Raw genomic sequence first — 261,473 nt, 5'->3', positions numbered from 1 at the left:
TCTGTAATTTGGGACATAGCTATAGTAGTTTCTGAGATATATACAAAAAACTTAGTAGGGGGCGGGGCCACGCCCACTTTTCCAAAAAAATTACGTCCACATATGCCCCTCCTTAATGCGATCCTTTGTGCCAAATTTCACTTTAATATCTTTATTTATGGCTTAGTTATGACACTTTATAGGTTTTCGGTTTTCGCCATTTTGTGGGCGTGGCAGTTGGCCGATTTTGCCCATCTTCGAACTTAACCTTCTTATGGAGCCAACAAATACGTGTACCAAGTTTCAGCATGATATCTCAATTTTTACTCAAGTTACAGCTTGCACGGACACTCAACTTGCCCATCTTCGAACTTAACCTTCTTATGGAGCCAACAAATACGTGTACCAAGTTTCAGCATGATATCTCAATTTTTACTCAAGTTACAGCTTGCACGGACGGACGGACAGACGGACGGACGGACGGACAGACGGACGGACGGACGGACAGACGGACGGACAGACAGACATCCGGATTTCAACTCTCTCGTCACCTGATCACTTTGGTATATATAACCCATATCTGACTCTTTAGTTTTAGGACTTACAAACAACCGTTATGTGAACAAAACTATAATACTCTCCTTAGCAACTTGTTGCGAGAGTATAAAAATACAACATATCTGTGTATATTAATGGGTATCAGCCGCGATGCTAACGATGTGGTTAAAAAAATTAAATTTTGCAAAAAAAAACTTTTTTCCTACACCACACGAAATTCCGAGTCTAGTTGATGATAGTTAACTTAATCACTTATCATGACTTTTTTTTAGCGTAACCGAAATAACTACCCTTCAAAATTTAAATTTCTAGGTAACTTAGAAATTTTTACGTCAAAGCAGACATATGCGTTGTTATACAAAAACATATTTAAGAGTAAGTTCGTCTTAATCGTTACACCTGCTTTGGCATGCTACCTAGAATCTATAAAATTCGCAGAAGCGGCATATATATGTCTGGCATTCTGCACTGCAGCACATGAATGACATGACATAATATCTACGTGTGGGTATGTATGTGCATTTACAACAATACAAAAGCACAAAGGGTGTGGAAATAGTAGAAATGCACCTGCCGTGTTAAATCTCTGGCATTCCATTCATTCTTCGCTTTGGCTTATTACTTTTTTCTCTTCTACATACTTTCCCAGTTCCTCTGGCTCTCCTGCAGCAACGTCTGCGGCTTCTGCTTCATTGACCAGTGTGCTCATAGTCCAATACAATCGATGCCAGCGCTGTTCAACCTGTGTTCCAATGTTGTGAGCACCGAGTAAATGAGATTGCCAATCGATTGCACAGTTGGAATAAAATACTCAACGAATGCACAAATAATAAAAGCTCACCAAACACAAAAGGATTACAAGCCCTGTACAATGGCATAAAATTATATGAAAGCGCACGGAATTTTTTTGGTGTTGTTTCGCCTGTGCGCAGACATGCGGAGCAGCTTTTATGTGGGGGAATTCTCAAAATGAAATGAAATCATTATGTGCTGTGAGTGAATCAAAGGTAAGGAGCGGCGCTTTATTGCTGCTGACTGATTGGCCGGATGATTGTGCAAAGTGAATGGAGCTTGCATTCGGAAGCCTTTTATGAAATACTATTTACTTTATTTAATTTGTGTAAATTTCGTACAATAATGAACTGCTCAAGCAGCTTAGACTTAGCTGTCAAGCAATTTCATTTATTTCAATATGCTGATTTTAGCAAAGAAAAACAAACACTGAGCTTAAAATTCGAAATGATCTCAAATGCTGGCAGCAGACAGTTTGCATGCAAATATCGTTCGGAAGAAACAGCGAAGCAAAGCTGTTGTAGAATTATTTAATTTCCGTTCACCGCACACTAAACCTTTAATGCTGTTTAGGTTTTTATTAAATTTTTCGTTTTAAGAAATGATTGCTCATAATGTGTTTATCTTTTGCATAAAGTAAATTTGAATAACTGCTTTAATAATATGCAAGATTACATGCTGGATTTGTATATGGTTTTGTTTTAATCCTAGGCTGACACTAAAGTAGTCACTGTTATTTTTGTAGTAATAATTTTACCTACTTAGTAGCGAATGCAGATTTAGAATATGTGCGAAAAAGATTTCTCAAGTATTAACCGGCATTAAATTAGCATAATTGAAGAAGAAAATATTTTTCCCTTATTATATCTGGTAGGTATGTATACATCGCTATACTTTAAGAAAAAAGTATAGCCAATATTAAACAAAATTAAAAAAAAAAAACAACTTAGAAAAGGCTGAGTTCGACTGGAACCAAACATTTTAAGTTCTTGCAACTTGCGAGGATGATAGCCGTGGATTCACTTCAAAGCATTGGCCTAATTTATTTTAACACTAGGGGGAATATTGATGCGAATTTTTGATATAATAGGTTGTCAAAAGTCTTGCGGTATTTTTATTGAATTTTATTTATTATACTCTCGCAACAAAGTTGCTAAGGAGAGTATTATAGTTTTGTTCACATAACGGTTGTTTGTAAGTCCTAAAACAAAAAGAGTCAGATATAGGGTTATATATACCAAAGTGATCAGGGTGACGAGTGGAGTTGAAATCCGGATGTCTGTCTGTCCGTCCGTCCGTGAAAGCTGTAACTTGAGTAAAAATTGAGATATCATGATGAAACTTAGTACACGTATTTCTTGGCTCTATAAGAAGGTCAAGTTCGAAGATGGGAAAAATCGGCCAACTGCCACGCCCACAAAACGGCGGAAACCGAAAACCTATAAAGTGTCATAACTAAGCCATAAATAAAGATATTAAAGTGAAATTTGCCTGCCTTTGCCTTTTCAGCCTGGAAATCCAACACAGGATTGCTCTTGCCAACAGGTGCTACTTCGGACTGAGTAGGCAATTGAAAAATAAAGTCCTCTCTCGACGAACAAAAGATTAAACTCTATAAGCGCTCATAATTCCCGTCCTGCTATATTTTTCGAGAGAAGTTTTCGAGAGAAAAATTCTGCGAAAGATTTATGGTCCTTTGCGCATTGGCCACGGCGAATATCGCATCCGATGGAACGATGAGCTGTACGTGATAAATGTACTGGCTAGGTCATGTTGTCCGGATGGATGAAAACACTCCAGCTCAGAAAGTATTCGACGCAGTACCCGCCGGGGGAAGCAGAGGAAGAGGAAGACCTCCACTCCGTTGGAAGGACCAAGAGGAGAAGGACCTGGCTTCGCTTGGAATATCAATTGGCGCCACGTAGCGAAAAGAAGAAGAAAACTGGCGCGCTGTTGTTAACTCGGCTATAATTTGTCTACGCCTAAGAAAAAGTGAAATTTAGCACAAAGGATCTATTAAATAACTTTTATTTGGACACAATTTTTTTTTTTTTGCCATGACCATTGTCCAATTTTGATATCTCGGCTCCCATACCAAACTTTTCGTTTCCTTCAGGCAGTTCCTACGTTCAAAAATGGAAGAAATCGGATTAACCACGCCCACCTCTGATGTTCTATTTTTGTTAAACCAAACCATTGCTCAGAAAATTTTTACGATTAGTAGCTGCATAAAAAATTTTTTAAATTTGAAAATGGGCGTAGGTGGACAGAAAAACCATATCTTTAATTACTCAACCGATTTTATGAAATTCCTGTATATTGTAGTTTTCTTAATTATGATGACATTTTCAATATGGGTGAAATCCAAACAAACGCCTTTTCCAATATAACGCTATTTTTGAATTCCATCTGATGCCTTCTCTGTAGAAAACAGGAATCAAAAATAATAAAACTAATCACAAATAGTAATTGAAAAATAATACCGATAAGAAATCTCGAATCACTTTATCAATAAAATGTTCGGTGACAGTAATTGGCTTCCTTACTTGCTTTCAAGGATTTTTTCTACTATGATTCTTTTCGACCAATTCACGATTTTATTTAAAAAAAGGCCTTTTAAAGCTGGCGCATCATTTTATATTTAAATCATCGTTGTGCGGTGGAAATGGAAACTATATCGGGTCCATAAACTGCACAAATTTTATTGGCGGCTTGAGATGCATTTTTGCTTTTATCGTAGTAGTACTGTAAAATATGCTCCATGTTTGCGACGCCATAACTCACGAACGACTTAAAAGAAACGTCAATCAATCAAACACGTGTTAGCGCGTGAAATGAGCTTTCCAAAAAGGTATAGCATGACCCATGGTCTATTGTGCCCTCCCCTATATCACATATGGTAACAACGATTTAGCATCCTGAACAATTCCAGGAGCCACTGGGCGCGACTGAGATGATGTGATCCCTGTCCACGTAGATTAAACCTAGGGCCTAGAGCCTGCTTCTGCAAATTGCTGGGCAATCCAGAGTCAGATGTTCTGGAGTTTCCTGTTCCATGTCGCAGAATCGGCCGTTTGGGCAATGGACTATACCCATGTTGGACAAGTACTTCCTAAGCCTGCAGTGCCCTGTATAGAGCAGAAAAGGAGGCAAAATTTGACTCGGGGGAGGTTGATCATTTTCTTAAAAAACCCCTTTGAAAAATATTTTCCTATAAAAAGTTCACAATAGGATCTAGTAATTTAACTTGTAATGTTGGCAGTGCCATGACCATTGTCCAATTTTGATATCGGCTCCCATAAAACTTTTTTGTAGTATCTCGGAAGCAAAATTTAATGTCTCTGACGCTTCTATTTATTGTTTGAACGCACTTTTGGGAGTTTTCGTCATAACCGTTGTATGTGATGCAAAATATACTTTGAAAAGAAGCTCACTGTATTCTCAGATGAGCAACTCTATACCACATTGATTACTTTCTCCACATCTCCTATTTATTAAAAAATAATATATCACACAAAATAGTTTTATTTAATTTTTTTGTCAGAAGTAAAGATCCCAAGTACTCTCATACATCATGAGTTCCTCTTCATTATTATTCCGGGCGTATACGCTATATCTCATCTTGAGCAAACGGTTCACTTACAAACATATATGCATGCAAATTTTCACTTATCTGCTATTGACCAAGCGTATCTCGATTATCTACACACACACACACAACATATTTGCACTTGGCTCACTACGTGCCAATAAATAATTCAAGCTTCGCATTGCACAAAACCTAAGAAGTAAGGTGAGAAATTAATAAATTCGCTCACGCATAGCATATTCCTGGGCAAAGGAGAAAAGTCAACAATGCTTTTGTGCGAGCTATTTTGCATTTTCGTACACTCCAAGCAATTTAAATTCAAAGTTAATCAAAAAACACAATGCTGTCGAAAAAGACCAAACTAATAAAAACTACACCCTGTTGGGGAATACAACGGCTAATGTGAGCGCCAGCAAACAAAACCATAAGTACAAGCTCAGCTTTTCGTGTATGTGTTTGTTTGCGTATGCATGTGAGTGTTTGTTTCATTGTGCTTGATTTTATTATTCATTGGTTGGCCAACAAATATTGGGAACCTCATCTGCCATGCAACTTTAAACCTCAATACATGTTTATATATACATATAAATATATATATATTAGTCTGTGTATGTTTGGCATGCAAATATTTATATTATGTTTGTGTAAATTTTCGCTTTTTGCAGCTTAGCGGTGGCAGGCACATCTGTTCAGCTAAAAAGGTTCTTTTCTTCTCATCTCCGAAGCGAGCTTCGAGTTTGTTTATTGAGTTTCTTTAGGTTGTTAAATCATTTCTTCAACTTTTTCACGACACGTGTGTATGTGTGTGTGATTGTGCATGTGTATTTACTTAGGTCCGCCATTGACGCGCTTTTGTTGAGCGCCATTGGAGCACGTTGGCTTACGCTTTTCAATGCTTGCAAAAGGAAGCAGTAGGAAGGGAATAAGCGAGCAGCACGGAGCATACAGCATACCAACTGGAGTGTGTATAATTTTACAATAAGGATTTTGGCTGTCGCTTTGTCCTTGCAAAATGGTCTCAACCACAAACAAAGCACCAAAGTCCTATTAACAAAAGAATTGCCAACATTTATTGTGCATGTCGTGGGTGCATTTCAATGTGTAGGTCTGAGCGCGTGATAGCTTGCGGTTCATTGCTAATAATGCCGATGACAATGGGTGTCGCTGTCGTCGTAGCTGTCGCTCGCTGCGTGTGCACATCGGTCAATAGTTTAGTGGGTTGACTCAGGCGGGGTGCGCTTCATTGGCTGCTAATAAATGATGAGTAGCGAGAATGCTGGGCGCTTGTAGAAATTCATAATGACTTCGTTTTTACCACGCTCCGATTATACATATTTCTATGGTTTATTCTATCACAAAAAAACCTACTTTATCATTCTACGATCGCAATAATTGTCATTGGCAAGGCAGTGTTTTTAAATAGAATAAATTTGAGGCACTAAATTGAGACAATTTCATTAAAAAATTTAGGATTCTCACTCTAAAATAAATGGTATTTAATATTAATTAAGCAGGCTAGCAAGAGAAGACCAGGCAAGCTCCTTGGAACTAATTTTAGGCAGGAAGCTTGCATGAAAACCAAACATGGAAGCTAGGGTGAGGAAAGCAGCTACAGCACTTTACAGTTGCAAAAACGTTTATGACTTAAGGTACTCCCATGTTGGTATGGTGGCCAATAATGGAAAAGAAAAATACGGTAAGATGTATGGAAAGCATACAAAGAGCACTTAGTATCTGTATCAGTGGAGTTCTCAGAACAACGCCAAGCCAATCACGTAAATCTACACTTACCGCCAATAGGCTTGTTTTGTAAGTAACTGGCAACGAAGTCATCCCTTGGACTGAGTTAATCGTCCATATTAGTCGTCAGTAACAAAGAGCATTTTATGATATTAAGTAAGTGCTCGTTTCTTCCCAATATCACGGTTTTACGAAATCCTACAAAATGGAATTTGAATTCGGTCCACAATATTGTCTTTCCTTCATTAGTAAATTTGCATTATTAGATTGACACTCTATCTACTTAACTAATATAAATGAATGGTCTTTAACTACTACAAGCCATTGTTGCCACTCAATTCTTGGAGAATTCATAGGTACTAGACATGCTGAAGAGTTCATAATGTTTCTGTGAGATTGAGTGACCGCATCGAGGCTCAGATAAAAAATTTGCTGATACTGAAAATACAAAACTTGTAAACCGATATCTCGAATAGTTTTTAAGTTTGACACAGTCACCTAAAAGTTTTTTTTTTATCTGACCAATGATAAAAATAATGGGTGTAATCAACTCTTTTTTCGAGAACGCCAAATTTATTGTAAATATTTTAATTTTTGTTTAGACCAGAGGTCTTTGTACGGACAAAATCTTCTTGAAATATTTTTTTTTTGAGTTTCATCTACGGAGAAGGCGGAGCTCACTGCAGCTGTAGAAGACCTTTTTTAGAGGGGAAGTCCAGAAATATAAACCTTTTTTCTATAAAAATTGTTTTTTTTTTTGGATTTGTTCTTAAAATATTTATAATTATACTCCTAAAATTAATTTTGTTTTTGTAAATTCCCAAAAAATGGCTAATTTTTAGGCTGTCACACTAGGTGTGCCCCTAAAAGATGTCAACGAGACGCTGTAGTAGCATCTATTATTTGGCCTTTTAAAACTTTTCTTTATTTTCAAACCTCACAAATGCACGCTGTAATGAATTGTGCAGTAATAAAGTTCTTTATCGCGTTCGATGGCCACCATAATACAATATTGAATTTTAATAACAACCAAATCGGTGTTTGCAAATGATAATGTAATGTAATATAATACCACTTCTCAAATCCAGTTTAAATATTGAATTGCATGTGAAAAGTAACTGTTTTCTATGCATATTGCAAGGATCAACTAAAATCCAATATTTAGTAGACTCGTGTTAGTTTGTGTCCTTTAATTTACTCTCCGTTTTTAGCATCGCTCCTCTGCATGTAAACATACCCATTTCCTGCAATCTTCAAATGACTTTGCTTACTTTCTGTTTCGCTTTAATAACTTTGGCTCGAAAATCTTAGCACGTCTTCGTCTTAAGCCGAAAAGTTTCACCTGCGTCGCCAATGAACATGAGTTTTTTCACCACCGACCACTGCCATATGACAGCGTTTGGGTCAACACTTCCTTCCAACGCGTCCATGTGCCCATTGAAATGTAATGATGGAAAAATTAGCAAAAAGGGAATTCCGAAGAAAACGAGCATCCCTCTGTTACGCATGTAATCTCTGTTGCGGTATTTATTTATCTAATGAACGCACACACGTACCAAAATATTGACAATATTGACTGGAAGCTTGCTAGAGAATGCGTGATATTGTGTAAGGATTACCCGCAAAGTCGAAGACTTCTATAAGCCAAGTTTATTAATGCCGCTTTATGCTAGATACATAATTCGTGCAACACAATAATGTTAGCTGGGTAAATATTTTCATAGAGTCACAAATGCAGCAGTAGGGACTATACAATGTCACTTATATTGTAATAGGTATTCTAACCTCAATTGTGGTCTTACATAAAACATTTTAAAATTTTGTTTTGTGTGCATCATTTCAAAATAGCTTTTATTGAAAGGCGTGGTTGTCATAATTCGTATCTTGTCGTATATCTCCAGTGCTACCCATCACATTGTGTCATACCATATAGTGTTCGAAGGTGAGGTCATTTAAACAAAAAATAAATTAAGTTCTGGGAAGTTGAAATAAAGTTACAGCTGTTCAAAACTGAGTGAAAATAATGAAGAAATTCGCTTCTTTTGGAATTTTTGTATAAAACAGGGAAGAACGCCACGCAAGCCACCAACGAAATTTGCAAAGTTTACGGAGACGATGCTGTATCAGTTCCTGTAGTACGACAATGGTTCGCTCGCTTCCGTTCTGGAAATTTCGATTAACACTGATGGAATAATGTCTCTAGCGGTAAAGTAGTCGACCAAAATGGTACATATTCGTTTATTTATTTATTAGTATAAATATAAAAAAAAAATAAGTGGAAGTGTGATTAAAAATACGAAAAGACGTTTTCGACTACCCAATATTTTTAATAAAAATTGTTTGTTAGTTATTATTAACATTAGAAGAATACAAAAAAAAAACAAAATTATAAAAATTATTTCTGATGAATTGGGGTCTAAGAAACCAACGATTTCAATCCATCTAACAATCTGAAACCGATAAATAAAATATTAATCTAGAATAATGTCGCATTGTCTGGTACTTTGGAAACGTTTAATATCGACAGCCTGAAAAAACCCTTTTTGTATCACTTTTAGAATTTCTTTAAAAAATTTTAAACAAATCGATCCAGTAGAACCTTGAAAATGGTGGTTATCATTTTGAAAAAGCAAGTCCGGGTTAGCAAAACCCCTGTATCTTCGAAAATAATTTGAATTTTGGAAAATGCTGTTATACATATCTACTTGAATAATTAATAATTACATTGACAAGTCTATAAAGGAGGCTCTAAAAATTATTAAGTGAATCGGTCTAGTAATACCTGAGAAATTATGGAAATCGTTTGGAAAAAGACAGCAATCCAAAGAAAAGAGAACAGCAAACTATAATAACCCATTAATGGGTTACTCTTTCTGTTATAGGTATCCCAAAATAAGTAGAACTATTACCCTTACACTCCATTTATTGATTTGTCTGTCCTTGCAATACCTTTGCACAATTGAATATTTATAGTGGACAAATCTACAACTACATTCTCATATTAATAGAATGGTCACATCAGGTGGGCTTTGTTTCTTGCGGTAAGCCGCAGCTGGCAAATAAATAGGTAATTTCATTATTGAAGGCAGCGTACGGATTGTTTATGAAACAAATTGAAATCTGTACAGGGATATTTATAAATAAGTAATGACAATAAAGATAGAATCTTAGTAGATAGATAGATAGAAAAGAATTGAAGTTTTGCACTGTGACCTCCGCAATTATTTTGGTAGCGTAGGGAACTAATACTAAACACGAGCATTATGTGGCATGAATAACAGATATAACATGAATGCAGGGACAAAGACGTGTTGGAGATGTTCTTTCCGCTTTCGGCATATTGATAACGAATGCTTGCTCTGTGAGCAACAAATTTTTAACAAAGGCAGGTTATTAAAATTCTTCAAGTACTATGCTTATACTGCTTATACTGTTTTAAATAAACAGTTATTCTTGCCATCGGCTGGCTATTTTCGCTTCCTGCTGCGTTGCTGTCACACAATGTATGGGAAATACAAATGGGCTGATGCAATAGTGAAAAAAATCCACGGAAGTTTATTTAAGGACGGTAAGGGCATTTAAGCCAAGGCGTAATATCCGGACTTTATTTTATGTGTGTAACATTGGTAGGAAATGCTGGCAGGTAGTTGGGTCGGTAACAATGTACATAAGTGAAAGTGAGCAAAATGTGCCACACACGCATACACATTTGGAAGTTTTATACCTCAGCAAATAGCTAAAGTGTTTGTACGCCGTTGATCAACGCAGCGCTGTTGGTGGGGCGCTACATAATAAAAATTCGCATCAAGCGCCAAACTACCCTCATATATCCATACACATAAACATATAGGTATTTATGGCTGAATATATGCACATTTATGGATGCCTGCACACACTACATACACAAACACACAAATGCACATGCAAATGTGCGGCTGAACGGGCGCTTGCATTCAGGCTGATGGCAGAATTGTAAGCTTTTTATGCGCTTGTCGTACACGCGCTGTTGATGGAGTAAAAATTGCGTTGATTTAAGCGCTTACAATGCCTCTTACACACACACGCACACACACACAGCGAGCACCTGGCTATGGTTGCGCGGCGGAGAATGGGCGTTTTATGAAAAAGGCACGTTGTGTTGAGGCTAACAATGTCAAGCACAAATATATAAGCAACAGCATGCATAATAACAACGCGCTGGCACTACAACAGCTTCAAGTACATATATTTCATTTTCTGTTATAGCTATGTATGAATATATGTATGTACGATTATGTCTGCCCGCTTCCGCAGTCATCCGGTTGCTTATATGTTTGCACCTTATATGGTTGACACTTGCTCGCCATTGTTTGTTTATGCCATAACCTCAAACACTTTTGACGCATATATGCAACAACAACAACATTACGGCATGCGTTTGCACGAGCTTACGCTTCGACGTTCGTTCATTTCCTGAAGCGCGTTTTAATAAGTTTTTCTCTGGTATGATGCTCATTGACACCGGTGTACTTTTGCCAGCACTGGCGCCCCATGTTTGGTGGCAGTCGTAGTAACAACTCAAATACTTCAGCCACATATTAAATGGCATAAAGAATGGCTTGATTTATTCAGCACTTTTTAAAATATCTTTGTGTCCATGCTGGTTATTAGAGCCATGTCTGCATTTTAGATGCTTTACTTGGGGAGCATCATACACGCTGCTCGAAGTCGAATAGTCAAATTTATTACACATACACATATATAAATATTTGTACATGCATATCTGTGGTTCTAGGTCGGCAAACACCTTTCGGTAGGTACATATGTATAATTGTATATAGGTATTTGGCTCGCCTGCTCTGTTCGGGCGTGCTGCTGCTGTCTGTCCGACATTTATGTGACAGCAATTTCATATGTTGCTTTTGCTATTTTGCTTTGCTGCAAATTAAAGCAAAATGTTGACGATGATTTATTATGGTTCATGCTCTGCTCGTATTATTCATGCGCAGTTAAATTTTTCGGGAAATAACACATATTTACGCCTACGAGTACTGTTATTTTTTCCATGTAGTTCGGTCTATGAAAACGGCTTCCCGAAAGTTATGAGGATGTATGACCAGAATTTATTTAAAAAAAATCTGACCTATTTTTTGGCATTCTTCATATCTCCATCGATCTTTCATTTTGGTAAAATCCACATTTCTTAACGCCGGTAGTTTGTCAATTTTTGATTTGACACTTTAAGCAAAATATGGTATGACTTTGTTCACAATTTTAAAATTCTTAATGTATTCCTCAAAATCTATATCGTCCCCTTCGAAGTAATCCCCCGTGGCCCCAAAACAATTGAAGCAGTTATTAAAGCCAATTTCTGTAACAGACTTCAAAGCGCGTAGTGATTCACGGTGGTTTGCGGCACGATATTGCTTGAAAAATTGTTGAAAAACTCACAAAGAATCAGTGCATTATGCCACGGAGCATTATCGTGGTGCAAAAACCAAGAGTTATCGGCGCATAATTCCGGTCTATGACTACTCGCAAACGACGCATAACACTCAAGTAGAACTAATTGTTGACAGTTTGGACGATCGGAAGCAATTCAGAGTGCACCACACCTCGATAATCGAATAAAACTGCCAACTAAACCTTTATTCCCTGCTTTGACGTGTTTTTTTCGGCTCCGGCTCATCTTTTCCACGATATTTGGCTGATTGATCGTCTGTAATAACGCGTTTCATGTCATGCTGGTAGTCGAAAAACATTATTTCACAAAACCAATTATACTTCCACCAAATGATTGTTCAAAATGGTTTGCACTGATCCTTTCGATATTCCAACGTTGTCAGTGAGATAGATCTCTGACTGTTAATCGTCGATTCTTAAGAACCAATTCCTTGATTTTATTGATGTGTTGATCATCAGTTGCAGTTGACGGCCGTCCTGTACGAATGTGGTTCGTCATCAGTGCGTTCTCGACCCTTTCTGAATAATTTGTACCGAAAAAAAACTTGCTCGCGACAAACAATTATCACCGAAAGCTTTTCCAACATTCTGTACGTCCAGAAACTTGATTCTGCGCACAAACTTTAATGGGACTTCTTTGTTGAAAAATTTAAATAATCGTAAAAATCGACCAATGCACTTTATGTACTTCAGAAAAGTACCGCCAAATTTTTTAAGTTTCAAGAATATTCATCACATGCCGAATATGTGGAACACAATTCCACTAACGAACTGTTTATCGAAAATATCGGCAAATCTGTGAGATATACAAGTATGTATACGTACTTATAAAAAGAAATTAAAAATATGTTCCCGAGTATACCTGAGTAATGCCGAAAATTCGTGCCATCAGCCCACACCTTTTCTATCTCCAATATACCCTATAGAGTTATAAAATTAATAGCAGCAATGGAGGAACTTTTTTGGTGAGAAATTTTAACTTTTTTCTTCAAGAATCTGATTGTATATTAAGAACTCTGGACGGGCATCGTAATTTGCTGCTGTTTGCAAAACACTATGATATTCAGTCCATTTTAAAGTCCCTAAGTCGCCTTTTTTGGCTGTGCCACTAAGTTGCAGCTTAAGAAACGTATTGCAAGTAAAAAAGTTTGGAAAGTAGCACAATCAACGACCTTAAATTATGCGTTTCCACAAAGGCTTTGCACCACTTTCGCTGCGCCAAAATTAACCAGCGATAAATAAAAATCACGCAATGCAGAGCAGCAAACGAAAAAGCGATGGTTGTGGTCAACGTTTTGTATTTCTCTTACGCGGTTTTTACTGTCATTGCTGTTTCTTAATACGCAAGAATGAAGTTCCATACTTTAAAGTGTTTCATGACTCCTTTTTTTCATTTCTATGTCAAATTTATTCGCGACCAAGGCGAGAAACACATGAATATGTAAATAGTTCGGCTAAGTTCACGAAAATCGAATTTTCCGTTATAGTCGAAAGATATATTTTAATATGCATATATTTCATACAACAGCTCATTTAAGCGTTCGTTCAATTAATTTTTAGTTAATAACTATAAAATTTCAATATAGCCAACAACAACAACAATAACAATAAACAAAGAGGTCAATATTTTTCGACAATTGAAGGGACCATTGATGTGTTCGTAGTGCATGTTTTACTGACACTTCCAACACAGTGGCATTAATTCCCTCAAAAATAAAAGCGCAATTTACTTCAGTTTTCTTTTTTACTTGTTGTCACAAGCAGTTGCTATTTCTGAAACTGTAATTAAAACGAATGCTTAAAACAGCGAGCTAATGTGCTAGTAGCTTCATAAGTGTCGGTTCACACAGGAGGACTTTTGTTGACGACGAGAAAGTACAAAGTTAACGAAACGCCCTTTGCCTTTTTGTCCGTAAGAGTTCGCTGCTACGCATTCGGCATTTATTTTCATTTTGAAATTTGTTCGGAAATTTTACTTGTAGTCCAGAGCCATGAATTTCGGGTAATTTAGAAGTGTTTTAAAAGACGCTGAAAATAATTTTACTATAAACTTTTTATTTTTAAATTATAAACATTACATGAAAAAAATTTCAATTTTCAAAACTTAGCAGCTGATGAAGTGGAAGGTTTTAAGAAGTTGGTACGTGACCATCCCCCCCGTTCAAACCTCTTATCAATCTGAGCGCAAAAAAAGTAAATAAAGCTAAATTCGGGCATAACCGAACACTCTATATTCTTGCAACTTGTAAGGATTAAAGCCAGCGCAGTACCTTTAAGTACCTAAGGCTTGTTAGTTATATTGGGGTTAGGACCATTTTTATCGATTTTAGGCACAAAGATACAATGTTATAGGAACAAAGCGCTCTCTCAATTTAATTAAGGTAACCAACATATTGGCCGATATATTCGGTATAAAGTCTGGTGGAATTTTGAAAATCTTTATATTAGGTATATGGGGATTGAGAAGTATTACCCGATTCAACCCATTTGTAACACACAGACATACTATCAGGTAGGGATTTTCTATGAATTTCAATTAAATATCTCGCATATTGACCGATATTTGCGGTAAAAAATCAACTATAAGCACTGGGTTCACATATTGAGTACTTAGGGGCTTGAACACTGCTGCTTCGATTAATGCAATTTTTGGTCATAAAGTGGCACATCCTTATTGCAAGAGAGAATTTGAGAATGTGATATAAAATTGAATGAAAACAACTATTACACAGATTCGTGTGGCTCATGTGAAAGTAATTGGCAACGCCAAAAGAGAATTTCCCGATAATGCGAGACAAAGGCTTTGTGTGTAAACCCAATCTAAGGGTGATAGGAGGGCGTTGAAATACGTTTTCATTTTGGCAGCGAAATGACCCCTGTTTATGTTTAGAAACGTGTCATATTTTCCCACTTTTCCACATTTTAGAATTACAAAGGTTCCTGTTGCTTCTTAAAGCACGAATTTCAATCACAGCGAAAACGTAAAACACAAAACCATAACAAAGCCACAGGTGGTGTTTAATGCCAAAATAAACAGCACTTAGTCTGACCTTCGTCGCCAGCAATTAGAGTCTGCGTGCCAGCAGTGAAGCATTATTCGCTCGCCAGACCACTTCGCTTCGTAGCTTAATTATTTGGCTTCGTTCTTCTTGCGCGCTTTATGTTTGCTTTTAATTAAATTGTTAAATGAAAGAAACGTATCCGGAAAAAGTGTATTCTTAAATCAGACAAAGAATAAGTAAATTTTAAATATTGAAGTAAAAAACTTCAATATAAACAAGTGTCTTTGCTCTCTGTTCTTCCTTCTTTATTAATTTCGGTTTCTTTGTTATGGCGTCGTTTTGGCTTCACTTTCATTTCTGTTTTCTTTATCGCCTTTTACTTTAAAGCGCTGCATTTTTTATTACATTTTTCGTACGTCTTTTTGGAATATGTGTTAGACGCCTCATAAAAATAAATATCACAGGCGGTGGTTTGCCGCACAACGCTTTTAAGTTCGTGGCCAAAATTAAATGGCATAGCAGACAATTCTGCGACTATAAAAACAAACACGAGGATCTTTCCCACGATAAGTTTTGTACTCTTTAATTTTTTGATGCAAAGCTTCATAAAGAAAAAATCTTGATTTTTGACATAAATGAGATTTTTAACACATTTGAGATAAATGAATTCGATTTGTTGGATAAATGAAAAATGTACGGGTTAGAAAAGCTAAAATCAACAGTTTTATTACTTAACATAAGATATCACTCGTATGGTTTTAAAACTTTTTTAAAAAGAAAAAGGGTATTTCGAAGCCAACTTTATTCACGAGGGTTGACTTCTATATTACGGAGACGATGCCGTATCAGTTCGTGTAGCACAACAATGATTCGCTCGCTTCCGTTCTAGAAATTTCGATTTACACTGATGAAAGCTTTATACTGATGGAATACTGTCTCGGAAAAATAGCAAAAAGTGGTCCACCAGAATGGTACATATTTGTTTATTTATTTATTATTATAAATATAAAAAATAAGTTAAAATTTTAATAGCAATACGAAAAGACTTTTTTGACTACTTTATATGTGTGTATACGTACATAATATTTCAGTAATTTCTATTACTCTAGTGGGATCAAGTGTTTTTTAAGGATGCTAAGCATCGAAAACCGGAGCGTAGCTCTTTAATCCGCTATAACGAACTCAAAACTCTCCCACGGAACCAACGGTTAAGTATTACTTGATGGTAGTGACAGACCTTCTTAGTTCTTTATTGTGTAGACTAATGCCAAATCTGTTGAAAAAGTCTCGGTTTTGTAATTTGAAAGCTCAAAGTTGTCAAACCTGCTACCCCCGAGAATGTTCGGAGTCTTCTTTAAACTCTGTACACGTCGGACAGTTCGAACTAATATCATTGTTGAATCCAGGTCCACATATCGCCTATATACCCACGATTAGGAAAAACCACAATTGGATGTCCGATATCAGTCTCCGGAACCAGTTTGGTTTGGTTCCGGCGCTCTTGCTCCTCTACTCTGTCTCTGTCGATACTTTTTTAGGCGCTGATCGCTGATATAATCGCTCGAGTTCTTCTCCCTAATTCTCAATAGGTGACATACTGACTAATACTTCAGCAGCGTTGGTTGATATGGTTCGAAAAAAACTATTCAGCTTATTGCAGGAACACTATATGGTATGACAAAATGTGATTGGTAGCACTGGAGATATACGACTACAACGAAATATATTTAGAAAATACGAAAATACTTTTTTGACTACCCAATATATCCACAAATAGTAACATCTAGTCAAATCGATTCACATTTTGTGAGTAGCGGGATGAAATTTGGCATATATAACTACATTTAATTTTGAAATGATGTATTTTTGTTCAACCAAAATGCCTAAGCGAGTGTAAAGTTTTGCGAGAAGTTTGGCAGTCGCTTAATCCCACAAACACTCACGGTACAAAAGCTTGCAGCTTCACACGAGTGTCAACTTAAAATTGTAGTTTCTTCAGAGGGCGGCGACACTATAGCATGTTGGTGGTTACACTGCCACACACTCAAGTCACCAGTGTTAGCTGCTGAAATTGAAGAGTGCGAATGCAAATTTGTGCATCTAAACTGCCAACCATACACTCAACACTTTCGCTTTCTCGTGTTGGCGAAAAGTTTCGTTGCAAAATTGTGACACACTTGCAACACCTTACATGTTGCACAAACTTTATGCCAGTCGACAAGCTGCGCGCAGTTATAATTAATTTGAAACTACTTTTAATTGTTTAAATAATGAAAAGGTAATTTACTGCGCGATGACACGGCCACCGACACGTGCAACTGCCGAGCGGGTAGGCGGGTGCACACCTTTAGGGTGCAATGAAAAGCTCGTAAATTGAAATTTAATCTGAGCGAGTGAATAAATTTGTGTCCGCAGCGTTTCACTTGGATTACGCGCTGAACAAAAAGCACCAGTGGAGCAAAGGCCCGCATGTAAATATGATTAATGTGGAAATTTTAAAATTTTGTTTCCGATATCGCGATGCATAAATATTGCCAGTCAAATTGAATATGTAAAATTGATGGTTACGCCTGCACAACCACACACACATACGCATAAGCGTGTTTGTGTGTTGATTTTACAGTTGCTCTGTTTATTTATTTCCATATACAATCAATACATATGTAAATCATATTTTTTGCACGTCTGCCATTGTTTACACAAAAGCATGTCGCTGTCGTCACAATAAACCGCAATTACTGTCGGTATGTATCGCCGCCGCCATAATCGCATTTGAGCCCAGGCATTGCGGTCACATTGCATCAGTCGAAATGCCGCGACACTCCATCAACTCAGCCACTGCGCGCCCACACCCCCGCCACCACCGCCCGGCCACCGCCGCCACTGATCAACAGCAACATTATGCTATTTTCAATTATTTTGGCGCGTGCGTTAATATGTTTGCAGTAAAAATTAATAGCAGCGACAAGCTATGAGCGCACAAATTTCATTCACATCGCTCTTCTGCTTCTTTTTGCCGCTTTCAAGGCAATGACAGTTTCATGCACTTCGACCCAATCATCGGCAGCGCAAGCTCATTACCACAAACGTACACGCTTGTTTATTTACCTGTATGTGTGTGTGTCGGTATACAAAAACACAGTTAATTTAATATAATTAAATTCGCTCGAAAATAAAGTACTTAACCAGCAAATGCGACATACATACATACATACATATGAACATGAACGCTGGCGCGTAGTTGGAGGTGTGAGCGCCTACTTTTATAATTACACTTTTCCACAATGTTAATTAAATTTTTAAAGTTCGCATTCCATGAACTTCGACAGGGCCAAAAGACACAATTTGCATGCAACAGAGAGTAGGCGCTGTTCATTTTTATGTAATCATTATTTATGATATTGGAAATTCATTCCAATTAAAAAACGTGACCCACTTCATTTACTAACCGTAATTCATACATATTGTACATATACGAGTGCATACGAATGTGCACTCGTATTTTCTATCGGCTTTGCTTCGGTTGGTAGTGAATTTGCAGCTTTGGCGATTGCCAGGCTTTTGATTAAGAAAAAATATTTTTACAGACAGGAAACCCTAACTCAACTTAATTAGTAAAAATGTCAAGTGTGACCTCCAGGTGAGAATATCCTCCAGCTGTGAATGGAGAGGAGGTTTAGTAAAAGAGAAGAATTCTATCCCAATCTGTACTGACGAGTTCAACATGGAGTCCGGCGTAGGACGACGGTTGTCGTGATAACCTAGAGTGACTCTTGCGCAACTTCGTTCTGCATACAGTAACAGGTTAAATTCCCAATTATTCAGAATCGATCCCGACATACCAAATATATGTCCAGCATGCAATGAGTGCCCTTACGCGGTTAAAGAACAGTCATCTAATCTGTTCCGGGCTGTTTGTTCCTTTTCGCCTTCTCAATTCAGCTCGCCTTCAAAAGAATGTTCTTTGGCTACCCAGAGGATACTTGATCTAAAACCGGAAAAGGTGAGCTGCTTGAGCCATATGTAAAATAATCGTTTTTGGTCACTCCCAAGTAAATGCTAATCAGAGAACTTTCCGCACTTGCGTGAACTTCTACACATGACTCTATCCTCATCATCGGAACAATTCGTTTCCTGGACCTACCGTTAAATGACTTTGAAGACAACCAATCCGCACGTTAGCACCAAGCGGGGAATAGATCATCGCTAGAACAACAACAACCATGAAATATACTCCAAAGATCTTAATATCTCTCTTTCCATCCGTCTACTAAGCTCAGCTAGCATCTTCAGAGCGGAAGCACTAGGCATAGAGAAAGTCTGTGTAGTCCTAGTGAATAACTATGAGAGGATACATAGAGCTACCATATACACAGATAGCCAGGTGGCATTGCTAGCCTTGTTAACGCCGAAAATTTACTCCAGAGTTTCTAACAATTTAGAGAGCTTTAAACTCACTACCATGTCAACTCCACTTGTCCATAATTTGGGTTCCAAGGTATAGAACCATTTTCAACAATGAAACAGCAGACCAGTTGACCAAATCAGAAGCAACTATAGAGTCTGAGGGTAGACAATATCGCGTCCGTTAGGAATGATCAGTTCCATAGCAGATGTAAATCGAAAACCAAATGCAATTTATCAAAAAAGAAAAGGTCAAAATATGAGAAGAAAAAAACTAAGGTCGTACTAAAGACGTCCGGGAAAAGTTTATATGGACTAACAGCCACCACTACGAGCCACTGACCAATTTGGAGAATTAAAAATGTGAATGCACCAAAACAATAATTGTCGCAGCTGGAGACACAAAGGAAGTAGGGAAGCGGTTGCACACTTCCTTTGCGAGTGCCCCGCTATATCAAACCCCAATTTGAACTCTTGGAATCATTCAGGTATCGAGCTTTGAATGTCTATCTACAAAAAGCATAACAGAGGCGATAGCAATATTTAAAAACCTTACGAATGTGTATATGTATAACTAAATCTAAAAGCCTAACCAACCAACGATTTGAATGACATAAAACGGTTTTCTAGTTCTTTTGAGCCATGTTGCCTTCGAAAATAATCTATGCCATAGTTGTCTGATATCGGCGACAAATGAGCAGCTTCTTGGGGAGGAAAGGACGCACGCAAAATTTCGAATCGATATCTTAAAAGCTTAGGGAGTAGTACACGGACACTGATCATTTATGTATATACCTTATACAGGGTTTTCGACATTTCCTACCGGTTGTTCCAAAATTCTTGACAAACTTATATACAAGTTGCGTTTCAAAATAAACAGGACTTAAAAAAAACAGAACAAATGTTTTTTCGGCAAAATCAATTTTTTTCATTCAAAATAGTCTCCTTCTGCTTCAAAACAGCTTTTTGCACGGTCCAAAAGCATGTCGAACGAGTGTTTTAGCTCGTGGGCCGGTATGGCCGCCAGTATGCCGGTGCATGCCTTTTGAATGTCCTCTACGTCTGCATAACGCTTTCCTTTCATGGACAATTGCATTTTTCCGAATAGGAAGAAGTCACACGTGCCATATCAGGTGAATACGGGAAGTGGTTAATGCTTAAAATGTGATTTTGGTTAAATAATTTTAAAACAAAATTTAAAGTTGGCTCTTTGTCCGAAGCTCATTCGTACCGTTAACACAAACATACTGACACTTAAAACGCAATAACTTCACTTCCAATCGATGAAATTCTCACAGGACAATCGATAAAGATAGCAGATTCTAACGCACCAGTCGAAATATGGATGGCGCCGCCAGGGGGTTACTTTAGAACGCACCTTGTAAATCTACTTTATAAATAATATATAAACTTTTCTAACATAGGCAGTAACCTCGTATCGCATATCGGCCAGAAGTGTCTTGGGAAGCAGGGCAGCAGTGGAAAGTGTTGCCAGAAGGAAGCAACTTCACTTTTAGTGGATGCCATAGACTACAAAATGAATCGAGGGCTATGAAATACTGGACGAGAATGGTGTACGGCGAACATCCGAAAACGTGGTCAACATTGGAAAAGCCCATGCATTGTCTATACGACGATCTCGACAGAAGCATGGTGAATGTAATGAAAACCTGATGGAACGAGCTACCAAGGTGCAAAACTGCAAGAGTCATGTGCAAAACGGTTGACCGGAAGTACACAAAATAGTTCGGAATACTAACTGGTCACTGACTGCAGAAAAAGCCTACAGCAGGGCACCAGGGAAACAATGTAGCATCTCTCCCGCATTGGCGAGACTATGCTGTAAGCATCTGGGGTCCCCACAGTATGATACACTAAGGAGGTATCGACAATGAGGCCGCAGAGTACGTTAAAATTCGGGTCAAGCGCAGGCATTCTATACGATGACTACCCCTGTTGGACTTAGCAAGTGAGCTCCATCTGGTATCGCAAAGGACCAAACTGGTCTATGCGTGGGTTATTGGTCTACCAAATTAACCTAACCTAACCTAACTTATATTAGAAAATTGAGAATTTAACCTATTAATGAGTCAATATCAAAATAGTTTAAAAGACGCTCATTTTTCAAAGAGAGCAAACTCATAGACACCCCACTTGTGCCACAAATTAACTTTTTCTTCCACAATACCGTAAAATATTCGCTAATTTGATCCCTTTTATGCAATATTTGCAACAACATGTACGAAGATCGAAGTCAAGAAATTAAGAAAAAAAAATTAAGCAAATAATTTTTGAAAAACTTACCAATAAAATGCAGAATTATGAAATCACTTGACTTGCTCAGTTGCACAGCTTTCTGCGTTCTCAGCGGGAAAATAAGCGACTCAAAGACAACACAACAACAAAGCAGCACAAAATGCGAAATGCAAAATGCAGAATGCAAATAGCAAAATGCACAGTAAAAATTTTAAAATGCAAATATGAAATCGCTCTGTGGCGAATGACACAAAAATGACAGGCGACAGGCGACAGGCGACAGCAGCAGTGTTGGTTGCAGTGTCAGTTGAGTTAAAAGTGTCAGAGCAACAGTTTGTTTTCCTTACACGCGCACACACACACATGCATACATACGTGTGCTACGAACGGTCGCGTGCTGCATTCACAGCGGTGTTATTAAGTCACTGTTGCTGCAGCTCCGGCAACTGTTGTTGGCAATTGGGAATTTCGCAGCTTTGCGCGCCGAAAGTGTTCACGGCGCTCTTGGGTGCATGTGTGCTTGCCAGTGAGTATGTGGCACTGCTGGCATGCAAATGGCTTTTGACATAGCAACTGAATCAGATGTTTCAGATTGTTGCTGCACAGTTGTTATTGTTATTCCTGTGACTATCAATTGTTGTCGCCAAGGCGTTGCCACTTTTCTGTTTGCCTATTGCAACTGTATTTGCGAATTTGCATTTTTGACAATTTTTCTATTTCGCTCCCATTTCACTCAGTTCAATGACCCGCACCGATGGTGGTGGCAGTGCTGAAAGAAAGAGAAAAAATTAAAATTTATTTTCGAAAAATTTTTTAAATAAAAAATTTATTTCATAATCTATATGTGACTTGTTGACTTTCTATGTATTGTGTAGTCGAAAAAGTCTTTTCGTATTTCTAATCAAACTTCAACTTATTTTTTATATTTATAAAGAACTTAAATGCAAATCAGCATAACCTTTTGAAGCGTCAATTCTGGATTTGCGACCATTTGTTGAGCTTTACCACGCTTGGACCATGATCTTTCGCACCTTTCGTCTCCTGCTATAATTCGTTTCATTGGAGAATTTAGCGAATTTCTTCATTATTTTCACTCATTTTTAAACAGCTGTAAGTTTTTTTCAACTTTCCCGAATTTAATTTTTTTTTTTTTGGTTAAATGAAGGTTAAAATCTCACCTTTCCAACATTATATGGTATGATACAATGTGATTGGTAGGACCGGTGAAATACAACTGCAACATCTATTGACAAAATACGAAAAGACTTTTTCGACTACCCAATATAATACTATACCAAATAGGTAAATAACAAAAAAACCATTTTTAGAATACACGTCGTTCAACAATTAATAAATACATGTACGTAAAAAGAGCATTTACCTTTTCAACAAATTCACAATTTTAAGAGCATAAATATTTAAGATGAATTATATAATGTATATTCCACCATTTATCTATTTTCAGTTGCCCTCAGGACAATGTGTGAATGCATTTTTCAACAAAAGAATAATTATCTGGTAACATGTAAGTGCTTAAACCGCCATTAACAAGTACTTAGCCTACCCATACTAATTCCCATACAAGCAAAACTAGCACTTAAGTGCATCTAACAGTCGTCTTTTATAATTTCTCAAGTCCTATAATACAAATATTTTGTGTAAATGCATATTCATTGTTCAATTTGGTTGACTCTAAGTGCGGAGTCCATTCAAAATTATTCAATTTTCTGCATACATATGTAATGTAGTAAACTCTTTACTGCCATTACCGTTATTATGCAAGCTTAAAAGCTCACCTTCTAACGTTTCTAGTCTGAGACACAATGTGGCTTTTATGTACAAGTATATGGCTACTAGCAGGTGTCTTTAGCCGTAAAAAACTCATGCATGCAACGCTCTAACCTTTAACTTGTATTCGAAACAAAAACAATAGTTATTTAGTAATAGTTTAGTGAGGGGAAGGGCAATGCATACCTTTCAATCAGGTTTTAAGCTGAATACAGTCTTAGAAAATCCCTTAATATATATATATGTATATATATATATATATGTATATAAATGTGTAATATATAAACCACAACGGAGATTCAACTTGTTCTCACTTCGTTGTAAGTGAGACAAGGGTGCCTCTCTGGCTAGCTCATCGCCTTCTCAATAGCTTGACCAGCTTTGAACGCTCAGTTAGCAGTATTAGCATTTTCGCTCTTCTGTCGGTGATCTCACTATCAGCACACTTCTGCCTGAAAAAAACTACAACTACTCACTTTCCGCCCATTTCTGCCTGAAAAAATCTACAGTGGTCCCATTGCCTAAAACTAAGATTGACAGAAACCTCTTTACAGAAAACTCTCCTTCCATCCTGTCCTCCTAGCTTCGACTCATCTATCAAAAAGCTCACTGTGCCTCTTCTTCAACGTTTCTTCCCTATACACATCTCCCTTGTCGGTGTGTGAGAAGAAAAAAATCCGTCACGTGTGGTCTCTGCGACACAACCGGCTATGACGACAGGTTTTCTCGGATCCCACGTCAGTCGGGTCAACGTAACCGGAACGGATCCGGATTTTTATCCGGCCAAGTATTGTCTACTCGGCAGAATTCTGCACCTACAACAACAACAACAAGAGGTGTTATGCTTACAGTGGCATTAAGTGCTATTGTTGGTGTAGTCCGTAGTACACCCGTAATGCCGATGAGAACCGCCTCTTGGTTAAGTTCTACATTTTTAGAGAGTGAATTTATCGAGCACCCGCCAGCAGACAAACGCTAGAACAATATTGGCTTAACTATGGTTTTTTTTAAGCCAAAGCACAGGTTTTGGAGAGAGCCCTCATCTTTTGCTTATATGAAGCTCCTTTAGAGCAATATAGGACAACCAGTGACTTCATTGCTCTTTTCTCAATGTTTTGTCTCCATGAAAGCTTTTTATCAAGGATAAGCCATTTTGTCATATAGAAAATGGAACATTTCTTTAAGGTAGAATGGAGTATTTATTCTGGCAGCATTTTGATCGAGAAAAGAACGCCTTAACCGAGTGTCTTGAAATTTGCATATAACCTTCTTAGATATATTTATTAGATAATGATGAAAGGAAAAAGATTATTGAAGTAATTTTTTCGATCTCTTAAGACTCTTGGATGTGTAGATTTTTTCACAACACAAAATGCTAACATTTTCCAAAAATCCAAATTTTGCGTAGTCTCTTGATCTTTACATATCGTCGCATAAATGTAAAACGACGTGTCAAATATAATAACCAATATATACTCATTTAAAGAACCAAAACTTATATTTTGTTTCAATATGTGTGGTTTCTATTATAACGTTTTTCCTTCTCATCTATTAGAAGAATAAATTTGGTTTTTGGATTTTAGAAAATTTTTAATAGAAATCTTGCTCACCACCAGAAACTTTTTTTCGTAGGTTCTCCTGAAAATCGGCTACGATATCAAGGGAAACCAATATTTCTCATAATTTTTATTAATTTATTAAATAGAATGAATTTGAAAAAATAACAAAAATCCATTCTCTCTGACTTCCAAGTCAATATAACCACTTAAACGAAGACGACACTACCTAAAATTAGAAATATAAAATATAAACTTTATTTTTTCCTACATAATGAAAAAAAAAGAAATTTTCTTTTCTAGAATTCTTCGCACTCTTAGCAACAATACTGCAATGAGTTTCAAGAGATGTCCATTTAGCGAACAAGACGCCGGTTTTAATTACCTATTGAATTTTATATATATAAATACAACACCTAATATTTTTGTTAACCGCAAACATTTTGCCCAACCCTCATTGATGCTCAGACGCATCCGCTTCTGTCACCACCCCCTAACTGTAAAAGCAACGTAAAAATTAACGTTTTGTTTGTGCTCGTGGCCAGAAGTAGTTTGGCAAAGCACTTACGCTAGTTACAGCAATTCAAACGCACAAACATGCTTGTGTGCTTGCTTAAATACATACGTACAAGCACGGCGGCAGCTCCATCTGCATACTCCCCCTCTCCTTCCCTACATATCACTCACTGCATGTGGTGGTGCGGCCAGCCAGCCAACCAACTTGCAACAACAGTTCGCATTGTCGCTTTTGTGCAAACATTTCTATACCCCAACAACGTTCCTCTTTGGTGCTTTGAGCGTGACGTACTTGAAATATAAAACAGTGAAGCAGTTGCACAAATACGTGCAACAGTGGGGCACATACACAGCAGCATGCATAACCAACTGTGTTTCACCAGAAGTGTGTGCCGTGATGCATTCCTGCCTAGTCCTAGTCTCACACATATAATCTTACTATTTGATAACCAACACACACACACACTCACACATGCACATACATGTGTGTAGGATAAATGAAAGTGCATACTTAAAGTTATGCACTCTTCCCTCTGGCACTTCAACGCATTGAGCATTAGCAAAGCATACACTCCAGCGCACGATCTTATACACACACATACGCATGCACACAATGTGCTAAACGCATGCCTTTTCGCACAAACACTTCAACTAACAATTTTCTACAAGCAAAACTTCATTTAAAAGCCAGTTGTGAAGCACCATCGAGACTTTTTTGCTGCCAACCGCAATAATCATTATGATACTTACTAATTATCATTTCAATAAATGCAAAGTGCAAAGTTAAACTATCCTTCACCCACATAATGTGAATGAGTATGGTTTTATAATGATGCCAAGTGTACTTAGAATCTTCTAACCACTGATGCCAACATATTTATACCGTATTCGTATATTTTATTTATTGTAAATTTCGTATATATTTTATTAGTGACTCGGCTGATTGGGCTTGTATGAAATTATTGACTGGGCATGACTATTCAGGAAGATTGTTATATTCGAGTATAAGGCGAAATCAAGGCCAAATATTGTCTATCAGATCTTAAAGATAAAAAATAAAATATACTGGCGTTATAATACATCTTATCACTTTGAATTCAAAAATTGTTTGGACGATGATTTGTCTTTAGAGAGCACTCCTAGGGTGACAGCCTAAAACTTTTGGGAATTAAAAAAAAAAAATACTTTATCAATTAGTTTACAATGTTAGGGGTAGTTTCAACCTAAAGAAAGAATTAAACATTTTTCGAGTTATGTACGATCTTCGAGGGCAATAAAAAAGGTCTTACCCTGCTGCGCTGATTCCGGCCTTCTCCGTGGATGAAAAGTAAAAGAACAAAATCTTTACTAGAAGACATTGTACAAGATCGGTTTTGGTCTGCCAAATTTAACATTTTATCAGATCAAAACACTTAAGAAATCATTCTGTGGAGAACTATAAATAGAGCTTGTAAAAGAATATGATAATGGTCGAATCATTTATTTCCTAGTAATCACTGTAACAATAACTCAAATTGTAAAAAGCTTACAAGAAGCTTGAACATGTCCCAACAAAGGCTCTGATAGGCGTCATATGCATAATACCATTTTTCACAAAGCTCCCGTTGACTTTGCCCTTTGGTGTATTGAAAGAGTCCGGACAAGCACACGCTGAAATTATCTCATTCTTCAACTGGCCACTAGTGACGGCTTTTTCTCTTCCTACCTACCGACGAGTAGTATGTGGATGCGGATGATTCGCTGGAGAAGAGGCCTCGTGATTTTTTGACGGATGAATAGAAGCTCGGAGGAGATATTTTCTGTGAGAAGCTCTCTGAGAATCTTAGCTTTCGGCTAGCGTACCACTGTATGTAGAGTAGTTCAAGCAGGAATGGCTGGGGTAAACGTACTACTACGAAGTGCAACCTCTTTCGTTGAGGTGAGCATTCACTCTGAGAGCAGAGCGGAAATCCTAGCGCTGTGTTCGCTAACTGTGCGCTCAAAGCTAGTCAAGGAGTATTTGTTTTCACTAGAAATAGCACCAATCTACTTCATAATTATACTGCTTTGGTAGCGAAATCTCTGGCAACTACAAGACCGACGAGCTAGCCAAAGGCATTGGAATGGTATCGAATTGGATCTCCATTGGCATTTTGCGAACCAGTGGCACTGGCTTGAGCATAGCAGACGCTGGTGGAGGACCAGCGTGCTTTAATAATAGGGGTTTTTAATGAACATTATACAATAGGCAATCATGCGCTAAGCCTAAAATTCTTGGTGGACACACACACAGTTGTATGGAGGAGGGTGAGCTGGCAGGAGGAGAATACCATTGTTCAACCTTTGCAAGACTGGAAATTAGTCTTACGTCCGACGAATCAGCACTTAAAGCGCTTTGTCAATTGGTAAGGGTATTATGATATATTTTATAGGAGTTTTAAGGAACAAAACGGATCGGCGTTCTAAGCTGTAGAAATATGATCTCTGTTAGGATCGACTCCCTAACCTATCCTAACATAATCAGTACAATATTTTGAAGGCATGCTGTTTCGAGAAAAAACCAAGTTTAAACACAAACTCATGGAACTGATTGCAATAAGCGGTTTAAAATGCTATGACTCAAAAATTCTTTGCGATATTCGTTTAAAATTTTAGTATTTTACTTCTAAAAGAATAACTTGTCGAAACATGAAATGTTATTTTTAAGGACTAATTTTAACCAACCAAGCAAAGCTTTTTCAATGAATGAAAGCTATGTATTAATCTGCGAAGAACTTTGCACAAAACACGGTTTTACATATCCAGTACATATTCTGATAGGATCCATCCATATGACCAACGCCGTAAGTTTTAACCAATTTTTCACGCTAAAAACAAAAAACCCTGTCGATAATATTAGGAACCCACAGTTATTAGTACCTATCAGAATTTTCGTAGAGTACACCAAACAAATCCAACAACAGCACAACAACAATCGGTTAATTTTTACAAAGTACGTGTTCCGCAAAACGCCACAGAAGCAAAATGTTTTCGCTAACAAAATTGCAAACTAAATCATGCCATAAGCAAATTTGCCAGCACAAGTGCACCAACACTGCCGTCAACTGTCATTTAGACAGACAGCGTTGTCAGTCGAACTTTAGCTGCCACCACCCACCCAACGACGCACCGAAATAGCTTTACTTAGCTGCAATCACCGCTTGACTTGTTGTCCATCACATCGATGTAGCCGACTCCCGTCGCTGTTTGCACCAAATAAAGCCACATATCAACACGGATGTGTAGATAGATAAGGTTCGCGGATTTGTGGCAGAACTATGCCAACAAGCGCACAACCGCTCGCACATAGGTGGACGACGGTGTTTGCTCAACTTTTGCATACACACACACACACACACAGCCACTTTCGCCCGCACAAAGTTAACGGCTGTGGACGAATTGTTGCAGCCAATGCCGGTGCGGTCCGGTCATGTCCTGGCGGATTCCGCTCATTCATTGCATGGCTCACCTTTGTTAGCTTGCCAAGCTTAGCTGTCTGCGCAGCGATGTTGCAACTTTAACACACGCGTTGCGCAGGACACCGTGAGTGGCTCCGCATTTCCGCAGCAGCCATGCCAAGCACAAATAGAGCAAACTATTTGTGCGCTTGGTTGGATTTATTTGCTGAGACCGCAGAAACGATTACAATAAAAATAACAACTATCAGTGATTAGAGGAAAAATAAAAACCACATTCAAGTCAGATTGCCAGGCAAGGTAATGGCGGACGGTGCTGCCGCGGCTGACAGCGTCGGTGAATATGACAATCAAATCTGCGGTGACGTTAGCAAACTATGACGCGAACATAACAAAATCCCTTCGACGTAATGACTCGTGCACTGGTGGTGATCGTATGTGCCATACATGCAGACACGAGCTTTGGTCACAGGGACACTGCGAATGCAATAAATGTGCCTTTAATAAAAATGGTAATGGAATGGTCACACGAGCTCGTGTGCATTCATTGTTGGCCGTTGTGGGACAGTCTCATTTGTTTATTCAACAATAAAACTGAGTGCTTGCAAAACATAATGAGGAAATTACGACTGCTGACTATAGACTTGGTACCTTGACATAAATCTATTGACTCTTCTCATGCAAAGCGGACAGCAAATATGATTTAATTCTTTCTAAAGGAATCTGAAGTGGTAATTGCGATATTTACTGACCCCTCTTATCTTTTTTATATATGCATATTAATGTGGTGTGTCAAAATGAAACTGAAGTCTTTCAAATGCTAATTGCACTCTGCAAAAAGTACTAGAAATGCCTACAGATGGGCTTAGAAGAATTTTTCGAAAATACATACATACATACATATTTCGTATTTTACGCTTGTTTTGGGTGTCATCAAGATCATGTAAGGGGAGATCCGGGAAACTTGTTTTGACGGAGTAGGAACATAGGGATGATAGAGTAGTTGGTTTCATGGCAATACGAATGGGTGGTTCGAGTCCTGTGAGGACTAGGTTAGGTTAGGTTATGAGGTCGATCCTAACATGGATTTCATTTGGATAGGCGTAGTGTTACTTAAAACTTATATATATATATACATATATATATATCTTAACATCCTTAAAAATCTACAAAGCGTTTTAAGCTTATCATAAATTTATTGAGACAGCTAAAGTCATGTCTTCTGTTTTATCGAAGTTCAGACTGCCGAGATATTTCAACCTCAGTCTTGCAAAGGATGCCTGGATGTTTCCACCTCACCCTTCCCTGTGCAATTATGACTACTGGTGTCCCTCAAAATATTAATATTTCGGAATAAGGCAGCACTTTGTGGTACTTAGTACATATACCGCCAACTTAAAGGAAGCCACTTCTGCCTGAGAAACACTATATAACATTTGTGGATTGTCAGGGACGATTATAAATAGGTAAGGTTTAACTTGCTATAGTATCCAAAACGAAGTTGCGAAAGGGTTACTTTAGATACGCTAGAAAACTCGAACTCTTCTTCTGCAATGGGTGGTTATTCGACTCCAAAGACTTCACTGGGAGGGAGTCAGTGAAGGTTTCATGGTCACTACGGTCAGCAAAGTCATACCGGAATTCCGCTTTTCTATGTTCTCAGCTACGTTGTCTCACAACTTCTCATTTTACTTATATTGATACAGCTCGACTTGGTGTATATCCGCTTTTCTCCACTTTGCTTGCTGACTACATTTCATTATACCCCACACTCCTATTCGGTAGACATTTTGGAATATACATATATAAGTCCAGGTTAAATCTAATCTCGTATACTTACTGTCATGTACCTTATTACGTGCTATGCATAAACATAAGACAAAAGTGTCTTCGCGGTTTAAATGAGAGTCCAAAGCTAGGAGAAAATATTAAACGACCAGCCACGCAAACTACCAATGAAAATTTCAACCGTCTGCACATTTTCAGAAGCTGCATATTCCAAATTGTTTTTGGCCCACTTGACGGCTCAGCGTACGCGGCATACCTATTAACCGAAGCTGCTGGCTGATCCTTTGTATCTGCTAATCGGAAATTAAGTTAGTAACTGTTTTTTCTGTCGCTGATTGTTTGTGAATTATCTGCGAAACGTTTTACGACTCGTCGTCGCGTCCTGCTATCACAGCCTCCTACTCACCAGCGCACAGCAACAATGTGACTTTTGTCCACAAGTTTATACCTGCCAATGCGCCAAGAAATATGCTACTACGCCTCGCTGAGCAACGTTGCGCTCGGCTGCAGATTTAGTCTTTGCATTCCGTGTTTGCCGTCGCCACTAACCGTGAGCGTTGTTATCTCAGCTGCCAAATTTGCGGCGGACATTACTTGTTAGCTCAAATAATAGACATGCAGTGCTGCAGCTCCATACAAACCGACTTAGGTGCATATCCTCATACATACAGACATACATACATATGTAGATATATGGTGGCGGTGTGTAAGTTGTCGCAAGCCGTGGAAAACATTTAGCGGAACACTTTGTGGAAGCAACAATTTGTAAGGCAAACAACTTTTTTCAACAGTTTAGCGAATTTACGCTCTCTTCATTGTCCGTCGCCAGTTTGTCGTTGTAGGCGTGAGCACGTACGCTTGTTGGCTCGTTAGGCGGCGCTTGTCGTCAGCGAAAGTGTACGTTGTTTTAACAGCACAAGAGCCAGCAAGAAGCATCAAAACTTTGGTCGCCTCCTCCACGGCGTAGTTCCTGAAGTTTTAAACCGATTTCGCAAATATAATAAAAGCACAATATGCAGCGGCGGCAAGGCGTGCCTTACGGACATCCTTAAACATGCAAACACACATTTCTCCACGCGGAACCCGAACAAAGTTTGAATTAAATTTTTGAAGCCACTGAAAATCTTTATTAAATTTCATGTTTGGTTGGAATAACTCTTAGGACAAATATTATTAAGGTTTACGTGGCAAGCTGTGCTGAGAAAGCAAATTGACTGGACAGCACTTAAACGGCGTCATATATCCATTGTTTCTTCTTTGCACATTGCTTAGTAAAACCTTTGCGGGAAAAAGTTATATTTATATAAACTGATGAGGATATATTATGTTTGCCATGGAGATTGGAACACCCAGAAGACGTCGTATACGGTTTGAATTGAATATATAAAAAACAGCATGACGAGCTGAGTCGCTTTAGACATTTTCGTCTGTCTATAACATATATATGCGGCTCAAGGCTCCTAGTTTTTGAGATATGGAACTTACACTTGGCACACGCCGTTTCATCATGAACAAACTACTTTTTTGACTGAGCCATCTACATTACAGAACTGTCATATCCGAACGATCGAAATCAAGCGCTTGTATGGAAAACGTTTTCAGTTGACGAGATATCTTGAAAAAATTTGGGATAGGATATTGTCTAAAGCAATGGTATAATCTCTGAAGAAATTCTTTGGATCGGATAACTGCCATACATTTGTTGTCCCATTGTATTATATGGGAACTTGTTTGATTTGAAAATATATCTTCAAGAAAAATGGCACAGTATATTGCCTGATACAACGCTACAATCTGCGAAAAATTGTTTGAGATCGGACAACTATAACATATAGCTGTCATACAAACTCACTGATCAAATTTAAGTTTTTGTGTGGTGAACTTTTTCATTTGACGAGTTATCTTCACGAAATTTGACATAGATAATTATTCAAGGCAATACTACAATCTCCAAATATATTATTCAGATCGGACAACTATAGCATATAGCTGCCATACAAAGTGAGCCACAAAAAGCAAGAAAAACTTATTTTATACACTATTTGGCTATCAGAAATGCACCTGTGGAGGGTATTATAGCTTCAATAACGACGAAGTTAACTGTTTTTTTTTGTTTTAATTTTTCTGATTACCTACTCAGGCGAATATTGAATCACGGATGTATTTAAGGAGTAATTAGAATACCGAAATGTCATTGCAGGAAGTTTAATCTTCTATGTTGAATATTATTTGTGAAATAGAGAAAATAAAATAAATATTTATTAAACAATTATTATAAAATATTAAAAAATATATATCATAGATACTTTTTTCTTTCTTGCAGTTACTTTGTTGGAGATATGGTAGCGATTACTAGACTCTGGGTCCAGAGTTCGAGACGTGCTGACACATTCCTTTTTATATAAAGAGCCATATCTGAAGGAGTCCATTTTTGAAAATTCTAACTGTATACGTATAGCCCCTTAAAATAAATTATTTGCACTAAATTAAGCAATACATATACTAACATACATATACACACTAATAGTCTAAAATATAAGCTAATACTTGTGTGCTAAATAAAACTTCAACTCTTGACCATTAAATTGTGTAATTGATAAACTTTTGTAGCAGAACTAGTAAAGAATTGTTTTCGAGCATGAGATACCATGCCGGAAACATGAACAAGCATTAGCTTTCCGCTGACAAATTTATTTCCAGCTCCGATATTCAACGCACTAATACAAACACATCTAACAGCTCACTCAACTCGCTGCGCCGCGGCACGCTTTGTAAGCTTCAGCAGCTGTTCATCCGGAGTTTTGGCCACTTCACCGCCGCAGTGGCAAGTGCTAACTGCTCGTTGCAAAGTCTACTTCATAAAGTTTTATTGCTTATTCTGGCCAACCGAAATTTTTGTCAGTCGTTTTCGCACTTTTACTTTTACTCTTACTTTTGCTTGTGATCTTTCCTCATTTTCGGGCTTAAGCCTGCTTCTGCTTTCAACTCTTCGTTTCATTTTGTTTCTTTTTCTTTTTTCGTTTTTTGGTTTCATCTTTGCGCATTGTTGGCAAAACTACTTTAAAATTTGTGCTTTCTGCCGCCGCAGCGAAAATGGATTTGAGTGCAGTTAATGGAAATGCTGAATGCAAATGGCAGTTGAAAAATCGTTGGCCAACTTTTCGCTTGTTCATTTTTGTACAATAAATTTGCGGGGGATTCCCGAAAGTGCTGCATGCACATTCTTTTGTTTTAAGCCTCTCTATCGCTGTGACGACGAAAACTGTGAAGACAAAGCAAATTTCAATTTATGTTTAGGCAATTTTGCAGCAAGGATAGTGCGCCGAAAGTTACGACTGCAAGTGTGCGGAAGCAATATGAGGCAACAACGTGCGCCAAACACAAGCAAAATAATGGGAAACCTAATTAAATTTAAGCAGACAAAATAAAGGCTTCAACTATTAAGCGAAAAATTTTACAAGAAAACATAGAACGACGCTTATAAGCATAAAACCGAATTTTATTAGTCATCTCACTTGAGATTTTGCTTAAAGCCTTTTGCTATCATTTTCAATAATCTTTAAGGGGCTATACCAGTGTGACGCATGAAAAATTAGGCGATTTTCGTGAATTTTTTTAAAAGAAAGTACTAGATTGAATGTTTCGGCGTTCTATGGACGTAATAAAGTATATTTTTAGCTACATATATGAAAAAAATTGTTTTTTACAAAAATATTGAAAAATAACGGAGTTATGTGCTGTCTGCGGAAGTGCCGAAAAAAAAAGTGCCTCAACTGCTGGCACGATTCCGGTCGAATGAGTAGCTGAATCAAAAAAGTTCAAAATGTTTATTAAACCTAAATATATTTTCTATAGAATGAACTACGATCTTTGAAAAATATCAAGAATTAAGAAAATGGCGTAATTTTCAAAAAAAAAAATCGTTTTTTTACGAAAAAAATGGTGGTTTTTTTAATGCCAAATTGACAATTTTCAACCAATCAAAAAGATCGTAGTCTATTGTATAGCAAATGTATTCAACTATATCCAGTTTTAATTTGATCGGTCAATTTCTCGTTGAGTTGTCAGCAATTTTGAAAAATGTCGTTTCGAGAAAAACGCGTTTAAAGTTTCACTTATATATGTTTGCACCTCTGAGCGGTCGCTATTTAGAACGCTGCCATTCAAAAACTATTGAAGATACGACCTCGCCGATTTCACAGGATATTTTTGAATATATAAACTATCGGAAAAGTAAAAAAAAATAAAAGTTTTTTTGAAAGTGTCACACTGGTATAGCCCCTTAAGTCTTCATTAAGTTTCCATTTCCTTCTCACATTTCGGTATTTAATTTTTCCGTTTCCGTGTGCCAGTACTCATTAAGTACAAGCATTTAAGCATTGCAATAAATCTTCGCAAGAGTATACGCAATGGGCAGCAAGCACCGTTACACGGCTATGTTTGAGCATAAGGGACAAGACTTAAGAAACTGTCTCCAATTACAAAGTCAATTTGAGTGATATCGTGTGGTATAAAATATTTACTTATCTCATACATATGTATTATATATGATATATGTTTTCATGAAATAAAATGAGCAGAAATAAGCTAAATACTGTGCATGAAAACATGCTGTATTCCCTGAAAGAAAATATAAAAAATTAAGTTAAGTAGGGACACATTGGCTGAATAAAATTCTTCACAAACAATTAGCTGGCTTAGGCCATATAACGGATGATCCAAGTAGAGGTCCTTTTTCATAGCTTTTTTCTGACAGATCAAGCGTGAGTCGTGTGAAGCTATCTTTTTTTTTTGTTCATTATTGTTTGGTATTTCATCATGGAACGAATTACGTTTGAACTACGTTTATTACGAAAATTCACGTTCTGTATAGAATGTTTTTCAGATAGTAGTAGTAGTATTCGCAACACCCATCGTTTTGCGATTCTTTGTTTGAGCACACATCCAAGATGAAGACCATCAAAGATATTTCTTCTTCGAAAATTGCGAAAACGTAAGGCGACCGAAAATGTGAATAGTGTTTATGGTTCTGATACTGTAACAGCCAATCACGTGCAATTTTGTTTTTGCCGATTCCGTTTCGGTAATTTTGATATGAAAGACGCTCTGGAAAACCAATTGTTGAAAGTATCGATAGAATAATTGGAAATGCAAAAACAGATCGTACTGGAAGCACTGTCTCCGCTTCCCAAAAATTTATATATAGCTGCCAAAGGCCTAACGCAAGAAAATATGGAAATTAATTCTCAAAGCACTGCTGAATCAAAAAACAACGATCGATTGCTGAAGCGAATGTTACTGGAGATGAAAAGTTGGACAGTGGAAAGTTATGATAACACTAAGCGAAATCGGTTGTGGCCGAAACATGGTGCCAGAATTGACATCAAAAAAGGTTTTTCTAAGTTTTTGGTAGTCCAGCCCCTACATTCGGTCTATACGGTTAACAATTGGATAGCTTGAAGGATGCAATCGTCAAGAAACGATCAGGTTTGGCTAATAGGAAAGAAATTATCTTAAGCTTACAACTTATAGTTCGGATTTTATATCGAGTTGATTCTATAGTTCAGATCTTATATCGAGTGGGTCTTTTAGTTTGGATCTTGCATCGATGAATACTACTTGTTCGAGCCAACACGATTTGAATTAAGCCGTCGGACCACATGTTTTAGTTCCGATACCAAACAATGGCCTAATAAGCGTTATTCGGGTCCAAAGGTTCTTTGTTACTGTTCCTGCCGAGCTGATTTCGTTAACTCACCGCGGATTCATGTCAAAGTCAAACCGGCGAAAATCGAAACCTTTGCTTTGTATATTAATAGTTTTGTAGGGTCGATAAAGAAAGTATTGCCAGTGCAAACCAGGGTCGTGTCCACTCGTCTGTGAGGCGCAGCGCCAAAATACAAGTTTCTAAACAAAATCGAATACCGTTATGCATTTTGGTTATTTCAAATGCATGCACCAGCCCGCAGTTCGCCGCGTAGTAGCGTTGAATAGCAGTATTCTAGTTGTATGTATGTATGTAAGTATGTGATTTGAGATTTTTTCTAATATTTTGCATTTGCTTGCTTGCGAGTGACCACACACCATAAATAGTAGAAACTCACGCGCGTTCCAAAAAGTTGTATTGTTGTTTCCACAAAAGTGGATTTCAATGTATTTTTCTTGTGCTTGTTGTTTTTCTATGTTTACTTTGTGCGTTCTGTTAAATACATATTTCATTTTATTAGTTTTGTTGATGTTTTATTAGGCATTCGTTAGTATTGCCTCACTTTGTGAAAAAGCTGTTGTTGCACTGCTGTATTGCCATTTTTTACTGCGCCCGCTGTTGTGCTTGTTTTTGTGTTACGTTTTAGCCATTTTTACAATGGTTTACGCAGAGTCACAGTTGCGGTACTATTGGTATTTTGCTGTTGTTGCCCGGTTGTTGACGCTTGAATTTTGCCACGAATTGCATTCAAATCCGCATTCTATTTTGTGGCACGTCTGCTTTTTGACCTCCTATTTTTTGCCCGCTTTTAGCAACGACCTTGCTTGCAAATGTTCGGGCCATGAATATGTGCATATATATGTGCTATATGCATATATATGGTAAACACACACATATATATGAATATATAAATGTTAATGTATGTATGTATGTATGTGTGTTTAGGGAAAGCAAAAAACGGCATCTTGCAGTTCCAAATGCATCAACGCATCCACAGCGGGTGCTGGGCATATTTCCCTCCATCCCTCCATCGGTTTAGCCACTCACACTGCTAATGAGTTTTTTAATATCGTTCTTTTTTCTATTTTCCCTTTTGCTTTTGTTATTTTTTTGGCGTCCGCACATTGCTGGCAGCTATGCACTGCAGTTCAATTGCATTTATTATACCGTGAATTCAACTCGTTGCAGGCAATTTGCTTTTTAGAATTCGTTTGTATTTTCGCCGACAAAAAAACGCTGCGAAAGGAATTGCAAATAATTTTTTATGCGAAATTTTGATTGTTGCGGAAGTGGAAATTTGTTATTCTAACAAATGGCTGCTCAAAGCTTTCACGCTTTTTTGTTTTCGTCCTTTGTTGCAGGCGCGCGAACCCGTTCGCTATGTGCATTCCGATCAACATACGTGTGTACATATATACATATATATATGCATATATTTATGTGTGTATGGCATATGTAATGTAAATATGTGCGTACCGACATTTGCATTTGCTGTGCAAATGAAAAGAACTATAAATTCATTTTTAAGCGGATGTGTCGCATGGAGCGGAAGCGTATATTCTATAAAGTTCCAGTGAAGCGGCGACCAGCAGCGTATATACAGTAAGTTTGGGGATTTTCTGGTAACGGAAATGAATGCATTAACAATATCTATTAAAAAGATTACACAATTTTTAATTTTTTTTTAAATAAAAATCGAAAATGGAATTACTGCAAAGCCGTGTGCGCAGAGGGTTGGAGTTTTATTGCCTTTGCAAAATACTTTGAACATACGAAAAACAAAAGAATTCAGTATTGCATGATAAACACAGGGTATCATTTGCTGCAATGTCTGCAAAATTATATACCCAGACCATTTTGTAACATCCAAAAGGAAATGTGAGAGACCCTATAAAATGTATACAGGGTTTGTCCGGAAAGTAGTAAAACTGAGTCGGTTTAATAAAATTTACTGAACCAATCGTTACAATTCTTTGAAAACTGTCAAAATAGGCTCCTTCTGTGTCAATGCAGCGCTGCCAGCAGGATTTCCAAGCATTGAAGGCGACACAAAAAACATTCTCCGGAATAGCCTTGAGAGCCGAGGGGCATGCTGCTTGGATCCCCTCTTTCGGCTCAAAATGCTTGCCTTTCATCAGCCTTTTCAGGTAAGGGAACAAAAAAGGTACGGGGGTCACATCTGGGACGTAGGACGGCTGGTGAAGCGTTGGGATGCCGACCTTCTTTAGGTAGCTGTTCACAAGAAAGGCGGGGTGAGCTAAGGCGTTCGTTTGAGCCTATTGAGGACTTCCACGTAAAACTTGGCGTTGACGGTTTTTCCAGGAGGAACAAATTCATGGTGGACGATGCCTTTGATGTCAAAAAAGACAATGGGCATCGTTTTCACTTAGGATTTGCTCATTCTTCCTATCAGCGACCTTTTCCCACGCTCCGAAGTACAGTCGCAGCAGAATGTCCTATTATTTTCCGGACAAACCCTGTATATGTACATGATCAGTCTTAGATATAGCAATCTGAAGTTATGCACATGTCCTTTTCTTCTCAAGAAACTATTCGTTTGTCAGAACCGCCAATATCGGAATATTTTAGCATATACATAGCTGCCATCCTCGTTGCGAGGTTTGGAGAGAAAGCTTTTGCAGGAAATTTATGGTACTTTGCGTATTGGCAACGGTGAATATCGCATTGGATCGAACGGTGAGCTGTACGAGATATACGACGACATTGACATAGTTCAGCGAATTAAGAGACTGCGACTGTTTTGGCTAAGTCATGTCGTCCGAATGGACGAAAGCATTCCAGTTCTCAAAGTATTCGACGCAGTACCCGCCGAGGGAAGCAGAGAAAGAGGAAGCCCTCCACTCCTTTGAAGAGACCAAGCGGAGAAGGAACTGGCTTCGCTTGGAATCTGCAATTGACGCCACCTTTCGTAAAAACAGTAACGACTGGCGCGCCGTTGTTAACTCGGCTATAACCGTTTCTTGTTTTTTTATCAAAGGTTCCGTAAATAATGAATATCAGTAAATCAATAGTTGTAAGGTGCCTGTCTGGCAAGTCATTGCTCAAAGTTTCTGTCTTAATTAAGTACAATACTTTCAGCATCGACCAAAATACGCCGGACATATATACATATGTATGTATATGAGTATACACACATATTAACATATGGGCATGGCAGCTTAAAGCATCATCCAAGCTGTATCTGGTACAATTTCCGTTTGGACAAAAAGCGTGAATAGTTCCCTAACGCAATCATACATATGTATGTACACACTCATAAGATTTTTGCTACATAACTTCCGAAATCTTAATGCATGCTTAGGTATTTAAACAGAGTATGTGTAGATGCCAACCACGGCGCCGTTATGTTTACTGTGTTGGCAACACCAAGCATAGCCATCAAATAAAGTCATAAAATTAATGTACTGTCTGTCCAACAACTTCCCAAAATGGAGCAAATGGCAGCAGATAAGGGAAGAAAAGTGGGTAATGTGCAGAGCAGCAACAACAAGCCGCAGATCAGAACAAAAACTAAAGTAGTGCAGTCACTTTAACATTGGCCGCTTTGCAAGAGAACAATGCTGATAAGAAGTGCAAATAAAATTGCCAACATGCAGGTGAATTCTCCGATTAGATGCTTAACACTGAAATCGGCAAACAAACGATGCCATTGGCGTTGGCAATAAAAATAATTTGCTGGACATTTGGAAGGGAAATTAGTACACGAGGTTAATGTGCCCATATGATGGTTTTATTTTTGCCATTGGTATCTATATAAATTGGCAGCGTATATTATACACATACTGCTGGATATTTACATTTAAGTAGAGAACAAGTTGGTTTCTGTGTACATTAAAGTCGATAAGTCCATTCATATGTGTGAGAAAAAAGTAAATACAGCTTTAAAACTTCATATAATATGTACCCATATAGACCGATATATATATATATTAATTTTATATCGGTTGGTTGGTTGATTATTCGGAAAGAAATACCCATGAGCGTTTTGTTCATTCTTCTCTAGTGGATAATGAAAATGTTGAGTTTAATTCCTCATTTATTTCCTTTTCTCGGTTGCAAGAACAACTTAGCTTGAGTTCATTAACCAGGTCGAGTATGATACCATGCCGATAGCCTGGGCGCAATCCTCACAAGCAGGTCCACTTTACCTGGCTTTCTTGAAGTTCTCAAAATCTGATCATATATACTTATGTACTTATATACATTTTATAGTGTGTCGAGTACTAATGGTCTTTTTCTCCTCAAGAATGCCTTCACTTCTTCGATAGTGCCTTCCACTATATCATCACACCATATATGTATGTTAGTATGGGGCGGATGACACTTGTTTAGAGGTATGAGTAGTCGTAAACCCCCATTTGGGGGAATGACTTCTATACAGAAGTTCCAGAAGCGTTGCTTTCAATGTGTACTCTCTAACTTAGTTTTTTATCTAGGATAATTCTGATACATTTAACAAAGCTCGAGACTGTAATAGTTCTTCCTTTAAGAGGAGAGATTGAATGGCGCAATTCTTTCTTTACTTTGTGCAAAGTCTTTCTGAATTTTTCGGATTAACAGTTAGGACGTGACCCTCCGAAGACTAGACTTCTGTGAGGCGGGCTAAGTGATCCCTAAACAGAGGACAAGGTGACTCAAAGCAACGGGGATAGGGTTCTTCCTTGCATAGTCGTACAAGTGATCTATTGAGAGATTTTTATACCTTCCTCTGGTGTATAGCTTACATATTGCTTAACATATGACTTAATTAGTTGTTCGTGGAAGAAGCAACATTGCTTAACATATGACTTAATTAGTTGTTCCACTTCGAAGCAAATGGTCGCCTGTTTCTTCGGCAAAACTGGTCATGTGGCGACTGTTCCGCTTGAGAAACGTAGGACGGTCAATTCTGAGTGGTACACCACCATTTGTTTGCCTGAAGTCTGCGGAGAAATTCGAAAAACGAACAAGAGAAGACGAATCATTGTGCACCATGACAATGCGAGCTCTCACACATCGGCTCAAACCAGCGCCTTTTTGACCGGCCAAAACGTCGAATTGATTGGTCATCCGCAGTACAGCCCTGACTTGGCACCCAATGACTTCTTTTTATTCCTACACATCAAGAAAACAATGCGTGATCAACGATTTTCTGTGTTTGCTGTTGAAGCATTCAAAAACCATGTTTTGGAGGTGTCTCAATCGGAGTGGAAAAAGTGCTTCGAAAATTGGTTTGAGCGCATGCAAAAGTGTTTAAATCTTGACGGAGAATATTTTGAAAAACAATAAAACCATTTTCGTTGATAAATATTCCGATTTTCATTGTTAAGCCAGAAATATATATAGCAGCCCTCGTATGCAGGAATGCATATGTTGTATAGATATAGCCAAAGTAATCGACCCAAATATTTTTCTTTAATATACAATTCATTATCGTTAAAGTATCTGGTATTTGTGTAAATACAAGAGCACTTAATAATCTCATACTGTATAATTACTAAGCGAGCCAACTATGCCAATTTCCACTTGAATGTTATCAGTTTTTTAGATGAGCATGGTAAAAGCAGAAACACACGTACTTTTTGTACTTGAATACTTAACATTACCTTAAAAAATGCAAAACGGTCAAAAAGCGAATGTTGTAATTCACAAGTGCATATGTATGCGTGTGTCGAAATTCCAGCAGCACTTACCCTCCACAGTTTGTGTGTTTACCAACTACAAATACTGGTAGTAGAAATGAATAAAAATGAAAGAAATCCATATTGGCAATCATGAACCTAAAGCATATAGGATTCTTGTGAAAAACATATCCGATGTGTAAAATGATTTGGCAATAATAAATATTATGTAAGTTTCTCGATATCATCTCTACAATGTCGGCAAGTGATTTAAAGCTTAAATGGACTCTAATCTAAGTATCTTCTCAAAGTATCCTGTAACCGGCACAAGCCGCTCAATCTACATTCTTTACCGACTCTATCGATCTCTACAAGTCATCGCTGAGTTCACAAATACGCCAATTTCTCGCATCAGCTATTGCTCATAACTCTGCTTACGAACTCATATTAGAAGTCCTAGCATCATTTAAATTATTTTCATCTCTTCTGAGTTTTCAACTGACAGCAGAATGAAAAAATAGAAACATTCAGCAGTGATAGTCGAGCAGTTTTCGATTTCCCATACATTATTTATAAACAAATTTCAATACTGGCAGGAGAATTCTAAAGTAGACAATTATTTTGACCGAGGACGCTCACTACAATGACAGATTGGCTGGAGATTCTCGGTGCCTCCGACTGGAACCTGGATTTTGTGCGTGCGTTGTTTGCTGAATTCCTCGGCACTTTCTTTTTCGTCTTACTCGGCATTTTGTGCACTCTCTTCAAGCCGAGCGAAACGGAGTGGCCATATGCCTCGCCTGTGCAAGTGGCGTTCACCTTGGGCTGCACTACATTTTCGGTGTCGCACTCGCTTGGTAATATAAGCGGTGCACATCTCAGTCCATCTGTGAGTCTTGCGATATTCTTAGTTTGTGGCATGAGTCTGCTTTGTTTTATTGGATATGTAATTGCGCAAATACTCGGCGGCTTGGCGGCAACTGCGATTATTTTATCGGTACTTGATAAGGAAATGTACCAGGATCAACGTCCTTTAAGGCCCTCGATGAGTACGGAGCTGTTCGAACTCTGCATCGTCGAAGCTCTGGCAGCGTTTATTTGGGTAATCATGGCAATTGTAAATACCGAGCGGCGAAATGAAGATGCATTCGGTAATGGCTCATTTTCTATTGGCTTTGTTGTCTTGGGCTCCTATTTAATCGCGATTCTACTATCTGGTGGCGGCGTTAATCCAGTACGGTCCTTGAGTGCATCAATTATTGTTAATGAGTGGGATTTTCACTACTGCTATTGGATAGGGCCGATGGCGGGTGGTTGTCTGGCAGCACTGATTTATTATTGTTGTTCGGGAGTGCTCCGACACAGACATGTTTACAGAATTTCTTAAACCGAATATGTGAGATATGCGTAGCTGGAAAATAAACTTAACTCAACATATTGGTCTTTAATCTCGTCTTAGTTTTATGTTAGATGGCTGATCCCCCAACATGGCGAAGAGCTCACACTTAGTTTAGACTGTTATGTTCAGTCTTTCTTGAAGTTAGACTACAGAAAAACTCCTGTAGTTGGATATGTATTAGTTATCGGCTAAACATCCTGAACATTTCACAAATCTGCTAAGATATTTTTTTCCCACCATATTTGCGGTATTTCAGGTGGATGTCCAAATACTCGTATATGACAACCTGTTTTAGCCTTGATGTGGCAAAAGCGGGGCATTCGAGGAGGAAGTGTTGATATGATTGTATATCACTTCCAAATAGCTGATGTAACTGGCATCCGGTAAGATGACTTACCTTACTGCATGAATTCCAAAGGGACAGTTAGGACTCCTACAAACATTGAAAGGTGGACCTTGCCGAAAGTGAAGAGCTCCCTAGAACTCTTACGATTTATCATGGGCCAGAAGGACATTGTATTTCGATGCAATCGAAGTTTGTGAGGATTTCACAGCGCCTAGGGTCGCCGTCATTTAAGTACCCAGAATCTCTAAGTCTGTGGGCAGCTTCCTCGACTATATATCTGGCGACTAAAAATCCTGATGAGCCGTTGAACACTCACCAGTTTTTTAGCGTCTTCTACCATACAAAAATTCCGTAGAACAATATGCTTTTAACTATTCTTTCATAGAACCAATGAACCACTTTTGGTGTGAGGACCCACCATTTTCCAATAGCAGTACAGGCTACCGATATTTACTCTGTTAGCAGGCCGAAGACGCGTTTCTCCATTAGTGGTAAACCAAACCGTGTGGTCTTCCATGGAATAGAGATGAAATTTTCACTAACCCAGTGCCCGAAATTAAGGTACCCCAGTTAGCTCATACACGGTATTCAGATAATTTCCCTCAACCATGACCCCTCTATCCCGCGGTATCCATCATAGTTCTACCGCAGAGAAATTGGAAGATTAAAAGCTTAAGGTTGGATTCAACACTAAGCCAATTCAAAGCTCTAAAGACCGCTTCCGGCAATACATTGATGAATTGAATGACACCTTTTCTTTTTCATAGTCTTCTCGAGCGATGTATGCAAAGTATTATCCAAATCAAAAACAAAATGAAATCGATCAAACCTCGATTTATTAAAGATTAATAATGAATGCATGTCCAATCTACAAACGAGATTGATTTGATTTGCCTTCGGCTGATGGAGTACCGCGTAGCCATTCGAAAAGGCTCGAGGTACGCGGTTCTCGTTTATACGGCATGTATAAGGCCTCATAGGTCAGCGCTCCAAAAATGCCACCCATAGTTGATCCAATGGCCGGTGTAAAATTGCCAGCAAATATATTCGGTCCAGAAGCGAAATGCAGTAACGGGTTCAGGGCCACCTCCGATATAGAGGTGCCACTCAAGAGACATGCGGTGTAAGCGAACCCTATGGCCATAGAAGCGGAACTCCGTTGACTGCGGTGTTGTGCGTCTGCCATTGTACGAAACAGCATTACGAACATGGTTGTGAGTATGAGTTCCAGTAATATTATTTGCCAGTCTTCCAATGCACTGGGCTCTTGAATTGCATTCGAATTGGCGAAAGCATACAATGTGTACGTAAATACTGCCGAAATTGAGCCCAGAAATTGCATGACAATATAGAAGAATAGACGTAACGTGCTCATTTCACCGACTACGAAAAAAGCGATCGAAACCGCAGGGTTGATATGGCAGCCGCTTATGCGACCGAATAGTTTGGTCAAGGCAGCAACAGTCAGGCCGTGAGCGAATGAAATTTTCGTTACGGCCCATTGTGTTTCTTCCACCGTACTAACCGTCTTCCGTACCAGCATCAGCACAAATGTGCCGAAGAATTCACAAAGAAGTTGACGCCGAAATAAATAGCTTTTCAATTCGTTCGTACCTAAAGCTGGAAACATGCTTACGTAGTTTGAGAATAGGCGGAACTGACACTATATTGTATTTTTTCTTTGTTTAGAAAATATTTCCGATACTTTGACATGATGTGAAATAATTTTCATAGGCAAATGGCCGTCTACCCACAAAGTATATTCAATAGATTCGTGGCAAATATTTATTGCTCAGTTCAAGTTTTGGATTTTCAGCACTGCTAATATCCTAGCCACTCATATCTAATTGTAGTTATGACACATCATCACCTGGAGGACACTTGGGGTTTTCAGGAAAACCATCAACTTCCCGTCTACCCCCACCAGGTTCGTGGCAATCGTCAAGAGAGTAAAATGGCCGTTTTGCCGAAAAATAGGTATTTTGCAACCTTCTGGGACATCTAGCGGCCAAAGTATACATATAAGCAATCCTATACCTTCAGAGAAGTCATCGAAAGTACATCTTTACAAAAACACTTAAAATCTGTATTTTAGTAAAGAATAAGAAGAATTTCCAAGTTTAAAAGATAAGCAGTGGACTCTTCCAGCAAGAGAGAACACGGTTTTATTTGATTCTAACAGGTTGAAGTATTAAAAATTCTTGTATTTACAGCCCAGTAACTGTATGAGTGCATGGTTATCTAATTTTCTTCAATCCAATCCAATAAGCGAATGATTCAACTTTTCTCTCTAAGCAAAAATTATTCCGTGATTTCTTCCGCATCTTCATGTTCTTTATGCGGTGTAGTCTTAAATAAGAATTCATAAGTCAAAGCTCCCAGTACACCACCGGCAAATGGAGCCAACCAATAAATCCAATGATCTTTCCAATCCATGTACACCAGAGCTGGCCCAAAAGAGCGCGCTGGATTCATGCTGCCGCCGGTCAACCGATAAGCAGCTAAATAAGCCGCTATTATTGTGGCACCAACGGCTAGTGGTGCCGTATCTCGTAAGCCCATCATTTTGTGACTTTCTGCACTGCGTGCCAGAAAGGCCCATATAAAGGTCAACAGCATTTCAATAACAATCGTGCCCAACACCGATACATGCGGATGCTTTGGTACACCTAGGTGTTTATTTGCCAATTTTTCCGGTAGTAGAACTAGCGCCATACAGACTCCAAGAGCAGAAGCTAGGCATTGCACAACCATGAACAATAAGCTCATAATTAAGCTCAGTTCACCGACAACGCAGTATCCCAAAGTTACAGCGGGATTGAAGTGACAAACACTGCGACGGCCCAACGCCTGGGCCACAGCGGCAAACACCAAGCCTAATCCGAGAGAAATTTGTTCCATTGAAGCGCCACTGGAAGTGGTATCTACTGCTCGCTTCAGTTCTTCCTCGTCAACATATTGTTGAGCCATTGTAAGTTCACTGGTAAAGACGATAGCAAGCGTGCCAAAGAATTCAGTTGCCAAGAGTATCACACTACTTCTATTGAAGTCTTTAGTACCAACAATCTTTTGCCACCCCATTTTAATTGTACCTTGGAATCTCTCCTAAGTGCTCTGTTTTAATGAAAATGTCGGCGACTAGTTATTTATATTATTTGTTTATAATTTTTTCTTTTTTATCAAATTGAATTGTTTTTCAAGGCTGCGCTGCTTCTTTTCAAGAGCTAACAAGAGTATGTTATTGCTTTCGAAACTCAGCTTTTTTGTGCTGCTAACGGAAATTATGTTCTTGTGAAAACTCTAGGAAAACTTGAGGTAAACACGTTTTCAAAAAGTCCTCCGACAAGACTTTAAGCATTAAGCGTCTACTCTGCGGGTATTCTTAGACCATCTGTTCATCTTTTGTAACCCTAAGAACCCTCTTTTCAATAACTCTAGAGAAGCATGATTCGTCTTCAAAAAGTTCGCTATATAATGTTTATCGTAATGTTCATAAGTAAAAGATTTTGTACTCATGCCGGCAACCTAACCTATGACATAACTCGATCATCTCTTACGAGAATGACTTAATATTTTCCTTATGGTTTGAGTAAAAATTGTATGTGTAGAAGTTCACGCATGGGAGGAAAGTTCTCTGATTTCCAATCCATTGGGAGTGGCCAGAAATGATTAATTTACATATGGCTCATGCAGCTCACAACTTGCGGTCAAGTATCTTCTTGAAAGTCAATGAGCATCCATTTGAAGACGAACCATCCCTATCTAGGGTTGTGCGCTGGGCTTGGGAACCGCCACTTAAAAAACAACCCCAATGAAAAAAACAACAGCCTCGGACGAGAGACTTCGGCTATTACCGCGTAAGCGGTGTCTACCCAATAATGAAGAAGATTTAGCAAAAATTATATATCTGACTAGAAATATACAACTGTATTGCAAGTCGACATAAATTTATTGAATTTCGTAATTTTGAACGCTATTTTTAAATATTCAAAGAACTCTTTCGTCTGGAACTATTTCTTCTAGAGCGCCTCCGCTTAAGCGCTTCACGATCCTGCACACCAAAATGATAAGAAACTGAAGCCATGACACCACCCAAAATCGGCCCGACCCAATAGATCCAGTGATCGTTAAAGTTGAGATTTACAAGTGCCGGCCCGAAAGAACGTGCTGGATTCATGCTTGCCGATGAACACAAGTAGCCCACAAGATGCCCCGCTGTGATTGAAAGTCCCACAACTAATGGTCCAGATAAATGTAAATCATCACGCGTAGGATCAGCCATGGATTTGTACACCATAACCATAATAAATGTAATGAACATTTCAAGAAGCAACGCTTCCCAAACACCCATGTATAGTGGTCTGGTTACACCGTTCTGCCGTGCGAGCGAAGGTCCGGGACAAATACTTTCCACCAAAAATGCCGCTAAACACGAACCGACGCATTGCACTAGTATGTAGCATAAACATTTGAGAAATTTCATTTGTCCAACGACCAGGCGAGCTATGCTAACAGCAGGATTCAGGTGCGCCCCGCTAGCCCTATTCACCACATGCGATATACTTGATAATGCCAGTCCAAATGCGAAGGCAACCGGCACTACGGAGGTCATCAGATTTTGCGATAATGAGACTGTGCTAATGACCCCAACGAACACGTAGAAAAATGTACCGAGGAACTCAGCAATTAACATGCGCCAAATCTCAATATCGAAATCCTTGAGACCAATAAATTCTTCAAAGTTGCTCATTTTCCCTATTTATATTTTTTTGTTATAAACTTCTTTATTTAATGAAAGTATTTTTCTGCCTAAATTGACAACGTTTTCTCCCAAATATTTAATGAAATGAAGAAAATTTGTTCGAAATAAAACAAATAAAAATTGACAAAGTGTTTTTGTTTCACCTCGACTTCGAATTGAATTCACTCAGCGTTACTTATTAGAATTTGGACAACCACCTGTTGGAAATCAGCCTGCAAATTCCAAATTCTCACTCCAAATACTTCAACAAAAGCAGGACAATAATAACTGAAGAGAAAACCGGCACAGAAGCACAAACGTGCTCAGCCGTGCTCTTTACTCAATGCCACTACGCACTCAAATATCGTCGAGTTGTTTAAAAGACGCGCTCGGTTACTCAGCTAATTTTCTGAGTTTGGTTTATGCTCCTGCTCACTTACTCACTCACTCACACACAATCGTCAAATGAGATACATCGCTCCTAACTCCTTAACAATCCTTAGCTTAGTGTTTCTACACCACGCTTTTTTAGCTCAAGCCTTCGCGCTGACGACCGAGGGTGGTTGGCTTAGCAATCGTGTGACATCGTTTCGCCATACTCACCACAGTCAAATGTTGCAGTGAGATATGCACTAAACGTGCAAAGCATACTCGGCATGTTGACATCCTGTCGTGCGGCCAATTCCTGCACTCGTATTTTCTTGCCGATTGGGTGCTTTTGCTTCGAGGATTCAGTTGTATTTTTGCTCTCTATGTAAGCGAACGTGTATGCCGTGCGTGGACGCGTAATAACGGTTTTGGGTTTTTGCTGGTCGTTCACTTTTTACGGCTAACTAATTAGTACTTGTAATAAACGCATGGGATTTTTGCGAACCGATCGGAAATGTTTTCGAAATCATATAGTGTCTGTGAGTGCGACTTGAAGTAATTCATTTAAAGTATATGCCTTGCTATATATGTATGTACATATGTACATATATACTTTGTTAATAAGAAATTAAGGAAAATCCGTTTGAAGAATCCACTTACGGCTTTGTGGCACTAGTGTGTTGCACAATTCGCTCGCTCGCAAGCAATGTTGTAGCGTGCGTGACTTGCAGCTGAAATTTAGTTGTGCAATGCCGTGTGCTGTTCGAAATTCAAAAGCTAGTTTGTCATAGAACGAAAAAAACGAACAGCATGTAGTGGCAGCGCCAAGGCAATCTAGCAGTGAAACCGAAAATCTGTAGCGGCGAAGTGAAGAAAAATGCGCACATTCAAAGAAATTAACAAACTTAAAAATAAAAAAGTTTAAAAATAAAAGAAAAATTAAAAAAGAAAAATTTAAAATAAAAATATAATGAAAAAGCATGAGACACAGCAGCAAATGCCAACAATAAGCCATACGTCATGAGCATTTTGCGCACACAATCACACACGCGAATCACTGACTGAGTGCCGATTGCATTCGTGCGCTGCGGTTGATTGCTGCCACCGCTGCTGCTCAAATTGCTGCTGTAATTGATGCATGGCTGCTTACGCTGATGTTACAGTGCCTCAAAGTTGTTGTTTTTTTTTTCATTTTGCGTGTTTAAAGCACAAGCAGCGCAGTGTTGCATTTTAACGCCACGTGAGCTTAAATTACATTGAATAACTATGGACATTTAACCGTTGCTAAGGAATTAATTTAACGACTTTTCATGCTTGAAATTAAGGCAGCCACATTGTTTGTTTGAATAACAGTAAAAATACGAAAAACGCGGAAATCACTCACTACAAAAACATGCTCGTTTTAAAGCAGCAGTGGCAGCAACATCATTGACACAGCATCGGGTCAACAGCCCGTTGGACAAATACGTAGCACAGCGCAAGGAGCAGTAGAGTTGTGTTGCAAGTGCAACAGTGCATGTGCTGCTGCAGTTACATGCGCGCCCCGTCACTTCGTGGTGTCGTTACTGACCGCTGCACTTGCTGCAAATCGCGCGGCTGTTGGTGGCTACGCGCTGCTCGCCTCGCAGGATGTTGTGATTGTGTCAATTTGCATTTGAGCAAATTACTTGACTGCAAGTGCCGCATGTGCATTGCACTTACGCGCGCATGTGTGTGTGTGTGTGTGTGGGCGCGTGCTTTCGGTTTGCTGTGCGTGTTTGAGCATTCATTAAAATACATTCAATTAAAACGGAATACAAAATGTTTAATTAAAAGCAGTCAACATATGCGAGAAATCGATTCCGCGGCACTATGAAAAGTACTTATTCGGTGCTTGTGGCATAGCGCGAGAATTACATGGTCATCAAAAAAAAAATTTATTTAATAACCTTTTTTTTCAGTGTACTGAAACATGAGATTTTTAAGTGATTTGGGATTGTGAAATGGTTAAAAAACGGTTTAATTGTCGAAAATAAAAATATATATATCACAATATAGTTCTTCTGCATTTATGTAAGGACATATCAGCATATAGGCGTTCTAATTGTGGAATAATTTTAAGCGGTAAGTGTCTTGACATTTGAGTACCTGCCACTTGCAGTTCACTTTATCAAGGGCGTGATATAATTGGTTGATAAGATTAATTGAAAATTAAAGCGCGCATTGAAACCCTGTGAGATCCAGCAGGAAATTAGTAATGTTTTCGTGATATAGTGCAACAGGTTCTACAAGTAGAGTCATTTTTTTGAGGAACTCTTTGAGACCACACATTTTTAATTATTTTAACTTAATTATTTTTAATTATTTTCTAAAGATTCTTATGCTACTCAAATATTATTTAGACACATTTTCTACAGTTAAGAGTTTTGCATTTTGTTTTAGTAGATTTGTAGATTTTGTCGCATATATTTTTTTAGCAAAACATCTGCTGAAAGGATTACCAAGGTTGGCAGTAAATTTTCCTTTCGCAAAAAACAAGATATACACACACAGACCTGAGTTTCCCTGCGGAACTACTTAGGCTTACCCTCGCAGGGCAGTTTTATACATATGTACATACATATATATAAGAGTTCTTTAATATGTAAGTCCTACTGATGTCATACATTTATCTTGATACAGAACTTTCCGCTTTGGTGAGGCTATTAGGTGCCGCTTGAATGAAAGTCTGTGATCCAGAATTACTTCCCGATATTTGAGATGTGAGCTCGATTTTATGGTATGCCCATCAATATGCTATAGATCTCTATTGTTTCCACTCTCCTTAAGACTACTCATTAATACCACTTCCGTTTTGTGAGCACCTAGTTAAAAGCCAGCAACAGGGCTTAGATTTACATGTTAGTATGAGGTTGCACGATTCTCTTACGTTAAAGATATCAGCTAATGAAATTGATGATTCTTAAATAGATCTATGTATAACAGCTGGGTCACGAAAAAGTCAATAAAAAAATGCATCGCTGAAATATGTCAATTTCTTAGAAGTCTTCTAGTTGGTCAGCTGTAATATTTCTAGCCAAAGGAAACTGACATATGGTGAAGAATTATCGAATTTTCGAAGGGTCAGGAATTTTATAGAAAAATAATGAGCAGATATTTTCTTTGTTAAGAGTAGATCTGAGATATTTTTCACCGAAAGAATTGTTCCAAAAGCCGTAATCAGTATCCAAACTACTGGTTGGCTATTTTCACTATGGCTATTTGCCTAAACACTCGCAGGGATGACAGTACGATTTTTGAGAATTTTTTCTTTACTAGCCTTATACAATGAATTAAAGTACGTATTACTATCCATATCTTAACACTTCAAAGCATATTTCCGAAGGTTCCATTTTGAAAAAGTAATTTTCATAATAAGAATTTTGGAAATATATGGACTAAGAGGTAAAAACAACAGCGAGGTTACCTTTAGAAGAGAGTCGATACATTACCTATGTATCTAAAATTATTATTTTTTTTCAAAGCGGCGGCACATAAGTTCGCACGCTCATAGATTTGATTATTTACGTATACTAATTCATTAAATTCACCGGCTGTGAACTAAATAATAGAAGAAATGATGGAGAGCTTATTTCAAAAGTAAATCTAGAACTGCTCTAAATTAGATAAATTAAATGGTCGAATGTCTACGTAATCAAAACTTCAAGTAAGTTCATTGAAATGCTTGCTGAAACCTAACAGCAAAGCAAAAATTTTCAAGGTAGATCACAACTGACATGAAGTCTTGTAATAAAGTCCATCATTCATTTGGAGACATCTTAAAAATTGGAGGAATAATTAAGTCTAGATACTTATCTTCATCAAAGAACTATCTTCTTTAAAGATGTCTGCAAATAAATTAGAGTTAAGTAGTAACTTATATGTTAGTTACTTAGCTTTATCAATATTTTCGCTTAATCTACATAATTTCAAACTCATTTTTGAAATATCGATCTGAAAATTTTTTCACGTTCCATTCTCAGCAAGAAACTATTCATAAGAATCGCTGATATCAGATCATACAATGACACAAACTAGTCGTTTAAAATTAAGTTCTTTTGCCGAAAGCTTTTATCTGACAAGATATCTCCAGAAAATTTCGTATACATACATTATAGCCCAAAGAAACGACTTTCGAAAAATATGATCAGTTAGGATCACTATAGCATATAGACTTAGCTTCCATACACAAACATAGTGAACAAAAAAATATATTCAGCTAATTTCTATCCCACTTTTCATACCCAGAACAGGGTAAACGAAATTTGTAATACCCAGAAGGAAACGCCGAAACCTCATAATATTTATATATAAATGATCAGCAGTCGATTTAGCTATGTCCCTCTGTCTCTCTGTACATAAGCGAACTAGAATCTGAGTTTTTACATACCCATCTGAAATTTTGCTCAATTCAATTCTCCTTAAGAAGCTGCTCCTTTGTCGGACTCAAGGATATCGGATCCTTATGGGATTTAGCTGTCATACAGGTTGGTCGTTTAAAATCAAATACTTGTACTTTTTTATGTGTCATGATATTTTCGCGAAATTTTACTTGAACTATTACCCAAAGCAGTGCTACAACATCTGAAATTTTTTTTCAGATCGATATACTAGAGCATATATGCATATGGCAGTCGCAAAAGTCGTTTTGTATTTCTAACCAAACTTCAACTTATTTTTTTTTATATTTATATTTTTATATATTTGAGTGGTCGATCACTTTTTGCCATTTTCTGCTGGAGACTTTATTCCATCAGTCGAAATTTCCAGATCCGAAACGAGTGAACTATTATTATTGTTCTACACGAACTCATACAGCATCGTCTCCGTCAACTTCACAAATTTCATTGGTAGCTTGCGTGGAATTCTCCCCTTTTTTATACAAACATTTCATAATATAAAAATTTTTCATTATTTTCACTCATTTTTGAACACATGTAATTTTTTTTCAACTTCCCCGAATTTAACTTTTTTAGTTAAAAATAATAATTTTTAGTATGAAAATGGAGATATACGACGCTGCAACGAAATCTATTGACAAAATCGAAAAGAACTATTTTAAACGCAGTTTTTGAAAATAATCTCCGTGCTCAGAAATTTGCAGTTGCCCGCGCGAGCTAAGAAAACGCTAATTATTTGACTAGATAACATTTTAAGTGATTCAGACTGCATTTATACATTACGAAAGCTTAATTCCAAAGAAATTGCATTATGAGTCTCCCTAACCACCCACCAACAATAAGACAACATTGCTAGCAACTCAAATAGTTGCATTTGTTTTGTCTGTCTTCCATTTGCATTAAATCTATGCGCAGAATAAAGAAGCAATCGCTTGGTTATCAAATGAATATATTTCTGAAAAGTTGCCTTAGCAACAGAACTCCGAGTTTTAACGAACTTCATGAATGTACTAAGCAGACTTTTCTGGGTATTAAGAGAAAAATGGACAGCATCTTTCTAAGTTGGTCAAAATGCATAGAAACCAAGTGCAAAATGCTGTATGCTGTTGTTTCTGGCGCAGTCACTCTGCTGCCGATTAAACTCTTAGCGGAACAACTTCCACAAAGCGCCTTCAATGGATGGACAGACATACACATGACACACACACAAACATATATGCATACAAATACGCAGCAATGAAATTTATAAACACATTCATAGTTCACGGCGGAGCCGCCATTGCTAGAGCAAAGTAGCCAGCAACTGGCACTTAGGCGCCTTGCCTCCCTTTGCCGTGCACAATGTGCGGCATTTATCCGTGTAACTACTTCAATTATCCTTCCGACTTACGTTCTATCTCGTGTAGTTATTCATTTTGTTGCTACAACTGTTGTTGTTGCACCTGCTGCTGCTGCTGCTGGCGCCAAAGTTGCCCCAACTCGTAGCGTAGCACAGGAAATATGAGTTGAGCACACCGTTACATGGCGTCCTCTAGTTGCATTGCAATTCAACTCCTCGAAAACTTTAATCCTTCAATAATATTATTTTTAGCGCAAAGCTTCTCGGCGCAACTAACTACGGGCTTAGAATTCGAAGAGTCGAACTGTTGGCCGGGACGGCAAGCGAAGGCAAAGCACATAAGTATTGCGGGATTGGACGACGATAACGTGGGCAAAAGCGCACTTGTACCTGGCTACCCCAGGGCACTGTCAGGCACTTCATTTACTTTTCTCATTTAAACTGTGTTATCGCTCTTGCCTTTTATCTACTTTATTTCACTGTTCACTTCATTCTTTACCTGCGAAACTCAATTTTAATTCCAAAGCTAAATTTATAATTACAAAATGAGGTTTAGGAAAAATAAAAAAAAGTATATGTGTGATATTTCATAGAGAAAGTCATTCAGAAGTTAGTGAGCACAAACATTCTAGGAATGAAGAGCAAATGCCAGCTCTGTGAAAACTTATTAGGTAGACCACTTCATTCTATCAGTACCCTAAGCTAGGACTTAGAAATGATGCCGAAGGCGGAAAGAAATTCGTTTTCATGTCCTACGTCGTTTCGAGTTGGGTGAAAAGTATATTGTTGCAATAATTTTTCATTTAGTCTCGGCTAGAATTTAACCTTTATACCGAAAGTAATAGTGCGTTCTAAAATACTTTTCTGAATAAAGATAATCTATTTTAAGAGGTTGGAACTAGCTTATTAGTGGCGCAAATGGCAGCACTTAGGCCGTTATTAGGCCCATTGTACTGCCGGGTGTTAACCGGATTAAGCCTTATTCTGCAGCTCAGAAGATTTGGTAGAAAACCTGACTTTTTCTCCATTCCTTCTGCCCAATATGTCTTAGGTTGGAGCATTGGCATCGGTGGAATATATGCTTTTTCATCCGTCTGAAGGCTGGGCAATCGCAGCAAAGATAAAGTTCCAGCGTCTCATCATCCTCCGCGCAGGCTCTTCATTCCGCCGCAACCACTTTTTCATTTTTCTGAAGGCGAGATCTTGAGGTTGGTGCCCTATGATGTCCCCTACAATATTATAGGTCGTTTTTGTCTAGAAATATACATTTTTTGGTCTATTCACCATCAACACTACCACAAGGATATTCCTCACGTATCCCTTGCTTCAAACAACCTTTGAAGGACCTGAAAGGTGCGTGCTGGCCAACTCATCAGCCTTTTCGTTTCCTTCTATTCTTATCTGCCCGGGTACCCAGGTAATATTAACCGAGTTACCTACTGAGAGTCTATTTATTGCACGCTTGCATAACCTAACGCAGTGAGACTTAGTATTCGCGATCAACTACCCACTATAATTTTAAGGACTTGCTGGTTAAATCAAAAGCCAATATGGCATTTTCTGTTGTGGTAAAGATTTCGGCCTGAAAGCCTGAAGAGTAAACAATTAACTTGAAGCCACCTTTTGCGTATCAACAGATAATATATCGTCAATAACATATCTTATATTAATTTGTCCACTTGTTACTTATAACATAGATGACTCATTCTCTCATCTAACTTAGTCACCGAAAGATCTTCTGCTGCTTTCTTAATGCCAGGTTACCAGTCTTTCTGTCCAGTTATTTCTGTCTTCCAAGTAGGTTCAAACTGGACACAGTGTGCTAAATTTTGCTAAAATCGGTTCAGTAGTTTAGAAGTCCATCGCGGACAAACAACGTGACACGTAATTTTTATATATAAAGATAATGTCGTCAAATGGCACTCAGTAGTTCATGACCCAGCCATGTCTACTCACATGGAATTTCTTCATATCAAAAGTGTGAATATATCAACCAAAAAAATCAAAAGTAAGCTCTCTTGGGGTACTGTAAAAACATACTACTTTTCATAATTCTCAGTCATTCGAAGTAATGCTGAACTGTGAGATATTGACTAATTTTTGAAGCAATATGAGTAACTTTAATTTAAGCATACAAAAATAGTTAGACTATGTGCATATTTTAAAAATTCTTATTTTATTCTTCAAAATCTATGTCGTCCCTCTCAAAGTAATCCACATAACATTCAAATAGTACGGCTTGTTGACAGTTTGGCCGGTTGGAAGGAATTCGAGCAGCACCACAACACGATAATCAAAGAAAACTCTCAACACAACTTTGATTTTTGACCTTTTTTGGTGTTTTTTCGCCTTCGGCTCACCTGTGCCATGACATTCGGCTGATTGATCTTCTGTTTCCGGGTCGTCGGTAGTAACAATAAGTTTCATCACATCTTGGTAGTTGGAAAGCATTGTTCCACAGACGTTAATGTTAGAAATTAATTACCGATTTTGGCACCAATCATGCTTTTACCTTTCTTTGGTTCAAATGATCTTTCAATACGGCTTTCACCGATCCTTTCGATATTACTACGATGCCAGTAAGATCTCTGACTGGTAAACATCGATTATCAAGCATAATTACTTTACTTTTATTGACGTGTTGATCATCAGTTGATGTTGATGGAACATTCTGAACGTTTCGTCGCTAGAAATTTGATTCCGCATACAAAATTTAATGGACCTTCTTTGTTGAATAATTTCACTCATTGTGAAAATCGCCGAATGCTCTTTATATACTTCAGAATGCGTATAATAAACACTAATGATTATTTTGATATGATGACATTTGACACAGATGTCACTGATAGTCTTACCAACCCAGGAAAAAAATTTTGCTCTAAGTCTCTAAAAATTCTTACAATTTTTTGCCCACAGTAAGATTTAATCAAAAGAAATCTATTATTTTTGCATTAAAGTGAAGGTTTTTTTACCGTCATTACAAAATTCCGATTTAATATACACCATTTTGTTCGATAGGTTCGGTTCGGTTGAAATTTCGGAAATAAGACAGTAACAGTTGGTAGTCACTTGGTGCCAGGCACAAGCTAAAAGGTGAATACATAAGGACCATGTGTTAACTCGCGTGGTCCAATACATCAAGCTTAATTTGTATCCTGCTTTATTGAAATGGTTCCGAAAGGTTTTTTTGTGCAATGTTTAGGTCTTTGGCACTCGAAACTGTGTTTACGTGACGGTTGAACGAAACCAAAATTAGACAACTCATTCAGTTTTAGAATTTGAAAATTAGGCGTGTTTTCACTTTCTTGGTATCCAATTTCAACGCATGCTCAAACAATACCAAGCCAACCAATCACAACACTGTCTGAGAGGATTTTTGGGACAACAACTTGCCTTTCCGTATGATGTATAGGTATCGATAGTATTTGTACAATGTGAAATATAGAGGACTAAATGAATTTATTTGAAAAGCACTAGATTTCTTTCAATCAGACCTTATACGTATAAGAAAACACAGAAAGGTTGTTACATTTTCGAATTATAATATAGAAAAAGTACCATAAAAATCTGCGGAATTACAGATAAGATTTCATGAATTTTCTTGTCATTTCAAATAAGATTCGCAGCACTAAAAATTTAGACGCGACTGCGTTAAGCTTAAGTATGGTAGTTACCAATCAATGACAAATATTGGAAAGGAAATAATTGCAAAAATTAAATGACTTATTTTTGATTTACTCCATACTAAAAAATTTTCTCTGCTCTATAGAGCAAGTGGATACTTTCCTCCACTAAGCACCTGCTAAAAATCAAAATATTTTTGCTATGTTCCGAAATTTTAAGGTGTTGCATACCAAAAAAATTTAAATTTTTTTCCTGTTTTTTATACAACAACTACCGTGAACTGAAAAAACAACAGCAACTGCAAATGCCAAACTGGAACTATTCGCTCAACGCATACAATTTTATGATAATCACCTATCAAGCGCTGCTGTCAACATTTGCGATTGTTCTAGAAGCGCTGAGCGCCAACAAACATTCTGCAGCAACTATGTAGTTCGAGGCAACAGACACACAGACACACACGCACACCCACACACATGCAAATGCACGCCATCTGTATGTAAACTGCAATATAACGGTCCAAGTTAAACCAATGCCATGCAATATTAATTCCATTAGTATATTACATGGCCAAAATCACTGCCATCAATGCAATCAAAATCATAATCAACCACTAATCTAACCATTATCACTGGTTTTGCTATTGTCAACAATTCGTATTTGCACTTCATTGTTATTGTTACGCGATTCTCTTTCGCTTTCATTTTCAGTTTCATGTTCATTTACTGGCGATTGCAGTTAGAAAATAGAAAAGTGTTAGGAAAAACGCCAAGTCAATACAATTAAACAAAAACTACACACAACTTCAATGTTGGCTTTTCTCTAAACAGTTGAGTGCTAATATGCGCTTTCTGGTAGCTATTGACATTATACGTGGCGTATACGTGGCGTATACGTAACATTATATTTGAGAAAAGACCTTCATTAATGGCATAGTATTTTCGAATATTTTGAATAAAATACAAGATTAGGCTAAGTTAAGTTAAAAGTGTTTGATCGAAAAGCGTATCCCACTTAGGCAAGTAAGAACGCTGATCCATTGTGATGCCTAAAGACTCCTGAGTATAGACCAAAAATACTCTTAAATATAGACAAAGCCCGTCACAAATTGTTGAGGCGGCTGATATTAGCTAGTTCCAACTATTTGCGCGAAAGACATGACTCTTGCGATATTTCAATCTTTGCTTAGGTTAAGTCCCTCAGCAAAGCGGAGACCATGCTTAGACTGTTATGTATAGTCCTCTGTGACACCATTCGATAAACTCCTGTTGTTGGATTGCAGCTATTGCTGAGAAGGAAAAGTTCCCAAGACCTTTTACGATTGACCCTCAAAAGCTGCTGGTAGTTGACTTGCTAAGCTGGTCTGAGGCCCAACAGTCCAGTAGTGAGCCAACTGAGCTTCTACCCGGCCGCAGTTATTGAGACTGAAGTAACTGTCCTAGCAAGCTCAATCGTCTTACAATTTTTTGCAATACCGCTGTCGCCAGACAGCCTTCTTAAGACATGTGGGCAGAGAATCGACAGCCAGACTGGGCCCGGGGACCTGTTAGTTCAAGTATTTTAGAATTAAATCAAAGTGTGCGAGGATTCCAGAGTGTAGAAGCTCAGTACCTAGATTTTCTGAGTCTGAGGCTCAGTGCCATAGTTGGAGTGGTACGTAGTGCAGCACAAGTTCTGATTAGAGCATTCCGTAGAACACTCGTCAGTTTTTTCGCGGACATTTCAAGCGCCTTGTAGCAAAAAAAAATCCATAGAACATTATAGGCATAACTACGATTTCAAAGCCAAAGAACTACCTTTGATGAAGGACTCCACCTTTTTTCAATGGCTCTGTTGCAGGAACACATGGCAACCAATACCTTTCTGACTTCATTCCGAATTTGACTTTCCGTAAGAACTTCCCATCTGGAACGAGTCAGAGTTACTTAACTCTGTCAGCAGGTCGAAGGCGCGATCCTTCCATTGATAATATATTAAAGATGATCTACTAAAGAATAAAGCCAATTCGGTTTCAGTAGCCCAGTTCCCTACGATGCTAGGTACCCCTGAGCTAGCTCATATACTGTATTCAGACATTTTTCTTCAACGAGGGAGCTATGTACGTAGTCCAACCAATCATCCGGCAGCCGACTTCCTTAAGCTTTTCCAAAAGATCATTGACAGTCATGATCCAGAGTACTAGCCAGAAAGAGCTTCGCAGTCAAGTGGGTCCCTGACTCAGATTACGTATATGGCACGATTTGAAAGGAGATTCAATTACACCAAACCTATAATTAAAAAGTTCAACTTCGAATTAATCAAAGAGACTTCAGTAATTGAATCTGTAATTGGGTAAAACTAAAAATTATTATTCAAGATACAGCTGCTGAATTCTAAGTGAGTTGTTCGTTCGTTTCACCACTTTTTGCATAAATTTGGCAAATTGCACTCGCTTTTTTTCGAATTAATCCAGCACGAATCTGTTTTTATTTACTGAATTCTTTTACCACCATTGCATTTTTCTACCAGCACGCTATTTTTATTTACAATTCTTTTACCACCATTAATTCTCCGCACCCGTTTGCCTCCCAGCGAGTTGTAGGCAAACTGAAATGAAACTTTTAATTGCTTTTGCAACCATTTCTGCATTTACCGCTAAATCCAAGTCAACGCATTTTGTTGCATGTCATTTTTTCTCGGCGACAGTTACAACTACAAACACACAAAGGCCAGTGCATGTGCATGTGTGCGCCGGCATTGTTTATTCGTTAAAGTTGTGTGCACATTAATCTAGCTGGAATTGTTCCCGGAATAGTAGACACAATATAGCCAATTAAGAAATAAATCTTGTTTATGGTTGCTCGGTTGGCATTATTAGTTCCTGCAAAGCGTATATATAATATACTTGTATGTAGTATGTGCCCTTGCGTAGCATACAACTAATTTAAATAAAATTTTGAATTTATTTATTTAGTTAAGTCTATGAACATTTGAGAGTAATCTGATCTGGATGTTTGAAAAATGCATTTTTGTAATGTTCTGATAATTTCGAGGTACAAAAAAGGTAGTCGCTGGGTAGTCGAAAAAGATTTTTCGTATTTCTAAACAAAATTCAACCAATTTTTTTATATTTACTATATACTAATAAATAAATATGTACCTTTTTGTTCGATCACTTTTTGCCATTTTTTCGCTAGTGTTATTATTCCATCAGTGTAAATCGAAATATCGAAATTTTCAGAACGGAAGAGAGCGAACCATTGTTGTGCCACACGAGCTGATACAGCAACGTCTCCGTAAACTTCACAAATTTCATTGGTGGCTTGCGTGGCATTTTTCCCTTTTTTATACAAAAATTTCAAAATATAGCGAATTTCTTCATTATTTTCACTCATTTTTGAACAGCTGTAAGTTTTTTCAACTTTCCGGAATTTAATTTTTTTGGTTAAATGAAGCTCTCACCTTTCGAACACTATATGGTATGATACAATGTGATTGGTAGCACTGGATATATACGACTGCAACGAGATCTATTGACGAAATACGAAAAGACTTTTTCGACTACCCAACAGTTTTGTTCACCTAACATTTCTTCACATTTCTCCAAAATTCAAAATTTTGAAATTTGGCACGAATATTCTTTAAATATCTCGCTATCGCATGAACCAAAAAAACTGAAAACCTCTGTTTCATAATATTTTTTAAAAATTCGAAAAAAAAGCAATTTTTTATCAATTCCCAAAAAAACGCAAATTAAGGACCTCTGGCAATAAGTTAAACTGCAGAGTATCTCCAATTTTTAACCATTTACTTCTCAGCGATTTTTCCTTCCACAGAGACTTTTTTATTTTCCACAACTTCACTTCTTCCATGTTCCGCTAGTTATTAAGCCATATATGCCAGAACAATTTGCATTTCGCCCCGACTTTGCACAACTCGTGTTTTCCAACCTGACTTGGCTGCCAGTAAGCTGTAAATATTTATTAACGGATTATGTCAAGCATGTGTGCATTTACAATAAAAACCTCTCATGTACCGCTAGTGTCATATGCATTCATTTTCCGTACATTTGTTGGTGTCTTCTTGCTTCTAGTTGTTGTCTGGTGAGTAGCTGGTGAGGGTGTGAAAATTGCGAACGGATCTAGGGATTAACAATGCGGTTGTGGTGGTGGTGTGGCCATCAAAAGTTTATATGCAAATATTTCCTCAGATTAGCAAATTGCGCCATAAAGCCGGATAAGTGGCGAAGAATATGAAAAGAATGAATTGTCAGGGACGTGAACTTGTTCACATCTTGAGCATGTATAGGAATACCATTTACGCTAATTTATGTGCATAATTGTATACAAGACTAAGGAAGGGCTATGAAATCGACATTCGTTATTCAATGAAATTTCGAAGCGATTCCACTTATCAGCTTTTCCTTCAGGGCACATATCCACGTAGTTACAGGCAATTAGTCAGCCTGATGAACAACAAGTAAGGAAGGACTAAGTTCGGGTGTCACCGAACATTTTATACTCTCGCATGATTATGTGTAAAATTTTATTCCGCTATCATCATTGGTTCCTAATGTATATATTATACAGAGAAGGCATCAGATGGAATTCAAAATAGCGTTATACTGGAAGAAGGCGTGGTTGTGAACCGATTTCACTGTTAAGAAAATATTACATACCGAATTTCATTAAAATCGGTTGAGTAGTTCCTGAGATATGGTTTTTGGTCCATAAGTGGGCGATGCCAAGCCCATTTTCAATTTTTAAAAAAGCCTGGGTGCACTTTTAGTGATTTTCAACATAACCTTTGTATGGAAGGTGGGCGTGGTTATTATCCGATTTCTTCCATTTTTGAACTGTATATGGAAATGCCTGAAGGAAATGACTCTATAGAGTTTGGTTGACATAGCTATAGTAGTTTCCGAGATATGTACAAAAAACTTAGTAGGGGGCGGGGCCACGTCCACTTTTCCAAAAAAATTACGTCCAAATATGCCCCTCCCTAATGCGATCCTTTGTGCCAAATTTCACTTTAATATCTTCATTTATGGATTAGTTATGACACTTTATAGGTTTTCGGTTTTCGCCATTTTGTGGGCGTGGCAGTTGGCCGATTTTGCCCATCTTCGAACTTGACCTTCTTATGGAGCCAAGAAATACGTGTACCAAGTTTCATCATGATATCTCAATTTTTACTCAAGTTACAGCTTGCACGGACGGACGGACAGACAGACATCCGGATTTCAACTCTACTCGTCACCCTGATCACTTTGGTATAAATAACCCTATATCTAACTCTTTTAGTTTTAGGACTTACAAACAACCGTTATGTGAACAAAACTATTATACTCTCCTTAGCAACTTTGTTGCGAGAGTATAAAAATCAACCATTTGTTACATATGGATATGTTGGGGAAGGTATGTACTACAAATAACACTCATTGTGGGAACCTCACCAAATTATGCTACGCGAAATTTCTGAGCATTTTTATTGAGATACATTCCTAGTGGTGAACAATCTTTTGAAGGAACTTGATAAACGAGGCTCTCGGGTGATGACTTACATGGACAATGTAGCTCTGTTGGAAAAATTAAAATTCTTAAGTACAATTTAAGATCTCATCATCATTAGGCATACATCCAAATAAGACTGAGTTAGTTTTATTTACTAGGAGATGCAAAGTCCCTGATGTTACCCTCCCCCACATTGGCAGGCTCTGTTCTTCACCCAGTGGACAGGTTGAAGTACTTGGAACTTTTCCTGGATAGGAATCTCTTATGGAAGCCAAATATTGAGGAGAGAGTGTGGCAGGTATCTGTCGACATATAAGTATGTATATTGTTGTAGAGGGGTGATTGATAAGAGGTGGGGTATCTCACCAATAGTAGTGTTCTTACTCTATAAAACCGTAGTTACCCTAATATTGTAAGCCCATATCGTTGTCTGCTGGAAGATGCTCAGAAAAATTACACTACCTAACCAGCTGAAGCGTGATGAAAGAACGGCCATCTTCGTCATCTTTGCTGCACTAAAGACAACACCAGCAATGTTACCCAATGTCATTCTAAACGTTACACCTGTAGACATAGCTCCACTACTTGAAATCCATTCCTTACAATCTACTCATATTCCGCTGTTTCGCAGAACCTTCACCTCGTGGTTCCTTCTCTGCTCGCACAATTGCGAGGAACTTGTGGGCGAGCCAAAGGCGTTGTTGAAGAAGTACAGTGATCTTCTTCACGGATGGTTCGAAGTTAAGAAGGAAAGCAGGAGGTGGAGTCTTCTGACGGGAGCTCTCCATCAACTCCAACTTCAGACATTGACTGGACACTGTCCAATAGTTACACACGCGGGACTTCCAAATGTTTTGACGGACGGTCTTTGCCAAAGCTGTGTGGGAGAAGGTGAGGTGGAATCAGCTTGCCACCTTCTCTTTTATTGCACGGCTTTTGGCAGACTGGGGTTAAAAAAATTCGGTATACACACCTTTGTAGAACCCAGCAAAATGACTGGTTCGATACTGAATCAGTTTGTGGTAAGCTTAAAACACTTCGTCGACCTGGGAGGTGATGCACTTAATGGGGTTTTTGGGTACCACAATTGACAAATGCTTGTCCAGGTGACATCCATCGAGTTTGGAACAACCCTACAATCTATCCTAACCCAACCTTGTTGAGATAACTCTTACGTTTTCCAATATATGTACATATACAGTGAGTTGGGAATGAAAAAGATGGAAATCAGTATATACATACATATGTATATATTAGAACTTTTTTTTAAAACAAATTACACACGGCTCAAGAAAAAATGTCTACAATGAAAATCGGAAGCATTTTCGACATGTATTCGAAGTCTGAAGATGCAATTTTAAAATTGTGACAAGTTTTGTTCGACATCTTTCATTGACGACTGACTTATCTATAGCAAAGTGAAAAAAATTGTGGAAATTCCAATGATTTTATATGGAAAATAGGCATAGCTGTGATCCAAGTTGAGGCATTTACATTCACAAACAAAAATTTAATTGCGTGTTGCTTTTAAAAGAGTTTATTTAAAAAACAAATTATTAAGACCTTTTTTGTGGAGCGAAAAATTTTAGAATATTTATTTTTAAAGTTGTAATGATAATTCTTTTTAGAAAAAAACCAAAGACCTCAGAGAAAAATGAACGTAAATGACACTTCAATATATATATGTACAGTGTCGGACAAAACTCATTGGACTAACTCGAGTCTCACACATGTTCCGTCATAACTTTTTACATAGATGCATTAGAAGAATAATTTTTTTTGCAAAAGAAAGATCACATATTCTATATTAAGAAACAATGCAGTTTTATTTTTTAACTTTTATGTAAAATTTATAAATTATAAAAGAAAGGAAAAAAGTAAAAAATTCATGCGACATAACTCATTGGGCTTTAGCTGATTATGAAAGTAAATTAGTTTTAAATTAATATTTTACTGAGTATTATTTTTTTTTGATTGCAACACATCTTTCAGGCATAAATGAAATTTAATTACTAATAATTTAATGCTCGTTTTAAGACATCAAGTAGCTTGTTTTTATAACCGTGGACCTGTTCCTCTATAATTTGCCTGTTGACAATTTTCCATAAGTTTTTAATCGGATTCATGTCACGAAACTGGTCGGACCGTCTTATAACATAAACTTATTATTCCAAAAACCAATCCTTCACAACTTTGAGGGTGTGCCTGGGGTCATTGACATGTTGAAACTGCCAATCAGGCTGCATTTTTTGGATAGCGTGAGGAAACATTTGGGTTTGCAGTATATTTTTATATTGGAACCCATCCATGTTCCCTTCTATTCTGTAAATTGGTCCTACACCCTGACCAGAAAAGCATTCCCACACCATTATATTACCCTACCATGCTTTACTGCACCCTGCAAATATCGACACTCTAAACGCTTCATGTTGGTCTACCTGTCATTCCATCTGAGTTCTGCAAATTAAATTTGGACTCACCTGAAAACAATATCGGCTTCCATTGCTCTTCAGACCAATTTATATGCAGTTTCGCAAATTCCAAAGGTGCTAACCGATTTTTTTGGAAATATAAGATTTTTTCACTGCACGGAAGCTAAAAAGACCAACATCAACGGCGCGCCGTTGTATTGTACGCGTGCTCTCTCTTAGTTGTGAGCTATCCACAACATTGTTTGTTGATATCTGGGGATATTTTATAAACTCGCGCACTATTCGCAAGTCATACTTTACCGAACTGACTCTGGGACGTCCTCCAATATTACGTTTTTTAACGGTTCCTTCAGCTTTGTTCTTGCGTAAAATAGCAAAAACAGTTGTTTTCCCCAGAGAATAATTTTTTTAAAGCTTCTTTTCCACACATTTTTTGTGAATTTGCTTACAATTAATAATTTAAGTTCAGTTGAATGTGTTTTGTCTACTATTTTTATCAAAAATAATTTTTTAGTAGCATTATTCGGGACAACTTTAAATATTACACAACACACTCGTTATCATTAAAATAAACAACTCGAATAAGTGTGATCTACGATTTATAATAATTATAATTATTGTAAGTACCTGCAAAATTCTTTTCCCGCCAGATAACGGTAAATTAATTCATTGGAAGTGGTTATTTCGATATCCAAAGTGTTAGTCCAATGAGTTATGTCGCACGAATTTTTTACTTTTTTCCCTTCTGTTATAATTTATAAATTTTACATAAAAGTTGAAAACTATTATTGCATTGTTTCTTAATTAAATTAAAAAGATTATTCTTCTAATGCATCTATGTAAAAAGTTATGACGGAACATGTGTGAGACTCGAGTTAGTCCAATGAGTTTTGTCCGACACTGTATATACATATACATATTTCATATGTCTATATCTACTTTTCTTAATTCCAGGCTTTAGAAACGACAGTTTGTAGAAAAAACTATTATAGCCAGCACTTATGTTTTTTTTTTTTTTGAAAATAGAACAATATTTACTTAATAGCCCATAAATCATCAATTCTAATAATACAAAATTATATTTCTTGCAGAAATATTCAAACAGTCCACAACAACAAGCAGCAAGCTGTATCAACAAAGTCCAGCTGCCCTAAAAATATGCCATCAAATTCATTAAATCCACCGGCGTTATAGCAATCCACAGAAGCTGCCACAGTATTTGAAACATAAAGACTATTTGAGATAACCAAGCCGCGTTTGAGAAAATGCAGCTTAATCATTTACTAAATTGGGCAATAAGCTGCGCTTTTATTTGCCTGCTAACAGTGGGTAAGTAATGACAAAAATTAAAAAAAAAATGTAAATAAAAAAAAAATATTATCAAAAAAAATCAATGGGTCAAAAATTTATTTACAAAAATTCTTCCAAATTACAAATTATAATACATAAAAGGACTTAATTACATGCAAATATTATATATAACAACTGTGTATTACATAATCTCACTGAGTTTTTTACACATCTTGTTATCCAATTTATTTTTTTTTTTGTTATTAACTGATTGTTATACATATGAACATGGATATACTTTTAACAAAGCTGCTTACATATTATTTTAACTAGCCCTAAGGCCTGTTTTGAGTAAGCTTGCACAATAGAAGTAAGCTGTATTTACATAAAAATATGCTCAGATTCTATATTTCTACTTATGTACACCATATCTTTTAAAGCAACCAAAACTTGCATTTATTGATACATATCGTTACCCAAAATTCAAAACAACGTACCATAAAAAAAATTGAAATTGAGTTTTTATTGATTACGATTCAATACATAATATTACTTATATGTATGTAGCATAAAATTTTCAGCTTCCGCTACCAGACATAACCAATATATAACCATTTTATAACCAAATCTCAAATTTTGTTTCAATTTGAGTAGGTTCCATTATATCGTTTTCCTTCATCTGAAAACTTATGAAAAGTGATGTTACGTTATTTTGCATTTTAGATTTTTTGTGCATATATTCAGTTAATCATATATCCGAAAAGACAACGTTTATGTGGAAAAGCTGAGCAGAGAAACAGTTTGTGAAGAAATACTTATAAACGAGGTTGCAGCTCCTTTTTTTATTACAGTGTAAGTGTAGTAACAATTTTACAAATTTAAATGAACTTGACTGTAAGTCATCCTTAAAAACCTTTTTTCGTAGTTAGTAAATTAGCATGTACAAACACACACATATACATCAAACATCAACTGAGATAAATTTCGAATCCCTGAGCTGTTGCAATGATATTGATGAATCAATTATGCCAGCCCTTAACAACAACAAACGCGCAGCTACCCTGCAGTGAATCATGCAACTACGTATTCTGAGAAAGCAACGGTTGGCAACTAGAGCTTTCTGATTTGAAACAACAACTCAGAAAAGCATTAGATCTACGCAGGATTGGGAACTTTTTAGTTAAAAAAAAATTAATTCAAAATTTAAAATCCTTTTTTTTTAATAAAATGTTTGGGATATAAGAATTTAATTTTTAATAGCAAAATCAGAATTAAACAGTAAGGAAGCGCTAAGCTGTTAACGAATACTATATAGTCACGCAACTTGCAAAGATCACACTTAAGGTGTAAAACGTCCACCATAGGATCGAAATTCAAGCAATTTTATGTATACATATACTCTACACTGACCGACATATTTGGCATAAGGTTTGTTAGAAAAAAAGAGTTGGAATAGTATCGAACCGATTTTAACAATTTTTCCCAAAACCATGGACACAAATCGAAAAGTTTGTCTTTAAATCAGCGATAACGAAAAATTTTAATCAGTAGCGAATATTTGCTTGTGAATCATACTCATATTTGTATGATTGAAATGTTCGACAGTGAACATTTTACCATTTACGGGCGAAACCATGCCCACTTCTAAACATGTTTAGTCCAAAAGCGTATATTGCTACTGCGATACCAAAAGTGCAAGAACCGAAAATTTATAACGAAATTTCTCAAGATCATATCAACTGAACTATGCTAGTATGCGACTGGTATACTTCATGACAAAACCTGAAAAGCAGTATTTTTAATAGTAAATAATGATTTTCAGGTTATGTCTAGTACTATAATAGTCTCATACTAGTCATCTCGTAGGTTGGCAAACGTAAAAGTATCATTTATTTATATAGAAGAGGAATGTCGACTGATTATTTTGGTATGCAGATGTTGACTAGTTATAATATGTTAATTCTATTTGACATTATTGTGGGGTAAATTGTCTGTGCATGTTTAAACACATCACTCCATAACACCTGCAGCAGCACAACTTGATTTGAACACACGCTTGCAATTATGCCGCGTACGTCAAACAATAATTTGCTTTTAACTAATCAACACTTAGTTATAATTTAATCACTGCTAATGAGTCCATAGAGGTGTGAACAATTGGCTAAGCGGAAAAATTGCAAATCACCAAAAAATAGAATATAAAAAAAAAAAATAAAAAATGCAAACCAACAAAAATAATAAAAAAAAAAATTATAATATTAAAAAAATATTAGAATATTAATTTTTTAAGTACTTTCTGTTATGTGTTAATTTATATAGTAGTAATTGCAACGCAGCGAAAAAATTCACAAAAGACCAACAATTTACGTAAGGCCGTTAATTTATATTGGTTATCAGTCCTGTTAAGGCTACTCTATATGTAAATTGCACAATAACTGTTCCAAAAAGCAGATATTCTTTGCTTTGTCATTCTAATGCTAAAGAGGGTCATATCGCTAACATCCTGCTTAGCTCTTAATTTTCATTCAATGTCAATTTATTAATTGTTATTTTCCACTAACGAAAACTCTAAAAATGAAAACATACTTATTTAATCAGAGCAATAAACTTTTAGTTTTTTAGCTAGTTTCTGCGTGCACAAAAATTAGCTTTTGATTGATAATCAGCATTGAAAGCAATTTAAGCAAAAATTGCAACAATTTACGCTACGTTCGTATATAGCACGATGTGGCCTAGGGGCAATGTCAGCAGTAGCCCTAATTGGTGGGCGCACTTGAACTCTGAATTTGGGGCTGATAAATGAACTCAATTCAAAAGTGCGCGCCAATAAATTTGTGTTTCTGTTATTGATTCCGTTACGAGTATGCCCACTACTCACACACATACATTAGGGTGGCTAAAAAGTTCCTTGTTACTCTGAAAAATAAGTTCTTATACACTTCTACGAAAATCGAGAGGGAAGGTAGTCTTCCGCCTTATAAAGGATAATCCATTTCGAGGTTTCTCACTTTTTAAAGAAAAAAATAATAACTTTCAAAATTAAAGTGGAAAGTTTATTACCATCTGAAAGAGCATTCTTTGGCATTTATTTTTTAAAGATTATCTCTTTCAAATGTTGGCAGCGTCTACTTCTCAGATGGTCTATCTGTAGAGTCCAATTTCCGACTTTAGACTTTACATTTCCTTACAGGAAAAAGTCTAAGGGCATCAATTTTGAATCCATAGGAACCGATGACTCCATCGGCCCACAAATCACACCAAACCTTTGTCTTTTCTGGATAAAATTGCAGCTCTGAATCTCTTCAGGTTGCCCTTTATCCCAAATAAGGCAATTCTGCTTGTTTACATATTCATTAATCCAGAAATAGACATCGTCTATTGACAAAATAGACTACCCAATATATGGGTTATTAGTCCTATTACCGCTATACAGTTTAACGGCACCATTTTTGAAGATATACGAACCAATGATTCCACGATTTTTTTGGAAAACTAACATTTAAAAAATATCAACGGTTGAAGTTCGATTACTTTAAGGCAAGTTTTATTTTTTATGAATTTCATTACTCAAAATCATTCATTAACTCGTTTTAAATTGCAAAGTTCTCAGTTTATTCATACAAAATTTTTATTAAAAAAAAAATTAGTTTTTTTTTACCGTCCCTAACATATAAATACATAAGAATATATAGCCAGTTGAGTGCGCATCCTTTGTAATGCTAATTGCACCTCAGAGGAGGGCGAGGGCGATTGCAGCCAATGATTACTGGTAATTCCTGCATAGCAAAGGAGCAGCTTGATTTAATGATTAGATGATTGATTTGCTTTTTCATGCTTCATGCAGTTGTTGTGGTTTGTAGTTAAGTAATTGTAGGGACATGGGAATATATGCAATTGTATTGCTAATTGAAAAATAGGACTTTGGTTAGACAAGAACCAAACCGAAGATTATTCAGGGTTATTTTTGAGTTCATACAATTACACTTTACTATTTATAGTTCCACTTAAGAGCTAAGAATTTAGTTTCAAGTGCAATTAGCAAGTCACTTGAGCCAAATATAGAGAATAATATGGGTAAACTATAAATAAGCCATGAAAGAAGTCAATTTTAACATAGAGAGAGAAGTAATATGACAAGAAAAACCAAAATAGTTTACAATTATACCAACCAAAGGCAGTTCATATACAAAACTGACATTTGTACATATTTGCTACAGTTTTGTAATTCTCCGCGTACCACTAAATTCCCAAAATGCCTGTATCTGCAACCGTACACAGTTCCATTATAAGACTCATTGCCGTTTTTCTACAGAACTGCAAGTGAGTTGCTCAGATTTGTTTTTCCTCTTTCACTTCTGCTATTTTGGTATTAAATTGGGAAATTGTTTCAGCTTCGTTTCTACTAGAAACGGCTCACTACTATCCCCCGGGCGTACAGAGTTTAGCTAGCCACTTTGTGAAAGTGAGTGAAATGCGAGTGCGGATTAGAATAAACAAGTGATGAAATGAGTGGATGGATGAATAAATAAATGATGAATCCTTCACTTATACATTCAAGCCGAATTTCGGACGATCCTTAGGGAGCGGGTGGGAGTATGCCACAAGCTTACCGCAAACAGGCAACAACAACAAACACTACAAACAATTCAATTATGCTCTTACTACGTGGATTTGCCTCAAACACTGCCCTGGTGCCCTCTCCACTATTGTGCTTGGAGTTTTCCTCACTTGATGTGCTTATCATTTTTCTACAACGCTGCTCAGCTATTACCCCAGAGCCGTGCGCAGCAAGCGCTTTAATTCTAAACTGCCGTAGAATGACGTCGTTTTACATTTTACTCAAAGGTATTTTGTTAAGTGAAAGTTTATTTTTCATTTCGTACACCTTGCATGTGTTCTTTATGTTGTGGCAGGGATGTGGGGTAAACTGAGCAGTGCTATGTTGAGGAGCTAAATTTACAAACGGATATTTCTGAGTTTTTAGCTGGAACTGAAATGGACACAACGGTTGTTTTGCGCGCGGTCATCAATTTCACTTCTGGGTATTTAGGAGGAATGACTATTTGTTTGGTGTATTTCAGCACCGTTTGAGCGACAAATATTGTTGAAAGAGAGCAGTGGAAGATAAATGCAGCAGAGAGCTTTAATTTGGCATATACCAATTTTAAAATTCATTTACTGTTTTCAAAAAACCACACAAAAACCCCAGTGTGTCTCACAATGTATCATATTTCCCTCACTGGGATTTGGTTGTTTGTCCGCTTTTGAAGATGATATATACTGTGCCCAAAAAATAAAGTGACATTGTATTTATTTTGAAAATTCTTTATTTATTCTTCCAAATCAATTTCATTCCCATCAAAGTAATCCCCTCCCGATGCAATGCACTTATGCCAACGGATTTTCCAATCTTCGAAACACTGGTTGTAGTCACTTTCCGGGATGGCCTTCAGTTCCGTCTTCGCTGCGGCTTGAATCTCCTCTATCGTATAAAAACGGTATCCCCGGAGCGGTCTTTTGAGCGTGGTGAACAGCCAGAAGTCGCACGGCGCCAGATCAGGTAAATACGGTGGTTGCGGAACGATATGGGTTGAGTTTTTGGCGAAATGATCACGAATTACGAGGGCAGTATGGGATGGTGCATTATCGTGGTGTAAAAACCAAGAATTTTCTTTCCACAATTCCGGCCTTTTTAGGCGGATAGCGTTACGCAAACGACTCATAACGTTCAAATAATATTCCTTGTTGACTGTTTGACCGGTTGGAAGGAATTCATAATGCACAACACCACGATAATCTAAGAAAACAGTCAGACAGGCGATTTTTTTGGTCTCGACTCTCTTTTGGCACGATATTCGCTCGATTGATCGGTTGTTTCGGGGTCGTAAGCATAGATCCAAGTCTCATCGCCAGTCATAATGCGTTTCATGACACCCTGGTAGGCGAAAAGCATCATTTCACACACTTCAACACGACGCCTTTTTTCCAAAAAATTCAATGCGCTCGGTACTAGTCGAGATTTGACGCGCTTGAGGCCCAAAACATCCTTCAAAATGGTATTGGCTGAGCCTTTCGATATGCCAACTTCATCAGCAAGGTCTCTAATTGTTAATCGACGGTTTTTCAACACCCAATCTTTGATTTGTTGAACGTGAGCTTCTTCGGTTGAGGTTGATGGTCGCCCTGGACGCTCTTCGTCTTCGACACGTTCACGGCCGGCTTGGAACTCACTTGTAAACATTTTTTTAGACATAGCCTCCTCACCAAAGGCTTTATGCACCATCCTCAACGAATCCGCAGCAGAAAATTGATTCCGTAAACAAAATTTAATGCAAATTCTTTGCTCAACAAATTTCAACATCGCAAAAAACGAAAAACTTACTTTTAGCAGCTCACAAAACGACACGTATCTCAAACACTAATGAATATTTTGACATGAAATTTGACATAAATGTGACTGACAGTACTACCAACCTAAAAAAAATAACTCTCCAAATCCTTCGACGCGCGGAGTTTAAATTCAAATATCACCTTATTTTTTGGGCACAGAGTACAAAGTATATCACGAACGGCAACGAGAAGTATTGCGCTGCCGCTGGAGTCTTGGACCGCCGATATGTTTGTGTACAAGTAAGAAAGAAGTATGCTAAATTGAAAATATCTAACCGCCTCGGTTCGTGTTATAGACTGCACAGGGTATAAAATGTTTGCCATAATTTCACAATACCAAAAAGGAAGCCTTTGATGCCTTAGAAAGTACAAATGAGGAGCGTCGATTTTGACATGTATATACATGAGTTTGCGAGATCTGAAATTTTGCGCACGTTCTTTTCTCATCAAGGAGCTGCTTATTTGTCGGAAACGCCGGTATCGAACGGAGTTAAGTTCCGGTGAGGAAAACTTTTTGTTTGGTAAGATATCTTCACGTAATTTCACATGGCTAATTTTCTAAAGCACTGTAAGGAAAACTTTTTTACTTTACCTGATGTCGTTACTAAATTTGTCAAATATTAATGTCAAAGGCAATGCTATAAGCTTGGAATAAATTGTTCAGATCGGATTACTATAGCATGTAGCTGTAATATAAACGGACCGATCCGAATGAAATTATTTTAGAGAAAAAAATTTTATTTGCAAGAAAACCCTTAATATTTGCTTGAAGATTGTTTAAATCAAACAACGAGAAAGAACAAGAACAACAAAACGTTACCGTTGGATTCAAACCGTTAGCCAGACAAGTATTTGTGAAAGGCAACCGAAATTAACGTTTTTCATTTGTTTACTTGTAAAAGAGAAAACAGTGAAGGTTCTTGTTGAATTACTTGAATACTAGTGCAATACAATCAACAAAATATTATGAAAGCACTTATATAATATTAGCTGCACACCAGAGTGCATCACTGCGTATACGCAACTTCCATTAAACAAATATCGTTTAATTCTCCGTTTTTGTTTTTGGTTTTATGACTAAGGCAGCATAGTTTTTGATTAACTCGCCACCTTCTATTGCCAACTAGACTCCTCGACCAGTTTACATAAAACCTACACAAAGGCTGACTGAGCCGGCTGTCTAAAATGGTTCCAAAAAATATTAGCGTACGCGTCATTGGCAATGTTCGGTTTCGACAATACGCCATGCGCCATCCTGGCTGATGACATGACCACACTGGCATATCCTAACAAACAACCGCAAATTTCCGCCGCGAACGTGCTCTGTTGATCACGGATACAGCATGTATTTTTGTTGTTGTTGTTGTTTTCTATAAACATACGTGCATTTCGAGTTGTGGGCGCATCCCATTGCAAACACAAAAACAAAGGCTAAAAAGTCGTATTTGCTGTCCGCTCGCCTGTAATTTCGTCACAGAGTTTTTGAAACCAAAGTTTTAGGTATCCAGTTTCATCAAACTTTCAAAGAACTATGCAACCACTTCAGTTCTTTTGTACGTTTAGCATGCACAGCTGGCATTTTATGTACATACATATATATCGTCACATAAAATGCAAAATAAAGTAACATCACTTTTTTTAAATTTAAAGGAGAAGTCACCATATAAAATAGAAACAACTGCCATTGGAATAAAATTTTAGTTTCGGTTATAACTTGGTTGGTAGAACCAAGCGGTAGAAGAGAAATTTGCAGTCGACCAAATTCGGAACGAGCGATTGCGCCATGTTTTCCAAGAAGCCTTTTAAGCTATTAAAAATCTCTCGTTTATTGAAACGTCCGTGAGATCGCATGAGCTTGCCATTCAATTATTTCCATAAATCCTCAGTAGGGTTTAAGTAAGAGCTTTTGCCAGGTCGATTTGAATGTTTGGGATCATTTTCTTGCTGCTGTATAAAGTTATCTTGTAAAGGATGTAAATTAGTACTCAGCTTCCCTATATATGAGACTCTCCTTTTCAATTCCCACAACAACCGGTTCTACGCACCGGTACTTGACCCGGATTTTATCCGGCCAAGAGCAGTTATTTCGGAGATCTACAACCGTTTAGATCGGTAAGTCTTAGTATAACCTTGTTGTCACTGAAGCAACGCCTTGTAGCACGGTTGCTCCGTGTCCGCCGGACTCGTGCTAGCAGTGAGTCCAACCCGGGCACGGAAGAATTTTTCTGCTGCGTTTGTGCCAAAAGGCTCCATCCAAACTTTACCTCGATCAGGTTTAATAAATGCAATGTATGGAGCCATCTTTAGACACAGAGGAACTGGACCACGAGTTACGTGGCCTCATGCTGCCAACGCACTGCTGCGACCTTAACCTCTACGGCTGTGCAATCTGCACCTGGTTCACGCACTCCGCCGACACTACTCCAGAGAGACCAATAGAGAACATCCACGGTCCATAGGAGCTCATACAGGCAGCTAACTCGCATTCTAATCAGTCCCTCTCCCTAATTAGCGGCATTTGTTACTACTTTTTGGCAAATTCCAATCATTAATTCAAATTTTTCTTGCTAATGAAAGGCTTTTTGGTCTTGTGGGGGCTAGAATAACCACAGTTTCTGACTCTATGCTGTATTCGCTCAGAAACATTGATCTCAAGGCTATCTCTGCCCACATCATTGAAGAGCCTTGTTGTTGTTGTTGTACTGTTCTACTCTGCACCTTGTTCCAGGTGTTTTAGACATGGTTCCCGTACCTTCATTCTATCAGCGATTCCTTTTCTGAAAACCTGTGCTTTATGGTATGTCCCCTTCGTCAACTGAGGTGCAGCAGCCTAACACTTGACAATCTTACCGAGTATAAAGACTGCTCTCTGGCAGCAGCTTTTTCTCACTTGATTCTAGGATTGCGTCCTTTTTTAAGCTAAACCCACATCGGATTAGGCAAACACGTCTTTGACTAATAAGACACAAAAACGTCTTGGGCTCTAACCCACACCAAGCTTTTGGCAGGCCGCACAATGCAACAATGATGCATTGAAATAAAACGAAAAAATAAGGAAACGAATATTTTCAATAATTGAGTTTTGTGAACGAAATGAAAGAAATAAAAGAGAATGGTGGGTGCACTTGTACAACCAGAAACCCGATTCAGAAAATATTATTACACATTTGACGAACCAAAGTCGGGTTTCTCAAATATTCAAATAATAGCGTTTTAAGAATTCAGCTGAAATTATGCACCCGTTATACTCGATATTAAACAACTGTTATTGCATACTTTTTGGCGAATCTCGGAAAAAATATTGTTATAAGAGAAAAATGTGCGAAAAGTATTTGTATTGCCGATTTTACATGTAAAACGCAAATATTTAGCGTTTATGTGTATTTTCAAGCTACTCGCCGCTATAAAATATGCTGCCGCTTGACTGCGCCGGCAACACGATGCAATAATCCATCATGTAGACTAGCGCTTGCTCAAACATTCCTCAGCTACCTTACTTTTGCCGTTGCTCGCTTACTTTTATTCTTATTCTCTCTTCACTTGCTGAATTCCTGCACGCAAAGCAGGCGAGCTGCGACTGTGGATGCGCGTGCGACGCGTTGTAACGACGACCACAAATCGCGACACAAAGCCGAACCACTCGAGCAAGCGACGGATACAATTACGCGCGCACATACACACAGCACACCACCTTGCCATATGTACGAATTTTATGCATGTAATGCAATAATAAAAATTGTGTGCATGATTATGGCTGCATTGTGTGGGCATAGCTTTGTTTGTGAGCACGAGTGCAGTGATGGAAATTATTGAATTTCAGCTAGAAAACGCGCTGCCAGCGGTACATACACACTACACCTATGGGCACACAAGAAAGAGTGCACGTATCTGCATATAAATACATATGTACTATATATACCATATATATGGGTATGTGTTTAGATCCGTTGCTGATGACGTAGCAAATTCAAAAGACATCGGCGTTGCTGATAAAACGCCGAAAAAGAACGATAATAATGGGGATGACAGCATACAGATTATGATGATAGCAGAATGATGACAAGAGCGTCTCGCACACTGACAGCATGCAAATAAATGCGAGCTGCTGGTAGGGCTTGGGTCGTAATGCATACACTCTTATGCATAACAAACAATTACAACAACAAATTTCAGTGGAAACTCCAACTTGGAGCAGCGTCGATATTTGAAGTAGAAGTTTATCGATTTCAAAGATTTTTTGGTAGTTGCGAAGGGGGACGCTGAGCAGGAATACGTAAAAAAATACGTACCGGCAGACTATGCTCGATGTTTTTATGTATGGTATATGGTAAGGTTCGAGCTGCAGAACTTAGTAGAGAAGGTACCATTTTATTTTATAAGAGTGTACAGCTGCTGGCGTATGCTGATGATATTGATATCATCGGCCTTAACACCCGCGCCGTTAGTTCTGCTTTCTCCAGACTAGACAAGGAAGCAAAACAAATGGGTCTGGCAGTGAACGAGGGCAAGACGAAATATCTCCTGTCATCAAACAAACAGTCGTCGCACTCGCGACTTGGCACTCACGTCACTGTTGACAGTCATAACTTTGAAGTTGTAGATAATTTCGTCTATTTAGGAACCAGTATTAACACCACCAACAATGTCAGCCTGGAAATCCAACGCAGGATTTCTCTTGCCAACAGGTGCTACTTCGGACTGAGTAGGCAATTGAAAAGTAAAGTCCTCTCTCGACGAACAAAAGCCAAACTCTATAAATCGCTCATAATTCCCGTCCTGCTATATGGTGCAGAGGCTTGGACGATGTCAACAACTGATGAGTCGACGTTGCGAGTTTTCGAGAGAAAAGTTCTGCGAAAGATTTATGGTCCTTTGCGCGTTGGCCACGGCGAATATCGCATTCGATGGAACGATGAGCTGTACGAGATATACGACGACATTGACATAGTTCAGCGAATTAAAAGACAGCGGCTACGCTGGCTAGGTCATGTTGTCCGGATGGACGAAAACACTCCAGCTCTGAAAATATTCGACGCAGTACCCGCCGGGGGAAGCAGAGGAAGAGGAAGACCTCCACTCCGTTGGAAGGACCAAGTGGAGAAGGACCTGGCTACGCTTGGAATATCCAATTGGCGCCACGTAGCGAAAAGGAGAAACGACTGGCGCGCTGTTGTTAACTCGGCTATAATCGCGTAAGCGGTGTCTACGCCAATTAAGAAGAAGAAGATATGGTAAGGTATATAGTCAAGTAGTACACTAGCTATTAACATCAACTACACTTCCATACTAAACTTGGCTGCATGCTTGATCACAGCAGAAGCGTCGAAAACTGTAAAGCCCATGAGCTTGTGAGAAAACGTATCTATACCCAAATTCCAAAGGATGGAAACGAGCGCGGGTTCCTCAGTCTTCGACAGTCCTTTCGATCTATAGAATTTTGGGACAAGGCCTAAAGCTAACGAGAAACCATCCTATTTACCTCACCTTTGAAATGAGACAGGCTATGTCCGGAAAGTAATAGAACAGAGTCGACTTAAAAATTTATTGAACCAGTCGTTACAAATCTTTAAAAAGTTTTGGTTAGGTAGCTGCCCACAAGAAAGGCGGTATAAGCCGGGGCGTTGTCCTGCTGCAACTTCCAATAGGTTCCGATCCTTGTCGGACCCGATTGGCCCTTCGTTTGAGTCCCTTGAGGACTTTCACGTAAAACTTGGAGTGCCCGGTTCCTCTGTCTTTGTGCAGTCGTCGCCCGATCTCTGGCCTTCGCACGAGCTCAGCAAGCACTAGTCAGTAACCAGTACTTGTGGTGTTCTGAGACTCCTCTGGTCTAGAGTGGAACGCAGAAGGTCCTATAGAGGCATACAACGCATCAATGATAAGCGTCCTGATAGGATATCGTTCTATAGGCACTCACGCGATGAGGCTAAAGAGTTTGGAGGTTGTCAAAGTTGCAATAAAGAGGATAAGGTGAAACATCTCCACTCTCGGGTTTTCGCCAGACAAAGATTGAAGCATCTCGATTGTCATGCTCTTAAAGAACTTGGTGAATAACCTGCAATTGATACTAGGGGTCTCAATAAACTTCAGGCGGGCTCTAGGCGTTTTGTCGATATGCGAAGGACCTTTTGAACTATACCTAGGAGTTTTGGCCACCACACGAGACAAGCGTCTATAACGGATTATTCGTGGACTCTGAGAAACCTGCAATTTACTTAACCTAACCTTATCTATGAAATTATATACCCATGACACAAAATATTAAGCAACTGAAGTTAAATCTAATTCCTCCACATTTTGTGGCAACACACACTAGAATAGCGAAAGTTTATTCCAAAGCAAATGTGTGCACTTATTTGTACTATTACACTCATAGCTCAGTACATACAAACTATTAAATTTGTGCATACAAGCTAAGAAATTGTATTTCATTAAATCCACCACCCATACACTAACAACACCAGCACCGCAGACGCCATCATTACAAAAGACATTGTAATGCGTCGCGTCTAACTTGTCACATGCAACATGCCACGCGCTCGAAAGGAACCCATAAGAACTCGACTGCATCAAGGCTAACGCCGAAATCAACTCGCCCGTCAACACACCGCCACAGCAACGCAGCAACGGTTTCTCACAGGTATAATGCAATTTAGTGCTTACGGTAACGTTATCTGCCATCCCCTAACTACTTCCTCTGTCTCGGCGCTGCACATGTAGCACTATTTCCTGCGTCATGTGCCCTGCTCATCTGCCAATAAACCACTTTAAGCGCTTCGATGCAAATGCCGCAGAGCTTTTTCCATATGCACCGTACGAAAAGCTTCGCTTTCAAGTAGACACATACACGTGCAGTGTATGGGTGTGTGTGTGTGCTGAGTGGATTTTGTTATTCTATATGTGGTATGCAAATGTGGCTGTGTGTGTGTGTGTGTGTGTGTCGGAAAGAGGATTTTCATATTAATTTGCCAGCTGCTGCTGCTCAACGCCGTCATTCGGTTGCGAAATTGCAAAATTTTTGTTCAATACAACAAAGGCAACAACAAGAAAATGTCGGAAAAAGTAAAGCAGCAAGCCGCTGCAACACCAAAAGGTGCAAAAGCGGCAACTGCCGCTGGCAGTTGTGCTGAGTAATTTCTTTCGCCCGCAGGCGAACGGCATTTAAAGCGCAAAAATGTTTACGAACCTTGCTGCGTTGCTGCCCGCTTGCAAGACATTACTTTACGCATTTTTAAGTTCAATCAAAATTTTTGCTTCCAAAAAAAAAATTAAAAAACGGCCAAATCTGCACTGTTTACTTTGCAGCATAAGAAATGTTTTAGGAAAGAGATGCAGCTTTAAAGTCTTTAAATGCAACAAGGCTCGTCAGAGAGGGATGTGTGGAAGACTCTTCTAAGGCGAGATAGAAAGTGGCAGCGTGACACCCGGAGTTGATTTAGACATATCCGTTACGGATAACTAGTCCCTTAGCTTGCGAGATATTGATCTGTATTCCTCATCAGAGAGGGAGAGATATCCAGGGAGCAGAAGGCTTCTAGATCATAGGGTCAGGTGTATGTGCCAAGACCTTTGGGACAATAGCACTATCGGTCGAGTGACTTGTGAGTCCATTCGGAACGTCGGATTTGTTTAGGGTAACACAGACTTCACATTTTGTCTGAATCTGGGTTTTCTTCTCACGGGACATGGACCTCTGAATGCATTTTTGTATCAAAGGCACCTATCTGATAGATCGGGTTGCTTTTGTGGGGCCGGGGTAGAGGAGTGGGTGCGATGTACTCGCCCATTAGGGATCTGGTAAGGACTGATGGACGTTTAGATGTTAGCGATGTGAGCTCCACTAGTCGGAATGCCGAACAGTTCGGGTTCTTTAGGCGACGAAGTCGTTTCACTGAGAAATGAGGTTAGCTTTCCCTCGGAGAGTAACGTGGTGGTTGTGGTTAAAACTCGAATGCGGGAAGAACTCACACTTTGTCAGTTGAATGTAGAGCCGCATTGCAACCGGGTGCCGGACCCAAAGTACGTCAGAAGTTTCAGATGGGCCTCGAACCGTACCAAAATGATTAGTGTGTCTATTTCACTCTGCTTTGATTTGATCCGCCGCGCTTTCGAGCGCCATTTTCCTCTTTTTTCGAGAGCCTGTGAAAAGTATTATAGCTTCGGTGTTGCCGAAGTGAATATTTTTTTGATTTTTCTTTGTGGCTTTTGCACTTACTTAATAAGAGTAATTAAATTTTTTCGTCTGCAAAAACAAACCGGATATCTGCAAACCAAAAATAAGCTTGGCAGAAGCATAAATCAAGTAATAAGCAACGGCAAAACACACAAAAATATCACACACACACTTACGTATGAGAACAAATAAATAAATTACGCAACAGCTGTTAGAAAAAAGTCGCGATAAAAGAAACACGATTCAACAAAAACATGTGTCACTTGCAATTAATTAAAATGTTGACATTTTGTAAGACTTTCTGCTGTAATTATGTGCAGGACAGATGAGCACAAGCGGAATAGCTGGCAGCAGGCAAGGGGACGACATCACACACGGCACAATGCTCGTGCAAAGCCAATAGGTTCCACACCAGTTCAACCGTAAAACAAAACAAGAACACGAAAAACACACACACATGTCCCTTAATAAGCTCGGTGAAGCAAACAGCTGTCCTTCACTTGCCGCGGCGAGTGATTAGAGCGGAAATGTTGCCATTTACCACATGCTCTCAGCCACACACATCCCTGTACACACATATGTGTGTGTGTATGTGCCTGTGCAGCAACAAAAGCACTTGCTGCACAAAAGGAAAATGAAAACAAAAACAATTTCCAGCAAACAACCGACATGACACATTCCAGTGGACACTGCATTAATCCCGTAATTAATTAGCAAATTCACCTAACAACAAGACACAATAGAACAAAAGCACCAGCAATACACACACACACATTCACTCATCAGAAGAATACATATGTGTAGGCATGTGTGCTGGAGTGTGGCTTAGGTGGCATCTGTTACAGGAATTGTTAGTGCAAACAAAGGCAAGTGAATCTTCACTTTCTAACAGTTATCACACACCATTTGCTGGTATGTGTGCATACACACATACACATGCGTAAACATAATCTTGCACACATTTGCGAGCAAAGTCGAAACATCAGTTGGCTCGACGGACGACCACTTGCGACCAATTACATTCAATTAGTCGCAATGTTTGTGCGGATGCGTGGAAAAAAATAAGATTTATCTCTTAGTAATGAAGAGATTAGCAGGTCTTATCGTAAAAATTTAGTGCGCAGTAGGCTCTTATGTTAAAATAAAAACATTTTTAGCTTAATTTCTCTCCAAGCATTTAAAGTTATCAAATCAGTTTAATTCAGGTGGTAATATGAAGTTCACAAACCTTTTTTGTTTTCAAAATCTTCCTTCGCAACATTATTGGAATTGAAATGCAACATCAATCCAAAAAAACTGGGTCTACTTATATAAGTGCGTTTCGCCAAGAGATCGCATAACTTGTTTATCATTCCATTATTCCGAACATAGAAAGTTGTATGGTTGAAGAGCTCACAGAATCGTTGAAGAGACTTTCGAAAATGATTTTGTAGGTCAGAAGTGCTGTTTGAATTCATTGCAACAACTCTAAACGCATAAAATCATATGGCTGAATGCAGCACATCGCAGAAGGAGAAGTTACAGCTCTGTCAGAATACCGTTTGCCGGACTATAACAGGATATCTACCATCGATCATTTACACAGTGAAGCCCGCATTTCTTTCTGAAAAGGAGCTCTTGCAAACCTCTTGAACCTGAACCTCTCTCTAAGCAGTTTTTGCTCGACTGCTACCTGCTAGGAGCGGAGCAGCCTCCTAGGAACAGGAAATTTCTTCCACACATCGATGAACGCATACAGTACAACGACCACAATTCGAACGCGACCAATGTTCGACAGGCACAGAACGCCATTCACAGTGTAGCTATTAGCACCTTCATTGACTCCCTTTTAGTGAATGGCGGTCTAGTAGTTCAAACACCACCCACCGCAGAACAGGAACTCGAGGTGACGCGTGAAATAGTAGTGACCCTAGCGCAACTTCGTTCTGGGTATTGTAGCAGGTTAAACTACTATCTATCTATATGCTGCATCTAACGAGTCTCCGCATGACACTAATCACCTCTTTGCATGCCCAATGAAACCAACTCACTTAAAACCCCTCTCCTTATGGACCATAAATGTCGAAACAGCGCGTTTCCTGGGGCTACCGTAAAGTGAGTTCGATAATAGTTAACATATTACTCTCCCACAAGTAGGGTCTAGATAATCGATGAAACAACAACAACATCAATATGGAACGCTGCGTGCAACAACTAATCGAACTGAAGCGATCATTTGTCCAAAAATGTGTAGAATTTGTGTCTAGACACGAGGCAATAATTTTCTAGAAAGACAACGCTCGGTCCATTCTTCTTCTTAATTGGCGTAGACACCGCTTACGCGGTTATAGCCGAGTTTACAACAGCGCGATTTTTCTTTTAGATACCAAGTGCAGCCAGGTTCCTTTCCACCTGATCTATCCAACGGAATCGAGGTCTTCCTATGCTTCCCCCGGCGGATACTGCGTCGAATACTTTCAGAACTGGAGCGTTTTCATCCATTCGGACAACATGACCTCGCTCGGCCTCACGTCCACCTTATCGTCCAAATCTTACCCCTTCTGGTTACCATGTGAGCACTATCAATGGAATACCGTTCATATCACGACAGGGTATCCGCAATTGGTTTGATTCATTTTTGGCTGTCAAGCTGGCGTCCTTCTTTTGGGATGGTGCCCACAAATTTGCCAGAAAGCTCGAATAATGTTACTGCTTTAGAAGGGCAATACTCCGTATTTATTGTATATATTGAATTATGGACACAAAATAACTTTTTACTGTATAAGACAATTCAAAAACAGTAGAAATTTGTTCCTGCTCTTATAAAGTAAAAAGCTTTGGTAAGTCCATTACAAAACTTTTTTCGTACTGAGTATCATAAGGTCACCAAAGACCTCCCCATTGAAAACCTTAGGCCAATATTGAAGTAACCTAATCAATTCTAGTATAATATTAAACAAACCACAATTACTTTTTAAAGGAAACAAGCAATACTTCGCAAATGTTTGCTTTAAAATCCACATTTATATACTTTTTGAAGTAATCCTAGCATCTCGAAATACTTTTGTTAAGTTGCCCACGCAATTAGCTAATTAGCTATCAAAATAAAGCCTTTAAAGTCCATAAAGATAAATTGAAAACCAAATGAAATATTTCAAAAGTTTGCAGCGACCCACAAAGCAACTTTAATGAGTTCATTTCCGGACTTGCAAGTCACTTTATTTGCTTGCGGTCATGTGATCACTAGCATACAAGACTCATCGCTATGAATTATTGAGATTGGCCTTCACCTAACGCGGGTTTGGAGTCAAAAGGCGTGCGAGTATTTGCAAAACTTCGTTGTTTGATGTCTTAAAATAGACTTCAGTCATGACCTTACCTAACTAGCAAGATGAGGAAATTGATGTCAGTCGGGCGGTTCAGCGGTGCGGCGGTGGCTCAACTGATTTATGCAAACCTGCTATTTAGCTCATTAACGAGAACGCAAGCAACCAAAGTGGTTAGTCATCTTCGCTAACATTTTAGCATTTTTGGTATTGAGAAACTTTGGAAATGTCAATCATTAGAAGAGAAAGTTTTCAAATCTACTTCTGCAAACAAGCGCTCACAGACACACAAACAATTTCCGTAAATTACAAATAAAGCGAAAACAATTTCAACAACTTTATGCTGCCGCGCAGCGGCGCTCTGAATACCTGTGGCATGGCGCACGATGCGGTGTGGGTTGCTGCTGAAAGGTGAGTAATTTTCTTCTCAACTTGCTACAAATTTGCTGATTATTCACACCGCAACAAGCCTTTATATGTACGTTTAAGAATGTGCGCAGATTGTGGGGTATCAGCCGAAAATCGTTAAAGCGGTCAGGTGCAAGGCTGATTAGATGCAAAGCGCACGAAAACAGGTAAACATGAAATAAACGACAACAGCAACAGCAACATTTTAAATCTGGCTTAGCTAAACTTAATCAAAAGTATGAATATCGGTTAGCCTTTTTGATGATGACGGGACCTTTTTCGCTCACATTTCGGCATTGTTAGGCCTTTTTATGCCTCAAATTTCTTCGTCTGGTATCAGATAACTTTTTAACTTTGATTACGGCGAAACAAGTGCGCATAATGGCCAATAACAGCAAAGATTTGGAGGAAACTAAAAACCACAACAACAATAACAGTTACAAAAGTATACAATTTCATTTTATAGGCGTGCTTGAAACAGCAGTAAACAAAGAACTGCGGAGGAACCACATAGTCGTACTAAAAATATGGGTAAGGCATTGAAAATGTGGATATTGCGTCTAAGAGTAATTGTAACTACTTCCCAATGAAATATACTACTCAAATTTCTAGATCCAAAAAAGTTTTAAATTCTTCAGCTAACCAGTCTTGCATTATTTATATACCCCGTACAGAGTATATTTGTTTGCCACGGAGTTTTTAACACCCAGAAGGAAGTGCTGGTATGGAGAACTTTTTCATTTAACGAGATATCTTAAGAAATTTGGCACGACTTATTTCTTAAGACAACGGCGCACTCTCTGAAGAAATGGTTCAGATTGGCTAATTATGTATAGCATATAGCTGCCGTACAAACTGAACAATCGGAATCAAGTGCTTATAAGGAAAGCTTTTGTATTTGCCAAGATATTTTTATGAAATTTGGTACAGATTAGTCTCTAATACAGCGCTGTAATTTTTGAGAGAATTTCTCTGATCAGACCACTATATCATATAGCTGTCATACAAACTGAACGATAAAAATCAAGCGCTTGTAAGAAGACTTCGTTACTTGTGAAGGGTACTCCAGCCTCGATGCAACCGAAGTTAACGTTTTTTCTTGTTTTTTTGACACTTCAATGAAAAAAAAATTAAATTAAACGCGGAAATATTTGAACAAACGATGGGCAAATTTATTATTCCTTCAGCAGCAAAAACACTACGCTGGCATATGAGCTATGCCACCCTGCCCAAAAAAATGGCAAATTGTGCACCTGCGGGCAGTGTGCCACTTCGGTTGTGAGCAACGATTTATAAAAATGTAATACCACTCAAAAGTGACAGCGGCACGCTGCAACATGTCATGGACACGCAGCTTAATTTAATTCGCCGCTTTTTGCCGAGGCGCCACACTTACGGCGCTATCTGCGTCGAATAGAGCCATTAAAGTGTTAACACCTTTTCAATGCCGCAAACACGTACAATGCCACATTGTGGGCGGGCAATTGACTGCAGAAACACATACTACAACAACGATAGCAAAAGAAAAAAATAGGTGGAAAAAGGAGGAAAACGGAGGAAGCAGAAGCAAAATGTCAAGTGCGCGATGACATGAAATCAAAGTAAAATAAGGAGGTGATAAGCCATAAGACAAAAAGCGAAAGAGTGTAAGAAGAACGCGGCAATTTAAAAGTGTTGCACACAAACAGTCGCTTGTGAGAAATGCTGACTACAAGTTTCACACGCGGCGTTGGCAGCGCCAACCTGCCTTCCTGGCTGACTGCCTGCCTGCTTGAATTGTCGTGTCATTTTTCAACTTAACATAAGACTTTGCAAAATGCCATGAATTGCTCTCTCTCTCTCCGCCATTGTGCTTCACTCTTGGCAACGGCTGTCTTACTTTTATAATACAAATTTTATGAGCTTAACTACCGGCATTTTCTTCGCTTTATCTGCACCGTTATGTCTTTATTTTTGCGGTGAAGCGGCGCTAAAGTTTTACTCTTTTTTATTTTTTCATTTATTCTTTATAATACACAGTTATTATCTTACATTTTTACTCTCGTTAAAGTTGCCACTAACGAGTTGCTCACGCGTGTATTCGAGTCGCTTTAAGCAGGAATGAAATTACGTTCAATTAATTATATAAGGCGTACGGTAGTCCGTCAAATTTACACACACACACACATATTGTATGAGCATAAAATTGAATAAGTATGTGTTTAAATGGCGACAAACAGCCGTTATTCAGTCCGCAAAATTATGCTTTCGAAGAATTCGCATTCAATAAATTTAAAATTAATTATGAAAATATCCCACCGACCCATCAACACACATACATACATGTGGCTATTGGCCGGCGATTCACTGATAAAACAGCAGGTAATAACCAAATGTAAAGCCAGTGAAGCGAATGAATGGTTGCGCGCACAGTAATTATTTCTAGTGGGGAAATCATGTGGTGTGCAAAACAGTAAAAGTGAAATGAACTCGCACAAATAAATCATCGGTTACACCACAATGCACTGGCTCCCCTTTTCTGCTGGGTACAAAGGTAGGCTCAGCCAAATATTTTAAAGCCGTGTGAGTAGTTGAAAATTAAAAAGTTCAAATAAAAGTAAGCAAGGAAATGAATTTTCGAAAATTAAATAGTGCCAAAATATATTCTGAAACATCATAAAAATCAGTATTCTTTTCCTACCGCAAGACAGGCCGAAAAATTGAAAAAAAAAAAATAACCGCGCCTGCCTCGATCTCAGATCTCCCTTCCAGCGCTGAACATAACTTAACCGAATCATCAATGTGCAAGCGCAGGTAAATGAATAGACTCCACCTCATAGCTAGCATAAAGGAGAGCACACGTGGTACACTCGCCAAAGCAAACATGAGCCCATCCTCAAGGAAAACGTCAGTTGCTCGGCTGAGAAAAAGATGGCCGGCTTAATACTATAACTTCAGGGTTGATATCATAAATATGTATAAATATGCAATATGCGTGGATTCTTTTGACCGAGCGCATCCAGTTGAGCAGAATAATAATCAATTTTAATGACTATCTACGCCATGAACAACATGCTTCAAGGCAATTCAATAAAATTAATATTTAATTGAAAATGCATAAATATCTGCTCGTTGATACATGGGCAGTGCATGGATATTTTAATATTTTCAATATATTTACATATGTACATATAGTAAATTCAAGGAATTCAAGGAAGTGTGGATATATATATATGTATATATGGAAGACTTTCTACCAGCTGAGCCTACTGCAGCTTCGGGGCATAACTGAAAGTACTTTTAATAAAGTGCCGCTTGCATAATTAATTTAAAGCGGAGGAACAGTTGAAATATACTATATACAAACTATATGTAGTTGACATAAGGAAAGGCAGGCTGAACCTCCCGAGAATCAACAAGCACCCTACTTAAGAGGTTGTTCCACACGTGAATTTCTAAAATCGATTTTTTCGCATGTGCTTATACATATATGTTCTTCGAAAATTTTAGGTTGATCCGGAGAATAGTTTGTAAATTTTTTTCATTCAGTGTAATCGGCTCTCAGAACTTAAAAGGCTGTATTCAGAGTCGGAAAGAAAAAAATTTTCTAAACGACTGGACCGATTGACTCTTCACACAACCTTTTTAAATATATTTCTCAGCTGATGAACGGAACATTAAGAACTACATTTCTAATAGTATGGGGTTGTTCACCAAGTAATTTCGTTTGATGACAATTAAACAAATTTCTTAAATTTTTTGGAATAGTTTTTGCTTGATTTTTAAGAGATTAAATTTGTCTATCGCGACCGTTCATAAGCAAATGAAACGTATAGAATCATTTTCGAAGCTTGACATGTGGATTATTCATGATCTTATATATCGAAATTTGCTCGTCGCATTAGTGATCGTGATTTGCTTATCAAGCGTGAAAGAAATTACCCATTTCCTTTAAGACAGATTGAAAGTCGATAGTCACTCAAAAAAGTTATGTGGACTGTTTGGGAGGAAGGAGTCATGTGTAGGTCACGCAGGTGAGGAAAGTTCTCTGTTTGCCATTTATGAAAGATTACTATTTAAGGATTGTCTGGTCCCTTAATTGGGAGGGTGCCGCTTTCTAGCTGGTTGATGTCCTCGTGAAAATAAAGGCTAACATCACCGTCGTCCAAGAAATGCGATGGACTGGACAAAGACTGAATCGAGTAGATTATTGTGACTTTTACTACAGAGGTCATATAGAAGAGCGTAAATTCGTAGTGGGATTCTTGGTGGAAGAGAGACTCCACTGACGAGTCCTGGCATTCACCCCGATGGATGAACGTCTAGATACAATCCGTACCAAAGCGAAGTTCTTCAACATATCGCTGATTTGCGCCCACACCTATCGCTTGGAGCGCACCTATGAAAGTTGACCCGCCACGAAGTCAAAATCGTGCTTGGCGACTTTAACGCCAGGGTCGGCAAAGAAGTTATCTTTGGCACAACGGTCGCTAAATTTAGCCTTCATGACGAAAAATCCACAAAATGTGGTTATCTGTAGCACTAGATTCCAGCATAAGAAAATACATCAAGCTACCTGGCAGTGTATGGATCGAAAAGCCACCCACCAGATCGATCATGTTGTGATAGACGGAAGACATATTTCAAGTGTTTTAGACGGGCGTACGCTCCGAGGTGCTAACATCGACTCGGACCACTATATTGTTGCAGCCAAGATACGTACCCGCCTCTGTGCAGCAAAAACGCACGTCGAGAAGCTGCAATCACAACAGACAGCCGAATGATTTTCTACTCCATTTGCACTCCTGCTCTCTGAGAGCATTTGTTAGCTACCCGGCATAAGGGAACTGTGGGAAGGGATTTCAAGCTTCTTACGTACAGCTGCAACCGAAACCATCGATTTTCGGAAAAAAACAAAAGAACAGCTGGTACGACTAGGAGTGCCGTGTCGCAGCGGAGAGAAAGCAGACTGCCTACCTCGCAACGTTACGATCGACCACAACACGTACAGGATTGGATAGATACCGAGAGTTGAGGCCGAAATGAGTGAGTATGAAGAGCTTGAAAAGCTGGCCGGCAGGGGTAATGCTCGAAAATTCTACGAAAAAATGCGGCGACTAACAGAAAGTTTCAAAACCGGAGCATACTCTTGCAGAACTCCAGAGATCTAGTGGCTGATGGCCAGAATATACTAAAATTATGGAGGACACACTTCTCCAGTCTGCTGAGTGCTAGTGAGAGCATTACGCGAACCGGATTCCCCAATCGATTAGGCTGGAGCAGACGTTCCATAATATTGTTTTTTTCGATTTTGGTTTGAGATCATTTAAAACTGAAAAATCACCTACATCGCCAGACATCTTTTTTTAAACTTCGTATAGGAGATCGCCTAAGGATACAGGGTAATTGAAAATTTTAAATTTAAAATTAGTCGAAAATAGATTATATTTTGTAAGAATACGTTATTTTTCTTTCAATCATTAAATAAAACGTCTCCCTTGAAACACTTTCATTAGTGTTTGAGTGCTATAACATCTGCTAAGCAACAGCATGTGTTTTAAAAATCGGTGCTACAGGCTTAAATTAATATTTTCAAATAACAAAAACAGCTTATACCTTCAATTTCAATTCAGTAAATTATTATTAAAATATAAGAACTTCGAATTCCACCCAGAGAACGAATTATTGAGCCACTTACGAAATTGCGCTTAAACAAATACCAACTTAAAGCATGTCTTTTTCGAGCACAGTTTTTCCGGCTACTCATGCTTAACGGCCGAGGCGCACAGTTAAATTTTAAGTAAGAACAAAGAAAGCATTTCTGAAATTCTAGAATGACATAAATGTTCGCAACAGCAGCGCACCACATCGCATGCCACATGCCATCAAAGTAAGAAGGCCCGGCCGCAATAAGACGAAAATCAGGGAAACAAATCGAAAAGCAAAAAACCGGCAAAGCATCGCTACTCGGTGGTGTCTATCCCATCGAGCCGTCCAAAGAGTAAGGGAAACAAGGATAAACGGCCTTACTAGCACACCAGCAGCGGCAGCTCAGCCACTCACACAAGCCAAAGGCATAAGAAGCGAGTGTGCAGCGTTGCCGAAACATGTAGGAAAGAACTATAAAACAAACATACATACATGCATAACTGTATGTTTATATATTATAGACATCCGTAACTTAATTTTCGTGATAGCAGGAATTCGCCATGGCAGGCAGCAAACCTATAAAGTAGGTCGCAGTTTCTTCGTCATGTTTCATAGCCTGCGCCTTCCCTGTATATGTACGTATGTTGCGGCATACAGCACGGCGTAAACGCTTTCGCTCAATCATAACAATAAAGCGTGTAATTTTTAAGCGGTTTCCCTTGCTGCCTCTCGAAGGAATTTTAAAGAAAAGGAAAACCGTGGCAGCCACTTTCACTTGGCATAATTTGATTTACGTCAACTCGCATATCCTGCAAAAAGTACTAGAATCTTGAAGATTTTCCTTTTCTTGCTTAAATGACCAGACTCGTGCAATTGGTGTGATACTTCCGTTTGTTGGCTTCGTGGTTTGCGGTTTATTAGTTGAGTGGTTGGTATGTTGATGTCTTGTGGGTGGCGCCGTTATATTATTTTTGATTAAACATACCGTTTTCTTGCTTCGAAATGTTGTCAATTCATTATGATTAATATGATTCGGCGAAGTTTAATAGAATTTCATAAAGAAGAATTAAGTAAATATGGAATAGTAGTAAATCAGATTGACTGAATTATCTTTTCAATCACCAGAAAAGGTTTGCTTTTGCGAATCTATAACAGTAAAGTTGCCAGAACGAGTTTGGGATTGAATTAAATACAATGGGCTAAACCAAATGACCGAGTTTTCAAATGCTACCTTTTTCATGCCTCGGTGGTTCAACAAACAGTCGGGCACAAGCTGGGTATATTTTGACTTAACAGTCACTATCTAAACTAAAATTCACTTTTTCAGAAAAGAAAGAAGTAGCAAGTGTACTTCTAATAGGTAAGGATTTGCTCACCAAAGCTAAGAAGTTACCACCAGTTAAAAATTTTATAACTAAAACTACTATAATATAACTATTCAGTCCTGCCATAAGTTCCGATACAAGTTCTAAACTTTACGAAACTGAAACTATAATACAATTTTTAATCAATTTAATTTTATTTAAAAATGCATATACTAAACGAACGATGCACTAAATCCTATTCAAAATTATAACCTTTTCTTTTGCGCAAGCCCTCAAACCGTTAGGCAATTGATCGATTGATATTGATTTCGTTACTCGAGGCAACGAGCATCCCTACAAATTCCTGTGGGGCGTTCGACAGGCCGTGTTCTCCAACTTTGAGCACAAATTGTATTCCAATGGATTTAAATCAGGACTTCCAGACAGCCAATCAGCTGTAGCTATCAAACCAGGAATATTGTTTTTGATTGATTTTGTCATTCGAGCTGGAGCATAATTTCGGTGAAAGATCCAATACTCTCCATTGAAGAGGGTAAGGCTTAACTTCTTTGTCACCCGTTCTATGGTTAATGTCAGAGTGAAAGCGGCAATGCGAGGGAACCGTTGCATGGCTTTTTTTGTTCTTTTGCTTATTAAGAGAGACATGCGTTTACGGGTTTCAAAAAATTTATTTTTTATTGTCATATTAAGTTCTATAACACGTCTAGAATGTTGTCCTAAATTTTCAAGTTGATCCGAGTAATACTTTCGGAGACACATCATTGAGAACTTGTGCGCTCGACTAGCTAGGCTAGCTGCGCCGTCTTTAAACGCGTTTTTCTCGAAACGGTGTTTTTGAAATCGGTTGGCAAGATTTCTCGAGAACCACTCAACTGATCTTCATGAAATTTTTCACAGGTCCTTGAGACGCAATTCTTATAGACTTGGAAGAAGAAGTTTTTTCGATTACAATTTTCATTGAAGTTTTTGAGCACGAAGAGCGTATGTTCTTTTGAAAACATTGAAATACTCTCACGATTAAGAGAGTGCATGTACTTCAGTTGTCCCAACCTAATTATATGTATCACTCTTTGAATATTAATGTCAGTACGATTATATACCCTTCATCAAGTATTTTCAAATACGTAAAAGAAATTTGTTGTCATTTTTAGTTTAAAGAAGTTGTTGAGAGCTTATCTAAGTATAAATATAGCAATTAGTGTGATAGAGCTTAGAGACATAGTGACAAAAACTTATTTTTAAAGTATCAAATGTTTAACTGCAAAATATTTCGATACTTATCACTACACTCATTGAAATCAATGTCACACCCAAGTATATTTCACCGCTGGCACAAAAAGTTCAAGGCTCGAATTTTCTTTCCTTTTTGATCATTTCTGTTTTCCGCACGTTTCCTTTGTCCATCAATTTCTTACATTACTTCCTTCTTAACTTACTAAATGCTTTCAAGTTAATTAATTAGATGTGAGAAGGAATGATAAGAAAATAAAAATAGTAAACTAAAAATTAGTGCAGCAACAAAAGCATATAAGGAAGAGTGGCTTATGGCAAATGGAGAAAGAAGCCATAACGAATGAAAGAGTTGAACAATGCGAAATGTGTCAAAATTGAAATGAAATGCCAATTGCAGGTGAATCACACGATTGCATGTACACACATACGCACATACATACGTACATATATGTTCTTCAGTTATATGTGTTGGCCAGGTATGCTATATGAAAATAGGAAAAATTTCGTTCGTTATTTTTAAAACACACGCTTAGGTTGCTTAGGCCACCCAGCAAACAACCAGTCAAGAAAATGCTAAAGTAAGTAAAGTGCGAAATTTGCAAAAGTCGAAAAAACTTTTTCAGCTCTATAGTATTAAAGAGGCAATATCAGAAAAGTATTTGAGAGTTACCTTAGTCATACCAGGCACTTTCTACTCCATTGTACAGCCTTTGAAGACTGAGGTTGAAACATCTCAGCAGACGTTCGGCGAACCAAGGGACATAGGCGAAACTGACATTAGCCGTCTCAAAAAATGTGTGATAGGCTCAAAGCGCTTGGTCGGACCGGCGTTCTAAGCTGCATAAGTGAGATCTTTGCTAGTATCGATCTCATAACCTAACCCAACCTAACCCAACCTAACCTTAGTAATCCGAAGAGTGTCAAAATATTATCGAATAATCGAAGCTTGTCACTTTCATCGAGACGCAAAAACGTCACCCGGATCCTCTCGAAACTAGTTAGCTATCCATGAGCAATCACTATTCAGTGGCATGAACCGCTCTATATTTTTTCGCGTTCAACTAACGAACTCTCTATTTATATTTTTATGTCAAAAAAGTCGCCCGCAACTCGCAATTCTTGTGAAAACATTTGTCGCTCTTATGTTTGCATTTGGTCCTTCCGCACACATGTGGAAATACCTACAAATGTGCATTTATTTGTGTGCGACGATCCGTGCCAGCGACATTCATAGCGTCAAAGCTTTGACATTTCAGCGCGAGCGAACGCACAAGTGTGCGCGCGAATGAACAGTTTTTTTTTTGCAGCGGGTTCTTGAAAAGATGAAATGCTAAACGAAAATTGAAAAAAAACTGGAAATTGAAAAATTGCGAAATTGCAAAACTGAAGCTGAAAATGGGGAAAACATGAAATGAATTTATAAATTTATAGAAAAAGAAACCAACTTTCAATAGAGTGAGCGCATAAACCATTGAAATAAAAAACTAATCAACGAAATGTATTTTTTTTTGTAAATAATTTGACAAAGTTGCGAGATAAAAGTGCAGCGCGATTGTTTTGAAATTAAATTATATATTAGAAAATGTTTTAATTAGCATTGGGCACTTAAGAATACCGTACCAGGCCTTGAGCTCGCTGACAGTGAGCTCATGATATCACTCACACTAAACATGTCTGGGTGCGTGAACACCGCACAATTGTCGGAAATCATAAAGTTTGCAACAAAAGGAAACCATACTCAGATACTATCAGGAAAGAAACGAGCAGGGATTCCTCCGTGTTGGTGCACTTGGGCACTGGATCTATGGGCTTTGAGCGAGCTTAGCAAATACTTGTCGCGTTGCGAAAGACTTCTGGGCCAGAATAGAATGCAAAAGGTCCAATAAACTGCTAGCTCCGAGCAAGGCTCTCATCGTCGCAATGATAGGCGTCCTAATTAAACACTGTCCCACTGGCACTCACGCGGTGAGGCTCAAGAATTTAAAGAACGCAGCTTTTTAAAAATGCAATAAGGAAGATGAGGTGAAATTTTCTCCTACTAATTCCAGCTTTTACCAAATTAAGGTTGAAGCGTTTCGATTCTTTTTAGAAGCTCGGCGAAACCTGGACTGTGAGAACGTAACCGTCAATTGCGACCGTTATTGTACCATAATAACCGTCTATTTGATACCAGAAATTGAAGCTTGTGATCTCGGTGGCTTTTGGTTTTAACAAGACGCAACAATCAATGGATTTATTGCGAGAACGCTTTGGTGAGCAGGTAATTTCACGTTTTGGACCGATCGACTGGCCACCAGGATTGCGTGATACCCCACTGTCAGGCTTAATTCTGTGGGGATATGTAAAATCAATCTATGCCAAAAAACCCGTTTCGATTCAGGCCTTGAAGCAAAATATCACGCGAGTTACCATACAAAATACTCGAATGAGTCATCGAAAATTAGACTGAACGGATGGACTATCTGAGACGTAGCCGCGGCCTACATTTGAAAGACATAATCTTCAAAAAATAAATGCCAAAGAACGTTCTTTCAGATAGAAATAAACATTCCCCATTAAATTTGAAGTTTCTGTATTTTTTTTGTTTAAAACATATTTTTTGTTAAGGGAACGTCGAAATGGATCACCCTTAATAATTCATGTAAATATAATTTGTTATGTGTTTGATCGTCAGAAATAAATGAGAAATTTGAGCGCGAAGGTGTACTACACCCATAATCAAATAATTACTGCTTTATGGCGACCTACACCATAAATCGTGTTGCAGGCGTTGCAAATAACAGCAATATAGCCACAGGCAATCAACAATGTAATTACTTATGTAATCATTACAACTGATAAGCAGTACTAGCTCATGCTTTAACACTGAATGAGCGTGGTCAAACACTTTAGTCCTGCAGATTAATCCGATACCTGTAACTAAGCAACTACAACAGTAGTTAGGAAAATATTTGAGCACAAAATAATATTGGTTTTCTGGACATATTATAAATTTTGAGTTTTGTTAAAGTTAAGCGTATGCTTAGTTGCCTTTAGTTGTCCAACTTACGCAAGTAATCAATTTAGTTTATAATAATATCCTGAACTGGTTTTGTGTTTCAGATTTTTCTGTGTTTAAAGCATTCAATCTAAAGAAAAACAGTCAAAATTGTAAATTTGCTGCCACTAACAAGTATTCAAAATGGCTTTAAACTTAATACAGCTGACTCTGTTTGACTTACATGGCTTACAGATAAGCGAAACATTGAACAACAGTTATGTACATGTCTACAAATGCAGCGCTGCATACAAATGTATTATCCATTCATCAAATATGCACGATTTATCTTAGCCGGTAAATCTGTGTACTTAATTGCATGTCAGGAGTTGTTGTACAACCACAACACACAACAGCTTTTGTCTGTATGTAAATGCAATGAGAATACTGTGATTATAAACGACTTAATAATCAATATAAGCAATCATATATACATATATACATACATACATATAAGTACTCTAAATTATTCAGTTTGTACAGAAGTTCCGATTACCGCAATGGCAATCATTGCAACATTTGAAGCCGTTGCAAGTTCTGTAAGATTCCTAGCAATATTCTCTAATGAATAAGAAAATGAAACTGTTATGATGTGAGGTTAGAAAGAGCATGGTTTTAGTAGGCACTTAATGATCAAATAAGGTATAATATTGGGTAGTAAAAAAAAGTCTTTTCGTATTTCTAATCAAACTTTAACTTATTTTTTTTTTATATTTATAATGAACTTTAATGAACCAGATATGTGCCATTTTGGATGACCATTTTTTGCCATTTTTCTGCTAGAAACACTATACCATCAGTGAAAAACTTTTCTGGTTTCTCGGCGAAAAATTGCGACAAATTATTCTCATAGTCTTCTCTTGAAGCCAACTTTACTGAAACAAATGGTAATCGGATGGTGCAAGATCAGGGCTATATGGTGGATCATCTAAACTTCCCAGCCAAGCACTCCCAGTTTTTGCCGAGTCATCAAAGATGTTTGCGGAACAGGGTGGTTCTGATGGAAGACGAAGCCCTTTCTTTTGATCATTCTGGTAATTTTTTCGCGATTGGTTGCTTCAATCTCAACAGTTGTTGACGGTAAAATGTGGAATCAATCGTTAGATCACGATGGAGCAGCTCATAGTGGATGATTCCTTTCCAATCCCTCCAAACATTTAGCATAACCTTTCGAGGCGTCAATCCTGGATTTGCGATCATTTGTTGAGCTTCACCACACTTAGACCATGATCTTTTTCGCACATTATTGCTGTATTTGATCCACTTTTAGTCTCCTGTTACCATTCGCTTCAGAAATGATTCGATTTCATTTCGTTTCAGCAAAGAATCGCAGTTGTTAATTCGGTCCATTAAATTTTTCACACACAAATCATGTGGTATCCAAACATCGTGCTTCTTTTTGTAGCCAGCCTTTTTTAAATGGTTCAAAACCGTTTGATGATAAATGTTAAGTTCCTTAGCGATGTCATGGGTGCTTATGTGACGATCCTGGTCAATATACGATAGGTCGACCAGAGCGAGGTGCATCTTTGATTGGTAGCTTGCGTGACATTCTTCCCTTTTTTGTACAAAAATTTCAAATATTTCTTCATTATTCTCACTCCTTTTTGAACAGCTGTAACTTTATTTAGCTTTCCCGAATTTAATTTTTTTCTGGGTGAATGAAGCTTGGAATCTCACCTTTCCAACACTATATGGTATGATACAATGTGATGGGTAGCACTGGAGAAACGACTTCTATTGACAAAATACGAAAAGACTTTTTCGACTACTCAATATTAAAATTTTAGCTATATAGCCTGCCTGCGACTCAGTTTTACGCCTTATCTGAAGAAGTAAAAGATAATGAAATGTATCGATTAATAATTTACTTTAAGAATAATGTTCAAATGTGTTTGTGGTCTGAATTGCTCCAGCGCTCACCTTAAATACTCAAGTAATTATTGTACTAACCAATCAATTACTGTTGTATATTGAATTTAAATGCGTTAATCAGTCGCATATATGTATGTAATTACATCTATGTTATTTTTTTTTGATTTTTTGTGAATTGTTTGCGAAATTATTTGCACATCTAACACGTCTATTTACATATTCACATATACTTGCATATTTATTTATATATTTTTATCTAATTACGAAATTCGATATTTAAACATGTGTGGAATGCATTTGATATGTTTCGGTTAGGCTTTCCATTTCTATTAACATTTGTCACTAATCAGCTCGTCAAATTATTTGCACTTATGTGCTTAATAAATGCGTATGTATGTATATACTTATGTATGACAGGTGAAATTAATAATGGAAATTTATTGTCGCACCTAAGTGCGCCCGAACAAACACACACACATGCATCATTTTACAAATTATTTGCATTACTGGAATATAACACCACTTAATGGCAAATGTGAAATTCTAATTCCGTGCTAAATTATAATAAATAAGATGAATTGTGTGAGATTACGCACCCGCTTGTTATATGAAAAGCAATATAAATTCAAATTTAACACCATTGAAGATGAGCCTATCAGCTCAAAAGTGCGTTAGCTAATTTAAATAGATATAATTTAGTTAGTTTAATCGACAATCGGTTAACCTTGAGTTTCTGTTAGACTGCTGAGTGTTATTGAACATAAAAATTAGCTTCCAGCACGCTAATTAGATTATAAGTGAATATTGCGTAGTCGAAAAAGTATTTTCGTATTTCTATTCTGCAACGGCATCTATTGACAAAATACAAATATGCTTTTTCGACTGTCCAATATTTTCTAGGTAAAAGACTGAATTTTCCAAACCATAAAGATTTCGTGGTGATCTAACCGAAAGCGTGCGAAAAGGTTACTCTTAAAACTAAAATGTTGTTTGATTTAATGCAAAAACCTGGAGTTAGGCATAAGGCAACCTTTTAAGCTGCTGCGTCATTAAAGTATTCAAACAAAGGTCTTTGCTATTAGAAGAGTCGCGGAGCTAGCCTCTTATGCAAAAGCAGAGAACTCTACCTACATAGGCAGCCAATCAAGGTAGTAACCGCGTTTCCAATATCGGCCAGAAGGGTCTTGTGTAGCAAAGAGTGTCTCCATGAACAAGCGACTTCACTTCTACTGATTGCCAGGTCACCTAGGCATCGAAGCTAAATTTCCTTGTTACATCGATTTAGTTCAGGCCTCTGTAAATCCATTTGTCGAAATTGTCATGTACTCTTTCGATTTTAAAGGAGGCACACACTGCACAAAAGAACCTTTTCATCCATTTAGTTGAGGCTGAGTACAAACTGAAGCTCGATACTCGAGTTAACGCAAGAATCCCGTAGACCAAATTTCTAACTGCAAATCGCTGTTAATTCGCAAAAAATCGTTCGAACTCTGAAGCGGATGGTTATTGGATATGACGAATATCAAATTAAGATAGGTGAGGTCGAAACGGCGCAAACGCTAGTCAAGCCAATATTTAAGGTCAGAAGGGTATTGTTGTTTGTTGGGTACATTGGCAAGAATCAAATACTGTGAGCTGCTCTTCTAAGGTAAACTCTTAATTCGGAACTGACTGTACTGTCACCAATTGAACCATCTGTAGGAAAAAATCACCCATAAACGGTCAGCTATGATGATTAGGAGAGGAATTGTGATCCATGAAAACAACGCCGAGGCGCACACATCGCTCTTCAGAAGTTCGGGGAGCTTGGTTGGCAGGTACTTGTGCATCCACCTTGTAGCTAAAACCTGTCTGTAATAATTACTATCTGTTCCAGTATGTGGCCAATGATTTTTCCAATGCGAAATTCAACTCAGAGAAGCTTGTCGATTATCCCACTTTTTCCCAATAGGGACGGGACGAGGCTTCTATGTGGATAACACAACATTACAAATTTATCCTCAAAATGCCAACAAGTTCTTAAACAAAACGGCATATTTGACCTAAATGAGATTACTCTAACTGTGCTTAATAAAGCCTTCACTTTATTGCAAAAATAAATAAATTTATTTTTACCTGACCATATATATATAAATTTCCACAGCATTTTGGCAAGTACATTTAAATGAAATTTACTTACGTTAGTTGCTTCGTATATGCATGTGCAGGTGTGTAATAGAAAAATGTGGAATTGCTTAACTTATAAATGCATTTGTCAGCAGATTAAGCAATATTTTATAATTTCAGTTAGACTAAAATATGTGATTCAAATTAATCACAGGCATACACATTTTTTATATAAATATATGTGCCCAGCATACACATAAATACAGTATGTGCACTTGCATACATACATATGCACATTAGGGTGGATGTATATACAAAGTTCATATTTTTGTTGGAAATAGCCTGAAATATCACTTTATGTTCTAAACAACATTATTCAAGAAGTTCTTTATTATACCCTGAACATATACCCTGTTTGCTTCGATGTTTGTAACACTTTCACATGGCATTTTTGATATTTTTTATTAGGCAATCTTAGAACTTTGAAAAGATAGTATTCTAACACAAACTTAAGCGTTCTTCAAAAAAGGTCTTATTAGCTTTTATTTCATAACAAAAATACTTTAAAAGTTATGCGCAGTTATGTATGGAACATTCATGGCGTATGAGCAACAGAACTTATAAGGCACTGGTAAATTCTGTTGCTCATACGCCATGGCATACTGAAGGCATGCTCAATGCAACTGATGCATAATTTTAAAGCATATGATTTTAAAATAAAAAAATTATTGAGACCTTTTTTGTAGAATAGAAAACTTTGCAGTAGAAACGCACACCCTAATAGTATGCATTTACATAAGCACAAATGTGCCCTAACCAATGTCAATTGTGCTGCGGTTTTATGCAAGAAGTGCAAAGCGTTCAAACTGTCATTGCAAACGTATTTTCCATAATTGAATTTATTTTATTTATTTAAATAGAAGCAAATACCTGCCGTGCCACATAGAATGAATTCGGTCAAGCGTGCATAAATACATATAAACGCTTTTTGAACACATACAGAATCATATACATAGAATATAGTTGTGGATATGTGCGCACTTGCATTTATAGGTAGCACCGAACATGTGCAACCGTTATTAGGGAAATTTCTATTTATGCATAAATTACTAATGCAAATAATTAATATAAATATTTCATTATTATTTGCGCTTATCACTGATAATGAATAATTTGCGGTGGCATAGATAATTCATCGTTATTTCTAAATGAATGTTGACGGTGTCAGTAAAGGTTATGAGTAAAAAATATTGCTGGCATGCAGTGCTGACTCATTATACACAAAAACAATAGCGTTTCGGTATTATAGGCAATAATGCATTGAAATTTGTAAACATTACTTCTTTAGGCAAATTTGTAACGTGGTTTTTTTAGAAATTATTTATTTGACTGGCAAGCATATTTTTAATATTCTATATATCGTCGCCTAAAATGCAAAATAACGTAACATTGCTTTTCAAAAGTTTCCAGGTGAAGGATAAACGATGAGTTTTGGTTATAAAATGGTTATATATCGGTTATCATACACTCATAAATATCAAAGTTTTGTTTATAAAATGGTTGTATATTGGTTATTATATCTGAAAACGATTTTAAATTTTTTTTGATGAAACGTTGTTTTGCACTTTAGGTGATGATATTTGTTATTTTCTGTATATTTTTTCTATTTTCATATACTGATTGACTTTTTTAACTCACTTGTGAATGCTTTTCTTTTATGAATTTTTCCAATAAAGTCAAAAAATGTCATTCGAACTTCAAAAACGTATTCTTAAATACTCAAAATTTACATTTTATTCACAAATGAGGTTCTTACTTATTAAGAATGATTTCAGCACTGCATCAAGCTGCGTTAGCAAGACAAAATTGCAAAGAAAATTTAAATAATTTATTATTGTTTGGTATTGCACTACATAGTATGTTCGCAAGTCTTCGGCTAAAACTTTCAAAAAAAAATTTCGAGTTACAATTAATTTTATTTACTATTATTTTTTGTTGTTTACATATGTTAAAACAAATGCACACACCAATAATTCACATACATACATATGTAAAAAGGCATGTACGACGCATGCCACAGACCTTTGTGGTACTAACAATGTCTCTATATAAAATATGTATTGTTTGAAAACTATGAATTTTTTACATTTATACAAGCAAATAAATAAAATTGGATAAAAACCATATTTTCTAGATATTTTCGAAATTTACAGTTGCTAAATAATGGCCAGCTAAGCAAAAATTTATGATGCTGGTATGCACAAAGCAAAACAAAACCAAACAAAAATGTGAAAAACAATTCATTTTTGTAATTTTTGATTGCCGTTACTGTTCTGCTTTATTTAGTATGCAACTTTCTGGGCAGCAAATAGAGAAACAATTTTCACACGCAGCTGCAGGCAAAGCTCAGTATTTACAAATTAATTGAAAATAATAATAAATAAAAATCTATTAAAATTTTCTCTAATGGACCTAGTAGTTTCTTCCCTGTTCGCAAACAAGCACATAAGCATAATATTCAAATACTGAATGAATTTCTAAAATTTTCTCACACAAACACACGTCGATTACAAAATAGTATTTTATTTTATGTTAATGTCTTGAAAGTATTTCAATATATGTATATTGTACTGTCAATGAAAGCTGCAATTATTTACAGTTACGTATCAAAAAAGTTTGATATATTTGATGTTATACATGCTCACAACGTTTCGCCATACGAGCCCTACTTGTGTGTGTACAGTAACTTAAAATATTCTTCTCGGCCCAAAAACGGCCCCCTTCGACATTCGAGTGGTATTTCTGATGTTTACAGTAACAGCTCTATTTGTGTTGTTTGCAGTACTCAGTAACTTAAAATATTCATCTCGGTCAAAAAATGGAATAAAAACGCGAATGTTTTCGCGTGATTATTTTCTACAACTTTCGACGTAGATTAACTCTCTAACAGTACATCGGTGAACTTGACGGAGTTTTTGCCGATTAAGTTCCATCAATTGCCAGTATTTATTGATGGTATGGTGCATTCAATCCGGGTCGTAAATCACTCCAAGAGGATTTTCATGAAGGTAGTATAAAACCAGTTGTTGTTCCCGAAACTATTGAAGCTATCTGCAATCTGATATTAAAGATCGTCATACGACCTTTCGTGAGATTGAGTCAACTCTAGGTATTAGTAGAACCAGCATACATTACATATTGTATGAACATTTGACTGTAAAAAAATAGTTCAGTTTGGATGCCACACATTTGTCAATGGCTCACAAAAAAAGGTGTTGTTGATTGGTCGAGAGAAATGTTAAAACAGATGCTTCGAAACACGTCTACGACATCCTGACAAGTGATGAATCATAAATTTAGACACATAAACCCAGAAGTACACAGCAGTCGACTGTATGTGTGTTTCCAGATAAGACGAATTCAACAAATTCTGTGCACGATTTGACGTGTAAGACTTATTTTTATGCTTGAAAACCGCTGAGAATCGGGTTCAGTGTCTGGACCGCAAGCGCGCCCGGGTAGCCATGCAAAATGGCATCGAATTTATGAAAACAAGTGGTCTAAATGGAACAACTCAATATCATTTTTCATAACAGGGTATACAAATATTTTTATATTGAGCTTGATAGGTTAGCTTGTCTATGTATGTAGGTGATATAGTGGTCCGATCTGAACAATTTTTTCGTATGAAACTTCTATAATAATGCGATTGTAATAAATGTGCAACTTCTTGGAGAAAATCCGGCTATAAGCCTAATCATTTTTATGTATCCGTACAAAAATCTCCGGTCTTTCCGTCTGGGTGTTACAAACTTCGTGCCGTATACTTTGTTCGGGGTATAAAAAGTGAAAGAAAGTAAAATATTATTTGACTTGAGCCAGCTTCTTGGCTTTGTAGATAGCTCATTTCACTAAGTTCCTAGTCTAAAGTCGATAATGTGTGGACACATATACATCTATAAATGTTTCACGATTGAACTTTGCTTATTTTCCTTAAACTGTCAATTTCAATTGTTAGCCAAACGATGCTCACGAAAAGCTTTTAAACTCAATAAAGTTTTCTCGGTGATTGCAGCCAAATCAGTCCTCAGGGCAATTATAATTCCCTAGTTCGAACTTTAACTTGATATCCACCCCAGCGTGTGAGCGTTAAGCAAGCATATGAACATTTTAAAAAATAATTTCGCACAATTTCATTACTAAAAAAGAGTCTTTATGGAATTAAGACATTCGGTAAAAAATCGCTCACCCCTCGAATGTAAGACGACAGCAGCACAAGTAAATTGCTGGCAGCAACACAAGAGCAACACAAAGTGCGGCCGATGTTTGTGACAGTTAAAAGCCAAAGTAATTGCTACAAAGCACGTTATAATAACAACACGCACACATAAAAATCACAAAGCTTGTAAAAAACAAACAAGAAATTGAAACAAAAAATTCCATAAACTACACAAAAACAACGAAAACTAAGTGCTACAGTAAACATGCTGATAGACAGCACATGTAGCGAGGGGGGAAGGCAAAAAAAAATTGCAGCGCGCCATGTTGCAACATAAAAAGTTTTAATTGTTGAGTGGACGACGGGCGGCGCAGCGGACAAACAACTAAACGACGCAGCAACCAACTTTTTCCTCCAAAGTCCCGTTTAGTCGGAAAAAGTGAGCTGCCAAAAATGCGCTAGGCGTGGCTGGTGCGTGCCCTCCGCCCACAAAGTGCTTGGCGGCCAAATGCCAAAACAAAGCAAACAACTTTATTTTGATGGGTTAGTCAAACGGCTGTTTAGGGCGGCTGTGGGGAGGGGGCGGTGCCGTTGTGTTTTGTGTTGTGCTGCGAAACTTTAAAAAGCAATTGACAGCGAGAATAATGGCAGGCAGTGAGCTTGTTAGCCAGCGTACGCCACCACTGAAAGCGCAGCACTTTTTCCCAATGCTGCCTTTATTGAGCTTTCCACTTTTTATCAGCGACCACTTATACACACAGCGCTCGTACGAGGCATTGTACATAGAGAATTTTTTGAAAATTCGCTTTAATTTGGCATATTTGCGTGCTAATTTGTTTTTTATTTAAATGTTGGCATTTTACTTGGAAACTTTATTTCATTGCTTAACGGATTTTGCGGGATTTTTCCCAAGCGCTCTTCCGTTGCCCAACAATTGTGGTGCTTTGCAGAATTTTCACAGTTTTCAGAGTCGTCAGAGTTAAGTGTTCGATTCAGTAGAACTCATCATTGTTAAAATGCAGTAGAGACTTAATAAGTGCGCTTAAGTTTCGCTAAAATATGCGATATGCTCACGAGAGCGGATAAATGCGCAGAGTAGCGTTAATTGTTCTTTCAAAAGAATTATTTTTTGCGCATCAAACCGTTAAGTTGGGTTAACCTAAATTTCCTTTTAGCGCAGGAGGGCTTCATACTGCTACTTGTGCACTCGCATACGCCGCTCTTTATAGCACTCAAGTCAAAACTACTTTCTTTCTCACCTTAGGAAATATCATCTTTGATGGTGATTTCATCCAGGTTCCGAATTTCTATCACGTCTTCGTGTGTAAGCGCTTTGATGGGAATGTCCAGGTCCCAAATTCGTGTGTAAGTGCTTAAATGTGGTCTCTTTGTACTTGTCTGGCTTTTAAGTCTACTCGTACTTTCCGTTTGGGTTTTTTTCAGTTTCACAGTATTTCAACTTTGTCCGTCTTCCTAATGCGCGATACGTTTGCTCAGGGCTTATGTAGGTTTTGTACTTTTCTGATTCTAGTTAGGACGCTCCAGAGCGTTTTATGACCATAACATCGGTCCGTGGTTGGGGCTTACCAGCAGTCATCGTTTGTGGCTTTCGCTTGACGCTAACCCAACTTGCATCCTTTTACAATCCCTCGCCGCATTTCTCCGAGCCATTTCCTGCTGTCTTTTCACTCACGTTCTCTGTGTCATTTTTCGGTGCCTGCACATGCGTCGTTTTATATCCTGAGCTGAGGACATCCTAATTGGTAAATAAGCGCTGCGGAGGATCTATTTCGGCACTTGGAGTCCTCATAGTCGGGAATACCTCTGGGTATACCCTCAGTGGAGAGGTCCTTACCATAGTTTCCTTCATTTTTCCAGTCGCGGAAAACATGAAAGGGGTCGGCGCTGAGTCTAGACTACTACTACTTCTTTGTCCATTGTCACATTTCCCGACCAAGGACCGAAGTGGCTGTTTTCTAATACACGCCGCAACTGGCACCTCGGCAGAGCCAAGCTCATATTACTCTCTTCATGTTGACGGCGAAAATTCAAGGCACTCCCGGTATGCTGTGTCGTGTCCCGGTCTGCAGTTTTAATCAGCTGCACTTATCTTGGTGAACAGACACTGACCAGGAGACCGCCCATTATGGTCCGTCTGAATTTTTATATTACACAACATGCCCTTGCATATTGCGGCGGACAATACTTTAGATGGGCGGTGCCGATTCCTCCGCTGTCGCAGGAGTTTCAACATTTATGCGCTGGCTTTTATACCGCAACTTTAAATCCCGTCGCTTATCGTCGTAGTCGAGGGTTGCTTATTCCTTTAAGCTTATTTCACAACGAACTTGCCACCACAGACCTTCCTGGCTATCCGCGGCCTGTTGTTGTTGTTGATGTCTTTGACCGGATAAAAAATCCGGGTATGTTCCAGTTACGCATACCCGACTGTCTTGGAAACGGACCCGTTCACTTAAAGTTCGGCAACGATGATTATTCCACCTCATTAATCACCTCGGGCCAAAAGCTCTTGAGGGTATAAACATAATCCAGCCAAGTTTCTAATAATTTTGAAGATTTGCCAAAATTCATATAATTCCGGATTCATCGCAATTCATTTGACTATAGTCATTTCGAATTCAAAATAGTTAAACCAAATTTCACGAGATTGACAAATTTACATTTACTTGCGGTTTCATTCAATTTGATATTTGGCATTCAAGCAAATTTTCAGGTTACGCTGTCAAACGAATCAGATCGTAATATAAACGTAATTTGTGGGCGCACGTGAGGACACTTACTTCCGTGCAACAAGCAAATACCGTTAGGGTTGTGCTAGCAAGAGAAGGCGAACGCAAGTGATAATGGAAAAGAAGCGGCAAATATAAAAGGTAGAAGAAGAGAAATTTAAATTTTTATAAAAAACAATAAGCAGTAAAAGTGGTGAAAGCGCTGGGTTGCAAGGGATAATGAAATGTGACCATAACAGCCAACGTGCCGCGACTAAGCAAAATCGAAGTACACACAGGATACACACACTAGTGCACTCAAAGTGTTCCGTAGTACACTGTGATCTAGTTTCGACGGCCTGTCAGGGCGAAGCGCTCGTAACTGTTGCTGGCGCTGAAGCTGCTTGCTGGTCACGTCGGTCGTATACTTGTCGCTCAGTAGTTGGCGTGCAACACCGCCATGACCTTCATACAATGGATTCACTCAAGTTCCGCCGAGAGACAGCGCGTGTATGTGTAAGTGTATGTGTGTGTTTGCTTTACATTCTTGCGTGCGTCACGTGGGTAGGGCAATTACGTTGCTGTTCGGTGTATAATATGTTAGGGGCATTCCTATTGTGCTCACCTTGAATGTTACGAGAATCATTTGCATAAATTGTCATTTGGTGTGAATTTGCAAAAGTTTCATTTTCAATTCAGCGCGAAGGAAACAGTTACACAAAGTGAATTTGCTGCTGCAAGAAGTATGTTGCAATATAAATTTCAATAAAAATAAACTAATAATCTCTTTCACTTTCCACACTTTTTGATGAAATAAATATTATATATTCCTCACATCCACATAAACATTGAGGTGCTTAACTCAGTCCATATTCACTCTCTTGGTTTCGGTTTAACATTTTAATGCAAATTTATCTCATTTCATAAGCAAGTTTACACTCCATCATAATGTCATATACTCACACAAGCATACATATATGCTAATATAAAGCTTTATGATTCTTTTGATCGAAACACGCCGATGCAACTTCGTTTTATTTATTACCCTCCTTTGCATAAAAATAAAATCCTTCCAAAAATTTTGCAAAAATGTGAGTAGCACAGCAAACCAAAAGGCGGGTCCTCTGAAATCAAGTCTTCCAAGAAGTTTGTAACACCGAGAAGTCAAGTCCTTACATGGAACTCCTTTTTATTTGACTAGGTGTCTAAACGAAATTTGGCATGGCTAAGCCTTTAAAGCATAGCTAGAATCTCCGAAGTAATTGTTTACATCGGACGACTATAACATATATGTATATGCCATACAAGTCGACCAAAAAAAAAATATTTCCTCTATAAATATTTTCTATTTCGTAAAGATATTATAGCTGCGTTGCTGCCAGAGCTAGAGTATTTTTCTTTCCTTTGTCATTTTTAAAGTTTATTTGAAATTACAGACAGATGTTTGTTTAAGCTCTCACAAACTTCAATATTAACTTCAACAGCTTGCGCTTTAAGCTGCGCTATCCAACACACAAACATGTCAAACAGATTCCTGTTTCTATCATCACTTAAACATATTCTGATAAATTTATTATTTTCTAGTTATTGCTGTTGTTCGGACCTCATTGGGTTGGAGCCAGACACACAGGGGTTAAACGCAACAGCATGTTTCTGCTTCTGTTGCTATTAAAACTCCAACCACCAATTTGGCGCAAATCTTTATTGCAATTGACAGCTGTTGATGGATACTTTGTGCAACTGCTTTTGAAGCTGTTTATTGGCGCTTATGGCCAAACATCATTTACGTGCAGTATAGCCAGTCCCAACAGCAGAAGGACTCAATTCCAACCGAGCAGTGCCGGCAGGTCGCTCACTTTGTGATGCTTTAACTTATGTGCATACATTAAAATAAGCAATGAAAAATGGAATAAGCAGAGAACCCTTTTTTTCGTGACCTTAACGTGTTTTGCTTTTCAGTTACTGTAAATGCTGTATAAAACGCACACACACATATAAACATTAATTTGGGTAAATATCGGATTGTTAAGTGCTCATAAACGCTGGTCATACAACCCGCATGAAAGCCAACAATCAAAATATTACTCACACTTGCTTAAGTGCTTGCACACACACACACACACACATATATTAAAATGTATACTGTTGCGTGTGTGTGGGTGTGCCAGTGCGGAGTATGAAAAGTGAAACTGGCCAGCGCGCCTTTGTGCGCCTGTCAACCTGCGAAAAGGTTCGCCTGACCTGTTGGCCACAGTTGACCCACTGGCGCTTCATCAAGCGCCCCCCCACAAGCGCACCGACTGCGCTGCTGCTCGCCCAGCTTTTCACCCATTTTGCTAAATTTCTATGCTCAAAGTGGCCTGCATATGACGGCAGTGTATTCCTGTCTGTGTATGTCGAGTATACGTGTTCATGCACTTGTTTGCCCAGGGTTCAAATGTCAAAAGCGACATTTATGCTTGTCCGGCATGCATGTTGTGGTTTAAAGGATTTATCGTCGGGCCGCCAGGGGCGCTATTATGTATGTAAATTTGCTCGTGTGTGCTTATGAGTTTATGTCATGCCTGTGTGTTGGTATTTTACTATCTAATAGCCTTTAAGCCCGATTGCTGAATCAAAAGCGCATCAAAACATTTAAAGCTCAACCTCCATCAGCGCAGAGCTTTTTCCTTTCGCCACCAATGTCATACATCTGTTTGTTCATTTGTATGCGTGTCGCTTTTTCACCTTTAGAATTTTATATTTCGCTTTTGTGTCCACATTTAAAATCCCTTTACTGTACTGATCCGAACGTGCACTGAAAACTCATATTTTCATTATGAAATGGAAATTTTATTTTTTCTAATTTTTATGTTCGATTTTTTATGTTTACGATATTTTTCCACAAATTAATTTTAATTTATGCATAATACAGATGACGGATTACGTAAGCATTTTTATGCGCTGAACCTTGGTATATTACACTTGCCAGAAAGTTTGTAACCTCAGAAGGAAACGTCGGAGGCCCTGTAAAATATATAGTATATAAATGACCAGCAAACCCTGAGTCGAATTAGCAATGCTCGATAGTCCGTTCGTCTTTTTGTCTGTATGTACGCTAACCAGACCCTCAGTTTTCGAGAGATATCGATCTGAAAGGTTGCACACGCCTTTTTTCACACGAAGCTGATAATTTTTCAGAACTGTCGATAGTTAACTACATGGCATATAGCCGCCATACAAACTGACCCTTCAAAATCAAGATCTTGATAGAAAACCCTTTTTATGACAAGATATATTCACGAAATTTGGCTTGAATTGGATAGGAGATGAGAATACCCTCTGCGTTATCGTATGAGTCATGCCCGTCAAAGGGATGGTACAGTACGGTTGGATTGAACGTCAACCCGTCGAAAACGACCATTGTCTCGTTAATCAATGGATGATCCTTGCCAACCTTTACGGGCTTAAACCGTGGCGGCAGAGAGTTAGATATGACTAATGAAGTCAAATATCTGGGTGTTACCGTGGATCAGACTCTTCATTAGAAGCAGCATTTGAATCAGACCATGGTCAAAGCCACAAAGGCACTCATAGTTGCAAACGCCTTGCTGGTAAATTCCGGGCTACAAGCCAAGGATCATCAGGTGGATTTACAGGATTATAGTGGGACCGATTTTTATATATGGGGAGGTGGGGGTCGGGTGCAATATGTACCGTAGCACCAGAGATCTTGCCGAACTCGCACCGCTCCATTTAGTAATCGGTCAAACAGCTAAACATACAATACTTTGAATGACAGCACAAGGGTATGGCAGAGGGAAGGTAGTCTCGTTCCAGCAAATGAAGGTCTTATATGATGAACACGACTGGCTCTTCTCCCGAGGGGCAGCATTACCAAAACGGTAAACTTCATAAGGCAATTTAAAGTTCTCTCCGCAGTTCGGTTGAATGGAGTAAATCTACGCTTGATCAACTCCTAAGGGGTATCTCTAGAGTAAGTAGTAAACTGACGGCTCGAAAAAGGCGGACAAATTTGGCAAAGAAGACAAGGAACTGCTAACCAAACTGTCCATATTAATGAGACGTTTTCCAAGATTTTTCCAAGCAGAAGATTTTACTATAATTCATTTCAAAGAAGCAACTATGTAAAGTAATGAAAGTTTCGCCATACAAAGAGATAGTCAAGCGACATTTAAGGCGATCTCAGCTTACAAGATCAAATCGCTATTGATGCAGGAGTGCAAAGGACGGCTGAATAGTTTATCAGTTCGCAAACGAGTGGACCTCAGCTGGGTGCCTTGTCATAAGAGTCTAGCTGGGAATGAACTGGCTGACAAGTATGCCGCCCGCACTAACGCTGCCTCCAGAATGATAGAATCGGAACCCTGCGTTGCAGTTGCTACCCATAACATAAAAGAGCTCCTCCATATTGAGGAAAGAGTGGACGGGAAAAAGTAGTAGTAGTCGAAACAACTCACAGGCATGCTCCATTCAAAGATGCTAATGAGTGATTACAAACTCACTAGGTTTATGAGCGTAATCCACCTCCGGGAGAACAAATTCCAGCTACTTGTGGCACGTAAGCTAAATAACCAACCATTTAACCTGTGTACAGTCGCTTGCGCAAACTGTTCTGCGACATGAAGCCGGAACCTGACTATTATTTACGACACTCCTGTCAAAAGGTCTATATTTCCAATCAATTCGCCAGCACAGAAAGGGTTTCATGTAAGGAAGGAGGCATAAATTTAACTGTTATATAAAATAATATCTATGAACAGTTATATCGCTCAACAACAATACACAAGTTTATCATCCCACACTGTCCGCCATTTTTGGGCAAATGCTCATAAAAAGCCCACGAAAGCGCGATGGCTTCACAACAATCGCGAATATGAAGCAGGTGTTTTTATTAAGGCATTTACTTGCTAAGCAAGTTGTGAGGAAGGCAACGCCTTGGCCGTAAATTCGGGACACGCCGATAAAAGTCAGGAAATACATCCGTAGCAAGCAGAGCCACAACAACCCACCATCAACGAAGAATTGAAAGCTACAATAAAACTAGTTGTATACAGCGAAATTTTCGTACATTTGATTAAAAGACATTTTCGCGGGAAGACATTTGTTTCGCGCACACCCAAAAGAGGGAGAGAGGGTGTGTCGTATAACCAGGATGTAGCGCATTTTTTTTAAAGACGAAGACAATGAAAAATTCGGCATATTTGGTGGCGCCCACGCTGCGGTGGCACATAGCCGGAACGCTCCGCTTAAAAAGAAGATGAAAAAATGCGCAACGCATATGAATTTCATATATTTGCGCATTTTCCGTTATATGGAATAAAGTAAATAAAGTAATAAAAACAATTGTCAGGAAAGTGCGGAAGCATTTCGAAATCAAGAAAATGAAAATAAATGCAATCAAAAGAATACGCGCTGAGAAACATCATAAATGGCATCCGAACGTGTAGACTACGAGGTAAGTGAGCCAAATGCATGCTCAGCGAGGCATCCGCATTTTCCATTTTCCACAGCCACCCGCCGTGATTTAAATGGAATGAAACATTTCAACGTCAAACATGGCAAGCCAAAGCTCTTACGGCGTTTGCATTTGCGTATTGAAATAAAGAGCTCTTGCTGCGCATTTCTTCCACTTTGAATAAAGGTAGACAGCACGAAGGTACAAGCAAAATCTTCCACCTGATGGTGTAATATAACTGTCCTTAAATATGCTACTTAAAGTTTACACATAATTCTTGTTTATATGATTTTTACAATAAACTCTAGAGAAGAAATTATAATTCTTATTGTATACGTAGTAATGTTTACTCCATCTATATCTGTAAGTCCGAATCCATTTTTAACAGCAGCAACAACAACGTCAGTCTCTAAACTTGGCTCCCACATCACTGTGGTCAAACATAACTTCGAAGTCTGAGATAAATTTGTTTATCTTGAAACCAGTATTAACAGCAACAACAACGTCAGTCTCGAAATCCACTAACTGTCAAACAAACTGAAAGATCGGAATAATGTGTTTGTATTGACAGCTTTTCATTTCACGAGGTATCTTCAAGAGATTTGGCATGTATTATTGTCTAAAGCCACCACGATATTTCCGAGAAAATTGTTCAGATCGGGTCTCTATAGCATATAGCTGCCAAACAAACTGAACGTCTGAAATCAAGTACTTGTATGGAATTTTTTTCAGTTAACGATATATTTGTACCGAATTCGGCATGGAATTGACAGCACAAAATCAATTTCTTCTAAAGTATAATTTGTGTTTGCGATGAGTATTATAGCTTCGATGCGATCTCCCATTTTAAATGAGTCAGCTCGTTCTGTTAACACTTTGCCACAAATCGTATAACAGCACGATGCGATGATGTCATCGAATCGATTTGCTTTGATTATTTCCATTGTTGATTTGCCACAGCTGTCAGAATATTTGCCACCAACCCTGGAACTTGAATTACTTCTTAAGGAATCAACTTCATCTTTTCAACACCCCCTCACACATGCTGCATAATGGTAATGCGAAACATATTTATGGTATTTATGTCGTTGATTTATGGCTTTGTTATGCCTCGAGGCGAAATGTCCACTTCACAAAGCAATACTAGTTCACAAAGGAAAATAATGCGCAAAGACCAATACGTACTCTTCAAATAAAATTAGGAACAGAGAGATGAGACAGCGGTCACATCAAGTGATGAAGGTGATGCTCACATACATACATATAAGAATGTAATCATAAGTTGACCAACAGTTCTTTGTATGTACATATTTAAAAGTTTCTTAAAGGAGAGAAAGAGAGAGGGAGAGAGAGAGAGAATATTATTTGCATTTGGTTTTGATAGCTACACATTTCTCCGGGTAAAAAATAATGAAAAAATAGCTCTTTGCTTTCCATATTTTTCTGATATGCTTCATTGCACACATTTTACCCGATGACAAGTGAAAAGTTACAGATGCAGAAAGAGAGGGCGAACAAAAAAAGTTTGAATATAGAAATCAAATATCAAATTTCTTTATAATTTTACTTTAAAGAGTTCTATTTACCACTTTCAACATTCTATAAAAACAATATTGCGGAACGGCCGGAAAATAAACAACCTCCCATTTATGTTACCAAATTAGCATCCAAACAGCAATTGAGAGGCAACAATTGAGTCATAGAGTACCTAAAATAAGTTCATTCAGTTTAATTGGGTAACTAAGTAAGTGAAAGTTACACGACAAACTTATGCAACAACATTGTCACATGTTCCGGTCTTGCCCTCGACCTGTTTGTCAAGCCACGCGACTGTCCGTCTTCCTCTTAACAAATAACTGACACATGACCGCAATAAAATTAGCACAAAACTACAAACATACACATCCTGAAATGACATAAAAGCTCACTGCCAATGTTGACCAATGCACTTCGAAATCAATGAAATACAGTTCCACTACTTGAAGCATGAAATGTCTGACGTCTAATGTACTGGAAGAAACGCACAAAGGCCACTTTTTCGCCGCCTACTACTTACATGACAGTGATTTGGTGGTGGCTAGCATGTAGCGGAGGACATAAAAATAAACAGACACAAACACTGAAGCATAACTACATCGACGGCAGTTAGCAAACGCATATTTAAGCAATCTATATGTGTACAACAACACAAAAACATTTCTATTTTAATCCCCGTTTCTACGCCCCACTCTCTCTTACATGATAGACGGAATGCCTGAGTGCGTCATCTTATTGATCTCATTGAACTGGAGTGGGTAGTGGCAGTGAAAAGAACGTGCGAGAGTGCCTGTGTATACTGAAATAATCCGAGTAGAAAAAAGTGACTCTTGATTTGTCAATTTACTGATTTATGGTTTCCATGCTACGTCATCAGTTAATTTACAGCATCAGCTTGCAGAGGGTAACATCTTCACAAGCTTCTTCCATATAGAAAATGGCATGTAACACCAAGGCGAGGGTGTCTGACCTCAAACTGGTACAAAGCGGAAGGGTAGTGGTTTCGGTTATATAGCGTCAATAAATTAATTATTTTCGCTTCATTTCAGAATTAAAAAATCCAAAATATTGTCATTAATCTTACTTTCCATTTACTCTATTCCATCTTCAAATTGGTAACTGAAATGTTCAGAAATTGGAATAAAGTTATAAAATTTACCATTGGGTCTAAAAATTTTTCATCTTTTTTACTACTTTTTCCTATTTATCACAGTATTGTGGTAGCTCCGAATGCATAATATCTCAATCCGCTTTGATATTTTCATTGAATTCGGGCATTGAAAATGGAGTCTGTGTAGGCATTGGTAGCTTTTTCCAGTTCGTGTTTTTAATTCCTTGACACCCTGATATACCATGCATTCGGAAAGGAAGGAAACATCAGAGATCTTATTAAGCATACATACTTGATGTTGTAAGCGTATGTAGCCATGCCCGTCTGTTTGTCTGTATACATATGTATATCGGGTAGTCGAAAAAGTCTTTTCGTATTTCTAATCCAATTCAAACTTATTTTTGTTTTATTTATAATGAATTTTAATGAACCAATCTTGTACCATTTTGGCCAACCACTTTTTGCCATTTGTTCGCTAGAGACATTTTTCTATCAGTTTAAAACTTTTCTGTTTTCTCGGCGAAAAACTGCGACAAGTAATTTTCACAGGCTTCTCTTGCAGACAACTTTACTGCCTTTAAGGGAGTTCTGCATTGATCGAAACAAACGGTAGTCCGATGGTGCAAGGTCAGGGCTATATGTATGCTATATACTTACTCTCCCGGAGTCATCAAAGATGTGTGTGGTCTAGCGTTGCCTTGATGGAAGACGAAGCGCTTTCTGTTGATCGGTTCTGGCCGTTTTTTTCGCAGCTCATAGTATGATTTCTTTCTAATCCCACCAAACATTCAGCATAACCTTTCACCGTGCATGAACCATGATCTTTTTTTGTAAATTATTGTCGTATTTGATCCACTTTTCGTCTCCTGTTACCGTTTGCTTCAGAAATGGTTCGATTTTATTTAGATTAGGTTAGATGGCTGATCATAGATTGCACGTGGACTAGATGTAGTCCTTTGTGAAGCGATTGAAAAAAGAACTCCTGTGTTGGGACTTAGAGATCGGCGAAACGCTTCGTAGCCAATACAAATTTGCAAAGGCGCTTATTTCGTTTCAGCAAATTTTTCACAGACATTTCATGTGGTAACGAAACATCGAGGTCCTTTTTGTAGCCAGGCTTTTTTAATTTTGTAAATGGTTCAAAACCGTTTGCTTGTGTGACGGTTCTAATCAATATTTTCAATAATTGCATCGACTTTTTCAACGATAGGGCGACCAGAGTGAGAAGCATCTTTCACATCGAAATTTCCAGAACGGAAGCGAGAAATACGAAAAGACTTTTTCGACTACCCAATATTTATTTGACACTTTTTTGGACTCTTACCATGACCAGATTTCTCAGCAAGGCCCGTCATGCTATAAAATGTACGCCTTTAATACTTTATACTCAGTAGCTGAATATCTGTTGCTTGGCGTGCTGTTTCTTCAAAATCCCAATAGTACGCATGTTTTGTGTGTGTTTTTTTGTAAATCATCCAACATCTGCATACAGATTTACATATTTTCAAAGCAACATCATCAAAGTAACACCGAAGAAGTGAAATCTTACAACAGTGCTCGAATAATGTTGCAACATTTTTTACGGCACAGAAGAATTTCTATAATACCGTAATTGTTGCAGCCAAAGTTGAAGCTTTACTGCCAAGCACATTCTCTAGTATTTTCTTTGATTTGAATTTTATTTGCTGAATAGAAATATACACACTGCAATATATACAATTTAATATTATACAGGTATAAGTAAGTAACAGCGTGCTTGTGCGTATTTTGTGCTCCAACAAAGTGTGGCACTACAAAAGTTTAGTTCAAGTGGACACTTGAGTCAGCATCTAAGTGAGCCATTTCGGGCCATAAGTTCAAATAAATACATACCAGCGCATGCTAGGGGAAGAAACAAAGGAAGCAAAAGCTAGAGGTGGCTGCTAAAGAAACAAAGCTGGCGCAGTGAGTTTAAGCTTTCACATAAATACAATATCTTAAGCGTTTGCTCTCTCACATCTACATTCCACACACACCCGCACATACTTGTAGCTAAACTATAACTAAAGTGAAGCTGCTTATATCGATTTTCAACAATCACTTTACTCACCTGCTTGCAAATACTTTCACAAATGGTGCATGCAACCAGCTCTTGCAAGTTGATTTGCTTGGAATATGAAGATAGGTGTGTGTGTGTGTTTATTAAATTGTAAGTCCTTTGCGCGAAAATCAATTCGATGGGGGTTTCATCTCTCATGTTGCATATATATAGTAATACAAAAACACATGATTGCAGCAGTGGAGGCACAGGCGGAAGGTAGTTACAAAGGCAGTAATTTGCATTTCTCATATCATTATTACCAGCAGCAGACTTAGCGGAAAGAGCCTTAGCGTTCTGCGTGACTTTGGCAATGAGCACTTTGTTACAAGGCCCACCTTTAAGTAAAAGGTCAATTGGAAGGTCTCCGACCTGACACTTAGATGCCGCTACTAGAATTAAATCCGTATGATTTTTAGTTAACCCTAACTTTCAAAAGGCCTGTATATAAATTTGACAGCTGACCGACATTAGTTTGCGAATTTTATCATTTTGAGTGAAGCAACTTTTATGACTCTAAAGTAAAGTTGTTAGAGATTGCAGGCACTCTAAAGATATCAACTGAACTTATACGTCATATCCTTCCCGAGTATTTGGATATGAGAAAGCTCTATGCAAAGAGTGTGCCGCGCGAGCTCGCTTTAGACCCAAAACAAAGGCGATTGAATGGTTCGAAGCAATGTTTGGAGATGTTGAAGCGTAATAAACCCGAATGAGCTTGGATTAATTTTATTGACTAACTTGAAAAGAAAAGGACCATTAAGATCAAGGGAAATCGCCGAAAAACGTCCGCATTTAAAGAAAAAAAAGTGCTGTTACTCAAAGACAAGTGGCTTGGGCTTCGAAAGCCAAACACACTCTGGTTCAAATGACAGCACAAGGGATTGGCAAAGGTAAGGTAATCTCTTCCCCACGTATGAATAAGCTAAGTGGTGTCATACCATTGGCTCTTCTCCCTAGGGATAGCCAAAAATGTTAACTTTACTAGAAAGTTTAAGATTATCCTCAGAAGTAAAATATATAATCAATCTGCCGAGGGAAAAACTCAGGCTACTTGTCGCCTTCTACAATTGTAAGCTCAAGAAGCACTTATTTAACAAGGGTCTAACATCCTGTGCAAATTGTCGGTTCTGCGACTTAAAGTCTGAAACACCAGAATACTGCTATTAGCCTATAGTCGCAGGATTAAGGTCATTGGATCCATGTTTCCAATTAGCACCTAGCAGTATATTGGACCTTATCAATTTGTTGGGGCTAGTTGAGAATAATTAATTATTATTATTTCCCGTTCTCAGATCTCAATAGAATGATTGCTGTAAAGAATTATTCTTCGTATGAAGTGATGCTCACCGAAACTGAGGGCTATTGTGAAGCAAAGGACAAGGCGAGCTACTAAAATGGTATCGAAAGGTTGGGAGATGCTTATAATCAGTGCACCACCCTTGAAGGAATATGTTGAATACTTTGATTGGCTGGGAAATTTTCAATTGACCTCTTATTTAAAAGCAATTCATTCGTATAAATTGCACACAAGTGCTCACTAAGCAGTCTTCATTTATGAAAATTATTTATTTTGATTTTAATGATTCGTAAATATTTTCCAGAACTACATTTATAGTTTCTCATTGAGTTCGTTACATTTGCATAAAATCGTTAAGGATATTTTTTTTAATTGTTGTCAGCAAAAACTGTCGGTTATTTTACTCTATTCGAAACGGAAACAAATTCGATATTGTTTGTGCATTTTTCCATGAAATTTGTTCCATTCAAGCCTGAATGAAACCGCCGCTGGTTCACTGGTTGGCACCGCACGCTGACTCAATTAAATTCGAATATTCGCTGTGATTGTGGCTATTGTTCGGTCGGTTTGTTTATTATTTCTTTAATATTCCTATTGGACATTATTTCCAGCACTTCATGCCGCTCACCACTTTAATTTTATTTTAATTTGAATATTAAATTACAATCAGAACATATTTGTAAATAAATAAAAAGGAATTTAGTACAAAGAACAAAAAAATTTGCTTAAACTTAAGAAAAAGAGATATTTTTTGCTGCTCATTGGCGGTATACTACAATATATAGTATATCAATACATATTAACAGACTTGCAAACAGCAAAGTTACATTGCTTTGCCTATAATGATTCCGCAAATATACAAGCCAAATGTTAAGATTTTGCTGACTCCGTTACACACTTGCCTCACTGAGAAAGAATGGCTTCAGGAAGTATTCACTGGCACGCGACTTGACGAACTGCACTGCTGCGTGTGTGCACAAATTAATCAAAAACGGATTTAGTGGCATGCAATGAAACTTTGGTATCGCATTTTCAAAACAAACACGCATCATGTTGGCCGATCACAAGAGGCGACTGTGCTTTTAAATTTATTAAGAAAGAACATGACCGAAGTGTCGGAAAAATTAAAAAGTTGAGTGATAATTTTGGATTTAGAATTTGTTAGTAAAGTTCTTCAGTGTTTTGATGAAAGCCGAAAGTTGCTCCAAAGAAAATATTATGCACGTAAAAAACAGGGAAAGCCAAAACTGCGGAATAAAATGTACATTATTTCTACAAAAATGTAAAAAAATAAGTTTGCTCCTATATGCAGATGTGGATTACAAATACCGAACAACTATGCTAGACAAGCTTTTACCAGAAACAAGTGGTATTTATCGTCGAGAAGGCAAGGTACTTTAAATCCAATGCCATACTATTGGCAAAAAAAGAAGAGAGTAAACTTTCGTACATTTATTATAGCATTAAGGGGTGTATAAAAATCTTTATCTAGATTTTGAACAGTTACTTTAAATATCAGCTACATTATGCTATATACGGGCTGACACTTACGAAGATACTTTTGGCAACGTCTCCCACTTCAGTGTTAATCGGGCACTGGAAAGGAGGCAAGTAAATATGCCCATCGAAAGGTGGGTGGGTAAGGACTCACTTGGAACAACAAAGCGAGGTCGCTGGGGAGAGTCTTGTCACATTTGCTGTGAAGTTGTAGAAGAGCTTCTGGATCTGCTAACCTCAAATAGAACGCTCTGCCAAAGCTATGTTGACGTCATTGTCAAGAGGAAAGTTTAAGATCACTTTGGGTGAAATCAGTCAAAGAGAAATCACCCTAGCAAAAAGATGATGATTAAGATTGGGCTAACCAACTCATCAAAAACGTCCATCATTCCTTTCACAAGAAGGGGAACTCTTCCATTTCCTACCTAACGCTCAATGAGGGCCATTGGAGTGAGTCTACCGTTGGTGATCCTTCCTAAAAGCTGCATTACTAAAAGGCTTTACTTTAAAAATATATTCAAAGTCTCACTGGGCAGCAAACAAAAGTGGTAGGACTCCAACAATGAGAAGTACTTTAAAGTGGCACATTGTAATGGCTCGAATGCGGCAGCTGGAATTGGGGCAGGTATAGTAAGACCACGCAGCAAACTGTTGGTGCCTATTGGCAGGTTTCCAAGCATTTTTCAACCGGAGGTCTCAGTCGTTAGCAGGTGCATTAAGATTATTCTAGAGAAGAACTATCAACGAATAGTCACTCACAGTGACAGTCAAGCGACACTTCAGGCAATTTCGCCTATTGAAATTAAATCAACAATGGTACTGGAGTGCAGAAAAATGTTTATAGAAGTTCCCACTGTTAACCATATTCTACTAGCATAGATCCTTTCGCACAAAAAAATGATTGGGAATGAGCTAACCGATCATGTCCGATACATACTGCTGAATTGCGCCTGGCAAGAAGAAGGAGTTAGGCAATCGAGCGATTAAATCCGATGAATAAACATATCACAGCCATGAACCCTAAAGCTTTACTCTCCTCGCCACAACTGGGATAAACGAAGTCATCAAATAACAGGAAAGGGCATAATAGACCACGGGTTACATTCCTCAAATTTCAATCTAATCTAATCAATATGCTACGGTGGTCCGATCTGAAGAATGGCAGGAAGATATCTTGTAAAATAAACAATATGTCCAAACAAGAATCTGATTTGGATCAACCGGCTTGTTTGCCAACTATATGCTATAGGAGTTGGATATATATTTTATGGACAAAAAGACAGAGTTTATTTGAAAACCAATTTCGTGTTAGCGAAAACTTGACTAACAGTTAATAACTGCAATAAACATAAACTTTATTTAGATTTCTCTGTTCAACAGACTAAGAAGATTTGCGTTTGCTAGAACTCACGATAAAAAAATTTGCTATGCTTCCTTACAGGGCACATATGGGCCTCCTGATGTGTTTGCGTGAATATTACCCTTTAAAACAGTTACTTGCACGTAAACGGCTATCCGACAAACATCGCCTATACTTATCTTAATGATTGCCTTTCCGTGAGGCAAGGAAATAAGTGCAGTGTAGCCGATTATTAATATTTTGTTGGTTTAGGGCCAAATAACAGTGATAATAAAAGCGTTACAGTCTAATTAGGGCTCAATGATGGAACCATTAACAAACAAATTTGCTACAAATTACCATAACTCGCTACATATTCGCTGTATGCGAAGCGTTACAAACGGTTAAGCCAAGTGTATGTGTATCGAATGCATACGTATGAGTACACACATACAAATACACTTGTCCTTCTACTGCCATCGTTCGATTGTACGTCGCATTCACTGCTTGTTAAGCCCACTGGCTCTCGGCGTTGTTCCACTGACCTTTCTCCAAAGCAAATTTGCACCAGCGTTTGCACCACACTACCAGCGGGCATACAGGGGAAAGCTTTGTCGTCGGCATGACAAGTTTGACTGCAGATGCCAAGTGTGTGGTCATTGCCACTATTGAAGATGGACACCGAATTGAATTGACAAATGTCACAAGCACCAGCACATATGCGCATGCAAATAAGTGCCTGGTGACGGGTATACATGGCTTCACCTTTACGTACTTAATTGCGCAACAATCACGTTGGCAGGGCTGCGTACAAAACGTCCAAAAAACCTCCAGATTGCTCATTTCCTCTTTGCCTCTGACTTGGTTGCATTGATATGGTTTGCGGCATTTGATGCTATTAGCCCATCAGCTTGAGTAATTGTGAATCGTGTTGACAATGGAAAACGATGGCTGTTCGAACAGAGGCATGCAGCAAGTCGACTAAGTGCGAATGGTGAGCGCCAAGTCCGTGCGCATGTAGGACTTCGGAGCGTTGTCGCACGAGGCGCGTTCAAATGAAATGTCACTGCAATGCAGCAAAGCTGATTATGCGGCGCATATATTCTCAGTCACACTCATATATCTATCTATGTATATAATATAGATAGGTGGGCAGCGCAGCTTGTTGCTTAGCAACCGCAAGTGGAATTATTAAAATTCGCCACAGCACCGCATCGGAGAGTCAAGACGGCACATGCTGCTCATTATTAGCGACACAGCGGTTGTCCCAGAAATACAATTTAGACATATTAGAAACCTTTAATGAAATTGAAAGCAGAGCAAATGTACAAACGCATTGCAAATATACCGAGGGGCTCAAGAAGGCAAGATTTACGAGTACGGGTACAACCTTTCTTAGTAGCATAATATAGAACTAACAGTGAATAGAACTGGTCGTGTTTACTAGGAAGTCAAAATTAATGAGACGCATATACCATCATTGGAAGGCAAGTGTCTCCGGCCTGCAGATAGAATTGAGAATCATCGACCCATCCTAACCAGGAAGCTCTCGTGGAGAAGAGTCCCCATGGACATAGCCAGAATAGACTGAGTACATAGATATATGTGAGCTTAAGCACCATGAAATCCTCATAAGCTCTGGTTCCATTTCAAAAAACTTGCGCTACCGGGTCACCGAACCTCACCCTGATAGTCTTTTCTTTGTTCTCTAGATACTGCCCCATCAGGATTTATGCATTCAAATGAGTATAAGATCGGATCAATCCTTTTTTCCTAAATATCCCGCCTTTGCCAAAATAAGGCTAAAATCGGATCTCACACATCAGTTTAGACATTCCTGTGATATATGGGAAATATTAATAAAGTAACTAAGCAGATTTATGATATGTTCCAGATTCTTCATCAAGAATTAATATCCAAACACCGAAGTTTTAATCGAGCTTCAAAAAATACTGTCCTTAGCAGTCTGAGTGTGACCTCCCCGCCATCTTGGAAATTCAGCCACCTAATCAAAGCTGCCCAAATAATTAGAGAATAACCCAACATGATTATAGTGTCTTCATTACAAGTTAAATACCCATAAAATGTCCCGTGAACTTAGGTTAGATTAAAAGATCGTTCATAAAAAGGATTTCACGTGAACAACTTAGAACGCCAGTCCATGAGGGTACTTAAAACTTCTTTATAACTGATTACAACGAACCCTTTATGCTTCCAAGTTCACCGAAGGTATGACAATAGAGCTCTTTCAAACTCAGTTTTGCAAAAGCTGGACAATGGAGGAGAATGTACCTGGATGTTTCCACCTCACTTTATTTTACAAAACTTTGACAAATATCTTAAGAACTCCAATGATTGCGACAAGATGAACTTTGATAAGAGCAAGTAGTTCAGTAGATTTAGCATTCTAGTCTAGGCCAGATAGATTTCGCAGTCACAAAGAAGCCGATTGCCGACTATGGTCTGCTAAGCGCACGTGAGTTCCAAAGGTTCAGTGCTAAAGACATAAACTAAGAGCGATACTAAAAATATTGAACTCTTTAAGTACTCCTCAGTGAATCTCACAATAACTACCACAAAATCAAAGCATTTCCGCAAATATCCACAGGTGTTCCACATTAAAAAGACCTCAACTATTCTATACCAACTCCTAGAAGCGCATCGCGTGAATGCATTTCGTGATTTGCGCGTTCCTCGGAATGCACGAACTGCTGTCACTGCTGCCGCAAGGTAAACCGCAGGCACATTGTTGCATGCTGCGTGCATTCAGTTGTGCTTTAAGTCTGAGTATACGTATGTATGTATGTGTATGGTTTGCATACTACAAGTATATGTATGCTGCGCGCTTAACAAAACCACCGCTTAAACGAGCCACTTACCAACCGAGTGGTGAACTATGAGAACTTGCAACATGCTGCATTGCTGAAGAAAGCCACAAGCAAAGAAGAAACGCACACAAGCGGAAAATTATGGAATGATATCAATGGAATAGAAAAATGGAGAGACTTGACATCCTCCCTTCTAGGGCCTCACTGTATATATAAACATCGTACCGTTATTATTAAATTGGAACACTTTAAGCCACTACTAACCAGAATATGAAGAGCCAATTCTGATATTTTAAGCTTGCTTGGTTCTAGAGGCAAGCTAAAAATAAAAATTAAACTTATTCTCACACAAATAATTTTAATAATAAAATATGAAAAAAAAAAATAAAATAAAATAAAATTCCTTTCTTTCCATTGTGCGTGGATAAATGCATAGGCAAATCTGGAACTGCTCTGTCGCTGCCAGCCCTCTTGTTAACTTAAGTTGGCAAAACTTTCAGTGATTCTCTCTCTCATCTTTCATTAGCCTGAGGAATTTGCTCTAGTTCTCTTATTTTTATTTGTATAAATAGTAAACATATTTATAACGACGGCACTGTTACTCTACGCCGTTGCACTTGCTGTAAGGTGTTGCTAGAACGACTGCTTTGTTGACGGGCTGTCAGCATTTGTGACGTCTATGTCTGCCAACGCCGCGCAGACACATTTTCTCTCGCCACTTCATAAACTGGACGACTTGTTAGCATACCTCCCGTCCACCTGCTCATGGTGCTTCACCTTTCGATGCTACTGCTGTATACCAGAAAATTTGTTTGCTACGGATACGTTGAGGTCGTCTAGCAATTTTCTGTGCGTGCAACATTGTGGTCACATTGTTTTCAACACCTCTCTTATTTGCACACTTCATGGTGTTCTCACGTGTTTTATATTCATATAAGTTTATGGGGAAATGTTAAAAGTATTTACAGAGATAACGGAGAGTGGAGCTCAAGTAAAAATAGAATATGAAAAACCAGCACATGCTACCAGAGAAGTAAACGACGGAGCAGGCAGTAAGTAGTTTTGGTAAGCGAAAAGCAATACTTGTAGAAAACTATAATCAACTAATATTTTCCTGAAGATAAGAGCATTTCAGCTCTGAAAAATATGTCTCATTTTGAAAGCTTTTAGATCCGATCATCAGAAATATTTCTCTCAAAGTACATATTGCTAATTAGCGAGTGTTCTATTGGTGTCCCCCCGCGGACAGGGGGAAGAATTTGCTTGCGGTAAAGGAGGCCACATATGGGCTGTAGGGCGGTCTTGGTAAAGTAGCTGTCCACAAGAAAGGCGGTGTCAGCCGGGGCGTTGTCGTGGTGCAACTTTCAATCGGCTGCGATGTCTTGTCGGATCCGATTGACCTTCGTTTGAGTCTTTTGAGGATTTCAACATTTGGGTAAGCCTGCTTGATCGTATCAAACCTCTCTGTCGCAGATTTAACGAATTTCACACAGAATTTAATCGGGTATCTCTGCTCTAACGAACGCTGCATTTTCGGCTTTCACCACTCACAAAAACACGTCGGGCGAAAATGTTTGTCTTGACTCTCCAGGTGCTCAGAGACAACTGACCAGCCTCTCGTTCGTTAGCTAGGAACGCCCTCTACCGAATCCAGTTGATGCGCGCACGCTCTGAAGTACAGTCGAGGAAGAAAATCAGTCCTGTTACTTTCCGAACAAATCCTGTATGTCTTTCTTTTTGACTTGCCCAGAAATTTCAGCATAGTCTTTGTCAGAAATAGTCTTATAATACTCCGCCTGAAATGATATTATAGACTTTGAATGAGTTTTCTTCTAATTAAAAGACATTTGAAGTTCAAGCGACAAATGTCACCAGACATTGTGTTGTGCGGTGCTGAACTGGCAATAGCAAACGCTACAAGGTCTGGCCTGAGACTTAAGTCTGGTACGACGGGTAGCAGTTAGCCCTTGGGTCCTTTGAGGAAATTCGTGGTTTAAACCCAAAGGCAGGTAGGATTGCAAAATTCAAACCAGTGTGGAGTCGTACTGCGGCCGGGTGCCGGACCCACTGCACGGCGGAGGTTTTAGATCGACATCGAACCCGACCAAAGTGGAACAATTGGAACCAAAAAAAGTAAGGAGGGACTAAGTTCAGATGCAACCGAACATTTCATACTCTTGCGTCTTACAAGAATCAAGATCACGGAAATACTTTAAGATGTAACACCAATCATATAGAGAGAAGTCAGCCGGATGTTCGAATATCCTGATATTAGTTATAAAGGAGATAGGCCAAGTTTTCGCTCAAATGTATATATTTTAGGCAGAAAGATGCACTGTTACGAATAAAACACGCTTTCATATTTTCATTGGGATAACTCACATTTTGGCCGATATATGCGGGACAAAGTTTCTAACACCATATGGTATGACACAATGTGATTGGTAGCACTGGAGATATACGATTGCACGACATCTATTGACAAAATACGAAAAGACTTTTTCGACTACCCAATAATAAGTCAAAGTTAGAAAAGTCAGGAAAATATCAAAAAAAAGAATCCCAAAAAGCACGAAATATGAATATACCAAGCAATTTTAATACAAAACCTCCACCATTCATAATTAATTCCTTTAAAATTCCTCTCTTTAAAATTCATCGCCACTTTTATGCCACTGCCAGCGTTGACCAGCAATAAGCATGCATAACTGTGCTTTCGAAAATTTGTAAAGCATAAATCAAATTATTACCTGCACTTCCTTCCTCCAACACACAAACAACAGCAGCTGTTGCTGTTTTGTTTAAACAGGAAATTAACATATTTTCCGGCGCTTCCGCTGCGTAGCATTTCGCAGTTCCGCTGAGCAGCGCCTTTGCTAAAAACTGATGGAAGCTAATTTATATTTTGTTTCGGCACAAAACACAAACACCTTCGCCATTTAAAACACATAAATTGGTATTAATGACACAATTACTAATGCCCCCCCGAACCGTGAACTCATCTCGTACGAATAAGACGCAGAAATTTAACAAATCATTCTGATATTATTGCATCACTTAAGTGTATAATCTTAAATGTAAATATTAGTAAAGTAGTAGCTGGCTTTCAATGTATCTACCAACTACAGTACTATTTCCCTCTCCCTCATAGTGACTAAATACATACATGTATATGAGAAATATTTCCACCTACGCCAACACCAGCGCTACCAAATGCCTTCGGCTGATAATCGAAGCAGTGTTTTTGACCTAGAAATTATTTACGTACATGTTAATGCAAGTTCTCAGCAGCCGCCTGCTGCTCACGGCCGCTTCAACCTTCACCTTCATAGCCGCGCTTTCACTTGCCACGTTTTCACCTGTGTATTAACGGCACAAACCCTTGGCGGCTCTGCAGCTGCGTCACTCTTTCTTTGCTGCAATCCCGTCGGCAAACTTTTTTATATGTGCCGCGCATAAAAATCGCCGTGATTTTTCACCCAATTCTAATTTCAGCACCTTTCTTGAGTTTTTCCTTTGTCCGCTACAAATTTTATTTTCCATAAAAATGCCACCACAAAAGATAGCAAACAGCAGCAAGGATTATATTTTTCATTTTAAATGTGCAGAAAAAACATGAAATAATAAAAATTAAGTGGGGCGAAAGCCTCCTGCTCCCGCCACCAATGCTTGCTTATGCGTTGTCTTCGGTCCACTTTGTCTAGTCGTGTATAGTATGGATGTATGTGCTCCGTCTACACCCTATACGTGTGGCATGTGCCGTCGCCATTCGTACTTTCTTCTCCTCCATTGCTGCCCTTTTGTTCACACATTTCGCAGCGGTGGGTGGCGTTTTATTTTTGCTCTCCTCATTTACATTTCCATTCGTACCGCCACGTACGGCATTTCCTGTCTATTTGTTTGCCTTTTGATTTTTCACTTTTTCCACACCATTTTTTTAATGCGTTTATTTATTACATTTTAATTTCCGCCGTACACAGCGCAATTAAAATGAAATCAAGCCGCTGATTTCCGTTACAAGCACGGCAACCCTAGCCGGCTGCAGTGCATTTATTTTCGCGTACACAAGGGAATCAGTGTCATATTGTTAATAAAATCAGTTTTTTCCTTGCCAGTACACGGGTACTTGGAAAAAATATTGCGGGAATTGCATACTGGCTTTTGGTGCTTTACAAAATGTGGCTTGACTTAAAGTCGCGGAAAAAGTGCAAAGTCGATAATATAAGTCCACAGTTCATTAAGCGATAAGAATTTGTGAGTTTGCTCGAATCCGGAGTCATTGGAAGGGATTAATAGGAAAAGTTACTTGTTTAAGGAATTTTAGGCAAAGGCGAGACACGGCTAGGTAACAAAAGTTCTTCATTTCCTGGCAGGCTTATGAATCTTTTTAAGATAGGTTTTCTTCTTTTTAATATTGAGCCAATTCAAAGGGTTTTGACTTAAATTTGACGGAGTTAATTACTCCACATGATAAGTATGGGGTCTTGTAAAGATTCTTAATCTCCAAAAATCTCAATGTTTGACTAAACATTACAAATTTAACCAATTTCTATGAAAATCTATAAAAACTGGATTTACCGGGTTCAATATCTCCAAAACCTCAATGAAACCTCAATAAAACCTTAAAAATCTAGTCGGTTTCTATGAAGGTCCATAAAACTCTGTTTACTGGGTTCAATCAATGGTTTGCTCTCACTTGTCGCTAATATACTTTCAGATATACTATTTTTGCTTGTGATTTGTGGCGCCACTCACATTTATATTGATCAATTTATAGCTAATTGCCGCTATATACAAATAGTTCTTTTTATATTTTTTTGAAAGTAATAATTATTTGTGTTCTCTCAGTGCACGCGCGCTTCGCATGAAACGGACCATATTTTTTCGTTCATTTTCATTTACCTCCACTTTTTTGCAACTATTTTCACACCGTGCGCCTGGCGTCTGTTTCCGCCGGAAATTTTGAAAAATTAGTAGCAATTTTTATAAATGAACTTAATCGCCGTTGCAGGCCAGCCACAGCAGTGCACGGGCTTTTAGCGGCCGGCCAGTGAAACAAATAGATACAACCGTTGGATATGTAGGTGGGGCAGGAGATGGAGTGGATTTGGGCAGCGCGCAAAGGCGCACACACCAAACGCCCAACAATTTGTTTCTATTAATGTTAGCCATATAAAAAGGCACACACACACACGCAGGGAAATATATAAGCACTAACAAATCGGTGGCAGCTGGCTGACAAGCACACACGCATACACGCACACATAGAGGCATAAGAGCGCAGATAGAGTGAGACACATTTTATGGGCAAAATAAAAAATGAATAAGTTCGGTTGATAGTGCAATAGGCGTGTATGTGTGTGAATATTTGTGCAGGTGTGTGAGTGTGCGTGCGGGCTTTAGCTGGGGCATTTGTTGTAATGTTGGATATTTGTTAGCATGTGATTGATACGTGTATTAGTAAGCGTGCAATTTACCTAAATTCCGTGGCCGTTTAATTTCAATTAATGAATAACGAACAAAGCAACAAAAACACAAACAAAAAACATTAGCAACTATACGCGAGCAAAAACGAGCGAAGAAAAAATGTGTATATGCGAGCGTAAATGCTTCCGCTAGCTCCCGCGCCGCGCTGGACGAAACAGCAGAAAAATTATATAAAACTGCAGAGTAAATAGAGAAAAATGTGTGAATGGAGCCAAGTGTCCGGAGATAATGTTGGCTGGGCGAAGGAAATACCGCAGAGCGCACAAGTTAATGCGGCCGAGTAATGCAGGTAATCAGCGGAGGGTTATGTAATGAATGAGCGCAAATAAATTAGATAAGGAAAAAGTGCCAAACAATAAACGCCTGCTGACGGCTTGAGATAGGAATTGTCGGAGCGCGCGCTCGGCGCTAAAACGAATTGATGTAGCTTGCCGTGCGAAATAAGTCAGCAAGACGGAAAAATAAACTAAGACCGCAAGCCAGCACTAAAGGTATTAACACCGATAAGCGCCCTAAAGTATACATACAGCCAGCTCTTCATTTGCCACACGCACACCTGCATACCATGCCACATGACGTAGTGAGACACTCATCACTCAACATCAACACAATCAATGATGAAGCCACTGATAGGCCAACAAAAAACAAACGACAACAACAATGTGCTAGCAATGCGAGTTGTTAAAACAGAGATATCAAGCAATTTCCGCACTTCGCAGGAAGTGTTTGGCGCCCCATGGCAAGGAGACAAGTGCACCTATGGTAGTATGTGGCACGCAGTAGAGTACAGTGTCGCCTTTTGATGAAAAATCAAACTTTTAACTAGCGCTTCGATCATTACTCTATTCATTTATTCCATTTCGTAAAGCCAAATTAATATAGTACATTAGGATTACTTATAATCGAAAAAGCAGTTTTAGTCTGTCGCACAGCTGCTGAGTTAAAGATGGGCCCGATAAACGATCGGCTGTTATATTTGCTTGTGTTCACCATTTATTTTTTCTAATGATAAAAATTCATCAGTTCATTGTTATTTTATCAATGCACACAACCAAACTTACAGCCTGGATAAGAACCCACAGAGCTCAGACAACAACCATCAGAGTTAAACACAGCTAAATTTCTAGTGTGGACAAAACCCGAGGAGTTCCATTCCAATTTCAACTCCATTTGAATTCCATTAAAAATTAATTCAGTAAAATATCATTTTTATTTTGTGTGGTATATCACTCTAAATTAGCGCTTTATTCGACCAAAGACCTATTACTTGATTAATTAACGCTTGTGCGTAAAGGTTATTACTTTTTCAGTTTTGGGTTTGAGATAATTTTAAGCAGAAAAATGTTCCATCGAAAGACAACTTCATTTGGAGGTGCTCATGAAGCTTAGCTAAGGGAACATGGGAATAAAAATGTTTCAAAATATGAAATATTGTATTACCTAGGTTTATAAAGAATTTTTTAAAACTTCAAAATGTATGGAAATTATTACCACCTTTGAGTTTTTTAATGATTTTCGAATAAAGACCTATATGATTTCTTTCACTGTTTGAGTGCAATCACTCAATAAATACACGGGCAGCCGGCACTTTAAACGTGGACACTATGCCAAAACCATTGACTTGTGGCACATCAATTATGTGGCAACAAAACACCTCAAATGACTTTTTATTAATGGCGGTTTAGCTGTCAAGCAGACTAACAACAACAATTACAAGGGTATAATACATATGAAACAAAAAACATAAGGCACTACTTAGAAGAACAACGGATACAACAATCGACAGTGTGTGTGTGAGTATCAATACCTCCGCATTGCATACCTGAAGGCGTCAACACACATTTGCTTGTGCTTGAGTTAAGTTTTTAGCGTGAATAAATGCTTCTGTTTGTTTTCTAAATTACATTTAGCGTCAAGTGCCGCCAATGAGAGACTTGGCCATTTGACTTGGTTCGGAGGCACGCAGCGTTTAACACCGCGCCTGTCCGCAGCTGTCCGTCGCTTAGTCAGTCAATTGTGCGAGTGGTTAGCGCAGCTGTCACTTGCCGTTAAGCCAATGCGAAGCGGTTTGGATGCCATGGCTACTGGAACGGACAAACACACACTCACGATGTATTCAGGCAGATATAGACGTTGCTTAGGTGTCGTACGCAATAGGAGACCGGCTGAGACAGCAAGCGACAGGCAAGTGACAGTGCGCAACCGAGTGATAAGTTGATTTATATCCTAGGCTGATTGATTGAATTGCTTAACAGTTTTTGTGCGTGAACACGCTTACATTTATAGTTTTGTAAATGACAAGCAACTTGCACAGGAAGACGAAGCAGAAGGGCATACACAGATTCGAAGATAAAAACCCATCAACTGTCAGCAGTAATGGTACCAAATGATTGGCCGATAATCAAATTATAAAAAAAACTACTGAGGGGAGCTTCACTGACAAGCTCAAGTGAACATATAGACGTCTAGCAGACAAGTGGCATATCATTTAGCTGAGAAATAAATCTCTTTCGAGGTTCCCTAATTTGTTAAAGAAAAAATACAGAAATTACAAATTTTCTGGAAATGTTTATTAGCATTCGAAAGAACATTCTTTAGCATTTATTTTTTGGTTATCATGTCGCGATAACGGTAGCCATTGACGGTTACGTTCTCACCGGCATATTTTTAAAGATAAATGGACCGATGATTCCACTTGCCCACAACCACACCAAACTCTGACTCTCTTCAGGTTGCTTTTCGTTCCAAATGCGTCAATTTTGCTTGTTGACATACTCATTGAGCCGGAAATGAGCCGCATCACTGAAAAAAATTTGGCTCGAAAACGTCGGAACTTCTCTATGTCGCTTCGGAACGATGAGCAGCTTCAGTTCCTGCACAAGCTGTATTTAGTACGCTTTCAATTCAAAGATCTCGAAGTAAAATGCGCCTAGTCGTTCCATACGTCAGTCCGAATTGTTGCCAACAGCGCCGAGTCGACGGTCCACGGTGTTCGTGCACACTCTCAACTACGGCTGCTATATTTTCTTCACTGTGTTCTTTACAGAACGTGAATGCTCGTTATAAATTTGAAAGATTTGTAGACGTTGTTCAGACGTAAGTCTTTCCATGATGAAATGCCAAACCATACGATATAAAATTAATATGACAGCTTTACACGACTCGCGCATGATCTCTCAGGAAAAGAAAAAAGTATCTCTGCTTGGGTCACCCATGAAGTAAAAGTAAAAAGAAAAACGTTAACTTCAAGTGCAGCGAAGCTATAATATCCACAAAATACACAAATATTTATCTTTTTTTTTGGCAGTTATATGTTATAATGGTTCTTCAGATCGAATCTTCGGATAATAATCTACCAAGTTCCTGAGGTTAATTTCTCAAATAAAAAAAATTTCCATAAAATAATTTGATTTAGTTCGTTGTGGTTTTATCGAAGCTAAATACCTTAGTGGACGACATTGGCGGTTCAAAAGCTGCTTGGAGATAAAAAGTCGTGTGCGAAATTGCAGATGGATGTCTTAAAAACTGAATGACTAGTGCGCGTATTTACAGAGGGATAGACATGGCTAAATCGACATAGCTCCCTGATGGAGAATACATACTTAATAGGGTATCCGAAGTTTCCATCTAGGTATTATAAACTGCATAGCAAACTTAATATACCATGTTCGGGCTATAAATTTAATATTAGCAAAATTAGTTCATTAAGAATGATTTATTACACCTTTTCTAGTTTTCATTTAATTATTGCAACTACTAACCACTCTAAGGCGTCCACTAAACTCTTTCTACTTTTTGTGCATTTTTATTTGCATTTTTGTCGCCTTGCTGTTCTACCTAACCACAAACTTTTTACTGACTTTCCCGCACCCATTTCCTGCTTCCGCTCTTACAACCGGTGTTACTATTATTTACTTCTTCGTTTTTTTTCGATTTAATGTGCATTTAACTGGCGTTCTTTCCCTCTTTGTTCTCTGAGTTATTTGGCACATTAAATTTAATTATGCTGCACCCCAACTTACAATTAAAACTTTTCTCACTATTTGATACAACTGTTTGTGCTTCACACCTCTACGCCAGTTTTACGCGAAGTTGCAGAGAATAAAAACTGGCGCGAAATATAAAAAACAAACAAATAGTGCGAACACTAAAAGAGACTGAAACAATTTGCCAGATAATTAAGCAGACTGCGGCAAGGTTGGGTGCGGAAATTTAAATTGACAAAAGAAATATTAGAAAACTTCTTTACGAAATTTTAGTCCAAACTCTTTTCCTCAGCGTCGAATGTCTTTTCCTCAAGTCCGCCTTACAATAACACACTTCATTATAACTGACAGGTCAATATAACTTCAAGTCTTAAGTTGAGTCTGGTTTCAAAAACTCAATCACAACGGTCATTATGAGTCCGAGTTTAAGATTGAGTCTGGTTCCACAAAACCAATCAGAACAGTTAATATAGCGCCAGGTTTTAATTGGAGTCTGTTTCAAGAAACCTAATCTCAATATGATAGATTCCAATCGAATTATGGTCGTGAGATCACAAAACTTCCAAACAGATAAATTAATAGAAGTGTGAGTTAAAGGGTTACATGGGTTTCCTAGGGTAAAAAAATAAAATATTTTATTGCTACAAGCATACTATATTATAAAGAAACTCTGAAATTTTTGGAAAAAAATATTTTAAACTCGGCGATTGCGACGTCGCTTCCGATGGCCCCGCGGAAAAAAATACGCCCGCGTTGGCAGGATAACTCCTTACAGGATCATTTAGAGTGAAAAAATACGTGTTTTCGTTAAAACCGTTACTTAGAACTTGGACGAAAAAAAAAGCTGAAAATTTGATTTTTGGCAGACTTTTTGTAAAATTTCATGAAGATCGGTTAAGTAGTTCTCGAGAAAACTCTCCAACCGATTCCAAAAACACAGTTTCGAGAAAACGCGTTTAAAGACGGCGCACTTAGCCTAGCTAGCCTCGAGAGCACAAATTCTCAAGGCTGTATCTCCGGAACTACTGCTCGAATCAATTTGAAAATTTAGGTTAATATTCTCGAGGTGTTGCAAAATTTAACAAAATAATAAAAAGACTCGATTTTTTGAAACCCGTAAACCCATGCTGCCTCTTAAGAGCTATCTGATAACAAACTATCCCGCACTATTTTGCTCGTAGTAGACTTCTCTGTAAAAACGCAAAAAAACATCAAGATTCTGTTGCAACTGTAAAAAGTGAAAAGCCCAAAAACCCTTTGTATGTTACCTAATAGCAAAAACAGAGATTGATAAAAAAAAACCTAAAGCAAAAAGGCAAAAGAAAAATTTAATTAAGGTTCGTATCCACCTTTATGGCGTTTTCATAAAATGTGCGTGCGGCAGTGTACTTCAGGAATTCAAAGGTGTATTTACACTTGTTTCTTACTCCACTTTATTATTGCCCTTTTTATGCGCAGTTTGCGCTTTGCAACACTGTACTTATAGACACCCTTTTCGGTTACCTTTGTTCTTCTACACTGATTTGCCACAATTCTCATACTTTTATTTGTGTGTTGCATAACTCTATCGCTGGTAGTAGCATTTACAAACCGATTTGTCTAACCGATTCAATTTTTCATTGCATATTCAACACTCATTCGCCGCTACGTAACGGCAAACCCACCCTGCCAATGACCAAAACCGGATGAATTCACTTCTTATACTTTTACACCTTTTTCCGAGCAAACACAGCGGCGACCTACAGAAATTGCTTCATATTTCTTTTGTTTTCACCTTACTTTACCTTGAGTTTGCTGCTTTGATTATAACTATAACTTTTTCTTATCTTTGCATGCATTCTTTACCTTCTCCGTTTAAATTTTTTTTTTGTAATTTTGCTTTTTTCGTAATTTTTTTATTCAATCATGCAAATCACTGTTACATACCTCCTTTTACCGCCCGTTTGTTTTTCCACCCCACTCCGATCTATAACTAGTTCATTCTTATAGCTCTTTCTTAACCACAAAACCTGCCTCATGGCTCCTAGAGGTATGCATCGTTTTGCGCTTCGCCTGAACCATCCTCATGGCTCCTAGAGGTATGCATCGTTTTTCGTTCCGCCTCTACAACAAACTCCTCACCTTCATTTCTTCCGGTTGCAATACAGCACAAGCGTTGTTTTTCTATTTTTTCTAATGCAGTCAGCCTTTCGCTCCTTTATTTATACACTTCTCAGTTGCCATTGTTTTTGACTCATTCCCCGTCATGTCAGTTAGGTGTCGTTGAAATGAATGGCCATCATTGCTGTGCTGATGATGGCCCTTTAACATTGCTTATATATCTTCCGAACTACGAGTACGTACCGTTATTTTCACAATAGTTTTGTTATTGCGCTTGTCAGACAACGTGTAGTTGTTATTGCACGCCCTCGTGTTGTAGTTGCACGACCACAAAAAAGGCAAGCACTGGCTTGAAGAGTGCTGTCCTCATGCAAACGACCCTTTTTTTGGGTCTTTCGAGGTGCGGCAGCGGTTTTTGTGTGTGTGTGTGTGTGTGCTCAGAATCCCTCTATTACATAGTATTTACAATCGTTTGTCACATGTGTTGTCAAATCCAAGCAACATTTTAAAATAGATGGTCATATTAAGTTTATTTGAAGTGCATTGATTTCTGCCATCCGCCCGAAATTCTTCGCTCTGCACAAGCACTTTCGCAATAACGCCCGTTTTCCTCAAGCATCTTGGCGTTGCTTTGTTTGTGTGTATTTTCGTGTTTGTATTATTTATCCTTTGCCAATATTTGCTCAAGTCGGAGAAAATAAATGATTTGTTATTTGCAACAAATGACTTTGTTCAATTGAAATTTAATGGCTACATCTATTGACTCAACGGATATTTCAACTCTTCACTTGCGCCCAGCAGACATGCACGCCACTCGAATGCTGCACACACACATACACACAGTTATTTGTAGTAGTTGTGTGTTGGGTGCTCTGTGTGAATTAGTCTGTGTGCTCCACTTGGGCGTGACATAGTTCTGCCTGAATGCTTTGCAAATAATTTCATGCCTGCTGATTTTGTGTTGCTGCAGGTCCTAAAGCTTTCACTTTTTTCGCAAACGTCGAGCAGCTGTACATATACATATCTATTATGGAGCTCACACACACACCTACACAGACACATGCATATTTATTACCTTCAACCCCTTTATTTTATATTTATTTATTTAATTCATTTGCGTAATGCCTTTGTCTTTTGTTTCGCTTCTATTGAGATTCTTAGATAAATGGTTGACAGTTATTCGCAGCAGGTGTCTCGACAAATGGCTGTATTTTATTGAAGGAATTGAAATACAAATATATGCACACATACACGCGCAATGATGTGTAGAAATGTATTCTCGTCTCTCTCGTTTCTCTCGTCCTTGGTAAATGTACTGTAGCGGCAAATGCAGGCGGAATTATTTCTTTTGGTTTGAAAGCAGTTTAATACGAAATTATTTAATATGCATTACTCAATTAATTTGGATTCAAAAGATAGTTTACAATGAACTATTTATTTAATAAATATTTATGGAAAGTTCTGTGATTTCGCTTTGCAGTGAAATAAATACAAATACGACATTTTTTTTTAAATTTCTAACATAATTTCTATAAAATTTCGTAGAAACATACAAATGTTAAAAACGTCACAAAGTCAAAAATTGGACTCAACGGATGGGCCATCGGAATTGTAGCCGCGGCCAATATTTGGAAAAGATAATCATAAAAAAAAGCTAAAGAATATTCCTTCGAATGATAATAAGTCCCCAATAAATTAGAAGTTTCTATGTTTTGCTTTAAAAAAGTAACGTCATTCTGTTGGGTCTCTCTAGCAATTGCATAATTAGAAATGGACAGTTGGGTGCGGATTTTGGTATGGTGACAACGGAGGGCTTCATTTCTTTCGAAATGAGGAAGTAAATGCCGTTATCATAAATGGCGTGCATTATAACGCGATGTTGATCGACTTTTTTCTCGGAATTTGAATCACGCGATTCAACGCCCCATATACATATGGCTAAAATTTAATCAAAATATGGCGTAAGCGAATGGAGATATGCAAATGGAACCGTAGTGGTCATTTAGCCGATAATTTGTTCAAATCAAAAATGACATAAATAATCTGTATACCAAAAAAATGTTTGACAACAAAAAAAACAAAAAAAAAATGTTACTCAGTTTGACCAAATTTGAGTGTTTTATTTCAGTTTTCATTTCCAACTATTCGGTTATAGTTTATAGACAGAGCAACTATTCGAGGCGTAATAGAACGAGGACTATTCGAATGGAAGAACAACTATTCGAATAGTAACAATGTTCCGACTATTCGAACAGTATTAATTGGTTAATATTCACACGAACTGTTTCAGGCCGGATATTCGAATAGTCTGTTTTCAAGTTATTCGAATAATTTTAAGAGCCCTACTTGATTCCAATAGTTTCTGAAAACACAATTGGACTTAGTTATTTTTGCCAATATCGGACAAGTTATGAAGCAAAGGTTTTGGAATGTTTCTAAGCAAGGTTTTAGTTCTACTCGTAAGCAGCGCAGGAGTTTCTTCGGTGCACTAGCATGCCTATAAGTTTCTTTGAAACGTTAGAAGATCGTCTTTAAATACTTACAATAAGTCTGGTGAACTCAAATATTCATGAAATCTTTGAAAATGATAAAAAGAAAAGAAAAAAATCGTAGTAAGATCCAAGCCATCGAAAACGAAAGATAAAATGACAAGCATTAAAGGAAAAATACTTTATAGGCGATCGGAGGTTAATTAATAATTAATAATTAAGTTAAGAGTTAAAACCGATTTAAAGCGACTTCCGGTCTAACGGACTACGAGTCTATATACATATATATAGTCGTATAATACTATGTCGTACTAAAAAAAAATGATGTGGTAATGTTATAGGCAATTAAAAGATCTATAACATTATTTATACATTTATTATATAAAAAATTCAAAATCCACTTTTTGGGTCCTTTCTTTTTATCTCGTCGAAATCTCTTTTTTTCACGAAAATTACATCATTACATATGTCCCCGAAAGTGCTGCATTATGTTTAATTTGAAATATTTCAAATTTGTTTAAAAAGTATAAGTTTTTTTTTTAATTTCTATTTTATAAAAAAGTAGGTGTACTTTAATGCCACCGTCATAGCATAGCAACATTAAAAACATATAAAACGTACACCATTTTCTATGCAAATCTCTACTCTCTTCGACTTCCCACTCTCGTAATTGATGCTTTCGCAATGCCTCTACGGATTTCATATACAATAATACTTAACACTCAAATATTGCTTTATTTGTCTCCTTAATAAATGTACAAACACAAGTGAACCTTACGAATGTGCGTGTATGAGAACGCACCTATACATCCTCTACATAAATATTCATCCATATGTGAGTAAATGAAAACTGTGTGTGAATTAAATAAACATTCTGTTATTCCCTAGCGATATTTCTTCAAACAAAACCCAGCATGCTGTTTCATAAAATATTAAAAGTCACTCGCTCGCGAAAAAAGAGGACGAGCTTGCCAACCGCACACTGAATTATTGGATTGCTCGCTAAGTTGCTGTCAAGCAGTGCGTTTGACTGTCGCTTTGGTTGCTGCATACATCAGTAAACTGGTTGGTTATACGGAATGGACGTACCGACCGGCTGGCAGCCAAATGGCGCAAAGTAAAGCAAAAAAAAAATCAAAGTAAAATAAAGCGCAAACAAACTAAGTGAAATGAGAAAACGCAATCAAAGCAAATTTAACTGTACGTGGGCAAACATGTCAACAAACAGACAGTCCGCCACGTGCGTACACTGGAGTATGCCGCATATGTGTATGTATGTGTATGTATGTGTGAGTATATATATGTGATTGAGTGTGTTTATATGCAAAATGAGCAAATGAGTGCCTTTTGTGTGTCTGTCTGTCTTTGGCATGTGTGCACATGTGATGAGCAAAAAATTTATTGCGGATAAAAATAAGTGCACGAATATCTCCTCCAAGCCCGCACACGCACACAAACGCAAATGTGTTAATGTTGATGGCTCGCATACAGTCACAACGAATGGGGTATATAAGCAATTGAATTGCAAAAAATGCCTGATAGATCGGCTTTAATTTTATGAAAAATTATAAAAGCTAGCAGAGGCTAACACAGAATAATGCCAGAAAAAAGAGAACTAAAACTCAAAGAATGAATTGAAGAAAATAGAAAAAGAGAAGCGAAAAAGCAACTCTGATATGCGGATAAATCATGAATGTGTTCAAAGAAACTTTCAAACACTGCCTAATAAAGTTACGTATGGCTGGTAATAACCATGCAAATCTATTGTAAAGAAGACCTATCAGTACCTTTATGTAAGGACCTTCTATATTCTCTCCCTTATTCCTTTAACCAAAATTGCACTTCATCAAAATCCTGTTTTTCATGGCCTGACGAGTATGGTAAAAAATGTTTTGCTGAGTCTATTATATAATAAAATATTTTCGATAACGTTTGATATTTTTCGATAATGTCCGATAGTTTTCGATAAATTTCGATAACTTCCAATAATTTTCTCTTTTTCATTTTCCTACCCAAAAATACGCCCTTCCTCCTCTTGTGGCCTTCTCAAAAATAGTAAAATTTCCTGCTGTGTCTTTAATATGTATGTGAATTTTGCGCATGAAGCTAATTTTTATTATTCGCCTGCTCGTCTTTCAGAGATTTAACAAAGCGCTTGCATTCGTGCTTACACATACACGACATCCTCCGCTGAATATTATATTCTCTTCACGCAACGTTGCTTAGTAGCCAAATTAAAATTGACGGCAAAAGCATTTCAACGCAAGCAGCCGTAAACTTCCTGCCACAAATCTGAGCGAAGATTATTTTTAACCACGAAGTATCATCGCAATATTCTGATCTTATTTTTATACACCCACCCAGGCAGAACCTTCACGCGCTAAATCAAGTTTTTATTCAATATTGGAGATATGCATTGGAGGGTAGCGAATCGAATACACTATATCTGCTGTTCAAAGAAACGGGCAGAGTTTGCGATGTAAGCCTTGCAATTGCTTCATAATTCTAGTTTTAGTGGATAAATTTTTCATTATTTAGAATAATTTGCCACTAGAACCATTTAGAATGGTAAAAATGGCCTAAAGTATAGCGGTGATACCAATTTCGGGTAGTTTTCTTAAGTGCTTAACCAGAACTTTATCGGCAACAAGTTCAAAAATTATGTTCCCAACATCTGGTTAGCAACCATCTGTCAGTTAAGTTCTGGGAAATTTTACGGAACGGAGTCTTGGCTGGGTTCTAATCAAAACATTAAATGAAAGCTGTCAGCTGTGAAGTTTATAGGAAAAATAAGCTGTATAAACGACGTTCAGACGGGGACTCTTTTGTCGCTTATTATCATTTTATAATATATATATTAGGGTGGTTTTTTTTCTTTGAACTATTAATTTTATTCAGTCCCGTCACGAAATTTCCTTGGAAATACCCCAAAAAAAATTCTCTGAAAATTCTAGCCCTTAATATTAACATTAAGAACTGGATCAAGGCCTGTAAAAATTTTCCATAGAAAATACACTACAATCGTGAGTTTTTATCTTTAAATTCCTACAGATCAGAGGTATTTTATGGCATCGCTATGACTTTAGGCATATTTCTCAGAATTGTTCACTATACAAAAGTGCTAAGTGCATCAAAGTCGTAACTCACACCGGCGAGGTAGTACGGGGCTCTAAACCCGATTTTTCCCGGAATTTCGCATTTTTTTGTTATAAATCGCGTAAATGACAGGAGTTAAAAAAATATGCACGACAAATTTGTAGGAAATTTTATTTGCTATAAAAAAAATTCGAGGTTAAAATCGCTATCATTAATACTTCTCCTAAAAGATGATTACTTCTCTTGAACTTAGCAAGTGAACTCCATCTGGTAACTCAAAGGACCAAACTGGTCTATGCGTGGCTTATTGGTCTACCAGATTAACTTAAGGGGCTATACCAGTGTGACACTTTCAAAAAAATTTTTTTTTTTTTGCTTTTTCGATAGTTTATACATATATTCAAAAATATTCTGTGAAATCGGCAAGGTCATATCTTGAATAGTTTTTGAATGGCAGCGTTCGCTCAGGATGCAAACATATATAAGTGAAACTTTAAACGCGTTTTTCTCGAAACGAAATTTTTCAAAATTGCTGACTCATAACTCAACTAGAAATTGACCGATCGAGTTCAAATTAAAACTGGGTATAGTTGAATACATTTGTTATATAATGGACTACGATCTTTTTGATTGGTTGAAAATTGTCAATTTGGTATTAAAAAAACCACCAAATTACGCCATTTTCTTAATTTTTGATATTTTTCATTTTTTTTTCGCAGTTCATTGTATAGAAAATATATTTAAGTTTAATAGACATTTTGATTTTTTTTGTTTTAGCTACTCATTCGACCGGAATCATGCCAGCAGTTGAGGCACTTTTTTTCGGCACTTCCGCAGACAGAACATAACTCCGTTATTTTTCAATATTTTTGTAAAAAAAATTTTAATATAGCTAAAAATATACTTTATTACGTCCATAAAACGTCGAAACATTCAATCTAGTACTTTCTTTTAAAAAAATTCACGAAAAGCGCCTAAAATCACACTGGTATAGCCCCTTAATCTACAAAAAAGTAGTGAATCGAAGTTAACTGTTTTTTTATATTTAGAAAAGTCTGGTGCAGTGCACAATGAAAACCTATTTTTTCACAAATTTTTCAAAGCACTACCTTACTATTTATGTGCAACTATTGACCTCCGACTACAAGCCACACTCCAGTTCACACAAATTGCCTACACACTGTGCACTCGTTTGCTTTCGTTTTCGCTGTGATTTGTTATTGTTGGAGTGTTGCACACTAGCGCTCGTTGGATAAACACTATATTTTTATTTCCACCTCAGCACCAGTAACCCAATTTGTTGAAGTGACTTAGTGGCGCTGCAACTCGAAACACCAGTAATTGACGAAATGTTACGAAACAAGCGTACAAATACAAGCAAAACAAACACGCAGGCGAAACATTTGTCATACATGTAAGTTCCGTGTTCGACTTCTTACGACACTTTGCATGTGGAGTACACAGTACAAATGTTCCGGCAACACCTCCACCTAAGCACTTGTGCGCATGTGTGGCTGAGCAAGTTGGCTTGGCACTTGCCTTTTTCGCACCCAGCAAAGCCGCGGCGCAACAGCAACAACAACAGCAGCTGCAGATTTTTCTGTAACTATGTCAGATATGCACTCGTGTTTCGCTGGCAACTTTCATTGAAGTTGCCAACTTTTGTTGACACAAAGTCAAATGAAGTGGATGCGCTTGCTCTCAATGGAATTCAGCTTCGCGCGTAAGCATGTAAGCGCTTGAAAAGTTTCTAACGACACCGGGATGTACGATGACGAAACTTGCTTGACAGTGAGTGAAAGCATGAGCGTCAAGTCGTTAAAGTTTAGCAGTGAAATATTGATAAATTTATAAAGGTATTCAGGGAGGCATATTAACATTAAACACGGTGAACGAAGGTGAGATAAGGAACTTTTCACAAAACAGGTGTTTGACCTTCCAAGTATTTAATGAGTGTCAATTTCTTGTAAAACAGTTTTGCTACTCAAAAATATATCTTTGAAGGCGCACTTAAAGTTAACAGAAGAACCTTTACGAAACCCAAACCAAAATATTGAAGTGAGGTGGGTCGAGATTGTCTTATAAAACCAAGTGCGCGGAATATTTAAAATATTTGGAGCCATTCGTAACTTTCACAATAAATCAAATGTCATAATGGTTAAAAAGAGATAAATTAATCATTCAATTGCATCCGAGGGTTGCTTTTTTCTTTCGCGGAACTTAACAAATCTAGACACTTCAGCAATATTTGTCGTAAAGTTTGATTTTTTGATGCTATACCTACTAAAAACGTTTTGACATAAGATTGCTATTTGTGTTGCTTGCAGTAACTTAAAATATTCATCTCGCCTAAAAGTTGAATGAAGTCGCGAAAACTTTCCCGCGATTATTTTTACAACACCAAAGAAATTTGTGAAGTTTGCGGAGACGATGCTTCATCAGTTTGTGTAGCACAACAATGCTTCGCTCGCTTCCGCTCTGGAAATTTCGATAAATTTCGAAGATTCACCTTGCTCTGATCAACCTATCGTTGAAAAAGTCGATGAAATTATGGAAAAGATTGACCAAGACCGTCACATAAGCACCCATGACATCGGAACTTAACATTCATCATCACACGGTTTTAAACTGTTTAAAAAAGGCTGGATACAAAAAGAAGCTCGATGTTTGGGTGCCACATGAATTGTCTGTAAAAAATTTAATGGACCGAATTAACATCTGCAATTCTTTGCTGAAACGAAATGAAATCGAACCATTTCTTAAGCGAATGATAACAGGAGAGGAAAAGTGGATCAAATACGGCAATAATGTACGAAAAAGATCATGTTCCAAGCATGCTGAAGCTCAACAAATGGTCACAAAGCCAGAATTTACGCCTCGAATGGTTATGCTAACTGTTTGGTGGGATTGGAAAGCAATCGAACGATGGATTCCACATTTTACTGTCAACAACTGTTGAGATTGAAGCAGGCAATCGAAAAAAAAACAGCCAGAACTGATTAACAGAAATGGCTTCGTCTTCCATTAGGACAACGCTAGACCACACACATTTTTGATGACTCGGCAAAAACTGGGGGAGCTTGGCTGGGAAGTTTAGATGAATCCGCCATATAGCCCTAACCTTGCACAACAAACTACCTAATGGAGTAAAGTTGATTTCAAGAGAAGCCGGTGAAAATTACTAGTCGCAGCTTTTTACCGAGAAACCAGAAAACTCTGACACTGATGGAATAATGTTTCTAGCGGAAAAATGGCAAAAAGTGGTCGACGAAAATGGTACATATTTGATTCATTAAAGTTCATTATAAATATAAAAAAGTTGAAGTTAGATAAGACAACCCTTGTTTTAGGAGCTCTAAAAAGGAATCAAATGAAAACGTTCGCATGGTTCGCGGGCCGACTTGTTTCTTAGGGTGTTTTTTTCGATATGTCTGCCACCTCTCCGTAATAGTATCGCAGAAAGTCTACACACAACTAATTTAGTAGAATAAGTTTTATCAACTGTTTTGCCAAATTATTGTAATAAGAGGCAACTTACAAGTCTTATTGAGTGCCATAAAGTAGCGACTACATTTAGCGGCATGTTTGCATTAGAGCCGCAGTCGTATATTATATTTACGGCATAATAAGCCAGGCAATAGCAAGCAATAAATTCGATATTTCCATAGCCTAAAAGCATGGAAGGCACTGCTTTTACTTTTACATAAATTAAAAGAACCCACAAGTGATTGCAGTAAATTGAAAATGAATTGTATTAACCGATAAAATGAAGTGCAGACAAGCACAAACATCCCGACAAACACATACGTGCAGACAAATCAACAAAAAACACACATACATATGTACGTGCTCAAACAAAGTAGTTGAGATAGCAGTGCCTTTTCGAAGGGAACGCTGATCAACCATAAAGCAATGCAACCAACCGAATCAAAAACATTGGAGCATATCGAACATTGCATGTCTCGCCGTAATTACTGGCCAACGAAAAGGCAAAAAATATGAAGGCAGCAGCAAAAAACAAAACAAAAATGTAATAAACCAACTGAGAGCAGTAAACACGAAGCAGCGAAAAGGTATTCAGTCCAAGTAAAAAAAGCTGCAATGCCGATACGAAAAGGTTGAGGCCAAACAGAAATAAATTTCAAGCAGACATTGGCTGTCATAAAAACTGCGCAAACATACTTCGTGTAATGAGTACAACAGTAGTAGCGAAAATAATATGCGGCGACACTAATACGACGGCAAACTGTATTGGAATGCAGGGCGTGCGCCTAAATGTAGGCCATAAATATTGTATTACGCTGCGCCAGCCCGCTCATGCCCACCACCGCTGTGTATTGAGTATTGAAAGTTAATCAGCGCAGCGGCGCCGTGTTCGAAGGAATACACCACCGACAAGAATTTGCACTTTACTCCGCAAGCCGCATGACAATTTTCCATATCACAAGTTGAGCACGATTCACCATTAAAATAAATAATACAAATGTATATTAACCTTGACGTTCCGTTTGAGTTAAGCCAGCAAATGAACAAGGCTGCAAAGTAGCAGGTAATAGCTGAAAATAGAAAGCCTAGTCTCAAAGGTTGTCAATGGGCCAGGCGACCCCAGCGAACCAACCGCATCTGTCATTGCAACATCAACTAAATCAGACAAATAAATTATGTGCTTGCGGTTGCAAATATAGTTTGTGAGTTTTTCTTTAATTGATGGCTCAACAAGAATATGTTTACCATATAACGGTGAATATTCTACGAGTTCTGCAAAAGACCAGGCATATTTTATTGCCTAAACCTTTGTGTGATTTATCGATGCTGCTTATTTGTGATTTTGCACCTTCGAGTGGGAATTAATTAGCCAAGGTTTGATGCGCCAAAATGAAGGCCACAATGCGCGTTCAAGCCGATTTTAATGTTATTCGAAATCAAAACAAGAGGACACTAATTAATTGCGCGCCATAGAACATATTCTTCACCGTTGTATACTTTTGAGCGCAGAATTCAATAGTTCATTCTATATTCAGTATTGTACTGAATTTGATAAGTGAGAGCCATTATTAGTATTATATATAACAAAGAGTTCGTTACTGAAGAAAACTCAAACTTCCAACAATAATAAAATGAAATTATAGTTGACTTGAACAAAAATATCTATACCGAAATAAATCTACATATATTACCATTTTCAAAACTTCAACTAATTTTTAAAAATATCTCTTTTCAGATTTCGTTACTTCACTGCGAGATGTGCGCGTCAAAATCCCACATGCCGCGCGACGCGGTGAAAAGGTGACACTGAAGTGTCTCTACGATCTGGAGGGCGACAGTCTGTACTCAGTGAAATGGTATAAAGGACGGCGCGAGTTCTACAGTTTCACGCCGAAAGAAACGCCAGCAATTAAAGTCTACCAGATAACAGGCGTGAGAGTGGAGGTAAGTGGCAATGTTGTGAAACTTAAATCATATTCGAATTTGCGATCTATGAAAAATTATTTGTATACAAATTCTAAAATTTATAAATACGAGGTGTGTTTAGAAAGTAACTGCAATTTTAGAATTTGAAGTTGCGAGAGTTTGGCGACTCCAATTTTCAAATATCTTTAGAACGTTGACATATGCACACCTGAAGTACAATTTACAGTTGTATCCAATGCTTGCTTTGTCTGTCTTAGCGATTTTCGTTTATTAAAATCTCAGACTTCAGTGCTTGTTCGTAATTCCTTGACCAAAAACAATGTTGATGTCCAAGCCTTCATATTTGCTCCGTGTGACTATTTCTAAAAATAAAAAGAACTTTAAAGAGTCGTCCTTTTAAAAGATAACTGAAAACCACTAAAAGAGCTAAAGGTTATTCAAAAAATTAGACGAAGCGCTGGCATAAGTGCATAATATCGAATAGAGACTATTGGGTAGGCGATAACATTAATGTAGACAAATGAAGAAATATTTCTTAAAAAAAAATATCAAAATCCCTTTCATTTTTTATACACACCTCACATATGACAGTCAAAAAAATATTTTCGTATTTCTAATCAAACTTCAAAACTATATCAATCAAACCAAACTAATTTTTTTATATGTATTTATAATGAACCAAACTTGTACCATTTTGGTCGACAACTTTTGCCATTTTCCCGCTAGAGGCAATATCCCATCAGGGTAAAACTTTTCTGGTTTCTCGGCGAAAAACTGCGACATGTAATTTTCACAGGCTTATCTTGAAGCTAACTTTACACCATTAAGGGAGTTCTGTAGTGGCCGAAGTCCGATGGTGCAAGGTCAGGGATATATGGTGGATGCATCAAAAGTTCCCAGCCAAGCTCTCCCAGTTTTTGCCGAGTCATCAAATATGTGTGTGGCCTAGCGTTGTGCTGATTTTTTTTCGATTGCTTGCTTCAATCTCATCAGTTGTTGACAGTAAAATATATAATTTCGACCGGCTCGGAGCGGCTCTAGTAGACGATTCCTTTCCAATCCCACCAAACACTCAGCATAACCTTTCGAGGCGTCAATCCTGACTTGGCGACCATTTGTTGAGCTTCACCACTCTTGGACCATGATCTTTTTCGCACATTATTGTCGTATTTGATCCACTTTTCGTCTCCTGTTACCACTCGCTTCAGAAATGGTTCGATTTCATTTCGTTTCAGCAAAAATATTAATTCGGTTCATTAAATTTTTCACAAACAATTCATGTGCTACCCAAACAGCGAGCTTCTTTTTGTAGCCAGCTTCTTTTAAATAATTCAAAACCGTTTGATGATGAATGTTAAGTTCCTTAGCGATGTCATGGCTGCTTATGTGATGGTCTTGGTCAATCTTTTCCATAATTTCGTCGACTTTTTCAACGATAAACCGACCACTGCGAGGTGCATCTTTCATATCGAAATTTCCAGAACAGAAGCGTGCGACTCATTGTTGTGCTACACGAACTGATACAGCATCGTCTCCGTAAACTTTACAAATTTCATTGGTGGCTTGCCGGACATTCTTTCCTTTTTTATACAAAAATTCCAAAATAAGCGAATTTCTTCATTATTTTCACACATTTCTGAACAGATGTAACTTTTTTTCAACTTCTCCGAATTTAAATGAAGCTTAAAATCTCGCCTTTCCAACACTACCACTGCAACGACACCTATTGACAAAATACGAAAATGCTTTTTCGACTACCCAATACTTTTTCAAAGAAACTAAAATCCGAGTTATCTTATGAAAACGCCTCATATATGTATATAATATATATACCCATAACACGCTTTAAACAAACAAATTCCGGCCAGACATTACCTAAACTTTGCAACAACGTTGCTTATTACCACTTGCTGCAGCCATTAACAAATATTCGCCAAGTGCTAAAGACGGCTTCAATGTACCATTTCAAAAGCTGAATTACTTGAATAGTTGAGCGCAGAAACCGTCCATGTCGACAAATAAACACGTGAACCTTGTAACCGCAATTTCGCGCACGTTGCTTATTTACATTGTGTACATTCCTAGAGTGGTGGCCTCTATCCGACAGCAGCAAGCAGTAGAACGCAAAAATGTCGGCAAAATTCAAATTTCGAAATTATACAAGTTTATGTGTGCGTGAAACTTTTATGTTTATATTCAATGCTGACAACAACTTGGCGCACGGAGTGTGGTTTCATTACTGTCACTCTATTTGGCGGCGTCACCGCAGAGCGCGCTGCGTGTTTTCAAAGTGTTGCTGCTGGAAGACGCTCAAATGTAGAGCGAATGAAGTTAGATTGGCTGCTTGTTGAATTAAAACTTTGCGCTTTGACTTGAATATTCATTACTTTTTATTACCGTTACACTTTTTTCCACTGCCAATTGCTTTCGGTGCGCAGCAGTGAGGCTCAAAATTCAGCCATGGAATTTCAAAATTAATTGCTTTTGATTGTTGGAGTGCTGCGCTGGCGATAATTGCTTGTTTACACGCCTTTGATTTTAAAGCAGCAATATTTGCAATTGCTGATACTTTGGAAAAAGTTCGAATAGATTTTTGAATTCTTCCAGTGGTGAAAGACAATTAAATTAATTTAGTTGTGCATGCAAATGAATTTAAGTTGAACTTTATTTACAAATTTTAAACGCCAGCGAAAGCATTAGTCTGATAAAATGGCAAAAAACATATTTATTTGATTTGAACTACTTCTCTCTCAAGTCTCGTAAGTCGAAAAGTAGCGTCATAAGAGCACAGTAAATCGAGTAAGAGATTTTGGGCTATAGTATCAATAAGCTTATAATAGTAAGCTAATCTAGCGGAAATAACACTTCAACTGAAATTGCCTCTCAAAATAGCACCAAACGGCAACATTTTCCACCAACCAAACAAAAACTTTAATCTTTAAAACAACAACACACTCGGCGGACATCACATACGCAAAACTAAAATTAAAGATAAAAGCAAGTATTAACAGCACGAATATGCACGTTAGTGTTGCATACACATATGTACTCGTGCATATCATAAGCTAAGTATATGCACAGAGCAATAACATGTCACTCATACGCCATGTACCACCAAATACGCAACTAAAGCGAGCGTATCAAAGTTAAGCACAAGTTTGTGCGCGTATATGTGTGACAATTCTTGAAGAAAAGTAGAAGGCGGATATCAAACGATATTAAAAAGTTTAAAATAAGTTAAAAGAGCAAAACTCGACGGGTGCGTGCCCCTTTGTTGCCGAAAACAAAGCCAGTTGCACTTTCAACTTGAGCATACTTTACTGCTGGTGTTGTTAATGTTGGCGATTGTTCGCTTTTATTTGCTTTATCGTTTTATGTACGCTGACACACATCCCTGCTTGCAATTTCTGGCTGCGAACATATGCGTAAGCCAGGAAATTATTGGTGCTACTACGCGCTTGAAGTTGTTCATGCTTTAAGGCGCAACTTGTATTCAGACTTGTCTAAGATTAAACTAAGCTTAAAATTTAAGTCACATGAATAAAATTTTACTTTGAGTGCACCAAAGCTGGAATATGGAAATAAATAGAAAAAGTTTTCTATCCAAGGACTGGTGTTTGTTCGGATAGTTTGTATGGCAGCTATATGATATAGTTGTCTGATTGAAACAATTTCTTCGGAGATTACGCCACTGGCTTGGGTAATAACCCATACCAAATTCTGTGAAGAATTTTGAATCCGATCGTTCAGTTTGTATAACAGCTATATGATATAGTACTCCGATATGGGCGGTTCTGACAAATGAGCACCTTCTTGGTGAGAAAAGGACGGGTGCAAAATTTCAGCTCGATAGCTCTAAATCTTAGTAAGTATTTCGTGTATATACAGGCAGACAGCCGAACTTTGCCAAATTGACTCAGCTAAGTCACGCTGAGCATTTATGTATTCACGCTATAGGATTTCCAAAGAGTGCTTCTGGATATAACGAACCTCATGCATAGTTCAGGATATAATAAGCTTAAAATATAACCCAAAACCCTAAATTGCTCTGTTGACATAATCACTGAATATTGCATATATGTAAATACTTACAGCAGTCACTGCTCATTAACCTAGACCAATATCGTTATTCATAACATAATTCGAAGTTTTTAATTAAGTGAAAATTTTACCATTCACGGATTTTTCATAAAGCTAATTTTCCTTTAGTTAGCACATGTTTAAAGCCAGCTCACTTTACTTGCCACACACACATACACACGCTATGAATCTCAAAGGCTTTGTTTTCAATTTTTGCTGTCAGCTGTCGACTGTCGACTTAGTTTCGAAACTCTTTTCACAAAAACTTCACTTTCACGTGCTCACTCCCTGCGCCATTGTGTTTATTACACCTGTGCAACATGTTGCAACGTAAATATGAGCACACACATGTAAGTAAGTAGACAGGTTGTTTTTAATTTTCTGGCACCATGATTCAGCAGCAGCACCAAAACACATCACACACATACACACACAGGGTTGCTATACTGCTTGTTAATTTTGAAAGTGTCAAAGGCTTCGTTGGAGGCAGTTTGTTTTTATTTCGTCTCTTCGAGCGCCCAATTGTTTTTCGTTTTATTTGCCTTCACTTGCTGTGTGTGAAATTCTCACATTTTGCCACCTTCTATGACGGCAGCATATATGTGCTTGCCGCTGCTATGCCAAATCCACGAAGCAGGTGCCAATTATATTTTTTTCCTCGTTTGCTGGTACAATTTCTCCAGTTGGCATCTCGTTTTCGTCCTTTTTATTCACTTGCGCATAGACTCTTCAACTATGTAACTGTTTTTTTAAAACACGGCTTACATTTTTCCGCATATCTTGCATGTGTATTCCATGGTTGTTGCATGTTGCATGTTGGACATGTGCAGGTGTGTACTTTTAAGCAGCTAGTCACATGACAGCCTTATGGTCACGAGTTACGAATGTGAACGCTCCTTGAAAAGGCGAATGTGCTTTCTTGCTCAAGCTGTGATATTGGCCTCACATTACGAACAGAGATTTTTTGTACCAAGAGCCATACAATTTCGTTTAAATTATGATTACTTGCTATCAGTAGAGAACCATTTCAAAAGTATTAATTCCCCGTATCACAGCGTATCGAAAAAATTCCACAAATCGGTAAATGCGCAAAGCTTTTAATTAAGGTTTCTGTTTTTTTGTATTGAAATCCTAGCTGATTGTAATTAAGTAATCGATAGCCATGCTCCTGCAATATTACTAAAATAACGGTATATGCATAAAAGTTGAGTTAATATAGACACATAATAAAGGTTAATGCATTGGCCACTTTGACAAGTGAATGACCACACAACATGGCACGAGGAAAAATATTGTTAAATCACAGTGGACACTGTTACCAGGGTCGCTGTTGGGTTGTTGTATATGAGCGCCACAGTACATGCGCGGCATAAGCTGGCATATGTTTACCCAGCCGGTGTGAATATGTATAAATTTGTGGAGCTCGATTTGTTTATTATGTAATTAGCAGGTATAAATATGTACCCAACAATGACAGCCAAATAAAAGTAAGCAAATATAAACACGGAATAAAGCTCGACAACAAAATCATTGGTATTCATGACGCTCTACCATGTACTTACACATAAGCAGGTCTGCTTGGTAACAACTGTGTAATTTACCGCAGTATAAATATTTTCTCAAGAGCTTGAGAAAACCACCCTTGATATGGCATGACCTTTAAACATTTTGAATTGACAAGGAATGACCAGTGACAGACTAGTGCTTAGTGGGGAAAGTGTCGAAGTTACAGTTGAGTTGAAATTAATAATTCCACGCATTATTGGCATAACAACAATTAAATATGATAGAGTAGATAAGTAAAATGTGTGATTTCAGAGCGACAGCTTTTACTTTTGAAAAAGGATTATATATGTGGGATGGCAACTCTATCCTGAGCGAGCTGTTGCATCATCTCACTGAATGGAGGACGACGAGTAGGAGACGAAACGGCGAGCGCGACTGATCGAGCATTAAAAAGAAGCCTTGTTACTTTTGAATTTTTCGTTCACTTTTAATTAAAATACATTTTCTTGTTCAAATAAACTTAATGCTACATTTAAATAAACTAAAATCTACATATATTCTTCTAAAAATATCTTTGATTTAATGTCATACTACAAAGAAAAATATGATGCTGACATTATTCACGGCATACCATAAGGTCAAACATTATATGATGTTCCATTAAGATCATATGACCAAATATCACATGATTATCTATTAAGATCATATGATCAAACATTACATGATGTTCCATTAGAATCATACTAAAAATATACTACTATAAATGGTATAAACCAAAATTCAAAATGACATTAAAAAGTTTATATTACAGCAACAACAATGGAGACTGATTTGAAAAATTACCAGGAACGGACCGTTTTTTATAAGCAGTCAAGGATTAGCAAGGTCATCCAAAGTTAGTTGTAGTTTCGGAAACTATTGATGCCGTTGGAAAATTGATATCGCAAGATCATCATGTGACCTCCCGAAATTTGGCATTATTGGGGCCAGTGAAAATAATATAGAAATTCTCTATATTTTGAAATTTTTGTATAAAAAGGGAAGAATGAAAGGGAGGCCACTAATGAAATTCGTGAAGTTTACGGCGACAATGTTGTATCAGTTCGTATAGCCAACAATGATTCGCTCGCTTCCGTTCTGGAAATTTCGATGTGAAAGATGCGCCTCGCTCTGGTCGAGCTATCGTTGAAAAAGTCGATGAAATTATGGAAAAGATTGGCCAGGACCGTCACATAAGCACGACATCGCTGAGGAACTTTTTTTTAATATATTTTTATTTATTGTATCTGCTTTTTCTTAAAGCCTAACAATAAGTAATAAAATCTTAAATCTATTTAAAACACAAAAAGAAGCTCGATGTTTGGGTAGCACATGAATTGTTTGTAAAAAATTTAATGAACCGAATTAACATTTTTGCTGAAAACAAATGAAAGCGACCCATTTCTGAAGCGAATGGTAACAGGAGACGAAAAGTGGATCAAATACGACAATAATGTGCGAAAAAGATCATGGTCCAAGAGTGGTGAAGCTCAACAAATGGTCGCCAAGTCAGGATTGACGCCTCGAAAGGTTATGCTGAGTGTTTGGTGGGATTGGAAAGGAGTCATCCTCTGTGGGCTGCTCCACAGTTTACTGTCAACAGCTGAATAGACTGAAGCAATCGAAAAAAAACTGCCAGAACTGATCAACAGAAATGGCTTCGTCTTCCATCAGGACAACGCTAGACCACACACATCTTTGATGACTCGACAAAAACTGGGAGAGCTTGGCTGGGAAGTTTTATGCATCCACCATATAGCCCTGACCCATCGAACTACTATTTGTTTCGGTCAATGCAGAACTCCCTTAATAGAGTAAAGTTGGCTTCAAGAGAAGTCTGTGGAAATTACTTGTCGCAGTTTTTCGCCTGAAATTTATACACTGATGAAATAATGTCTCTAGAAGAAAAATGGCACAAAGTGGCCTTTCATTATAAATATAAAAAAATAAGCTGAAGTATGATTAGAAATACGAAAAGATCTTTTCGACTACCCAATATTTAGGAGAGGGTGTACTACCCATCACTCATTTTTTATACCATTCAACCGGCACATACAATTATCCACACATGTTCACATATTAAATCAATTGAGTTCAGTATAATATACAAATGAAAACAAATATTTTCAATAATATAATAAATAGACGAAGGCGTAGGATTATCGGTGATTAGATACTTTATATATAGTATACTATATAATATATTGGGTTCCCATGGCTAAGTCAATAGATGTGTTTGTGACGGTCATAGTCTACTCGTATGACCTATTTATACAGCGCCTTTCTTAAATTAGCCACAAACAGGGTTGCTCGCTTATTAGCGGCACAAGTTAATAGGAAATAATAAGTTTCATTAACCACTTTTGTGGGTTATCCAAAAACAACAAACACCGCTGCACTTAAACAGCACGCATAAACAAATATCACGCTACTAAAATAGCTTGAGAAAATTAAATAAAGCTTTTTATTGAGCCAGTGCACATATACGTGCGTTTTATTTGCTTTAGTCGCTTGTTCACCACATACCGTCTCACGCCACTTCCCAACATGATACACCGACTGCCGACTGTTGGAAGTGTTCATTTAAACTTCATCTTTTCGAGCTTAGAAATGAAAGTTTTGGCCAAATCTTCATAACTGTTTGCATGCTCATTTGCTGGTCAACTTTAGCGCTGAGCTCTATGTTTGCCTGAGTATATTTGCTTAGCTAAATTCAAGCCAACACCACACCGCTCAACTGCCTTCGCCTCACCACAGCATGAACGCTGGCATACGAAAGTGTTGAAAGTACTAATTTGCTTTGCATTTAAGAGCGCAAATGCGAAACTTCAAATGTAACAACAGCAATAACACTGAAGGGCCCGGCCCCTATAAGTCCTGCCTGGTGGTTCGCAACCAACGCTCCGGTTTAGTTGGTTGGTGAAAAAACTTCAACGAAATTATGCTGGCTTGAAGTTTCAGCGCTCGCAGTTAGAAAGGGCTGGCCGAGGGTGCAACAAAGATTCAGTTGCCTCCCGGAAACAAAAGACACCACTACTTGAATAGTTTATGGCGCGTCCATACATGTGTTGTAATGTGAGCGTGTGTGTGTGTGAGTAGTTTCCGAGCATGCTGTTGAATGGAAATCGTGCGGAAGTCCAAAGAGAAAGCTTGACTAAAAACTGTTGTTGAGCAAGTGGCAGATAAAATGTGAAAATTACCTCTTACCAACACTGCAACATTTTTGAAAATGTGTAGAAATTTCGTTAACCCAATTTGGAGCGAAATATGGACAACCGGGCAGCGTCTGAGGACCAGCTACTACACGCTCGAGCGACAAACGATATGCACACCACACATTTGTTGGGGGCAAGTGTTAAGTAAACAAGCACTTATTTTGTTGTCGTGTGGGTACAACAACTTTCTGGTGGCAACACATTTTGAACTTAGCTCGGTTCGGTTAGTCAGTTATAAAGTTTTCAAATGTAAATATTAACAAAATTAAAACGAAAACTTGCAAATATGCTTAATAATCATAACGGAAATGCGCTTAATTAAACTTGACAAAAAACAAAAACAACAATGTTCGACAAAAACCAAAAACAACAGTGTTCGACAAAAACAAAACCAACAATGTTCGAATGTGGTGGTCATTTCATTTATACGGAGATTCAAAGTGGCAGATTCAACAAATAATAGAGTCATTTTTGGCACTGGGGACATCTAACTTGGATGTGACTTGTAGGAAAAGGGATCTATTTTCACTTTAATTGAATATTGTATATTTAAAACTTTATTTTCATTCAATTGCCCATGAAATATTCAAAAATATTAATTGATTTCAATTCAAAACTTTTCTCAACATTCAAATGGTAGCCAGTGTCATGGGAACTCTTTAGAACAATTCAAGATTCACTAACCTTAAAAAAGAAGTTAAGTACACTAGTTTACGTTTTGGGTAGCTATAACTGAAAATGATAGTAAAAATTTCCTAACATGTATGATTTTTTTTTTTGTTGCAATCAAGAGGTATAAGTCAAACCACTACCATTTATTAAAATGACAAAAATAGCGGACTAATCAGTACAAACTAACTATGATATTACAGAATGAAAAAAATATATAAAAAATTGTCTTTTAGGGTGTAATGTTAGAGAAATCCACTACTCCTCTCAAATACCGAAACAGCACTCACGAATTAGATACAGAGGTCGATAAAATCGAGACAATTTTAAGCGCCTCTTTCAATGAATACACACTTTTAAGTGTTTTGAGGAAGAGAAATCTCCCTCCTTTGTGTGACTGTGACCTAAAGGACATAAGAACGCTACCGCGGAAAGCCTTCAATGAAAGTTATATGACCGAAATTTGACAACCCTTTAAAAATATCATGAAGCAATATGAAAAAGTAGTCAAGAACGCTAAGTCAGACTCAGCCTTCTACACATCTCTAAAAAACTGCAAAGAATGTACCAGGTTGAGCCAAATACTGTTCAAACACACTATTGTTGAATATTTAAGGACGGAGGTAGGAGCATGGACCACCTATGCTGAGGAGTCGCTTAAGGTTCCTATGAACATGTATTTACCGGGAGGTTTGGCAATCTATGATACTACATGTACAAATAGAATAAGCCGCAAATACACAGAGCAATCCATGGACCTCCTGATGGGTCGCTTGAGTTCTTATCTCCCGGGAGGTCAGCAATCTCTGGTATAAGGTATTCAACCAATATAAGCCACAAGTACAACAAACCAATCTGGTCCCATACTAAGCAAAGAAAAATCACATATGCCATTAACAGCTTCTTACTATATACTTACATAAAGCGGGGAGCCTAGATGGGTGGTCCAGATTTCTTTACCGCTACAGAAGCTAAAGAAACCAATGGTTCCAAGATTCGAAATGATCTATAAGGCAAGTGTCCGATTATCGTATACCCCAAGAACCAAAATCAGACAGAATAACACAAAAAAATGTTAAAAATTTAGGCCGATATGCCTCACCTTAAGCAGTAGCCTACACAGACCATTTAGTGGGCCAATTGAGAAGTCCTCGGACATCAAGAATTTGTATGCTAAGTTTAGTCGTGGGGAAAAGCGACGAAAGCATCAAGAAAGTGTTCAAAATAAAAAATGAGAATAAAGTGAAGTTGTTCGAGATCGCAGGCACTTTAAGGAATAAGAATAAATAAGAGAAAGCTCTATGCAAAGTGGGTGCAGAGCGAGCTCACTTTGGACCAAAACAACGACGAGTTGATGATTCGGAGATGTTTTTAGAGATGTTCAAGCGTAATAAAGCCGACTTTTAGCGTTGATGTGAGACAGTGGTTGAAAAAGGGCTCCATGGATCTGAATGGACTGCACACGATAAACCACTCCAAAGCATGGAAAAATGCAACGGTCGGCTTGCAAGTTTATGGTGTCTGTATTTTGGGATGCGCAGGAATAATTTGTATTGACTACCTTGAAAAAGAAAGAACCATTAACAGCGACTATTATATAGCGTTATTGGACTGCTTGAAAAAAGAAATCGCCGAAAAAGGCCACATATGAACAAAAATAAGTGCTGTATCACAAAGGCAGTGCACCTTGTTACAAGTCAGTGAAAGCGATGGCAAAAATCCATGAATTGGGCTTCGCCTCTACCGTACTGTAAGAATCTAGCTCCAGTGACTATTTCATTTTCTCAGATCTCCAAAGAGCGCTCACTGGAAAAAAAATTTCCATTCACAATCAGTAAAATTATGGATATAGCATTGCGAACTTACATCTATGAGCCGCAAACAAAGGACTAGGGGTTAACCATAATTAGACGGAACTGATGCTATTCACTTATAAAACCAAAATACTTCAATTTCATTTTCCCTCCCTAGATAGTACTACAAAATAATAGTTTTAGTAGGAGAGGGGAATGCTATAACAATCTATACCGAGGGATCAGATGGGACGGGGTTATGCCAACATCAGAGGATCTTGATATCTCTATATCCTTCCGTCTATCAAAGTCAGAAGTACAAGGCAAAGAGCAGCCCGTGGATTTCACCGAATAACTATTGCTAGCGCTATCATCGCCAATGACAAACGCCAGTGTGGTTAAAAAAATATGTAAGGCTTTACGCGCTCAGGCAGGTCAACTCCACTTGTTCATAATTTAAGTTCCTCGCAATAGAACCATTTTCTGTAACGAAAAAGCAAACTAGTCGGCCAATCCAGGAGCATCTCTAACTCGCTAGGTACGATTAAGAGGACGTTAAATAACCAGTTTGAAGCAATAGCTCAGAACAGCTGAAATTATACAACCAAATGCAGAATAGCGAAACAGATATGTACAAAATATGACAAGACAAAAACTAAGGACTTACTAAATATGTTCAGGAAAAGTATATTTGGCAGTCGAAAAAGTCTTTTCGTATTTCTAATCAAACTTCAACTTATTTTTTTATATTTATACTAATACGTATAAATAAATAAACAAATATGAGTCATTTTGGTCGACCACTTTTCGTCATTTTTCCGCTAGAGACATTATTCCATCGGTGTAAGACTTTCATCAGTATAAATCGAAATTTCGAAATTTTCAGAACGGAAACGAGCGAACCATTGTTGTGCTGAACTGATACAGAATCTTCTCCGTAAATTTCACAAATTTCATTGGTGGCTTACGCAGCATTTTTTCCTTTTTTATACACAAGTTTCAAAATGTAGCGAATTTCTTCATTATTTTCACTCATTTTTGTTCATATGTAACTTTTTTCAACGTCCTCTTTCCTCCTTAAATTTTTTTTTTTTTTTTATTGAATGAAGCTTAAAATCTCACTTTTCCAACACACAATGTGATTGGTAGCATCTATTGACAAAATACGAAAATACTTTTTCGACTACCCAATATATGGTTCTTTCTTATTGACAAAAGCTGAATGTAATCGCTTCTGATTGAAATATCATTAAATAGCTGAATGTAGAAACAAAAATCTTTGCAAAAATAAGAAAGAGATTTTACCTAGCAAAACAAAAACAGCGCGCGATTAAGCATCGCAATTTTTGGCCTTGACCTTATACTAACTATGCTGAGCAAATTAGCTACCACATACACTCCACTCTCCCTCTCACTAACTTCATAAGCACAAAGTAAGCAGTGTCATTCATATGTGCAAGTAAACACTTATTTGTTGGCAAATCCCTTGTGGCTCAAAGCCAAACTTAATGCCTTTTATGACCGTGTTTTATCAAACCAACGACTCAGCACTTCAACACCCACGCGGATACGTAGGCGGAGACATAAAACCACAAAGTCATCTCTAATCGCCGTTATTAACTGATTGCATTCCACAAACCCACACAAATGCAAATCCATGGCGAATAGAACAAAGTAGGCGACACAAGGAGGCTCCGTAATTGCTGAAAGCCATTTGCAAGCGAGCACTAAATCTACATGCACACCTATTTATGTAGGAAAAAGTGTCTGCAGCTGGCATTTATAGTGCAGTCGTATGTTATCTGCTCTTTAAGAGTCTTTGTCGGCTACGCTCGTGAGCTAAGAATGAACACATGTGTATGTGCATGTGTTTGTGTGCACAAAACCGCAAGCAAACAAATTTGCTCACCAGCAAACAGCGCACAAATCTACTCGTACTCAAATAGGTGCACAGTAGTGGAGCACATAACGTCACACCCTGTATGCACATGCACTGGCGCACATGTTAATAGCATTGTTAGCACACATGTAGCACGGCTCATACACACACACACACATTACACGGTGCACATGAAGGGCGGCCAAATGCGCAAGCATAACTCATTTTTGCAATCTTCGCAAATTTGCCAAAGCACCAGGACTTACATACTGAGACCTGCCCCTGCATATACATATGTAAGTGGATGCCAGTCAGGATATGTAAGTTATGTAGGCGGGGAAGCAAACGTGCTTGCATTGGCGTATATAAAGTAGAGTTGAGCGCATATATCAAAGCAGCTAGCGTTTAAAGGCGCCCACCCCCTGCAGCCAACCTTGCATTTCAGCCACTAGTAGTCCCCCCTTAACTAGCCGTTAATGGTTTAAGGCACATGCAATGCTATACTCTCGTAGCGTTGTGCATGCATTTATCTTTCTCTGCTTGCCGCCTTCATTCGCAAGTTTTATGGGTTGCCATTTCCGCTTAACAACACTAAAGAAACTTGCATGCTTTTAGGCGCTGACGCATGCGCCATTTATATTGACATTCTCGAATAGCTGCGACTTTATAGCGGACTTTCTATTCTCTTTTCTGGTCGGATCTTAGGACCTCTACGCCTTTATGAGCAGAATGTGGACTTTGGTTTAAGAGAGAAACTTGAACGCTTTCCAAACAAAAAAAATATTAAAAAATGTCGTTTCTAAATAAAACTTCAGAACTTTTCTTGTACATAATTTAAGTAGAGTACGACTGACATTATTTTTCTAAAATTTTGAATTAAGATTTATTTCTACAACCATCACTATCATATTCGTCATTATTAATGAGGATTTAAATGAAGTTTTGACGTTTCATGCCAAATCACATCATCATAACTGTTTTTTCGAAATATTACTTATGACTTTGGTTCATAGTGGGAAATTAAAATGTATTCGAAATTCATTGAACCTTTCATCACCTTAAGGGGTCAGTAGGGTAATCCGGAATGTTTTTTGACATTTTTTTTATAGAAATTTTTATTCTACAATAGAACTTGTTTCACATATCATGAGGTATATCGTGAAGTGTATAAACATTTTTTTCGGAATTTTTTGATGACAGCTGTCGGAGAAATGGCTGGGTGAATGAGATGCGTGTTTTCACGATTTCTCATATTCAGATCATTTGAAACACAAAAACCCAATTTATTCTTAAAAAGTACGTGAATGGTTATCGTCCCTACTAGAATCATGAAAAAATGTTGATAAATGAAAAAGTAATTAACGTTTTTTTTTGTAATTTTTCCCCATATTTTTTTACATAAATTTTGTCATAACATTGTCAATAAATTATAAAAAAATATGAATCTAGTAGGAACGATAGCCAGGCGTTTTGTGAACATTAAACAAAAAATTAAGCAAATCGGTTGAGTAGTTCGACCGGAATCCATGTCCGCCAGTTTAAAAAAGTGTGTTTTGAGAAAAACGCGTTTAAAGTTTGAGGTGTGCACTCCGAGCGCTCCGAACGTCGAGCGGTATTATTATTTTTGGGCCTTTTTCGAAACCTTCCAATGATAAATTGGGTTTCTACATTAATTGTAAGAGTATAAGTGAACAGGAAATGCAAAAATAAAAATAAAATTTTGAAAAAAGATGACCCTACTGACACCTTAATGTTGCAATGAGTTTTCTCATAAAAAGTTATTTTCCATACCGTACACAAACTCTATATCGGAACCCTCAAGCCTCTGAGGCTTCGTTCTGGATACTGTAGCAAGTTGAACTCCTACTTATCCAGAATTGGCCCTGACATATCAAACATATGACCAGCGTGCAACGAGTCCCCGCATGACAATAGCCACCTCTTTGCATTCCCTGCTAACCCCACATATCTGACACCCCTCTCCCTATGGTCCGACTTCGTCGAAACAGCACGTTTCCTAGGACTACCGTTGGTGAACCTCGATTATATAATCCTTACCATATTAACGGGGATTAGGTACCCGTTACAACAACAGACCACCATATTTGTCAAACAAACTGAACGATCAAAACCAAGTTCTATGAAAAACTTTTTTATCTGACAAGATATTGTCACGATATCGGCTTCTGGGCGCAGTATAAAACAGAAAGGGCTATATATAAGTCGCAAATAAATAATGTCAAAGAGATCCTTCTGCGAAAGTGTAGAAGGGTGTCACGAAACCTCGATGTTGTGGCGCATTATTGCAAAAAACCCTACTTCTATGGGTTATCTTAGAAATGAGGATGGTGATTCGACTTCGGGCAGTGAGGAGTCACTATAACTACTCCCTAGCTTGCTAAGGAACTGATCCACTGAGGATGTGCCCCTCGGAGGGCTTCAGGAGGGCGGTACAGCCTTCTTAGATCTTCTGGACGAGCGCCACCTCACATGAGCGTTAAATTCATTTTAATATTTAAAGTTCACCCGACCTGATGGCATCATACCTGCACAACTTCAGCGCACGCTAAAGTTCAAGCAGCTGGTTGGTCCCCATCTAACCAAACTACGTTAGATTACGCCACATTCCCCAGACTTAGAAACCGGTAAGAGTGGCATTCAACCCAAAGGCCACAAAATACTTTAAGTTAATGCCAATTTCAGGACATTAGTCTCTCTTCTTTCTCGCTAAAAACGCTGGACGCGGACGCTGGATCTATGGAGCTCATGCAAGCGCAGTAAGCGTTGGTCACCAAACATCAGTTGTGTCCTTCTGGACACATAAAATGGAACATAGAATATAAATGTAACTACTTTTAGCAAGGTTCACGAGCCCGTAATGAGAGGTGTCCTAAGTGGCACTGTTCCATGTGACCTCACACAGTGTTGCTCAAATATTTGAGAACAACTTGTCAAAATTACAGGGAGGAAGATGAGGTGGAAACATTTAGCCACATCCTCCTCCATTATCCAGCTTTTCTCAGACTAAGTCAAAATTCAAAAAAATTTGCGAAAAAAAGTTTTCAATAAAGAATTTTTGCTTGTGTTCACAAATGCAAAAATTCAAAAAAAAATTGGGAAAAAAGTTGTCAATAATGAATTTTTGCTTGTCCCAAATGCAAATTTTTCCAGCTTAAAGCTTCAACCACCGCAATTACTCAATTATAATTCGCGCATAAATATGTATGTCTCTTATTCACATTTAATTCCCCTGGAACTGCGCACTGCAATCATAATTACGCCGTTTGTTTGCACACACTTGCTTTACTTTGTTTTTATTGTGCAATATTGACGTCCATTAATTTTTCATTTTCTCTACTTATTTTTTAATCTTTTCTTTGGGTTTTTTGCTGCATTTTCTTTACGTGAAGTTTTATAATTGGTGTACGCAATTTTCACTGACTTCACTTCCATTCATAAGATTAATTCACATTCTCATTTTTTCTTCAGTTCTTAAATATTATTGGATGGCCCAATCATTGCGCTCTTGTTTCACTTCTCATTTCACTTATTGATATTTCGCTTCTTCGCTTTCTTTTATTGCAGCGTTCAGCATCCAATGAGAGCCAATTGGTACTGGACTCGGTTACTGTCTCCACCACTGGCAAATATAGTTGTGAAGTGTCAGCAGATGCGCCATCTTTTCACACGGAGATCTCGGCCGGTGAACTGGAAGTGGTTGGTAAGTGTCGGCACATATACGAGCGTAATTAACACGAAGCGCGCGGTATAATTTTATTGCATGTCAAGGCAAGGAACGAACGGCGTTAATGACCGTTGAAATATTACTCAGAAGATATAAGAAGACTTAATTAAAGGTGGCAAAATATGACTAAGGTAGTCAGGTGATGAAATAATATATGTTCGGTTTTCGAGAGATTTAGACAGAATTCCAAAATAAACATCGCTACAAGAGGTAAACTTTATCACATTTGGAGGAAGAGGGTCAATCAGACTAATAATGCGAGGCATCTGTATGTCTTTACATAGCTCCTGAAAAATAAGTAATAATGAAAAAAACACTAATGCAGTCTCCAGCAGCGTAATTTGGGGTACCAGAATATATGTATTAGGGCTGCTCCAAAAAAAAATATTATTTTTGCTTGGTTCTCTTAAAATTATGTTCTTAAAGCACTCAAACTCTTACAAAATCTATAAAAAGAGCTATTTTTTCAAATAATTAGATTGCAATTTTTACTTGAAAATAAAAATATTCAATATACATATATATAATATAAAACTGTAAGGCGGAGCACCTTCACGTTACAATTAAGAGCTCATACTTAGAGAGTCTCTTAGAAGTGCCTAAGAAACTGTAAAAAAAAATTATTTAAAAAAATGCACCCACCCTAATATACTATAACCGTGATCTCAGGAATAATTTGTACTTAGATACCTAATTATATCCATCAATCTATATTTTAGATATTCAAATATATGAAAAACCAAATTTTTTTTTTACCCACCCTAATGTACCATAAAACGATGATCTCAGGAATAATTTTTACTACATAACCAATTCTATCAATCAATCTACATTATTTTGAATATTAAAATTTATGACTTATACAAATAGTACGCAGAAATTAAAGTAACTCACCTCAATTCACCGCATTTTTGGCACTTCCTGCAAAATAAAACAAATGAACTCTTAAATTTTGAATAAATTGATATATATACACATGAAAGCATTCATTTATTTTGCAACAATTAATAATAGTATTCAACTTTAATTAAAATTGGCATAGTAAATATGTGGTCACGTACCTATGACACGTTATGACACATACATAAATACATACATAGACAGTGGTATCTTTCTTCTTCGAGTGCAAGTATGAATCACTTTATGAATAATCAGAAAGTCCAGCAGACTCCGTTTACCCCATCCAGCGCAGCACGCGCATATTTTGCTAATGTATTTTTCGGCAACGTGCTGAGCATCTCGACACTTATTGCATACTGCAAGGGGCAGAAGGCAGCGCACAAGGAAAAAATTAGAAATAAACAAATCCAACGTCAACGCCCGCACTCACACACACACACACTGTCTCTGTGCGCATACAAATAACTGTGGACTCAAGAACGATCGACGTCAACTGTCGCTCCATCATTTTGTCATGGCAACATCCGTTTCAAATTGACCATTTGCGACGGTAAAAGCCAACAAAAAATCGACTAAAAGTGGAAAATGGTACAAAAATGTGAAAAATTGTCTAAGAAAAAATTGCAGAACACTATTGGGAAGCAACGGGGAGCGCCGAAAATAGATTGCATGAAAATAAACTCTAGACACTCGACAACATAGATTGACTTTTGAGAGGGTGCGAGGGGGCGCTGACGTTTGCACGGCGGTCAATGGCGTCAGACAAGCATTGATGCAAACTTGGGGCGCCACGTCTGCACATTCGTCTGGCCAACGTGCGGCATACATGCATACACATGACAATGTGTGCACTTTAACGAGTAACGGTAAATAAATGAACACGAAACAACATGTGAAACAAAAACTGACGAAAAAACTGCGAATCATAAGGCGAGTAAACAAACAGCTCGCAGATAAAGGTGAAGGTACGTTAAGCGAAAAATAGAAACTTTGACGGCGGAAAAAAGACAGTGATATGGAAACTTTATAAGAGTTGCCTGAAAAAGATGCATAAAAATCGCAGTTAAATTTTTATTGCAATTGTAGATGGAAACAACTGTTACTGAGCAGATCGTGGGTTCGCTAAACTAAAATTGAGTGAGCGCCAACGCAACGTTCAAACCGCCTAACAGTATGGAATATTAAATTAAACTTCTTTATATAATGTGAATAGTAGAATTTTGGACTGACACATAGTTCCTTCCCAAACGCTTTAGCGAATTAATTTCTAGCTGCAAGCTTCCCTCCTAACTTCGCCCCATCCATGATAAAGCTCATTACATCTTTTCTCCAGCGACTTCTCGTCATACATACATATTCTCCATGTTGGCATGTGAGCACAGAAAAAAACCGCCGCTAGTGATCTCTTCGACGCAAGTTAAAAGGAATGCAGTTGAAGGAGGATGTAATTTATGTGTTTATTTTTTCGCGCGATATATCAGTTTCCTTGAGCCTTAGAGCACAATTCGCAGCAATGCACCTGCCCGTAAGACCCACAGATGCTATTTTTAAAATGATATTAAGAGCTATTGCTATTGAGCTCCATTCAATCTTCTTAGCAAGCGTAGCCTTTTCCAGCGACCTCCACCATAAAATATTACCACTATTGATGAGAGATTCCACCTTTTCTCTAAAGCTCATCTAAAGCAATTTGATGCAACCGATACCTTCCTCACACTCTCCTCAATATTTGGCCCCCATGAAAGCTATATGTCAAAGATAAACCTCAGATACTCCCCTTTATCAACAGGTTTAAGACGTGAACCTCCGAAAGAGGGAAGATACACGTTTAGGATCTTATACCTTCTAACAAATAAAACCAGTTTTACTTGGGTTGATGCCTTCGCCCTGTTGGATATCGCATTCAGCTAACCGTCCGTTAGTTCTTAGACGGTATTTATACATGTTCCTTTTACCATAAAAACAGCTATCTGCGTAGGATATCATCCGACTGCCTCGTTCCTCAAATACTTTAAGTACTATAGTTCACGATCAGGATCGAAATCAGTGGGAAGAGTACCGCACATTGCCCCTATTATCCTATCGTTTCGTCTTTGCACTATCCCACTCTGTTACGGCGGTTCTGTCGCAAAGCAGACTATATATGAGGCGCTTGGCTTCGATTCCATCTCAAACCTTTCGAGGACTGTAAACGCCGCCAACGGCCTCAGATTATTGAAGGCCCCTCGATAATGACACAAAATTGTGCAAGCCAGTTTCGATGGACTTGTGTTTGATATAGTCATGCTGGACTCTTACCCCTCGGTATTCTGCTCCTAATTTACAGTCTCTTCAACATATTCAATAGAAATGAGTATGGGCTAACGGGCATGAAATCGTAGTATCATCGTGAGAGCTCTTTACGTCCCTCGGTATAAACGCAACTTTAACCAGTCCCCTGGTCACAGGAAGATGGCCTTAGTTCGCTTAGCTAGGTGCTAGAATTATGTAGCTCCTTCAAAACTAGACTCACAAATGAACTTAACACTATATAATATTAATTAGGCTAACTTATGTTCTGCAAGATCCGTGACTTCCTCATGAAATGGTTTTACTGATTTTATATTATCTGCTGTTTATTTTAATCCATTTATTTATATTTAAATATTTTTCACGAGTTTATTTGCGCTGTCATCGTCATGTTACGGTACTTGATGACGAGGAAAACTTTGTAAGCAATTTTCCTTCCGTTGATATTACAAACCGTGATTTTCGCTATGAGCGTCGAAACGTAAATTTATGGCAAACAAAACTCATTAATTCAGAAATTCACGAAATTGTTCGGAATGAAATTTACCACAGAAACTCTGCCAAAAGCAATAAAAATATGCAGCGGGAATGGTAATAAACCAAACTGACATTGCGAAGAAAATCAATGAAACGAAAAAGCTCGCGAACTGTATATGGATTAAAAACAATATAATAAGCTGGAAAATTTAAGAGGGAGAGAGAGAGAGAGAGAGTGATACCCGAATTAGATAGATACATATTTAAGCTATTATCAATATATTTGTTAGACTTTACCAAAATAAACGGGTGAGAAAGGTCATGGTTTCAAAAAAAACCAACTGCTAAAAGTGCCGCATCCGCTATAAAAAGAGATGATTCATAAACAAACTAGACTCATCATATTTGCATAGAACCAGCAAACAGCTATCGTAAACCCAGTTCATATTCCAAATTCCACAGGAAATGGATGAGCACGTAACAAAAAATTCGAAAAGTATTAAATTCGCATTACTCATTTCAACTATTCAACTTTCAAAATGTGCTTCACTGGCGCCACCGAAATAAGTACCTGCCGAGAGTTTACGACTGCCGCTTTTATTCACAGCTTTTAATTGATTTTTAATGCAAGTTCTGGACTTTTGCGGCTCCAACGAAAATAAAAGCAGCAAATCATTAAGTGGGCAGATAACCAGTTGAAAGCAAAGAGGCAGGTTGTTACACTCAACCATTCAGGCAGTCATCACAGCGCAGAGAAAGAGTGAAATCAAGGCGAGACGAAGATACTTCACTTGCACAAAACATGAATTGTCGATAAGTTTATTAAAACACTATAAGAAGGACATCTCATCTCTGGCGGAGAGCAAAGATATACTTGCTATTGCACAACTTTATTTACATACGCAAGAAACGCAGCCGAGCACCTGCAGTGCGGCAGTCGCTGGTTTATTGTCAACTTCTGGCTATTCGCCCCATTTTTAACTTTGTTTGTTGTAAATTGTCGCCTCGTCGCCTTTTAAGTGCAAATTTTATTAATGATTTCGTTGCACATTTTGCAGAACAACTTTTTGTTATTCAAACTTTTATTAATTTAATGCACTTTGCCGCTCACCAGCCAGCTCTTTACCGCTCTCCAACGCCAGCTTCAGTTTTCGTCATGCCCCATCTCATATTCGCCTTTGTCGCGCATTACCGATTCAACACTCAGCAAACGCTGCTTACTTTTTTCTCGCTGCCATATTACAGCGCAGAAAGTTTTAAATAATACTCTGCATACATATTTTTAGGCGTTGAAAGTTTCACCTTTGACCTGATTTCGGCAACGGTAATGACTTCGTCGGCACAATTGAGCTTAATTACCCGATGACATAGAGATGTCTACAAAACTAAACTTTTATCTCCTAAACACACACAAACAATTAAATAATTTTACATACATTTAGGCGCACTGGCCCGGAAAACTGTTTTCAAAGTATTAGGTCAACTGGTGTTAGGTAAAGTTTTCGAAAAATGGTTAGGTGGAGTAAAAGTATACTGCAGTAAAAATATGTAGAAATACATGTAGTTCTAAATTTTGACCAGAAGATTTTGATTGAAGGTAATTCTATAAATATTTTGTCCAAAGTTGTATTTTTATACTTTCGCAACATGCTTGAACAGAGAGTACAATAGTTCCACCTTGGTTGTGGTTATCACCTAAAAGTAATCAAGTTAGATGTATGGTTATATACATATATGTATATGTACAATGTAACAAAAGGGTCTCAGAAATTGTAAATAAAACACTAAATATTTAATTATTCATGAATATTTATTTTTTTAATCCCCACCATATGTTATACACTTATGCCAACGATCTTTTCGGTCCTCGGAACACTTTTAAAAAGCACTTTTTGGGATGGCTTTCAGCTGCTTCAGCGAATTTTGTTTTATCTCTTCGACTCTTCAATCTTCAATTAGGTTCCACGGAGCGGCAATTTCAGCTTGGGAAACAAGAAGCCAAATCTGATGAATACGATGGTTGATCGACCGTATTCATTGCTTTTTTGGCTTTAAATTTCAGCCACTATTATGGCTCGATGCGATGGTCCATTATCACAGAGTAAAATCTATGAATTGTTCTTCCACAATTCTGGCCGCTTCCGACGGGTGTTCTTATACAAACGCCTCAGGACAGCCGAATATCCAAAAAAAAAACAATCAAAAAAAAAAAACAATGATCATCACCTTGATTTTTTGGCATGGATTTTTTGGTTTCTGCTCATTTTTTCTCTCCATTCCGATGATTGTTGACTTGTTTGCATGCCAAACTCATAAACCAATGTCTCATTGGCAGCGATAATGCTCTCCTTGAATGTGGGATCGGAATTCACACATTCAAGCTTGTCCAAAGAGACATGAAAAATACAGCTTTATCACGGCGAGTCGCACAAGAATGCGTTTCATACCCAATAAATGCACCAAAATTATTCGAACGGCCTCGCGAGAGATTTCGAGCTCTCTTGCCATCTCTCTAACACTTGCCACACGATTTTCAAGCACGATATCCGTCACTTATTTAGTATTTTCATCAGTAATGGCCGAAAATTATTTTAATCGGCCCAAAACTATTCAAGCCCCCAAATACCGAATAAGTGGACCACAGTTTTTATTGCCAACTTTTTATCAAAAATATCGGTCAATGTGTGAGTTATATGTTTCAAATTAGGAAAGAATTATTTCCTTTTAAAAAGTGGATTAAATCAGATCAATAAATCTCTTAGCCCCCATATATCTAATAGAAAGATTTCCGAACCTCCGACTGACTTTATATCACAAATATCGACGAATACGTAAGTTTGAGTTGTGGCACTCCTTTAGTTTGAGTGGTGATACCCGAACTAAGCTCTTCCTTACTCGAATAGTTAGCTTTCCATTCAATAATTTCCTTGTAACATGTTATATGAATTTATTACAGAACCATCTCATAAATTCCAAAATTAATGCAATTTCTCTTGTTTCAGAAGTACCGGGAAAGGATCCAGCTATTTCCGGCATAAAATCACGTTATCGTGTTGGTGACATAGTTCGTGGCAATTGCACGTCGCGACATTCCAAGCCTGCAGCAAATCTAACCTGGACCATTAATGGACGAGAGGTGGGTGTATGTTTAGTCTCAAATTTAAAAAAATTTACACAAAAATCATAAAATGACAAATAAAAAATACCCGCTATAATTAGCCACAAATAAAATGATACCTAGAAAACTACCTTAGCAATCTACTACAGATATAATAACCGGTATAATTTGCCATAAATTATCGGTTATCCCACTGATATACCCAATAGTTAATAGGAAATAATATCGGTTACTATATTTGCTCTTACTTTGGTACCACATAACTCCACGACCTTCGATCTGTCTGTTCAATTTTCAGAGTATCTTAGCACTTAATCCAAAAACACAGTTTTACGGAGAGCATGGCTAGAAGCACTTCATATGTATATCCTTTAAAAGGACATCATTTCAGCATATTTCGGTGTTGAAAATAGTTTTCAGTACTTTCATCAAAATATTTAAACAAATTTCGGAAAGAGATATACTATTTCATATAAGCTTGAAATAGAAAATAATATTGCATAAATCTTTCTAATTTGGCAACAAATCTGTGCGCTCAATTAAATTTTGTTTACCTACCGCCTTTTGGGGGCTGTTTACTCATATTTAAATACTTGAGCACACAAATTTTAATTACATGCATTTCGAAAGTCCCAAAATATGTTAACTTTACTAAAAATTAAATACAAAATGCGCATAATTAATGGCGTGTGCGATTGTCGGGGTGCAAAGTGGCAGGCAATCAACGTTTCGAACTTAATACGAACGCTTTGTTAAACAGTTATAAATAACTAAATATTCGAATTGGTTTGTAGTGGCACATTTACACACTCAAATTGCAGCAAACTATGTGGAAAATTCTGGAAAATTTAAATTAAATACTACACACGTGCACACACACACAGATGCTCATGCTCCTTAATGTACAAGGACGCTGCCGCATAATTGTTTAATGGTGATTTGTGGTAGTTAAAAGCAAAAGTTTCGGAGAATATTATGTACACCTAGTATGTAGTGATTGTTTTTGTTTGTGTTGCATGAAAATTTCGGTGCTCAAAAGTTTCCGCCGGTGCAAGTAGCAGCTGCATGTAGTGACTTCTTTCGGCTAATTTGCGAAATCTGGCTCCACTGCCTGAATGTAAATATATGCAAAATGCCGCAGCGCAACAGAACACACGTAACCGACTCCGTGTGCACCAGCGTAGAGGCATGGGCATGATGGTTACACCGCTGACACGCCTTAATGTTCCGGCCGGACATTAAGCATAATTACAGGCACATGATGTATGTAATAGTGGCGATGGCAGCAACAACAAAAACAACAATGTGCCAGCAACGCAAACTGCAGCCGACTGTAGCGAGCAGTTTAGACGCCACCACTGTTGCATACAACACGTAGTGCGACCGCAGCAAACATGTCACAACAATTTTAACATACGCCACATAAGCACACGCTCACTTGCGCGCAGCAGCAGCCATGTGTGTGGCGCAAAACTCTTCACATGTAAAACACATTACCGCAAGCCCGCATGGTAGCAGGCAACAGTTGCCGTGCGCCTGACAAAACTTTGGCTGCAACTAACTGTGCTGCCCATCACACGCACACACACACCCACACAATCACAAACGAATGCATCCCCTTGCATTAGCAGCATTATTTTCGTAGCGCAGCTGCACATAATTTTTCCCTCGGCCACTACTTGCGCCGCGCCGCACACTGCTTTCGCATCTGCCGGTCCATAAAGCACACCTTCGCTTCGTCGCAAGACCGCAAATTTTCACTGAAGCTCACATGACTGTCAGCTGCCGGCCTTTTGCTTGCGCGTGGGTGTTTCACGTATGGCGTGTCCTCGAGTGGGAACGACACAGTAGTAGCTGTCCCTGAAAACTCAGAGCTGTGCTTGCGCTAACTTGTCGTAATTGGAGCCTACAGAGAATTAAAAGGATTTGCAAAGCAAAGGTGGTCAGAGCGCAAGTTCAGCAGGCTTTATTGTTTTTCACATGTTGGCAGTTTCAGAACTCTAAAGTTACGTTTTTCAAAACTGTTTCTGGTAATAATTGATTAATAAGGGAATATGCGTAGAGAGGAATCAATGTTTAGTCAAGGTATAAAATTTGAACAGGTCCATTGATACAATTTGTTCCCTATATTAACTTATTCGATAACTGAAGACAAGTGCTGAACCACGAAGGCCGCTTTAGGACTCACAAAATCTGGGTACGTATATAAGAAAGAGTAGGCAGTTAGAAGAACTGGCATGCCAAGTTCCTAATAGGGGGTATAATCTCCACAGGTTTAAATATGCAATCAACCGTCTTAGAGATAAACTCAGACTACTGCCACTTACACAACATGGGCCTTGACTTTATCAATATGCTGGGTCTAGGTGGGTCATTGTGATTTAGAAGAGGTCACAATAGAACTAAGTTCACGGTGCATTCCTCGTTTATCAATCAAAGAAGGAGTCCAAATAGGGTAACGCTGAAATTCTTTCCTCCTGTAATTGCAGACCGAAAACTGCGTTACAGAGTCTACTCCTGGCAGATGTTTCTTCGCCCACATACTTACGGAGGATACAAGGACTGGGAGAAGTCGTTGAGAAGTGACTCATTAAGCTTTTTAACGAATGGCTCGAAACTAGGATGGGAAAGTTGGAGAGGGAATCTTCTGTAAAGAACTCTCCCTTAAGCTTAGCTTTAGGCTACCGTACTACTAAAGTGTTTAACTGGCATTAAGATATAAAGATAGCAGTAGATTTACTGCTCTGCAGTACGGAGCGCCGATATAAGCATTGAGCTCACGAACTGTGCGCTCAAAGTTAGTAAAGAAATAGCATCATACTACTTCATCATTAGACTCGTTTGGGTTCCTGGTCATAGCGGAATCAATGGTAACTGCAAAGTTGATGAGTTAGCAAAACGGGGTACCCTTACCCTGCTCACTTCGAAGAGGAAACGAGTTGGATATTCGTAGTTATTGCACGCTCTAGCACTGGATTTATGAACTAATGTGCAATGACCAGCTGCTGTACGACTGCGAGGCCTTCTAAGCTAGAGCAGAATACAGGAGATCTACGGAACTGCTTGCCCTTAGCAAAGTTCTTCTTGTAGCTTTCGTAGGAGTTCTTACTGGACATTGACCAATGAGCATTTATGCTGCAAGTCTAAAAATTCATTCGGACGCACATTGTCTAAGTTGTATCGAAAAAGGTTACAGGCTCTTTCTCCTTTAGTATACAGCATTAGCAAGAATGAGACTGAAACATTTCGGCTGTCATACCTAAGGAGAAACGAGCCGAAACTGACATTAGCTGCCTCTACAAATTTGTGATCAGCTTAAAACGATTTATCGATTTATGAGGGACTTTATGACAAAGTTTTATTGGAGTTCTAGGTATCACAACAGACCGGTTTTGGAAGCTGCCCTTTGATTTGAGATCCCGTTTTTATAATAGGCCATTTAACCTAACCTAACCTAGTACAACCTTTTTTATTGTTCTTGTGAAATTTGACAAGTTTTGTGGAACGCGACAAGTTTTTCTGGCGGTTTTTACCATAAAAAACTGAAAAACTTTAGACTCATCCGGCTCGTCCGTCCACCTCTGATCTCTCTGTTCTTCGATTCAACCCATTTTAGTTAATATTGTGGGTATGAAGACCGAAGCTTGAAACATGTGTTTGAAAAATCGGATTAAGTATTGGTAATCTTGTATTGGCTCAAGATTTGTAATGAAATACATGAAAATGTATTTTTGTTTTCTTTTTTGTAATTTCAGATCAAATTTGAATAGATTTACTACACAGATTTACATTATTATTTGCACATAAAGAAACCCGATATTTCAGTAACATATTTGATAAGCCTAATACACTCGAAATTCAGATGTGACCTGGCTTCCTGTGTGGCACAGTCAACTTCGGAAATAAACCCACTTTTTCACATTGTGTCTTGGTGGTTATTTCAACATACACCGTCTGGTAGACACACAATGAAATGTTTTTTTTAGAAAAAAGAATCATACAGCTTGATTGAAAAAATCTGTTACAATCGATGGCAATATGTAGACAACAAAATTTTTAATGCGAGCACTTGTATTTAACAATAAATAGGAGAAAAGAACAATTCAGTTATAAACTCTCCGCCCTTTTTCCGCTTTTTACAAAACGCGCACGGAACAGCTTCCCACAGGAAAATAAATTTCCTCAACTAGTAGCCATATTTTATATTTGTTTGGCACTAAAAACTTCCGCTAAATCCCATTGGACACCCACAGTTGCACAGCCACGCACTCCACTTATATTTAAAAGGCCAAACTTTGCATCCATAGATGCGCTCGTGAGCACTGTTTACCTTCGCTCGCAAACTTCTATCCACGACACAAGCGACACACACATCCACATGTGCACGAATCGCATAAAGCCAAACTTGGAAGTGCATTGAATTTGGTCACCACATTTCGCCTCGCCACACCGCAAGTGCGGGCGTTGTAAGCACGCCCTGAGCGCGCGGCCCACACCTGCACGCTTATCTTGCTTGCTAATAATTTAGTTTTACTGTCGCCCCGGTGTGGTCTGTTTATTTAAAGTTTTTCGGTGATTGTTATTCTTGGTGAATATCTCGAAAAAACCGCAAACGTAATAAGCCATTGCCGAAAATGTTGGTCGTTGATATGTTTATTCTTTTAAATATTCGAAAATAGTGCAGGACCAACTTTCAGGCGCTATTTCATTTTGCTTCGGCGTTACTTGTAGCCGAAGCCGCATTGTTTCTCGTTGCACGTGCGTTCTCTATTTTACTATTCCCTACGTAAGTATGTATGTGGCATATAGTAGATTCATTACATACAAATACGATTACATAACGACTATTGCATGCGCCTTTGCCATTACCGTTATAGTACAAATTGTCATAAATCTGCAGTTATGTGCTTGAATTTTCATTTCATTCTGCCGAAGCAAAATTGTAAAAGTTCTGCAAATTATGGAGACGATTTTCGGCAATAACAGTTACTTTTTTGTACTGTTAACATACAAACGAACTAGCAAACTGACAATTTAATGACAGTTGAAAAGTAATTTACGAGAATAATTTAATTTTCCTTGAGTCATGCCAGAATTGGCACGATAAGGGAAGAGCGGAAATATTTTTAATTTCTGCTGGAATTTGAGGTTATGGCACAATTAATAGCAACAAACTCCTGCCTTATGATCTCAACCTCAAATGAATTTCCGGTAAATTCTTGAAGAAGCATAAACAAGTATGCAAAGTGCTGACAAGCCTTGAACTCGGCATGCGATTTTTTATGGATTGGAGAAAAGCTTGAGTTTTTTCTACACTTGAACATTTACAAAGATTCTAAAAACAAACAAAAAATTAATTTCTATTTATTGAAGCTCTTCACAAATAAAAAGATTTTCGTACAAAAAATTGTTTTTGATCGAACTGTTTGTATGACAGCTATAAGCTATAGTGGACCGATCTAAATAATTCGTTCGGAGATTGCTGTCAATAGATCCACTTTGAATGGCGTTTAGTGTCTGTTGGAAATGGTTGCGTCCGAAATGTGGTCGGTTTATTGTTCAAGTTCAAGTTCGACGTCTTGGAGAAAGGTTTAACTGATGTTCCTAGAAGGCGGCTCCGCTTCAAACAGTTGACAGTAGATATAGTATCTGTGAAAACACCCAAGCAGAAATTTCTTGGAGAGAAGAATGTTATGCCCTTTTACGGTAACTATGTTACATGATATTCTGTTATAGTGCACAACACGGCATTCTGGCAGGTCTTTTGTAGGAGGAAGCAGCGAAAGCCGGAGTGCGGAACTTTAATCCGCTAAACCTAACCTACCCCCAACTCAAGTCTGTCCCACGGAACCACCAGATAAGGTATTACTTCATGGGAGTGACAATACATTTTACGTCTCCTCTATAGCACGGAGGGTCTGACGCCTGTTCTGCTGTAACTGTCTTCATTTAGTTTTGATGGGAGTTTCCGCTTAGCGAACAGCTTTCCACTTGTCAGAGGACTGACACATAAATGCTGTCATATGCAAGTCTGTAACTTCTCATCTGCGTTCTGTTGCATCTAGGCGATATAATTGATGACAGGCCGTCCGATTGCCCTGTATGTTGCCAACAATGTCTTTTTGTCTTTGCCCCAATGTTGTGGTCGAGTCTGTACTCCTTCATCCAGTTCGTAAATAAGATGGCCGTAAATTTGGCGGAGGAGAGTGTTAGGCTCCTTGCAGTGAAGAAAAAGTTTTAGAAGATATGTCTTCTTAGTTTAGATTGTTAACGTCAAAATAGTACAGATAATTGACGACCGCTCAGATTGTTCATGGTCCACCACTTTAGACCTGGAGGGAGAGTAGTTTGTTCGGTGACCTCACATAGAGTTTTGTGGTGAGCTTTCGATAAGTCCAACGCTACGGGGATGGTCCTCTCTCAGGGCTGTTTCTGTTTAAGGCTACAAGCTATCTGGGTGCTAAAAGCTGTGGTGGTGTTCGGCTAGGCCCAGATGATGTGAGAAGGTCGAGAGTAGCAAGGTCTCAAGAGTTTTCACTACTGGGAAAATGGGAGTTTTCGGGTGATAAGTCTTCCTTAGGTGGTCAGTAATTAATTGGGAACCTTACCCCCATCGAGTAAAAGTGTTTCAACATTAGCATATTTATTTCGTCTGAGCCGATGGATTTTGATGACAAGTACACGGATATGTCTAAATCGACTTACCTCGTTACGCTGATCATTTATATATTTACTCTATAAGGTCCATGAAAGTTTTCTTTCAGTGTTACAAACTTCGTGGCAAACTTAATATACTCTGTTCAAGATAAAATCGTGCTTTCAATGACGTGCCTAACCAAACCCTGAATTCTTTCATTTTCAGTTCTGTTATGAGCCGTAAATACAGAAAAATGTAGAAGGCTTCGCTAAGTGAACTTAAAAGTATGCACATACTTGTTGAACTAAGAAACACAGCACGAAGCATAGTTTGCATTTATATAAATCAATATTTTTTTTTTTACTTTCAGACCAACCCCTCTCATATACGCCATCACAAACCCATGCGAGAGGCGCGCGAACTGGAAACAGCCGTTTCGGGCATACACTTCGTGATCACACCACAGCATTTTAGCGCAGGAAAATTGAAGGTAAGGAGAGAAATGATGAAACATCTCAAAAACGTCAAAGCACCCAACCAAAGTGGAATTTCCCGTTCGCTGTCTCGTCTGCCAAACTAGTAAACGCCATTTTCGCCCAAAAGAGACGAGTGCGCACACATACATACAAGTATTTTATAGCAATAATGTCAGCAAATGACTCACAAGTCATTCAAGTCACAGCAGCCACGAACTCGTGGAATGTCCGTTAGCCGAGAACAAGCGCCGCTAATTAAGCTATTAAGCGATAAACAAAAACTTCAAACGGCAGTTGAGCAACAGCAGCACGGCGTATAATTGAAATGCCCACAAACAGATAGTGGCAGCTGAAATTGCGTTGCGCCTGCAACAAAAAAAAAGCCTCGACGAACTAATCTAAACGTAGGAAGACGAGCAGCGCGTTGCAAGAAAAACAGTCCGACGCGTAGTCACGGTCAATTTTTATGAGGTCACGTTGCTGTTTAACCGCCCAACAACAATAATAGCATACTTTAAGTGGCAACAAAGTACCGTTGGCCTTATTGCGGAGGCGTTGAAAGGGTGTGCACGAGCGCGAAACAAACGACCATAAAAGCATATAAACAATTTAATGTTCCTTCTACTTAATTGGCCGCAATGAATATGCGTCCGTTATGTTGCAGAAGCACATATTTTGCTCGGACGACTGCTACATAGTTGTTGCGAGGCGCCACGCGCACACACGAGCCATTTAAGCCACTTGATGCGATTTAATTGTTTCTTTTCCGCAGTTGCGTGTTCTGTCGCTTTCCAAAAAAAAAAATGCAGCGAGCAAAGAGCGGTTGTGCGTGTGTCTGTTGTCATGCTCCGCTTTGGATTGCCTTCGCCGCATGGCAAGTCACCCGCTGTTCATAATGCTCGAATGGTTTATTGCTTGCGTGCGCCATTCGTATTCGCCCGGCCAACCAAGGAGTCAAAAACGCAGCAAAATGTGTGCTTAGGCTTTGAAAAAAGCGAACAAATAGCGTTGCAACAGCTGCGTGGCAACAGCGTCGTGGCAAGTGCAGCGCTGGCCGAGCGTTAAGCTCGTTTGTAGTCGTATAATAAAGCACACATTCGGCACAAATGTGTAATTGCTTTTTATGGCACAACGGAGTCAAACAAAGTACTTGTGGTGGAAAGAAAGTAGAAGAGAGAGAAAAAATAGCACTGTTTTCACTTTAAACCAACGCTGGATGAAGTCATGTGTAGAAGTCCACGCAAGTGAGAATTCTTTTACATACTAAAGCAGCTCACGACTTTCGGTTTTAGACGTATCACCCACTTTCCTCTGGTAGCCGTTTGAAGGCGAGCTAAAGTGAGAAGGCGAAACATCCCTCTCCAGAATTACGCGCTCTGTAAAAAACATACCCAATGAAAGGATCACAACAACCTCAGATGGCGGCCCGTGCAAACGTGTTAAGGATTACGATTTAGGAGCATGCACCTTGAATGTCCGGGCTTCTGGTTGATGTCCTAGTAAGGATCTATCGATCCTGAATATTTTCATATGAAAAGCTCTGTCGTGATCGGAAGAACTCATAATCAACATTGTCACAAGCCTTTGAAAATGATCATAAAAATCATTAACTAAGGTATAAATAACTTTAGTATCTATGCACTCTCGGATCTTGTTCATCAGCGGCTTTTTTCTGTCCACATATCAGAAAACAATAAAATGTTAATCGCTGACACTGAGTCCGGTTTCGAATCAACTTTTACAAATTGAATAAATTCGAATTCTGTAAAAAAAAATATTTCGCTATAAAACCAAGTTCCTGGGAGTAGTTTTGGACAGCAAACTGTTGTGGAAACTCAATGTGGAGGAGAGGGTGAAAAAGGCCAGAAAGGCTCTCAGCGTATGTTAGAAACTAGTAGAGTCAACTTGGAGCCCATTACCTGTCCATACATATAGATGTTACACAGCGGTAGTCCAGTCAATCTTCCCTAGCGCCGCCAATCTTCGGACATGGGTCGACAGGCAAAGGGACAGTGGATAATATAAATCACCTACACTCACGCTTTATCTGAAATAAAAGGTAGCAAGTCACGCTAAAAGACTGTGGATGGCGCAGGGGCAAGCGACTCACTAGCAGAACTCTTAACATATACAAAGGTGTCACCCGCTTCACTACCGAAGCAGTTCATAAAATACGCAAATTTTTAAAAACGATACCAAATTTCCGAAAGTGCTATCACACGGTTCAGGGTGAGATGGAATGCCTTAGTAGCAAGCACGATCGTCACGATCATGTGCAAGGAGCTGAAGGAAAACCAGCAGTCTTTCTACTCACACAGTCTCAAAAAGACTGCAAGACGGATGTTGGCTTAGTCACAGGTCAGAACTTACAGGCAACACATGTGAAGCCTATGGGCATTATCAACAATGATATATGTAGAAAGTGCAGTGAAGTAGGCATGAGATCGACGCTACAACACTTCCTCAGCTTATGTGTGGCCTTATCCAGAACTCGGCTTAGATATCTAGGAGCTTAGCAGTTCAAGGCATGAGATGAAGTATCAGAATTAGCTATGAAGTCTCTATTAAACTTCGCAAAAAGCGTTGACGACCTGCAAGACGTATACTTCAGCTCGTATTAATGAACCTCCAGGTTTTATTACAAAGAAACTGGAGGTTTATGTGTAGCCTAACAGACAGCCAGTCTCTTATATCAAAAAGTCCATGCTTAGATTTTATATTTTTATTGTCATCCGTTTTATCTAATTAATTAAAAAAAAACTCTACACTTTCCAGATACGCTGCACTGCACACATACACGATGTCTACTGGAAATCGACAGAGAAATCGATTGAAGAGGAACGCCACAAACACAACATCAACTCGGTTAATACATTTTCAGATGATTACTTTGATTCGGAGGACGAGCAACTGATAGATCGATCAGACACATATACGACGCATATAAAAGGTAAGTGCGAACGGAAGGCAAGTGGTGTTGCGAGACACGATTACAGGCTGTCAATAAGAGATCATTCCCACACTATACAAATAACAGTTATAAAAGCTGTATGCTAAGGTTTGAGCAGAAATAAACAATATTTGTGTAATAATTGTCAAGCTAAAAAGCCAAGCCACTGGCCAGCTGCATATAGTCACTTTATTTGATAATAGTTATGTCAGTTTAAAATGTTAGAAAAGGACGGCAATATTCATATACACACACATTTACTGCTCAACATTTAAGTAAAATTATGTCCACATGTGGATAAAAATGACATTACCTTTAAGCGCAAACAAAGATTTCCTAGAAAATGAACAGCAAGCTAAGAAGCAAAACTTCAAGGGGGCTACCACATATTAAAATCAGAAATATACATATTAAATTATATGCAAAAGAAGTGCAATTTCGGCGCTTTCCTCCAATACAATGTTTGCCAAAAAAGAACAACAAAATGGAAGTAGGTTGACTCACTCATACAGGTATAGAAGTGTAGTACATAGGTAAGCAATGTGTGTACACTTGCTCATAAAGGAGATGAAATTTGTTAGGAATAAGTATGAATAAGTAGGGAAAAATATTACCGAACTCAAAAAGCCAGCAGTGACGTGTGCAACAAGGTAAGTAAAGCTGAAACACAAAAAAGGGGAGAGAAAGTCCAAAAAGCGAGTTGCGAAATGTAGAACAAGTGCAATGAAAACTGTTGCAAGTTTGCAGCCCTCCTTGCAACTCACCTGCTGCTTATGAATTTACACAAATACACATGTATGTATGTATATTTCATAGCAATTGATTCACTAAAAGTTTTTCATATGCACACACGAGCGTGCATTTATCAAATTGTTAAGTATGTCATGAAATATTTTATGTCAACTAACTGGCGCTGTTTAGAATTATGATGATTTGAATATGGCTTGCAATGGCAAAAAGAAATGATGGAGCATATATAGTACACACACTCATCATACATAAAGCACATTTTTGGATGTGTCTAACGGGAAAGTGTCAACTAAGCGCATTCACAAACAGATGGCCACATACGACAGCTTGGAATTTATAAATACTTACGGAAGAGTAGAGTTTTGGTCCTACTTTAATGGCTTCGGAAGAATTAGATGGGCAGGTTTCACTCAATTTGAAAAGTTAAAGAACTGCAGTAGATTTAATAATTCTCAATGGAATTACATATTTTTTGGGAAATAAAATGCAAAATGTTTTTCAATTTTAGGGCGTTATGCATTCAAAGCAAGAATTTTATTTTCGCAAACGAAAATTACTCTCGCCCCGTTGCGTATTCTCGTTCAAAATGAATAGCTTGTAACGCAAGCCTACAACAAAGCGATGAAACTAGTTGTTGAGGAAAATAATATTCTTATTTTATATAGCAGATGAATGTCACACTATACAACTGCAATTTCTAGCTCAAACTAAGCCTCTTGTTCAGGCTATACAACGAGTTTTATTCCATGCAATGCAGCCGTAACTTTGTTTCTGTTTGAATAGAACTAGACTATAACCTAGGTAAGGTTAGGTTAGATGGCTGAACGAAGATCACACATGTACTATTACTTGTAACCCTTTGTGCGGCCAAAGAAAAGGAGAACTTTTGAGTTCGAACTTATAAATTAGCAAAACCCTTAGTAACTTAGTTTCCGCCCGCTCGGTGGGATGCCAGACGTTATGCGTTACCAAGTATTTAAATCATGACCTCTCAAACGCGGGGCAGTCAAGAAGAGTTGAGTTGTTTCCACCTCATCTTTTTCCACACAGCTTTTGCAGATGGCATATGGTAGGATTCCCAGCCTTACTGCGTGGACGCCAACAGGATAATAGCCTGTTAAAAGACCCAAAACTGGGGACGGGCTAGCCTTACTGAAGGCAAAGAAATCACAGGATCTATTGTGATCAATCTTGGTCCAAAAAGCTTTCGCAACAACGAGCGATGGTGGCCCAGCACTGGCCAAGCTTTCGCACCCATAGTAATTCCTTTTTTTGCTAGTTCATCAGCTTTACAGTTTCTCGCGATTCCGCTGAGACCTGGCCCCCATACCAGTCTTATCACAAAGATACTTGATGGTATTGATAGCGAGGTTAAGCACTCTTTGACCAGCCTTGAACACACTTTTAATTAGTTCAATGCTAGTATCGCCGCTCTGCTATCAGAGGGAAAGGTCACTTTGTTGAAGGAGACTGCACTCCGGAGCACTAAATCTACTGCTACCTTTATGGCTGCAGCCTCGGCCTGGAAGACATTGCAACAGTCCGGAATGAATTCTACCTGCTTTTATAACTTTTGTGCAGGCCAAACTAAACATGTTAGATCAAATTTAGACCAAGTGCCATCTGATCAATTTTGACCCGGACCGACAAAAAAAACATTTCCACTTACTTTAAGAAAAACTTAATAATCAGCTTAAAATAAGCACCTGAGAAATACAAGAATATCAGCTTTTAATCCAATTATCGGTACACTTGTCATAAGCCTCGACTGGGATGGCCTCCAGTACGCGACAGCGAATTTTGGTTTTTAAGTTTATTTGCTAGATTCTCGGACAGTTTGGACGTCAAACTAAACCCAATTTTTGTCACCAGTAATGACGTGTGATATATATGTACATATATAAGATCCTCATCTACGAGTACCTTGTCAAGCATCTCTTTTGCTACCTCTACTCTGTTAGCTCGATTTTGCAAAAGATTCAGATTAGTTCGCGTCCAGTACTAAAACATTTCATACCCAAAACATTAACCAAAACTTGTCGATTCTAAACATATGTTGAGATCCTCTGCAATCTCTCCGATGGCTTCACGAAAATTTTTAAGCACTGTTTCTTTAACTTTTTCGATGTCATCGTCGTTAACAGAGGCGGATGGACGGCTAGCATGCGGTAAGTTTTCGGCGACTTAAAGACCTTCACTAAATGCTTTGGAAACAAAAAATTTTAAACAAACTTATTGTCTTATTGTAAAGTCTTCCCTCAGCGAGAGAAGAAAATTCTTTCTAAGCTTTAAATTCCCCACCCAAGGTTTGAGATTCTCACAAGCTCACGGTAAAAAAGTTGTGGTCACGTTACAAAGACCGTCGGTATAGTATAGTATGAAGGTAGTAGTTCATCAGGTTTTGTGTACTTTGTGATTAAATTCGAAAGCAGCATATTTTCTTTTGTCTCTTCAGTTGCAAGTACATACTTCGGATCTTGTTGCATCCTTCACTGGAATACCAATTAAATTGCACTCTTCATTGTTTGCAGCAAGCAAACACTTCAAGAGCACTCGCACCCACACACACACTGACACTTTACAATTTTACTTATCTGCAATTGGTTATATACTCTTTTGCAGGTGCCGTCTCATCCTTGAATGCCAATGGCGCAACACAACAACATTGTCATTGCCTGTCATTGCTGGTGCGCTGGACGACAGTGGCGCTGGCGGCCTGGCATGCTACGCGATATTTTCACCAATTATGCCGGCAATTGTTTGTTTGGCGTGAAACAATGGCGTCAAAAGGAACAACAATGCAAGCAATCAGAACAACAACAACAGCAGCTACAACAACCATAGTGCATAATAGGACCCAAGCGCGAGCCAAAGGGCAACTATTAAGTGGGACAAGTGCTGACGAGGCAACTTCGAAAGCTGCCGTAATGACAACACAAGCCCGAAAAGCAACAACAACAAGAACAGCAACTGCAGCAGCAGTTGCAGCAATGACAGCTTGCCGCAGCAACTGGGCAGCCGCCGTCGCGCAAACAAAATATCGAACGCGAAATGAAACGACCAGTTCACAATTAATAGAGAGCATAAACGCGCAGCAACAGTTACAGCGCCGGCCTCAACAACACTGGCAGCAGCAACATATAGTTGGCTTTGAAAAAGGGCCAACAACACAAAAGCTGGCACAACAACTACAAAAGCACTCGAGGAAAGGGGCGGCAACACTGCCAACAATGCGAATAGCAATTAAAGCGAAAACAGCTAAAACAGCAACAACAAATGATGCTGTTGCAGCAAAACTGTTACTTGCGCATGCAACGGCAACGGCAACAGCAACATGATTCCATCGTCTTTAGAATACGAGTATATATAGTAGATAAAAACAAAAAAAAAAAAAAAAAATCAAGAAAAAGTGGTGTAGAGTGGACGAGCGAAGCACGACGAACTTCTTTGACACACAAAATTATTCTCTTCGGCATTAGTGATGAGTTCCGCTCGCATTCTCCTAGACTTACCTAAACTACTCTTAAAACCCAACTGAATTTGTGTCGGATGTGTAGTTTAGACATTCATTTACCGAAAATTCCGAAAAACTGACGCCTAAAGCGATTTAAAATTTGAGTTTTTCAGACGAAAACTAAAAAGGCCATAAGCCATTTGACGTTAGCCGCCAGCAGTTTGTGTGCAAGCAATTAATGCACAGGCAACTACCAGCTATAGAACACTAATAACACTAGGCGTGTGCCACACAAAGTTACAAAAGCACACATACACATACATATACAAAAGTTGTAATGAAAAACTATTACACAGGTATATTTACTTAAACACTCATATTACACATGTACACAGTTACGAACGTACATATGTTGTACTTCCAATTATGTAGGCGATCAAACTGCTAATTTTCCCATGCAATAAACCAATAATTTGATTTTGTTTTCAAAATTCAATACAAATATCAATTATAAACGCTTAATTTGCCGACTGGAGTACTTAGGCGTTTACATTTTTTTTGCCCACCACTTAATAGGCCACTAAATAGGCGTTGTTATTGCATGTTTATTGATTACTAAAATTATTTTGTTATGATTTCCAATAATGAATATTAAGGTAAGTACTTAAACTCGTGCAAATATGTACATAAAGAATCAAAAAATAATAACAATAATAAAAGAAAAGAAAAAACAGAAAAGTGTATTATCAGCAAAGAAAGCCACTCAAAACTCCATAAAACAGCTATAAATTACTTTACCGTTATTTATACAAATATACGCCCAATAATATAAAATTAATTTCTGTACTTGTAACCAGTGTGTAAATGTGTGCAGATGTAAGTACTTTGAAAAGAAAATAAGGAAGAAGGTCCTTTACTTCTATATTTTCTATAATTTTCTTTTATATATTTTTTACATTTTCTTTACGAACTAAATAATTTATATCGTCATCTATAATACAAAATAACGTAACATCACTTTTCATATGTTATGAGGCGAGGAAAACCGATATAAAAAAAAACCACTCATATTCAAAGAAAAATTTAGTTTTGGTTATAAAATGGTAATATATTGGTTAAATGTTGGTTATATATTGGTTATTTATTGGTTATATCTGACAGCAAAAGCTGAAAATTTTTGGCTACATATATATATACATATAGTATAACATCATGTAATGAATCGTAAGCAGTAGAAAACTTAATTTCGGTTTTACTGATGATGCTTTGTTTCGCATTTTAGGTGACGATATAAATATTCATTTATTAAAGCCTAACTTTACAACGTTTTGTGTATGCAGTGTGACAAAAAATTACACGGAAATTGTAAATAAAACACAAAATATTGAATTATTTATCATTTTTATTTTGCCGCCTTCAAAGTAATCCCCAACGGATGTAATACACTTATGCCAACGATTTTTCCAGTTCTCGAAATACTTTTCATAAGCACTTTTTGGGATGGCCTTCAGCTCCTTCAGAGATTTTTGTTTTATCTCTTCGATCGACTGAAAACGGGTTTCACGGAGCATTTTCAGTTTGAGGAACAACAAAAATCACACGAAGCTAAATTTAGTGTATATGGTGGTTGATCGCTGGTACACATTGCGTTTATAGCTTTAAATTCCATCACAGTCGTGGCTCAGTGCGATAGTGCATTATCATAGTGTAAAATCCATGAATTGTTCTACCACAATTTTGACCGTTTTCGACGGACGTTCTCACACAAACACCTCAAAACGCCCAAAGAGATCTCGTTATTGGCAGTATGTTGCTCCGGAAGAAATTCAAGATGCACCAAACCACGAATATCGAAAAAAAACACTAGCCATTAGTTTTTATGCGGCTTAATTTTTGAGCGGCTTTGGCGTGTTTGTTTTTTGGTTTCGGGTCGGTTTTTCCCCCCATTCCGATGACTGTTGTCTTGCTTGCATGCTAAACTCATGAACCATATCTCATCGGTAGTTAATGCTCTCCTTGAATGTGGGATCGGAATTCGCACGATCAAGCATGTCCAAAGAGATTTTTTTACGGAGCCGTCCGCGCCGGGTGATATGTCAAGGTGAACTGGAGAATTCGCGGAAGTCTTATGATTTCTTCTGGACAACTAGTCTTTTTTTCATGTGTAGAAAATAATGGGTTTACGATGTGATCCATTTTGGCTGTGGTTAAATCAAGAGCCTTTGTTCCACCTCCGAGTTTTTTCATCACTATTGTATATCCGAATCCCTAGGGTTTTGCTCTGAGCGTTAGCAGGCTTAGCTTTTTTTCGCCGCTTAATACTGTTCGGCTTTCTGAAATGCGGCTTCTCTGCGCCTGGATCTCTTAAGCGATTTGCGAAGGCTAAGACATGTGCGGCTAAGTTGGGTCATATTTTCTGTCCACAAGGAAGCTACTGCTTCATGTTTGCTTTGGGAAGTTTTACTGCTGCAAATTTTTAATAGCTGACAGGGACACACTTTGTAGAGTTCTACAAAACAAATTAAAAAGTCTATCGCGATTCTTCATATATTGTATTGATATATCTTAAAACCTTTTTTAACAATTCCTTCAAAGTTATCCAAAACGCTTTTCGCATTATTTCTTTTCGAAGCCTTGTTTATTTATTTTACTTCACCTAAAAATAATCCAAAGTCCTAATAACTTTCCTTAAACGATTTCGTGGCAAAACCAAGAGAATGAAAATTAAAAAATAAAAAATTAAAAATAAAAAATTAAAAATAGAAAATATTAAAAATATTAAAAATATAAATAAAAAATTAATATTTGTATATGTATAGGCAAGTAAAGATATGTACTTTGTTAAACAACCCTAAGCAGGTTTCCCTTATAAAAAGACGAATAGAGTTCTAGACAACCGAAACAAAAAGAAATTAACGCATAAGCCAAAGAGGAAATCAAAATAAAAACTGAAACAAAAAACATAAACTTAACTAAATAGCAAATATTTTTTTGTAAGTACTGAAGGCTGCAGTTCAATGTAAAAAGCATTATTAAAAATATTTATTATAAAATATTACTATAATTAAATATAATAATTACTTAAAACAGTAGCGCTAATTGTAGATCATTTCGAGATACAAATGTTGTGAAAATAACTTATGCATTTAAAGGCATGATTGTGCGGATGTTAAAGCAAAATCTCGCATTATGATGAATTATAGTATAACTTAAAATATTGGGTAGTCGAAAAAGTATTTTCGTATTTTTTCAATAAATGTCGTTGCAGGCGGATATCTCCAGTGCTACCAATCATATTGTGTCATACTATACAGTGTTGGAAAGATATGATTTAAGCTTCATTTAACAAACAAATAAATAAATTCGGGGAAATTAAAAAAAACTTACAGCTGTTCAAAAATGAGTGAAAATAATGAAGAAATTCGTTATATTAGTTAAGTTTACGGAGCTATATCAGTTCGTGTAGCAAAATAATGATTCGCTCCGTTTAGTTCTGAAAATTCTGAAATTTCGATTTACACTAATAAAAGTTTTACGCTGTTGGAATAATGTCTCCAGCGAAACAATGGCAAAAAGCGGTCGACCAAAATGGTACATGTATTTATTTATTTATTAGTATATATTTAAAAGAGATAAGTTGAAGTTTGATTAGAAATACGAAAAGACTTTTTCGACTACCCATTTGTATAAATTAATATGTAGACACTGTAAACAAATTATACAAAATATATTAAAAATCCGAAAAAAACAAAAATAAACAAATAGATATAATATATAAAATATTAACAAAAGTAAGCTCATCTCGAAAAATATTATAAGGTCGTGCATAGGAAGCAGAAAGCTACTTGCAACCAAACTTTAAATTTAAGCTTTTTGCCTTTCCAATGATAACACGGTTATTTTCACGATTTATTTTTCTAGAGGCTAAAAATTTATTTTTTAGAGGTTAAAAATGTACTTTAGCTAAAACAAATCGCTGTAAATTAACAAAGCAAACTCGCACATTTCTAGATTTTAAGACGCGCACTCAACTTTCAGTTATTTACCAGGTAGTTAGTAGTAAAAAATTAGAGTTTTCTTTATAGAGCGCACCTAGTTATGCCGAACAGAAAAAGACTCAACTATAAAGTATATAGGAAAAAAAAATATATATAAACTTGTAAAGTAAAGTAATATTTAAATAAATATTTGAGATTAAATAAATAACACTTTATTTTGTAAAAAGCCGAAAAAGTTTGAAAAGCGCATACAGTCGTCAAAAAAGTATGGGCTGACAGGCACAAGAGCATTGTGTATAAAACAAGCTTAAATAATGAACTGTATTTAAAAGAAGACCTATATATATATACATACATACATATATTATATAACTGTATAAATATAGCATTAGCATTAATGTATTACTACAAATAAACTGCAAATATGTATTTATGGGAATAATATTTATGTATGGTATATGAAAGCAAATGTTAATCCATTAGCCTCCCGCAGCAAAACACTTAATAAAATTATGAAAAGCGTTAAACCAAAGAGTAAACTGTGTGTTTTCCATTAAAAACATTTTTTCGCGCATTTGTGCAACACAAATGTATAATGATATTTTCCTCGAATAAATGCATACAAATGCTGCCGCAACAACATAAACACAAAAAAAAAAAACAAAAAATTCAACTACATACATACATAAACTTTTTGTGAAAACATGTCTATATTATTATGCCAAACATAATTACAATGTACTATATACCCACACACACACATACAAACATATACGATTACTATACAAATACACACACACGCAAACACACAGTTATTGTGAAAACACTAAAGCAACTGCCAGCGTATGCAGAAAAGTACCGTTAAAAAACGCATAATTATTTGCTGCGTATGTGTGCGTTTCATGCGCGCCGTACACGAGTGAATACGTTATTTTATTAAATGCAAATATTTCAGTTATAATTAAATTAAGTGCTCAAAAAACTGACAAATATTTACAAAAAGCTCCCCGGACGCAAAAATTTACACCGCATAATTATGATTTATCCATAAATAATTAACCCGTTTTCGCCGACATACGTACCCCCCCAGAAAAAAGCATTTAACAATTTGCGTTGAAGTTGAAAAAGTAAAAAAAGTATATATAATAAGAATGAAAAAATTTAAATGAGATTTTAGTAAGCAGCGTTTTCGCGCTAAATATTTAGTTTTAAACAATATTAGTTGCTAAGTTGTATAAACAAGAATGTCTATGGAATACAGCCAAAATGAAAGCAAACAAATGCATGAATAAAGAACTTATAAAAACACTAACAAAACTAAAACGAAATTTTAATGACCATATTTTATTTTAATTGGAATAGACGAAGAAATAATGCGAGCGCATCTGAATAAATAAATGTGGAGTCTAAACTCGCAGAACTTATTTCGAAAAAAAGATTAAAAAGCGTTCATACGAAGACATCGTTGCGTTATTAAAAACACCAGAAAATATTACTGTAGCCAAAAAATAGTAAGACATTTTTCAATTTAAATTTTGCGCTAAAACCCATTCGTCGCAATATTTTTGTTCTGGTTTGGTATGACTGTCAGTGACGTCTGTGCCAAATGTCACATCATAGTTATCATTAGTGCTTAATATAAAAAAAGTCGAAAAAGCACGATTGGCTCCAAATCATCCAATTTTTTTCAAAAACAGCGTCGCATGAACGTCTGAGAAATAATGCTTTTCAACTACTACTATGCCATGAAACGTATTATTAGTAGGGCTGAGTCGTGGATATATACTTACGACCCGGGAACAAACGATCGATCGGCCGAATATAGTGGCAAAGGTGAGTCGTAGCCAAAAAACCCACGTCAAAACAGGCCAAAAATCTAGGTTATGTTGACAGTTTTCTTCGATGATCGAGATGTGGTGCACTCCGAATTCCAAACTGTCAATCAGAAATACTAGTTGAGTGTTAATTGTCTTTTACGCGAAGCTATTCGTAAAATGAGGCTGGAATTACAAGGCGGCAACTCTTAATGTTCGTGCCGAAACCCAGTATTCGCCAGATTTATTTCCGTGTGACTTCTGGCTAATCTACAAACTCAAACGACCGCTGCGGAGAAACCGTTTTGAGTCAATTCACGACATTCACGACAAACCTGAATCGCTACTTGCCTTGACAGTTATTTCGTAAATTGACTTAAAAACTGTTCCTGAAATTCCAAAGAACGTTGGCATACGTGTATTGGGACCAAGTGGAGTTCCTTTGAAAGAGCCGATAAAGTTTTTGAAAAATAATTTAAGAACTTTAAGATTATGAACAAAACCTTACTATTTGTTGCTCATAATAGTACTTTAGCTTCGGCTGCATTGAAGCGATAAAAGCTTCACAGAAGTAAGTTCGCTTGATGACAAAAGCTGATCTTTTTTTACGCAGTCAATTTCACAAATAAACGCTTTACCGTTTTTATGTGTTGACTGAACGCCAATGCAACGATTGCTTTGCAAAATTCTGGTCCGGCAATTTCGATCCTGAAGATGCACCACGTCTTGGAAGGCCTCTTGAAGGTAATGTGGATCAACGAAACGATATCTCAAAAAGGAGGACTAGTTTGCGTATATATGTATAGAATAATAGCCATACAGACGGACATGACTAAACCGATATCTCGGGATTTGTCAAGCACAGTATTGCAATCTGGCAACTCACAACTTTATCGCAAATTTTGTTATTTTTGATGGTATGCATACTCAGAACGTTTTGACATTCGAGCGCTTTTCGCAATGTTAACAGTAACTTAAAATATTCATCTCGTCCAAAAAATTGAACTTAATCGGAAACAGTTTTGAGCTATTATTTTTTACATCTTTCTAGCAGGCAACTGTAAAGATGTTTCAAGACGATCCGAATCCAACAAAAGTTTTTCGCGCACGAAGCATCTTGTATTTAATATCATGAAATAATCATTCTCGAAATGGCGTCGGGTAGATAGGATCTAGCTTGAGTAGCACATTTTTTGAGCTCTTGAACCGTTTAAAAATTTTATAAGGATGACAAAATTAATGTGGTAAATGAAAAAAGACGAAATTTAATTTTTCGGCTAATGTATTTCTTGAAAAAAAGATTTCAAATTTGCATAGTTTTTATTTACCATACATATACTTACAACAAAAGGGATTGTCTTATCTGAGGCTGTTTTCTTCCTTTCGTTAGAAGTGTTTTTTACGAAGCGGTTCCCAAACGCAACCAGCGGAGGCGTGATTCGTCATCTCACTTTAGCTCGCCTTCGAACTGATGTTTTTTGCCTATCCAAAGGTACTTGGTGTAAGACCGGAAGTCGTGAGCTCCTTAAGCCATAAGTTAAAAGATCGTTTCTGGCCACTTGCGTGAACTTCTACGCATTGGCCACGGCAAATACCACAGTCGATGAATCGATGAGCTCCACGAGATATGCGACGACATAAACATAGTTCAGCGAATTAAAAGACAGCGGCTGCGCTGTCGAGGACATATCGTCCGAATGAATGAAAACACACCAGCTCTGAGAGTACTCAACGCAATACCCGACGGTGGAAGCAAAGGAAGAGGAAGACCCCCGTTAATAGATGAGTCCTCTTCCCCCAGTGGGATGGCAAATGGAGTGAGCTGCTGGTCACTCATAAAGAAAAAGAAGCGACGCCATTTCTTACCACTGCTGCCAAATGTTTTCACTTCCTAAAACTGCTCTAACAATTACTCTCACATTCTTTCAATAATATAATATTCCAATCCTTATATAATATTTTTATCTTTACAGCCTAAAGCATATGCTTTTCATACCACATAAGCTCCCCCAAACCTCTTAAGCATAATATACTAAACAGCGTCAAATTTGTCTAAATTCTATGCCAATACAAATCCAAAGAGTAAACTGTTAATGCTTGCAACATGAAAATTTCAGATTAAAATCTGAAGAAAAAGGTTTCCACCAGTTAAAACAACCAGCAGCATTTGCATAAATTGCAAATAATTTTCGTCATATCATGCCTTACATACATATGTCGAAACCAATGTACGCTTGTGCAACATAATTGTCAGAACCCCGTGCCGCATACAAACACTCATTAAAACTCGTTTAGGCATGCCTTCTATGCCTTCTGTTTTACTAGTTCTCGCGCAACCGACTCGCGCCGTGATTGCTTGTAATTACGCAGAAGTAAGTTGACATTAGAGACGTCAGTGGTGGCGGCCTCATGGCAGGCAGGATACATCAAGTCAAGCGTGTGTGCCGGCTTTTTTCGCACAAAACATTTAAATATTCGCAAATTAAATGCAGTTGCATTTTGACGGCTTCATTATTTACCGCGCACACATGAACAGTGTGTTGGGGTAACATGTGGCACAGCGCTCGCGCGCTTTTTGTTTGTCGCTTATCCCGCCATGTAGCGAAATTGAAAATTATGCAGCAACAACAAAATGCATCAAATCAGTGGCGCTACCCATATAACAGCCACAAAATTAATAACTCCCATGCGAACACACACATCTACATATGTGACGCGCATGTGCCGGTGTTGGAACGCGCGCGCTATACTGCCACAGACGGTGACATTTGCAACAGCACTTGCAACATCGACAGCAGCAACACTTCGGCACATAGTTTCACTCATTTCGGTCATTATGCAAATGCAATCAGTTAGCGGCATTAAAATTGGCTTCAATGTGGCTTTAGGCATCGCAGTTGCGCTTAGCTGGGCGCCACCAGAGATGCAGTTGCTGCACGTTACTGCCGCTGATAACGGAGGGTGCCAAATGGATAAAAATAGAAAATACTGACACGTAATGTGTGCTAATGTGTGCGCGCGCTTTATTTTAAACTCGCAAAACTCGCTGGAAAATGTTAATTTCAAGCTGCGATCATGTGCCACACAACTTTGCAGCAAAGGAAGTAATTATTTACTGCATAAACACTTTACATCAATTCTACGAGAAAATGCGACTAATGGAAGGTTTCAAGACTGGAGCACAATCTTGTAGAGCCCCAAGAGGTGACTGATGCCCAGAGCATATAACGCTAGAAGGAGGCGAACCAGATTCCCCAATCGAGTCGATTATTCCCGTCCTGCAGTACAGGGCAACCGGTGCCTTCCTTGTTCTTTCCTCGACGTTGTGTTTCCATAAGAGCTTTCTGTCTAGGTCAGTCCTAGATACTTAACTCTGTGAGTGGGCCAAAGACGCGTTACTTTCATTGATAGAAGATGCACCTCCGATATTTTGTACTTCCTGGTGAATACAAACAGTTCGATCTTGCTAGAATTTATTTAGAGACCGTTTTCAGCGGCCCAGTTGCTGACTATACTAGGGTAACCGTGAGTAAGCTCTTACACGATATTCAGAAATTTGTCCTGAACTATGAAAGCTACATCGTTCGCGTTGGCAAAGACCCGGCAGGCGACTCCCTCCAGATTTTCCAAACGAAGTGCTCTGCTTGCATTCTGTTGTGTCCGCGCACTTACCCCTTCCACTACGATCCTTCTATCGCAGAGAAGTTTAAAGATGAGATGCCACGGTCCCTCTACCGAAGCGAAGCTTGAAGATAACATACTTATGGTTCGATTCAACCTCAAATCTACTAAAAGATCTAATGACCGCATTCGACAGGACTTTGTTGCATACTCCCTCGATATCGAGGAATGTCCGTACTGCAAACTCATTGTTTCTTATAGTCTTCTCGTTCCAGGAGATAAGAGTATCCAAGGCAGTGTCTACTGACTTACTTCTGGAATAGGTATGCTGTTGCCAACAGGTGCTACTTCAGGCTGAGTAGGCAATTGATAAGTAAAGTTATTTTTCGACGAACAGGGCAACCGATGCCTTTCTAGCTCTTTCTTCGATTTTGACTTTACTTGAGAGCTTTCTGTCTAGGATGACTCCTAGATACTTAACTCTGTCAGCAGATCGAGACACTACATTGATAGAGGATGCACCTGCGGGATTTTGTAATTCCTGATGAATAAAACCAGTTTGGACTCACTAGAATTTAAGGAGCGGCCCAGTAGCTGACTATACTAAGGTACCCATGAATTAGCATGTTCACGGTATTCGGAAATTTGTCCTCCACTATTATAGCTACTTCGTCCGCATTGGCAATCACCTGCCAACTACCTCCAGGTTCCCAAAGGAGTGCGCTACTTACATTTCCTTGTGACCACGCACTGCTTTATTCCGCCACGATCGTTCTATCTAAGATATGTTTGAAGATGAGATGCTTAAGGTTCGATTCAACCTCAAACTTATTCAAATATCTAATCACCGCAGAACGTTGTTGCATGCTCCCTCGATATCGAGAAACTCCGTTCTGCAAACTCCTTGTTCCTTATGATTCTGTCAAACCAGGAGATAAGAGTGTGCAAGGCAGTGTTCTCTTACTTAACTGTGCAATGGGTATGCTGTCCCCTGGAAAGTCGATTTTTTGGGATACTAACCCTCAAGTGCAGATCAATCAATAACTCTAACGTTTTCTATAAATAAGATGGGTCTGAAATTCTTGGACAACACATGTGTCCGGCATTCGAGACGAACGCAACCCTAACCTATCTCAAAGACCATATTACAATCAAGTGAATCACATGCATCCCATCGCAACTAGTTGTGGGAAAGCATAGCAGCTCACTGGAGCTTTATGATGCTTTTCCACCCAGAGGCGAGCAATAAATGGAATTTCCATTAAGCAAATAAACGAACTTACACGTAAATAAGCTTGAAATCAGTTAACATTTGTTCTCCTGCATAAAACCGAATTCCAAGCTAAAATAGTCCTTATGACAAACAGAACAGATCAAGAAGCAACTCACACATGCTCGTGGAGCAAATATCAAGGGCAAAAAAAATTGCCCCTAGATTAACACAAATCGGTGTCATACAGTGCAAAGCACACATGCTGCCACACCTAAATCACATGCTACCTTACGCCGCTTAATGTGTAGCCACTTGGTCTCAAACACTTTGCGATATCGAAGCAGCAACCAACAACCAACACTAATGGTTTCGCATACAAGCATGCAAAGCATAGTGAGTCTAACTAATCACTTTTGCCTCAGTCCCCGTCTTCTTAACTACTTGCCTCATGCAACTTTCACTGGACTGTTGCAAAATAGTGATTATGATTTGGGCGCACAAATTGCGAGAGCCTTTGAATATTGCCTTGGCAAGTTCAATGAGTGTTTCCCGGTTGCTGTTATTGCAGTTTCCTAAGCTTTTCACATTACCGTTATTTGCTACTGCCACTGATAATCCACTGTCATCGCTCAAGCTAACTGCTGTGCCACAGCAAGTTGTAAAGTTCGGCATAAGCAACGGAGCAGTTCAACAGGCGAGCAGATAAATAAAGAGAAGCTTCGCATGGTAAGTTCTCTCTTTTTTTGCTTGCAGCTAACCAACTCGTTCGGAATAAATGAACTCAAACTTGAAATACGCTTTTCTTTACGGCAACTTCCCGTCCATTGTATTTGTATTGCTTTTGTTACGTTTTCTGGTGTGGCAATCGTCTTTATTGATGTTGTTTTTGCATGGAATATATGCGCCCATTTAAAATCACTCACAAGCCGGCAAGCAGACACTTAAGCCTATCAGCGGCAGTCCCAAGCATCCTTTCCCCTCTCCACCTCACCACACCGCCGTCACCAACAAGCCAAAAGACAGACAGAAAGACAGGCAGGCAGGCAGGGGCCAGCAAAGCCTCAATGAATGCCAAGCTGCCTGAATAGGCAGCTACGTTTACTTGCATAGGTGTGTGTGTGTTTGTGCGCACGAGTGTGATGGCTGCATTTCATGCACAACGCAATCACATCAAATCCAAACACACATGCGCGGGCACACAGCGACGAACACATCAATGTTACTTATACGCAGAGCCGCGCTAATCGTCCACATCCATACGAGGAGTGCTGGCACAAAATCCATTAATACACTTCAGTCTGCCAAGCAGACTGACTCAACTCATCCAAACGACACCAAACAACATACATGTACAACTACAGTTAAAACAACAACCATCCGCCGCTATGATAGCACAAGCTTAGCATTCATAGCGCCGGCATCAGCTCGCCCACGCCCACACACAGGCGCCTGCCGAAGGTATTGTTGGAAGAAATAGAGCTGAAGAATTGTGGCAACATCATGTAGCATTGTGTTCGTCTGATTGCTGCGGTTTAAAATTGGGTGGCTGTGGCTTAAACTAGGTTGAATTGCATATGTAGAGTTTGTTGTTGTCAATATATTTGATTGCCACTTGCGCAATTGTTGTTGCAGCAATGAAAACAACAACGAAACTGCAAACCGGAGTCAATGACGCGTTGAGGAAAATTAAATATATGCGGTTAATTAAGCGGAAATATGCACAGTCGGTGTGAGTAGCATGCGCGAGAGATTTGGAACGAATATGTCGAAAAAGTCGGTTACTAACATTAATTTGTGAATTGTGATACATGTGCGCGAAAGTGAGCTCAGTCACATTTAAATTTCTGTGAAAATGTTTCAAGGCACATTAGCACAGCCCAAAAATATTAACTACGATATCAAATAGTTCATATTTAATTGGATAAATATTTGTTCAAATGATGATCTTCCAAAAAAACATATCGCGCTTTTAAATTGCTTATAAGAGCTAGCAAAAGCTCAAAGGAGCTTACAGTTGCTTAACGAGATTCAAGATTCAGGCACTTAAGTTTATTGTCCCAGTGATGGAATTGTACCTTACCGCCTGTAAGGGTGGTAATTTGGTGAAATCGGTAGGAATCTGAAGATACAAAATGAAGGTAGGGCTGAAGAGCGGGGCGGAATCGCCAGCATTTGTAGTATGTAACGGCAGCTAGAAAGCAGAAGTCAGACCCCCGCTTGGTAACCAAGATTTTGGGGATTTCACGGTGGCCAGCAGGCCAGACGGAGACGGAGCCATCTCCCATGAGGAATGGAAGCGAATAACGACTGCTATTTCCGCCGGTTATATGAAGGTTGTGAGGTAAAATCCCGGGCAAATGCCTAAGTTTCACACACATCTTGCACAAAATAATAAGCTTTGTCAAAGAACAAGTGGCTTCCCTAACGAAGCAATAGCCCGAATGAGGAAAATATGGAAGGGAGCAAAGCTCGAGGCTGCGGTCAAACCGGATCTCTCGATACGGCCTAGTATTTGACTTCCAGCCGAACTGTCCAGCCCTGTAGAAATCGAGGAGATGTTGCGTTATTGCAATCCTTGGACGAAAAGGCGACCACCGCCAATATCTTGATTCGTCTATGAAGGGACGAAGCCAACGTTTACCTCATCCAAGTGACTTAAAAGGACGAAACCATGTTTCCCTTATCCAAGTGCTGTGGCTAGGCAGCAACGGCATAGCTGAAAAACAAAGAGCCACAAGCTCTTAGCGGACAGTCATACAGGGAGGACCAGAGCTCGTTCATTGGCAAGAAAAAAACCCAATGTTTTTATTTTACTCAATTTCAGTAGCCAGGATGTCGTCACCGCTAGGCCAGAACACAAAGCTGATGAACTCTGCCTTGTCTCGACCTCCATATGTATATGCCGCATGGTTAAATGGTTGCAAACGGGTTTTTGTGCAACATTTAGCTCAAAAGTCGAAACAATGGTTATGTGACGGTCGGACTCGATGATTTCCTTCACTTTGTCAAAACTTTAGGCATTTTTCCAGTAGTGTATATTTGACATCAAAATGACCGTCAAAACTTCGCACGATTGGCTGTTGTAGTATCAGGACTGTAAGTATTATCCACATTTTCATATATCAGCTGCGTATAAGAAATACTGAATATTGCATATCTAAAGAGCTTAGTCTCGGAAAAAATAGTCATGAAACTAGAATTCCTTTGCAAAAAGTATATTTGTATATAAAGGAGAATAGTCTCTTTTTCCATTCTACAGATAAGAAAGCTTGGCAGCAGATTTTACATCTACAGCTATAATACCCGTTGAAAGAATCCTTGCCCTCAGCATACTGACAAACATTCAAGTGTTACACTCAATACAAAATGTAATTCCCAGTCTAAAAAGGAGCATTTACACTATGCAACAACTAAAATATAATAGTTGCAAGATCAACACACACATATGCGTAACCAACAACAGTATTCATAACTGTCACACGACCACAATTTTGTAAATCAGAAGTATTGTTGTAGCTGTTGCCATAATGCAACAGGAAAAAATATCTAAATGAACGCAGTTAAAAACAATGCCAGGACTTTTGTATGGTATCTTCGCATAAGCGCACACAAGCATGAATGCGGGCGATGATTATGAGGGCTATGCCACAATAGGAAGGCAAAAAGGTTGGGAAACAATATAAATAGCACGACAATATGGCATTAAAGCTGCTGGTTTGGTCTGAAGACCACGTATGTGTGAACACAATAAATAACCAAAAGCCATTGTTTGTTTAGAAAAAGGTGAAAGTGAGAAGTGGAGGTGTAAGTGCAAATTATGCACTTCAGCTCACTTGCGACAACAATTTCAGCGCAGGGTGCATAGTGAGCACAGTGGCTCCGATTGAATGGATTGTATGAAAAGTCGGTGGTGTCAGGGAAAGTTCATTTGATGCACGGTATTAGACGAGTTTTTAAGAATTATCGACTTATCTTCCAATTTTTGACTGTTGCGTTGCTTCAACTATTTCCATTTATCTTGTTCAAGAACCGGGATAAAAACCTTGCCATAAACTCTCATAGCGCATTTTTTCTCAATCTTTCCGATATAAGATTCGTTAGATAGATAATTCCTTGGCTATCAAAGAGAAGCTGAAAAAGCAAGAACAAAGACATTCTTGTTCTCTTATTCTTTTTCTTCTTCTTTGATGGCGTAGACACCGCTTACACGGTTATAGACGAGTTAACAACAGCGCGCTAGTGAATTCTTCGCGCTATTTGGCGGCAATTCGAGACACCAAGTGCAGCCAGGTCCTTCCCCAGCTGATTTCTTCAACGGAGTGTAGGTCTTCCTCTTACATTGCTTCCACTGATAGTTACTGAATCGAAAACCCTTAAGGCTGGAGTGTTCTCTATCATTCTCCGACTCATCAAATTTTGCCACTGTCTAGGGGCAAGAGTGATTCTGCGTTAATTTTCAAGACAGATAATGTTGCTGCTGATGAAATTGGCTCCCGAAACGAAATTTTTTACGACTTCAAAGTTATGACTGAGAACAGTGACGCGTGAGCCAAGTCGCATACGCGATGACTGTTTGTGTAATGACAGGAGATATTTCGTCTTATTACCGTTCACAACCAGACCCATACACTTCGCTTCCTTATCCAGTCTGGAGTAAGCAGACCAACCGGCGCAGATTGTACCTTCTTTGTTTAGCTCTTCAGCTCGTATTATTTTCTCCAGCAATAGGTTGAAGAAGTCACACGATAGAGAGTCTTCATGTCTGAAACCGCGCTTGATATCAAACGGCTTGGAGAGGTCCTTTCCAATCCGGGTCCTCCCTCTTATTATCGAAATAAGTTATAAATTCTTTGAAAAGTTCTCTTTCGAAAAGTCCTAACTGCACGCCATTGTCTGTCGGCCATTAATTGCATATATGCATGTGCACAAATCTCAAATGCCTGTCTCTGATTGCATTTCTGCTAGTCAAACTCGCACACATCATCCTTCCCGATCACTTTGCCGGCCCCGCCGGCTCTCATTCATATGAACGCACCTGCATGTCCTTCACTAATAAAATAAGGAGAATAAAAAAAATTTCAAAACAAAATCACATTGATGTTCATTTGTGTGCAAAATGCGCCGCTGTTGGACTGCATTGAAAGCGAAATGAAAAAGGTGCCAACACGGAAACAAAAGAAAACGCACTCATTGAAAATGGAAAATGGCAAAATGGAAAGCAAAAAATATAATAAAAATGAGCAATCCAAACAATGAGTGTAGGCGAATTGATAAAGTAGACGCCAAGCGACACCGGGGAGGCTGCAGCGCTGATGCAACAGGGTGTACACTGAATGCCGCAGTCGACGCCGGCACCACCTCGCCCATTTTATTTGGCACTCAATGGTTTTATGTGTGTTACTCTTATTATGAGCACTCCACGCTCTCTGCCCACACACATTCCACATTCTTCGTGGGTTTCTATGTGCTGTGGCGCGCAACGGTCGCACGTAATGTCAAGTGCAGCATTTTAGGCGCGCGGCGTGCGCCCTCACGCCACAGGCCAAAGCCCATCAACGAGGCAGCCAAGCAAAGTAGGCTGGTTGGTTGACATTAGGCAGCGCCACCAGCCACCAGCCAGTCAACCAACCATCCAACCATACATTCCGCTCATTCATTCAAACACTCAACGCAGCTACCTGCTTATTATGTGAGAATGTCGCTAGTAGCTATGTCGGCTTGTGACAATGTGAGTGGAGGTGTGTGTATGTGTGCGTTCTTTCATATTTGGTTGCTGTTGCAGCAAAAGCTCAAGCAATGAATGTTCCGTGCATTCGAAGTGATTGCTCAGCCGTGCGTGTGCACAAAACAATCAAGAAATGATGTGACTTTGCCGCTTCCGCGCCGATTGAGGAAGCCTTGCACAAGCATACATATGTATATGTATAAATTTTTGTGGGTGCTATTCACATGAATGCAAGATTTTTATGAGTTAATGTTGAATCCCTGTGGGAAAACAGGAACTGATCACAACCAATAGCAGCCGTACGTGCTGATCCACAAAAATTGGAAAAATACCTCTTATTATAAGAAATGCGCTTGTGAAGGCTTAAGGTTATTTCTTATTCTTCTTTGGCACTACAACCGAGTGCCGATCTGAGCTGAGAACTCGAAACTTCGCCAGTTGCCTCTATCCTTTACGGGGTCACGTCAGTTGGACATCTCAAGTGCAGACAGGTCGCTATGCACTTGGTCCTTTCATGGGATGCGTTGACGCCCTTGCTTCCGCTGTCCACCCATAGATCTCGAGTCGAAGGAGTTTTTCGCTTTTCAAATTTTTATGTGCTTAACTACATCCATGCCGCCATATAGCTCATACGTTTCGTGGTTCCAGCACCAAAGATCTTGCGAAGAATAATTCTCTTGATTGCTTCAAGTGTTTTCTCATCTCGGGTTCTCAACGTCCATGTTTCTTCGCCATATAATTGAACGGGAATAATGAGAGACTTATCTCTATAATTAATAGCAAGAGTTATTCTGCGGTTTATCTTCAGGCTTAGATAATTGGTGGATGAGGTATGTGTCCAAGAACTCGTTCACCACAAGACCAACTTTCGCTTCTTTTCCTAGGCTTGAGAAAGCTGCGCTGACGGCTCTGTTGTTAAGGCATATGATGTCAATATCATCTCCGTACCCCAGTAGTATTGTATTTTTAAAGTAGGGAGTACGAGTTTCCAACATAATATTAATAAAAACGCACGAGAGAGAATCAGTTTGCCTAAAACCCCGTTTTATATCGAACGAGTTTCGCAGGAAAATCAAGTTTCGACATGACGTCGAATAGGCAGCACCTCTCAGTCCTGTGGAAAGCGTATTTCTTATCGAGAAAAAGGTGATGGGTGTCGATCTATTTCTCAAGACTCTTTCCAAGGATTTGACGTATTGTGAAAATCTGGTCCATGGTAGATTTACCAGCTCTAAAGCCGCACTAATAAGGTCCAATCAATATAATAATAATACTGATTCCACGATAGTTAGCGCAGAGAGATCTCTTTTATTGTGGATAATGCAGACTACACCCTTATTGCAATCATTGGGCATGTACTCATCCGACCAAATATATGTAATACTATTATTTTTTCCTACAGCGCACATTCGTGTGTATATGTTTACACATGTTTGAACAAATGCATAAGTGAAGGCGCCGATGTAAATTTAGCTGTTCACATTGACGCGTCGCGCACAGAAAATTTGATAAATTGTTGTTGAATATAAGAGAAATCCTAGAAATTTGAAGACTTAAACCATATACTTTGTAAGCCATATGAAGGAAAATTGTAATGAACTTAACACAATTTAATTCTTGCTTATAGTAAATATTTTAAATTTTTATCAAAGAATTTTAATAGCAAAAGAAATGAATGACTTTTACCTGCAATTCTACAATTATTTATATAATTTAAATAATTTACCAGAATCAACACATAAAATAAACACACACATCGTAAATGAGCAACTATCTACTCCCTGCGCGTATCGAACACAACACATGTTCCAGCAGCCTGTTACACGTTGCTCATACGCCGAGGTGCCTTCACTTTGATTGACGGCAATTTCGAATGGCTTTAAAGGAAATAGTTGAGCAAATACTGCAATTGATACTCGGTATTGATTCTTACTACTCAAAAGCACCACGTCTCACATGCCTTTTCATTTTGGCATTTCAATTAAGGTAATTGCTTTTCGCTTGCAACATATTGGAATATTTACTTTCGCAGGCAAATATACTACACATGCATTTAGTTATGAAATGTCACTCATTCTGTGACCACTCACTACAATTATTTTTGTTTAAATACAATAAATTTCGATAAAGCCAAATGTGGCAAGAATATTTGACACTCAAAAATATTTAAAATTATACTTAAAAGAAAATATTTTTGAATATATTTCTTTCAAACGCAGTCTTTAATATTTCTACTATACTTGAATAGCCGACATAGTATTATCATTATAATCGCTTATCAAAAGCAACCAACTAACTCAATTTCGTATTAATTGCATCAATTTTCCACGCTGTCAATTGAATTTCGGGCGAACAGCAAACCGTCGTCAAAGTGTCGTGCTAATTCGTCACCGCCTCTTGATAGACGCCCATCTACTCAAATGTCTCCACACGGTTATTGTGCTGAGTGTAGCTGGCTGGTACATTAGCGACAGCTTCTCTAGTGACTGCCGTCTATTGAAGCGCTTTCGTTGCAGTACGCTTACTGCCGCAACTTTGAGTAGCTAAATTTTCTTATATTTAATTTATATCCTTTAATTGCCTTAGTTTGGTCGTCTTTCCTCAGGAGACGTAAAGCCAACTAAGCCACCCACTTAATATTTCAGTAAGCAGACAATTCACAAACAATACGCTTACGCTAGCAGCGCCAAGTTTGTATGCTAAAGTACAAACTTTGACTTTACTTTTGGCTATACTTTTGTAGTTTCTTAAATATAAGAGTATGATTTGAACTTCAGTTTAAAGAAATACCTATTCAGATCATTAATTTTCTTTATATTTATTTCACTTAACCCACTACTTTTTGAGTATATTTTTGGAGAAAGTGAATCATTAACTTGACTAGAAGCAGTAGGATAATCTACGTGTGTATCATATGGGGAGAATATTTTGGCTAAATAATCCGAAAATACTTCTGCTGAATAGTATATAAAGAAGAGGGCCCAGCTACAAAGTGGAAATTGCTTCATTAACTCGAAAAGGATCTGATTGCTTCATTAATTCGTCCGGCAGCTATATGCTATAGTGACTCGATTTAATCAATTTCTTCAGAGATTGCATTATTGCCTTAGACAATAAGCCATGACAAATATTGTGAAGATATCTCGTCACTTGATATTGTTGTCGGATATCGACGGTCCGAGAGATGAGCAACCAGGAGAATAAGTCATGTATAGAAGTTCACCCAAGTGAGGAAAGTTCTCTGATTCGCATTCACTTGGGAGTGGCCAGAAACGATTCTTTTACATTTGGTTCAAGCAGCTCAGGACTTCCGGTCCTAGACCAAGTATCCTCTAGGTAGCCAAAGAATATCCGTTTGAAGGGGAGGTAAAATGAGAAGGCGAAACATCCCTCCCCAGGATTGTGCGCTGGGTTTGGGACCCGCCACGTAGAAACGCTCTCAATGAAAATGAAACAACAGCACTCCTACTTGCCTAAGTAACATTCCCTTTTCAGGGTATAACTACTAATTTCAACCAGCTCAAATTGTCTCAGAGTTCAAATCTCAACTTCATTAATGCCCGCTTTTTTATATCTCCATTCCAAGGTCAAAGTTTTAAAGAACTAGAGTGGAGATGTTACACAAAGAAACTGTCAAATTATAATTTATAATAATTATTATGTAATTTTGTGTAACTGCTAATGCTGGGATTTACGTCTGTATATAATCTCAATAAATAATATACTACAATATGTAACCATTTCGTACACAACTCGTATGTGCTCATTTCTGGTTGAGTAATGCTTGTACAAAGAGACGCTTCTGTTAACACAAAAGCTCAACGCAAAGCAATTTACAAAAGTAAACTCGTCAGATTTTGACGGTCTACTGAGCCGCCAAACTGCACACCCAGTCCGCAGGTGCCGCACTTGATTAAGTCACCTTTGTCGACGGCATTCCATCATCCGGAATCAATCGGTTGATTGCTGATTTTTGTGGCTACATGTACGTACGTTTCGGAGAACACACCGTCTAACCCAAGTCCACTCGTGGCTGCGTTCTTTTGTCAAGCAAACGATTTATGCCGCTGCTGCTCGTGTGTATCGTCGCACACTGACCTCTGCCATCGCTGATGTCTGATGAAAAGGAATTGCGCTGAAGCGTGTGTAATTTTCACCCACGTGCCTGGCATTTTAATACGTTGCAAACTGTTGTTGCTTTAAGCACACGAAACTCGTTTAAATTTTTAATTTTCTTAAACTATTTTACTTCAAGCTTTATTTAAGCGAGAATATCGATATCAAGAAATATCAGCGACTCACATTTCTCAATAACTTTTAACTTTTTAAACAAATTAGCAGCTTTCTTAAATTCATGACCCTTCGAAGCAGCATCCACAACTGCGATTTTAAAGAGAAAATAATATTTTGCACACATTTGTCTCAGTACTTTTCCACCGTCAACACTTCATTACAATGTAATTTATTTTTCTTGCCTCTTATCGGGAAAATTACCTTGCCGCCACTTTATTTTTCATGCTTTTCGATTTCTCATTTCACTCATTTCGGCTTTTCAGTTGTGTCGCGCAAATTAATTGTTTTTCGAATGCGGGTTTCTCTGCCGTTCAATTCATAATTAAAATTGCAAAAGCTGCTCCTTGCCCGCGGTCCTTACTGCAGAGCAGCGCTGTCCTTTCGATCTGTCTTCCTTGCGTCAGTTTTGTCTGTATGCGCACTTATCTTTCCGGCTGCCAGCTATCATCGAAATTGGTTTCGTTTTCCTTTACACCTGCCTGTTTGCTTGTGAAATAATTTTCCGCTTTTTCTATTTCGCATCTAAAATTTAAATGCTCAGCGCCGAAATTCTCCTTGCAATTTTCGACAAAATTTCCGCATATTTTTATTTTCCTTTTCGTTTCATGCTTTCCCATTTTTATGACGGCCACACTTCCCGCTATTTGGAGTTTTAATTCGCACAGCTTTCATTTTCCGCGCTCTTCTACACCTTCTTTATCTCTGCCGATCAAACTGCCCTTCAACCGTTTTGATTAAATTCACAAATTATTATTGTTTTTTGCTTCTTAATGCATTCCAATTATAACCTCGTCAGGTTTCAGAATATTGATATCGAAAGCCAATTGTCGGTCAGTCATTCAGCGAATTCATTTATGACGCTTACAAAACGAAGTTCAACGAACGCCAGAAAACTGCAAGCGTCTATAGAATTTAATTTGTATGCTTTGCCTTAATCTCGTCAAGAGTTTTCGTTTAGTGGAATTTTAATTGTAGCATATATGTACATACATATATACATATGTTTGTAAAATCGATAGAGAAAAAAGAAAACTGGCAAAATGAAATTCCGCTCTTTCTGCTATAATTAGAGATATGAATTAATTGTGTATCTGCTTAACGATTTATGGAATTATGGAGTTTTGGAAAGCATGTTCCACATAATAAAGTTGCAAGTGCATGAATAGAAATCAAATGTAATCCAAAATGCTAAATTACCGCTCCATTTGCATTTTGTATTGAATGGTCTTTTCACCTATATTGTTAACATAAACGAGAATATGCCTGCTAATGTAAAGCTTTCGCTTTGAAATGCTATGAAATGAAACCAAATCCGCATTTCATAGCTCACTGTACCGTATTAATTCACAAATAGTAATAGAACACTACACGCCTTCTTATATCATTGAACCGAGTATAGATATTTGGCATGTAACGGTGTTTTGAAACTCTCCAAACAATGCATACATGTTTTGTGTAATTTTAAGTATTCCGCCTGCGAGGTTTTAATAATGCAGAACTTATTTCAAAAGCTCACAAAATGCGGTAAGCAACATTCTTCAAACTCATTGGTTATGCCTACTCGATCCGTTGGGTAAATGTTTATGGAGGCATGCAGGCTTTTCATACGCGTACACGTATTTCATGCCAGCAGGTTTACCTTTAGTTGAGCAATATAACTGTTTACAGCTAGAAATTCTAGGCAGAAATGCAACAGCGCAAACATTACTCTTATACCAATTACACTACTCAACAAATCGGAAGGAAAAAATTGGGACAACTGTGCAACAACAATACGTGTTTTACCGTTTTTAATAGCAGTTTATACAGTTAAGTTTTTGAACGAAATCTTGTAGAACTATTTTGTTTAGTCAGTCGTTCCGAAAGGAACTACTTAACTTTTTTGAACTGGTCTAAACCGGCAAGGACTGTCAGTCTCTTTGTACTGCACTCTGCAATAATAATTTGCTATTTTTTTAATAGGTATAAACTGTTAAGCAATTATCTCATGCGGTCAATAGTTTCAAGCACGTAACTTTGACCAGTTTTTCTAACTGGTCTAAACTAGTAAGGCTTTTGGAAACAACCTTGTCATCTTGCAGAATTATTTCTATGACCAGTGGCTATGTACTTTGTTCCAAAAGGAACTCTTACCATTTTTTGAACTGGTCTAAACCGAAAAGGCATCTGAACAAAAACTTATCAAACCACATGAATTATTTCATGTGGTTAGTAGTTATGTGCTATACATATTTCAAAAGAAACTTCTTATCATTTTTTGAACTGGTCTAAACGGGTAAGGCCAAAAACTTATCATGAATTATTTTATGTGGTCAGCGATTTCGCGCTACATTTCAACAATTCTTACCACTTTTTAGGACTGGTATAAACTGGTAAGTTTTCCGAACGAAAGCGTATCATCTTAAATAAATATTTCTGAATAAAAACTTGCTTATGCTAAATTATTTCTTTTTTGAACTGGTCTAAACGGATAAAGCCAAAAGTTATCACAATCAAATCAGAACAGAAACTTATCATCTCCCTTGAATTATTTCATGTGGTCAGCAATTCCGCGCTAATTTTCAACAATTCTTACCACTTATTAAAACTGGTATAAAGTGGAATTTTTCGAAACAAATTCTACTAATCTCCAATGATTACGCCAAAACTACTAGTTTTCTATATAAAAAAGACGACTTAGTTGTCATAAGTCACTAAACTAGTTGTAAAGTACTAATAACTAGTTGATTTCACTACAGGGTTGTTACATAAGATTTGTCTAACTTTACTTTCAAAAGTACTCTTTATTCATCGACGATATGGTTATAGCCACCATTGTGAGCACACGTTGATAACGAGATGTTTAATAGAATATTGAATACTGTTTAAGGGCAGTAATATAGGGCAATCACTCTACTAACAGGGACTTAAATGAATGTTAATAAAGTGTAGTCAACCTTTGAAATTCTATAGAAAATTGTTGCCCAACACAAACTCTAGTTCGGCGCTTTCCATTCAATGTTATTCAGAAACTATTTTTCGTAAAATGTTCCTTTGTTCGGCTAACGTAATTACATCCCGCCAACCCAAACATCATTAAACGCTGCATATTTTGGGCTGTTGAAAACTTCCGGTAAACATGATATCGACAACATGTATTCACTCACCTTTTTTATAATACACATGAGACCATTTAGGGCAGAAACTTTTAGATGTTCAGCACCACCTGTTTGGAACTCGCCAATTCTCTTCACACAAACACTAGAACATAATTCATATTTATGATAGCAAGGCAGTCTTTGAATTGTTGTTGATAAACACAACAAAAACGACATATACTTGTAATTTTTTTTCAAGCCAATGATTTGAAACAAAAGTGATTAGGGTATGCAAGGCTATAATATGGGCAATTTAGGGGGAAAACAAACAAAAACGTGGAATAAGAAGAATATTTTTCCCCCGTTTGTGTAAAGACTTCTATTTTTTGTTGCTTTAGACTATTCATGTAACCATAAATTCAGCTACAGAGTCTCTTAGAATAAATACTATTTTGTACACAGACATAGAGTTTAAACCAAACAAGAGTATAAAGGTTTGCTCTATTTTAGTCAACTTTTTGAAGGGATGACGGTCCTACAAAGAAGACTCTCTCAACCGAGGCTGTTTTCTTCTTTTCATTGGTAGGGTGCGTTTTGAGTTATTATAGAGGTCATGTCCATAAACAAAAAATAATATCAATTCTCCCACTTGCACACTTTCCCGCATAATATCACAAATAAAATTATGTACAGTTATACTCACGCACACTGCCCAAAGTGTGCAATCTCAATATCTGGAATATTGAATCACAACGAACAAACCAAACAAAAAACACTTGGCACACAACAAAATACGAGAAATAAATCCGCATCGCACAAAATATAGTCCCAAAATGCTCTGTAAGCATGGTAATCTACCGTTAGTCAACGCCTTGCCACTTCCGAAAGCAGCTAAGAGCGTGCGAATACATAAAACAGTCATCGTTAAGTCGCCAGCACCACCACTAACGGCACTCCATGAGTGCCAATAATAAGTCAATCCACAATGAAGCGCCCACTTAGAATTAGGCCAACATAATGCCAACTCAATAACATTATTGGCGGCACGCATACGCCACTGATGCTGTGAATGGATTTGCCGGGTACGGCCGGTGGATTGATAATGCCGACTACAAGGTGAAGATTGTGATTTAGGCGAAATAAAAGAATTGTAGTAAGAACAAAAACTTATGCGTAGGCGTAAAAGGCGGCAGCTGGCCAATGTCGGCACCCGGCAATCCCGGCTCACACAACCGACTCTATAAGCACATACAACACACACCCGAACGCCAAATTGAATATGCGGGTATTTGGGGTCTTTGCGGGGCTATGCACCGAACATATTAAGTAATAAAGTCATGTCAGGCGCCAAATAGCCGCTTAGGTGTGAGAAATTAAGTACAACATACATAAAATGAGAAAATGCTCGAAAACAAAGCAGCATAAAGGCCTATTGTGTAAGCGGATAAGTTTACCGAAATGAATTTATTCACGGAAAAGGAGGGTTGCCAGGCGGAACTTGTTGGAAAACATATGCTATGCGAAACAAGAACATAAATACATATGCTCGCTAACGTTGGGCTCTGTTCGACCTGATGTTGCTGCTTAATGCTCAAACAAGTTCAGGGATTTCGCCCTCTTCGCAGTCTGTGCCTTAATATTTCATCACATTTTTCGATATTACAGGCAACAATTCGAATTATTTGTAAACGTGCAAACTGGATGTTAGAAATAGCAGTAATGGCTTTGTGTAAGCTTGGACCACGCTTTTAATATAAATATTTTTCGCTTAGTCCAGGCAATTCGTAAACGATAAATGCTGAAGTCGGTGTCGGAGGCTATGAGAACTAAGTCAGTTTATTACATCATCATTACATCATAAAAGGAAACGTCAGGGACCCTATGAAGTATATATAAATGATCAGCGTGACGAGCTAAGTCAAATAAGCAATGCCCCTGTATCTGTATGTATATACGCAAACTAGTCCCTGAGTCTTAGTGATACCGATCTCAAATTTTTCACGCGTCTGTTTCTCTCACTTTAGGAACAAATTGTACGATCGGAGTCAAGTGCTTGTATTTCACCTAACGAAATATCTTCCTCAAAGTCAGAGCCAGCGACAAATTAATATCCTGGCTAATATCTACTCCAACAATATCGCCGGGTTCGTCGAATGTATGGAAATCAAGATGCTTCATACTTAGTCTGGCGAAATCTGGACAGTCAAAGAAAAAGTGTCTAGAAGTCTAAAAGTGTCCACCTTATCTTCCTCCCTGCAACTTTGACAAGTTGCGTCATCTAAAATCTTTAGCCTCACATGTGGGTGCCAATTGGACAATGTCCAGTTAGGACACCCGTCATTTCTTTCTTTCGCATCTCCACAAATGCAGATTGCTGACCAATCTTTACTGAGTTCGCGCGAGATCCGTGGATTCAGCACCCAAGTCCACGACGATTACCTGCTCGTTCCCAACCGACGGGATTTGGATAAGGGTGCCCTTTCTAGCAAGCTCATCGGCTTTACAGTTTCCAACGATTCCGCTGTGACCAGACATCCAGACAAATTTTATTTGCTAGTGAGGTCATGAACTTCTTGACTAGCTTTAGAGCTCACCGTCAGCGTGCTCGAGGTCTGTATAGTAGCTCTTCTATCGGAGTGAATGTATACAAGGTGCGTTCCAAGGCATATAGAATTTTTGAATCTACCGCCCTCTGGTGGCGCCATCTATATGTCGACTGGTGCGTTAGCATCTTCTATCTTTACCGATTGTCTAGTGATGATTTCATGACATTTCATTGATTGGAAGTGAAGTTATTGCGTTTTAAGTGTCAGTATGTTTGTGTTATCGGTGCGAAAATGAGCTTCGAGCCAACATTAAATTTTGCTTTACAATTGGCAAAACTTTTACCGAAACGTTTCAATTGATGAAACAAGTTAATGGTGATAATTGCCTATCCTGTAGCAGAGTGCAGGAGTGGTTTCAACGTTTTCAAAGCGGTCGTGAGGACATAAATGCCGATCAACATGTGGGCCAAGCAAAATCTGTGATCACCGGAAATTCCATCGAAACTGTTTGTTTCGCACAAATTGACTGACGACCAAAAATTGCTCAGAATCCAACATTCGAAGGACTTCATTAAAGAGGTCAAAAGGGACAAAAACTTCCTTTACAATATTGTGACTGGTGACGAAATGTGGTGATATGGCACCGTGCGACTTCGTCTTTTTCGGAAAAATGCATTGAATGCATCCATGCAGCGTTATGTGGACGTAGAGGTCATTCAAAAGGCTTGCACCGGCATACTGGCGGCCATACCGGTCAACGAGCTAAAACATTCGTTCGATATGGTTTTGGACCGTGCAAAAAGCTGTATTGAAGTAGAAGGAGACTATTTTGAATAAAATAAATTGATTTTGCCGAAAAAACCATTTGTTCTGTTTTTTTAAGTCCTGTTTGCTTAGTTGCACTCTTTGTGTCTCCCTAAAAGACGCCGCACTTCTGCTGCTACCTTACTAACTAAATAACTTGAAAGACACCTTAATGATCTGGTAGTCTGAAACAAGAGTTGAGAGCTCCCGACAGAAGAATCCTTTCCCACTTTTCCCTTAAACTATGATCCATACGTTGAAGAGCTCACTGCACCTCTTCTCCAAGGACTCCACCCCACCCATATCTAAGTTGGCAAGATTTATTGTCCAAAGCAACAGCGCAATCTGCTAGTATGCAAACTGACCGATCGAATTTCTTGTTAGGAATTTTTTGTATTTATAAAGGGTATTGTAGCTTCCATACAACCGAAGTTAAGGTTTTTCTCGTTTTTATTTTAGTTTGCTTAAACAATTTCATAAACTTATGTACGTACAGTCACTACATATATAATATTTACGTAACTGTTTTTCTAGGAAACGTTAAGTATATCAACACGTTACCCAACTCTGTGAATTTTTGATACCTTATACTTTAGCATTTTAAGAGCTCATGTACGTCCACAAAGCCCCTTTCCTCCTACGGAAGCAGCACTCAGCCGCTTTTCAGACTCTCAAGAATTGATGAATGTAAAAGACACAGTGTATTCACTTAATTCGCACCTTTTCGCGCAGGATGAATAACTTTAGCTATACATATCTTTGCTTAACATCGTCCGCCCACACAAAATACAAACATACCCGCACTTATTAACACATATACCTTGTGTATGAATGTGTGCTTCTTTCATTTCCTTTCATTTTGGTTAATGATTGCACGGCCTTCTTCGTGTTCAGGCCTCCTGCAGGATAAAGGACGCGTCTGGCAAATTGAATGCGTTTCCTTGCGAGGCAGCTGTTCGACTGCCCGTTATCCGCCGGGTCGTAGGTCAACATGGCAAAGACATAAAATTTCATTACAACCACAATACACGTTTTGTACCACAATGAAGACGAAAATGTTTGCGCCCAAATTTTATATATATCTTATTTTGGGGCATTATTTTTTACGAATGAATATTTTCACTTCACGTTTCTTGTTTCATGTTCATTTTATTGCCTGCTTTTGTTTTGCTTTTACTTTGCTATTTATTTGTTATTTTTTTTTGAGGTTCGCGTAATTGTTTCTGTTTGAGCGCATGGTGTGATAAAATTGCTTAATGGCTTCGCCATTTCTTAGGTAATTTAATTCAATTCAATCTTATTGAATTGCCCGAAGAGATAACTGTGCAGCTTGTAAATTCAACAGTAGAGCTTTGGAAATGAACACAGCTGGACTTTGGTGGGAGAATTATTAAAAGTTTCATTCCTCAACCGAAATCCGTAAAATAAATTGCCACATTTTATTAATATTCCGAGACAATTATCTCTATAATAGAGAGATTTATGAAATTTTGATATCGCAGTAAATTTAGCTCAAAATATTATATAAAAGTAGCTCATAAATCGAAGAACGCATTTTTCTACAGAAATCTTCCTACCATTTTGAAAGTTATTTATATTTGAAAATATTTTTCGAAAGCTTGATAAACCGAGCAGTTTCTAAGATATAAGGATATTTATAAGATATTTTTAACTTAAAATAATCGGCTCTCAATCGGCTGTCACACTTTGATTTCCAAAATATTTGGATTACCAGGACGCCAAAAGTTGCCCTAGTTGTCGTTTTTCTGCTAACATACCTTCCGGTTAGGCATGGGAGGGAAATACTCACTGAATGAGAGGGGGGAGGATGAAATATCAAAATAAAAATAAAATATCTTAGCAGATTTGTTTTGCGTAAATGGGTAAACCGGTACCCTAGGTGTGATCCCTTCCCCAGGCCAAGTAACCGGCATCTAAACTAACCTTACTAACACCCATAACTTTAAACACCGTTTTGTAAGTCGTGAGATTTTAAGCTTCGTTTAACCAAATTCAGAGAAGTTGAAAAAAAGTTACAACTGTTTAAACATTTGTCGAAATAATGAAGAAATTCGCTATATTTTTTAAGTTTTGTATAAAAACGGGAAGAATGCCACTAATCACCACTGAAATTTGTGAAGTTTACGGAGACGATGCTGTATCAGTTCGTATAGCACAACAATGGTTCGCTCGCTTCCGTTCTGGAAATTTCAATGTGAAAAATGCACCCAGTTCTGGTCGATTTATCGTTGAAAAAGTCGATGACATTATGGAAAAGATTGACCAAGACCGTCGCAAAAGCAGCCATGACATCGCTAAGGAACTTAACATTCATCGTAAAACTATTCTAAACCAATTCAAAAAGGCCGGCTACAAAAATAAGCTCGATGATTGGGTATCACATGAATTCTATTTCTGAAGCGTTTTTTCAGACTTGCAAGTAGGTACAACACCTTAAGATGGCTAGGTGCTATATTTTAAGAATATTGGCTTCTGGCTTACAGAAGTCTGCTTTTATCTCTAATAATAATAAAATATATATAATATTTAAAGCTATAAGAGGTTATTCTAATGAATCCTTAAATAGGTGAAGACAATATCTGCCAATTCGCTTCCACTGAAATTAATAAAGATATTGTCTTCTACTTCAATGGCCACTCAAACAGTTACATTTTCATATATTAATCAGTGCTTTAATTGAAAATATTAATTAAAAATATGATCTTATGAGAATGTTATATTGGACCACATATACATTAAGAGCAAATATCTCAACACAATATATATATGTACATATGTATATAAAATATGCATGAATGGGGGTATGAATATGTACTCATTTCGACATATGTATGTATATATGTGTGTCTTGCTTTAAGTACTCTTTATCCCTGACCAATAGATTCCATTACATTTGAATTAATTACAGGTACCATGACTGGGTAGCGTAGCACCGGAGAAGAGCTTCGTCAAGCGACGTTTATTATTAGTGTGATTTGGACATGCGACAAGGGCACTCAAACCAGTTGCGATGGTGCTGCCGCCGACGCAAGCCACAAACCATTTGTCGCACTGATTGTCAGCTGAGACATTTGCACAAAATACATTAACGCAAGCACAATGGCAGCCAGAGCCCTGCCACATGTGACTTCTATTGTCTATGCTTGAGTAATTGTAGACACAAGAGCGTTGCGCATGCATGCTTGGCGAAGATTCATTATTACATTTTATATATGGAAAGAACATTTAAGAGGAAAATTATTATTATCCTTGATTTATTCCGAGAATTCATGCGCAACGTGCAGAGCACATGAACACATGTACTCTTACATGTACACATCTACATTTCCATCTGCTGCTGTCTAAGGGTATTTGTATAAAATAATGTTAACAAACAGGCCGTCATGTAGTCAGACAAACCAGCTACTTAGGCAATACTCAACTGGAAGGCATTTAATCATAAACATATAAATTGTGAAGAGATCAGACAGATACGAGATGACATGCATTTCGAAGTAGACAGCATATTGTCACATGCACAGATAATTAAGTTGATGCGGACGGCCAGCCGGAGCACATAATGCCTAATATGCGTCTAATGGAAGAGGTACATACGTGCTACTTATAAGCTTGATATTCGGAACTTCAGCAAAGGCAACACTCACGTACAGAACATATGCTGTTGTCCGCAGAGCGTATACTCATATTGGATCCGTCTACCGGAGTAATTAGCAGCTCATAAATGGAAGATTACTTATTTATAAGCTTGAGTTTGTAGTGGTAATGGCTAATATGCATTCACTCTGCTTTCATTCAAGCAGTTATTGCAGAAACGGAGCGCATTACTTCAACTTTTGGCAAACAACTTAAAACCAATACCATACTTCATTTGAAATTTGAATACTTATAGGAAGTCCACAGAAACTGTGGAGTAACTCGACGGAAGCAGGAATTAGAATCGTTAAAAGGAAATGTAGTTGACTAGAATACAGTGGATCTGAAGTTGACGTCGTCAAAAAGTCAAGGCTTTTGACGACTTTTAGAGACTTGTAATCTGATACTTCATCCAGTCCCTTGAAATGCGATGCTTCTACATAACTAAGCAGAGTTCCAGATAAAGTTCGACATAAGCAGAAAAGGTATTCCAGAGTCTCTCATGCTTACTTGCCTGAACTTCCTACATGTGTCATCGTTAATAATGCCAATAGCGCTCACATATGAGGCGAGTAAGTTGTGACCTGTGACTAGGCCAATAATCGTAGTGCATATTTTTGTATATTGTGTGGGAAGAAATCCTGCGTGTTTTTCTGCCGCTCCCTTGTACATGACCTTGGCGATCCTGCATGGTCCTAAGTCATTGCATCTTATTTTAATACATCTGTCAGCGCTTTCGGAAATTTCGTAATGTATCGTTTTTAACGATTTGCGTATTTCTTGAACTGGTTCGATGGTCTGGCGGATGACACCTTCGGCAATATCATGAGTAATTTCATTTCCCGGAACGATCTTGTGGGCTGTAACTTAGTAAAATGCAGCCGCAGTATTCCGGCAGCTTGAAAAGTCGGCTGAAATCTAGCTCCGCGCAGCCACTTTATCACCCATTTTTGATCCGACCATGTTATATGTTAAGAGTTCCGCTGGTGCATTGCGGCCTCTGCGCTATCCACCCTATTTTAACGTAAATTGAAACCGTCTCTTTCAAATAAACCGTGAGTGAACCTCTTCTTATTGATCTGTATCCGAACGTGGTTGTTTCCTAGCGCCGCAACTTTTGCAACTTATTTCGCTGCTGAGGTTCAACACGGTTAATTGGTGTCAGGACGAGTAATCTTTCAAGAGCACCCTTCGGAGTGGTTCTTAGTGCTTCCGTTATGCAGAGAGCAGTGAGCCGTGGAGGATGGAGTCGTATGTAGAAGTTCAAGCAAGTGAGGAAAGTTCTCTGATCGCCATTCACTTGGGAGTGGCCAGAAACGGTTCTTTTACATATGGCTCAAGCAGTTCACGACTTTCGGTCTTTGACCAAGTTTCCTCTGGGTAGCCTAAGAACATCCGTTTGAAGGCGAGCTATAGTGAGAAGGTGAAACATCCCCTACACAGGGTTGTGCGCTGAGTTTGGGACCCGCCACGTAAAAAGACACCCCCAATGAAAACTTCATTCATTATTCCCGTTCTGCTATATGATGCAGAGGCTTGGACGATGACAACAACTGATTAGTCGAATTTGCGAGTTTTCGAGAGAAAGGTTCTGCGAAAGATTTATGGTCCTTTACGCATTGGCAACGGCGAATATCGCATTCGATCGAACGGTAGTTGTACGAGATATACGACAACATTGACTTAATTTAGCGAATTAAAACGAGACGGCTACGCCGTCTAGGTCGTGTTGTCCGAATAGACGAAAACACTCCAGCTCTGAAAGTATTCGACGCAGTACCCGCCGGGAGAAGCAGAGGAAGAGGAAGACCTCCACTCAGTTGGAAGGCCAAATGGAAAAGGGCCTGGCTTCGCTTGGAATATCTAATTGGCGCCACGTAGCGGAAAGAAGAAACGACTGGCGCGCGGTTGTTAACTCAGCTATAATCGCGTAAGCGGTGTCTACGCCAGTAAAGAAGAAGAAGTGAGCCGTTGTATTCATTCGTATTCTACCTCGTCGAGCCTCCAGGATTTCCATGACAAGATCTTATACCGGCACTTGCCTCTTGATTGACTGATAATGCTACTACAAGTATATAGGACCTAGCTGTCATACAAAATGACCAATCAAAATCAAGATAAAGATCTTTTTATACCCTTTTATGCCGTAAGAATGCACATATGAAGGGTATTACAGCTTTTGTTAACTTCTTCATTGTACAATCAAAAGTAATTTTATTTGGAATTTACTGAATTGAAACGAATTAAAGCATTGCATTTGCGTCTCATCGTTCATTTATCTTCTTCTTTATTTCTCCTTCTTTTTGGTTTGTTGCACTAACCACATTCCATTGACGCTGCTATTTATTAATAATGCCAGCGTTAATGTCATATGTAATTCCGGAGAACTCTCACTCACAACTTTCTACATTGCTCCGATCCTAAATTCTCCAACCAAATCCGCAAACCAACAACAAAGTAGGAATTTCCATCACAAAAGTCACCGACTCGCTTCAATAAACTTCTACATGTCCATTAAATGTGTGTATTTGTGTGTGTGTCGTTGCTATTCTCTCATCATAAACAACATTTCATTGTGCGGTGTAGACATTTAACAGATCCATGTCCACTCTGAAACAATAAAACGCTCTTAAGTAATCCAATTACATCATTTGGCAGCGCAGACATACGGGCAGAAGAGTGTGGGTTTGGGCACTATACCTAGAGAAATATATATACTATACACACGCATATGCACGTGTGTTCGTAAGTATGTTCTATGTATGTGCGATGTTTCTTGCGTTGCGCACCTGCAAAGCATGGAGAGCCATCTGCCGGCCGCCTAGGGCTCTCGTCGCATTAGTTGCCATTGAACTGCGCGCGGCAGTGGCATACTTACATTTTCGTGCTTGTGAATGAGCAGAAGCAACCATATTAACTGGCACTTGCATTAAGTGCTCCGCCCCGAAATGACGCCCAGCAAGACAAAGCTGCAATACTCGAAGCTTGTAATGGTTGAGCTGTTAAGCAGCTGCACGTCATGGCGTGCTGTACAAAGTGATTTTAATTAGGCTTAGAGAGCAACCGAGCAAATGAGGAGAAGGTCGAAAGCGCAGTGGGCCAACGGGCCGTACCGCCTACGTAGTTCCAGAAAAGTTGACGGCTGCTGGCAGAAAATATGTGGTCAAAGAAGACATGACCGAGGAACGATGTTTCGGTTGAAGACAAAGTTTAATCGTTAAGTTGACTTTAAGGCACTCTCTCGGGTAATTTTAAAATTAGAATATCATAGACTTTATATGTTTATATGTAAGTGGAGTTTGACTGGCTAAGATGTTGTCAAATTAATGGAGTATAGGACAGTGAAGACCCTTTTAAGTATCGAAAGACGGGTTAACCAAGTAGGATAGAGTCAAAGTTTCGGTCTTTTGTAATAAAATAAAAAAATAAAACCTACTGCTGGAAAGGCAGTCACCATTTGTGGGTTCCCAACGCATACAAAGCAGAAGTTAGCGGGCTTTTGACAAGTTTCAGAGCTTCGTAGTTTAAATTTGAAACAGACTACATTTTATACAAATCTCGCCGATAAACTCGGTTATGCCAAAGGACGGTGAACACAATGTTTTCGTTCGGAAAATAGAGAGAGTGCAAGAAATTGTAATAACGGTGCTCACAAAGAACACCCAGCCTCAGGTGACACTTGCTAACCCCAACGGTCTTTCAATATTTTTGGTTTCGCCTTCATTTGGCACCACCTTCACTAATATTATTTGGAGCATTTGACAGTTATGATGAAGAACTTGAAAATCAGATTTTCGTTCGGGGTTAAATCCTTTAGTAACATTAGAGATCTAAGTATGACTCTTAGTACCAGTAGAGCAAGGAATGATTATAATTGCACCCTGTCTTTAGCGACACTTGCTTACCTCAACACTTCTCTATAATTTCGATGGCGGTCCAGGTTTCATATACTGCTTCAAGGAAAATTTTGGCAAAATCTTTTGCTACCGTGAAAAGTAAGAACTGAAAATATAAATAAAAATTTGCGACCAACAACACAAGGTGAAAATGTGAAAGTATAACAGAGGCAAAATATTAACGGAGCATGCACTATTGGTTGGCGAATACACGTACGTAAACACGAACATTTGGTATGCAGCCTAGTTATGGCCCCCACAGGAGTACGGAAAGTATTGCTATCAAACTTTGTTGCATGCAACATGCCAGTAGCAAAAACTTTGTATTTCTTGCAGCTTGCACAGGTGAATTTGTGTATTTTTGGTAAACTCGTCGTGAACTTGCAAATGCATGTAGCTAGCGCTGTGTGTTGGCTGAGCTGAGCTAGTCTGAATGCATATGATGAGAACTCAGAAACTTTGAGTCTTGAAGGTCTTTGGCGTCACGCATGAGTGGAAAATATCCAAACTGATGGCTAACAGTTCACAGCACAGGTAATTCCCAACATGTGGCCATCAATTGCACGGCCCTAGAAGCATATACAAATATCCTGTATGCATGGGCGTACGTATGTATGTATGTACGAGCTGGGGTGTACACTGGCAAGTGCATGGTTGCTTCATTGAGCATACTAAACCAAACAACAACGGCGCAACTACTTGTACTATATTGGCTGCTGCTGGCAAAACTATAAACGCAACGCTGCAGTTGACGTTGGGGCTGGCCACAGCGTTGAGTACAACTGTGCTGCGCCGGGTCCAGACACTTTGCATGCTGATTTATGTGCAAAAACATTGCCTCCTCCATCCATACACACCCGCCAGCTTTTGCTACAGCAATGGGCTCTAGCCATGTAAGCCTGTGCAGAGACGATAGATGCGTGCGTAGGCCAGTGCGTCCGCATGCACACAAGTGCGTCCGTGCAAACATTATCCCACTCACTTAACCGTAACGAGACAGGCAAGTGACAAACGAATGACATTGCGGCATGATTGCCGGCCTCTAGTGGCCTCAGCGCCTGTGCTCTGTCTTTGTCGGTCGGTGCTCCCCAACAGGATGAACATCATGTGCGGATATGCTGAGCTGTTCGATGCAGCGCCGCATCCGGCGCTTTATTCGATCACTCTCTGCGCTTCTAATGCTGCGCTCGCCTCCGTCACAAAACATCTAGCTATAGCCCAGGGGTTCAGCTGCAAGGTTAACTGTATAAGGTGCGTAAGCAATAGGCAGTGGTTTTGTATAAGCAAATGCTAACCTAAAAAGTATTGATATGGGCATAAGAACTAGTATTTAGATGATTAAAATGATTATTTTAAGTTTATATGCAAAACTGCTGCGTTCCCATGGACAATAATCTAGGCCAAACTTGAACACCTTGATTTGGATCAACCGGTTTGTATGGCAACTATAAGCTATAGTGGTCCGATCCAAACAATTTCTTAGGAGATTGCACCATGGTATTTCGCAATAATTCATGCCAAATTTCGAGAAGATATTTTGTCAAATGAAAAAGCTTTCCACTTGATTCCAATCATTTAGTTTGTATGGCAGCTTTATGCTATAATGGTTCGATCTTAACAATTTCTTCGGAGATTGTAGCGATGCTTCAAATAATAATCTATGCTAAATTTCGTACAGATATCTAGTAAAACAGAAAGGTTTCCATACAAAGACTACATTTTCATCGTTCAGTTTGTATGACAGCTTAATCTTATACTGATCTAATATCGCCGGTTCCGACAAATGAGCAGGTGCTTGGAGTGATAAGTTACAAAACGATATTCCAAAAACCTAGAGAGTAGTTCGCGTATATACAGACGGAGGGTCAGACTGACATGGCTTAGTCGACAGGGCTCATCACGCTCAACCTACAGAGTTTTACAAAAGTCGTGGCAAACTTAATGTACCCAATTCAGACTGTTACAAATACAGATATAACCCGCAATCTACAATATCTGCAAATATCTACAAATCGAACTAAACTGATTTTTAGCCACCACGCACCACTGTGTCGTCGTTTTTGTGCAGTTAATGCCTACCACTTCCACTTTTAATTTGCGTGCCACAGATAACAAAAGGGCTAAGACCATTCTATGGTTAACACCTTGCCCAATGCTGCTACATAGAACAACCAGCTCACCTGCAATCGATTGCCACAGGTTCCACCCGTTCTGCCGACAAAGCACAGCGAATGGGCGCAATAGGAGAGAGCAGCGAACCCCTCAATGCGCCTTGGGTACATACGTCCATACTTAAACTAATGATGAGGTACTAAAGTGATTAAATAGCGGACAGTTAGAATTACTCTTTCCGATATCGCACTTCTCCGTGCGCAATTGCCAGCGGCTTTGCTGCTTTTAAGTTAATTAGTTGTTAATAAGTAAGCGTGTGCGGTTAGCCATTAGCAACTAGCACTTAGGAAATTAGTGGTGTCCAAGAATTATAAAAAGACCATTGGTAGTGTGTTACTGGACAGATACTAAAAACTCAGATGATGAATAAGAATGGTAGGAAGAAAAAGAAGAAGATGTTGCGAAGAGGAAACGAAAACTTAAAGCCACACACTGGAGTGATTATAAGTATGAGTCGTGGTTGGTTGACAACAACCGCAGCCGGCAGCACTTAGGCCCATTACGCTCCCAACTTAAGCCATATACCAATATCTCTTAAGTTGGAGGATTGGGAGCCGTGGATTATGTCCTGTTTTATCCGCCTAAAAACTGGGCACGCGCACAGGCATTGTTTCTGCACCTCACACTTCTCCGTGCATGCTCTGCATTCCTCCGAATCCACTTTTCTACCTTTTCCAAAGGTGGAGTTTTAATGGTAGGTTACTAAAGTTCCCCTTTGGACAAAATAAGAGGTCTTTTGTTTGTCCAGCATCGACACTATCCCAGCGTAACTTTGCGATATGCCCTGTGTACCTTGTGTGCCAAGACCTGAGTCCTGGCTTCATTGCTTCAAACAACCATTGAAATAGCTGAATGACCTGAGGCAGCTTAGGGCAATTTTAGGGTTACCATATCGGTCTCAGTCAAAATCAGTACCGTTGCATATGTTCACGCACTCGCTCAAAAAAATAATAATTAAAAAACATCGCCGATTCAGGAGGAAACTAGTGAATCAGTACCAAAGGTCAAAATCAGGGAATTCCCTGACAAATCACCGGGCACAAAGATGTTATTAACCGAGTTACTTACCCAAAATCTAATTTTTTCCAGCTTGCAAAACGTAACTAAATGGGTCCTATTTTTGGCGCTACGGATAGCCTTAATTACTGCTTTGCTATAATATTTAAGGGCTGGTCAGACACTTGGCCCTTCTGTTATGCTCAGAAATTTGACCTGAATGACTGAATTGTAATCATTTAGTTTAAAGCTACCTTTTGTATATGGATTACTGCAGAAGAATGCTGCTCTAATTTCTGTTTCACCTTTTGATCCGTCAGTGAAAATATAGATTTCGAAGTTGGAACTGTCGATCACAGATCCACTGATTCCAACTTCTCTACTGGGGTATGATAACTATGTATTTAGTACATCGCGGGGTTCCTTTTCTCAGTCGCATAGACAGCTTAACCCGAGTTCATTAACAAGGTCGAGTAAGATACCAAGCCCTTAGTGACGCCGAGTCTGACTCTACTAGCCTAGAGCCATGAGCCGGCTTCTCGTAAACAGTGTTTCACACTTTATTTGTATGTGTATTGGCCGGATATCGAGCATAACTTTCAGAGCCTTTGTTAATGGAGTTTTCACGACAGTAATACCTAGCAAGCAGGCCCATTACACGTGCTCCAGCGGTTTAATACGACACTTTTTCGATAAAGCCATCCACCATATCACTGCACCATACGTTAGTATGGATCGGCGAACATTTTTGTGAGCCAATAGACGATGTGGATTCGCAACCCCCACTATGGGGCAATAGATCTACTGCAGGAGTTCCGAAGCGGATTCGAAGGGCTTTGGAAGCCCCGCTCTCAATTATTATCCACTAGCTTCCCACATATGGCGATCATAGCGGTCATAAAGTACAACAAAGCCAACAAAATATAACTGTTCTAGATCCGGAACACAGCCTGGGCACCACTAAAAGAAACGGCTTACAAAAATTCATATTAAATTAAATAACAGCGACATATTGAATGGAGTGCTTCCTCTTTTGTGTTGTTGCTTATGAAAAGTGTTAGCAACTTGAGTCTGAAGTGGCTCGCAGCCAGCAACACTTGTACTTATTCGGACTCGTGCTGTTAGTTATAACTTGTACCGAAACGTAACACCGTCAACAAAGAGCACAAAGTAGCCTAAGTGTGAAAGAGCAAAAGTGGACTTGTCGCGCTACCGGCGGCGCGAAATATATGGGGCTACGAAAAACCGGGCGGGGGCAGCGGACGGGAAATTACTTAAAAGCAGGTAAGTATGAATAACTATATAACGGTGAGTACTGTCGAGTGGGCACTGCTGTTGCTTACGACACACAGCATTCGAAAGCAGTGCTTGTTGGACATTTTTGTTGCATGAAAAATTTATACGTTGCAATGTGTGCGTATGTGTGTGCATTCGCTTGTGTGACTTGTGCTATTTCTAATATTACCGTGTGGTTGTTGTTGTTGCTGCTGTTTTTGCAGAAAAATGCTTCCTTCAAACATTTTTCTTCTTCAACACTTACTTATGTAAAATGCATGCGCAACATTACTGCGGGCACTGGTGCAACGTGCATGTGATTGTTCCGGCCGTCGTTGGCATTCGCCGCACACCCGCATACAGCATGACGCCCAGCATGGCATGGCTGTGTGTGCTGGCAGCTCGCTTTTGCTGCTGGCGTTGCACAAGTAGCTTTTGTGCAACACTTTGAGAGTTTCGTAAAAAGTTTTGCTTGCAACACAAACGCTATTTCAACGTGCTACAGGGTGCAGCTTGCACGCACTGGCACAAAGCTGCACGAACGCCATGTAAGTCACCAACACCAACACCAGCGTGCGCACAAAAACAACCGTATGAGCTTCAACCAATGTGGCAGCTAGCGTCCGAGCTTTCCCGCTGCCTTTTCAACTTCTTTTGTTTTTCTTTTATTCCACTACTTTTTTGTTGTTGTTGTTGTTGGCAAATAGCTACACTTATTATATTAGTTGTGCAACCATGTTGCATGCACCATCCCAATAGCAAATATATGCACCAGCTGTTGCAGCTGCACCAACTATACGCGTTTGTTGTTGCTGGTGTTGTTGTAAGTGAAGTAGTGTCGCTCTTATTTTTACTTTGCCAGCACTTACAGAGTTGCCCCGTAAGTAGTTGTTTTTGTTATTGCAGCAGCAGTTAATTTATATTTATGATTATGTTATGTTGGTGCTCGCGTTGCGGCTGGAAATCGCAGCGCAGCGCAACGCGTCTCATCGCGTCGTCGTCATGGTGTCGCCAGACTTTTGCGAAAGGTGTTGTGGCATATGTCGGCTCTTGTCGCATTAGTGTGACGGTGTGTAAATTGTGGAAAATGCATCCGCCACTCACACAGGTACGCATATACTTGCAACTACATATGTTTTCACTCTTGTGGCACACAGCTAAACGGCACTAAAATGCATGAAATATCGCAGCTTGGAGATAATGAATATGACGGTGTAGTTAAAACTTGTCTGTCTCGCATTAAATTAATTTATTTCATATTTACATGTTTATTACAGAAATTGCAGGAAAACATTAGCCCCACAGTTCAGTACTTCTGTTTACGAAATTACACAAAATCAGTGGTAACTTCATACCCAAAACTTTAACTAAAATGTGTGGAGTCGGTTCATACGAGATCCTCGGCTATCTCTCTGATGTCGAAACACTACTTTTATACCCTAATCAGGGTATATTAAGATTGAAAAAAAGTTACAGCTGTTCAAAAGTGAGTGAAAATAATGAACAAATTCGTCATATAGCAGCCATGACATCGCTAAGGAACTTAACATTCATCATCAAACGGTTTTGAACCTTCTAAAAACTGTTGGCTAAAAAAAGAAGCTTGATGTTTGGGTACCACATGAATTGTCTGTGAAAAATTTAATGGACCGCATTAACATCTGCGATTCCTTGCCGAAACGAAATGAAATCGAACAATTTCTGTAGCGAATGTTAACAGGAGGCGAAAAGTGGATCAAATACGACAATAATATGCGAAAAGGATCATGGTCTTAGCGTGGTGAAGCTTTATAAATCGCAAGATCGCAAAGACAGGACTGACGCCTGGACAAGTTATGCTGAGTGGTTGGTGGGATCGGAAAGCAATCATCAACTATGAGCTACTCCAGCCTGGTCAAACGATTGACATTTACTGTCAACAACTGATGAGATTGAAGCAAACAATTAAAGTAAACGGCCAGAACTGATCAACGGAAAGGGCTTCGTCTTTCATCAGGACAACGCTAGACTACACACATCTGTAATGACTCGGCAAAAATTGGAAGAGCTTGGCTGAGAAGTTTTGATTCATCCACCATATAGCCCTGACCTTGCACCATGCGTTTTGCACGTGTTATTTGGCTCCAAATGGTCTAGATATAAGGAACACTATTTCCACCTTGGTCGGGTTCGAGGCCGATCTAAAACCTCTGCCGTGTTGTGGGTGCGGCACCACTCCAAGAGCTAACTGCTCCCGTGGTACCAGATTTAAGTTTCCGGTCAGACCTTGTAGCTTTTGCCTGTCGCTTGAACTTCAAATGTCTTTTCATTAGAAGGAATGTCATTCAAAGTCTATAATATCATTTGAAGCTAAGTATTATAGCACTATTTCTGACAAAGACTATACGGAAATTTCTAGGCAAGCCAAAAATATAGACATAATGCATATGGATTTTAGTTGTCTCTTACGACAGGCATACCTTACCGCAGAGGTTAGCAACGACGCGTTCTCATTCTGCTAAGAGTCTAACTAGAGTGACTTTCCGTGTAAGCACATCAGCTTTACAGTTGCCTGCGATGCCGCTGTGGCTTAGCACCCATCCTAATCTTATCATAAAGTGACTCGATGAGGTTCCATGCGCATATTAAACGAGAACGTTAAGAGTTCATACCTTTGGTCAAAAATTCATACGTTTCAAAAAAAAAAAAAAAAACAAATAATAAAGTGGTCCGATATCGGTGGTTCCAACAAATGATCAGCTTATTGTGTAGAAAATGACCAGCGCACAATTTCAGATCGATACAGCCGACTCAGCTCGCCATGCTGATCATTTACGTATGTACATATATATTTTATAGGCTCTCCGACGTTTCCTTCTATAGAGATAGACATATAAGAAACGTTCATAAACCTACTATTAAAGGCACGCCCAGATTTTTATTTTTACCAAGAAGTCTTTCATTGACCAAACTTCACAGAGTGGCAAAGCGAACAGACAACCCGTATAAATGAAATATACTGACATAATTACATACATGCATATATATAGCTGTTGTTAACTCGGCTATAATCGCTTAAGCGGTTTCTACGCCAATTAAGAAGAAGAAGATATATATAACAGCTAACAGTTAACATTTAATGCAAAACAATCATCTTCCATTCGGTAGCCGTTAAAGAGTAGCGAATCGAAAACATTATACAAACCGTTCCAAAAGAAGTATTACATGTATTGTAGCATGCTTTCTTGTACATATTTGACATTGATAACTTTGATGTTCCTTTCAAAAATAAATTTATTTGAAAATGGGACGGCAAAGGGGAAGTAAAGATGAGTTTAACATTTTCTTAAATCTATTCTCACTTTCCATTTTCCTGGATAAATATTTATTTTTATACCGTAAAACACAAAAATAATATCTGAATTTGTATTCTACATATTGCACAATTGTGGTAACCACAAAAATATTGAAAACTGTACATATGTATCTTACAAAAGAAAGCAAAATCCAATCAGAGAAAACAAAAATCCCCACAACTTTGCAATAGCTTTGGAATGCAAAGATAGAAAAACAATAATACGCAGGAATTGCAGGTAGAAATTGAAACTGGACACGATTGCATACACACACACGTGTATAAAGAGGAAGTTACAAAAGCATCAAAATAAAAATAACGGTAAAGCAACGACGAAATTGATATGAAAATATACAAAGGTAAATATTACACACATTGATATGGATCGCACTTACACTTGAGAGAATTAAGAACCGAAGCTCAGGCTGACTCCTAAGCATATGCAAAGTGTATTTATTCAGAAAATAAATAAATAAAAAGCAGCAGTTGTAATCAAAACATTGTGGCTGCATTGGTTAGTTAAAATTTAAAACTAAAATCTTCTGCATATGTAGCTTACTCACACACACTCACAAAAACAACGATGTGAGTGTAATATGTTGTGAAAAGCAATATTTCTGGTTAAAATATGGCAAAATATTCACAAGTGGTGAATCAGAATCACAGAAGCTACCAGCAGACACTCATTAGACGATTCCCATATAGACGGCAATGAAGACAAGCACTGTGGGGTGCGCACAAGTAGAAGGAAGGGCACAATATGAGCATCAAATGGCAATAAAGTGTAAATACACAAATGTAAATGATATATGAAAGGGTGAAGTGGATAGTAGAAAGTATTGACTATGATGGAACCGAAAGCAAAACAGAGACAAGAGCCGGCCAGCCAACTAAATGAAAAATTTCTGAAAGTAGCAGAAACAAACCAACCAAAAAACACACACACAAACGCCTCAGATGAGCTCTGCAAAGGAATATGATTTCGGTATATTCACATGCACGCGTTTAAACATTTCCATTTGTTTGTGGGTTTATCGATAAATGTTTTTATGCATTCGATTGTGGGGTATAATATGAGGTGCTCGACACACAGGGTGTTACAAGACGTGAGATAAATAAGAAAAGTCGGCTTGAACTGCAAATAAAGTTGTCATTGATTTGGTGTTATTATGCTGACTATATTTCGGTGCTGCTCTGTTGTAAAACAATTCGATGTAGAAGCAATAAGAAAGCTAACCAGTTGAATTCCATAAAGCAGAGCATTAAAATGATATAAGTATAACTTCTTTCTTCAATGCTACCAAGTTTAGTTTTACAGATTTCATACAAGTTTTACCACTGTCACTGTTTAACAAAATTTTATTTTTTTTTTGTCACATGAAAACTTATATCAAATTTTAAATGTACGAAGATCACAAAACAATAATATGTACAAGGTGCGTGCCAAAGTAAACAGGACTTAAAAAAAACAGAATAAATGGTTTTCTTTGGCAAAATCAATTTATTTTATTGAAAATAGTCTCCTTCTGCTTCAATACAGCTTTTTGCACGGTCCAAAAGCATGTTGAACGAATGTTTTAGGTCGTTGGCCGGTATGGCCGCCAGTATGCCAGAGCAAGCCTTTTGAATGGCCTCTTCGTCTGCATAACGCTTTCCTTTCATGGGGAAATGCATTTTTTCGAAAAGGAAGAAGTCGCACGGTGTCATATCAGGTGAATTAATGGTTAAAATGTGATATTTGGTCAAATAATCGATCACAAGCGTCATTCGATGAGACGGATTCTGAGCAATTTTGTCGTCAGTCAATTTGTGTGGAACAAACCGTACACACCCCTTTGGTAAATAAATGTTAGGTCAAAATGCTATAAATCGATGTTTTGAAGATGTTCCATTCCATTTCCATGAATTTCAATTATGATTTCGGCAGATTTTTCATGAATTCACGCACAGTTTCGATGGAATTTCCGGTGTTCACGTATTTTGATTGGCCCACATGTTAATCGTCATTTATGTCGTCACGACCCCTTTGAAAACGTTGAAACCACTCGTACACTCTTCTACGGGATAGGCAATTTGGTAAAAGTTTTACCGATTTTAAAACAAAATTTAATGTTGGCTCTTTGCCCGAAGCTCATTTTCGCACCGATTACACAAACATACTGTAACTTAAAACGCAATAACTTCATTTCCAATAGATGAAATGTCTTGAAATTCTCACTCGACAATCGACAAAGATAGCAGATTCAAACGCATCAGTCGACATGTAGAAGGCTCCACCAGGAGGTGCTAGATTCAAAAAGTCCTGTTTACTTTGGAACACACCTAGTATATGAATAAAAAAATTGACACGTCAAATTTTCGTGTCACATCAAAACAAATATTTTCTTGAAAAGTACGAACGCCGAATCTTTGTGTGATTTGGGAGACGCTATTGCATCACCAAAAATGTTTCGTTTGGTGCGGGTTGGGGTATGGCGGTATCATTGGGTCTTATTTTTTTCGAAATGAGGAAGGAAATGCCGTTGCGATCAATAGCGAGCATTATAACACGCTTTCGACCGACTACCTTTTCACGAATTTGAAGAAATCGATGCAAACGACTTTTATTTCCAACAAGACGGTGCGCCGCTTCATGTTTTAAGTATAAACATGGACATATTGCGACCCTTTAATTTCAAGAAATTCCAGTCAATTGGCTACTTTTCTCTAGGGTATGTTAAATTAAAGGCATATCATTAAACCACCAATGGTCGAGGAGCTCGAAGACAACATTCAGCGCATTATAGCTGATATTCCAACGGAAATACTGCTGGGGTTAGCTAAACGGAGTCGTGGTACATCCTCTTGTGAATTCTATATAAACTTAAAGTTTATTCAGTCAATAGTTTAGGAGATACGAGCGTTGTAAGAAATTTGTAAGAGGCTAGGTGGGTTCCAGAGGTATAAAAAAAGGTATTTTTACGATTTTTTTATTTCACAAATATGATATGCCCTATCAAAGGTAAGTCTTTGGACAATGAAATCCTGAGAATTTGATCTAAGAATGTTGCAAATTCAGCCGTTGAGACCTCATCTCCCTGAGTGTTTCACAAAAAAGTGCTCTCGCCGTGGACAGCATAACTTATTATTGGTTCATCTAAAATTAAAAAATCAAAAATAATCCATTAGTACATATGTACATATATAAATCTTGTGTCTGAACGAAGGAAAACAAAAAAATTAAAATTTTAATATTTTCTCAGACTTTGAACAAGAATCCGAATTTTTTAGTAAATTTGTCGCCATTTATTAGCTTAAAAAAATAAGTTGTAATAAAAACAAAACAAAAATCCTTCGTTTAATAACTAGATAATTTTATTCTAAAGATGTATACTCAATTCGAACTAAACCGGTCCATAACTTTTCGACAAATTGTGTCCAGCGACTCCAAAAATGGAGTTTTGAGAAAACTATTACTCGGATAAACTTGAAAATTTAGGACAATATTCAAGAGGTGTTGTAAAATTTAATTCAACAAAACAACAAAAACGATTTTTTGAAATTTTCAAACCCACCTAACCCCTAACGTAAGAGGGAACAAAAGAATCAAAAAATGTTTGACAACAAAGCGGCAATTATTAAAAAACATACAATTCTGTTAAAGCACTTTTTTATTTTTATACAAAATAAATTGATTCTTCAAAAAAAGAAAAAAATATTTAATAAAGTAATATTAATTATATAGTCTGTGGGAACCGTTGGATTTTTCGAAACTGAAAAAAAAACTGAAAAGATCGTCGAATTACAGGCGGATGAAGTGGAGTGATGGCTCGAACAAAAAACGGCGCTTTTTGGTGTTTCCTATTAGTGATCTAAAACAAACAAATTAAAAAACTCTTCAGTAGTAAAGATTTTGAAGGATTGACTTTCACCAAAAAAAAAAGCTCACAAAATGGTGACGACTTGAAATACAATTTTCCTACCTTTTTTTGAGCTTTCCGAATTTATAAAAAAATATTTGTTTATAAAATTTTATAAAATCCGAGGAAGGTGGAAGTATAACAAAGATTTTTAACAAATTTTTAAGGAATCGGTTTAGTAGAACTCAAGATATCCTATCAACCACCTTAAGATGAAGTTTTGAGAAGAAGGCGTTTAAAGAATTGCGTTTAACGGTTTAACGGTTTATTTGCCATGACGCTAAAATGGCTATAACTGCGGAAATGGTTTGAATATCATTTTAGAGAGAGAGATATTTGTGAATATATACGAAATACGGAAAGACCTTCTCGACTACCCAATATTTAAACTATAGAAATATGAATGGAAAAAAAACAATTTACGAATTTTCAAATTTCTAGGTTTATTTGTTCGATTCACTACTCTCCAATCAACTTCAAGGTTAAGTAAAAATGCAGTTCTTCTCATTTGAACGTAATGAGTTAATACGAGCCACTAAATATTCAACAATAACAATTCCACAAATTTTCGTACCAATTTTATTAAGTACATCGCTTTCGTCTCACCCATCCGGCAAGCAAACCAACATGCGACACCCTATAAATATACATACAAATATATGAATGTGCATATTTTTCATTGCCTGCCACAATTTGGTTGTGAATCCAGTTGAACGAGCGCAAGTATTTGCAAATACTCAGATGCTCGATTCGTTTCTTGTTTATTTTTTAAGTGAACTGCATAACTTTGCCTGACTGCGCCCTTATGCCCCCGCACACACACACGCACACACGTAAACAGCGCCCGTCCGTGTTCATGGCAATACAATTTGTAGCAACGTTTGGTCATCTATTTGCTTGCGCCCCGGCAGCCTTTCCTGCCGCCTACTAGAGCTGCAAAAGCACACCACACAGATTGGTAGCAAACAATGGACCACAAATGGCAGTGAAAATGTTAGTGAAACTCGAAAATATTTTTTATTGTGTTTTCCTTCTTGCCTTTTTTCGTTTTTCTGCTCAAAGAAGGCACAAATCGATTTTTGCAAACTCACATGAATACAACTACTTTCGTGCACACATATAAGCACATATACATATATGTATACACCCACACTCATGCATACATACATACATAAGCTGAGTAGACAAATCAGTGATGCAGCCATTGGTGCAAATAAGAGCCTTCCATTTCTCAAACTTGCTAATTCATACAAACACACACACATACAGACATATGTAAGTAGTTGCTTGCATATTGTTGCATGCTGCATGTGAGTACGTGCTCGTGTGTAGCGCTGCTGCAGCAAGTGCCCGTGTCAAGGATATGCCAACATGTGTTTGTCCACAGACAGAATCTGCCGTTAGTGCAGGCGCAAAAATTAAGCTTGCATATAGATTTGCTAGCATATTCATATACAAACATATATACTATATCTAGATCTTCTGTGGTGTGGTTTATATGTAGTTGCCACATATAGCTTTCTCTCTTTCGAATATTGGCCAGAATATGGTTGGGTGATAAATTTCATTTTGCTGCGAAATTTGCAATTCCCGTCCAATGTATGTGTACCTGCGGATACCGGGAGCGTGTGTGTGTATGTGTGTTTGTCGCTGCATATTTGCTTTGATTTATGCATATCGTGCGAAATTGTGTTTCCTCGATCGTTTGCAAATACAAGAAATGAAGTTTTATTGGGTCTTTGTGGGCGGCAGGTGAGTAATTGATGTCACACATTGGCACACACCTTAATCCTACGGCACACAGACACTCACATAAATCTAAGGAGGTGTGTCATCTTGTGGCCTGCAGTTGTACAAATTGCAATGAGCAAGTTCAAATTATGAAAGTTTTGCGTTCGAAGTTCATCAATGCATTATTTAGACTGGCACTTGGGTCAAGGGTCGATTTGCTGAGTTTACTTTAAGAGTTTAGTTAGAAATTCAGCAAAAATTTTAATTTAAAATAGCAAAATGATAAGATTAGCTCAGGAAATTAAAGCAATATTTAACAAATATAAAAGTTAGTTGGTTTTTTTTTAATTTTTCGGACTTGTTTGGATAAGAAATAAAAAATACAAAATTAGTTCGTACTTTTCCTCTAACCTTAATACTGAAGTATTGGATTTTTCCTAATTAGGGCGTTATATCCAATTGCAAGTAAAAAAAAACGGTTTTTTTCTAAACTTTTTTTTTAAATTTTTTTTTGAAAAATCAACAAAAAAAAATTTTTCTATAATAATTAAAAATTATTTGCAAATACGGAATTATTTTGAAAAATTATGGCTTCTTTTGATACCGTAGCCGATCTCTAGTGGAGCCTCCCAAAAAAGTGCACATTGGTGAATAAATTTTTTCTGCTTAAAATTAACTCAAATCCACAGATGGGAAACAGCATACAAAATCTTTAGGTCAAAATTCAAAAATAAAGCACAACAACCCAAAAGCGCATCTTTTATGAGGAATGTCGCTGAAGCTTTGTTTCCAAAACACCACCTTATTTCTTATGCTAAGCCTAGAAACTCGACCTCTGTGCATGTTTGACACTATTGGCAAAGTGTACGAAAGCATAGTAAGAAACCGCTTAGAGCTAACAATCCAGAAAGCTGACGGATTATCAGAAAGACAATACGGCTTTAGCAAAAAAAAGCGAAATGCGAAGTAAGTGGCAAGCGATGGAAAGGCGGAACAAAAAATATTGTGCGCTGATCACCCTGGATGTGAAGAATGCCTTCAACTCAGCAAAGTGCAAAAACATAATCAAGACTCTGTATGACATACGCGCTCCTCCATATCTTATAGAAATTATTAGCAGTTATGTAGCCGTCTGTTTTCAGACTATTACTCGATACAGATGAAGACATCGAGAGCTACTCTATTTCGTGTGGAGTCCGCCAGGCTCGGTTACCACCTACCGGTCCCCTTCTATGAAATCTTATGTATGATGGGCTGCTAAGGAGACACCGATCCAAAGCCGTTAAATTAATTGCATACGCAAAAACCTTATTGTGGTAGCAGTGGCTAGATGACCTCCGGATCAAAAGCAATGCGTGCATAAATGGTCTGCGCCAATGGTTTTCCTAAATGAGTTTAGAACTGACTGAGCAAAAGACAGAAGTCTTGCTCATAAGTACCAGAAAAATGGAGGAAAGTATATCTCTTGCCATAGGGGAGTGCAAGATTCATTCACAGCCACAACTAAGATATCTGTAAGTAATAGTAGATTCAAGGCTCAACAATGTAGATAAAGCGAGTAAAATGTTGTCAAATAAAGGCTGTGTGCGTTGCAGCCGGAGTTTTTCCTCGTAAAGATAATGAGATCAGTTCTGTTCTCCAATATGGATTCAGGCGCTAGGCATCAAAGCGTACGCCAAACAAATAAGCACCGTGCACATGCTGTCGGCACTAAGAGTTATCAGTGCTTTCCGAACAATATCAAGTATAGGAGCCAATAGAAGAGAGAGAGTCAAAATTTTAACAATATGGCAGCAGCGGTGATAAACCTCACTGAAAGGACCTACAGACTGATAACGGACATCCATTCCTGGATCGGCAGACGATATGGGGACCTGGATTTCGACATAACACAAATAGTAAGTGAACATGGATGATTTAGAAGCTACCTGTATAGATTTCAACACGACATTAGTCCGAATTGTCCGATATGTTCAGAGTGCTTAGAAGACTCTGAACATGTATTCTTTTATTGAATCTATTATTGCCACATTTTATCGCTTTTTAAGTAGTACAAGGGAAAAACTAAAAACTCCACTCGTTATTAGTTTTACGGTGAAAAATTTGACGACACTCATGCGTCATACTGGTAGTTCATATGTCAGTCCACTGAGAACTGGAAAGCTGTCAGCCAAACGGCAGACTCAATCATGACAAAACTGAGACATATGGAGCAGAGTAGGCGTCCGTCAGTTCGTGCCACAGAGGAGAATGTCTTATCACTCTCACGAAGTAATACCTAATCAGTTGGTTCCCTGGGAGAGTCTTGAGTTGGGAGTAGGTTAGGTACTCCGGCTTTTGATGCTTTCCCCTACATAAAAAAAACAAAAAATAGGTATTAATCGAAGGCTAGTCAAAGTTTTCAGTTTTGATTTAGACTGTAACTTGCCTTAAAACCTAATAATTATTTTCAGTTATCATATTGTTCTATACAAAATACATAAGTCATATGCACTGAGGTCCATACTTTTGGTGTAATGGTCCTTGCTATAGCCATTCACTTGGGAGTGGCTAGAATCGATCCTTTTACATATGGCTCAAGCAGCTCACGACATCCAATCTTAGACCGAGGATGCAGTCGGTAAGCAAAAACCATCAGGTTGAATGCGAGCTAAAGGGAGATGGGGAATCGCGCCTCCCCAGGCTGCGTTTGGAATCCGCTTCGTAAAAAAACACCCCAATAGAAAGAAGAAAACAGTTTCAGATCGGCTATAATCGCGTAAGCGATGTCTACGTCTATAAAGAAGAATGTGCGTCGTTGGACAACCACTCTACTTTATTGCGTCCTCTGTAGTCCTCGACCGACAACTTTTGGACGGAAAGAGAAATACCTTGAAGGCACCATTTGGGGAAATATTATTATTTTGATAATTGATTTGTTTACTGTAAATTGAAAGGAGCTAATCGAATTTAAAAGTTTGTTATATGGAAACCAAGCTTGGTTTTGTCCATTTTCACAGCGTTTTATGAGAACATTTTGATAACCTTACAGACCGAATTTGTTGGAAATGATCAGAAACTACTCGAGTTACAGGATTCACTTAGAGGTGGGCTGTGTCACGCCCCTTATTAAATTTTTACACCGCCTCCTATAAAATCCTTCTCGATCATCTCGGCATTAAAATTTTATGCATGTGGTGTTCACTGAGTTACCTTTATATGAGAAGTGGGTGTGATTGATATCTGATTTTGCTTATTTTCACAGTATGTGAAGACGTGCTAAACCAAATTTCCTTCAACAAGTATGGTTGAAGATATGTGCATTAAAACGTTTAAGGAGCTGGACCACGGCCGCTTTGAACAATTTTTTTGGCCCACATGTATTCCTAATTTGAACCCTTATAGTTTTGTGTCTTAATTAGGGCCTAGTTACGGCACTTTATAAGTTTTTATTTAATAGAGTTTAGTAGGCGTAGCAATGTTCCCGTTACCCATCTGCTCTACCAATCTCCCATAAATGTGAAAAAACATATACATATATCAAGTTTCATCAAAATGTCTTAATTTTTACTCAAAATATCGCTTACACGGATGGATAGGTGGACAGACGAAGTGAACCCAATTCAATTCTGGGGATGGAGCTCTATTAAGGACCAATTAGGGAGCAGTGTTTATCGACGGTATGATGACTCCAGTGGAGATCGTAGAACACTCCAAATTCGTTAAGGTCATCCAAAATCAGTTCTTGCTCCGGATACTTTTGATTCTGTGCGCAAAGTGATATTATAGATCGTCGCGTGACATGACGTGATATTGAGACAACTAAAAGCATTAATGGAACCATCATACATTCAATAACAAAACCATTATCAGGGGAACATAATTATTTACATATATGTATGTATGTCAAAAAGAAGCTTAACAGTAAATGCCAACCTCATTCAAGAAACTTTTACTTGCTCGACTTTAGAGCGGTTCAAGTAGAGTAGACGACTAACAAAAGACTATCAATAGACCCCTTCTCATGACAGTCGGGTCTACGTAGCTGGAATGGACCGGATTTTTATCCAGCTAGAGATTTTAAACTCGGCAGTATTCCTACAAATTACTTCAGGGATATTTTCTGCCGCTATAAGAACAATATTATCGAAAGACGACCCACAGAAACAAAAATTAAAGTGTGATGAGTAAAACCATGCATTATTGTATAAATATTTACATATAACTTAGCGAAACAAATATATTTATATATGTAGGTATATAGCCGAGCGCAAATATATGCGTGAATAACCACAAAGGTATTTCGCTTGAGCTTACACCAGAAGAGCAATTATGCTGTGGGTTCGTGTCACATTTCAGTTAATTATTCTCTACTTAATCCACTCTTATGCTTCATACACGTTCTTTCCGCCACTGACGCAGCTACACATTTACATACATCTGCTATATACTTATTATGTGTATGTATGTATGTGCGATGTTGCATGCTTCCACTTCATTTCGCAAAGCATGAATAAAATACTCACAGTTGAATTAAATTAAGTAGCTGGGGCGCCTAAGCGTATGCTAAGCTGTGTAAAGCTCAACGAAGCAGTGCATAATTTTCGCCGACAAAGCCTTATGATGAATGGATAAATGTAGCGAAATGAGAAAACGTATAGCATGGAAACAAAAGCGACCGAGTCAAATTAATGGGCAGTTAGTTAGCTGTTTGCTGTTTGAAAAGAAAAATGCAAATAAGTTTGCTGAAAGTCAGGAGTAAAGGCAGACTGACAAGCAGACGATCTTCAACATCACCTCACCGACTTGTGTATAGTGCAGAGAAAATGAAGAGAGATGCGGAGAGTTGATTTAAATTAACTCCGATATATGTCAGCGCACTTCAGCTGCAGCCCCGCCCGGATCAAACGAACACCGTTGCTGGAATATATATGACTTCAGCTTCTACATCAAGACAACAACACAGCACTGTTTACCGTCTGCCTTTCATGGAAACATGAAGATATGTGGTTTTACAGCTTCTAAAATGTGCGTTTATTTATAGCGCCGGGGAGAGAGCTTTTAACTAGCTTTTATGCTTATAATATGTTCCTATTGAAGACAGATGTTGTACTCAAATCAATCCGGTTAGGTTTTATAACCTCAAATATCACTCAAGGAAACTCATACGAGATTTTTGCTCTTCAAAGATTTATTAAAATGTAACAATTAAAAGCTGCCATGAAGCAAGCTTCCCACAAGGCATACTCTTTAGTGCTTGTGAGGGCATTCATTGGCTGATATTTGTCTGTTGTTTGCATATTAATTATGTTGTTAGCTTTGACTTTTGGTTGACGAGCGAAGCCGGAGTTATGGTGGAACTAAAATGGAAGCAATGCGGACCCTAAGAATGAATATACGAGTTTAGCCAACAGGGCTAACAAATGCTAAAGAAGGATGTTACAAAATGCTGGAAAAACAATGGTTCACGTAGAAAATTGGAAAGTGTGGCGCATGCAGCGTGGCGTATGAAGTGTCATGAGCAGGCAGCACAGCAACAAGCAACGGGTTGACAGTGTGTTTGTGCACTATGTTGTTATTATTGTTGGCAGTTTGCATTTCTTTTATGCAATTGACACAATTTACATACGCAAGCAACCACACCAGCAACACAAACCCACACACACCCGGCATATCTCAATTCGAGTTGATGCAAAACCCTAAGATTCACTTATATACATATGTACATGCTAGCTTATATATTATCTCGTACGTATGTGCTGACCCTTTACTGCGCATTTGTTTGTAAAAGCTCTCTGTGGTCGCATATGTTTGCAATGAAAATATTTGCATATGCTAAGGCGTCTATGCTCGACCGCAAATCTGGCTATGCAAATACGTTTCAAGTCGTTTGTAGATGTCGATGCGGTTACATTTGTCGCTTCGATTTCCCTTTCTTTCATTTTCATATTATACACACACACATACGTATATATTACATAAATATGCCGAAGAAACGGAATATTCAAAAATGATTACGAGAAAAATATGAGTTGGTCAGAACAGGAAAATATGCTCGAATTCCGGCAATCGGTTACATTTTGATTTTAATTCTCAATATAGACACTGATCTGAAATATGTTGTTTAGCAAGGGAACCTTTTAGAAAGGCAACCACAATACAGAGATGGACTCTAATGAACCAAATATGATTGTCTTAGTAAAAATTGGTAACAAAATCGTTTTATTTGGAAACTCGAGTGCTAAAGATATAATTAAGAAAATGCGTCAGTTATGCCTCCACAGTGTTTCAACAAATTATTTTTGTACGGCTAAATCGCACGGTACCAACCTCCTCAGACCCTTCCATTTTAGTCGGCCGCGATGTCTGTTTCCTCTAGTTTGTAATACAATTTGAGTTATATCCACATGACGGAAGGCATTCTCCGGAATAGCCTGGAGGGCCGAGATGAATGCTGCTTAGATCCCCTCTGTCGTCTCAAAATGCTTGCCTTTCATAGGTCTTTACAGGAAAGGAAACTAAAAAAAAGTCCGGGGGGCCACATCTGGGCTGTAGGGCGGTTGCGGAAGCGTTGGGATGCCGACCTTGGTTAGGTAACTGTTCATAACTTTCAATCGGCTGCGATGTCTTGTCGGACCCGATTTACCCTTAGTTTGAGTGCCTTGAAGACTTTCACCTGTATGCCTATATATACTACAATTAAGAATATTCTCCGAAAATTTTAAGTTGGTAAATGGTTTCGGTGATGGATTAGGTTAAGTTAATAGGTCGATACTAACGGGGATCTCACTTGTACAGTTTAGAATACTACTATATAAAGAAGTAAGGAAGGGCTAAGTTCGGGTGTCACCGGACATTTTATACTCTCGCATGATAAAGTGATAATCGAGATTTCATTATCCGTCATTTACATATTTTTTTATTTTGCTGTAAAATTAATTAGATTAGTAGTTCCTGAGATATGGTTTTTGGTCCATAAGTGGGCGACGCCACGCTTATTTCAATTTTTAAAAAAAGCCTAGGTGCAGCTTCTTCTAGCATTTCTTCCGTAAAATTTAGTGTTTCTGACGTTTTTTGTTAGTCCGTTAACGCACTTTTAGTGATTTTCAACATAACCTTTGTATGGGAGGTGGGCGTGGTTATTATCCGATTTCTTCCATTTTTGAACTGTATATGGAAATGCCTAAAGGAAACGACTCTATTTGGTTGACATAGCTATAGTAGCTTCCGAGATATGTACAAAAAACTTAGTAGGGCGCGGGGCCACGCCCACTTTTCCAAAAAAATTACGTCCAAATATGCTCCTCCCTAATGCGATCCTTTGTGCCAAATTTCTTTATATCTTTATTTATGACTTAGTTATGACACTTTATAGGTTTTCGGTTTTCGAAATTTTGTGGGCGTGGCAGTTGGCCGATTTTGCCCTTCTTATGGAGCCAAGAAATACGTGTACCAAGTTTCATCATGATATCTCAATTTTTACTCAAGTTACAGCTTGCACGGATGGACGGACAGACAGACATCCGGATTTCAAGTCTACTCGTCACCCTGATCACTTTGGTATATATAACCCTATGTCTGACTCTTTTAGTTTTAGGACTTACAAACAACCGTTATGTGAACAAAACTATAATACTCTCCTTAGCAACTTTGATGCGAGAGTATAAAAATCATAAGACCCTTACAAATCGACAAAGCGCCTTGATCCTATCACAAATTTGTTGAGACGACTAATGTCAGTTTCGGCTATGTCTGCTGGTTCGCAGAAGATCAGACTACCGAGGTATTTCAATCTCAGTCTCGCAAAGGATTAAAAATGGAGAAAAAAATTTCTGAATGTCTTCACCTCACCTTCCTCCATACAACTTTGACAACTTGCGTCCGTCAAGATCTTTTGCCTTACCGCATGAACATGATTCAAGATCTCCTGGAATCTACTCTAAGCCAAAAGAACAGAAGTAAGTCGTCGACCATCATCTTCTAAGCACGCGAAGTCCTTTGGTCCAGGGCTAGAGCGCAATACGTCCACTCTAGCAAACACACAGCTTGATGCTACTTCTAGTAAAGACAGCCACTCGTTGAGTAGCTTTCAACGCACATTTAGCAAGCTCAGCGCTAGTGTTGCCTCTCTGCTGCCAGAGTGAATCCTCACCACTCTGAAAGCAGCTGCACTTCGTAGCACTAAGTCTATCGACACCTTATAGCAGCGACTTCTGACTGCAAGACACTACAGTGAGCTTACATATTTACAAGAATTTTTTAACTCAGTGTAATCGGTTCCACAAACTTTAAACAGCTTTTTCACGAAACGCTGTTATTAGAATCGGTGAAGAAAATTTCGCTGAAATTAATAGATTGATCGACCTGAAATTTTCACACGATCCCTTAAATGTACGTTTTAGGTAATGTTCGAAGTTATAAGATTTTTGATAATAATTTTTTTTGGGGTAGTCGAAAAAGTCTCTTCGTATTTCTGATGAAACTTTATTTTTATTTTATATTTAATAAATAAATATAAACAAATATAAATCATTTTGGTCTACGACTTTTTGCCATTTATCGCTAGAGACATTATTCCATCAGTGTAAAACTTTCATCAGTGTAAATCGTAATTTCGAAATTTCCAGAACGCAAGAAGCGAACCCTTATTGTGCTACACGAATGGATACAGCATCGTCTCCGTTAACTTCCATTTTGGTGGCTTGCGTGGCATTCTTCCATTTTTTATACAAAAATTTCAAAATATAGCGAATTTCTTCATTATTTTCACTCATTTTTGAAAATCGACTTTTTCGACTACTCAATATATTGCGATTTTTACGAAAAAAGATACTATTTTGGTGCTTGTTTTTTGGTTCTTGCTTAGCATGCTATCATAAATTAAACAATAAACCAAAATATTAATTGTGTTGCAATAAAATGCATTCAATCACTCAATTAATGAAATCTAATTGAGGAATTCCTCTTGAATAAACAAAGGCCATTCCGGCAGACAAAATGTTATACAAAAATATATTCTAATTAATATTACACATAACGTATTCATTAAATTAGTAATTGCCAAAGTACATAGCAATTATGCAAATATTTATTAACACTAGTGTTAATGCGTCTGTGTGTGTGTGTGTAAGGGTGTATAAAAAAGTTGTTAATTTCCAAATCAAATAGTTTTGTTCAAACACACATTGTATGTGGCACGTGGCATAAACACACGTGAATAGAATTTACCACACAAATATCTATGAATTTAAATTAAATTTTCCATTAAATTACGCATAAATTAGTAATGGCATGAAATGAGGCATAAAGCAAAAATTTACAGATTACAAAGCACTTAACTAATTCAACCGAAATTATATGCATTTTGGTGATTAACGCCGACAGCAATGACATTTTAACACATCTGCAACTGCACTAGGGATGTCCGTCGTGATATAAGTTTCACTTTCCATGGTACATGAAGAGGAATTACAAACTTAAGAAGCATAACCTTAAAGCACATTTAAACGAAATGTGCAGTAAATTTCAAAGGCGTCCACATTCACCATTAACATATCAATAAAGTGCAAATTATTGACTTGAGGCAGCATAAAGTCCAAGCACTAACACTAACACAACATACATATGCAAAGACCAGGCAACGCCCCCGTTAATCGCCACCGAGAAAACAACCCAGGCGAAGCAGCCCACAAATGGGAGCCAGCGACTAGCCGTGCAGCCAGTTAGCCTCGCTCACAATCGATCACCCGACTAAATCATTGAGTTGCACCACGAGCGAAGAAAGTAGAGTGTAACAACAATAATAAAAGATGCATGCAGCCATTATCGCTGACATAGCAAGACAAATTTAGATTTATTGTTACTTCAATGGAGGGAGGGGAAAGGAAATGGTAGTTGGACTAACATGCAGCAGCCCAGCATTGTGCGTCTGAGACATTAGAAGTTCCATAGATAGTGAAACGAATATGAAGCATCTTCCAAGTCGCTTGAAGTTGAAATTAAAGCATTAAAATTGCAAATTCTTATAAGCACAGGGGTTGCTCGAAGGATAGTGAGTAGAAAGTGCAACCTATAATTTGCTGTAGCGTGTTAAATTACAACAGTGACAATGGGGGTACGTTGTGGGTAGGCGAGCTGCTGATGAGCTGCAGAAAAACCTCACATATCCGGGGGTGGATAATGTGTTTCGGAGTCATGGTGACCGTTAAAGAACTGAGAGCATGCAAAGATAAAGATATTTACCAATAATGCGTATAAGTATACTGTTCTGTGCACATATAGATATGTGGTGTAATGACAGCAAGGGCGTGGGTGGTAACGGTCACACCCCATCAAGCGCAAACACGCTCGAGTTTTATGATTATGATTCAGATTCTTTTTAATTTTGAAATAATCCGCTTCACAGTAAAAGCCAAAAATTAAGGCTCTCACAGATGGAACAGAGGCTGGATCAGGTTTTTTGTTTCTTTATTGTAAAAGTATTAAATAACCTTAAAACACACAAAAAACAAACGTTAACTTCGGCGGCTCCAAACTAAAATACCCTTCCAAAAGTATTATCCATCTGAAGCTATAATATCTCCCCTCCATCCTGCAATTTGCGTGTTCTATCGCAACAAAAAATGTCATCTTGTCGACCAAGAATGAATCAAGCTAATTCGTGATAAGTCGGAAGGCACACTATCTGGGATCTAAGACGGTTGAGGCACAACTTCTCAGCTGCTGTTTTTCAAATAGTTCTTAGTCGGTCTTGCAACATGAGGCCTAGCGTTGTTATGGTGGAAAATTATTGTCTCGTGTCTATTCGTAAATTCCGAACGTTTTCAGCTTATTTCAATTTGATGAGATGTTGTTCGTAGCATTCCCCATTAACGATTTCAAAAGCTTATAAGATAGTACTCCCTTCTTATCCAACTAAATGCTAGGGGTAATGGATATTGAGCTTTACAAGTGACTTGTTAACTAAGTTTCACATATTAATTTTTTCATTTAAGGATCTATTTTTCATCCATAGATACAGTCCGATGCAAAAACGACACCTTTCCGAATAGCATTTCTAACATGAAAAATCGACACACACTCGGCGACAATTTTCATTGAGTAATGCTCCCAGTTCCTCACCTCTAAACTTTTCTGACTGTCCAGAACGGTTTTCGTCCACCAAGCCCAAATCACCACTTTTAAATCCTGCAAACCACTTATGGCATGTTCGATCTGCTTGGATATGTTCGACATAATCTTTCACCAATACCCGATGATGTTTCGCTGAGGTTTCCTTCATACTAATGTTATGAAGAACCCCCGCAAAAACACTTATTCAGACACAAGCTTGCTCTTTACACTTTAACCACGTTGCACCTGTAGACATAGCTGACACATGCTTAGTTGCAAAAGCCGCTATTACACTTAGGAAAGCTGTGTACATGAGGGGCTAGGACCCACTGAAGCTCTCCACTGCTTCGATTGCATTCCTTACAATCTAGATCACGGCATCGCAGAACCTTCTCCTGGCGGTTGCTTTTCAGCCCACACACCTGTAAGAGATTTGTGGGCGGGACAAAGCCGTTAAAAGAGGGGTGCGTTAGCTTTTTCACGGATGGATCGAAGTTAAGTTATAGAGTCTTATATCGGTAGATCCTCATCAACTCTAATTTCACTCTCCAACAACTCGAGTTTCTGACAACCAGATAACTGTTGTGTTTTCCAAGAGAAGATGGCTGCCATTAAAGTAGCGGTGGATACACTGCTCGGAAGTGCAGCTTTCTTTAGAGAGATGTGTATTTAGTCCGTTTGGCGAACCTAGGGAAGTTGATGGGATTGATATTAACTGCCTTAATACATTTTTGGTAAACTCAAAAGGCTACGTTGATCTTTGAGAATCTAGTGGTTCACTTCTAGGAAAATACGGGTAACCCAAAGCTTGAATGTTACCTATCCAAGTGGGATCCTTCGATTTTGGATCAACCCTACGATCTAACCTCACCTAACCTTCTAATGAATAACATATAGTGAAAAGGACGCTCAAGGGCAGTAGCTTTCCGACGCTTGTTAGGAAAATTAGACAAATGGAATAATAATCAGGTTTCGCCATCTCTCGGCAAATTTCACGAATATAGCTGTGGACCCAAAACACTTATATAATATATGAGAAAATTTATTTAATGTTTATTTGGACCATCTTTGACCACAACATCAATCCAGTCTTCGCCGTTATAGAAAACGGCAAAAATCTGACTCCATCTCTCTTTTCTGTGTTTCTTTTTTTGGCATTTTGGACAGTGTAGCGCAGCAGAAATGGTTCGAGGCTTGCCAGCGAACATTTTGCTTTTCAAAAATAAATCAGTGAGAGCAAAATCCGGGACATTAAAGTGACGCATAAATGTCGCTAATTTAATGTAAGTCATTGGAGCTACTCTTTGGCTATTTTCAAGCGATGCGGACAGAAGAGTCGACAATATTCTATTTAAAGCTGTATGTTGATGAGCTGTGTTTGTGCTCAATTAAATCTGACGCTAAATGATGAATAGTGCCGTCAAACGGCGCCTGCTGACCAACACTTTTGCTACAATATACAAAGCTACTATTTGGAGTGTAAAGGGTATGTATTATATTTCAACCGGATTTTTTTCACATGAAATGATCAACAACGGAATTGAGGATTTTAAAATGTTTATAAACAACTCAGTCGATTAGTTTTGTCAAAATTATTCATACAATACTCAACGACATGAAAAAAGTGCACCCCGTATAAATAAAAAAATAATAATAAATACGCAATACTCGTTTAATATTTTCGAATTTTCGTTCGAAATTTGTTTAAACAGGCACAAAAGGTTCTCAGAAAGGAAGCAATCATTGCAATATTAAACTATACAACGCTTCAATGTGATATTCAATCCAACATGTTCACTAGGAAATAATTAAAAAATATTCATACACAGTGTATGTATGCACATATGTACATATATACGAAAAGTTTATTCACTCTTGGTATAAGTAGTGGATGCGAAATATTGCATAACATTTCCATGGCAATATTAAAATATCCAAATAAATAATACGTCTGAAGGCACACACAAATAATCCCTCGAATGAAAGGAATGGAATACAAATGCAAAATGCGGATATTAAGTATGGCTGAATAAAGCATTATGCACTCTCTAATGCATAAATTACACATTTGTTTGAACGGGCCAACGTCCAAAGAGCAAATACATTTTACATTCGCGTTAAAAACCACAGTGGTGGATCAATTTTCGGGGTAACTGTTTATCAAAAATGCAAATTATTAAGCGTGATGCATAGTTTGCTTACATACTGTTTGTATACAACTATAACAAATATATTCAAAATCAACCCATTATGCGTTTACGCTCGATTTGGCATCGCTCTCCCTTAAACCCTTTAATTTTTTCAGTTTGCTTTTCTTCAAATTATAGCTTTCTTTTTTCTCATAAATGAACTTCATCGATTATGCCCCGCTGCTGCAAAATCCAGCTACGAAAATACAAAAAAGGTATAGCGAACCAAATTTGAAGAATATGGCGGCTGAGCGATGGCTCTGGTTTCGTATTCGGGCAAAAAAGGCAGTGTTTAAATGAGCTAAGCCTCCTACCACACAATATTATTCAGAAAAACTGGCCCACCCTGACACAACTCACACCTGAGAATAACACCACACTCAACATCTGAGAACAACATGCATGAAGACACCACACATACGGATACCAGAACTAATAAAAGAACTGAATCATCGCGCTCTACATCACTCTCGCTCATTCACTTCGATCGGAACAATCCTGCGCGCTATGTCAAACTATATTGAATTATATTCATTCTTTTGTCTTGCCCCCGCTCTAATAGTCAGTTACAATCATGCGAGTATGTCACGGCCAATATCGTGGTGGAAAATCCATAACATGAATTTTCTGTCCACAAATCCGTTTATTTACCACGAACCGCCTCATGTTGACGCTTCAAAACAAGGCAAGAAGTATTCCTCATTTACCTTCTAACTCTGTGGAACAAAATCATGATGAACCACACCACGGTAACCAAAGAAAACGTTTAGCTTCAACTAGATTTTCAATCAACTTTCACGCTAGATCGCTAAATTTTCGACGTCATATTCATAAATCATAAATTTTTATGAATGTATGATACTCACTTATGTCGTCAAGCATCTCCTTTGCGACCTCTATCCGAAGACGGTTTTGCAACAGATTCAGGTCTTTTGGATTGAGTCCCGCATTGATACGCTTTATACCCAAAACGTTAACAACAATGTGTTGAGTATATCTATAAGTGATGCTGACATGTTCTGCTATTTTCTCTCTGTTGCAACCAAGATTTTCAAGCACTGTTTGACTTTTCGATGTCACCGACATTAACAGAGATGGTTGGACGACTCGTGTGACACTAGTTTTCGACGACATCACGACCTTCAATGAATGCTTTTTGCCACTCTACTACTTGTGTTCGAGATAAAGTAGACTATTTTTTTCAGCTAGAGCAAAAAACCTAAACAAAACGTTTCAAAAATTTGCAGCTGATGAAGAGGGAGTTCGCAAAAAATTCGCACGGTACCATACCCACGCGATCAACTCTCCTTACAATGGGACTATTTTTTTCAGCTAGAGCAAAAAACCTAAACAAAACGTTTCAAAAATTTGCAGCTGATGAAGAGGGAGTTCGCAAAAAATTCGCACGGGACCATACCCACGCGATCAACTCTCCTTACAATGGGAAGCAAAAGTTCGAATAAGCTAGCATAATGTCGAAATTTAGAGTTTTGCGGAAAAATTAGACATTTTTTCACGAAATGGCAACTGCCTGAAAAAACAGCCCAAATGAAAAGAGGAAAACAACCACGACGGCAAATGCATTAAGCATAACGATTCTAAGGCATGCACCTGGAATGTCGGGTCCCTTAATTGGGAAGGAGCCGCTGCTAAGCTGGTTGTTGTCCTCGCAAGAGTTAAGGCACCCCCGTCCAAGAAGTGCGATGGACGGGACAAGGACTGAGACGAGTAAGTCAAAGTGGCATTTACCACAGAGGCCATATAAAGAAGCGCAAATTCATTATAGGATTCGTGGTGGGAGAGAGACTCCGTCACCGAGTCCTGATAGTCACGCCGTTGAATGAACGTCTAGCCACAATGCGCATCAAAGCGAAGTTCTTCAGCATAACGCTGATTTGCGCCCACACCCCGACAGAAGAGAAGTACGATGTGACCAATGATAGTTGCCTCCAACACGATGTCGAAATCGTACTTGGCGACTCTAACACCAGGGTGAGCAAAGAAGGTATCTTTGGCACAAGGGTCACAAGGGGCGCTCGACTTCGCCGGGGCCAGCAATTAGGTTACCTGTGGTACTAGAATCTAGCAAACCACATTTTTTGTCTGTTTAAAATTTTTTTAAAGTGGTAAAAATTTAGAATTTTAGGTAGCTATATCCTACGTTGGCAGGTCTATAAAGACGACTTTCAGGTAAATCGATCCAATAGAATCTAAGAATTCGTGCGGATCACACTGAAAGAGACATTTGCAAAATAATTCTTTGAATTTTCGCGAAATGACCGACCCAGTTTCGACCCGGGCCAGCGAAATACCAATATACCCCCGAAAACAATTCGAATTTTAAAAAATCCTTTTGAAGACATATTCACAAAAATGAAAATAAAGGATTTCTATACCAGAATACCGCCTTGAGTGGTTTCGATGCTTAAATCAAAGTAAGCGCACTAATAACTGACACACCACTGTATTGGCAAGCGAGAGCTTACTTTGTGGTTGTTGTTGCTTTTGGCTCATTACGCCAAATGCTTTATGTAGCTGCGGAAAAACATTTACCAAACTGTAAATTACCCATTCGCCGTCTAGAAAAAAAACCTAAAGCCAAACATAGGAACTAAAAAAAGAATTGCGAAAAAGAACAAAGATAAACATAAACAACAAATACAAAGAATACATATAAAATTAATGTGGCGTTGTGGTGGATGAAGTGTCAGCAACACAGAGTGGCTACAACGCACGCAGGGCTGGTATTTGCAACACACACTCACGCGTTAATCCCGCGTTACCGCCAACATGTTGACATGTGTGTGTGTATGCTTAGTGGCAGAACAACAGCCGCAGCAGGACTTGCCACCAAAGCCGACTGCTGGTTGCCGGTGTGTCTCACTGTTGCTGTGGCAGCATCCGACGTTGTTGCTGTTGTACATGGCGTTAACTTGGCAACCGCCAACGAGGCAGCAACAACAAATGCCAAGCGACCACTACTGTGAACCCATCGCAAAAACCAACCGACATGGCAACCACCAAAGGGACAAACAACTCATGAACCCGACGATGATTCACCATTGCGACGAGACCGAAAACAGCACTTCTGGTGAAGAGCGTTGCAAGCAGACGGACAAGCCGTGGAACCAAGCGACTCGCCAACAAACAGACAGACGAACAAAGTGTTGCAAGATCGCGGGAAAAAAGGCAGCAGCTCAGACGAGACATTAACATAAATAATAGTCAAATTGTATGCTCATTCAAACAACAATAACAACAACTAAAACGGGAAAACTTACAATTGCATGCATGCGAATATGGCATTGTTTGCCGCGCCAAAAAGTATGCATTACACGGATGCGCTGCGCCAACTAAAAGCTGCTGCCACATACAAGCCGACTCATACATACACATATATGTACATGTGAATTAAATATGTATAGATGCAAATAAAGTGAGCTGTGAACACACATACACAAGTGTACAAGAGTCACTGGAAAAGCGCAAGCAAAAGTCGGGAGGAGAATATCAAAATATAAAAACTTGCAGAACAATAAACAACAACAAGCGGCAACAATAACTAAATGAAAGCAAGCGCAACAAAAACCGTTGTACTTCACAACTCAGCTGACAGTGAAAAATATACGTGAGCCACAGCAGCCATTCGCTCAAGAGAGCGGCACACGCCTTGGCAGCCAAACAGTATGCACTGCCAAATGTAAATGCAGTGAGAGGCGAGGCAAGACGACGAGGCAGCGCAGCAAAACAAAGGCAAATGAAGAAGTATTCAAAAACAGTAAACAGTATTTGAAAAGCGTGTAAAACCTCGCTGGCATGTCGCAAATCTGCGCGGAAAACGCAGCGGCGGCGGTGACGCTGGCGGTGGCGGCAAACCCGGCGACAAAAGTGTACAAGCGTGTAGTTGAGCGGAAAGTTACACATTACCGAAAATAACACTTCAATGGCGGAAGGCTACCCGCCGCTGCGCCAGCCTCAGCAGCAAACGATAGTGAGTTGAATTGAAATATAGTAGCGTTGTGCTCGTAAATAAATACCGTTAGCTGCATTTCAAGTGTTGTTGCAGACATTTTTTCAGTTGCTTGGCTTTGCGTTGCTGCGACTGTTTATTTGCTTTTACTACAATTCACGAGCGAAGTTAAGCAGCGAAAATGCTGCAGGGAAATGAGGCTGCTTATGGCATTACAATACCATGTTGTTGTTGGTGGTATTGTGGCAATTGATACAATGCTGATATTAGAATAAAGGTATTTGTAAAAAAATTTAAAAAAAGTTTTCCATACAAGCTCTTTATTCCGATCGCTCAGTTTGTATGGCAGCTATATGCTATAGTGGTCCGATATCTAACATACCTACAAATGAGCAGCTTCTTGGAGAGAAAAGAACGTGTGTATGGATATCTCAAAAGCTGAAAGACTAGTTCGCGTATACACAGACAGACAGACGGACGGGCGAAGGATGCACCGACGAACATGGCTAAATCGACTCAGCTCGCTGTTGCTGTTGTTTTAGCGGGTACCTAGTCCCCGTTAGGATGGTAAGGATTAGCTAAGTTGCCGTCAACGTCATCCTTCAGAAGGCCCAAGAAACGTGATGTTTCGACGGGGTCGGTCCAAAGGGAGATGAGTGTCAGAAGGGTGGGATTGGTGGGACATACAAAAAGGTGGCCAGTGTCATGCGGTTCTCATTGCACGCAGGACTTAAGATATATTGAATATGTTTCTTTGTTCTTTCCTCATGTGCTGCCGGCTAGCGAATTGAGGATTTTATTGCAGTTCTGTACTTTGGTGATAATCGCAGTAGTATGAAGAGTGAAGAAGCACAGACATTCAAAAGTCGCACCTAAAATTTTATGATTATTGACAGTCGGAATCTTGACGCCATCGACTGCAATATTAAGGTCAAGTTTGTACTACTTCGTCCAGGTTGTAAATTTGGTCGCAATGAATTTAGTGGGGAGAGTGTTAAGTTCTGGGCAGAGAGAAAGCGAGGGAGGTCGGATAGCCGTTTACCTTTGACCATATGCCATCGATTCCATTGTCCGACGTCAATATGGTGCAATCATCAACGTACGAAGTTATGCAAACTCCTTCTGGTGTCAGTGGGAGTTTCGAAATGTAGAAGTTAAACAATAGCGGCCAGAAGGCACCAACTTGCGGAACCTCTTGTTTAATTCTTCTTAATTTTGAGTTTTTTCCTGGAAATAGTAAGGATGATTGACGACCGCTCAGTCTTGAAGGGAGCGTAGTTTTTTCGATGTCATCCAGTAGCGTTATGTGATTGACTTACCTTAACCTTAACTTAAAAACCCTGCGCACGGAATAATTATTTAACACTTTATATACAAAGAAAAATTGTCTAGTAAACCGAAGAGTTACATCAATAAAACTGTAAATTGTAGAGAAAAACAAAAATAGTTGCTTAAGTTAGAAAAAATATTTGAATACAAAATATCCCACAAAAAGATTTTATGACGTCCAAGGAAGAACAAGTTATACGCGTGCTGATATCCGGCGCTGCCGGCCAAGTTGCATACTCACTCGCCGGGCTCGTTGCGCACGGCATGGCATTCGGTTTAAAGCAACCCATGATTTTACATCTCTTCGATTTGCCGCTAGAGACGGGAAAAATGGAAGGTCTGCGTATGGAACTAATTGACTCAGCACTACCTTTGCTGCGAGACGTGATCGTCACCAGTGATCCGGTTGTGGCTTTTCAAGATATATCAGTGGCCTTCCTGATGGGCGGCAAGCGCCGACAGCCTGGCATGAAGCGCTACGAGCTCATTGCGAACAACTGCAGAATATTGAAAGATCAAGGCCTCTGCTTGGAAGCTTTCGCACGCAAAGACTGCAAGGTGGTCGTACTCGCCGAGCCCTGCAATACCATGTGCTACATTTGTGCCGAGCATGCACCATCCATACCACGTGAGAATTTCACCACAAATGCCCGTTTGGATTACAATCGGGCCGTCGGCTATATAGCAAGCAATTTGAAGATTTCCGCAGCTAACGTAAAGAATATGATTATCTGGGGCAATCACTCGGATTCGATGCATCCGGATTGCTCGATTGCCAGCGTGGTTGTCAATAATAAGAGTCACCGCCTCTCCGAATATTTGGGTGACGAAATGGCTGTCTTTAAATCACAACTGTCGGAAGCAGTAATCAAGCGTGGCGCCGAAATAATTGGTGCGCGTGGCATGTCGTCGGGTTGGTCGGCAGCCAAAGCGTTGTGTGATCAGATGAGGGATTGGATAGCGGGCACACCGCAGGGTGTTATGGTGCCGATGACAGTCGCATCCGATGGCAGCTATGGCACACCAAAAGAGATTTTCTTCACATTTCCCGTGGAGGTACAGCGCGGCAAATGGAATATAGTCAGGGGCATTAAGATTGATGAAATGTCTAGGAGCAAGATAGACTTCAGCGGCAAGGAATTGCTGCAAGAAAAGATGGCTGCCGTTGCGGAGATGGGAGAGGGATACACCTGAGTTGATTGTAAATTTATTTCCTGGGGGTTATTGTTAAATTTTTACCTTTAAAGGTTTAACTTAATAAATTTTTTGCTTCATACATAGTACTTATGACTTACAGTCTATCTATCTAGCAAAATTTAAGCAAGTTAGTGTTTAATATTTATTTGCTTAACGACAGTTAATTATTTAAACTTCCTTCTATGTATATCACGAATATTTCCAGCCAGTTTCCGAGCGATATGAACTTTTCTTTAACTTCACCTGTCAGGAGATGTCTGGTGACATACAGCAACCGCGTTTGAAATCGTCTGCACTTTTCGTTTTGTCACGACAACCAAACATACTTCGGGATTTATGTAGATAGTCTTCCCCTTATTTAGCCACAATTCCACGCCCACACGTGACAAATTCGAAAATATTCATTGCAGTTTTACATTCTTTGTATGTTTGTGTGTGTGTAACTAGTGTTGTTGTTGTCATGGCTGTTTATTAAGGGAGCAGAGCGACGATCCGTTACACATAGCCTCCACATGTATGTATAGGTGTATTTGTGTTCAAAAGCGACAGCTTGGTTGTAAAAAGTCTTCTCGAACGAATCAATTCTTGTATTTATAAGCGGCAGTGTGTAAGTGTGCGTGTGTGTCGGTGTGTGTGTGTGTGTGTCACAGGAAAAACAGCGGCGGCAACAGCAACCACCAGAATGATGACGCCACAAACAACAACAGCAAAAACTAACAGGAATAAATGCAAACACCAACACGGGACAACGGCAGAGGCAACGGCACGCCAACAACCGAGATGACATCCGCCAAATTGGCGCCAATCTCCACTGAATTTCGCCGCACACACTTCACACACACGCATTCACACTCTCACACTAAATAAAAATGCGGGTTTTAAACTCAGTCGAATTGCTTATTTGCCTAGGCAACTGTCTGCCTGCCTGTCTATTCCGTACAGCTGGCTGGCTGACTCGCTGTGTGTGTGTGGGTAAATTTACATATGTGTGCAAGTGTTTTTTCCTCTCCAGCACTTCTGTCTTCTTTTTCTGCTATATTCATTGAATTTTAGTTCGAGTTGAGGCGACAATGTTGAATTGGGCACGATGACTCTGCTGTTGTTTGTTTACGACTGCAACGACCGATGTGAATGCGAATCGGACGACGGCAATGCGTTTTCGCCCGCATAAACTTATGCAACCAAACAGGGTGATTCGAAGCGAAAAAAATTAAATTTTTTTTTTTTGTATTTGGCAATTTGGCAATATTTGATTCTTCTCACTTCGAAAAGAATTTAGTAATTTATATGACTTTACTTTATTTTAGTGTGTTATTATTTAGGAGCCTTTAAACATAATTTGAAAAAAAAAAATCAATTTTTTCGATCCAAATACAGAAGGGATATTGATCCAAAACTGAATTAGTTTGTTCGTGTTGTGGAACTTATACATTTCTGACTGAATTTGATATCTAACATAGTTGTTATGAGAACTGCCCCCGCCACGATGTCAAACCGTGCTTGGCGACTTTAACGCTAGGGTGGACAAAGAAGGTATTTTTGGGGCAACAGTCGGCAAATTCAGCCTCCACGAGGAAACATCCCCAAAAGTGTTGAGGCTGATAGACTGAACAATTTTCTACTCGACTTGCACTCCTTCTCTCTAAGAACCGAACCATTGGATTTCGGAAAAAGCAAAACAACAGCTGATACGATGAGGAGGGCCGCGTCGCAGTGGAGAGAAAACAGACGGCCAATCGACCACAACACATGCGAGAGTTGAAGAACGAAGCGAGACGCAATTGGAGACAAAACAGAGAGAGGCCGAAATGCGTGAGTACGAAGAGCTTGACAAGCTGACCGACACGGGTAATGCTCAAAAATTCTACGAAAATATGCGGCGACTAACAGAAGGTTTCAAGACCGCAGACCTGAAGAGCAACAAAGCGGCGGGGGCTGATGGATTGCGGCCAAGCTTGCCAAGTTGGCAAATATCTCCTATCATCAAACAAACAGTCTTCGCACTCGTGACAAGGCTTCCACGTCACTGTTGACAGTCATAGCTTTGAAGTCTTAGATAATTTCGTCTATCTTCGAACCAGTATCATCAGCAACAATAATGTCAGCCTCGAAATCCAACGCAGAATAATATGTGTATGGTTCGGACTAAGTAGGCAACTGAGAAGTAAAGTCCTCTCTAGACGAACAAAAACAAAACTCTATAAGTCACTCATTATTGGAAATTGCCAACGGCGAATACCACATTCGATGGAATGATGAGCTATATTAGAAATCGACGACTTTGACATAGTTCAGCGAATTAAAAAACAGCGGCTACGCTGGCTAGGTTATGTCGTCCGAATGAGCGAAAACACTCCACGCAGTATTTGCTGGGGGAAGCATAGGAAGAAAAAGATCTCCACTCCGTTAGAAAAACCAGGTGGAGAAGGACCTGGCTTCGCTTGAGATCTCCAATTGGCGCCACATAGCAAAAAGAAGGTTATAATCGCGTAGGCGGTGTTTACGCCAGTAAAAAAATTGGTAAATACGGTATTATGTTGTAAGGAAGGGAGGAAAACTTAAGGGATTATATACAGTTGGAAATCAGGAAAGAATGCAATGCTTTCTAACGGCATTTGCGCCTTTAAAGAATTTAAAGTACTTTAACAATCAGGAATTGATTTCAAAAAATTTTGGCTTCAAAAATATATCTACTGCTTCCTTCACTGAAAATACATATTACACAATATACATATAAACAATTTTCAGTTTTTTAAATTGCGGCATATGTCCTAAAGTATACATTATTTTCACTAACGAGATGAAGAAACTTTCATTTCAGATAAATTTGTTGGAATACATCTTTAAAGAGAGTCAATTATTCCAATGAGCTTTGAGATCAACAAAATATTAAAGTAATTGTTTTTCCTTCAATTGTTATTCAAATCCTTAAATTTATTCTAACCTTAATGCGTTGCTCAATAAAACAAAAATATCTATATCTAATCCTTTCCAAATATTTAAGTGCTCTAAAACTTTTATATGCTTCCTGTTACTGCTCGCTTTTACTTTCCCCTCACACATAAATATTTTATATCAGCTTTTGTTTCCTTTTGTACGCGACGCGCTGCGCCTTGCCCAGGACCCACATAATAATATTTCATAAGCGATTAGTTAGATCAAGAACCATATTCGCCTTTTGTACTTACAAATTTCAATGAATTGACCGTTTCCTATTAGAATTACAAATGAACAAAGTCAGAAAGAAGGACGGCCACAAAGTGCTGGGTAAACTGAGCGTCAAGCGAATTGAGAGATAAAAATGTAAAAGCAAACACAACTACCCACTTATGAGCACATACAAGCATACTTGTAGGACGGACTACTTATGGCGTCTGTCGAGGCAGACAAAAGCAGGCTTTAGCCACAACAATAACAACACAAACCGGAACCACAATGTTAAAAATGTGAAAAGTATTATTCCATTTCTTTGGCAGAACTCGCCAGTTTGATGATAAATACATTTATGTGTGGCGGACAAGAGCACACTGGTCAATGGTTGAACACAGCGGTGGTTTAACGGTTTAACGGAAGAATTGGTTAAAGCGACGCTTCGCTAAGAGGGATAAGGAAGACAATGACATTGAGGAGTATAATGATTGTGTACATTTTAATTATAAATTAACTATGTTTAATTTCACTATGTCATTATTTACTAATATCGATAAGGTCTTTCAAATTTATTACATTTAAATTCAATGCCAAGCTCTGCAAGCCGAGTCATCAAAGATGTGTGTGGGCTACCGTTGTCCTGATGGAAGACAAAGCCTTTCTGTTGATCATTTCTAGCCGTTTTTTCGATTGCCTTCTTCAATCTCATCAGTTGTTGACAGTAAAATGTAGAATCAATCATTCGACCAGCCTGGAGCAGCTCATGGTGGATGCTTCCTTTCCACTCCCACCAAACACTCAGCATAACCTTTCGAGGCGTAAATTCTGGCTTTGCGACTATTTCTTGAGCTTCACCACGCTTGGACCATGATCTTTTTCGCATATTATTGTCGTTTTGATCCACTTTTCGTCTCCTGTTACCATTCGCTTCAGAAATGGTTCGATTTCATTTCGTTTCAGCAAAGAATCGCAGATGTTAATTCGGTCCATTAAATTTTCCACAGGCAATTCATGTGATACCCAAACACCGAGCTTCTTTTTCCTTAGCGATGTCATGGCTGCTTATGTAACGGTCCTGGTCAAACTTTTCCATAATTTCATCGACTGTTTTAAAGATATGTCGACCGGAGAGAGGTGCATTTTTCACATTGATATTTTCAGAACAGAAGCGAGTGAACCATTGTTGTGCTACACGAACTGATACAGCATCGTCTCCATAAACTTCACAAGTTTCATTGGTGGCTTGTCGTGCATTCTTTCCTTTTAACACAAAAATTTCAAATTATAGTGAATTTCTTCATTATTTTCTAACTAATTTTTGAACAGGTGTAACTTTTTTTCAACTTCCCCGAATTTATTTATTTATTTTTTTGATTAAGCTTAAAATCTCAACTTTCCAACATTATATAGCATGACACAATGCGATTAGTAGCACTGGAGATACCACACTGCACCGACATCTATTGACAAAATACGAAAAGACTTTTTCGACTACCACTATATAAAATGTTGATTATTACTTTTTTAGCGCTCAAATGTCAACACTTTCTCACTGTGCCATCCACAATGCAGTAAACTTCGGCGCCACAAGGCTGACTGGCTTTCATAGGCCAATTTCTGACCGGCCTTCGCTAACTTCATGACAAGAGGAATCAAGCAAAAAAAAGGTAAATAAGTGAACAAAGGCTAAGCAGCACTTTTTCTGTTGGACTCCACTTTTCTTTCAGATAATTTTCTATTGTACGCACCACTTTCTTGCTTGCTTTCTTGTGTTGCAGCATTTCATTGTAGTTACACAGGACTCGATTTCCTTCCACCACTCTTTCATTAAATCCGTAAGATGAGTATTTAAGTGAAAACTATTTTTTCTTTGTGCTTTTGCAAACTATTTTTTCGTAGACAATGGCAAGCGAGAAAACTGGTCATTTGCCACAGCTTGCCGTTACATAGGAAGTGTAAGTGTGTGCATGTGCAGCTCAGGCTATTACTATTTACATAGTAGTTAGCCAGCTTGCATTTGGCCTTTTATCTCATCCATCATGGGCAGACAACTTGCCCTAGCAAGCTAGCAGAGCATCGGTTTTATATTTTATAAGCCACTCGCATTTCTTATTTGCACTTCGCATTACTATTATTGGTTAATATCTGCTTCACTTTTCGCCCTCGCCTCCACTTCGCTCTCTTCTTCACTTTCCCGAGAGTTTTCCTTTTGCCGTTTAACTTTAAAATCAATAGTGTATAACTTTATTTATACTGTTACGGTAATTTCCGTATTGCCAGAGTTATAGAAAATATTATTGTTTGTGCGTGTAGTTTTGTTTGTGCATCCAGCGCTGCTGCCGCAGCCTTCCTGCAAACCCGCAATATAGATTTTTTTATTACGCCATGCCATAAAAGTTCCAGACTTTGTGACGCCTTCGCTTTTTTATTTACATTTCGTCGTTGTCAGGCTGCCAGATCAGAAAAAAGCGCAGCTTTTGTTTTTTACTGTGCGCACAATGTTTTATCTTTGTTTTCGTTGTCAATTGCTGCTCACACTCACACACACGCACACACACATACACTTGATAACTGTGAATATTTGGCTGGCTTGACTAGTTCTTTTGGTCAAATTGCTGCTTTTACGACTTTGTACTTTTAGTAATGCTCTGCGGCATACACAAGCATATACAAGTATACACACTTGATACACACACACACACACAGAGAGAGAACGCAAACAGCTTGTAAGTGTGCGCTGATGGCTTCATTGGCATTTTGTCAAAGACACAGTTCAAAATTTTATTAGTTTGAGTAAGTGACTTTTAGCATCCATCTCTCTGCATTGCTCTCTTCTCCTTTGCTCTTCACTTCTCCTGTGTGGCTTTATGCGTTTTTATGTGAGACGCGTTCAATGACTTCTGCATACCAAGGCGAATTCGTATTTATTATGCGTGCATGCTTGTAAAACAAGCATTTTTTATTTGTATTGCAGTTTTGACATCGTGTGTTGCTCATAAATTTTCGAGTTCAACATATTTAGTGCACAGATTTAATGACGCATCCTAGCGCCACAATATTGAACGCACTACTTTGTGGCTGCAGTCTCCTTAAGGCTCCCACTTAAATTGTATTGCCAATATTTGCTGGGGCGAGAATAAAACGATTAATATTAAAATTTAATGGGAACTTTGCATTGACTTTGTAAGGATGGATTAATGGGAAGAAAAATTGCTCTATAATAAAGTCTCCGCTGATGTTGTTTTTGTTGTTGTAGCGGCAGAAAATATTCCTGAATTAATTTCGAGGCATGGTGCCGAGTTGACCGCCCTTGGCCGGATAAAAGCCGGGTCCGTTCCGGTTACTTAGGCCCGACTGTCGAAGGATTTATTTTTCCATTACAATTAATTTTTTCCCAGGCATTTGTGGTAAAAATTTGATCTAGACTGGTTTGTTTGCACTCTTAATTTTTATCTAGTTCTTCAATTAATCAGGAGATGAGTATAGATCTAATATCCGATAAAATTATTATTTTTTATTTTGATGAACCCTTCGTTGCTGTTGCTGTTTTAGCGAATACCTAATCCCCGTTAGGACGGTAAGGATTAGCTAAGTTGTCGTCGACGTCATTCAGACGTGGTGTTTCGACGGAGTCGGACCAAAGGGAAAGGAGTGTCATATGAGTGGGGTTGGTGGAGCATGCAAAGAGGTGGCCAGTGTCATGACTCATATATTGACAGTGTCATGGACATGTATTGGATATGTTGGGGTCTATTCTGGATAAGTAAAATTTCAATCTGCTACAGTATCCAAAACGAAGCTAAGCAGGAGTCTGTTTTTTTTTTTTTTTTGTTGGAGTGAGATGAAGGTGAAGAGGGGATAGAACAGAATGGTCATGTTGCTCCTGTGGACCGTGGACGTCCTCTGTTGGTCGGATGGAGTATCCGTGCGCGAACAGGGTGTAGGTTGCACAGCCGTAAAGGCTAAGGTCGCAGTAGTGCGTTGGCAACATGGGGCCATGTAACTTGAAGTCTACTCCTTGTGTGTCTTAAGGTCTGAGCAGGTCTTAAGATGGCTCCAACCATTGTATTACACCAGACCAAGGTGGAGTTTGGTTAGAGCCGTTTGACGCAAACGTACCAAACGACCTGAACGGCATCGAATAGAGGTTGAGAGCTGCTTGATAACATTAATGAAAACACCACATTCATCAAATGCATCATAACTAGCAAGGACACGTGTATTTATGAATATGGCGTCAAAAATGTTCAACAACGAAGCCGATGATCACATCATAACCAGTATACAGGAAATTATATTAAACGTTTACCTGCTTTTATTAACTGAGGTGGACATTTTGATTCCGATAATAGGGATTGGTATTAAAATAAGTGGAAATGTATATTTTTTGTCTTCTTATTCTTTATTGGCTTCTTTTTACAATGTTGCGCCAATTGGAGATTCTAAACGAAACAAGGTCCTTCTCTACTTGGTTTTTCTATGGAGTGGAGGTCTTCTGCTTTTCCTGCGTCGAATACTTTCAGAGCTGGAGTGTTGTCAGTCCGAGTCAAATTTGTTCAGATGATGAACTCAGCAACATTTTTCAAAACTACTTGGTTCATTTTTCTACGCTACAACAACAACTAAGAAAGCGACTGTAATTCAATTCCCGATCGGTTTTTTGTATACATTGTACATATGTATGTACATTTATAGGGTCAACCAATAAAAACGATAAAATTCTATAAATTGGTGAAAATGTGTTATGTTATGACGAAAT

The 261,473-nt window shown here is 38.4% G+C and overlaps 4 protein-coding genes and 1 long non-coding RNA gene across 7 annotated transcripts; 4 read left to right on the top strand and 1 right to left on the bottom strand.

Moving 5' to 3' along the window:
• The first annotated feature begins 23,225 nt into the window (after positions 1 to 23,225).
• LOC126752278 (uncharacterized) lies at positions 23,226 to 33,414 on the top strand. Its single transcript, XR_007665980.1, has 2 exons — positions 23,226 to 23,287; positions 33,168 to 33,414. It is a non-coding gene; the product is annotated as an uncharacterized LOC126752278 (long non-coding RNA).
• A 9,343-nt stretch (positions 33,415 to 42,757) lies between these two features.
• On the top strand, positions 42,758 to 43,559 carry LOC126752277 (aquaporin-like). The gene has a single exon (XM_050462976.1). The coding sequence runs from the start codon at positions 42,816 to 42,818 to the stop codon at positions 43,557 to 43,559; it is 744 nt and encodes a 247-aa protein (XP_050318933.1). The 5' UTR covers positions 42,758 to 42,815.
• Positions 43,560 to 44,785: 1,226 nt separating this feature from the next.
• LOC126753765 (uncharacterized) lies at positions 44,786 to 48,709 on the bottom strand. Its single transcript, XM_050465433.1, has 3 exons — positions 47,907 to 48,709; positions 46,303 to 46,897; positions 44,786 to 45,580 (listed from the first exon to the last, which is right to left on the bottom strand). The coding sequence occupies exons 1-3, from the start codon at positions 48,665 to 48,667 to the stop codon at positions 44,786 to 44,788; spliced, it is 2,151 nt and encodes a 716-aa protein (XP_050321390.1). The 5' UTR covers positions 48,668 to 48,709.
• Positions 48,710 to 49,421: 712 nt separating this feature from the next.
• LOC126752276 (uncharacterized) lies at positions 49,422 to 190,593 on the top strand. Of its 3 annotated transcripts, none has more exons than XM_050462975.1 (9): positions 49,422 to 49,566; positions 50,968 to 51,130; positions 67,424 to 67,661; positions 147,573 to 147,781; positions 164,530 to 164,665; positions 171,361 to 171,491; positions 178,481 to 178,600; positions 181,362 to 181,536; positions 184,909 to 190,593. In XM_050462975.1, exons 3-9 carry the CDS (start codon positions 67,598 to 67,600, stop codon positions 185,622 to 185,624), a joined length of 1,551 nt encoding a protein of 516 aa, XP_050318932.1. In that variant the 5' UTR covers positions 49,422 to 49,566; positions 50,968 to 51,130; positions 67,424 to 67,597; the 3' UTR covers positions 185,625 to 190,593. The 3 variants fall into 3 exon arrangements, with proteins under 3 accessions (XP_050318932.1, XP_050318930.1, XP_050318931.1); XM_050462973.1 differs by having other exon boundaries at positions 171,358 to 171,491; XM_050462974.1 differs by having other exon boundaries at positions 49,422 to 49,582; positions 171,358 to 171,491.
• A 61,945-nt stretch (positions 190,594 to 252,538) lies between these two features.
• On the top strand, positions 252,539 to 253,561 carry LOC126753764 (uncharacterized). Its single transcript, XM_050465432.1, has one exon. The coding sequence runs from the start codon at positions 252,539 to 252,541 to the stop codon at positions 253,559 to 253,561; it is 1,023 nt and encodes a 340-aa protein (XP_050321389.1).
• Positions 253,562 to 261,473: the final 7,912 nt, after the last annotated feature.

The sequence above is a fragment of the Bactrocera neohumeralis genome, chromosome 3 (genome assembly GCF_024586455.1).
Source record: "Bactrocera neohumeralis isolate Rockhampton chromosome 3, APGP_CSIRO_Bneo_wtdbg2-racon-allhic-juicebox.fasta_v2, whole genome shotgun sequence".
In the NCBI taxonomy this organism is placed as follows: Eukaryota; Metazoa; Arthropoda; class Insecta; order Diptera; family Tephritidae; genus Bactrocera; species Bactrocera neohumeralis.
This window is presented reverse-complemented; position numbering and strand designations above follow the sequence as displayed.

Excerpts from the sequence above, each read along its gene's own strand:
- LOC126752276 (XM_050462973.1), top strand. The coding sequence starts at position 67,598 with ATGCAGCTTAATCATTTACTAAATTGGGCAATAAGCTGCGCTTTTATT. Across the intron at positions 164,666-171,357 it reads CGGTGAACTGGAAGTGGTTG|AAGTACCGGGAAAGGATCCA; the intron begins GTAAGTGTCGGC and ends CTCTTGTTTCAG. Across the intron at positions 181,537-184,908 it reads ATATACGACGCATATAAAAG|GTGCCGTCTCATCCTTGAAT; the intron begins GTAAGTGCGAAC and ends ACTCTTTTGCAG.
- LOC126753764 (XM_050465432.1), top strand. The coding sequence starts at position 252,539 with ATGACGTCCAAGGAAGAACAAGTTATACGCGTGCTGATATCCGGCGCT.
- LOC126753765 (XM_050465433.1), bottom strand. The coding sequence starts at position 48,667 with ATGAGCAACTTTGAAGAATTTATTGGTCTCAAGGATTTCGATATTGAG. Across the intron at positions 46,898-47,906 it reads TCCAGACGAAAGAGTTCTTT|TGAACTTACAATGGCTCAAC; the intron begins GAATATTTAAAA and ends CGTCTTTACCAG. Across the intron at positions 45,581-46,302 it reads TGGCTCCATTTGCCGGTGGT|TGTCAGTTCCGCCTATTCTC; the intron begins GTACTGGGAGCT and ends AATACAATATAG.
- LOC126752277 (XM_050462976.1), top strand. The coding sequence starts at position 42,816 with ATGACAGATTGGCTGGAGATTCTCGGTGCCTCCGACTGGAACCTGGAT.